The sequence below is a fragment of the Lithobates pipiens genome, unplaced genomic scaffold (genome assembly GCF_037356315.1).
Source record: "Lithobates pipiens isolate NorthernLeopardFrog02 unplaced genomic scaffold, aLitPip1_a1.2 Scaffold_8, whole genome shotgun sequence".
NCBI classification, from domain to species: Eukaryota; Metazoa; Chordata; class Amphibia; order Anura; family Ranidae; genus Lithobates; species Lithobates pipiens.
In genome coordinates this window covers 253,857,829-254,146,186 of record NW_027507903.1, presented here as the reverse complement: position 1 = coordinate 254,146,186, position 288,358 = coordinate 253,857,829, and the positions used below count along the sequence as shown (strand labels likewise).

The 288,358-nt window shown below is 42.6% G+C and overlaps 2 protein-coding genes across 3 annotated transcripts in view; one reads left to right on the top strand and one right to left on the bottom strand.

Annotated features, from left to right (window-relative positions):
• The first annotated feature begins 62,223 nt into the window (after positions 1-62,223).
• Positions 62,224-222,553, top strand: PLXNC1 (plexin C1). Its single transcript, XM_077470617.1, has 31 exons — positions 62,224-63,238; positions 72,735-72,869; positions 76,944-77,078; positions 82,261-82,361; positions 85,512-85,632; positions 87,056-87,218; positions 98,049-98,136; positions 100,032-100,125; positions 103,895-103,945; positions 131,014-131,144; positions 135,423-135,602; positions 138,497-138,578; positions 141,017-141,214; positions 146,049-146,219; positions 151,530-151,632; positions 156,218-156,319; positions 170,565-170,671; positions 175,064-175,117; positions 177,403-177,542; positions 187,029-187,227; positions 190,112-190,258; positions 191,208-191,385; positions 194,830-194,930; positions 202,377-202,428; positions 204,339-204,370; positions 206,131-206,238; positions 208,632-208,792; positions 209,058-209,205; positions 211,469-211,609; positions 217,785-217,859; positions 221,052-222,553. The coding sequence occupies exons 1-31, from the start codon at positions 62,321-62,323 to the stop codon at positions 221,154-221,156; spliced, it is 4,521 nt and encodes a 1,506-aa protein (XP_077326743.1). The 5' UTR covers positions 62,224-62,320; the 3' UTR covers positions 221,157-222,553.
• A 26,240-nt stretch (positions 222,554-248,793) lies between these two features.
• The window catches only part of CEP83 (centrosomal protein 83), an 84,186-nt gene continuing 44,621 nt past the window's right edge, over positions 248,794-288,358 (bottom strand). The window contains exons 11-17 of one of the 2 annotated variants that reach the window (XM_077470606.1): positions 282,618-282,693; positions 272,701-272,858; positions 270,844-270,973; positions 267,153-267,256; positions 261,594-261,780; positions 250,666-250,840; positions 248,794-249,243 (exon numbers count right to left, since the gene is read on the bottom strand). In XM_077470606.1, coding sequence (XP_077326732.1) covers positions 249,239-249,243; positions 250,666-250,840; positions 261,594-261,780; positions 267,153-267,256; positions 270,844-270,973; positions 272,701-272,858; positions 282,618-282,693 — 835 coding nt within the window. In that variant the 3' untranslated portion in view covers positions 248,794-249,238. Of the gene's footprint in view, positions 249,244-250,665; positions 250,841-261,593; positions 261,781-267,152; positions 267,257-270,840; positions 270,974-272,700; positions 272,859-282,617; positions 282,694-288,358 lie in introns of those variants that run through there. The other variant, XM_077470607.1, reaches the window with a different exon arrangement.

The window sequence follows — 288,358 nt, the reverse complement described above, 5'->3', positions numbered from 1 at the left end:
AAATAGGGAATAGATTTATGGCATTTTTATTATTATTATTATTATTTTACTAGTAATGGCGGTGATCTGTGATTTTTATTGGGACTGCAATATTGCGGCAGAAAATTGGAAACTTTTGACACATTTTTGGGACCATTGACAATTATACAGCGATCAGTGCTATAAAAATGCACTGATTATTGTATAAATGGAAGGGGTTAACACTAGGGGCGATCAAGGGGTTAACTGTGTACCCTAGGTGTGTTCTAACTGTAATAGGGATGGGACTGACTAGGGGAAGAGAGAGATCAGTGTTCATACTTAGTATGAACACACAATCTGTCAGGAAGGGCATGTCAGCACCCAAAATGGCTGCCGAAGAAGACGACCTGTTACCTCTTCATGTCAGGAAGGGCATTCCAGCACCCAAGATGGCTGCAGAAGAAGATGACCTATTACCTCTGCCCCTGTCAGGATGCCATTGGTGTGCATGCACCATGTGACAGCTTGGTCCGCCCAAACGGGCTATTTAAACTCAGCCAGTTTCCAGGCTCAGTGCTGTCTGCTCTACAGCGTTCCCTGTGTAACCTGCAATTAGCTACCTGACTTCTGTTCCTGTTGTGACCCGGCTTGCTTCCTGACGTTCCTGTTTCCTGCCTGCATCTGACCCCGGCTCGTCCCCCACTCCGCACCTGCCTGCTCCTTCTGCCACTCCGCTGCCAGCCTGTTGACGACCCGGCTTGTAATCTGATTCTGCTTCCGCTTCAGCCCCTGTTCCTGACGTGCCCGTTGTGTATGACCCGGCCTGCCTGTACTTGCCTTCTCTTCAGCCTTGAGGGTGCCACCATCCCTTCTGCTGCATCTGCACTCCTGCCTGGAGGGATCAGTTGTCTACTTGTTCCAGCTACCTGCCTACCACTTCTCTGGGATTTCTACAGACACCTCTACAGCCCGGCCGAGTGCTCCGATCCAGCTCCAGGTTCAGCGATCCTACCAGGCACTCGTGCGACTCTGCATCTCGGTGCTTCCTGTCGGCTATATCAGGGACTCCGAGTCAGAGCTGTAAGAGAGGCCGTCCTCTGCATATCAGGCTCCATCACCAGGTACGTGACAGTAGCAGACAGCCATGTCCGAGCCTGTGCGAGGACCCTCTCCTATGGAGGAACTCTGCCAACACCTCGCCGGATTAACCCAAGCCGTAAAAGACTTACAACATGGTTATACCCAGCTGGAAGGCCAAATACAGACCTTGTCTGCCTCTGCTCATGCCAGCAACCCCCGCAGTTGTTATGCTACCACCTGAACCCAGAGTTCCAACTCCTGAAAAGTTCCAAGGAGAACGCAACAAGTTCAGAGCTTTTCGCAACGCATGCAAACTCTATTTTTCGCTACAACCACGCACCTTCTCCCTGGAAGCCACCAAAGTCGGGTTTGTCATTTCCTTTCTTCAGGGGGAACCGCAGGCCTGGGCCCACCGACTCCTTGAACAAAAGGCTACATCTCTGATAGACTTGGCCTCTTTCTTTGGAGCCATGGCTCAGTTATATGAAGACCCCCAGCAAGCCGCTACTGCGGAAGCTGCTCTTCACACGCTTCGGCAGGGTCGCAGGGCCGTGGAGGACTATGTTTCTGAATTTAGGCGATGGAGTTCCGATACCAGCTGGAACGATGCTGCCCTGCGTTACCGGTTTCGCATGGGCCTTTCTGATCAGCTCAAGGACGAGCTAGCACGAACAGGTGTTCCTTCCACCTTGGAGACACTTATAAATTTGTCAATTCAGATTGACCGTTGCCTAAGGGAACGTAGGTCGGAACGAGCTACTGACCAGTCACGCCCAGTATGGATGCTTCCAAGAGTGCCTGGTTCTTTCAGTCCTGCTTCACCTGCTCCTGCCGCATCTGCTTCAGATGCATCTGAACCCATGCAGCTTGGTCTCCTCCGCCCTTCTTTGACTACGGAAGAACACCAGCGCAGACGCCAGCTAAATCTTTGCCTGTACTGTGGAGGATCAGGACATTATGTGAGGTCTTGCCCAGTCAAAATCCGTAGGTGCCTCTCAGTTACATCCGCTTCTCCTCCATCTCTACCCAATAACTCTGCTCATCTTGCTCTTTCCATTTTGTTGCAGCTCCCAGGAGGAGTTATCCAGACTCCCGCTATAATTGACTCTGGAGCTTGCAGCTGTTTCGTAGATTTAGCTTTTGCTGCCAAACATCACATTCCTCTACTACCCAAGGCTCAGAGACTTTCTGTACATCTGGCAGACGGATCCACCATTAAATCTGGATTGGTTACTCATGAAACCATCCCGTTATCCACCACCATTGCCAAGAACCATCAAGAGCTTTTATGCCTAGATGCCATTGCCTCCCCTCTGTTCCCAATCATTCTGGGTATGCCTTGGTTAAAAGCTCATAACCCTCACATTAATTGGGTTACGGAAGAAATCAAGTTTCTTTCCCCCTATTGCCTTCAGCATTGCTGGCAAGAGAATCATCAGAACCAATCTCCCCTGCTGTGCATCGATGTGGAGTCCGAAGCTCGCCAAGTTGTTCCAGTGGCATACCATGACTTTTTGGACGTTTTCAGCCAAAAGGGGGCAGAAACGCTTCCTCCCCACAGGGCCTATGACTGTCCAATTGAGCTCCTCCCTGGGGTTGAAGTTCCTTTTGGCAGGATCTTTCCTCTATCTGAATCTGAACTTGCTGCTTTGAAAGACTACATTGATGAGAACCTTAAAAAGAGGTTAATTCGCCCTTTCACGTCTCCTGCTGGTGCGGGGATCTTCTTTGTAGAAAAAAAGGACCACTCATTACGCCCCTGTGTGGACTACCGTGAACTTAATAAGATCACTGTGAAAAACCGTTACCCTCTTCCACTTGTGCCTGAACTATTCCAGCGACTCGATACGGCCACTATTTTCACAAAATTGGATCTTCGGGTGCTTATAACCTGGTTCGCATACGAGAGGGGGATGAATGGAAGACGGCGTTCCGCACTCGGTTTGGGCATTTCGAATACCTCGTAATGCCCTTTGGACTTTGCAATGCTCCCGCTACTTTTCAGCACTTCATCAACGATGTCTTTCGAGATTTCCTGGATCTTTTTGTTGTCGTTTATCTTGATGATATACTAATCTTCTCTCCCTCTCTAGATCACCACCGTAGTCACGTCAAAAATGTATTGAGTCGCCTTCGACAACACGGACTTTATGCAAAACCAGAGAAATGCGTATTTGAACGCCAAAGCATCCAATTCCTGGGTTTAATCATTTCCACTGAAGGCATCCAGATGGATCCCCAGAAGGTTACAGCCATCCTGGATTGGCCTGCTCCCAGTGATAGGAAGGGTGTCCAACGTTTCGTGGGGTTTGCAAATTTTTATCGAAAATTCATCAGAAATTTTTCTGCAATCATATCCCCCATTACAAGTTTAACCAAGCAAGGTACAAGATTCTCTTGGTCTCCGGAAGCTCAGAAAGCTTTTGACACCCTAAAAAGACTTTTCACATCTGCATCTGTCCTGAAACACCCTGATCCAGCCCTACCCTATGTCTTGGAAGTGGATGCCTCAGAAACAGCGGTCGGAGCAATATTATCTCAGAGGCAGGGAGCTAAGGCTCTACTGCATCCAGTTGCTTTTTTTTCCCGCAAGCTGTCTAATGCTGAAAGGAACTATGACGTCGGGGACCGTGAACTTTTGGCCATCAAAGCTGCTCTGGAGGAATGGAGGTACCTGCTAGAAGGGGCTGCACACCCAATCTTGATCTATACAGATCATAAGAACCTCGAGTATTTAAGAACAGCAAAAAGATTGAAACCCCGACAAGCCAGGTGGGCACTATTCTTTTCTAGATTCACTTTCCACTTAACATTCAGGCCCGGATCGAAGAATACAAAACCCGATGCGCTATCACGCATGTTCAGCAAACCTGAAGAAATCTCATCTCCTGATACCATTCTATCCCCTGGGAACTTCATGTTGCTTCAAGGAAAGTTAATAAAACAAATTAAACAAACTCTAGTAAGGAACCCTTCACCAGCTGGGGTCTCTCTACTGGCAAAGGATGGGCTACTTTGGCACGAAGACAAGGTCTTTGTGCCAGAAGACCTCCGAAAGGCCATCCTGGGGCGATGCCATGATCATGTGCTGGCAGGTCACTTTGGCATTGGCAAGACAACTGAATTAGTACAACGGACATTTTGGTGGCCGGGGGTGGAGAAGGATTGTAGGAAATATGTAGAATCTTGTACCACTTGCATCCGCAATAAAACCAGCAGATCCAGAGCCTGGGGTCTTCTAAAACCCTTACCAGTTCCCAGTAGACCTTGGAAGATGATCTCAATAGATTTTATTGTAGAACTCCCCCCATCTGAGGGCCACAACACCATTTTTGTAGTTGTCGATAGGCTGTCTAAGATGGCACACTTCCTGCCCATGAAGGGCACACCATCTGCACGAGAAACAGCTCAAATTTTTGTCAAGGAGATCGTAAGGCTTCACGGGATTCCGGCCAATATTGTGCCCGACCGTGGGGTGCAGTTTACATCCAGATTCTGGAGAGCCTTATGTGATTCGCTCGGGATTGAACTTTCATTTTCTTCTGCATATCACCCACAAACAAATGGGCAAACAGAGAGGACTAATCAGACCCTCGAACAGTACCTACGATGTTTCTCCTCATTTTCTCAAGACGATTGGGCTTCTCTGCTTCCCCTGGCCGAGTTTTCTTATAACAATTCAGTACACTCTGCTACAAAGCAATCTCCATTTTTTGCAAACTACGGTTTCCACCCTTCTTTTTTGTCTAATACAATTCCAGATTCCCCTGTACCAGCTGTTTCCGAAACTATAAATTTCTTCAACGCCAATAACAGACTACTACAGGAAACAATGGCCAAGACACAGGCATACAATAAGGAAGTTTTTGACAGGAAAAGAAGAGGAGAATTGATCTTGAACCCTGGTGACCAAGTGTGGCTAGCAACTACTAATTTGAAACTGGCCTGTCCCTCGAAGAAACTGGGCCCTAAATTTATAGGACCCTTGCCGGTGAAGAGACGGATCAATGAGGTTGCGTATGAATTAGAGTTGCCTGAGTCATTTAGAATCCACCCTGTGTTCCACATAACCTTGTTGAAACCTGCCATTCCTGACCCCTTTCCAGGACGAAGTTCTGGCCCGCCTGAACCTGTAATTATTGACGGGGAGGAAGAGTTTGAGGTAGAAACAATCTTAGACTGCAGGAAGAGAAGAAATCAGATCCAGTTCCTGATAAAATGGAAAGGATAAGGGCCAGAGGACAACTCCTGGGAACCCGAAGGTAATATCCATGCCCAAGATTTGGTTCAGGCTTTTAAGAACTCCCATCCTGACAAGTGGGCCAAGTTGGGCATCCGGAGGCTGCCCTTTGGGGAGGGGCAGTGTCAGTAAGGGCATGTCAGCACCCAAAATGGCTGCCGAAGAAGACGACCTGTTACCTCTTCATGTCAGGAAGGGCATTCCAGCACCCAAGATGGCTGCAGAAGAAGATGACCTATTACCTCTGCCCCTGTCAGGATGCCATTGGTGTGCATGCACCATGTGACAGCTTGGTCCGCCCAAACGGGCTATTTAAACTCAGCCAGTTTCCAGGCTCAGTGCTGTCTGCTCTACAGCGTTCCCTGTGTAACCTGCAATTAGCTGCCTGACTTCTGTTCCTGTTGTGACCCGGCTTGCTTCCTGACGTTCCTGTTTCCTGCCTGCATCTGACCCCGGCTCGTCCCCCACTCCGCACCTGCCTGCTCCTTCTGCCACTCCGCTGCCAGCCTGTTGACGACCCGGCTTGTAATCTGATTCTGCTTCCGCTTCAGCCCCTGTTCCTGACGTGCCCGTTGTGTATGACCCGGCCTGCCTGTACTTGCCTTCTCTTCAGCCTTGAGGGTGCCACCATCCCTTCTGCTGCATCTGCACTCCTGCCTGGAGGGATCAGTTGTCTACTTGTTCCAGCTACCTGCCTACCACTTCTCTGGGATTTCTACAGACACCTCTACAGCCCGGCCGAGTGCTCCGATCCAGCTCCAGGTTCAGCGATCCTACCAGGCACTCGTGCGACTCTGCATCTCGGTGCTTCCTGTCGGCTATATCAGGGACTCCGAGTCAGAGCTGTAAGAGAGGCCGTCCTCTGCATATCAGGCTCCATCACCAGGTACGTGACACAATCTGTCTCCTCTCCCCTGAGAGAACCAGGATCTGTGTGTTTACACACAGTGTGTGTGTTTCTCACTCTGTCATGAGAGATGGGGGGTGCCCATCGGTCATCGCACTTGCCAGGCACCCGCATTGGCTCCAGGCACATGCTACACGTGCCCCTAGTGGCCTAAGGGTGGAGAAACGTAAGGTAACTTTGATTTGCCCAGCCGAGCCAACCTGCCACAGTAGCACTGCAGCGGCTGGTCCGGAAGTGGTTAAAGATGTTGAGGAAAGTTAACAATGAGTTCTTTGGTTCTTTGGATGGGGCAATTGTAATGTGTATATATGTTGTTAATCAGATTCAATATAATGGTTAGATTTATATCATCATTAACCCTATGTAGGGAGAATGTAATCATTAGGTTTGATGTCATAAAAGGTTTTTAGTAACAGTCAAGGTATAATCTGGAATGTGCAAATAAAAAAAAAGGTGTGTTTTTTCTTTCTTTCTTTTTTTTTGTGCTGTTTTTGTTGTTTGGTGGGGCTGGTTGGTGAGAATGTTTTGTGTGTTTTGAGTTTTGTTGTGAATTTGATATAAAATAAAAAATGTACTTGATTAAAAAAAGAAAAAAAAAAAGAAAAGAAAAAAAGAAGGTGGTTCTAGCACACCCCACATCTTTAACCACTTCAGCCCCGGACCATTTTGCTGGCCAAAGACCAGAGCGCTTTTTGTGATTTGGCACTGCAACGCTTTAACTGACAATTGCGTAGTCATGCAACGTGGCTCCCAAACAAAATTGCCGTCCTTTTTTTCCCACAAATAGAGCTTTCTTTTGGTGGTATTTGATCACCCCTGCGGTTTTTATTTTTTGCGCTATAAACAAAAAGAGAGCAACAATTTTGAAAAAAACTCATTATTTTTTACTTTTTGTTATAATAAATATCCCCCAAAAATATATATAAAAATTTTTTTCCCTCAGTTTAGGCTGATACGTATTCTTCTACATATTTTTGGTAAAAAAAATCGCAATAAGCGATTATTGATTGGTTTGCGCAAAAGTTATAGCGTTTACAAAATAGGGGATAGTTTTATGGCATTTTTATTAATCTTTTTTTTTTTTTACTAGTAATGGCGGCAATCAGTGATTTTTATTGTGACTGTGACATTATGGCGGACACATCAGACATTTTTGACACATTTTTGGGACCATTGTCATTTATACAGCAATCACTGCTATACAAATGCAGTGATTCCTGTGTAAATGACACTGGCAGTGAAGGGGTTAACCAGTGGTGGCAGTGTAGGGGTTAAGTGTTCCTAGGAGTGTGTTACTAACTGTTGGGGGCTGGGCTTTCTTTTAGTAAACACTGATCTCTGCTCCAATCACATGGAGCAGAGATCAGCGTCACTTGTTGCTAGGCAGAACAGGGAGATGCTGTTTACAAGGCATCTCTCAGTTCAGCCGCCCTGTGAGACGATCACGGGTATGCCTGCGGTGATCGAGTCCGCTGGACCCGTGACCGGACTCATGGGGGTCCCGACCACTGGTGTGGTACCCCACCAGTGTATATACCCAGAATTTTCAACCAGACAGGTTGAGGGGCTCCAGGGAGCTTGTAACATTAGGAGGAAACTGACTTTTCAGTTTCCTCATTATTTACTCAAATCTGTTTTGGGATCTGGAGCCCGGGGATTTCGTAGCGGGTGGGATGAAATCCCGAGTCCTGGGTCCAGATTTTGGGACGCACCAGCACACTGACTAGTCAGGTGTGTGTTGGACTATTTCTAGACACCTGACCATGGTTCTGGGCTTCACCCTCCCGAGGAGTCCAGGATTGCAAGGGAGAACCCAGAGAGTGGGGGTGTGCACTGAAATAGCCAGAGAGTGCAGGCTGCACTGTGAAAGCCAGAGACCTGAGTCTGAGGTTGCTGACAGTAGTCAGGAGAGCTCCGTGTGGGAGCCTGAGCAGTGGTGCGTCTGCTGCTGAAGAGAACCAGGTGGCTCAGTATTTTTGTTTGTAATGCTGCAGGTGTAAGCCAGGAGGCTGAATATCCTTTTATTGAAAGCTGATGGTGAAAACCCCCTGCGAGGGAAACCACTTTTGTTTTAATTTCTGGAACTTTGTTTTCTTTAATAAAAGTGGGTCAAAAAGCCCTGAAATTGAATTTCAGCTGTGGATTGGTCTTGCTAGTGGGTGCTACACTTGAGTTAAACAACCCCCAATGTCACTATATATATATATATATATATATATATATATATATATATATATATATATGTATATGTATGTATGTATGTATGTATGTATAGTATAGTATAGTATAGTACTATTTACTATAGTGCTATGTACAGTATAACTGCAACAAATGGTATATACATTTCTATGGTCTTTGGCTTTAAGTACATATGAATATTCTTTAGGAAATATCTAGTTTTCCATGTGAAACCTGCATTTGCTAGGACTGGTAATAGGGTTAATGAAATGGAAACTGTACAGGGTCATAGCTGCTGCAATCCCCAATCTTAATGACTTGTTGAAAATCAATTGCTGGCATGTGAATTCCCATTACGTCTACAGGGCAAATAAGGACAGGGCACAATAACAAGGAACAAAGTAAACTGACTACATTTAGGAGTACAATAGAAAACAGAGACTTCTGTTTGCTTAAATTATCTAAAGTTATATTCAGTAGCTGAGTTCATATTACCATTTCTTTTTATTCTTTTATACAGTGCATTATTGTCTACTAATGTTAGGTTTATAGACTGAACTAACCTTTCATTTTAGTGAAGATTTATTTAGGTTATGTTGTAATATCTTTTCTGAACTCATGTATTTACCACTCCCTAAAATGATAGTCAGTTCAATAACAAGGTGAATAGAGAAGTGGATGTAAGCAGCTATCTATACTGTTTACAAGTTTTGCAAACACACCCTCATAAAGGAGCTATCTGATTGGATGGAAGCACCTTTGTATCGTACTCTGCATTTCAATTACATTTATAGCAATTCAACTTTATGAATGCATAAAAAACGAATGAGTAACTGGCTAAACAATTAAACTCACTGATCTCTTACTAACTATTTTAGTTCTGATTTTATAGCCAATATAGCTCACAGTTTCAGTGAATAAAAATCTTATGTTAGAGCTTTTTTTATGTAAAATCATATGTAGTTTTATGATTTTATTTCAGTTTCAATTTACCATATTAATACAAATTTTTCATATTTAAAGCTGAACTCCATCCATTTTTTTTGTTTCAAACCCGAACTACACTTTGGTTAAAAAATATATATTCTATTCAAGTATGTACTCTTAACCCATAAAAGTGCCTTCCATTGCTCACCGCCTCTTCCAAATCACCAAATTCCTTTTATTTTATTTTTTTACCTTAACACAGAGAATGCATTAAGGTACAAATCCTTAAATCCTTAGAGCCTTTAGATTTAGAGTGTTGAGGGTTTAGAACCACTGCCAGGTGTTAATTGCTGTCTGTGTCCCCTTTGGGAAGGTTCACCCACTCTAGAGTCATGATCACCAAATTCACTGGGAATAAACTTGAGGGTAAATGCAAATTTAGAGTTTAGCTTTAAATTGTTCTGATGGTGTTATATTGCTGGGACCATGGAATTATTTCATAGTCCCAGCAATATAACACTAAATGGATAACTTCTCTATGCGCCATCCATGACATACCTCATGCCAGAAATGAAAACTCGCTAGATTACTTGACCTTCAACTACAGGTAAATGAAACAAGGCTTGTGTGCTTCAAATTTTTTTTGTTCAAGATATCAACAAGTAACCGACTCTCAACTGCAAGGGTTATTTCCACTTCAATAAGGCCTTGTTAATCACCCTCTTCAGATAGAAAGAAAAGGGTCATCCATAGTATAACCAGCAACCTATTCCAATTGCATAAAAACCCTAAAAATTAATAGCGCTTTGTACCAGCACCCAGATAACACATAAATTCTACTCCGATACATGCTACTGGGGTAGAGCATCTTTGTGTATGCAATGACATCACTTAGATCCTGTACATGCGTGCCGCTGCACATTTTGTGCAATTGGACTTCCCGAGGAGGTCTTTAAATAAGCATTAAATGGAGCTCTTTCCACATTATCAGGGCATGTATTTCGATTTTTTTGGTATCACTGTATATATTTGCTTTACCCTGTTCGTTCCCATGGCGGAGATGCGCTCTATCTTTCTGCCCATTGTCTCGGCTCTTGATTGGATAGATTGATAGCAGCGCAGCCATTGGCTCCCTCTGCTGTCAATCAAATCCAATGATGTGGGCGCTGGGGGGGCAGGGCGGAGTCCTGAATTCAGTGTGAATGTACACAGAAGCAGAACTCGGGAATGCGCCAGCTTGGGTGTCCAGCTTAGGAGAGCCTTCTCCAAAGTGGGAAGGCTCGATGCGGGGAGGAGCTACCAGCGCCGTGGGGGATCCCAGAAGTCGAGTATCGGGGGCCACACTGTGCAAAACTAACTGCACAGTGGAGGTACTTATGACATGTTTGTTATTTAAAAAAAAAAAAAAAACACAGCAACAAGGGGTTTACAACCCCTTTAAGGTTAGAATAGCACATTTGTTTTATTTGTCTTTTCTTTCTTTTTCTCTATTTGCAGAGTTTTTTAAATACATTTTTAATTTCATAAGGCCCCTTTCACACGGGCTGTCCACATTGAGCCCGTAAAGATCGCTCCGTTGATCCCTGCTGAGCCGGCGGATGACAAGTCCGCCTCTGCTCACTGTGCAGGGACAGACCTGTCCTAGCCCCTCTCTCCCCTATGGGGGATCAAATGATTACGGACTGCCTGTCTGTTTTCCTCCGATACGATCCACTAGATGGATAAAAAATAGGATTTGCATCCATCTGGTTTTAACGGAGAGGATCGGATGTCAGCGGACATGTCTCCACTGACATCCGACGCTCCATAGAGGTACATGAAGCTCCCGTTCAGATCCTCCTGAAAAACTGACTGGCGGATCTGTATGGTCCGCACATTTGAAAGGGGCCCAAGACAGAGGTTACACTTTTTACAGATGAAGCAACAGGATATTGCTCTAAAGAAGTTTCTTTCATGAAATCTAAAAAAAGTAAATTTTTTATACAGAATGCTAAACTGTATTGTGGCAAGAGCTTGAGTATCCTACAGGTCCATTACTCTTATGGAGTTTGTCCTCACTTTACCTGCTATGTGAGATGTTTAACAAGTACTCATGCACTCGCTGCTAGAAGCATTTTCCATGATCTGGAGCCTTTGATCATACCATTTTTCAGCACTGTGATAATGTAAAAAAAAAAAAAGAAATCAACTCTCAAAGGTACTGTTGGCAGGGTTGGTATAGGGCTAAGGAATTTTACAGAGTACAAAGTTACCAGCATTCTTGATTCCAAAATAACTATACTAGAAAAGTCTACCCTTAGCTTGTAATTTGAACTTTTCCTTTGGTTGTTTATGGGCTAAATTGTTTTAATTCCATGTATAAGACATGTGAATATATACATAATATAATGGGAGCAGGGGAGGGCTGAGAACTTTTAGCTAGGGGAGGGAGGGGAGCAAACACAGCCAACTGGCTCATTCCTGATAGAAACATATTCCTGTAGGTTAAAGATAATGTAGCTATGTGTGCCCTGATAATCAAGGGTGTGGTAAAAAAAAAAAGATTGTCCCCAGGAGTATGATTTTTTTTTTTTTATTACACACCTTTTCACATCTTTCAGCGTAACTTCATTTGTGTCTTTCTGCATTTGGTCACACAACATCTAACATATTAAGATGGTACTGGAATACTTACCTTTGCCAGATGCTGTGACTGCAAGTCTGAACAGAGGGCAGGTAGTTATGTATATAATACCTGCCTTATATCACTTACTGCAGATCCCACACTGAGCAATGTCAGAATGGCAAAGCATATCCACTCACCCTCAGCCTGACATATCTTATTATTAATGCTTGCATGCCCACAGCAGAACAGTGACAGATGCCCTCCTCCTCCCTTTTTACAGCAACGTCTTAGCATTTAGTGATAGATTTCATGCAACATCTGAGCTTTTAGTAAGAGATGTTATTCCTGAAAAGAGATAGCCACTGCTATTCTCTCCTTCTAGTAATCCCATGGTACTCTGGGGATCCTTTGCTTTGTATATTATTGTTGTGTGTGTTTATGTATACAGGACATGGAAACAAGGCTAAGTGGCTAAACTATGCATGAAAACATAGGTGAGGTGCAGAAAAATGGCAAAAAGTTCTCTGACCGATGAGTCAAAATTGTAAATATTTGGCTGTAGCAAAAGGCAGTTTGTTCGCTGAAGGACTGAAGAGTGGTACAATAATGATTGTCTGCAAGCAACAGTGAAGAAATACAGGCAGATACTTATCCATCATGCTATACTAACAGCAGGGGTGTTGCTAAGTCTGCAAAAGATCTGGGGCTAGAGACAATAGCAGTGGTCACCAACCTTTTTGCAGGCCCGTGGGGGGAGGCACACCGGTGGTAAGCAATATTTTGCGGGCAATGGCTGGTGTTGGCGCTTCAATCATCCTGGCACCATGGTTGGTATGGTGTCAGGGTGATTGAGGTGCATTGTTTCTATTGTTACATTCTAATATAAAATGAAGTGGTTCAACTCACTATTAATGCAAAAGCAGTGGGCGTCCTGAGCTGTGCCACTTGCCCTATCTCCTGTCACCAGATAACCAGATGCAGTGTGTCACTTGCCCAGATTTAGGGCTATAGCCCCAATAGCCACCCCCTAGCAACGCCCCTGACTAACAGGGAGATGTGTGATTGGCCCCAAATGTATTCTGCGGCCGGACAATGATCCCAAACATACAGCAAATGTCATTAAGAACTATCTTTAATGTAAAGAAGAACAAGGAGTCCTGGAAGTGATTGTTTGACCCCCACAGAGCCCTGAGATCAACATCATGGAGTCTGTCTAGGATTACATGAAGAGACAGAACGATTTGAGGCAACCTACATCCACAGAAAACCTGTTGTAAGTTCCCTTAGAAAACCCATGGTAAGTTCCCTGAGATGTTTGGAACCACCTATCTGCCGAGTCCCTTCAAAAACTGTTGTCAAGTGTACCTAGAAGAATCGATGATGTTTTGAAGGATGGTCACACCAATTTTTGATTTGGTCTGGATTTCTCTTCTGTTCATTTCCTTTCCATTTTGGTAACTGATAAAAATAAACTATTAACACTTCTATTTCTGAACCTTTTGCATATATATATATATATATATATATATATATATATATATATATTGGGACAGTAGGATATGCTGTCACGTTAAAATTGGTAGTTCGGAGGACACAGGGTATGCACATTTGCTTGGTGCAAGACTGCAGAGCATAGACGTGGACTGGAGAAAACTTCTTTCACAGCTTTAAGGCGCTAAAGGAAAGCCATCCACACTGAAGGATCCAGTGGTCTGTGTGACCAGGATAAAGAGCAGGAGTACTGCTACAGAGATCCAAGTGGGCTAGCATTTTCTGTTGTGTGTATTTGCTGGAGAAGAACCCCTGCGTTGGAAACGGATATGTTATGGACTTTTATTTGCCTTTTTAATAAAAATGAGCTACCATGCCCTAAAATACAGTTCCTGACTGGTTTGGAATCACTGGCAAAGGCATCTACTACGAAAGCTAAACAACCCCCAAATGTTACAACATATATACATACAATATCTCACAAAAGTGAGTACACTCCTCACATTTTTTGCAAATAATTTTTACCTTTTCAACTGACGCTTTGCTACAATGTAAAGTAGTGAGTGTACAGCTTATATAACAGTGTACATTTGCTGTCCCAATAAAATAACTCAACACACAGCCATTAATGTCTAAACTACTGGCAACAAAATTGAGTACACCCCTAAGTGAAAATTTCACAATTGGGTCCAAAGTGTCAATATTTTCCAGGACTGCCTTAACCATCTTGGGCATGGAGTTTACCAGAGCTTCACAGGTTGGCACTGGAGTCCACTTCCACTCCTCCATGGCGACATCACGGAGCTGGTGGATGTTAAAGACCTTGTGCTCCTCCGCCTTCCATTTGAGGATGCCCCACAGATGCTCAATAGGGTTTAGGTCTGGAGACATGCTTGGCCATTCCATCACCTTTACCCTCGGCTTCTTTAGCAAGGCAGTGGCCGTCTTGGAGGTGTGCTTGGGGTCGTTATCATGTTGGAATACTGCCCTGTGGCCCAGTATCCAAAAGAAGGGGATCAGGCTCTGCTTCAGTATGTCACAGTACATATTGGCATTCATGGTTCCCTCAATGAACTGTAGCTCCCCAGTGCCGGCAGCACTCAAACATCCCCAGACCATGGCACTCCCACCACCATGACTTGAGTGTAGGCAAGATACACTTGTCTTTGTACTCCTCACCTGGTTGAACCATCTGAATCATCTCTACAGCAAAACTGGCAACACTCATATGTCTATTTCCCAAAGACAACCTCTGAACATGATGCTAAGCATGTGCACTCAACTTCTTTGGTCGACCATGGCGAGGCCTGTTCTAAGTGGAACCTGTCCCGTTAAACCGCTGTATGGTCTTGGCCACCATGCAGTTTCAGGGTCTTGGAAATCTTCTTATAGCCTAGGCCATCTTTATATAGAGCAAAAAAAAAAAATTTCAGATCCTTAGAGAGTTCTTTGCCATGGGTGCCATGTTGAACTTTCAGTGACCAGTATGAGAGAGTGAGAGCGATAACACCAAATTTAACACACCTGCTCCCCTTTCAAACCTGAGACCTTGTAGCACTAATGAATAATATTACACGGGGGAGAGAAATTTCTAATTGGGCCCAATTTGGACATTTTCACTTAGGGGTGTACTCTTTTTTGTTGCCAACGGTTTAGACATTAATGGCTGTGTGTTGAGTTATTTTGAGGGGACAGCACATTTACACTGTTATTCAAGCTGTGCACTCACTATTTTACATTGTAGCAAAGTGTCATTTCTTCAGCGTTGTCACATGAAAAGATATAATAAAATATTTACAAAAATCTGAGGGGTGTACTCACTTTTGTGAGATACTATATATATATATATATATATATATATATATATATATATATATAGTTGCCCCCATAGTTTCATTTGAGAAGAAGCTGGCTGCTAAAGTGATTTCTAATACCCAAATCATTACAACAATACATCCGTTCTGTGTTATCAGGTATATAATCTGCTACAACCTGCTTTCCAGAAATTCAGATAAATTAGGGTCATGAACAACAGGCTGTTCAAGCAACTACATTGTTTGCTAATACTTAACAATCATTTTTATTGGAAAATAAAAGTACATATTCTGTTATGGCATTGACACTGACGCCAGGTAAAACCATGTTGTTGGCAGCAGTTAATAGAGTGATGGGTTTTCATGCCCAGAATAGATCTGCCTAAGCAGCCACCGACTAGATCATTATTACGCCAATGTACATTCACCAGCTTTTGTCTCTTTAAACTAACTGTGTTGACAGTTCCTCAGAATGGATAATCCAGCATGATTGTTAAAATACTTTAGTGGAAGCCTAATAAGCCTAATACAATTCAGTTGAGACCTTTACATTGTGTAAAATTCATTGTGAGCAATCAATCTCTTACCAGTGTTCTGAAACCGGATATTGATTTGTTGCAGGTTATTACTCTTTGCAAAAACATAATTTTTAAATGCGGTACTAAATATATTTTCTATTATACATGTAGTAATTTTGTTTCACAAGCCCTATCTAAAAAACAGACAGCTCAGAATGACAAGGATGTTAACTAAAATATTGCTGAAAATCTAAACTTTACAGCTATTCACAATTCTGCCCTTTCAATGTCCCCCTCCTGTAAAATATCAGCCTACTAGAGAAGCTATTCTAATGAGTCTCATGACAATTACAATAAATAGGTCATAAAACTAAGAGATGGCCATTTGGCAATTTACGTGCCTATGGACTGGAATATATTATTGCTTACGACTCAGGTGTTCATTTGAAACCATGCATATTGTTATAATAGCAGATAGAACCCACACTGAAACCATTCACAAAAGGAGTTCTCTACCATAACCATACACAGGGCTAATTTGGGTGGTAGTTATTTTATCAATTCTTGGGCTGAGAGGAAAAACCATGCTTAAATGTGTAGCACCCTCTACCTAAAGGTAGGTGCTAGAGTAGGATTTTTCTAGCTCAGGGCCCAAGTGCAGGTAAATTTAGCCAGGCCTGTGATTTGGGCTAGGCCTTCTTGTTTTGATTTGGGACTGGGAGTGTTGAGTGTAGTGGTGGGTGTGGTCACCTGTGCTCTGATTCAGAGATGCCTCCCCTGCTTTGGTTCTGGAACAGTGGTTGGACCTGAAGTCTGAGTGGCAGGCAGCTCATGTGAGGAGCCCTGACCAATTATCTTTCCGTATTGGCAAGGGGCAGGCCTCCTATATAAGCTGGGGTCACATGCTGCCAGGGAGGAGTCTGGAGTACAGGAAAGACAGGATGGAGGATTGAGGTGCTGTTCCGGGCGTCCCCACGCAGGGATGCGCTGAGTGAGGAGGAGGGATGGCGGAACCGCTGAGAGAGAGTTTCAGATAGGTAAAAAAGGTATCACGCTTATGTGAACGGGGAACACAGTACTTGAATGCTGGACAAGATCAGGATATAAGAAGTAGCAGTAAAGCGGAAGAGAGTAGAGCAGCGTTCTGTGGCCAGGGCGGTAACACAGAATGGTCAAGTAACCAAAGGTCTGTGTAACAGAACAAGAGAAGTTATCAAGAACAGTGTAGAATGCTTTTACCGGGGAACACAGCATTGACAGCAAAGGACTGGCTGGGAGCAGTAGTCCATCCATGACCATGTGTCATGCCATCGGGGGGAGATACCATGTCATCCCTGGTCTGGTTAGCACATTGGTAACATTTTCCAAAGACTGTGTGGCTGTCTAACTCATTGATCCACCGGGGAGAGGTTGTGTTGGGCCTCTGAATCTTTGATGCTCATAAACCATCATAGTCTGCAAGGTGGATTTTTTCAGAGTGATTCTTCTTTGTCAAAATTGGAAGTGAAGAAATAGTGTTTCAGGAATTTGGTGAGAATACCAGATGTACTACAACTTTCAAGCTAAGGCTATTCAGTATTGTCAAACAATACACCGTCTGCTATGGGCATCTCATATCACCCCTTTGTTCCACCCAATGCTGCCTCATCAGTGCCCATAAGGGCGATCTCATCAGTGCCCATCAGTGCTGCTTTATCAGAGCCCATCAGTGAAGGATAAAAATTACTTATTTGCAAAATTTACTGACAGAAACTAAGAAAACCCTTTTTTTTCCAAAATTTTTGGTCTTTTTTTTTTTAGCAAAAAATAAAAAACCCAGGCATGATTAAATACCACCAAAAGAAAGCTCTATTTGTGTGAAGAAAAGGATGAAAATTTCACATGGTTATAGTGTAACATGACCGTGCAATTGTCATTCAAAATGTGACAGTGCTGAAAGCTGAAAAATGGCCTGGGTAAGAAGGGGGTGTAAGTGTCCGGTATTGTGGTTGTTAATCAGAGAAGCAGCCAAAAGGCCCATGGTAACGCTGGAGGAGCTGCAGAGATCTACAGCTCAGGTGGGAGAATCTGTCCACAGGACAACTATTAGTCGTGCACTCCACAAATCTGGACTTTACGGAGGAGTGGCAAGAAGAAAGCCATTGTTGAAAGAAAGCCATAAGTCCCATTTTCAGTTTGCGAGAAGCTATGTGGGGGACATAGCAAGCATGTGGAAGAAGGTGATCTGCTCAGATGAGACCAAAATTAAACTTTTTCGCCTAAAAGCAAAATGCTATGTGTGGTGGAACACTAACACTACACATCGCCTGGAACACATCATCCCCACTGTGAAACATGGCGGTGGCAGCATCATGTTATGGGGATGCTTTTCTTCAGCAGGGGCAGGGAAGCTGGATGGAGCCAAATACAGGGCAAGCTTAGAAGAAAATCTGTTAGAGTCTGCAAAAGACTTCAGACTGGGGCGGAGATTCACCTTCCAGCAGGACATTAACCCTAAACATACAGCCAGACCTACAATGGAATGGTTTAGATCAAAGCATATTCATGTGTTAGAATTGCCCAAAGTCCAGACCTAAATCCAATTGAGAATCTGTGGCAGGACTTGAAAATTGCTGATCACAGAAGCTCTCCATCCAATCTGACAGAGCTTGAGCTGTTTTGCAAAGAAGAATGGGCAAAAAATCCACTCTCTAGATATGAAAAATAGGCTGAGACATACCCAAAAAGACTTGCAGCTGTAATTGCAGTGAAAGGTGGTTCTACAAAGTATTGACTCAAGGAGGCTGAATACAAATGCACGCCACACTTTTCAAATATTTATTGGTAAAAAAAATTGAAAACCTTTTATCATTTTTCTTCCACTTCACAATTATGTGCCACTTTGCATGGGTCTATCACATAAAATCTCAATAAAATACATTAAAATTTTTGGTTGCAACATGAAAAAATTGGAAAATTTCAAGTAGTATGAATACTTTTTTCAAAGCACTGTAATATATTGCAGCTTACCAATCATTACATGGTGGCTGCATTTGTTTTATTTTTTTTTAGGCTTTTTTCCTCTGTTTTCGCCTGGTGATCTGGTTAGTAACACGCTTTCTGTATTAGAGTGCCCCCACTCTAAATGAAGAAGCACAGGGGCACCTTTGGACAGCAGCATTGTCAATCTGGGGGAAGGGGAGTGTTCGATGCATTAGCAGAGGTAGATACTCTTACAAATTGAAGCCAAACTTCAGCTAACATGTTATAAGCAGTTATTGAAAATAGTGTAGTTCCTTTTGGGATAAAGGTTTTACATAAATAAATAAAAAAGCTGATCATTTCCAGCACCCCTATCACTGGCAAATGGTTTGTCTCAACCCTACAACTGCAGGACAACTTGTTCTGTTGAAAAATAACAGAATTACTGGACAGATCACCAGGTGAAAATAAAAGAAAGAAATACACAACATTTAGACCCCTTTCACACCAGGGCGTTTTGCAGGCGCTATAGCGTTAGAAATAGCGCCTGCAATCCGCCCTAAAAATGCTGCACCATTGTTTGTAGTGGGAAAGCCCGAGGGCTTTCACACTACAGCGGTGCGCTGGCAGGACTTCAGGGAAAAGTCCTGCCAGCAGCTTCTTTGGAGCGGTGAAGGAGCGGTGTGTTTACCGCTCCTCCACCGCTGCTACCCATTGAAATCAATGGGGCAGCGCTGCAATACCGCTGGCAAAACGCCGCTATTGCGGCGTATTGCCGGTGGTCTTAACCCTTTCTTGGGTGCTAGCGGGGGGTAAAAGCGCCCGCAAGCGGGCCGAAATGCGCCGCAAATCCGGTGGTAAAACACCGCAAAAAATAGCGGCGTTTTACCGCCCATGCTATGGGCGGTGTGGTGTGAAAGGGGTCTTCAGAATTAGTAAGCTGCAACATAGCCACTTAAGGACCTATTTTTCAAACTTGTTGTTTAAAAGTTAAGATAATTTTTATTTTTTTGCTAGAAAATTACTTAGAACCCCCAGACATAAAACGTTTTTTCGGACACCCTAGAGAATAAAATGGCGGTCGTTGCAATACTTTATGTTACACCGTATTTGCGCAGCGTTCTTACAAACGCATTTTTTTGGGGAAAAAATTCATTTTTATAATTAAAAAACAAGAAAACAGTAAAGTTAGCCCAATTTTTACTTTTTTATATACTGTGAAAGATAATGTTACGCCGAGTAAATTGATACCCAACATGTCATGCTTCAAAATTGCACCTGCTCGTGGAATGGCAAAAAAAAAATCTCCAAAGGCGACGTTTAAAACTGTCTACAGCAGTGGTCCCCAACCTTTTTGGCACTGGGACCGGTGTTGTTGAAGAAAATTGTGCCAAGGCCCGGGAGATGTATGCGGCTTTTCGCGGGCAATTTATCGGGGCAATGACTGGCGCTTCAATCATCCCGGCACTATCATTGATATGATGTCAGGATGCTTGAAGCGTATTATTTCTATTATTACATTGTAATATATAATGAAATAGTTCAACTCACCATAATGCAGAATGTGCCAGAGTGTCACTTGCCACGTCGCCTGTCAGCAGATGCAGATTGTCACTTTCCACGTCGCCTGCCGTAAGATGCAGCTTGCCATGTCGCTTGTCACCAGATGCATTTTGTCCTTTGCCACGTCACCTGCCACCGGATGTGGATTGTCACTTGCCACGTCGCCTGCCTTCAGATGCAGCTTGTCACTTGCCACGTCGCTTGTCACCAGATGCAGTTTGTCCCTTGCCACGTAATTTACCACCAGATGCGGATTGTCACTTGCCATGTCGCCTGCCTTCATATGCAGCTTGTCACTTGCCACGTCGCCTGCCACCAGATGCATTTTGTCCCTTGCCACGTCACCTGCCACCAGATTTGGATTGTCACTTGCCACGTCACCTGCCATCAGACGCGGCTTGTAATTTGCCACGTCGCCTGCCACCAGATGTGGATTGTCACCTGCCACCACATGAAGGTTGTCACTGCAGTGGTGGCAGCACAGGTGTGTGCATTAATTCAGAGGCAAGCCTGGAGTAGTGGGTAGTAAGGGAGAATAGCTGTAATGGGGGGGCAGGGGGTCGCCTGTAGTGAGAGATGATCTCATCTCTCTGCTCCTCTGCCTCACCTGCAGCAGTGTATTGGTGTTCTGCCACGCTGTGTTGGCAGAGGAGCAGTGATGTGGGTGGGCAGTAAGAGATGATCTCATCTCTCTGCTCCCACAGCCTCACCTCCAGCATTATAGCAGCCTACTGCCAACAGGCTACGGCCCGGCTGCAAACAGGCTATGGCCCGGCAGTGGGCCACGGCCCGGGGGTTGATGACCCCTGGTCTACAGATTACCACTTTTGAGGTACAGAGGAGGTCTTTTGCTAGAATTATTGCTCTTGCTCTAATAATCGCGGCAATGTGTTGTTTGATGTTTGTTGTTTATCGTTTCATATGCTGGCGCGACTAATGTTTGCATTCGCTTCCGTGCGCGAGCACGGTGGGATGGGGCACTTTACATTTTTTGTAATTTTTTTTATTATTTATTTTACATTTTATTTTTTATTTTTACACTGTCCATTTTAAAAAAAATTGGGTTACTTTTATTCCTATTACAAGGAATTTAAACATCCCTTGTAATAGAAAAAAAGCAGACAGTACCTCTTATATGAGAGCTCTGGGGTCAAAATGACCGCAGATCTCACATTTACACTTAAATGCAAAAAAAATGTAATAAATAAATGCCTTTTTTTTTTCAATAAATACGATTTTCTCCTTTAAGACCATTGGGCGGAGGTGACATTTGACACCACTTCCATCATCCAATGGTATGCAGCCGAGTGGGGGCCATCTTTCTCTCACTTGACTCAATGCCTCACAGGAGAAAGGACCCGATCGTCTCTGCCGCTACTGACGGCTCTGGTAAGTGGTGGAAATGACTGTAACGCAGCTGGGGGGGGGGGGGGGGGTGCACTTTCACGCCCCGATAAAGGTGATCACATGGCAAATCCACCAAAGACCACTTTTATCTGAAAGGGGACCACCCGCCGTATTAAAAAATACCAGGGTTATTTACAACAAGATATTTAGCATCAAAATACCCACATATAATAATGGCGGGTGGTCTGGAAGTGGATAATCCACTTTTGTGTTTAATATTGCGTTAACAGCATAGGTGTGCACAGTTTATTGCATTAGGGTGTGCACCCCAAAGCTCTAACACACGCAGTTGTTGGTGTCCATAGAGCAGTGGGTGGAGTCAGTAGGGCAGTGGACTTTGCCAGTTGGGCAGTGGACTTTGCCAGTTGGGCAAAGGACAGTGAAGTAGAGCAGTGGACAATGTCAGTAGAGCAGAGATTGGTGTCAGCAGGGCAGTGGATGGTGTCAGTATTTTTTTTAAATTATTATTTTACTTTTAGATTATATTTTACAAATTTTTTAATTATTTTAAAAAATTTACATATTGTTTATATTTTCACATTTTTTTTAAGAGCACCATTGGGGGGGGGGGGGGCTTAGGTGAAATATCACGGGTCTAAACCCCTCTGATGTCTCACTTTTGAGATGAGAACAAAGATTGCCCAGTCCCTTTCTCTGAAGACTCTGCTGCACTGGACAGTGAATGAATGGAAAATGCTCTGTGCTGAGCAGCTTCCTGTTCATTTACAAACCGAAGCATAGTAAACTGTTAAACTGTGTTTACTATGTTTCACTCATAAATGAACACAGTGAGTGATTGGTACTGAACATAAAATGAAGGGACCTGTAAAATACATATTCACTGGGCATTTTCCCACTCTCCATTCTGAAATATGGAGTGGGGGGGGGGGGGGGCTCAGGCAGCAGGGGGAATCTGTGCCATATGTGGTGATTAGTGTGTGCCCAGGCACACCCTGTGCGCATGTCTATGGTTAACAGCCTTTGAATTTTGTGGCACATATTTACTATGCCCTGTTACTGCTGTGTCACATATTTCATAGTGCCTGCCTTGTGCACTACAGAGGTGATAAGAGGAGGTATTTCAGGAGGTGGAGTCAGTACAGGAATCACTTCTTGCAGGCAGCAAGATAACATGAGATATTTAGACCTTAGAAACTGAAAGTGATGAGCAAAGTAGAAGCTGCAAAGTAAGCTTTGATTGGATTTCCAAAAATAACTACAGGCATACCCCACTTTTAAGTACACAATGGGGTTTATTTACTAAAGCTGAAAAGTGCAAAATCAGGCTCACTTCTGCATCGAAACCAATGAGCTCAGAGGTTTTATTACAAACGCCTAATTGAAGAAGCTGAGGTTAGACGCTCATTGGTTTCTATGCAGAAGTGAGCCTGATTTTGCACTTTCCAGCTTTAGTAAATAAACCCCATTGTGTACTTAAAAGTGGGGTATGCCTGTATTGTTTTTGTTGTTATGACAATGCAGATGTTGGAAAATGAAAGTAAAATAACAAAAACTACTGTTTGATCTCTGATTGAAATTCTGTAGGTTCTGTCTGAACAGAGAAAACATGATAGGGTTTGGGAGCATGATGGGTCACTGCCCTGACTTATTTACTTGTGTGTGTGTAAATTTGATCTTGAGCTACTGAGTTTTGTAAACTAGCCCAGCTAAAAGTGCGCAGTTAAAAATGTAAGAAGTGACCTGCTGGCTATATATGAAACTACAGGCATACCCCACATTTAAGTACACAATGGGGTTTATTTCCTAAAGCTGGAAAGTGCAAAATCGAATCGGGCTCACTGCTGCATAGAAACCAATGAGCTTTTAACCCCAGCTTGTTCAATTACAGCCCGTTCACACCTGAACGTTTTGTAGCCCTACGCCTGAAGCTACAAAACGCTGGAGGGGAAAAAATCCATTATTCTCAATGGAGATGGTTCACATCTCCACTCCATGTCGCCTGAAGCCCTACGCCTGAAGCTCAAACAAGTTCCGGACCCTTTTTTGTCGCGCGAATTGGGCTGATTTGGGCGTTTTCATTCCCATAGAAACTAATGGAAACGCTCAATTCGAGCGTTTAGCGCGACAACGAGCGTTTCTACGGGCGTTTTGACGCTGTATCTGCTCAAGAAAAAATAAGCAGATGAAAAATATTTTTCCTATTGGCTGAAAAAAAACGCCGAAGTTAAAAAACGCTCGTTGTCGCGCGTTGTAGTGTGACAAAACGCTTGTTGTCGCGCGACAAAACGCCGGTAAAAACGCTCAAACACGCTACGCTCAGGTGTGAGTGCAGCCTTAAGCTTTGGTAATAAAACCTGGAAACTCCTTGGTTTCCATGTAGAAATGAGCCTGATTTGGCACTTTCCGGCTTTAGTAAATAAACCCCTTTGTGTACTTAAAAGTGGGGTATGCCGGTACAAAATATTCATATGCAATAATGCATATGTACTTGACTAAAACATTATACAATATATGTTTTAAACTGTATTTTTGTTTTGAACATAAGAAAAAAGTAACTATATACAAAACTCTTTAGATTAACTTTACTGTTAGTAAATATGAACCAAGGATTTGTTTTATTGCACACCAAGCCTGCCATATCTTTCGAATCTGACACAATTGCTGATGCGGTTACATTCACTAAATGAAAATGAGGCATGATGAGCAATTAAAGCTTCAAATTATTCTCAGTATTACGATATTATGCTAGTTCAACCACAGATGAGGCACTCAGGAATTTGAACATCAAGTTCATGTTTTTAAATGTTTACATGAGATAGTGTATTTCCTGCCAGCTTGCTCAACAGTATCCTGAAGAGAGTTAATGAGCTTACAGTCCAATATCCTCTGTCTTTTTACACAAGCATGAACTCTGCAGCCAACAAAAAAGTTGGCTTGTTGTCTCCAGGAAGGAAATGAGACTCCAAGAATGTGAGATTAGAACTCAGGCCAGCTCGTTGCAGATAATATATATCATTTTTTTTTTTATAAAATCTAACATTTACAGTATTTCACCTGAGGACTTTGAGTCCTGATAAAGTCTATGACTGGTATGCAGCAGAAAGAACAGGATCTGTTCATTTCTATCAGTCAACGCTCTTTTCCAGTAGATGACCTATTGAACATTTCCAGGAATAGTTTTGCCAAGTCCATCAAATGCTTTCTTGGAAATACTCTTAGAAAATGGCTGTAATCCAGAAAGGATATGCCGAAAGCCCGGTCTGGATCGGAAGTTATATTTAGCTGCTAAATACAGTGTATTCTAGATGCATTTTCAGCTGCCTTGGGTTTTTGCTTTCCAGTATAGGAATGTTCAAGGAGATCTGCTAACAACACATTGTAAGATAAAGATGCAACATCAGAAATAAGCGAAAAGGAAGAGATCCCTGTTGTGTCCTATTTACAATGGGAACTAGGATATTTTCAGTGACTACACATTTTAGATTTTTTTGTAAATTCTACATAACATAATATGGAGTTGCACTAATGTTACTGAGCACATTGTAAACCAGGGTTTCTCAACCAGGGTTCCGTGGAATCCAAGGGTTCCTCCAATGGTTGCTAGGGGTTCCTTGAGCAATGACCAATTTTTCCCTCTCAGATAAGTTTCTAGTGACACCAATGATCTTTTTAGCCATCTGTAGGGGGGACATTCTTCCCCAAGACCATAGACGTAAGGAGCACTCTTCCACTGATCATTACACCAATGTATTATGAGTTGTAGATATAGCCATTTTTAACAGGGGTTCCCTGAGTCCGAAAGGTTTTTTCAAGGGTTTCTCTATGTTAAAAAGGTTGAGAAAGTCTGTTGTAAACACTTAAATTGCTATGCTGTGGATTGGAGAGGTACCATACATTGATGATTATCTTGTGTGACACATGGGGATTAGACATGTGGGATTAGTTTTGTACGAAACGAAAATTTGTACGAATTTACGAAAAAATTCGTATATTCGTATAATCAGAAATACGAATTTTTATGCATACGAATTCTGTACAAAATACGAAATTTCGTTTTCGAATTTCGGATCCAAATTCATAACAAACATTCATAATTAACGAAAAGTTAACGAACCTAAAAGTTAAAAACCCAGGAAGTCAGCACAGTACAGGGATGGTGGGAAGCCCTCATAATGCTAAATTCATCATAATGAAATTTCGTAATTGTCACCAAAAGTTAATGAACCTAAAAGTTAAAACCCCATGAAGTGAGCTCAGGGATGGTGGCAACCCTATGGGAATTTCTATGCTTATGAATTTCATATGAAATACGAAATTTTGTTAACGAATTTTGGAATTTTGGATCCAAATTAACAGAAACATGACTTATGTTTTGTACACCAATCAGAGGAAGTCAGCACAGCACAGGGATGGTGGGGACCCCTCATAATGGGCGCAGCAGGTGTACACTCAGACCCAGGAACTCAGCACAGAGATGGTGGGAACCCCTCATAATGGACACACAGCAGGTGTACAGACTCGGGAACTCAGCACAGGGATGGTGGAAACCCCTCATAATGGACACACAGCAGGTGTACAGACCTGGGAACTCAGCACAGGGATGATGGAAACCCCTCATAATGGACACACAGCAGGTGTACAGACCTGGGAACTCAGCACAGAGATGGTGGGAACCCCTCATAATGGACACACAGCAGGTGTACAGACTCGGGAACTCAGCACAGGGATGGTGGGAACCCTATGGGAATTTCTATGCTTACGAATTTCATACCAAATACGAAATTTCGTTAACGAATTTCTGATCCAAATTAACAGAAACATGACTGATGTTTTGTACACTAATCAGAGGAAGTCAGCACAGCACAGGGATGGTGGGAACCCCTCATAATGATAAATTCATCATAACGAACATTTGCAATTGTTAGGAAAAGTTAACAAACCTAAAAGTTAAAAACCCAAGAAGTCAGCACATCACAGGGATGGTGGGAGCCCCTCATAATGATAAATTCATCATAACGAACGTTCGTTAGTTTAACGAAAAGTTTATGAATCTAACAAAAATGCGTATTTCATACGAATCCAAATTGAATTTCGTACACGAATTATGAAATACGATATTTTTTCGTATGGAACGAAACTAAACAAATTTTTTAACAGTGCCCATGGGGATTGATTTAATAAAACTGGAGAGTGCAAAATCTGATGCAGCTCTGCAGAGAAAACATTCTAGGTTTTATTGTCATAGCTTAAAGCAGTAGTAAACCGTAAAAACAAAAAACAGGAATTGGCAAAACACCTGAAAGCCCTTGTACACACGGTCGGAGAATCCGTCGGAATGTGTCCTATCGAACCGTGTCGTCGGATAATCCGACAGTGTGGTATGCATCGGACTGATTCCGTCGGAATATCCGTCGGACCCAATTTTCCAACATGTTGGAAATATTTCCCGACCAACTGGGCCGATCGGACATACTCCGATCATGTGTAGAGAATTTTGATCGGACCAAGTGCCACGAATGCTCAGATCAAATTCCTACATCAAAGCTATTGGCTACTAGCCTGAATGTAGTCCCATCGTAACGAAATTACGTCATCACGTTCTGAAAGATCGGATTTTTCACCAACTTTGTCCAACCGTGTGTATGCAACAGTTTCGGACAAAATCCGACGGGCAAAATCCGACGGATTTGGTTGTGGAAATCTCCGACCGTGTGTACAGGGGCTAAGGCAATCGCATAATGTGCTAGTATGCATTGCATACTAGCACATTATGAAATACTTACCTTGAAGCGAAGCCCACCAGCACTGTACTGTCACTGTTGAGAGGGCTGACATCTTCCCCTGGTCTTTCTTTCGTGTTTAAGCACTCCGCCTATGTGATTGGCCATAGCCGCAATTACGTTATCTTGAGCATGCTCGTAGGAGGCCTTGGTTCCATCACAAAGCTCTGAAAGTCTGGCAAGGTATACCAGACCTTCAGAGTGCATGCGCAGGTGATGTAACAGGCTAGATCCAAGCTGAATATCTCCTAAACGGTGCACGTTTATGAGATATTTATTTTACCTACAGGTAAGCTATATTATAGGCTTACCTGTAGGTGAAAATCACCAAACGAGCTTTACTACCACTTTAATTGAATAAGCTGAAGTTAGAAGCTGATTGGATACCAGGCACAGCGGCACCAGATTCCGCATGCTCCAGTTTTAGTAAATCTACCCCATACCTACATATTCTGAACAAGAGAGAAAAGCTCCTCACTAACCTCCGTAGATGTAGGCATTGTGTAGAAATTCATCTTCAAAGATCACAAAATCCCAGCTCATCTCCCAGTATTTTCTTTGGCAGCAGAAACTTGGCTACCAGCCCTCTAATGTAAAAAAACACAGTGTGCTAAAGTTTGTTAGAAAACCTGACTTTAGAGTTTGTTGTGACTAAACATTAAAGTGTTTGTTAACACAAAAAAAAAAAACAGATCCTGTTCCCTTAACCACTTAAGCCCTGGACCATTTGGCTGCCCAAAGACCAGAGCACTTTTTTGCGATTCGGCACTGTGTCGATTTAACTGACAATTGCACGGTCGTGCGACCTGGCTCCCAAACAAAATTGATGTCCTTTTTTTCCCCCAAATAGAGCTTTGTTTTGGTGGTATTTCATCACCTCTGCAGTTTTTAATTTTTGCGCTATAAACAAAAAAATAGAGACAATTTTGAAAAAAATCACATTATTTTTTACTTTTTGCTATAAAGATAAAGATCTTCGTCTCTGAAAAGGTGTCAAGCTGCTGTGACCGGGGAACACAGCTGGACAAGATCAATACGGAAGAAGTAGCAGTAAAGTGGAGGAGAGTAGATCAGCGTTCTGTGACCGAGGACACAGAATGGCCAAATAGCAAAAGGTTAGTGGGAACAGAACAATAGAAGAGAAGCTATCAAGAATGCTGTGCCGGGGAACACAGCATTGTCAGTAAAGGACTGGCTGGGAACAAAAGTCCGCCTATTACCATGTGTCAGGCCAACGGGGGGGAGATACCATGTACCTCTGGTCTGGTTAGCACATTGTTAATACCTTCCAAAAGACTGTATGGCTGTCTGATTCATTGAGCCATCGGAGAGAGGCTGTTTAGGCCTTTGGTTCTTTGATCACTGAGGCAATACTGTTATGGTCTGCAAGGTGGAATTATTCAGAGTGATTCTTTCTTGTCCCAATGGAAGTGAAGAAATAGTGTTTCATTAGTAGGCCGAGAATACTAGATGTGCATCAATTTTCAAGCCAAGGCTGTTCAGTATTGTCTTACAATAAACCAAATGCTATGGGCATCTCATATCATCCCTTGTTCCACCCAAGTTGTATCCTGCAATAAAAGTAACAAAACCGAGAAAATGACCTTTCATTGTCTTAACTGATCGTGGGGAGTCTGGCAGCAGGGTGATTGGTGGATTGCTAAGTAAACAAATCAGCAGCTCTTACGAGGGTACCGATACATATATAACACTAAGCTCCCCAGTGAATGTCTTTTTTTTTTAAATGTGCTGTATAATAGCTTACTTCAGAGCGCCATTTTTCGCTCATGTGACTGCCTGGTGGTCTCCTCCTCTCCTTGTCTTGGCTGAAGTCAGCGGAGATTTCCCAGCACCTCCCCCTGCACCTATCGCATCGGGACAGGAGACCAGCGGGCAGTCAGCTAAGCGCCGAACGGCGCTCTGAAGTAAGCTATTATATAGCATGTTTTTATAAATGACATCCACTGAGGAGCTTACTGTTATATATCAGAGGGAACTGTAGATTTTTTTTTTTTTACATTAACAAACACTTTCGTTATTTCACAGTGAGGTCAGGGATGGCTTGTTTCAAAGCTGTTTTACTGCTTGTTAATGTGTAAATAATCCATGTTTATAGTCTGGGCACGCACAGGTGAACTTTACGCTCATGTTCTGTTGTCAGTAGCTATTACTTGTTTCTGTTTTTTTCGGTTGAACGTGTGTAAATAGAAAAAATAGACAGATTCTGCTTCAGGGATAGGGTTCTATTTATATGTGTGAAGACACCTAGTGGAACCTTGCCACGGTATGGTTAAGAACTTGCTACACATTGTAATACTGGGCTGTGTTTTTTTCTCTGTTTTGGGAACTGTGAGTGAAAAACTATTTACCAGTTCTGCATATGTGTCTGAAGTGAATTATGTCACTGTTTTGCCTGATCTTGAGGGAGATGTTGACAACCCTACAGACAGGGGAGGACTGGCAACTTGTGGCCCAGGGGGCAAGTACAACCCCAGAGGTCCAGGGTGCAGCGACTTGGCCACCCTCCCACTCTTCCTTTTCCGTGCCTCCTCCTGACCCCCACCTCCCCAGAACCTGCCTCGCGTGCGCCCCACAGGTTGCACTGTGGCATGATCTGTCTGTCTGACAACCAGGCCACTGCCATTAAGTGTACACAATTACTAGCATCTATTCATGCCATTCATTGTATACTATTGTCTTGATCACTGTGTATGGTCACAGTGATCACATAAAATTTTTTGAAAATGTATTACAAACAAGTAAAACAGTAATATCAGTACTGTTATTTTAACAATACTTGTTTGTAATACATTTTCAAAAACTTTTATACTATTTGTGGTCATGCTTGCCTGACAGTCTAAACATTCTTACTAAAATCCCATTATTTTCTGAGAGTGATTTTCTCTCTCATATTTTCTCTTTTTATATTCTATTCTGTTCTATTTTGTGGTTAAGCCCATAGCTTCTGCAACAACCGTAGAAAGCTAAATAAAAGGTCCAAATTTGATAATATCTCATGCATTGGGTGGATAAATTGATAGAAACGTTGGGTGCCACCAGGAGCACTACCACTCTTGATTTTTCTGAAATGTATTGTCATTGTAACCACTGTGACTTTTGGAGGGGACTGCAGGCTAGCCTTTTGCATACTGACTATGGGCCCTGGCATTTGAGGGGGCACTATTGTTTGGGAGGTGTGTGCCTGGGGGACCTTTGGAGTAGTTTTACTTTGGATTCATGCACGTGGGAGCCAACAGTCTGAGCACGGGCCCTTTAGAAACGACACGATCATGCCCTTTCTTCAGTGCGCATGGGTTGATGAGGTTGGCACAAGCGTATATGGTAAATATCTCCTAAATAGTGCAGGTTTCCAGTACCTACAGGTAAGCTTTATTAATTGACATTTAATATATGGACACTTGCCTGTCCAAGGAGCCCGCAATGTCGGCACCCCAGCCGATCCTCGGATCGGCTGTTGGGTGCAGCTGCTGCCATTTCTGCTAAGGGTATCCGGCAGTGAAGGGCTTGTAGTTTGGAATGCAATGTGGGATTTTTGGAGTGTCCTCTGTGTATTTATATTAAAAACGCCCATAAATGCTAACGCTAGTACAAAACGCTGTTAAAAGCAGGTTTTTCAACCAGCATTTTCTGCCAGCAATCCGGCGTCCAGAAAAAGCTTTTTTGATCTTCAGTGTGCATGGAGCCTTAAGGTTTTTACAGCATCGCCTGTGGACAATTTTAGGCAATGTAGTTTGCCACAAGCATACACAATTAAAAATTTTGAAATGTTTGGTATGTATTTACTCTATGCAACATCATATTTTAAATCTTAACAAAAAATTTTGTATTATATTGTTTGTGGGCACTAAAATTAATTTAAAGTGTTTCTAAACCCTTACTTATACCCTAGGGAAGTGACTAGCCTCAGGTGTCACACAGAGATGAAGCAATTCTACCTACATACAGTAGGGTGTAAATGTTTATCTGTAGCCCTCTCTTCTCTACAGCGATTCAAACTGCATCATTTACACAGCTTGTCTGAGCTCTCAGAAAGCAGGGGGCAGGGAGCTGAAGATACACTCTGCAGAGCTCAGTGAGAGCTGATTGGAGGGAAGAAATACACCCTCCTTTACACAACACACAGGAACAAAGCTGAGGCTGACAATTATAGGCTGTGTGCTTGACCTTTTTTCTCATGCTGTCAGGAAAACTTGTCAGAAGTGACTTGTCAGAAGTGACTCATGCAGTTAACAAAGGAATGAGACAGAACAGAAATTTGACTTTGTGTTCTGGATTGAGACAAGCTCACACTATAGCGGGATATACTTTGTTCATAGTTCATGTCAGAGGATTACAACCACTTTAAGTGTATAGTTTGCCTGAAAATTTGTGTTTGATAAATGCCTGTGCAAATATCATATGACATAAAAAATTTGCAACACCCAACATTTTATTCTCCAGGGCCTCTGATTTAAGAAAAATATAATATTTGGGGATCTAAGTAATTTTCTAGCAAAAAATGTAAATATTTTATTTCTTATTAGTCACTTAGTTTATAAAGTTGCACATAAATATTATTATTATTATTCAGGATTTACTGTATATAGCACCAACAGTATGTGCAGTAGTATAATGTGGATAGTACAGTGACAGTACAGTTCATTACTAGATGGTTAGGAGGGCTCTGCTCATGAGAGCTTACAATCTATTAGTATATTTACCAGTTACTGCTAGCAGGTGGTGCTCTAGAGTCTGCTGACTGCTAGTTTTCTGCAGTGTGTTACTTCCATAGCGTGAGCGGAGTATTGTTTCATCTCCTGCTGGATAAATCAGAGGGTGGGCACATCTCCTTTCTTGGCTGTTCATAGTGCCCTGTATGATTTTTCTGCAAGCTGTCAAGAAGTGAGTAGCTACTTCTAGGCTTTATTGCTGGACAACCCATTATGCTCTACATATAAAATTTTATACAAACAATGTTGTAAAAGACCAGATTATAACACATATAATAATAATATAATATAATAATAATAACATTTAAAACAAAATTATAGTTTCCCTTTAAGGCACTATTCTTGTAAATACCAGCACCACCCTTCATGGCTGTTTATCAGAGTCTCCATACTGCTCCCTTTTTCCTAGAAAGTTTAGTCAATCATTTGCTTGGGTTGTTCCATTTCACTGCTCATTATGATTATATAGGACTAAAAGATATCATACCTTATCAAGCTGTGCTATGATTACTTCACTTAAGATACTGGCTACCATTCTGTTATACAGTAAACAGCAAGTTTGTTTTTTAGTCTCACAGCATAACACTGTTTTTTCTGTCACTACAGAAAAATATTGGTAAAAATGAGGACTATTAACCACTTCAGCCCCGGACCAATTGTCAGCCTAAGGACCAGAGGTCTTTTTACAATTACGCACTGCACTGCTTTAACTGGTAATTGCGCGGTCATGCAATGTTGCACCCAAACGAAATTTGCGTCCTTTTCTTCCCACAAATAGAGCTGTCTTTTGATGGTATTTGATTGCCTCTGCGATATTTATTTTTTACGATATAAAAGGAAAAAGACTGAAAATTTTAAAAAAAAGATATTTTCTACTTTTTGTTATAAGAAAAATCGAATGAACTAAATTTTAGTCATACATTTAGGCCAAAATGTATTCAGCCACATGTCCTTAGTAAAAAAAATGTCAATAAGCGTATATTTATTGGTTTGTGCAAAAGTTATAGCGTCTACAAACTAGAGTACATTTTCTGGAATTTACACAGCTTTTCATTTATGACTGCCTATCTAATTTCTTGAGGTGCTAAAATGGCAGGGCAGTACAAACCCCCCCCCCCAAATTACACCATTTTGGAAAGTAGACACCCCAAGGAAATTGCTGAGGGGCAAGTTGAGCCCATTGAATATCTTTTTTTTTTGTCCCAAGTGATTGAATAATGACACCAAAAAAAAAGTTTACAAAAAGTTGTCACTAAATGATATATTGTTCACACATGCCATAGTTATATGTGGAATTGCACCCCAAAATATATTCTGCTGCTTCTCCTGAGTACGGGGATACCACATATGTGGGACTTTTTGGGACCCCGAAAACCAATCACTGCCTTCAGGATTTCTAAGGGTGCAAATTTTTGATTTCACTCCTCACTACCTATCACAGTTTCGAAGGCCATAAAATGGCAAATTAACACAAACCCCCCCAAATGACCCAATTTTTGAAAGTAGACACCCCAAGCTATTTACTGAGAGGCATGTTGAGTCCATGAAATATTTTATATTTTGCCACAAGTTGCAGGAATATTAAATTATTTTTTTTTGCACAAAGTTGTCACTAAATGATATATTGCTCACACATGCTATGGGCATAAGTGAAATTACACCCCAAAAAAAATTCTCCTGCTTCTCCCGAGTACAGGGATACCACATGTGGGGGACTTTTTGGGAGCCTAGCCGCGTACAGGACCCCGAAAACCAAGCACCACCTTCAGGATTTAAATATAAAACGCTACAAAAAAAACTGTTAGCGATCGCAGGGATCAGGCCTGACTCTGCGAATGCTGCAGTTGTGTGTTTAGTGTTTTGTAAGTGACAGTGATCGATCGATACTGCACTTGGGTGGGCTGGGTGGAGGGGCAAAACGCAGGTGCTAGCAGGTATCTGGGCTGATCCCGCTAACAATGCGTTTTTTTGCTGGGGACGCTAGTATAGATCTGATCAGATCAGATATTGATCTGTTCAGATACTATACCACTACAGGAGGTGTATGCTTTGCGCGTGGGTGTTAGCGGTACTGGCACTAACCTAGCGCTGCCTGGGGCGACGAAGACCCTGACCCTAAAACCTAATTGATATCACCCGCCAGGTGATCAGGGGGTTAAACCGTCACCCGTAACACTTATACGGTGATCACTGGTGAAAGGGTTAACTAGGGGCAATCAGGGGGTTAAAATATTTATTAGGTAGTATATGGGGGTCCCTGACGCTATATAAAAACCTGACGGGGAACCTAAATAACTAACTGGCTAACCAGCGTCACCAGTGTCACTTATACGGTGATCACTGGTGAAAGGGTTAACTCTAGGGGCAATCAGGGGGTTAAAATATTTATTAGGTAGTATATGGGGGTACCTAACGCTATAAAAACCTGGCGGTGAACATAAAAAATAACTAGCTACCTAGTGGCACCAGTGACACTAATGCAGCGATTAGAAAAACGATTGCTTAGTGACACTGGCAAAAGGGGGTGAAACGGTTATCTAGGGGAAATCAGGGGGTTAAAACCTTTATTGGGTAGTATATAGGGGTACCTAGCGCTATAAAAACCTGGCGGTGAACCTAAAAAAATAACTAGCTACCTAGCGGCACCAGTGACACTAATGCAGCGATCAGAAAAATGATCGCTTAGTGACACTGGCAAAAGGGGGTGAAAGGGTTAACTCTAGGGGCAATCAGGGGGTTAAACCTTTATTGGGGGGGTAGGGGGCTACCCTGGACCTAACACTAACTGCCCTGACAGTTTTTACTGTCACAACTGACACTAAATGCAATGATCAGTAAATAAATAATCACTGCAATCAGTGACACTGTGACTGGGGGCGATCGGGGGGGGGGGGGGGGTTTGTGTGCCTATGTGTACCTACATGTCAGTGTAGTGTTGGTGCACTTACTATTGTGTTCTCCTCGCAGTTCGGTCAAAAAGACCGCCCCGAGGAGAATGACATCACTTCCTCCCTGCCTGTGTTTACACTACACAGGCGGGGGAAGCTTCTCATTCGCCAGGAGGGATCGAGAGGTGATGGCCAGAAACCAACGGCCATCCCCTCATCCCGGATCGCTCCTGAAGTGAAACGGACCGCCGCAGCCAGCGGGAGGGGGTCCGATCGGACCCCCCACCCGCTGGAAGGCAAGCACGTACATGTACGTGCTTGTGCCTGTCGGTGCCATTCTGCCGACGTACATTGCCATGTGGCGGTCCTTAAGTGGTTAATAATGGAAGTGCAAAAATACCACCAAAATAGAAACACTCAGGTCTTGATTTACTAAAGGCAAATCGATTGTGCAGTTGTACTCTGCAAGTGCAGTTGCTCCAGAGCTTAATAAATGAGGTTAAGCTTTCTTTGGAAAGAATACCCAGTCATGTGCAAGGAAAATAAAAATAAAAAATGCATTTTTGCTTGCACGTGATTGGATTATGGAAGTTAGCAGAGCCTCTGCTCATTTACTAAGCTCTGGAGGAACTGCGCACGGAGAGTGCAACTGCACTTTGTAAAGTGCACTGTCTATTTGCCTTTAGTAAATCAACCCCTCAATGTCACTTACATAGTTGCCAACAGTCCCGATTTTCCCGGGACAATCCCAATTTTGGGACCCTCGCCCCGATCGGAGGCCATCCCGATTCAGGATTTTGCCTTTTGTCCATGGAAAAACGGGAATGTTTAACTCTGCAGCAGTTCTGGCTCCTGGCTCCAACAAAAGGGTCAACGGCGCTGCCGCAAGAGTTTTCCCCTTGTGTTCAGCTACATCTCCTCTCGTTCCTTGTGTTTGGTGGAGAGGGGAGGGGCCGTTCTGTGCAGCCAATGAATCAGCTTCTCTCTTCACATTTCTCCAGCTGGGGTTAGCTGCACGGATCAGCCCCTCCCCTCTCCACTGAACACTAGGAACGAGAGCAGATGTAGCTAGACTGCAGCCAACACTCCATCTGCAGCCAACACTCCGCTGGGGGCACTGATTTAAGAGGCACTCCGCTGGGGGCACTGATTTAAGAGGCAATCCACTGGGTGCACTGATTTAAAAGGCACTCCGCTGGGGGCACTGATTTAAGAGGCACTCCGCTGGGGATACCTGATGTAAGAGGCACTCCGCTGGAGACACTGACAGCTAGGGACACCTGATGTAAGAGGCACTCCGCTGGGGACACCTGATGTAATAGATACTTTACTGGGGACACCTGATGTAAGAGGCACTATACTGGGGATAACTGATGTAAGAGGTACTGTACTGGGGACACCAGATGTAAGGAGGCACTCCAATGGGGACACCTGATGCATACTTGCCCGATTTTTGGACCCTCATCACGATCAGATCTCGTCCCAATTAATTAATTAATTTTGTCTTTGTCCTGTGAAAATCGGGAATCTTCTAGGAAAAAACAGCCGGCAAGCTACAAAAAGGTGCCGTTACGAGGATTATTTCCCCCTGTGTTCAGTGGAGAGGGGAGGGGCAGCGAATCAGCTTCTCCCCTCTCCACTGAACACACACGAAAAAGCTGGGAACTGCCGGGAAATGTAGCTGCCGCGCTGCTGTAAGGGCTCCATTGCTGCTGCCAGAGACACTAAAGTAAGGAGAGCTCTGTTGCTGGGGGACACAGATCAATCTGTAAGGAGGGCTCCACTGCTGCTGCCAGGGACACTGAAGTAAGGAGGGCTCTGTTGCTTGGGGACACAGATCGCTCTGTAAGGAGGGCTTCACTGCTGTGAGCTGCTGGGGACACTGAAGTAAGGAGGGCTCTGTTGCTTGGTGACACAGATCTGTAAGGATGGCTGCGCTGCTGGGGGGACACCAGATGTAAAGGAGGGCTCTGCTGCCAGGGACATCAGATGTAAAGGAGGGCTCTGCTGCTGGGGGAACCAGTTGTAAAGGAGGGCTCCACTGCTGGGGGCACCAGATGTAAAGGAGGGCTCCGCTGCAGGGGGACACAAGATGTAAAGGAGGGCACTGCTGCTGGGGACACCAGATGTAAAGGAGGGCTCCACTGCCGGGGACACTGGATGTAAATGAGGGCTCCACTGCCGGGGACACAGATGTAAAGGAGGGCTCCACTGCTGGGGACACCAGATGTAAAGGAGTGCTCTGCTGCTGGGGATACCAAATTTGGACTCTTGGGCATCTGATGTAAGGAAGGACTCTGCTGGGGGCACCTGATGTAAGGAGAAACTCTGCTGGGGGCACCTGATGTAAGGACAGACTCTGCTGGGACTTGATGGCATCTGGTGGCAGGCAATGTGGCAGGTGACACGCTCAGGGGTCGAATGATTTCATTCTATATTACAATGTAATAATAGTAATAATGCACTTCAATCATCCTGACACCACAACAATCATGGTGCTGGGATGATTGAAACGCTAACACCAGGTGTTTGCAGTATCTTTATCTGTTGATTTGTTAAACCCTGGAATACACATTTCTATTGTAGTGTAGGATCTGGGCCTCCCCCCCCCTCCATCCCTCTTTCCTTCCTTCTCTCTCCTTCTTTCTCTCTCCTGCCCTCCCTCTTTTCCCCTTTCTTTCTCCATTTCTCATTCATCTCAGACTCTAACCACACCCCCATTTGAACCATGCCCATATAAGCCATGCTGACTATTGCACGTAAACCACGCCCATTTTCTTTTTCTTTTGCTTTGTCACGCCTACAAATGCATGCCCCACCCTCTAATTATAAGACTCCGTCTACAGCCAAAAAAGTGTCTCTATACATTTTTTTTACAATGTTGGCAACTATGCACTTATTGATCTGCCTAATCTGCAATGTTTTCTTTATTTGGATAGTGTTATTTTTTAATTTAGGGGTAGTGTATTACAATAACCCTTCCGCGATAGAAGCCAAGTGTTTGTTTAAATTTTTTTGCAGATTTGCATTTTTTTGCCGCAAGGAGATGTTCAATCCAAACCGTCTCCGTAATGCCATTCATGCCCCTACAATTAATGAGGCTCAAACCTATAAACCTTTTTTGTAATTGATTCAGAATTAAGGTCATCCTGAAATATAAAGTATGTTTTGATTGAGTACTACTATACTTTGATTCATTTATTCTTTCTTGCCCGTTCATTCTCAGCCTCCACATTGACATAATATTGTCAATTATTTTCCAAAAGATTGTGTTGATACTTTTATAAATATCTCATCAATATTAATCTATCTGCTTTCAGGGTCCGTATATGCCCTTTGGTTAGCCATTCGTTTTATTAATGATTCATTTATGTTGGATACCAATGACTACTATATGTCTTTAATATTTATCTTTGTTATTTTATATTAGTTACTTTGTTAATTTTGTGCTATACATCTGTCCCTGGGTTTGCCTTTCTCTTGCTTCTTGCTGGCTGAATGGAGACTTGTTCCAGTACTATGCGACCGCCCAGCTTCGCATCCTTGCACCTTATGTGCGGACCTTGACGCAGGGAGGATCAAATGAAGGGGTATTTCCTCCTCCTGGTCCTTGTACGTCACTTCAAGCATCCTCTTTCCCAGTGGCGAGCTTCATTTTTTCATCTACATTACGCAGGTGTGGCCTCTGGTGGTGAGCGCATGCGCAGTGAGTACTAGCGACCGATCTGGATGACGTCACGTTGGCGCCTCCGACTGTTGACTACGGGAGGGGTGTGTATATAAAAGCATGCTCATTTAGTGCCCTACTGAGCTATCATATATCACGGTCATTAGATATGCGGTGGTTATATGGGCGTCCAGGTAACAGCAAATGTACAGGACTACATATCCCTTAATTTACTGCCCTTAATACCATTATTGAAACAGAAAGTGCTGAGATGGTCTAAACTTCCATTGTCTTTGATAGGCAGGATTAGTCTATTGAAGATGAAGTTCCTCCCTGTAGTGTTGCACTTTCTGCGACATGCACCTGTCTGGATCCCGAAAGTCTTCTTTCGGAAGCTTGACAGCGTTGTTTCAATGTTTTTATGGGCTTCCAAGCCCCCAAGAATAGGACTCAAGGTGTTACAGGAACCTGGGGACCAGGGAGGCCTATCGTTGCCGGATTGGCAAACATATTACCTGGCCGGGCAAATGGTTTTCGCCTGCAGGTGGTTTACGGCTGATGACGGAGATGCGGCTACGGTTTTGGAAGCGGGCCACCTGGGGTCGTATTACAGTCTAAGATTTTCTCTGTTTAGAGGGCTTAGATCTGAACTCCCACTGACACTAACAATGAAAGCTACCATCAGGGCATGGGAGATGGCGGTGAAGGTGGCATGCCCCAGTTATGGGGGGATGTCGCCTTCAACCCCCATTTGGGTGAACCCGACTTTACCCCATTTCTATAATTTACCAGATCCTATGGTCTGGGCGATTAAAGGAATCAAGACGTTAAAAGAAATAACATCCTTCGGTGAACTGCAATCCTTCCCCCAATTAAAATCGAGACATGACCTTCCCAACTCCTATCTGTTTAGATTTCTGCAGGTTCGACACGCTTTCCAGGTACAATTTCATGGGCAGAAAGTAGAGTCCCTGTCATCGTCCCTTGAGACACTGCTGACAAGTGAGGAACTGGCAAAACTTCTTTCGGAAACTTACAAGGAATTTTTCAAAGTAACCCCAAAGGCAATTACCAGATGCAGGTAATGATGGGTGAGAGAAGTCCCAGATGTGCAGGGCGAGGATTGGGATGACCTGTGGACCCAACCTTTCAAGCACTTGGTGTCAGCGAGGGATAGGTTGATTCAGTTCAAATTTTTACACAGGAGCTATTATATACCTGCCAGACTAGGCTAAATTTTCCCCTCGGCTTCGATGGAGTGTTGGAGATGTCTCCACTCACCTGCCAACGCTGACCACATTTTTTGGCATTGTCCCCATATCCAGAGATTCTGGACTGATATCATTTCATGTGTTACAGAACTAATATCAATCCCTGTACCAATGAACATTAGAGTTTGCCTCTTGGGTCTGGTGGATGATGTAGTGCCCACACGGGCCATGCGAACAATGTTGAATGTACACCTTTTTTACGGAAGAAAGGCTATCTTGTTGGCCTGGAAAAAAACAGAGGCTCCAAGCATCTCCGCCTGGTAGAGTCTGGTAAATTCAATGTTATCTTATTACAAAGCTACATATGAAACTAGAGGCTGCATGAAAAAGTTTGATAAAGTATGGCACTTGTGGTTTAACTCCAGCACCACTGTTGGATAAAGGAAAATTCAAGATGGTCACAGGTATTGGGCCAGCCGAATCTCATTCTAAGTGGTCTAACACTCAACAGTTTTGTCCTGAGAGGAAGCACCTAGTAGGAAGGGTACCGTAGACTCTGCCCGGTAATATCACGCACAAATGAGTCAAAGGAAAGTGGAAATCCTTATAATTGTCGAGATGTGACGGGTGGGTGGTTGGGTGGAATTTTTTTGTTAGTTAGGAGGCCTTTGTTAGAAAGGCATAGGGAATTGGCCTGGTTATGGATGTTGTCTTAGCAGACACGTCTTGCTGTTGTATGTTATACCTATGAAAATCAATAAAAAGAACTTAAAAAAAGATATGCCGTGTTGCAGTTGTTGACGTGTCCTTTCCATGGAGGTATGTACTTTAAATCTGTTCTGGGGCATGCTTATGCTATGTTTACCAGAACATTTCCCTTAAGGCATTTTATGACTCCCAATTTTTTTTTTACGCTGCTGTACGCTTTACCATATAGGAAGATATTTGAGGGATCAGCAGTGCCTGGTTTGGTTTTTTGCTAGTCATTTACCAATATATGGGGCTATATTGAGACATCAATTTATCATGCCATTGGGTATTCATGGTAACCCCAAGGCATTTTTTTATCAGTATAATTGTCTCTTGGCCCACTTTTGACTCCCAGCAGATGTTTTTGCCGTTTTTTCCAGTCTGATGAGCGTCATTATATATCTATCTATATAAATTTTATTATAGTAAAGACTCTTTTTTAGAGTTGGCTAATCACCTTCTTATTATATGTTCCATTGTAGGCAAACCTCTTTTTTGGTTGTTATTTTTTCATCTGCCAAAAGGATTACAGCCCTGCAACCTTTCCATCTTGCGATCTGTTGTACCTCTGTTTCTGTTATACCATCCTTGTTTTTATAATCATATGCCTTCAATTATTCAACATTACTCAGTAAGTATATATATTTTTGGTCATGATCACCATCTAAATTAGGTGTCCGTTTATGAAGGAGTGATCAGTGGAGATCCAGAGGATCGCCGCTGATCACAGCCCATAAACAGTATATAAACCAGACATAATGGGGGGAGAAGTGTTTGAATTTGTTCTCCCGCCGATTATCTCCACACACTGAGAATCCTCATAGACTGACACAGTAACGGTCACTTTATGAAGCTGCGATCTCAGCGCTTCACTGGTGATCTGTGTCAGAATTCACACTCCCCGATTCACCAACTCAGAGATGGAGAACCGGGGAGTGAAGAGAGAATGTGGGGGGATCTGAGGAGGAAAGAGGAAGATAATTAACTTCCTTATGCCTCGTTCAGACCCCCCAACACTGTAACCGTGTCCCCCTGTCATAGTTATGTGTATACATATATATACATATATATATATATATATATAATGTGTATATGTATATATATATAATGTGTGTGTATATACATGTATATATAATGTCTGTGTGTGTATACATGTATATATTATGTAGGGGACGCTTTATTTCACTAACATTAATCACACCGCGTGTCAGTGTATTGAGCTGTGATAATTTATCACTGCTTAATAAATTGACATCTGTGTGTATCTGTGAATTTCTTGTACTGTAATCTCGTAAAGTCTCACGAGATTACAGTATTAGGGGCCGTTCTCCAGTGTTAGAAGCGTTTGTAGATCGCTTCACTCCTCCAAGGGTGAAGTGATCTACTCCGCTTCATAAAGTGGCACACAGAGGAGAAAGATCTCCTATGTGAATGCCGGAGAATGAAGCAGTGAATAGATTTCACTGCTTCATAAAAGGACACCTTAGACACCTTGTGGAATTGTGACAATTCCCATACTGATACTCATCTTTTGTGAGTGCTCCTAGGTGTAGGTGATTGAGTGCATTTTATGGACTGTATCCAGGCATTATGTCTTTACCGCTATTGCTATTTACGTATTTTTATAAGCTGTATCATATTTCACAAGCCCCCATAGTAACTTGGTTTGTCACCTTCTTGCCCGCTACAGAGACGTTTGTTTAATGGCCGCCTGGGTTATAGATAGTATACTTCATCATATGTATATAATATTGATTTGTTTTTGTAGTTCTATGTATTATATTTATATATGTTCTCTTCTTCCATTTTTTGTCAGTCGATGTTAATGCTCCTGAAGAAGCGCAATCAGCGCACAACATGTAGAGCTAATTGTAATTAATTGAACATCACTACACTGCCTATGTCTTTGAACCATACTCTTGGATTCATCTACAATATGGAATATTTGCTATTTATCTTCTTGTCTCCTTGGAGTTATTATTGGCTCTGTACAGTAGCGGTATTGTATATCATCTATTGAACTATCAATGTGGTTTTTAGAGATTATGTTGGTTTTTTATGTTTATAAAATAAAATATTTTTTGTTGACTGTGCCTAAAAAGTCCAAGTCTCATTTTCTCTTGATATTCCAAATTTATAGGGCGCAGCACTTTATACTGCTACTGTATCCACAGGACCACTCTGTGGTTTGATACAGCTAATTATTTCATCCCCAATTATAGGACATAAACCCCCAACAAATATTTTTTAAATATGTGAAAAATATTGCTACTAAGGATTCACATTGAGTTCACATAATATTAAATGAAAATGACAATAAAATAAAGTAGAATAAAAATGAAAATAAAACTTAACTAGGAATTGTCAATAAATGCATTTAGGTCAAAATTGACATTCAACCCGAAGGGGGAATAGCTCTTGATCCTATATATCCATGACATTTCGAGTCTGGATATACTGCAAACCAATGAGCCACCTCTCCATTGTGGAGTATACTTATTGATCCCCAGAAAAATGGTTTTGTCAGGATTTTTATTGTGGGCTTCCAAATAATGCCTCAAGACTGGGTGTTTCAGAAAACCATTTTTTATGTTTGTTATGTGCTCATTGAGCCTAACCAACAGGGGGTGCTTAGTACTGCCCACATATTGTAGCCCGCAAGGGCACTGAAGCAGGGAAACGACCCCCTCAGCAGAGCACGTAATGAATGGCTTAATTTTGAATTCCTTGGGGTGCTAGATGATGTGAATTTATGAGTTTTTTGTCAGAAACCATGAACCAGACCGAGACAGAAGTACAATTAAATAACACTTGTTTATTAATAAAAAATAAAAAAAGGTAAATAGAGTAAGCATAGTCAAAGCATAGCCAGAGTCCGGTAACCGGATCGAGTAGTCAGACAGGCCAGAGTTCTGTAACCAAATGGGGTAATCAGCCAGGCCAGAAGTCAGGGATCCAAGTAGAGGAACAGCAAGCAGGATAAGGAGCCAGAAGGGATGTCAGCAAGCCAGTCTTTAAGCAGGAATGCAGGAGATGGTTTCTTGTGATGTGACCAAGGCGAAGGCAGAGATGAAGTGAGCTGGACAGCTTTAAGTAGGCAGGTCACACGAACAGGCCATTAGCTGACAGCTGAGCAGCCAGCCCAGAGAAGGAAGGGGTAAGCCAACCCTGACATTTTTCTATGTGTGCATCCACTTAGGGAGCACACCCTACACCTCCTACACTGGTAGAAACCAGTCAAATTCACTGAGGGAGGATCAAGGACATTCGGTGCCACTCTGCCTCCACTGGTAGGAAATTAATATAGTCCCTAATGAAGACACAGGATTACACTATTAGCTAGGTCTCCACTAATTAGACGTTTGATAAAACATCCAAAAATGACACAGGGATAATGCTCAATTGTGCCTCCACTGGTAGATGGATATGCCATCCATAATTCTATTATATGAACAAGGGAGGTTCAGTATCCCCAATGATAGGGCATAAACCCCCAAAAAAATTCTAGTGACAAAAATTGCAAAAAAAAAAACAAAGAAAAAGGGAGAGAAAAGGGAAGGAAAAAAGGAGACCAGCATTCTGATCCTCTGTGTCCATTTGGCAGAAGGAATGATTTTGATTATAATGTCAGTACACATAACGATTTCTTTCCCCTGTGGGACAGAGAAGGCCCCATGGTAAAATATGACCAGAGAGGAGGCGATGGTTCATTAAACCCACCCCAATATTCTATCCTTGAAAATTCTGGTGGGTTTGTTGGTCTTGGTATAACCAATCAGGAGTACCAACAGCGGCGGCTGGTGAAGTTTTAGGATCAGCACCAGACCCGAAATATAGGGGGCGTGGCTCTAAGGTGGTGGGGTTAGTGTCTGAGATGAACGAGGGACGGCGGGAGAGGGAGAGAGGGAAGGTGGGACAGCAGGGACAGATCCTACACAACAATAGAAATATGTGTATTCTAGAAAGTTTAACAATCAGCAGATAAAGATATTTCAAACAGGTGGTGTTAGCACTTCAATCATCCCGGCACCATGGTTGTTAGGATGTCAGGATGATTGAAGCGCATTATTTCTATTATAACATATGTAATATAAAATTAAATCATTCAACACACCATAATGCAGAATCAGTGGGAGCCCTGAGCGTGTCACTAGCCACGTTACCTGCCACCAGATGCCATCAGGTGTCCCCAGCGGAGTCCCTCCTTACATGCAGCCTGTGTCCCACCAAATGCAGCCTGTGTCGCCATCAATTGCAGCAGTATGTGCATCACCAAATTGCAGCAGTATGTGTCACCATCAATTGCAGCAGCATGTGTCACCATCAAATGCAGCCGCATGTGTCATCACCAAATTGCAGCAGCATGTGTCACCATCAAATTGCAGCAGCATGTGTCACCACCAAATTGCAGCAGCATGTGTCACCATCAAATTGCAGCAGCATGTGTCATCACCAAATTGCAGCAGCATGTGTCACCATCAAATTTCAGCAGCATGTGTCATCACCAAATTGCAGCAGCATGTGTCCCCATAAAATTGCAGCAGTATGTGTCACCATCAATTGAAGCAGCATGGGTCCCACCAAATTGTAGCAGCATGCATCCCACCAAATTGCAGCAGCATGTGTCCCACCAAGTTGCAGCAGCATGTGTCCCACCAAGTTGCAGCAGCATGTGTCCCACCAAGTTGCAGCAGCATGCATTCCACCAAGTTGCAGCAGCATGTGTCCCACCAAGTTGCAGCAGCATGTGTCACACCAAGTTGCAGCAGCATATGTCACCAAGTTGCAGCAGCATGTTTCCCACCAAGTTGCAGCAGAACGTGTCACCAAGTTGCAGCAGAATGTGTCACCAATTTAGAGCAGCATGTGTCACCAAGTTAGAGCAGCATGTGTCCCACCAAGTTGCAGCAGAATGTGTCACTAAGTTGCAGCAGAATGTGTCACCAAGTGGCAGCAGCCTCACATCAAACCCCCAATTACTTACCTTGCAGTGTGTTGTCCTCTCCAGCGATGTCTCCTCATACTTCCTCTCCCCTGGTCGCAATTGGAGAGAGAAAACAGGAAGTGACATCAGCTCAGATGTCAATCAAACCACCCGGCCGTAGTAATATATACTACGAATGGGCGGAAGCTACTCGGTGCTTCACAAAGCGCCACAAGGTGGGCTAAACGCCTGCAAATGAAGCGCTCATTATCTCATTATTGCATAAACGTGGTGCTTCCCATAGGTGCAATGTGTCCGGCGTCGGACTGTATCCGGCGCCCGAACACAGTCCACTTAAGGACTTTTTTTTTAAAGGGCCAGCTTTAGATCGTGAGACCTATGAGAGGATATCGAGGGGGGAGGCGGGTTACAAACAAAAAAGACAAAGGCTTTAGTGGGGGCTGGGATATTCTAACCGAGTACGGTAGTTCTGACCAAGTCCAAAATATTTGTGTTAGATAAAGGTTTGAAGTTTGCACCTCCACGTAGGTTGTATAAATTTCAGACCTACATGGATGTGCACAAGTTTATACGCAGGTTAAGTATCAAACGACATGATTTCCAACCTCATTCAGGATAATAGAACAATATCTACTGAATTTCACCATTCTGGGCTTTCAATCTCCTCCTTATTCAATCCCCCAGATGCTCTTTCTCCATCTCTGAAAGTTTTCAGAGATGTAGTACTTAGAGACCAGGGATGAGCTTTATGTTAGAGCTGAACTCATGTTCGACTTGAACATTGGCTGTTTGCCAGTTGGCAGGACAGCGAACAATTTTGGGTGTTCGCGGCAAATTCGAAAGCTGCGGAACACCCTTTAAAAGTCTATGGGAGAAATCAAAAGTGCTAATTTTAAAGGCTTATATGCATGGTATTGTCATAAAAAGTGTTTGGGGACCTGGGTCCTGCCCCAGGGGACATGTATCAATGCAAAAGTTTTAAAAACAGCCGTTTTTTTCGGGAGCAGTGATTTTAATAATGCTTAAAGTGAAACAATAGAAGTGCAATATTCCTTTAAATTTTGTACCTGGGGGGTGTCTATAGTATGCCTGTAAAGGGGCGCATGTTGCCCGTGTTTAGAACAGTCTGACAGAAAAATGACATTTGTAAAGGAAAAAAAGTCCTATAAAACTACTCGCGGCTGCAATGAATTGTCGGTCCGCGATACACATAAAAGTTCATTGATAAAAACGGCATTGAGATTTCCCCACAGTAATTTACTATCTACCTAAGATACACAAACATCCCACCTACCGCCCGGGACGCCCTATAGTGAGTGGTATAGATTCTATCACGTCCAGGGTGGGCAGGTATATTGATTTTTTTCTTGCAACCGCTGGTAACTAAAATGCCCTCACGTCATGTGATCAACTTGTTAGCAGAACATACACCAAAAATAGGGCTGTGGTTGGCGATGGTGAACATCACATACCTCTATACGGTTAAACCGCACGATTTGGGTTTGTTTGTCATTGAACATTTTTTGAGGTGCGATTCAGATTTATTTGATGAACAAATCTTTTTCATCATGGAACTACTTCAATTTGCAGCCTCACATAGTTATTTCTGGTTTAACAGCCAGTTCTACAGACAAGATGGGGGGGGGTTGTCATGGGGGCAAAATATGCCCCCGGTTTGGCAAATCTCTTTATGGCTCTATGGGAGGAGGATGTTGTCTATGCCCACCAGAAAACCCAAGTGGTGCTGTGGGCCAGGTATATAGATGACATCCTCCTCCTACGGAATAGTAGCCGAGGCGACTTGGACCTCTTTATTGAAGAATTAAACAATACCAGAGTTATCTTTCTCAACTATGAGGCCAGTCAAATAGAAATTAATTTCCTGGATCTTAAAATAGGGGTGAATGGTGACCAGTTTACAACTTTACGTGTTTAGCTTCCTGTTACCTGCCGTGTGCTCTTATTTTGTTCCGTTACCGACTTTGGCGTGTCCTTGACTATCCCTGTTTGCCTGTGATCCTGACCTATTGGCATGTCCCTGACTATTCCTGTCTGCTTGTGGTCCCGACCTTGGCTTTATCCCTCACTATCCCTATCCTCCTGTTGCCTACTGTGGGTGCGAGCTGGGGGGCCCTGGGGGTCGCGACCTGGAGCCAGTTGCAGCCAAGTCCATCCTCACCACTAGAGGCTCTGGTGAACACCTGCTGGCTCTTAGACTCCGCGCCTCAGGGAATCTTATGCTCTAACCTCACCCTGCGGTGTGTATCTGTCACCTCGCCTCAAGGTGACCTGACAGTTTGATCAGCCATGGACCCAGCTGATGTGCCGCTATCCGCAGATGACCCATTGCAGGGCTTAGTTTGCAGACATGAGACCCAAGAATCACATCAGACCCAGGTGATGCGATTCCTTCAGGATTTGGCATCCCGTGTTGAACAGGTTCAGGCCTCCTTAGGACCCTCGGTTCGACAACCTCAACCGCTATCTGCCGCTGCACCTAACGCATCAGTCGCAGCCACACATTCATTACAACTACCAGCTCCGGCCCGTTTCTCTGGGGACTCCAAGGCTTGCATGGGGTTCCTTAGCCAGTGCACAATTCATTTTGAACTTCAGCCCCAAAACTTCCTGTCCGATCGGGTGAAAGTAGCATATATTATATCCCTCCTGTCCAGGGAGGCGCTAGCTTGGGCTGCCCCTCTGTGGGAACTGAACGATCCAGTGGTTTCTAGCCTGTCTGATTTCTTGAAACTTTTTCGGAATATCTTCAAGGAATCGGGTCGTGTTTCCTCAGTGGCTAGCGCTCTTTTACGTCTCCGTCAAGAGTCCGCTTCTGTGGGACAGTATGCTCTTCAGTTCCATATCCTTACAGCTGAATTGAGCTGCAATAATGAGGCCCTAGTTGCAACCTTTTTACATGGCCTCTCTGATAGAGTGAAGGATGAATTAGCGGGAAGATCCCTTCCTGCTGATCTGGACAGTGTCATTACCTTCTGTAACCAGATCGATATTCGCTTTCAGGAGAGGACCCTGGAAAAAAGACGCCAGCACTCCCCGTTCTTTAGGCATCCTGAGCTCCCAGTCCCTTCTCTTCGATCCGAGGAGCACCCCCTGCCTACAAAGGAACCTATGCAGTTGGGCTGGACTAAGTTATCTCCCGAAGAACGTGCTAGGCGCAGAACTCTGGACCTATGCCTCTATTGTGGGGCCAAAGGTCATTTCCGTGACACATGTTCTCTTTGTCCGAAAAAACGCTCAGGGCTAATACATCTGGAAGGTGGAGTATTAGACCCTGAAATATCACCTTCACCTTCTCGTCTTCTCCTTTCTGTGTTGCTTCATGTCGGTGCTTCCTCTCGTTCGGTTTCAGCACATCTGGATTCCGGAGCCGCTGCCAATTTCATGGATTGGGAAACTGCATCCTCCATGAGACTTACCCTTTTGCCACTTACAACGCCATTGGTGGTCTTGGCGATTGATGGCACTGTTCTCCCAGGGGGCCCTATCTGCTTCCACACTTTTCCTGTTAAGATGTCAGTAGGGACACTCCACCAGGAGTGAATATCCTTCCTTGTCTTACCTAAGGCTTCATCTCCTATCATATTAGGTCTTCCTTGGTTACGGCTCCATTCTCCACACGTTGACTGGTCTGCTGGACAGATCCTGGCTTGGGGTTCCTCCTGTTCCTCTTCCTGCCTACTCAAGGGTACCCCAAAAGAGAAACTTCCTGTTACCACCATCCCAGTATCTTCTGCTCTTCCCGCTGTATATAGCGATCTCTGGGATGCGTCCTGCAATAGTCGGACTGGTGCACTCTCTAGGTCATGTGGTACTCTGAATGAGGGGCCCACCTATGAATCTGAGTCGATCATTCACTCCAGTTTGCATAACCATTTACCTTTGCCTGTCCCTAATCTCCCTTGGACGCACAGCCAGGCTAACTTGTCTGCAAGTTCCACAGTTGTTATGCCCTGTGATGCGATTGAGATGGTCGCTACACCTGACAATACTATTCAGTCGGCCTCTGCACCAGTTATGCCAGTCCAGCCCATGTCCAATGAGCTTCCTGCTTCTTGTTCAGGACCTCCGGTGACCCGGCCTCACCCTACTGCTACTATGTCCGTTCAAACCCGTTTAAGAGGCTCAATCCATCCTTTGGATAGACTGCCTCATTCGGCCAGGTGGGGTTTTAAATCTTTTTCTCAGGGTTCTCTGCATTCTGTTTGTGTTTCAGCTATCCAGCTTGACTCTTGTGCATGTCACCTTCTAACCAACCTGACCTCAGGGATCCACTGACCTCTGCCCAGTCTGGTGGTCCTGTTCTAGATGCCCAGCTCATCTTTAAGGGTCTGGGGGACCCTGCTCAGGCTCCTGATCTTCTCATGCCCTTACCCATTCCTAAAAAGCCTTTAGTCCTCAAGTCCTCTCGTCCTCTCCCTACCTCGGTTCCTGTCTCTGAGGATAATCTAAAATACGAGGTTAGTCAAGTTTTGGATTCCCGGCTCTGTAAAGGCATTCTTCAGTACCTCATACATTGGAAAGGGTTTGGCCCTGAGGAGAGGTCTTGGATCACTGCATCTGAGGTCTTTGCTCCTAGTCTGTTGAGGAGGTTCCATCTGGAGTTCCCTTTAAGCCTGGACCCAGGCGGGGGAGGGGGGGCCTCGTAAGAGGGAGGGTACTGTCATGGTTATGCAATAGAGTTTGTCTGCTTACCTGTTTTCCATGTGTTCATCTCTAGAGACCAGCCGACCCTTACCTGACTGCTTTTGTAATCCATCCTCTGGCACGACTCCACCCTAGCTCCTATCAGAGAACTCTATATTAACCTGTGCACTGCAGGCCAACCCTGCTGATCAACCATTGTGTATTCCTTGTGGGTTTAGCTTCCTGTTACCTGCCGTGTGCTCTTCTGTTGTTCCGTTACCGACTTTGGCGTGTCCTTGACTATCCCTGTTTGCCTGGGATCCTGACCTATTGGCGTGTCCCTGACTATTCCTGTCTGCTTGTGGCCCTGACCTTGGCTTTATCCCTCACTATCCCTATCCTCCTGTTGCCTACTGTGGGTGCGAGCTGGGGGACCCTGGGGGTTGCAACCTGGAGCCAGTTGCAGCCAAGTCCATCCTCACCACTAGAGGCTCTGGTGAACACCTGCTGGCTCTTAGACGCCGCGCCTCAGGGAATCTTACGCTCTAACCTCGGTGGGATCTGTCTCCCATCCGCAGCAGTCAGCCTTAGGGTCCACAACCTTGCGGTGCACTCCTGATCCTTATGGTGTGCATCTGTCACCTCGCCTCAAGGTGACCTGACACGTGACTTAGGTCAGTCCTAAAGCGTAATTGCTCTGATAATAAAGAATTCTTAACACAGGCAGAGATTCTGAACAGACGTTTTATAGAAAAGAACTACTCAAATGCCTCTTTAAAAAGCACCTTGGATGAAGTGGCATTGAGTGACTTACTTAGGGAAAGACCACATCGAGGCGATAGGACACCTTCTGTCCCTTTCATTACCACTTTTCTGTGCAGCACATGAGTTTCAAAAAATTCATTAAAAAACATTGGCATATTCTTACCAACAATCAGATTTTGAACACCAATCTGATAAACCACAGGTCATTTATAAAGGGGCTTGTGTACCTCCGGCATTGCTCGTGAGGCCCCTAGTGGTCAAAAGGTGAGCCGACGTATAGCTACGGCAGCTCACCCAGGGGAGCCAACCTGCCACAATATAACTGTAGCGGCTGGTTGGGAAGGGGTTAACTGGAGAGGGGTTAGGGCATTGGATACTCTAAAATGGTTAGCAATTGGCTGTGAGAGGACAATCTTCTCTTTAAGCAACTGTGAATATTAGAGCCTCACAGATGGGGGCCATAAGGCAAGCTTCTTTGACATCTGAATACCCTGTACCTCTGCACAGCTTTTTCCACCCAGTGCAAGGAACACTGCACCATACAGGATGGTACTCTTCTCCAAGCCCACAGTCCAGGATACTGCTGAGGACAGGGAATGGGCAGTATCTGAGACCCAATGCAAGCTGTCTCAGTCAAAGCTACCTCTGGCACTTATATTCCAAAAGCACACAGTCACCAGGAATCAATTCAGGGCCATTACTCCCCAGGACTGCCACCTTCCAGCCTCCTCCGGACACAGCTAAGTGAGTCTTTCTCTAGACCAGATGCCTTTGTTGAAGTCCTGCAGTCACTTCCAGCTCTGCCACTGCTGAGACCTCACAGAACAGCAGCACAGGCAATAGCCCTTTGATGCTTGGAATTCTCCTTGCTGGGGAAATCTCCCATCACTGATAAAAATGATTCCATTGGCTTGTAACTTTAATAGACAAATTTTATAATTTTCAACATAAAAATAAATGTTAATTGATTTACTTTGATATTTTAAAGTACCTTACTTAATTTTCATTAGTTCTTAAAACACACCTTTTACATTTACAAAAATAATGTATAATATTGAGTAATCTAGACAAAACTTAAGGTATGTGCATTTCCATATTCCAATTGAGTTACATTTACTTAAAAAAATTATCTTTTCATTTGACTGAAATTGCAGGATGCATACGTTTGCCAAATGTGTAACCACAGTTTTGATGCTATATATTTGAGTTTGACTTTTTTTGGATCTTTGAAAACCTGCACAAGGCAGTTCCTATATGTTTGAGACCCATCAGGACAAAAGAGCGCCACCAGTGACAAGAATTTTTCCAAGTCACTACAAAGCCATGCAATGCCATTGAAAGGTAAGAATGAACATTGAACAAATTATCGCTTAAAGCGGTGTTCCACCCCCCAACCCCCCCAAAAAAATTTAAATCCAGCAGCTACACATACTGCAGATGCTGGCTTTTAGCTATAGAACACTTACCTGTCCTGGAGTCCAGTGATGTCAGCACCGCAAATTATGTTTCCATCAGCTTTTGGGTGCTGCTGCTGCCATTGCGCATAAGGGTACCCGGCAGTGTAGCCTTAGGGCTTCACACCTGGAACCCTACTGTGCATGCGTGAGGTCCTGCTCCTCTCTCCTACTTGCCTGGCGACAGGGAGAGGAGAAAGTAGGAGGAGGGAGCCCCATGGTGGTGTCACGGAACATGCCCCAGACTCCCGGAAGTGGGAACCAGATACCTGTCAGGTATCTGCTTTAAAATACCATTTTATTTGCAGATTAATATATTTATAATAAATGAACATACGTCCGTTGTTTTCAATTATTGAGACAACTTGTGTGCACACAAGGTTTGCGCTTACTGCATGTTAAGCTTAAAAACTATTTTGTGCCACAACAATGAATGTTTCAGCCGGTTTGATTTTTGAGATATTGGAATTCAAATTCAGATTATGTAACATCAAGCCCTGCACCCAATGTTATTCAAATTTAAAAACAAAAATAGCATTCGTTTGCACTGCATCTGTGCTGATTTGTGCTTCAAAAACGGACGTATGTGCTGGTTTGGTTTCAGTGATATTGCACATTATAGCTGATGAAAACTCTCCCACTTTGCATTACATTTTATTACATTTAAAAAATAATTATACAATTTGTTTGTGCAGATTTGTAGCACAAAAACAAACTTTCTGTTTGTTCGATTTTTGAGATATTAGACAATTAACCCCACCCACTTTGCACTATTTGCATGTTATTACATTTCAAAAACAAATCTACCATATTGGTAGCATATCGGTATAGTGTATTTTTTTTCATATAGCACTCTCATTTTGTATCAGAAAGAATGATTATGGGACTCATTTATGCGTTTAGCCTGAGCTACCCTGAAAACCTAAAATATACCTTTGAAGTTTTTCATAAGATCTTTTTAGAGCTAGATGTGGGGAATCTATCTTCAAAAGTTCACACCTTAACCGCTTGATCACCAGCCGCCATCTACATACTGCGGCAGATTGGCTCTCCTGCACAAACCGCTGTAGGTGTACGTTGATCTTTGCACAAGAGATATCGGGCACGCGCAAGGTGTCAGACGGACTCAATGTCTGTCGACGACCCGCGATCGTGGTATACAAAGGCAGGACAGGGATCTGCCTGTGTAAATAAGGCAATTCCCTGTTCTGCCAGATGACATGTCAGATGCAGATGTTCTGTTCTCAGTGATCAGGAGCTATCTCTGTCATGTCCCTGGTAGCTCACCCCCCCTACAGTTAGAAAACACCCAGGGAACACACTTAACCCATTGATCACCCCCTAATGTTAACCCCTTCCCTGCCAGCATCATTTATACATTTTTATAGCACTGATCAATGTAATAATGTCACTGGTCCCCAAAAAGTGTAATTTGGGGTCAGATTCGTCCACCGCAATGCCACCGCAATGCCATCGCAGTCCCACTAAAAATCGCAGATCTCCGCCATTACCATTAAAGATATAAACATATATAAAAGTCCCTAAATCTATCCCATAGTTTGCAGACGCGATAACTTTTGCGCAAACCAATCAATATATGCCTATTGCAATTTTTTCTACCAAAAATATGTATAAGAATATATATGGGCATACGCTGATGAATAAATTTGTTATATTTTATATATATATATATATATATATATATATATATATATATATATATATACAGTGGTGTGAAAAGTGTTTGCCCCCTTCCTCATTTCCTGTTCCTTTGCATGTTTGTCACACTTAAGTGTTTCGGAACATCAAACCAATTTAAACAATAGTCAAGGACAACACAAGTAAACACAAAATGCAATTTGTAAATGAAGGTGTTTATTATTAAAGGTGAAAAAAAATCCAAACCATCATGGCCCTGTGTGAAAAAGTGATTGCCCCCCATTGTTAAAACATACTATAACTGTGGTTGTCCACACCTGAGTTCAATTTCTCTAGCCACACCCAGGCCTGATTATTGCCACACCTGTTCACAATCAAGGCATCACTTAAATAGGAGCTGCTTGACACAGTAAGGTCCACCAGAAGATCCTTAAAAGCTACACATCATGCCGAGACCCAAAGAAATTCAGGAACAATTGAGAAAGAAAGTAATTGAGATCTATCAGTCTGGAAAGGGTTATAAAGCCATTTCCAAAGCTTTGGGAATCCAGCGAACCACAGTGAGAGCCATTATCCACAAATGGCGAAGACATGGAACAGTGGTGAACCTTCCCAGGAGTGGCTGGCCGCCCAAAATTACCCCAAGAGCGCAGCGACGACTCATCCAAGAGGTCACAAAAGACCCCACAACAACGTCCAAGGAACTGCAGGCCTCACTTGCCTCAGTTAAGGTCAGCGTTCATGCCTCCACCATCAGGAAAAGACTGGGCAAAAATGGCCTGCATGGCAGAGTTCCAAGGAAAAAACCACTGCTGAGCAAAAAGAACATCAAAGCTCGTCTCAATTTCTCCACAACACATCTTGATGATCCCCAAGACTTTTGGGACAACATTCTGTGGACCGATGAGACAAAAGTGGAACTCTTTGGAAGGTGTGTGTCCAAGTATATCTGGCGTAGAAGGAACACTGCATTTCATAAAAAGAACATTATACCAACAGTAAAATATGGTGGTGGTAGTGTGATGGTCTGGGGCTGTTTTGCTGCTTCAGGACCTGGAAGACTTGCCGTGATAAAAGGAACTATGAATTCTGCTGTCTACCAAGAGATCCTGAAGGAGAATGTCCGACCATCTGTTTGTGTACTCAAGCTGAAACGAACTTGGGTTCTGCAGCAGGACAATGATCCTAAACACACCAGCAAGTCCACCACCGAATGGCTAAAGAAAAACAAAATGAAGACTTTGGAGTGGCCTAGCCAAAGTCCTGACCTGAATCCTATTGAGATGTTGTGGTATGACCTTAAAAAGGCCGTTCATGCTCGAAAACCCTCTAATGTAACTGAATTAGGACAATTCTGCAAAGATGAGTGGGCCAAAATTCCTCCAGGACGCTGTAAAAGCCTCATTGCACGTTATCGCAAACGCTTGGTTGCAGTTGTTGCTGCTAAGGCTGGCCCAACCAGTTATTAGGTTTAGGGGCAATCACTTTTTCACACAGGGCCATGATGGTTTGGATTTTTTTTCACCTTTAATAATAAACACCTTCATTTACAAATTGCATTTTGTGTTTACTTATGTTGTCCTTGACTATTGTTTAAATTGGTTTGATGTTCCGAAACACTTAAGTGTGACAAACATGCAAAGGAACAGGAAATGAGGAAGGGGGCAAACACTTTTTCACACCACTGTATATATATATATTTTTTTTTTTTGGATATGTATTATAGCAGAAAGTAAAAAAAAACTAAAACTTTTTTTTTCTGAATTGTCAGTCTTTTTTTGTTTTGTAGCACAAAAAATAAAAACCGCAGAGGTGCTCAAATACCACCAAAAGAAAACACTATTTGTGGGGGAAAAAAAAGACCTAAATTTTGTTTGGGTACAGCGTCGCATGACCGTGCAATTGTCAGTTAAAGCGACATAGTGCCGTATCGCACAAAATGGCCTGATCATTAGGGGACAAACCCTTCCGGGGCTGAAGTGGTTAAAGTGCAAATGACTTTCCTAAAATACTTAAAAAAAGTTAATACATTTCTGGATTCTATGTTCTTTACAGATACTGTATACTTTATATACATGCGTGTTTCAGTTTGATTTGTTAGCTGAGAAAGAGACTTTTTTTTTAATGTTTACATTTACATTTGATGCTGCTTTAACCTCTTCCCGCCCGCCCTATAGCCGAATGACGGCTTTAGAGCGGGCGCTTTCCTCGTGTTTACTTCCGCAATGCGCGCTGTCGCGGGCGCGTATCGGGACGTTTTGTGTTTGCCGTGTCCCCCGGAGACAGGCAAACACAGATCGCTGTAAACGGCCAATCACAGCCGTTTACAGCGCGATCGGCGTGTCCAATGTGAGAACATATGAGATTATCTCTCAGCGCCGCTCTCCCTCCTCACACAGACAGCGTGTGAGGAGGGAGAGATGAATGGCTGCTCGCGGCCATAAGTGGGAAAAAATAAAAAAATTTTAAAAAAAAATTTAAAAAGTGCCATCCGCCCCAGTGCCATGCTCCCCCAGTGCCATGCTCCCCCAGTGCCATGCTCCCCCAGTGCCATCCTCCCACAGTGCCATCCACCCCAGTGCCATCCACCCCAGTGCTACCTGCCCCCAGTGCCACCTGTTAGTGCTATCTGTCCCCAGTGCCACCTGTTAGTGATATCTGTCCCCAGTGCCACCTGTTAGTGCTATCTGTCCCCAGTGCCACCTGTTGTCAGTGCCATTTGTCCCCAGTGCCATCTGTCATCAGTGCAACGTATAAGTGCCATCTGTCATCAGTGCCACGTGTCATCAGTGCCACATAGTGCCCTCTGTCATCAGTGCCACATATTAGTGCCATCTGTCATCAGTGCCACGTATCAGTGCCATTTCTCATCAGTGCCACGTATCAGTGCCATTTGTCATCAGTGCCACCTGTCAGTGTCACGTGCCATCTGTTGTCAGTGTCACGTGTCATCAATGGCACTTATCAGTGCCATCTGTCATCAGTGTCATGCATCATCGGTGCCACGTATTAGTGCCATCTGTCATCGGTGCCATGTATTAGTGCCACGTATTAGTGCCATCTGTCATCAGTGCCACATATTAGTGCCATCTGTGCCACGTATTAGTGCCCCATGTCATCAGTGCCACGTATAAGTGGCATCTGTCATCAGTGCCACGTATAAGTGCCATCTGTCATCAGTGCCACATATAAGTGGCATCTGTCATCAGTGCCACATATTAGTGCCATCTGTCATCAGTGCCATGTGTCATCAGTGCCACGTATAAGTGTCATCATTGCCACGCATCAGTGCCATCTGTCATCAGTGTCACGTGTCATTGTCCTGGTGCTCCAGGGCCTTCAAAAGTGTAATAGGTAGTCAACAAGTTAGATGTGTAATTTATGCTCCTAGAACACCTGATGGCGCTCCCTGCATGTTGGGCCTCTCTATGTGGCCAGGCTGTGAAAAAGTCCCACACATGTGGTATTGTAATACTCAGGAGGAGTAGCAGAATTTATTTTGGGGTGTCATTTGTGGTATACACATGCCATGTGAGAGAAATAACCTATTACAATGACAATTTTGTGGAAATTTTTTTTTAAAAAATGAAAAATCTTAATTTTGCAAAGAATTGTGGGAAAAAAATGACAACTTCAAAAAGCTCACCATGCCTCTTACTAAATACCTTGGAATGTCTAATTTCCAAAAAGGGGTCATTTGGGGGGTATTTGTACTTTCCTGACTTGTTCGGGTCACAAGAAGTGAGATAGGCCACCAGTACATCAGATGTGATCAATTTTGTCGCACCACAGCTTGTAGACTCTCTAACTTTCACATAGACCAAATAATATCCACTAATTTTGGTTATTTTTACCAAAGATATGTAGCAGTATAAATTGTGGCCAAAATTTATGACGAAAAATGAATAATTTGCATAATTTTGTCACAGAAACAAAGAAATATGCGTTTTTTTTCAAAATTTTCGGTCCTTTTTCATTTATAGCGCAAAAAATAAAAACCCCAGAGGTGATCAAATACCACCAAAAGAAAGCTCTATTTGTGGAAAAAAAGGACAAAAAATTTATTTGGGTACAGTGTTGCATGACTGAGTAATTTTCATTCAAAGTGTGAGAGCACTGAATGCTGAAAATTGGTCTGGGCAGGAAGGGTGTTTAAGTGCCCAGTAAGCAAGTGGTTAATAATATTACATTTGTAACACTTTATAAATAATAAATGTTAACCGCTTCCCGACCGCCTCACGCAGATATACTGTGGCAAAAGGGCACGTACAGGCAGACCTGTACGTTGCCCTTTAAGAGGCGCTTGCCTGTGATCACGGGTCCCACAGACTCGATGTCCACGACATACCCGCGATCGTCTCACAGTGAGGAAGAACAGGGAAATGTAAACAAGCATCTCCCCGTTCTGCCTAGTGACACTGTTCACTCCTTGGGACACACTTATCCCCTACAGCACCACCTAGTGGTTAACCCCTTCACTGCCAGTGACATTTTTACAGTAATCAATGCAATTTTTTATCATTGATCACTGTATTAATGCCAATGGTCCCAAAAATGTGTCAAAATTGTCCGATGTGTCCACCATAATGTTGCAGTCATGATAAAAATTGCAGATCGCGGGCATTACTAATAAAATAATAATATTTTTAGCAGGGGTTCCCTCAGACCGGAGAACTATTTCAAGGGTTCCTCTATGTTGAAAAGTTTGAGAAAGGCTGGCCTTTTTTTGGGGATATTTATTATAGCAAAAAGTAAAAAATAATGTGTTTTTTTTCAAAATTGACGCTATTTTTTGTTTATAGCACAAAAAATAAAAACTGCAGAGGTGATCAAATACCACCAAAAGAAAGCTCTACTTGTGGGAAAAAAAGGATTTCAATTTTGTTTGGCGACCGTGCAATTGTCAGTTAAAGCGATGCAGTGCCGAATTGCAAAAAGTGCTCTGGTCAGGAAGGGGGTAAATTCTTCCGGGGCTGAAGTGGTTAACCGATTGCCGACCGCCTCATGCCGATATACATCGGCAGAAGGGCTCGGACAGGCAAACTAACGTACCTGTACTTTGCCCTTTAAGAGGCGGCCCCGTGAGTCTGGTCGCGGGTTGTCGTGGACTCGATCGTCTCACAGAGAGGAAGAATGGGGAGATGCTAATGTAAAGAAGTATCTCCCCGTTCTGCCTAGTGACAGTGTCACTGATCTCTGCTCTCTGTGGTCGGGAGCAGAGATCAGTGACATGTCACACGTAGCCACGCCCCCACAGTTAAAAACACTCCCCAGGACACACTTAACCCCTTAACTGCCCCTAGTGATTAACCCCTTCACTGCCAGTGTCATTTACACAGGAATCAGTGCATTTGTATAGCACTGATTTCTGTATAAATGACAATGGTCCCAAAAATGTGTCAAAAATGTCCGATGTGTCCGCCATAATGTTGCAGTCATGATAAAAAAAAATCACTGATTGCAGCCATTACTAGTAAAAATTTTTTTTTATAAAAATGCCATAAAACTATCCCCTATTTTGTAGATGCTATAACTTATGCGCAAACCAATAAATAAACACTTATTGCAAATGTTTTTACCAAAAATATGCAGAAGAATACATATCAGCCTAAACTAAGGAAAAAAATGTTTTTTTTAATATATTTTTGGGGGAAATTTATTATATCAAAATGTAAAAAAAAATTCAAAATTGTCGCTCTTTTTTTGTTTATAGCGCAAAAAATTAAAACCGCAGGGGTGATCAAATACCACCAAAAGAAAGCTCTATTGGTGGGAAAAAAGGATGTCAATTTTGTTTGGAAGCCACGTCGCACGACCGCGCAATTGTCAGTTAAAGCGACGCAGTACCGAATCGCAAAAAAGTGGTCTGGGGACTGAAGTGGTTAATTTTTTTGAAAGCCTGTTTCATGAGACTATTCCTTTTTTTTTTTTTTATATATTATTGTATTATTTGTATATAAAAACTTTCAAACATGTCAAATACATTTAGAAAATAAGTTTTACCAACTTAAAAAAATTGAGTAGGTTACAAGTTAATATCACTTAAGACTAAGTGACTAAGTAGTAGGGCAGGACAGTGGTGTAGTGGTTAGTGCTTGCACCTAGCAACACATAGATCATTGGTTCAATTCCTGACCACAACACTACCTGTCTGCCATTTGCATGTTGTACCCTGTTCTTGCATTTCCTGCCACACTCTGAAGATATGCTGGTAGGTAGATTGGCCCTAGTATATGAATGTGAGTTAGGGATCTTAGATTGAAAGCTTCTTGAGCGCAGGGACTGATGTGACTGTACATGTAAAGCACTCTGTAAATTGATGGTGCTATACAAGTACTTTAAATAAGTTAATGTATGTGTGTTCCTAACATAAACTTTTCTATAAACTGGAAAAATTCAGTCTACTTTAATTAAACTTATGGTCTATAAACTGGAAAAATTGAGTTGTCTTTACTTAAACCTATGGTCTATAAACTGAAAAAAAACAGTTGCCTTTACTTAAAACAGCAAAGTTGAAAACATGACAAGTCTAATGAGTCAGACAATAATAAGTTTAGTTGACAGTACTTATCCACTTGCCGACTGCTGCACGCTGATATACGTCAGCACAATGGCAGCGGTGGGCAAATGGGCATACCTGTACGCCTGCTTTAATTGACGGGGCTAGCGGACACGTGTGCTACGTACAGCGTGACCGTGCCCGCAGGACCCACGGACTCGATGTCAAACGGTGTCCCAGCGATCGTGTCACGGAGCTGCAGAATGGGTAAGTGCCTATGTAAACAAGGCATTTTCCTGCTCTGCCTTGTGACATGACAGAGATCACTGCTCCCTGTCATCGGGAGCAGTGATCGTTGTCATGTGAGTGGAAGCCCACCCCCCCCACAGTTAGAATCACTTCCTAGGACATACGTAACCCCTTCATCTCCCCCTAGTGTTTAACCCCTTCCCTGCCAGCGTCATTTACAAAGTAATTAGGACATTTTTATTGCACTGATTGTTGTATAAATGACAATGGTCCCAAAATAGTGTCAGAAGTGTCCAATGTGTCCACCATAATGTCGCAGTCATAATAAAAATCGCAGATCGCTGCCATTATTAATAAAGAATAATAATAAAAATGCCATAAAATGATCCCCTATTTCGTAAACGCTATAATGTTTGCGCAAACCAATCAATATATGCTTATTGCAATTTTTTATCAAAAATGTGTAGAAGAATATATATTGACCTAAACTGAGGAAAAAAATTGTTTTTTTATATATATTTTTGGGGGATATTATAACAAAAAGTAAAAAATTTGCTATGCTTTTTTTTTTCAAAATTGTTGCTCGTTTTTTTGTTTATAGAGCAAAAAATAAAAATCACAGAGGTGATCAAATACCACCAAAGGAAAAAAGGACATCAATTTTGTTCAGGTGCAACATCACACGACCGCACAATTGTCAGTTAAAGCGACACAGTGCCGAATCGCAAAAAATGCTCTGGTCAGGAAGGGGGTAAAATCTTCTGGGGCTGAAGTGGTTAAAAAGCTGATGTAAATAGTTGCCTCAATTTTTTTTGAGTAGACCCAGCACCATATTTTTTACAGTGAAGGCTCCAGACTATTTATCAGTTTCCCAGCCACCACCTGGGCACTCAACCCCAGGGATTGGCTAGGCATTGATCAATCAAACTGGTTATTTGAATTCTCCCTGCCTAAGCTCTAGTCTAGAAACTTCTTCTAGAGACAAGGGAGAGCAATCAAATGCTCAGCCTGTGAAACCCGAACAGACCAGACCAAACAATCACTGCTACCTTAATTTCAGAAGGAGCCAAAAACAAAATGTAACTAGCATTCTGAGCTAGGAGGGTGCTACTTATACACACACGTCAATAATAAGGAAAAAAGAGTATGCACAGTTATGTATTGAAGCAGGAAATTTTGGTTTTCTATGTGCAGGAAAGGAGTTCCGGTTACACAAGAGCTCAGAATGTAAATTTCATGAAAATATTATCTAGTTCCCCTTTAGCTAAAGTAATCTTTTTTTACAAAGTTGGTAATGGGCAGGAACGCACAGGGGATATGTCAGCAAATTTTTTCTGTTGCTTCACTTACAATAGTTCAGGAAGTTACAGTTAAATGGGAACTAAGCTCTTCATTATATCATTTAAAGTGTTTGATTCCTGTTCAGTGTTGCACAGCTGCGGACCTCTCTCACACCCCAGTCATCTATGGGCCATGTGCGGGGGAACAACAACTACAGGATGCCCATGTCTCCTTCTGCCAGCACTCTGCTGTGTCTTCTCATCAGATTTACAACAGATCCAGTGCTCAGTGAGGGAGCCTTCAGATTCACTCACCCTATTCAAAACTTTGTAACTGGGAGGGAACACGTTGTAGTAGCCACTGGAGACAATCTGCATCTCTTTAATCATACCCTTCAAATTCAGGCAGTAAGATGTCCAGGGTCACACAATGGAAGCGACCTTTGTGAAGGAAGAGAAGCCACATCACACATGTACTATAACAAAATTTTACTCGTGTATAATGATACTGTGCTCGGTTGCTGGAATAAACATTCAAACCCGTGCAGAGAGTACAGTGTCAATAACCTCACTCTTCTTCAAGAATACGATAATGAAATTGTGTCCAGTAACCCCGAGCATACTGCTGCAGGCTTCATTTTCCAAAAAGACGTGATCTCCTTTGTAACCGCTGCACCTACCAAAGAGGGAGCAATATTATTAAGAGAGAAGAGCGGTGTCATATTTTCAATAAGATACAGAGTTCAACAAAACAGTCAGTCACCTGTCCTAAATGTTGTTGACGCATTTGAATGGAAGGGCAAGTTTATATTTCTGTATTACCCATCGAATGAAATGAGGGCAAGACTGCTAGTTCTGGATTCAGATCTTTCATTTAATTCTCAGTATAATCTGACATGTGGGACGGAGACCCAGAGAGGGGTGATTTTGTCTTCGTTTGCATTCACCAGCTCTGGGAGTTTCTTCTGGGCTGGAATTTTTAGCACAAACAATAGTGCATCTCCAGATAAGACAGCTCTTTGCATCTACAACATCACTATTCTGGAGACAAGATTCAGAGGTTGCATTTATACGGACTTTATTGCTCAAAATTATGATAGCTGCGTGAGTATTAATACCATTTTATTCAATTCATATTATACTTACAAAACCACTTGCTTAGGTCATAACTATTGAGGATCTGGTAAATGTAACTACTTGTATCACTGTATTGCTATTTACATAAAGGTAGGTTTCTGACCTTTATTACCCAACTGTGTCCCACCATACAGTATATGGACCCATGAGTGTTGGGTATTCCCTAGCTGCCCTGCTTCAAGTATTTATTGCTTATATTGATCACCATAATTTCAATTTAATAAAAATGTTCAATTGGGTCTGCCCCATTTTTTGGATTGAGTAAAGCCCCATACATGCTACCCTGCTACCCCGAAAATAAGACCTAGCGTGATTGTCGGTGATGGCTTCAATTAGGGCTGCAACTAACGATTATTTTCATAATCGATTAGTTGGTCGATTATTGTTTCGATTAATCGGTTCATTTAAAAAAAAGGTAATTTTGCTGCGATTTGCATTGTTAAATTTTTTTTTGGCCAATATTTTGTTGAGCAGATTAAAAAACACTGCAAAACGCCGCAAAAATGCATTATTACATGCTTTTCTGCAGCTTCTCCATAGAAGTATATTGAACCAAAAAAACAAAATAGCACCGTTTTGCGGTAAAAAAAAGTCCTTGTCTTTTCCAAATACGCAGCAGCTGAAAAAATCATGGATGTGAACGTGTCCCATAGGAAACCATGTAAATGAACTGTAGTGTGTTTCTGCAAAAAGAACAAAAAAAAAACAGAGGTGTGACCCAGGCCTGAGATGTTTAGTAACATAATGGGGTTAAAAAAACTAAAATTAGTACAAAAAGAGCAAATAATCGCTACTGTAAGGGCTTCATTTTTTACTATGGGACAGTGAAGTAATATTTAGGGCTAATTTTTGTTTTTTTTTAACCCCATTATGTTAGTGGCCGATTAATCGATTATGAAAATAGTAATCGATTAATTTCATAATCGATTAGTTCTCGATTTATCGATTCATTGTTTCGGCCCTAGCTGCAATATAAGCCCTACCCCCCAAATAAGCCTTAATTAAAGTCCTTGTGGGTCTTATTTTCAGAGTAGGGCTTATTTTCGGGGAAACAGGGTAGGGCTTATTTGGGGGGTAGGGCTTATATTGCTGCCATCACCGACAATCACGCTATGTCTTATTTTTGGGGCCACAGGGCATCAGTTTTTCTGCTGAGTTTTTCCTTCAGATTTACCAAATATATAATTGAGGTCAAACCTTGGGAGTTTCAATTGGTGTGCAATCAGGCAGGCCCTTGCAGTACATGGTTTTAGTAAACCTGAAGGAAAAATTCAGCAGAAAACCTGATAGTGTGTATGGGGCTTAAGGGGGGGTTTTAACCCCTGTCATTTTTTTCTGGCCGTGTCCCGTTATGGAGATTTTCCTTGACTTTTTGTCCCATAGCCAAAACAGGAAGCGAGTGGAAACTCATCCAAAGCATGGGCATTCCTGGTTGCCGCAAAGGTCACCAGAAGTAGTGTCCCCATTGGAATGTTTCCCATCTGCTCTGGTGACAATCCAAAATGTATGATTTTATTTCACTGGTGATAGGACAGGACAAATATAGAGGGTGAATCTCTTTAAACAGGGACACAGATTGCCATTAAAACTCAGGCTTGGTTCACACCTAATACCAACGAGGCTCCCAGCAGGGGTCTGGTGCATCCTGGTTCATCATTTCAGGTCTTAATTCAGCCCCAATTTTTGGATGAAAAGATGCAAAAGATGCACAGGGCTCCTGTGCAAATTCACACTGGAGCTGCATCAGAGATATGTGAACCGCTCCATAGAGAGCCGGTCACAATCTCTTGCTATTGCGAATTGGATGCTGGATTGCTATTGGGAATTGGATGCAGCAGATCCCGCATCCAATTCGCCAAAGTGTGTACCCAGCCTTAACAGGTGTTGTAATCCCTCTCCACTCTATCCAAAACTTAAAAAAGTTTTGCTTTATACTTTAACTTGGTTGTAAACCTCAGACATGAAATATGAACAAAGCATGTCCCTCTATAGTGTGTACTTGTCTCAATTAAGAGCATTGAGTGTCATTTATGTCTGCTGATTTGTTCCTCTGCTAGCAGCATGAATCGCTTCTGACAAGTTTTCCTGACACCAAGAGAAAAATGGTGATAAGGGAGGGCACAGCCTGTGATTAATGGCTCTGTTTCTGTGTGCCTATGGTGTCTCTTTCCTCCAATCAGCTCTCAGAGCTCTCCTCACTGAGCTCTGTAGAGTGTAACCAGCTCTCTGCGAGCTTTATAAACTCAGCAGTTTGAATGGTTGTAGAGAAGAGAGTTCAGCAGATAGACAGGTACCACTTATGTAGGAGAATTAGTTTCATCTCTGTACATCACCTGAGACCAGTCACTGCACTGGGTATATGGAAGGGTTTACAACCACCTTAACTTCTGACTCAGTATGAAACTGTGCACAATACTGTAATATTGAAAAATAAATAAAATAATGCTTTACTACTGAACAGATAAAAAAGCGTAGAAATATTAAGACACCCAAGTGTGAAATATAAATACACAGTAAATAGTGGTGCTATAACAAACTAAACATGTGCAAAGCAATTTAATGATGATGTGAAATCACCAAGTGAACAATAAGGTGAATAAAGTCCAGTGAACATTAGTCCTAAAAGTAACAGGACATAAATTAGTTCAATAAAGCAATCCGTGATGAATTAGTCTTGCTTGAAATCTCACCGCTACACCATGTGAAGAGCGTGCCACCACTCCCCCTTAGGCCTCTTTCACACTGGGGCGGTGTGGCCGTCGGCGGTAAAGCGCAGCTATTTTTAGTGACGCTTTACTGTCGTTTTAGCAGCGGTCTGCAGGTGGTAGCGGGGTGGTTTTAACCCCCGCTAGCTGCTGAAAAAGGGTTAACACCGCTCGCAAATCGCCGCTGCAGCGGCGCTTTGCCGGCGGTATAGCCGCGCTGTCCCATTGATTTCAATGGGTAGGAGTGGTTTAGGAGCGGTGAATACATCGCTCCTTCACCGCTCCAAATATGCAGCTAGCAGGACTTTTTTTTACCGTCCTGCTAGCGCACCGCTCCAGTGTGAAAGCCCCTCTGGCTTTCACACTGGAGTGAAAGGGGCCGTTTTTTTCAGGCGCTATTTTTAGCGCTGTAGCGCCTGAAAACCGCCCCAGTGTGAAAGGGGCCTTAGGGTATCAACTCACCAAGAACGATTGCCTCACATTCTCATTCTCAGAAAAAAAGGGTTAAATGACATTCAGCATCATTCTCCAATCTTCAATGGTGACTCACCGACATTCCATATATGTGAAACAAAAGGAAACTCCAATAGTGCAATACCGGTTAACATAAGTATATTACAACAAAATAAAAGCCTACAAATATTGCACTCACATTATCCACATTTGAAAATCGCACATTGCAAAGTGGCACTAAACTGGCATATCGCGGTCACAGCAGACCCAGCATATGGTAAGCAGTGTCTCACCAGACCGATGTTGACTCCAACAGAACGTCGCTTCCGGTGCTACGTGTTGCATCACTTCCAGTTGCCGTACAGCCACGTCCCAACGCTTTTCATCATTACGACTTTGCCCAGGGAAGTGCCTATGCGACAACTGGATCTGATGTCAGGACATTAACCCAGGAAGTGTGAGCGGATTTACGATCTCAGAGGGATGGTGAGATCGCAGTACTGAGGCACCTGACATTGCAGTGGTTTTTCTATGAAGGCATTTTTTATATTGCTTTGATGTAAGTTCATTACATACCTTAAGGTTTTACACTATCGGAGGCTCTGTCTTGATTCTTTCCCCACATGTGGAGATTAATCGTAATATCTGGACAGTATTTGGTGATTATGATTGGCTTTAGATCAGCATAAGCGATATTAGCCATACACAAGAGTGAATGGCAATACTATCTGGTAATCATAATTCCTAAGGGAGTGGAAACTGCACTGAACATTGTGGTGGAGGATATATGGTGTATAGCTTTACGTTTTTTATTAATACACCAGTTCTATTGCACTTTATTGGACTTTTATATCCTATGGACCTTTTTGGTTTGTACATTGGTTTGGATATGATTTGATTGCAGTTGGTGTGTTGCTGTGAAATGTTTGTTATACTTAAAGGATAAGTTCACCTTTGTTCACCTTTTTTTCCCTCTAAATTTCAGCTCCCCTATGTAGCATTCATGTAGTTTTTTCAAAGCTTTTCATTAAATCTACAGACACTTACGGTACTTCACTTGTTCTCATTAATGTTTTCAAATGTATCCATTGTTTTTTCCTTACTTCCTGCTCAGACTAGAGGTCATTACACAGGAAGAAGTTGACCAACTGACCTTATTAGCACACAACCTGTAACATCCACCCTCCTACCTACCCACCCAATCAGTGATCACCCTTCTTGGTAATTTTAGGGTGTATAAAGATGGCCATACACTATACAATCTGATTGTATAATCGCCTTTAGATTTACCAAATTTGTAAAAATTAGGAGGAAACACCTATCTAGCCAATCACTCTATATCCAATCAGGCAGGACCTTGCACTACATAATTGATGGCAGATCTAAAGGAGATTGTATAGTGTATGGCCATCTTTATACACCTAAAATTACTAGTTGAGCTTTCAGTGTCATTAATTGTTAACAGCACCCCAAACACAGAAGCAAACACACATTTTGCCATGTGAAAAAACGACAAATGGCAAATGCTGCAAAACGCACAGTAAAAAACACACAACGCCAAAATGTCCCATAAGCATGTAGTGCAGCCAATTGAAATCCACAGGCTGCCCTATGCGTGTCTAAGGAAAAACAAGAAACAAAATGTGCGCTCCCACTAAGCTAGATGTGAATGGGGCCTGAAAGTGAAATTGGTGCGATAACACAAGAACAATGAGGCTCCATTCACATCTGTGTGTTTCCTTGCATTTCAGAAATGCACTAAAATCGCAGTAAAAAATGCACCAAGCTCTACTCTAAAAATAGCTCTGAAGCCTCTTTTGCTGCGTGTATGGGCTGCCCTATGTGCGATGTGAGAAAATTATCCAAAATAACCCCCCCCCCCACTAAAATGCAAAGATGTGAAAGGGGCTTGACAGCTGAGTGTTTCTGTCCACTCCCACCTATGTACTTGTATAAAGATAACCATACACTATGCAATCTGATTGTATATGATGAATTTAGTAAGAAGGGTGATCACTGGTTGATTGCATTTCATTTAAAAAGCGTGCACCTGGAGATGGGTAGATGATGCAGGGTGTGTGCTAATGAGGTCAGCTGGTCAACTCCTTCCTGTGTCATGACCTATAGTCTGTCCAGGAAGTAAGACAGAGGCAATGTATACATTTACAAAGCTTTGATATTTTTGCAAAAAAAGTACATGAATGCTATATTGGTACATAGGGGAGCTGGAATTTAGAAAAAAATAATGAACAAAGGTCCCCGTATTACTCATATTATAGTTTTGCCAGTCTCCCTGCAAAGGTCAATTTTTGTTTCTACTGGTGTTCAGCTTTAAAGTGTGTGTATAGCTAAAACATATTGTTTGTTTTGAAAAAAGTAGGAAAGGCTTAAAACCCTTGGAAGTTTAACCCCTTGTTCACACCGGTGTGATTTGTCATGCAATTCTAAAAATCCTGCACTATTTTTGTCGATTTCAGGTGCGAATTGCATAGACATCTGTGCATGAAGTCGCACAGATGTCAGCTAAGTCATCCCTAAAGTTGCACTGACATGCGGCTTTGAAGTCGCACAATTTCAAAGTCGGATTCGGGGGCTAAGTGGGAGAAATTGTCCTCTTAGCCAGCTGTCCACCAAACAAGTATCCCTATGAAAAGATTTTCTCTTACCTGTTCTGGGGATAGCTTTAAAATATTTGTTTTCTTTCAGCAGTAGAAATAAAGTGGTGTTCTAATGTCACATACCTGGTTTGAAGAGCATTATATGATACAGAAGACCCCTCTTACACAGAGGCGTAGCTTGAAGCTTGTGTGCCCCCATGTAAAAGTTGACCTGGGCCCCCCCACTACCACCCACCACTTCCACCCACCACTTCCACCCACCGTGTGTGCAGATACACCCACTACACACCAAGGTACTCAAAGTAGCTTAAGCGTTTAGTGTTCCCAGAGTTCCCAGAGAATCAGAGGGTGGGGAGGAGGAGCAGTGTAGAGGGCTGTACTGGGAAAGCTTAGCAGCGGGCATAGCAACCAGGGCGGAGGGGGTGGTCAAGCCATGTGAGATGAAATCTGGAGCCTGCAGCACCTCAGAGGCTCCTCAGGATGCGTTAAGGGATTTGTTTTAGCAATTTCTTAAGGTTTTTCTGTCAGTGTTGGCAGGTGTTGGGTAAAGGTCACCTCCTGGAGGTGCGTGTGAGTTACCCAGTTGTCAGGGAAGTGAGGTAAGCGGCCATTCCCCATTGGGGAGGGGGAATACAGAGAATCCCAGCTAGTGACTAGAAGACACCGAGCGGTGTCTTACCTCCCCAGTGACATCGGTCCCATTGTGGCTACAGGATGGCACTCTGCTCCTCTTAACTCGCTGAGCTTGGTTACCATTCCATGTTGCCGGCACACAGCACAGACACTTCCCAATCCTCGGCTGTTCTCACCCCATACTCCTCTCCATTCAGGAAATGGCTCACAGATTCTCCCCAGCCAATGAAAACAGAGGGATGTGGACTGTGGAAGGCAAAGTGGAAGCCCAGTACTGGAACGTGGCTGTGGGGCCCTAGTGCAGATCGAAGGTGGATTTTGTGGAGGATATGATAATATGACAAGTAGGCTGCAGGGGCCCCCTGGAGCTAGGGGCAGGGTTGCGATTGTGACCCCTGCAACCCCATGCTCTTACACTTTTGACTCCGGGCCCCTAATAGAGTAAACAGGAGGGTCAGGACTCGCAATAATATTTTTATGAAAGAGGTGTTAGGTTTAGCAAGACCGCAGCAGGGTTAACAAAGAGAGAATATTGTAAGTTTTATTATATGTAAAACCTGCTCCCAGAACAGGGGGATGGAAGGTAATCCCAGAACACATGTGATAGTGTATCTTTTGGGACATGGGAATAGTTTAACAAGGGTGACTGGGGTCCTGTACCAATGCAATGTGAACTTATACTTAAGCTGAAATAACAGTTCAAGAAAGAGCTGTTGTTGATAGAGGAACGGTTTTGGCAGGGATAGGAGAAAATGAGTGCCTTGTTGGGTTCTCCACATTCCCAAATGCAGAGTCATGGGATCTGAGTGTACATCTTTAATGTTCTTCCATTTATCAGAGCTCAGGAGTAGCCCAGGATTTTGACATTCTATCTGTGAATCCTGGGGTAAAATCTGGATGAACAATTATAGTTGTTATGGGGGGATGGGAAACTCTGGAGGTCTAATAGTTTGTAATAATGGTCCATTTCACCCAAGTTGGGCCATTCAATGGGCGAGAACAAAGGACTTGGGTTGACTTTGTACCTGCCCAGGGAATTCCAGTCAGGGGAGATGGAATCTTGTTCCAGGGGCATCCTAATGCTACTTTTTCAAGAGGAATTTGAGGCAGAAAATAAATCTTGTGGGTACTCCTTCGGTAAAGTTAACATTTCTGAATGTTCCTACAGAATAGCAAATATTGATATCAGCATCTTGTAATCCAATGCCAAGTAGAAGGGAGGGTTTGTAGTCTAAGTCAATCAGCCTATGTTGTATGCATATGTACAGTATCTAGATGATGGGCTACAGCAATATGGAGAAGGAGATATTGTCTTTTATTCTTCTGTACCTCTACTGAGATACTGATGGTATGCTGCACCATTCCCCACTGGCCAGAAGGGGGAGTGCTAAAGCCAAGCAAGCCCATGAACTTCTATACAGAGCGCTGAAAATCCTGGGAGTTGTTGTTTGAGACATTAGCTATATAATAGGACCAATTGATTCCCTACACTACAGATCCCAATAGGCACTGTCCAGTAGGAGGTGTGAAAGATGATTGTTATTAAACTTCCCTGGAAAGTTCCTCCTTTTGACAACAAGGGAGCTAGAAAGAGAGCACCTCTGTCTGAATACTCACCTGTCTGTGGAAGGACATACCAGTGTAGATCCAAGCCTGGGACTGGGAGTGATGACAACCAGGGCCAGCGTAGCACGGCCCACACCACTGCATCTGCACAACTGCTGCAGGGAGACTGGAGAGTCCACTCACCCTCTGCTTCCCACTGCTGATCAGCAGAGGCCTTTGGGGAGAGCCTACTGCTTATACTGCTAGCAGGGAGTGAGCCACTGAGAGCAGGACACTAAGTGTACCCAATCCATATTGCACCCTATATGCAACTTATTCCAAACCTAGACTGCACCTATACTAACCCTATGCACCAAATGCTCTTAAAGGGCCCTAGAGTTAGCCGGTAGAAGAACAAAGGACTTCCCCTCCGCTAGTAATTATACTGCAAATCCCCTTTGTTCCCCTGCCCCCTACATTACCATCCTCATTTTCTTTTGGACAGGTCATACCCAGTCAGCCTAGGAGTAGCATCGCTGCCATAAATGCTCTCTGGCAGTATAGTTCCAGCACTCGGTAGATTAAACTTTACTACTGCTCACTGCTGCACTTGAGCTGATCTGGATGCCAAATGACATCTTATGCTTCATCCTTTTTGATAATCACGTTGTATGCTAAATTGTGTTATTCCCATTGTTAATGGATTTTATGTTTGGCTAGTTACCAACCATATTGGGTGAAAATATATTTAGTTTGCCTTTACTACCTGGTTTGTTGCCCGTTTTCTTGGTTATAGAGCTACTACTGAGTACTAAAGTGTTACTTTTAGTGATTTCCTGTGATAATGTATGTTTGTACACTCAACCCGGTGTGTTAGAGGGACTGAAGTTTTTTTTGGAAAAGGTCAAGGCAAAGAACAGAAGACCCATCCTAATCAGCTGCTCAAATGGGGTAATGCTACAATCTGAACTGATAAGGAATTTGATTGCACATTTATATGAAATCATGTCACGTTCACAATTTTGTGAACATATAATAATTGTAGACATCTAAAAGGTATGGGGTTTGCCTTTTCATTGTTTTCACAATTTGGTTACAATAGCTTTAAATCAGCAGTTTAGGCTATACTGTATGTTTGCTATTAGATGTTGAAGAATTTGTGGTGTGCAAGTCATATGCTATTTCAAAGAACTGAAACTTCCCCCTACCATCTATATGTGAAAGCATCTGCCATCACATCCTGTATCGAAAGTAACTGCAGAAGAAGGTCATAAACAATATCATCCCATAACTAATGCAATAGTAGAAACATTTGTTTGTATTAAAGAGGTGAAATTAAATAATCATATTCTTATTTTGCATCATAGCAGATTGGAATCTTTATTATCACATATCTTATGCATAAGTTACTATATTTGGACTGACTAAAAAACACATTCTGTTTGTACTTTTGGTATGTTGATATTTTGCATCCTTCTGATTTATTTTTCTGTAATTTGTTGATTTTAGGAAAATTATGATAATCCTTTGCCAATACATTCTAAACCAACAATTAGCCACGGAGACTTGACTGCAGTATATGTAATGGAAGTGCAGAAGACATTGGTTCTGTTTCTTGGAACTGGAAATGGCCAGTTGCTTAAGGTGAATCATAGAAAGTTCACAATTACTATATATATAACATTAAAGTTTATCTACAGCCAATGCTTTTTTTTATTTTTTTTTTCAACCAATTGCAATATTGTCTCAGTATTTCTTTCAAGCACCTTCAGCCCCGATACAAACAATGGGCTGGCTATTGGTAGTGGTTATGCAAATATCAATACACCTTGATGGGTGGATGTCAGTCTGGAGAAGTGAGCATTCCTAGGCAGGCAAAGCCAAACAAAGCCAAACAAAGCCAAAGAATAAAAGAGGTGAACCAGGGCCTGGAAAGGAAAGCACTTCATGTGACAGTTGCAACTGTCAGCCCTCAAATGTCTGGTATCATAGTTGCTCACATGTGCAGCATTATGGCAACTTCAGATCAAAGAGAGGCTAATATGGTCCTATCCCTGGCTGTAAACGATAGGAGGATCTAGTTCTGCTTTAAAGTGGAGGGCCACCCTGAAAAAAAAAACATTAAAAATTAGAAAAAAATCTGAAAAAAAAATGATTTTTTTTTTTTTTTAAACTTACCAGAAATGCCTGTTGCTAGGCACATCATCCTAATCTGCCTCTTCCTCCTCCGTGGAGATCTTCTGTCTTCTCTCCTCCGTGCGGCGTCTTCTGGGTAATTGGTCGCACTTTGTTCTGGGAACTGTGTGTCCCAGAACACAGCGTGCCCCATTCACAAAGCGCTGCGCGACTCGCGCTTGAGCAGTAGGAAACGGGCAGTGAAGCCGCAAGGCTCCACTGCCTGTTTCCCTTAGCCAAAATGGCGGCGCCGGGACCCGAGAGCCGAGGGACGGGTCAGCCTCGGGCGGCCGACATCACGGGCGCCCTGGACAGGTAAGTGTGCTTATTAAAAGTCAGCAGCTACAGTGTTTGCAGCTGCTGACTTTTAAAAATTTTTTTTTTAAAACCGGCCCTCCTCTTTAAGAATTTAGAAAAAGTCCTATTTCCGTATTGCCATTGGGGAAACAAAAACCAAGGGCACATATATCATAGGGGAAACAAAAACAAAGGCACACATAACACTGTGCTTTGGTTTCTGGTTTTCCATTGGCAAAGCCCCAGTAGGCCACAGTGCAGCACCTGCAAACTAAGTCTGCCCTTCACCATGCACACTGCTCTCGTTGCAACCCTGCTGCCCTCCTTACCACATCTCCTTTACAAAAATCCCTCCCAAAATGAGGCCTGACCCACATGTTCATCTCCTCACACACTTCTCTTCCTCTGCCCACACCGGTGCTAGAGCCTGGCCCACTCATAACCAGCAAGTGGTGGAAGCTTTTCCATGGATTGCTGCCAGTCCCTCAACATACACACATGCTGTAGTGTGCACCAGTTTTTGGCTCACCTTCTGCTGCTCAGAACCAGGACCTTCACTGCAGCACATCAGGACGCTTACCTGTTCAGGGTGCCCGCAATGTCCTCACCCCAAGCCCTCGGCTCCAGGTGGAGGCGCCAGCATTTTCAGTAAGGGAATCACAGCCTGTTTCCTACTGCACATGCACAAGTCGTGCGCCTAGTGAATGGTTCCTCCTGTCTTCTGGGACCTGTGTGTCTCCCAGAAGACAGCGCGGGGGGGGGGTGCGGACATGGCATAGTTAGTTGCGGATTTTGCCAGAAGTAGGAGCAAATACCTGGATTAGACAGGTATCTGCTCCCCCCTAAAAGGTGCCAAATGTGACACTGGAGCAGGGGAGGAACCGGATCAGCGGAAGTTCCATTTCCTTGGGTGCAGCCAGACTTAGTGGAGGGAGATTTCTGCAGCATATTTGGTAAGTACAGAATCACAGTATATATAAAATGATATGCAAAGTGGTTGGAGGGAAGCTTCAGAATGGCAAAGATGTTTTTATTACAAACTATGTGAGCAGACTGCAGTTCCTCTTTAAGATGCATGTCCAAGAGTCTTTTAAAAATATCAATACTACCTGCTGACACCACCACTTGTGGAAGAGAGTTCCACATTCTTACTGCCCTGTACACACGGTCGGACTTTCCGACGGAAAATGTGCGATCAGATTGTGTTGTCAGAAACTCCGATCATGTGTGGGCTCTATCAGACTTTTTCTGTCGGAATCTCCGACACACAAAGTTTGAGATCTGGATCTAAAATTTTCCAACAACAAAATCCAATCATTTAAATTCCGATCATGTGTAGACAATTCCGACGCCCAAAGTGCCATGCATGCTCATAATAAATTACGAGACGAAAGCTATTGGCTACTAGCCTCTTGTTGTACGTCACCTCGTTCTGAACGATCAGATTTTCCAACAACTTTGTGCCACTGTGTGTACAGGACATTACAAAATCTGTTGGATCTGTTGGATGCAACGTCGTGATTACAGGGCATTACAGTGAAAACCCCCTGCGCAGCTTAAGGTTAAACCGCTTCTCCTCCAATCTCATAGTGTGGCCCTGTGTCCTCTCACACCCCCTGAGATTGAATAGTTTATTTCCTATGCTGAGATCACCACTGATATATTTGTAAATTGCTATCGTATCCCCTCTCAAGCGTCTTTTCTCCAGCTAGAATACATTTAGTGCTTGTAGTCTATCCTAAATGTCTGTGGATAATTTTTTTTACCCATACACTGTATAATTCTTTTCACAGCCAGTTATGAATAGTACATCCAGTGGTTGGTAATCCATTATCCATATACAACTGTACAAAATAAATTCTTCTGAAAGCTATGCTTCAACATACACACCACACATCATACACCATACTTGACACACAACATACCAGTGTATATATTTGCCAGCACACCTCAGATCATCAAATGTCATCTGAAAGTTTTATTGAAGAATGATTACATCACAGTGCACAAAGTGCAATGCATTGGAGCCCCAACAGGATGGATCCTTTTAGTCAGGCATGTGATGACATGCCTGAAGAAGGGTTCGTGCATGACTCAGAAACTTTGCACTTTGTCCTTTGTGGTGTGATCATTCTTCGGTAAAACTTTTGGATGACATTTGATGATCTGTGGTGTGCTGGCAAATATGTACATTGACCTGTGATGTCTCCAGTGCAGCACCCTCTTAGATAGATTGCTAGTCAGTAGGGAAATGTGGTTTTTGGCTGGGTGGTAGTTATCCCAGTTTTTGATTTATATAGTTGTGCACTGGGTTTCTCATTTCACTGTTGTCAGTAGGTGTCACTGGGGCTACTGATTACAGTATGAGGGTTCCCTGCCAGACTGAGTTATAAATATTCAAATTTCCCCCAGCTATCCCAGTAGGAGGATCAAGCCACTGGGGCATGAAGGGGAAAGGTTAAAAAAAATTTTTTTGTGGAAGGCCATGTGCTTGCCCTTTGGCCTCTAGCTAAAGACTGGGGAGCTGCTGTCGGGGTTTTCAATCTGCTGTGCTAGGTCCAGAAGGTTCACTGTGGCCTAGCCTGCCTTTTTGGAGCACAACTCTACATATCTGGCCCAAGAGAGTTACCAGCTGGGAAAGCTGCATCTGTGAATGTTGTGTCACTGGTTCATTTGCTGTTCATTAGAATCCTGGCTGTGGCAGAGCCTACGAGCCCTACCTGTAACTACAGAAACAACCCTGAGGACTTCACCCTTTCAGGATCCTGTCTACTATTACTTTACTAGAAGGCATCTGGAAGCCGAGTCTGGGTGGCTATCCCATGGCCTCATGAGTAAAAGATGGTCTGCAGATCTGGGTGACATCTTTTGCTGTAAGGAGATGAGAACCAATGTAGTGTTATGGGGTACAGAATGCTTAACTACCCCCTAATCTGGCCTTTCCCGACCAGTCTCAGGGGACAGGGTCCGCTATATTCTCAGGACAGTGAAGTTAGTGTTCTCTTATTTAAATCTGCATTTATCCCATGCCTTACATCCCTCCTCAGTTATAAGTTTACACTTTGAAAAAGACTATCCTACTAGACTGGTCACTGAGTCACATTACAAACACATTCCTTACACCACATTCCACATGCATACTACAGACCACCTACCAAACACCAAACATACACTACATCTGATGATGCCGTTGACTAACTGACATCACATAGCTTTTATAATTTTTTGAATTATGCCCAAATCCAGGTTATTTTGGATTCAAACTATACAGCAAGCTGTCCAGAAGTTTTACATGAATTTGAGACTGAAGCTGCGGTCTTCAAAACAATGCACTTGGATCCTGTTGACAATACTTACCTGTATGTAGCCACTGTGAATGAGGTTGGTATTTTCTACTTGCTACAGTGCTATCATGTACATATTCAAATTTTGCATATTACTTCTAAGTTTTTGAGGTAAAAAATGTTACAATTTAAACAGCACAGACTTATTTTAGTTTCAAGAAAATTGCACGACCATTAATCTAACCTTCACACAACACATCTGATACTGTCTCTGTATTTGTAGTGTGTTAGTGTATGTATATATATATATATATATATATATATATATATATATATATATGTATATATATATATATATATATATATATATATATATATATATATATATATATATATATATGTGTATATATATATTTTTTTTTTTTTTTTTTTTTATTAGAAAATAGAAAGTAAATGAACAGAAGAGAAATCCAAATCAAATATTCGGTGTGGCCACCCTTTGCCTTCAAAACTCAATTCTTCAAGCTACACTTGCACACAGTTTTTGTAGGAACTCAGCAGGTAGGTAAGGTAAGGTATGTAATCCCAGACAGACTCAATGTAGGAGTGAAAGACATTTTGTGCTCTACAAACTATTATTACCTTGTCTCTTCCCATAGTTATCTAGTTTATACAACCCTACTAGGCACACTGATATAAAGTTACTTATGAAAACACACACACTGCTGCTAGTAAAACACTATCTTATTTATTTCCCAAGAAGTTAGGAAAGCTAACATAAAGTATTAAAAGGACATTACAATATCACACAGCTTACAATCAGAACATATAATACAAGAATATGAAAGATACTTATCACACGGTCCTCTGTGAGGCTTTGCTGCATCGGCTAGGCTCAGACCAGGAGAGGGCCTTCACCATGAGGTTTAGGCCGGAGCCATCACCCAAAGTAGGCCGAGTCACCACATGGCAGGGTCTTGCAGCAAAAACAGAGAGAGACAGCTCTCTTTGATGAATGCCTTTTTGATAAACACACACCATCCAAACCGCATCCTACTGCCAGTCCCATTTGCTTTGGACCAATCAGTGTTCACATGACAGCCCTCCTAATATTACTGACTGTCCTGCCATACTTGGCTTCTGTGGCCAGTATTGCAGTCGATGTGCCCTGGTCCATCTTCGTCATCAATCTCTTTGAAGCTTCGTGCACACCAGGTGGGCTGAAGATAACTCCTTTGCTATGCAGATTCTGCCACATTCCTCTATACCTTTTAAACATGTGGGACTGCAAATATCAATATGGCTGAGTTCGGTTGTACAAACAGATGTGTAGAACTTTAGATATATAACATTACTTCTTGTTCACTTCCAACAAGGAGCCAACCCATAACTTCCAGGATCCCTTGTTCTTCTTTACACTGAAGCTATTTCTTAAAGTATAAGTCTACCCTAAAACTAAAATCTCTACATCTACAGACATCCATGATCTAACACTAACCTATCTAGCCCTGTAAAGAAATCAGTATACAAACTTTTTTTGAAGCCGATCCAGTCTCCAGCGGCACAAGCTCTGCAGAGGACACAGCCAACAATGGCTGGGAAATGAATGGGAAGTGGGGTCACCAACAGAGTTACTATGGGGCTTTTGTTTTTGGATGTGTCCTCTGCACCTGCCTCCACAGTGAAGCCGCAGCTCAGATCTCAGTGTGGGATTGGGCTGAATCTGATTCAAAAAAGGTATTTATACTGATTTCTTCTTTACAGTGTTAGGTTAGTGTTAGATCCTCTGTGGGGATTTTAGTGTTAGTGTGTACTTATCCTTTAATGACATTGGCTGTATGTTTGTTGTACTTTGTCCTGCTGCCGCACAAAGTTTAAAGAGGGACAAGGAGTCCTGGAAGTGATGGTTTGGCCACCACAGATCCCTGATCTCAACATCATCTGTCTGGGATTTCATGAAAAGTCAGAAGTGCTTGAGGCAACCTACACCCACAGAACAACTGTGGTTAGTTTTCCAAGATGTTTGGAACAACCATACCTGCAGAGTTTCTTCAAAAACTGTGTGCAAGTGTACCTAGAAGAATTGATGCCGTTTTGAAGGCCAAGGGTGGTCACGTCAAATATTGATTTGCTTTGGATTTCTCTTCTGTTCATTTATATTTTAACTGATAAAAATCAACTAGTAACACTTCTATTTCTGAAAGCATTCCTACTTTAAAGAAATGTTTCACACCTGAATGAATATATACTGTAAATATATTAAGTATATAAGTATATAATCTAAGTATAAATAAGTATAAATATATAATTATAAGTATATAAGTATATAATCTGATGGATTTTGTTGTCGGAATGTCTGACCATGTGTACTTAGAGTCACTGTGTGAAATTAGGCATTATATAGATTGCCTAAGCATTCTATAGAACAAATTTCACACATTACTTGTAACATATAAATTGCATAATCTTAACAGTTACAGCAGTAATCACCACAATGGTTACTGCTGTAGTCATCTAATATGCAGAGTGAGAGAGTATAATAAATTTAGTCACACATTGTTAAAAATACAGAAATAGCATAAGAAACAATATAGATGAAAACATTATGTACATTTCCTCTACATATACTACAAGGCTTAATGCACAAAATGTACATTCCACATGCCTAAGATATGGGAACAACTGTTTGAAATGTATTTTGCCCAAAACTGTTATTTTAGGTTTTTGAAGGATAACTGAGAGTTAAATAACCTATCAATCTTTTATATTTCTTCGGGATTCTATTGATAAAATCTCTGCCCTTGAGCTGCTGCTGGCCATTAAGGCCTGATTCAAACCTATGCAGGATGCAGCTTGCATAGTCCAGGTGCATTTAGCATTTTTCAATACACGTTTTTAATCCATTGATGTCTATGAAACCAAAAACCAGAAAAAAGTCCCTTGACCTTTCCATAAAATGCACAGATGTGAACGTGAGCCATAAGAAACCATGTTAAATGGACTGTAGTGTTTTTCTGCTGGGGTTATACCAATACCGATACTAGTATTGGTATCGGTGCATATACCGAGTATTTGTCTGAGTACTCGCTCCCGGAAGTCAGTGGATGGAGAGGGCAGAGAGGAGAGCAAGTCCTGGCAGCAGCGGAAGGTAACCTGACCGGGGCAGGGATGTGGGTCGCAGCCACATGTTCCACCCATCAGAATCGGTGACCCGGGCCATCAGCATCGTTAACAGAAGTGACGGCCCGTGTCTCCATCAGAGATTTAGCAATGCTCATCTTGGTACACCCTGCACTCCGCCTCAGTAAGCCTGCAGTTACAAGGTGGCAGCGGACATCTGGTTACACCCAGCCCATATAGTTCACTAACTATATAGGCTGGGTATAACAAGATGTCTGCTGCTGCCTTCTGACTAGGCTTACTGAGGCCAAGTACAGGGTGTGCCAAGATGGGCATCGCAGGCTCTTGTATACTCTTTATCTTTATACATAATACATTTCATTCCAGGCTGCCAGCAATTGCCAATGCAATCAGTGCTGTATTTCAGTGCCACTGCCTGCCCATCAGTTTCACCCATCATTGCCCATAAGTACCACCCATCATTGCCCATAAGTACCACCCAAAACTGTCACTTGACATAAAAAAAAATATTGGTACTTGTACTTGGTCTTAAAAAAAGTGGTATCGGTGCAACCCTATTTTCTGCAAAACTGAAAATGAACTAAAAATTGCATAGGTGTGAACCAGGCCTTAAGGGGTCCCACTCCCCTTGCTAGATAATTATTAAGGAGAATGCAACAGGAGGTTCTGGAATACGCAAAGGTCCCATGTGGACAGAGCTCAGAATCAGGGCAGAAAGGTTATTTCTGTAAGAATATTCAGGTGATACAGTATAACAAGCCATTGAATTCCAGGTTACACATATTCAAAGAAAATTTGCAGAGGCTTCATGGCAATAAAGACTGTGGGACGTTTCAATCCTGGTCATATAAAATAATAGATCCTTACTAATAAATGTCATAAGCTGTGTCATAAGCTATGTTTTATATGGTACTAATGTTTTTTGTGTGATGCATTTATGTTTAAACTGTATATATGTAGTGTAAGATTGGGGTTCAGGCTCAAACGCTAGGTGCATTCTCCAGTGAGTACACCAGTACAAAACTGTATTTTTGAGGGCCTGGTAGCCTACTTTTATTTAAAAGCACCGAAAAGTTCACAAAGACCCAAAAGTACCCATGCAGGGGGGGTCCCACCATTACTGTATCTTGCACACTCAATACTTTAGCCTCGTGGCTTACATTCTTCCCATACGGCTGATTCAGGCCTTTAGCCTAGGCCTTAGGTCTGCTCCTCAGACCCAAAAGAATTTCCTAGAGTCAAGCTCTCTCCTAGCTCACTCCTGATCAGTGCCTTGCTGCTCTGTCACCAAGTGCATCTGCCTCCTACAGACTTGCATACTCTGGCTGCCCCATGCAGCCTCTGACTCCTCTCAGAGGAATGGGAGTCCACCTGACTTCCATGCACAGACTTCCTGTCTGTTAGGTGGAACACTGAGCTATAGCCAGGTCACAACTAAATAGCCCAGCACACAGCTGTGCAATCAGCGTGCCTTTCCCTCCACAATCTGGCATAAACCAGCAATCTTCCTGGTAGCATAGGGTCCTACTGTCACATATCCTCCCCCTTGTTTCAAACTGGAGGGAGGAACACATGAACCCGTCACTATGAATGGGACACCTCTGTGCCAGCCATTAGCTGCGTAGGCCCATTCCTTTTTCCGGGGAAGTTTCAACCAGCACTTCCCCTTGGCACCTCTGTGCCAACCATCAGCAGCAGAAGTCCTAATCTGCCCAACCTTTTTTCTAAAGGGTCACTCCACCCACATCTTCTTCTGGGTGTGCTTCCACCAGCTCTTCTTCCTAAACTGTGGGCTCCCACTAACCTCTCTATCCCTTCTACCTTCTGGCCATGGGATCCTCCCTTTCTTCTTTTCTCCCATAGACCTACTCTCCCGGGACTGTTGGGGACCCACTTCCATGAAACTTGTCTTATTATGGAGAAATAAAAAAAACGCCATTTTAATAAATGGATTCTACCATATCACCCCTGATCTTTCTAGACCCTTACTACTTTTATTTTGATGATACTTTTGATAATTAATCTTTGGTTTAACTGTATGTGTTGTATGTGTATGTCCACTACTTATTGTGTTTTACATCATATTTCCTTTAGATATTTTATTTGTAGTATACTAAAAATATCACTTATCTGCCTAGATTAAACGGGTGAGAATTGCAAAATGTGAACAATATCAATCCTGCAACGAATGCTTGACTGTAGCTGATCCACACTGCGGGTGGTGCCAATTAAAGAAAAGGTTTGATAATTGAGATTTTTTTAAATAATTTTATGCAGAAAACTTAGAAGTATAACCTAAGTTCTGCTATACCTATGCAGACCTCTCATTTTTTAAAGGAGATATTAGATTTGTACCTGTTTATATTACAATTGCTGCCAACATTTTCTGTCTTTTTCTTTTTTTCCAGGAAAAAAATATTTTTTAGGGCTTGCGTACATGGACTTTTGTTTGCATCAGAACTGTTTTTTTTTTTAAATAATGAAAATGGAAAAGCAGCATGAAGCAGTTTAGGAGGAGGTCAGATGTACCTGTGAAGGAATTCAGAAGTGTTGGAAAGTTCAAACTGATATCAAATATAACCTGAATGCATCTCAATCTATGCAGCATATGACCATCTACCCAAGCCCTTTAGAATACATTGCTCTCAGGGTAAAATAATAGCATGGTAATGTCTACAGAGAACACATTGTGTTTTTGTTTTTTATTGTTCAATTTAACCAGCGTGGTGCAGCGCTTCCTAGATTTCAACCAATATTCCAATCTTTTGTGCATATTACATAAACCACTAATAAACAAATTTTAATATCTTTAACAGTCTTTTAAATGTACATCTTGTGTCAAGTAGGATGTTTCTCTGTGAAAAATCACCAGTGTGTGCTCATTCTTCATCCAACTTTCTGTGTAACCACCACCAGATGTGCTCTCACCTGAAGACCATGACCTCACATAATATGTCGGATCAAAGACAGCTTTTGTCCCTTCAATGGATCAGTTAGTATCTTCTAGGTGTTAATGGAACCCTCCACTGCCACTGTGAATCCTACAGGCTTCCAATATCCCTTTCCTTTCTCCTTGCTTTCCAACCAGTACTTTCCCCTCCAGACATGCCCCATCTCTCCCGTCCCCTCAGCACCACATAGATAAAAATTACTAAAATAGTGCTTTATCCTTAATAAAATGTATTCTGCTATCAAATGTAGAAACACACTCACTTTAGCAAGGTGCTAAATTGCACCAGATAATGGCAGCATATATGTACAAACATAATGATAATGTGCATCGACATTCTCAGTATGTATTACTGCACTTCTGCATTGACCCGAGTGTATTGACGTCATCCAACAAGCCCCATCCCACAGGGACATGTAACTTCTTCAGGGACAATCACATTATAATTTTGCTTGTACATATATGCTGCCATTATCTGGTACCATTTAGTACATTTTCTTCATGTGGTGCTGAGGGGAGGGGAGGTGAGAGTTGGAGAGTGCCTGGAAGGCAGAGTACTGGTTGGAAAGCAAGGACAAAAGAAAGGGATATTGGAAGACCGGAGGATTCCCAGTGGCAGTGGAGGGTTCCATTAACACCTGGAAGATAATAACTGAGCCATTGAAGGGACAAAAGCTGTCTTTGACCCTGCATATTATGTGAGGTCATGGTCTTCAGGTGAGAGCACATCTAGTGGTGGTTGCACAGAAAGTTGGATTAAGTATGAGCACACACTGATGATTACATCATACAAGACACAAGATATATGGTTAAGAGATTGTTAAGGACATATTTTATTTAAGGACAATATTTGTTTATTAGTGGTATATGTAATATAGATATAGACTGAAATCTAGGAAGCCCGGCACCACATTGGTTAAATTTGGCTATCAACACACATATATGGAGTGGGTAAGGTTCAAGCTGCTTTCATTGATTATTTATTTATTCATTTTTATTTTGTAAATAATATTTTTTGTGAACCATAGCAGCTCACAAGGCAGCGATTTTATATTGTTTTTTTATTGTTACATTTCTTGAGTACACAAAGTCCTCCTCTAATCTGAACTTCTTAGTTCTTCTTAGTTGCCAATAAGTTGGTGTCTTGAGAACATTCAAACCTAAGCTTGCTTTTCTGATCTATCAAAATGAGATCGCAGCAGAGCTCCACCCAAAAGGGGAAGCTCCGCTTGTCTGCCTCCTCCCCCCATTCCGTTACCATATTTGGCCCCTTTTTTTGGGGGGGGAGATGGTACCTGGTTTTGGCAGGTACACGCTCGCACTTCTGGCCCAGTTCGTCGTGGTGAACTGAGCCAGAAGTTTGCCCCCCTTCTTCCCCAGCAGCCTTCTGGGACACTTCACAGGCCCCCCTGAAGACTGCAGCTTATTCACAAAGTGCAACACAGAACAGTATTTGTAGTTGCTGGCTTTACATTTGTGGGGGACTGCCTGGAGGTTCTGTTTAAGCACAGCTGTTCTTTATAGTCTATATTAGTGGTGCTCAACTTTAAAGGGTCCAGGGGCTACATTTGTATCCAGAAGTTGAGTCGAAGGCCGCATCTAAACCAACCCCTTTATTATACCATGCCCAGGTTGTACAAAGCTGGCCAAAGGACTTGTGTCAGACGAGGATGCCAAAGTGTGCTCCCTTCTAATACAAATTTTTTTCTGAAATGTTTCTCTTTTACGCTCACTAAAATTATTATGCTTTTGGTACAAAACCTCTTTCTGAATTTGGCACATAAAACAGAAATGCAAATTTAAAAACCTTATAAACAAAAAAATGAGGCAAAAAATATTAGGGGAACAATTGGATAAAGAAGTTCATCAAAACTAAATAGGGCTTAAATAGGATTAATAACATTTTTCACCTATCAGGAGTAGCTTTCTTTTATACATCAGTGCTGAGCAGAACCCAACTGTCAAGCTGGCAGCTTGGCCCAGTAGGTTACACAGGGAGTGAAGGCTTAGTTGCTGCTCAGCAACTGCTGTCAGGTTGTGCCTCCATGAGGGGAGTTCAGTACTTGTTCTATAGATCTGTGAAGTCACTGGTGTTTCTGAGTCTATCCAAGGTCTATCCAAGTTTTTTCCAGTACAGAGCCTAAATGAAGGGGGAGTGGTCGCCCACAAAATAAATTTGATATCTTTTTTATAAACACTTAAAATGTGTTTATGAGTGCCAAGGCTGGTACACAAGTAGTTAATGTTACTTTTTTTTTTTACTTTTCTTATCCTTTTTTTTTTTTACTGTTCTTATCTTTATTGACTATTTTTCTAGTATAGCATTTTTACCAATATAGGTTGACTGATTTAAAGGATTATGGGTAAATTACATTATAAATGAATACAAAAATACCTTTTAAAAACTTTCATGCATTTGGTTTTAATGCATATTATTAGGTGTACCATGAAGGCAGATTGTACATCGTCATCAGCTACTTTATTGGAAAATTGGATTCAGAAGTCAGAGGATTATGGAAAATGTTTGGGAATCCATGTTATTTCTGCGGATAATAGTCAGGTATTTTTTCAATGTCATGCTGCTTATGTTATTTGCTCTCATTTACTATATTTGAGAAGTGTAATAAGGAACCTTTAAAGCCGAACTCTAGGCAGATATAAAACACACAAATTAAATAAATTCTGTAATCATTCATATATCATGTATCTTTTTAAATGCAAGCAGTCAAAGGGGTTGATTTACTAAAATTGGAGAGTGCAAAACCTGGTGTAGCTGTATATGGTAGCCAATCAGCTTCTAACCGCAGCTTGTTCAATTAAGCTTTGGCAAAAAAAAAAATGGATGCTTAGTAGTTTCTATGCAGGGCTGCACAAGATTTGCACTCTTCAGTTTTAGTAAATCAACCCTAAAGTACCTGAACGTGCATAGGGCTGGGGTGTGAAAGGAAGAAGCTTCATAAGAATCAATGGGGATGATTTACTAAAACTCAAGAGTGCAGGATCTGATGCAGCTGTGCATGGTAGCCAATCAGCTTTACTGTCAAAGCTTAATTGAACAAGCTGAAGTTAGATGCTGATGCGTTTTCTGTGCAGAGTTGTACCAGATTTTTGCACTCTCCAGTTTTAGTAAACCAACCCCAATGAGTTTATGTGCTGAAAAGAAGCATGTTAATAGGAAGAGTAATATGCTTCTCCTTATCTATGCTTCTGATTGTCCTTTCAATGTCAAGAAACAGGCCGGAGTGGATCCAGGATGACCTGGGTCACATGATGTTGGCCATCAGACTTAGGACATCAAAGCAAAAAAAAACACGGGGTAGGGGGATCTCAAGATTAAAGGTGAACACTACAGCAAAATCTGGTTTTGTAATTTTGCATTTTCATAAGTTATTTATTATTATAATTTTATTTTTGGCTGAAGTTCTAGGTACAATACATGCATTACATTTGTGGAATTCTACATAATAAAAATTATAATAGGTCAATTTTATTTTATTCTATGTTAAAATTTTACAGGTGTATAAGTGCAGGGGAGCAAAGGAGTATGAATTTTGGCTGTTGAAATTGGTCACAAAGATAGCTTGTGAACCAGAGGCATCGTATAGAGTATTTCTCTCCTTCCATAAAGGGATGCATAAAAATGAATATCAGTAATTTTATATACCTGTATCTATCCACCTTCAGAGTGTCAGTGCCTGGAGTTTAACTATACATTTCTGTAAACTGAAAAATAAATAACTAATGAAGCACAAATATGGACACAGAGATATTCTTATAGAGAAGATGACTAATGAGAATGAGACTAATGAACCTTGCTTTGCTAATTTTGCATTATAATAATATATGTCTTTGCAAGCCTATCAGTTTTTTAGCCTTTTGTTACTAAACTATCAAAAGTGTGCATGTGGCATTGAGGCTAAAATGAATCCTTCATTTCCGAATTTGCTTCTAACTAAAGTTTTATGTTTTTCTGACTCATGCAGATCACAATAAGCCTCAAGAAAAATCCTTCATTACTTGGTAGAAATAGTAGTTGGAGTTGTGAATTTCAAAAGGACACTGGGGAAGTTCTCTGTAACGGAACAGCTGGCCAACCGTCCTTGAACTGCTCCTGTGCATTTATAACTGTCCAGTCATCTGATAGAGGTATACCTTCTATTTATACTGGGCTACAATGTTTTGTTATTTTCAGCCATAATACAAACAGATTTTTTTTATATTTTTTTATTAAAGCATACCATTAAAGTGATTGTAAAGGTAAAAAAAAATAAAAATAACAAACATGTCAATACTCACCTGCTCTGTGCACAGAGCGGCCGCAAACCTCCTCTTCTCGGGTCTCCCCGCCGGAGCTTTTGGCGCCTTCTCTCTGTCCAGTGCCCCCATGGGAAGCACTGGTACATACTCGCTCCCAAGCCCCACTGCTGCGTCCATTGACACATACAGCAAGACTCGGCCTCGCCCCCTGCTCCCACGTCACTGGCTTTGATGGACAGCATTGTCAGCAAATGTCTCCCAGTGCCCCGGAAAAGCCAGCGAGACCCTGAATTGAGGGGAGAGAAGAGCTGCAGACGGGCATGGCACTGGATCCAATGAGGGCTCAGGTAAGTAATGGGGGGGTGAGGGGAGATGCTGATGCCTAAATATTTTTTACCATAATGTAAGGAATGCATTAAGGTACAAAATGTTTAAACTTTAGAATCATTTTAATACATTCTGTAGAATATAACTTGATGAGTTATGTATTCTATTGTTGTTTGGCAAATTTTTTATGTAGTGAGGTTTAAAATGTAAATGTAAAGACCAATGATAATGATGTAAAAATATAATAATGTGAAAAAAAACTTTGCAAATCTTGTCTTAAAGTGGCTCTAAAGGTTGGATTTTTCTAAAATCAAACATGCTGTACTTATCTTCTCTGTGCAATGGTTTTGCACAGAACAACCCCAATCCTCTTCTTTTTGGGTACCCCGCTGGCGGCCCTCGCTTCTAACCCCTATCAAGTGTCCTTAATAGCAAGCCACTTGCTATAGGTGCACTCTAGCAGGTACACTACTGATCCGCGCTCCTGTGAATCGACATTTTCCATTCACACACACAGAGTGGCTTGGACCCTCCCCCCACTCTATCACCATTGGCTCACTGATTGAAAGCAGCAGGAGCCAATAGCTCCCACTTCTTTGTGAGCCAATGAGGAGACAGAGACCTGGGAGAGCAGCTTCTCTTATGTACATCACGGTATCGAGATGGGGCTCAGGTAAGTATGGGGGCGGGGGCTGGGGGTGCAGCTGCTTCCATAAGATTTCTGCCTTTAGTACCACTCATCTGACTACTGCAAAATTAAATTTGATTGGTTTCTACTGTTTACTGCACTGTTTTATAAATATATATGTATACAGTATATTGTGATATGGGGTAATTGAGCTCAGTGGTGGCGAGCATTTCATTTAAAAACAAAGCGTAAAGTTCAAATAAATTTGCCCATACAGGGGGTTTTCTACAGTAAAACTGTCAACAGGAAAATGCAGGGCCACCTGGTTCTCTTGTCAGCAGCACCACTGCTCTTGGCACTGGTCTCTCAGACCTAGCTTTCTGGCTTTCTTGGCTCACTCAGCCTTAATTACAGCACCTTCTCATGCTCCTGAGACTTGCAGAATACCTCCAGTCCCCTGGATTCACTAGGTTCCTCAGCTCTCTCAGTCCTGAAGGCTCACTCAGCTGTCCCAACTCTCCCAGTCTTGTCTCCAGAGTGGATCACCTCTCCTGACTGGAGCTCACACCTATCTCCAAACAAGGGCCTTGAGCTATGGCCAGCTCCTAGCTTATAAGAAACATACACGCCTGTGCTTTCACATAGCCTGTAGGTCTCAAGGATGCCTGGACACAGGATTGAAGGCTTCATCCCACCCAAGACACTTTGAAACCTTACAAGATTACAAAACCCTGAAGAACAATGTTCTGAAGCTTTGCACCCTATGCTAATGTTAATCCCATGCATCTTTTTTCTATATTCACACTGTAGCAGGGCCTAGCATATTCAAATGGTAGCAGGGCCTAGCACTATATGACATAAATATTTATACAGTATACAGTGCTGTGAAAAAGTATTTCCCCCCCTTCCTGATTTTTTATTTGTTTTCATATTTCTCATACCTAAATGATTCAGACCATCAAACAAATTTTAATATTACACAAAGATAACCTGAGTAAATCCAAGATGCAGTTTTTCAATTATTATTTCATTTATCAAGGGAAAAATGCTGTTCAAACCTGCCTGTCCCTGAGAAAAAGTAATTGCCCCCTCCCATGCTGAATCATGAATGAACTGTATGAATTAACCACATTTTTTTGGAAAGCTGAATTAAATTTCACTTTGCACACCCAGGCCTGATTACTGCCAGACCTGATGAATCAAGAAATCACATAAATAGAAGCTGTCTGACAAAGTGAAGCATGCTAACAGATCACAAAAAGCCACATTTCATGCCACAATCTAAAAAACTCAAGAACAGATGTGAAACAAAGTAATGTTCATGTATCAGTCTAGGAAGGGGTTCAAAGCCATTTCTAAGGCTTTCGAACTCCAGTGAATCACGGGGAGAGCCATTATCCACAAATAGAGATAACTTGGAACAGTGGTGAAGCTTCCCAGGAGTGGCCGGCCTACAAATATTACTCCAAGAGCATGACGATAACTCATCCAGGAGGTGATAAAAGAACACAGAACAACATCTAAAGAACTGCAGGCCTCACTTGCCTCAGGTAAGATCAGTGTTCATGATTCAACAATAAGAAAGATGGCATCCATGGGAGAGTTCCAAGGCCAAAGCCACTGCTCACCTAAAAGAACACAAAGGCTCATCTCCCATTTCCCAAAAAACATCTTGATTATCCCCAAGACTTTTAGGCAAATATTCTGTGAACTGATGAGACAAAAATTAAACGTTTTGGAAGGTGTGCGTCCCGTTACATCTGGCATAAAACTAATACAGCATTTCATAACAAGAACATCATACCAACACTTAGACATGGTGGTGGTAGTGTGATGTTCTGGGGCTGATTTGCATCTTCAAGACCTGGATGACTTACCATAATTGATGGAACCATGAATTCTGAGGTCTACCAGAAAATCCTAAAGGAGAATGGCATCAGTTTGTGACCTCAAGCTCAAGTGCACTTGGGTTATGCAGCAGGACAATGATCCATAACGCAACAGCAAGTCCACCCCCAAATGGTTCAAACAAAGCAAAATTTAGGTTTTGGAGTGGCCTAGTCAAAGCCCAGACTTAAATCCAATTGAGATGCTGTATCATGACCTTACACAGGCATCCCCTGCTTAAAAACCCTCCAATGTGACCGAATTAAAACAATTCTGCAATGAGGAGTGGGCCAAAATTGTTCTACAGCAATGTGAAAGACTCATTGCCAGTTATGGCAAATGCTTGATTGCAGTTGTTGCCGCCAAGGGTGGCACAACCAGTTATTATGTTTAGGGGAGCAATTACTTTTTCACATAAAGCCAGGCAGGTTTGGTCACCTTTTTTGCCTTAATAAATAAAACGATCATTTAAAAACTGCATTTTGTATTTACTCAGGTCATCTTTGTGTAATAATAAAATATTTGATGATCTGAGTCATTAAAGTGTGACAAATAAAATCAGGAGGCAAATACTTTTTCACAGCATTGTGTGTGTGTATATATGTATGTATGTATATATATATATATGTATGTATGTATGTATGTGTGTGTATATATATATATATATATATATATATATGTATGTATGTATGTGTGTATACATATATATATATATATATATATATATATATATATATATATATATATATATATATATATATATATATAAATAATACAGTAAGTTTCATTCTGGTCTGCAGCCTCAGTTGTTCTCTATTCTTGGCACTGTGCCAATAATCTGCTACTAGAAGCTGATCTCCTCACAGCCTCAAGATTTACTGCTGCTCAGGGACTCTGGGCCTCAACAAAATGGCAGCCTTCGGCAAGAAGAAACAGGTGCAATGCTGGAGGCAATTTAAAGTGTACACTATATATTGGTAGCATAATTAATAATGTGGAATATATGTTCCTTGCTGAACATTATTTTTTATCAAGTTTTTATGGGTAATGTTCTGCTTTATTCATGTAAAAATATGTCAATTATAATAAAATAGATTTAGAATGTGTACAAATTTACAAATATGTACATATAATATTTTTGCATAGTAACATGAAAAATAAAATTTAACCACTTGACAGCGGCTTAACTAGGAATATACGTCATTACTTTGATGTTAAATACCTGGGTTTCGGCAGCAGCTAGATGCCATAACCCCAGTACCTTCTTTTCCCTCAGGCAGCCGGCTTTTCGATAAAAGTGATCTCCACAGTGGATTTGCCACAAGATCACTTTTAGAAGTGGTGGGAGGGGTACACCCCCCTCCAGCCACTTCCTGGTTGTTACTGGGCTAACGTTACCGATCACTGAGCCCGGGAACCATCCTGCGTCTTCAGTGTTTTATAATAGGGATCAGTGATGGCAAGTTGGCCACCACTCATCTCCACGCCCTTGGAGGACCAGAGCAATGGCAACGTCACTTTCAGTTCTCGGGCCATGTAAACATTTTTTTTCCTTAACCTCCCTGGAGGTATGATTCAGTCTGGTTTTAGGTGCTGAAAGCGGTACAATTATTTTGCATGGAAATTTAGCGTTTTATATTGTAGTCCTGTAATTCTTAGGAATAACTCTCTTAAATCTGTTCAAACCAGAGTCTAGTAGACATCACGGGTATGATAAGAAAAATTGAATATGACCTTTAATAGTAGGTAGCAGAAATAAAAATATAGGAATTTGTACCATCATCCAGAAATCAAATAGTATAAAGATTGGTAGCCTGATCCCCAACCAGGTTACCAGAAAATGGAGGCAGTTTGGACTATTACGGTACAATAAAAACAGTACAATGAATAATGTAACAACATTATAATTATAAGGCCGCGTACACACGGGCGGACTGTTCGCCCAACTTTGTCCGCTGAACAGTGTTTGGGCGGACAGTCCGCTCGTGTGTGGGCTTTCAGCGGACAGTTTCAGCGGACAGTTGGACGGACAAGGTTTTTCGGAATTTCCGAAAAACTGTCCGCTGAAACCTTGTTTCAGCGAACAGCCCGCTCGTGTGTAGGCTTGTTCGTCAAACAAAGTTGCGCGCATGCTCAGAAAGGATTTTCACGCCGAAAGCTATAATGCAGTGTATAGGACGTCGTATTTTTCGTCCCGTCGTACGTGCTGTTCACGTCATCGCGCACGGTTTCAGCAAACTGTTCGTTCGTCGTGTGTGGGCATGTCCGTCCATGCTAATTTTGAGCGGACTGTTTGCTGAAACTGTTGGACGGACAAAGTTGGGCGAACAGTCCGCACGTGTGTACGCGGCCTTAAAGATACAGATGATTTTATTGATGCCGAAAAACAAATCATCATTTACATATTAAAAGCAATACACTTATATCATCAGTGAATAGTCACAATAAAACTGTTGATCACAGATATCAGTTTCCTTGACTAGTTTCGTGGACTTTTACCGCTTCATCGGGAGGTTTATCTGTGATTAGATCAAAAAGTTGAAAAAATAAAATGTTACCATGCAGCATCATAATTGAGAGGATCTGTCGAAAGGGTAAAGACGGGAAAAGAGCGACACAGCTTACCCATGCTCCAGCAGGCTTCAAGCTCATAGTGCTACCACCTGATAGATAGTCCCCTGCGGCAACTTGGGAAAGCTATATAGTGTGATGATTGGGGTCTAGATAGATAAAATAAAATGAAATAAAATAAAATAAAATAAATCAGTATACTATCAGCTTATCAGGGTAAGATAAGTGAAGTGAGTGGGTGTGAATGTAGAAACCGCATAAGTGAGACTAATGAGAAGGAGGGAACAGTTGCACTTGTGTACTGAAATGTGTGAAAACAGTGATGGTAGAGAAGTGAAAATTAGTTAAATTTAAAATGAGGAAGCGGTAAAGTGATGGAACAAAGTAAGGAAGAAATGAAGTGGTCACTATGTGATGAAAGTGTGGGGTTAGAAGGGGAGCATAGAGATGGGGGGAAAAAAGAGAAAAAAAGGAAACATGAGGCAGGAGAAAGGGAAGATGGGGAAAGAGGAGGTGAAAGGAAGAGAGGACGAACCCATTAGAAAAGAGAGAGAACAAATGAGGAAAGGGAAAGAGGAAGGGAAAGGGAAGGTGGGAGAGGGACGTGTGGAAAAAGAGGAAAGGAAAAAAGGAGGAGGGGAGGGGGGGGACAGTGGAGACGAGGGTAAAAACAAAAGTGCACAAAAAGGAATGAGTGAAGCAAGTGTGGAATAAAGTGAAATTAAGTGAATAAGGAGAAGCAGGGTATACCTGAAGTTGTGGTTAATGAAAATAAAAGGATCCCGGGAGGGGCAAACCCACTAGGGGAGATGATGCCGGTGTGTGACCTCAGTGTATAGCTATAAAGACCCCATCTCTATCCTCCCCTTCTAACCCCACACTTTCATCACATAGTGACCACTTCATTTCTTCCTTACTTTGTTCCATCACTTTACCGCTTCCTCATTTTAAATTTCACAAATTTTCACTTCTCTACCATCACTGTTCCTCCTTTTTCACACATTTCAGTACACAAGCGCAACTGTTCCCTCCTTCTCATTAGTCTCACTTATGCGGTTTCTACATTCACACCCACTCATTTCACTTATCTTACCCTGATAAGCTGATAGTATACTGATTTATTTTATTTTATTTTATTTCATTTTATTTTATCTATCTAGACCCCAATCATCACACTATATAGCTTCCCCGAGTTGCCGCAGGGGACTATCTATCAGGTGGTAGCACTATGAGCTTGAAGCCTGCTGGAGCATGCAGTATTTATAATATAAAAGTACATGCAGGGCACTGCACAGACCACTAGGGACAAAGGGGGTGTGTAATTTTTTTATACAGTACTGTAATCTGTAAGATTACAGTGCTGTGTGTGTTTTGTGTCTTTTTACTTTTTTGAATTTGCCGCCGTTCTCCGCTCCCGTGTGCCGTAACGTCGCAGGGAACGGAGCTCAGTGGCATTCGGCACTGTGAATCGAGCGGAGGACAGCTCGATCACACAGCGCGGAGGACATCGCTGGATCCAGGGGACAAGGTAAGTAACTTCTCCCTGTGTCCTCCCTGCATCCAGCGATGCGATCCCGAGTCTGGCTCGGGGTTACCGCTCCTGTTAGTAAAATCCCAACCCGAGTCAGACTCGGGATTACCGCCAGGGAGGTTAAAGCAAAAGTTAAAAACATATTTTTATTTGACCTTTTGCTTTCAAAGGTTTCAAAGGTTCAATTTTTTTCAAGGGACAGTGTAAAATTTAAAAAAAAGTAATAAAATAAATAAAAATAAAATTTTTTAAAGCACCGCCCATCCCCACGTGCTTGTGTGCAGTAGTGAATGCATACTTAAGTCACGCCCACATATGTAAACAGTGTTTGCACCACCACACATGTGAGGTATCACCACAAACGTCTGAGCGAAAACAATAATTCTAGAGGGACTTTGTTCCAAATCAGGGACGTATGGGAATATCATTTGGCCGTATGATCTGGCTGTTTCAGTTTTATCCTTCAGAGTGGAAGTGGGACTGTGGGATAAGTCTGTTGTTTCCACAGACTTGGTTTACAGAGGGACTTGTCCCTTTAAATCAGGGAAAGTTGGGAGCATTGTATACGGCTTCTATAGGGCCTGGAGTTGGAATGGAGCCCCATTAGGATGGCTGTCAAGACAAATTAAATATAGAAAATCTGTGTACATGTGAATATAACACATATCCATTACTGTAATATTAAAAGTGGGAGAAGTTGCTGTTGAGAACGATCCTATACCTCCTGTGACATTTCTAATCAAGAAAAGCTAACGTTAGACGTACAGGAGCAGTCTTTAGAACTGTTGCCCCTAGCAAGGCTGTGCCATAAGGAAAATATATTTAGCTTTCTTAGTAGTAGCAATGTAGATTGTTTGCCCTCAGAGCTTCTGGTCAACCTGACCAGCACTGAAATTAATCCTGTATGCCCAAATCAGTCTCCCTTATGCCGCGTACACACGATCAAACAATCCGGTGGAAAAGTCAGGCAAACTCAAGTCCGCCAAACAATCCCCCCGTGTGTAGCCTCCGGCATACTTTTTTGACCCGAAGGTACGGCGGACTTAGAATGCCGTGTTGCACTCCAATCTTCCCGCCGGACTCGCATTTTGGCGGACAATCCGACCGTGTGTATGCCAGTCCGCCGTACTTTTGAAATGAGCGGACTTTTCCCACCCGGAGAAAAGTCCGCTCATTTCGAGCGGGTCTCCAGGTAGGTGGGGCCCGCGAAGGAGACGCCGCCGGCCCCGCTGCCTGGTATGGACTTAAAGGGGAACCCCAACGCCGAAAAAAATCGGCGTGGGGGTCCCCCCCAAGTCCACAACAGACCCTTGTCCGAGCACGCTACCCGGCTGGCCAGGAAAGGGGGGCGAGCGAGCGCCCCCCTCCTGAGCCGTACCAGGCCACGTGCCCTCAACATGGGGGGTGCCTTGGGGAAGGGGGGGGCCGCGCGGCCTCCCCACCCCAAAGCACCTTGTCCCCATGTTGATGAGGACAAGGGCCTCTTCCCGACAACCCTGGCCGTTGGTTGTCAGGGTCTGCGGGCGGGGGGCTTATCGGAATCCGGGGGCCCCCTTTAATAAGGGGGCCCCCGGATACCGGCCCCCCGCCCTATGTGAATGAGTATGGGGTACAATGTACCCCTACCCATTCACCTGTAAAATAAAAAAACACAACACACGAGATAAAATACTTTATTGCACAGCTCCGGGGGTCTTCCGTCTTCGGGGGTCTTCTCGCCGGACTCCTCCGCTATCTTCTTGTAGCTCTTTTGCTAGCAGAGGAGTCCGGCTTTCTTCCTCGCCGCCGGCCTCTTCTTCCGACTTCGGGGGTCTTGTCCCCCTCTTCGGTTCTTCTGCCGGGCCACCGCGCCTTCTTATAGCTCTTTTACAGGCGGTGGCCCGGTCTTCTGTCGCCGCCGCCGCCTTCCTTTCTTCTTCTTCTTCTTCTTCTCCAGGAGATGTTGACTCGACGATCTCAGCCGCAATGCCAGGGACGCGCTGCGCTGCCACTTATATAGGGACAAGGGGCGGTGTCACATGGCTTTATGTCACATGGGTTGGTGTCACATGGTGGCCCCGCCCCCTTACGATGTCACAGTCCCGGAGGATGCTGGGAATGTCGCCATGTGACATCAACCCATGTGACCAACCCATGTGACATAAAGCCATGTGACACCGCCCCTTGTCCCTATATAAGTGGCAGAGCAGCGAGTCCCTGGCATTGCGGCCGGAGAGACCGTCGAGTCAACATCTCCTGGAGAAGAAGAAGAAGAAGAAGAAGAACGGAAGGCGGCGGCGGCGGCGACAGAAGACCGGGCCACCGCCTGTAAAAGAGCTATAAGAAGGCGCGGTGGCCCGGCAGAAGAACCTAAGAGGGGGACAAGACCCCCGAAGTCGGAAGAAGAGGCCGGCGGCGAGGAAGAAAGCCGGACTCCTCCGCTAGCAAAAGAGCTACAAGAAGATAGCGGAGGAGTCCGGCGAGAAGACCCCCGAAGACGGAAGACCCCCGGAGCTGTGCAATAAAGTATTTTATCTCGTGTGTTGTGTTTTTTTTGTACTTTTATTTTACAGGTAAATGGGTAGGGGTACATTGTACCCCATACTCATTCACATAGGGCAGGGGGCCGGAAACCCGGGGGCCCCCTTATTAAAGGGGGCTCCCGGATTCCGATAAGCCCCCCGCCCGCAGACCCCGACAACCAACGGCCAGGGTTGTCGGGAAGAGACCCTTGTCCTCATCAACATGGGGACAAGGTGCTTTGGGGTGGGGGGGCCGCGCAGCCCCCCCTTCCCCCAAGGCACCCCCCATGTTGAGGGCACGCGGCCTGGTACGGCTCAGGAGGGGGGGCGCTCGCTCGCCCCTCCTTTCCTGGCCGGCCGGGTAGCTTGCTCGGACAAGGGTATGTTGTGGACTTGGGGGGACCCCCACGCCGATTTTTTTTCGGCGTTGGGGTTCCCCTTTAAGTCCATACCAGGCGGCAGGGCCAGCGACGTCTCCTTCGCGGGCCCCGCCTACCTGGAGACGCGCTCAAAATGAGCGGACTTTCCTCCGCGTGTGTGGGCGAGTCCGTTCATTTCAAAAGTAGGGCGGATAGTACGGCGGACTTAGTACGCCGTATTAGTCCGCTGAAAAAGTGCCGTGTGTGGGCAAGTAGCCCGTTCGGAAAGTCCGATGGACAGTCTGGCGGGAAGTCCGCCAGACTAAGTACGTCGGACATACCGCTACGTGTGTACGCGGCTTTAGGCTGTAAAAATCCCAGACTGTCTCCTTGGCTGGTGTTATGCTCCTGCTTTGAGGCCAGCCATTAATAAAAAAGACTTTGGGTGGTCATCATCACTCAGTTTTTCAGCCACAAAAAGATGGAAAAAAAATGCAGTGACAAAGGCAGTAATCTGTACTGCAGTGGCACTGTATATATATTAAAAAAAAACCTTAATGTGTGAGTATGCGCACTCTGAAAGCACAGTGATAAGTGGCATGGGCTCTGACCAACCCTTCAAGTAGGATGGGTGACCAAGCAAGACAACAGGCCAGGGTCAATGAGGAGGCAAAATGGTGAGGCTGCCATGAACACTTTAGGAGGATTGCAAAATATGTTGGATCTGCAATCTATGGAGGCTAACAGTGATTTACTGTAAGTAACTTTGCTAATTATTTCCAGGGCTTACCATGGTACACTATAAAGAACTTACAGTGTCACAGAGAGGCAGAAAAAGTGCCCAGAACAAAAAAAAAAAAGACAGGCAATTTGTAAAAAAAAGCATTTTATTTATTACTTTATTTTGCCTTTCAGATGTACTGACTGCTAAAGCAGCAAGCGGACATCTAGAGATGTTAGAACATTTCCAGTTTAATAACTGCTCTCAGTATTCGCAGTCCAGGTAAATATTTGAATTCCTGACTACTTGCTTTTCTTCACATATTGTTATTGTAGTACATATTGGGACTAATTTTACCGCTTTGTAGCTTAGTCACACTACCTTTTTTCTTGTTCTTTTTTTTTTTTTTGTTCGCTATACTTTGCTGGATACATTACTTTAAGTATAATAGGACCTTAGCGTAATTTGGTCATGGTTACCATGGCAACATCTAATGCTATACTAAGTACCAGTAAAATTATTTGAATGCTTTGCCATAATAGCTGCCTTCACCTCCATCTGGACAATTGGTTATTAAATTATTTTATAAATATACATAAGGACATCGCTACTGGTTTACTGTCACTTAAGAAGGTAAGGGATGCTCTTAACCAGCTACAACCTATTTTCAGCTCTTTAGGGCCGCTTCACACCAGAATGTGCAAAAAGTACAACGGGCACGACTTTTAAAAACACGGTGCACCAAACCACATAGTACTGCAGCAGGCTGTGGTAGCTGTAATGCCTGTTTGTTAGATGCGTTTGGGGTGCTATTAACAATTAATAGCACCTGCACATGTGTAAAAAGGCAGTGCATTCCCATGTGATGCGGGATATGCAGAAAAGTGTTTCCCAGACTGCAGTTTGTGTATACTAGCCCTAAATTTAGGCAGAAACTGGAAATTTAAAGTACATGTAAACACTAACTGAATGACATTTTGTTTGCTAAACCATTGTTTTGGTATACATAATTAGCAGGCTTTTGTTTTTTATCATAAAATACAGTTTTTGCGTTTTGTCATGCTTTGTTGCATATCAAGACTGCCAATCTCCTGCATCCTCTCTGCAGCCACTTCCTGTTTATATGCATAGAATCTAGTAACTGCTGATGTTATTTCTCAGGATGGGTTTTCTGAACACAGCAGACCATGCCTGTGCTTTTATGCCGTGTGCACACGACCAGACTTTTCGACAGCAAAGGTCCGATGGAACGAATCCGCCGGACAATTCAATCGTGTGTGGGCTTCATCGGACCTTTGCTGTCTAAAAATCAGACGGACTTTAGATTTAGAACATGTTTCCAATCTTTCAGACGGACTTGAGTCTGGTTGAAAAATCAGTTTGTCTGTATGCTAGAGCGACGAACGAAAACTGACACTAGGGCAGCTATTGGCTACTAGCTATGAACTTCCTTATTCTAGTCTGGTCGTACGTCATCACGTTGGAATCCATCAGACTTTGGTGTGATTGTGTGTGGCCAAGTCCGTTCGTTCGGAAAGTCCATCGGAACGCTGCTGAAAAGTCAGTCGGGAAGACCGTCGGACCTAGTCTGCCGGAAAGTCCGGTCATGTGTACATGGCATGCGAGCATGTGATGAGGTGACAATGCAAGAGAACAATTTGAAGAGAGGGACAGAGCATTGTCACCCTATAACAGAAAGGGGCATCCATGGCAGGATCACCAGGTACTGATTTAACAAAAGTTATATATTTCAAGTTGAACTCTGGGCATAACAACTTTCTTTTAAATAAATTCTTCAATAGTAATAAATGATATAAATCCACTTTGTGTGCACCAACTGCCTTTGTAAACCCAGTTATTACTTTGTAAAGTAGCAATGGCATCATCACTGTACTGCACATAGGTTATGCAGAGAGCAAAGCTGTGGGAGGGACCCAGGAGGTCCACCTACTACAGGCTGCCTGCAGAAAATGACAGGAGGGGGCAGACACAATACCAGTCACCCTGCACCAACATTCACACTGGATAAGTAAGAATTACATATTTACATATTTCCTCCCTCTTATTATTTATAATTAGTCTGCAAGGTACTAGAAAAGGCTGTTGAAGAATGGAAGTCAGCTATTGGTAAATGTATACTTTTGTTAGGACAATAATGAAACATTTTCCTGTTGCAGTTGCTTGGAGTGTATATCAAATGGATGTCTGTATTGCATTGGGGAATCTAAATGCAGATCTCCCATGACTCCATGTGCTGTTAAAGCAGATGAGGTAAATATAATGACTGTTATGTACATGTCTTGTGTATATCATTGTGGTAGCAGTGGGTTAAATGGGGGTGCTTTAACCCTTTCAACTTGTGAATAAATTTCCGTAATTGCTATAGCAATTTGTTTACATTTTCCCCTCATTTTTTTATCCCTAGTATGGATAGAGAAAGAAGTCCCCTCAGAAAAATTGGGACATTTTAGGCTCAAGGAATGTGCAAAGGTCAGGAATAATAGTATTAAATATATTGTATTTATTAGTATCAAAAAAGTATTTCAAGCAAATTAACAGTGTAAAACATACATACATATGTGGTCTGTGTCCCACAAGGCAAAAAAAAAACAAAAAAAAAAAAACTAAATGTGAATACAAATGTTGTATGTAAACCAATCGCCAGGTTTTTGGTTTACATACAAAAATTGTACTCACAATTATGCCCTGTACACACGATCGGATTTTCCAACAAAAATGTTGGATGTGAGCTTGTTGGCTTAAAGTCAGACCGTGTAGTATGCTCCATCGAACATTTGTGGTTGGACTTTCCGCCAAAAAATGTTGGCTAGCAGGTTCTTAAATTTTCCTCCAGCAAAACTTTGTTGTCTGAATTTCCGATCGTGTGTACAAAAGTCCGACGCACAAAAGTTCACGCAAGCTCAGAATCAAGCAGAAGGAGCTGCACTGGCTATTGAACTTCCTTTTTCTCGGCTCATTGTATGTCTTGTACATGACCACATTCCAACGTTCATAATTGTTGGCCAACATTTGTGTGAAGCCTCATACACACAATTGGACTTTAAACAAACTTTCCTGTGGATTTCTGTACAAAGGGTGTTGGCCGTAAACTTGTTAAGTATACACACGGCAGGACTTTTTCAGTCAACTCTCACCAAATCACGTGTTTTTTCTGCTCTTTACCGCCACCTTTGGTCAACTTCTGTATTGTCTGATCTTTTGCATTGGTTCTGAGCATGCGTGTTTGTAAAGTCCGATGGTTTTCTGTACACACGACCGGACTTTGCTGCATAGGAATTGCTGTCGAAAAGTGTCTGATGTAAATGGAAAAAGTTTGTCCGCTGGAGCATAGACACGGTCGGATATTGCCTTAAAACAGCTCATTTGCATGTTTGTTGTCAAAATGTCCGATCGTGTGTATGGGCCTTGTCTATGCAAGACAAGTTTGTATACAGATCGTGTGTACGGGGCTTTAGTGGAGTTTTTTTGGCCACAGACCACATTTTTCATGTCTTTTGTATGTATGTTAATTTCTTTTAAATACTTTTTTGATACTAATAAATACAATATATTTAATACTATTATTCCTGATCTTTTCACATTCCTTGAGCCTTAAAAGTCCCAATTTTTTTGAGGGGAGATTTCTTTCTGTATCCATACAAGGCATGTGGCCTTTTTAAGCAGATACACACAACCTCGTCTATTTTTTATTTGATTGATATTCCACACACATGGAAGTAGGTTCCGATCAATACCTAAGATATGGTTGTAACTTATGATCATAAGTGATCGATCACATCACTGTTTCCACCTTGTAATTTCATAATCTGATCGATTTGAATTACAATTATATTCATCTCAGTGCTGCCGATTGCTGCAAAACAATCCATAATTGTACGCTGTGGCGAATCGACTCAGTGGGCTATTTACTAAAACTGGTGTACTCAGAATCTAGTGTAGCTTCTAACATCAGCGTGTTTAATTAAAGTGATTGTAATCGATCACCTTGTAAAACAAGGTTTTAGCCCACTGTCTGCTAATTCTGGGTCACAGGCATGCACAAATAAGTGCATTTGGGCCCCACAAGAGAAGTATAGCCAAAAAGGCTTTAAAAAATATATATCAGACGCACTCAGCTTTCAGCTCCTCTTGCAGTATTTATTATCTTCATCTAGCATCTTCATTAACCGTTTCAGGTCCAATTCCAGCCCTAATTTTTGGCTAAATTCGGACCTGAAACGAACCAAAAGATGCACAGGACCCCTGTGCAAATTCGCATCGGAGCCGCTCCGGAGATATGGGAATCAGCTCCATAAAGAGCCAGTCTCAATATCCTGCTATTGCCAATTAGATGCGGGGGAACCTGCATCCAATTTGCAATAGTGCGAACCCAGCCTGAAGGTAGTAATAAACCCTCAGCATTTTTGAGTGTAAAACATTGTGCCCAATAAAATAAAAGTTCCCCAGTAAGCTATTTGTTCAAATTCTTTGCTGCCATCATATGCTCTCTCCATGCTGCTTACCTGAATTGTGGGTCTTCACAGAAAGAGTTACAAGTGAGCAGTGCAGGCTCGAGTCAGTCTGTTTGCTTGGATAAGGGAGAAGGAAGGAGGACGGAGGAGCAAGGGAGAGTCTTGCCATCCTAGGTTATGGGGTTTTGTGTCTCTATTGATGTATACAGTGTAGAGAGATACAACTCTAGTCCCTTCACGTGAAGGTAGCTCCATAAGACACTGCAAGAGAAAGGAGCCACCATGAAAGAGGAAACCTGGGGCAGCAGTCATGGCACCAGATTCAATTGGAATGTAGGTAAGGATAGAAAGATAAATAAGCAGTAAACTCAGTAGGTAATTAAATTACCATATTTATTGGCGTATAACACGCACAGGCATATAGCGCGCACATTCATTTTAAGAGGGAAGTTTCAGGAAAAAAAACTTACATTTTAAATAAGCAACTTTGAAGCAAAATAAAGGTCAGTGCCCATCTGCAGCCTAACCATTGCCATTAATGCAGCCTGATCAATGCCCACCTGCAGCCTCACAAGTGCCATCAATGCAGCCTCATCAGTCCACATCAATGCAGCCTCACCAATGCCATCAATGCAGCCTCATCAGTCCACATCAATGCAGCCTCACCATTGCCATCAGTGCAGCCTGATCGATGCCCATCTGCATCTTAGAGGGGACAGCGAGGGGGGCGGCATGAGCGCTAACAGATTACATACAGTGAGAAACTCCTATGATAGACATAACATTGGTCCAATGGTGACCCAGGCGATGGGACTTCCTATTACAGATGCCACCAAGTCAACAGGAGATTCTCACTGTATGTGAACTGATGGAAATCCTCCTGCCTCCTCCCTTTACCCTCCGGGGCAGCTAAAAATTAAGTATTGGCGTATAACACACACACGCTATTTGCACCTGATTTTCAGGGTGAAAAATTGCATGTTATACGCCAATAAATACAGTAGCTGCTAAAAGTGTTAACAAAAAAATCAGGGTTTAATATGACTTTAAAAAAATTATAAACCTGTATCTGAGGCAGTGAGGTAATGTTTCTTATTTATTTTGCCACCTCTACCTAACTGCGGATCATTCAGTAGAACTGTAGAGTCAAGTTTTTTGCAGAAAGGAGTCACAAGATTGTCTGCAGCTGTTTAAATACACAGCAAGAACTCTTCTTGTAGGCTTTCCCGCTAACTCTGCATATACACCAGACAAAATTCTCCCTCCATCTGTGTATTCTACAGTACATTATAGTCTCCATCTTTAGCAGTCATGGGATAAAAAAAAAAATTGATTCTGCAATCTCTTTTCACCAAAGCCTAAAATATAAGGGCAATGTATTTAGATTAAAAATGGCAGACTCTGTGTCTAATTTTGGCATCTCTCTGTCATTTGTCGTTGATTATTCCAAAAGGAACAAGCTGTAGGGCTCCTCATAAGTAATTGTCACTGCCAAAGAATGTTGATGTCAGTACCAAAGTACATTTGTTTGTAAGGATCTGATTTTATTTTTATTTTTTTTACTTCAGACTTATTGCAAAACCATCGAGCATATGGAAGCCATTGGACCATCGTGTGATGTAAGTTTTAATTAACTTTTCTTTTTTTCTCTAATAATGTAAAACTTTGTGTAGTGCTGGTATTTTTGCCTTGTAATGCTAAACTATGGATAATGCTATAAATTGGTATTTGGCTCCATCTAGTGGTATAAATGTAAAATGGACTTTGTTTATTTTCCATTTCAAGAGCATTGGGAAAGCCTAACAGGAAGTGACTTAATCGGTTTTCCTTTGCAAAAGGACTCACCTACCCAGAATGCCCACTTACTTACCCATGAATACTGAGTGGCTGAACTGCATGCTGGGTAGATTGTAAAATGGCCTGTGCGCCCATTTTCTTTCTCTTGTTCCTGGGACACATGGCCTGCTTGCAGGGCTCTGTGGGTGTATGTTGTCCTGTGGACAAATTCTCCTGCCTGAGCTGTGGATCTCTGCAGTTCCTCCAGAGTTATTATGGGCCTCTTGGCTGTCTGGCTGCTTCTGTGATTAATGCTCTCCTTGCCCCACCTGTCAGTTTAGGTGGATGGCCATGTCTTGGTAGGCAGTTGTGCCATACTCTTTCCGTTTTCGGATGGACTGAACAGTGCTCTGTGAGATGTTCAAAGTTTGTGATATTTTTTTTTAACCTAACCCTGCTTTAAACATCTCCACAACTTTATCCCTGACCTTTCTGGTGTGTTTCTTGGCCTTCATGATGCTGTTTGTTCACTAAGGTTCTCCAACAAACCTCTGAGGGCTTCACAAAATTATACTGAGATTAAATAACACACAGATGGACTCTATTTACTAATTAGGAGACATTTGAAGGCAATTGGTTCCACTAGATTTTAGTTAGGGGTATCAGAGTAAAGGGAGATGAATATAAATGCACGCCACACTTTTAAGATATTTATTAGCAAAATAATTTGAAAACCATTTATCATTTCTTTCCACTTCACAATTATGTGCCACTTTGTGTTGGTCTATCACATAAAACCCCAATGAAATTACATTTACATTTTTGGTTGTAACATGACAAAATGTGGAAAATTTCAAGGGGTATTAATACTTTTCCAAGGCACTGTATGTGGGTAGAACCACAAGACAATTAAGTAATAGACCGAGGGATCATTTCTCAGACATTAGGACCAACAAAAATACAAGTCTGGCTAGACACTTTCATTCTCTCCATCAACAGAGCACACAATCCCTTAAAGTCAAATCATTAAATGGATTTATTAATCTGTCTGTGGTGACGACCAATTCTCCCTCCTGTGTAGGATGGAGGTATTTTGGATTTCATATACCTAGAGGCCTTCATTTTGAATGGGGCATTACCCATTATTATGAGTAATCTGTTCTTCCTCCATCACAATGTTTCAATATGTTTCCTTGTCATTTTCTTTTCTTTCCTTTCCATCTGTTTTTTACCATCTACTTTTTCTTTCTTTTTTCTTTTTTATACCTTACATTCTCATGTTGCCCATATCAGAGTAGGAGTGACCTATGCTCTTCCTATTATATGCATTGATTGATACACATATAGATGTTCTTATAACATCTATATGTGTATCAATCACTTTTAATAAGAAGACACTCCAAAGCAACAGAAATAATGGAAATGTATTGGTGAACGATTTTCTTCTATATTCCATCAATAATTTGGAAAAATGTATAACAAATATTGTTATACATCTTTCCAAATTATTGATGGAATAGTTACCAATACATTTCCATTATTTCTGTTGCTTTGGAGTGTCTTCTTATTATCATTTCTTTCAATTTGGTTTTGTTCTTGATTATACATATTTATTTGTTTTTAATAAAAAAATTTTTTCTCAATAAACATCATTGGTTTCATGCTCACTGGGTTGACACACATAGGTGCACTTACCTTTTTCTGTTTATTATTTTTTTTCTTTTTCTATGGGGAATTGGTCACTTTAACCAATTAAGGACCAAACCTCGTTTTGAGATTTGTTGTTTACAAGTTAAAATATTTTTTTTTTTTGCTAGAAAATTATGTAGAACCCCCAAACATTATATATATATTTTTTCAGACACCCTAGAGCAGGGGTAGGCAACCTCGGCCCTCCAGCTGTGGTCAGGGCTGGACTGGGACAAAAATTTGGCCCTGGACTTCATTCAGACCAGCCCACTTTAATTTTGCAAACAAGCACAAAAACAGTATATAAAACTATACGTAATTGTGCAAAAAAACATAAGTAGCATAACATAAGGAGTCCTCACTAACCTCTTTTATTATTTCACTTATTCTCCTCTGTATTTTTCTCATCTTTCTCACATCACTGCGTGAAGTTGAGGGCAAGCCACACAGCCATTACTTTGTCACTGAAACCGGCCCACAGAGCCATCGGCCCACCGGGAAACTCCCTGTAGTCCCAATGGCCAGTACATGCCTGGCTGTGGTGAAACTACAAGTCCCATGAGACATTGCAAGACCCTGATAATCACAGGTATGACTCCTAGAGGCAGAGGCATGATGCTATTGGTAGCTTCAAAACAGCTGGAATGTCAAGGTTGCCTAGCCCTACGCTAGAAAATAAAATTGTGGTCATTGCAATACTTTATGTCAAATCATATTTCAGCAGCGGTCTTACAAGCGCAATTTTTTTGGAAAAAATACACTTTTTTAAATAAAAAATAAGACAACAGTAATGTTTGCCCAATTTCTTTCTATATTGTGAAAGACAATGTTACTCTGAGTAAATTGATACCCAACATGTCATGCTTCAAAATTGCACCCTCTCATGGAATGGTGAGAAACTTTGGTACTTAAAAATCTCCATTGGCGATGTTTAAAAATTTCTACAGGTTACCAGTTTTGAGTTACAAAGGAGGTCTTTTGCTGTAATTATTTATTTCGCTCTAACAATTACAGTGATACTTCACATGTGTGGTTTGAACATATGTTTTCATATGCGGGCGCAACATACATATGTGTTCGTTTCTGCGCGAGAGCTCAGTGGGACGGGGAGCTTTACATATATTTTTTTATTTTGTTTATTTTACTTTTTGATTTATATTTTTACACTGTCCTTTAAAAAAAATGGGGTCACTTTTATTCCTATTACAAGGAATGTAAACATCCCTTGTAATAGGAAAAAAAGGATGACAGGACCTCTGTAATGTGAGACCTGGAGTCAAAAAGGCCTCAGAACTCACATTTACACTTAAATAAAATAAAATAAAATTTCCCCTTTAAGACCATTGAGTGTAAATGACATTTGACGTCGCTTCTGTCATCCAATGCTATAGAGCCGAGTGGGGGTCATCTTTCCCTCACTCGGCTCCATGCTACTGAGGGGATAGCATCGGATCGTCTTTGCTGCTTCTGGCGGCAGAGACGACCAGAGCACGGCAGGAGCGGGGGCCCCTCTCCTGCCGCAGATAAAAGTGATCTTGTGGCGAATCTGCCGCAGAGATCACTTTCATCCTAAAAAGGACCACCCGCCATTGCAGAAAATACTGGGGTTATGGCAGCTATCTGCTGCCATAACCCCGGTATTCTATGTCAACGTACCGATCTACAGCTACGGTAGTTTGTGGTAAGTGCTTAACCACACAACTAAATAATGCTTTTTTGCAGTTTTGAGATGATTGGTTCTGTTGGTTTTGTCTTTGTATATATTTTTTGCCTACTGCAGAGCAGTGACTTTACAATTGTGATGCTTGTGACCAACTCTGATGTTTGTGTCCGATCTATTTATCTATTTGTTTACTTATTTGCTTGCTGGTTTGTGCAACTGTGCATTTTGTCTGCCCATGTCATCCATTTTTATCACATGACAGCCAATGATGCTTTTATAAACACCCCCATTATGCTCAGAACTCCCATGCCTATGATTAAGTTCCAAGGGGTGGAACAAAATGCCTGGCTGGGGTCCGGGCTGAGGCTGCTATTCACTTCACTTCACGCACACAGGTCTGCTTTTTGAAGCGCGGCTTATGGATCCTACCCTTTGACTTTGCTGCCTTCCACAAGACTTTGACTTTTGACTTTTGGAACTCTACAGGCCCTGATCTTGTGCATTCGGACACATGGACTTTGAAGGCCCTCCAACGACCCTCCCCCACTCCCACATGCGTCCTGTTCAGCACCATTAAACATTTCTTACCATTGTTGAAAATGTATATGATTCACACCAGCTGACCCTTTTACTGGTATTTGTACTATAATGCTTTACTTGATCACACTTGCCTTTTCATATGTGTAAACACCAGTACTAACAGCTGTTCTATGACCAACCACTTTCTGTATTGCATTGTGCGTGGCAACTTTTCGCATGATTTTAAATTAAAATATTGAAAAGAAAAATATAGCTTTTAGTGGTTGGATTATGTCACCATGCCTGACTATCCTCAGATGTCTACAGCCCCTTTCAATGGAAATAGGTTTTCATGAGCTTTTCCGACGCTTTTTTAGGGTGAAAGCGCCTGAAAAGCTCCTCAGTGTGAAAAAGGTGTCTTAGACCCCTTTCACACTGGGACGATTTGCAGGGTTTACAGCACTAAAAATAGCGCCTGTAAAGCGCCCTGAAAGAGGCGCTCCTCACACTCCAGTGTGAAAGCCCCGAAGGCTTTCACACTGGAGCGGTGCGCTGGTAGGACGGTAAGGCTCCTTTCACACTGGGGCGGTGCAGGCACCGGCGGTAAAAAGGTGTTATTTTTAGCACCACTTTACCGTTGTTTTAGCGGTAAAACCGCCCCGCTAGCGGCCGAGAAAGGGTTAAAACCACCGCAAAGCGCTGCTGCAGCGTCGCTTTGCTGGCGGTATAGCCGCGCTGCCCCATTCATTTCAATGGACAGGAGCGGTGAATGAGCGGTATACACACCGCTCGAAAGATGCTGCTAGCAGGACTTTTTTTACCGTCCTGCCAGCGCACCGCTCCAGTGTGAAAGCCCTTTGCGGTGGTTTTAACCTTTTCTCGGCCGCTAGCAGGGGGATGAACCCGCCCTACAAGCAGCCGAATAACGCCGCTAAACCAACGGTAAAGCGGTGCTAAAAATAGCGCTGTTTTACCGCCGGTGCCCCAGTGTGAAAGGGGCCTTAGGCAAATTTTACTGTAATTGAGCAGCAGCTCCTAATACCGCTCTTACAAGTTTAACCACTTCAGCCCCGGAAGGATTTACCCCCTTCCTGACCAGAGCACTTTTTGCGATTCGGCACTGCATCGCTTTACCTGACAATTGCGCGGTCGTGCGACGTGGCTCCCAAACAAAATTGAGCTTTCTTTTGGTGGTATTTGATCACCTTGTGGCTTGCATGTGGATTTTCTGAACACAAGTGGATTTTTTGAACTAAGTGGAGAGTTAATAACCAGGAGTTGTGCTTTGACTGCTTCTGCTTGACTGCTTCTGCTTGCAAGTGTTGTTTTTGGGGGTGTTTTATTTTCTCCCCTCCTTTATTTGATACATTTGCTAGTAGTTTTTAAAAGACCTTTTTTTTCTGACACTTTTTAAACAGCATTTTTTTTTTCCCCTCTTTCTTCCTGCCAAAACAGGGGAGGGGTTAATTGTTCACAGGTGTATAAAGGTAGTTATACAAACTCCCCCTTGAGCTTGCTCCCTGATTGTGGCTTGCATGTGGATTTTCTGAACACATGTGGATTTTTTGAACTAAAGACCCATACACACGATAGGACTTTGTACAAACTTTCCCTTGGATTTTTGTACAAAGGGCGTCGGCCCTAAACTTGTATTGCATACACACAGCAGGACTTTTTCAGCCAACTTTCACCAAATCACATGGTTTTTCTGCTCTTTACTGCCACCTTTGGTCAACTTCTGTATTGTTGTCTGATCTTTTGCATTGGTTCTGAGCATGCCTGTTTGTACTTTGTACAAAAGTCCTATGGTTTTCTGTACACACGATCAGACTTTGCTCCATCGGACTTTTGTTGCCAGAAAGTTTGTCCGTTCCCACAGCCAACAAAAGTCCGATGAAAACCAAAAAAGTTTGTCTGATGGAGCATACACACGGTCGGATGTTGCTCCAAAACAGCTAATTTGCATGTTTGTTGTCAAAAAGTCTGATCGTGTGTATGGGCCTTAAGTGGAGAGTTAATAACCAGGAGTTGTGCTTTGACTGCTTCTGCTTGACTGCTTCTGCTTGCAAGTGTTGTTTTTGGGGGTGTTTTATTTTCTCCCCTCCTTTATTTGATATATTTGCTAGTAGTTTTTAAAAGACCTTTTTTTTTCTGACACTTTTTAAACAGCATTTTTTTTTTCCCCTCTTTCTTCCTGCCAAAACAGGGGAGGGGTTAATTGTTCACAGGTGTATAAAGGTAGTTATACAAACTCCCCCTTGAGCTTGCTCCCTGATTGTGGCTTGCATGTGGATTTTTTGAACTAAGTGGAGAGTTAATAACCAGGAGTTGAAAACAGGAGTCTCTAACCTCCATCCTCCCCTCCATTTTAAAGATCCCACTGCAAGGGGCAACCAGACAGCTTTCCAGAAACATCAGGCTGACAGCAAGCCAGATTCACCGGAACCAGAGTGTTTAAAGGGGACAACCGCAGCCAGGTAAGCTCGCACCTCCACCCCCCCCCCCCCAGTGATTGTTCCAGGGACTCCGTCCGACCGCCTACGGGGGTCAGGAAGGAATTTTTGCCCCACTGGTGCATTTGGCTGCTACTGTCAGGGGGTTTTTCGCCTTCCTCTGGAACAACCATAGGTTAGCATACCCCTACCTCCGGCCTCCTTTCCATTTTTTACGCTATCCTAGGACGACTATTCCAGATCACAGCCAGACTTCTTTTCTAAGCGGAGACCTCAACCTTAAGTAAAGGCAGCTGGAACAGCCAGCAACCGAATACAGCCAGCAACCGAATACAACAACTCCTTCCGCATCCATATAGGCATCCCCTGATCAACTTGCGCGCTAATAGCCTCAAGCACGGCGGCAAGCCTGATACCTAGCCCCACCTCAGGATCAATACCCTGATCAGGATCATCATCTTAGGCCCATAGTACCATCAACAGCATCCACAAACCATGTGCTACTTCAAATACTCAGCTGAAGTTCTGCACAGACTAAGGAACATCAACACCACATTGCCATCTTCCATACAAAAAATACTTCAAAGAGAACAACTATTAAAAACCGGACGACAACCAGCTCCCAACCACAGGAAGACATCTACTCGACCACTACAATTAGATTGCGCCTTGATTAACGCCAGGTCTGCAGTCAAACATAGACTGGAAGTACACGACTTCATCATCGAGAACAATGTAGACTGCCTCTTCATCACCGAAAGCTGGTTAACCTCTGACTGCAACACCATCCTCACCGAATTGGTGCCGGAAAACTACAGGATCATAACCGAACACCGGATAGGGAAAAAAGGAGGAGGCCTAGCAGTGATCTTTAAAGGTCACCTTGATCTCACTAAACCATCAGCTCAGAACCCAGTGTCTTTTATGGAAACCCTGACGCTACATTTTCAACCAACACCCCATGACACCACTCATATTCTACTGTGCTACAGACCACCGGGACCAAAGTCCAATCTTCTTTCACCCCTCACGGAATCCTTTGCAATGCACACCCTAAAATTCAAAAATTTCCTGGCACTCGGAGATTTCAACCTTTGGGCAAACGAGCCTAAAGACCCCATCGCGACTGCCTGCATCAATCAACTAGAAGAACTGGGTCTACAGCAACTGATAAAGACTCCCACGCATGGGTCAGGACACACCCTGGACCTCATTTTCAAACAGAACATCGACGTCAACATACTCGACAACATAACTCTGCCATGGACGGATCACCACGCCATCAAATTCAAAATCGCTACCAACATCACCAACGCAAAACGGAAACCTGTAACAACGCACTGGACCAGATCGCATAAAAAACTGTACTCCGAAGCCTTCAAAACCACTCTGTCCAAAAAAATATCTACAATAACCTTAAACCACTCTACGGAGGAAACACTCAACTCCCTGAACAAGACATTACTGCAATCAGCAGACTCGGTAGCACCAAAACGCAGGGCTCTCATCAGGAAGAAAAATGCTGGATGGTTTAATAGCTCCCTCTCCGTACTAAAGCAAGAACGCAGAAGAGCGGAAAGAACATGGAGAAGAAATCCCACCGAGGAAAACCTATTTAACTACAAAGGTCTGACAGAGAATTATCGGAAAGCAATCTTCAAAGCCAAAAAGGACCACTTCTCATATACAATCTCAACGGCCGCAAACCAACCACGGGAACTGTTTAAACTGGTTAATCAATCAATGAATCCGGTTTGTCTAGAACCCCCAGAAAGCGAATCCCAGGATTACTGTGACAAACTGTCGGATTTTTTCATCGATAAAGTCAAAACCATCAGGGAAACAATTTGTCAGAAGAAAACATCCAACCTCAGCCAGCAAAAACATAAAGAGGATGTCCGCACCAACATACCGCAACCGCCAAAATTTTCACTATCCCCAATTACCGTAGACACCGCAAAAAACATCATTAATAAACTGCGTGACAGTACCTCACCTATTGACATCATCCCCACAAAACTACTGAAAGAATGCTCCGACATCGTGGCTCCAACCATAACCCACCTCATAAACCGATCATTCCACGAAGGGATTGTTCCCAGCATCCTCAAACAAGGCATTGTCAAACCTCTACTCAAGAAACCAAACCTGGACCCTCAGGATCCAAACAACCGTAGGCCGATTACACCATTTCTAAGATCATGGAGAAAGCTGTAGTACATCAGCTACAACTTCACCTGGATACTCACAAACTCCTGGACCCGCTGCAATCAGGCTTCCGCCCGGGTCATGGAACAGAAACAGCTCTCCTCAAGATTTGGGATGACGCCCTCGAAGCAGCAGATGACGGAGAGCCGTGTCTCCTCGTACTGCTAGACCTAAGTGCAGCGTTTGATACAGTAGATCACAATACTCTACTCGTCCGCCTCACAGAAGTAGCCGGAGTCCAAGACATAGATCTCCATTGGTTCGCGTCCTTCCTAGGAAATCGGTCACAGACAGTGAAACTAGGAAAATTCCTCTCCGAAACTCGGGCAGTCATCTGCGGAGTCCCTCAAGGCTCTCCATTGTCACCCGTTCTCTTCAACATTTACCGTATATACTCGAGTATAAGCCGAGATTTTCAGCCTCTTTTTTGAGGCTGAAAGTGCCCCCCTCGGCTTATACTCGAGTCATCGCTGTCTGTCTGCCCGATCAGCGTGTCGAGCAGACAGACAGCGGCCATTCTAGGATTCAAAGGCCGCGCCTCCGTCTCCGCCTTCGCCTGTGATAGGCGGAACACTGAATTTCCCAGCAGTCTGTGTTCCGCCTATCACGGACGTCCTCTCATCCTCGTCCGTAGTATGAGGATGAGCGGACGTCCATGATAGGCGGACCACTGACTGCTGGGAAATTGAGTGTTCCGCCTATCACGGACATCCGATAGGCGGAACACTCAATTTCCCAGCAGTCAGTGGGAAATTGAGTGTTCCGCCTATCACCGACGGAGGCGCGGCTTTTGAATCCTAGAATGGCCACCGACGAAGAGCTGCGGGACGGGCCGGGACGCAGGCCGGGACGGGCCGGGACGCAGGCCGGGACGGGACGCAGGCCGGGACGCAGGCCGGGACGGGACGCAGGCCGGGACGGGACGCAGGCCGGGACGGGACGCAGGCCGGGACGGGACGCAGGCCGGGACGGACACAGGCTGGACGGACACAGGCTGGACGGACACAGGCTGGACGGACACAGGCAGGCTGGACACAGGTAGGCTGCACGGACACACACACACACACACACACACACACACACACACACACGGATGCATGCACACACAGGGATGGATGGACACACACGGATGCATGGACACACACACACACACACACACACACACACACACACACACACACACGGATGCATGCACACACAGGGATGGATGGACACACACGGATGCATGGACACACACACACACACACACACACACACACACACACACACGGATGCATGCACACACACAGGGATGGATGGACACACACACACACGGATGCATGGACACACACACACACACACGGATGCATGGACACACACACACACACACGGATGCATGGACACACACACACACGGATGCATGGACACACACAGGGATGGACGACACACAGGGATGGACAGGCATGTCTCACCCTCGGCTTATACACGAGTCAATAATTTTTTCCAGTTTTTTGGGGGTAAATTGGGGACCTCGGCTTATATTCGGGTCGGCCTATACTCGAGTATATACGGTACATTCGCCCACTCCTTCAAATCATCAGATGCTCAGATCTCTGCTTCCACTCTTACGCTGACGACACACAACTTTATTTCCGGATCAATGGAAAAAAAGATCACCAACAACAACTTGAAAACTGCCTCAAATCAATAGAGGACTGGATGACCACCAACTCCCTCCAGCTGAACCAATCAAAGACAGAGCTTCTTATCTTACACCCAAATCATAAGCCCGCAACCAAAACCTCCTGGTCTCCACCAACCGTCTTTGGGCAGACTATCTCCCCAAAGACCAAAGCGAAGAGTCTCGGGGTTATTTTAGACGCACAAATGTCAATGGATGCGCAAATAGGATCTGTAGTCAGTCGATCTCACCATCTACTGCGCATGCTTCGCAGACTCATCCCTTTTATCCCAAAGAATGACAAAGCAGTGGTAGTTGGAACAATCATTAATTCAGGACTGGACTACGCAAACTCGCTTTACATAGGATTACCACAATATCAACTTGCGCGATTACAACTGATCCAAAACACGGCGGCAAGGCTGATAACAGGAAAAAAACCCTGGGAATCCATTTCTCCTTCACTGAGGAGCTTACATTGGCTAACCGTAAAAAATCGGATAACGTTCAAGACCCTTTGCCTCACCCACAAATGCGTGCATAGAGAAGCTCCGCAATACCTAATGGAGAAAATAAATCATTACACACCAAACCGCAGTCTTCGATCAGCCAACAAAAACCTCCTCCTCGTGCCCAAAGCCCGGTATAAATCCAAGGGTGATCGGAGATTCGCTGTCCAAGGGCCTCTGCTATGGAATGCTCTACCAATCAACATCCGCCTGGAAGAAAATCACCTGGCTTTTAGGAAAAAACTCAAGACCTTCCTCTTTTAGCAGCTGATCAAAGCTCGCCACAGCGCCTAGAGGCGATTCAGTTCGCATTGTGCGCTATATAAGTATTTCATTCATTCATTCATTTCATTCATTCACCTCTGTGGTTTTTATTTTTTACGCTATAACCAAAAAAAGAGCGACCATTTTGAAAAAAATGCATTATTTTAACATTTTTGCTATAATAAATATCCCCCAAAAATATATTAAAAAACATATTTTTTCTTCAGTTTAGGACGATACGTATTCTTCTACATATTTTTGGTTAAAAAAAATTAGCAATAAGCGTTTATTGATTGGTTTGCGCAAAAGTTATAGCATCTACAAAATAGGGGATAGTTTTATGGCATTTTTATTAATATTTTTTTTTTACTAGTAATGGCGGCAATCAGCAATTTTTTATCGTGACTACGACATTATGGTGGACATATATTGGACAATTTTTGGGACCATTGGCATTAAAACAGCGATCAATGCTATAAAATTGCATTGATTATGGTAAAAATGTCACTGGCAGTGAAGGGGTTAACCACTAGGGGGTGGGAGGGGTTAAGTGTGTCCTAGGGGAGTGTTTCTAACTGTCTGGGTGATGGTTTGTGTGTGACATGACACTGATCGCTGCTCCCGATGACACGGAGCAGACGATCAGTGTCCTGTCATTAGGCAGAACGGAGAGATGCTGTTTACATCAGCATCTCCCTGTTCTTCAGCTCCGTGACACGATCGTGGGTATTCCCGGGGCGATCGAGTCCGGGGTCCCACGGGCACGGTCACGGAGCTCGCGGCAGGCGTGCGGCGGGAAATTCAAAGTGACGTGCCATTCTGCAGACGTATATATGCCGACAGCGGTCGGCAAGTGGTTAACTTGATTGAACATTTCTAACGCATATTTATAAAAAGTTTGCACCATACTTAAACATGTCACTTTTTCAGTGTCAGCAGGAGAATGGTTGTTCCTCTTTCCAATCAGTTATCATCTATTAAACCCCTCTAATATTAGACCTTAAAGCAGAACTAAACCCTTCTATCTTTTACAGCCACAGAAGCTGCCTATCTTGACATTTGTTTAACCATTTCACCCCCGGAAGATTTTACCCCCTTTCTGACCAGAACACTTTTTACAATTTAGCACTGCGTTGTTTTAACTGACAATTGTGCGGTCATGCAATGCTGTACCCAAACAAAATTTGCATCCTTTTTTTTTCCACAAATAGAGCTTTGTTTTGGTGCTATTTGATCACCTCAGCGGTTTTTATTTTTTTCTCTATAAACAAAAATAAGCGACAATTTTGAAAAAAATATATATTTTTGACTTTTTGCTATAATAAATATCCCCCAAATAAAAAAATAAATAAAAAATCTTCAACAGTTTAGGCTGATATATACTCTTCTACATATTTTTGGTAAAATCGCAATAAGTGTATATTGATTGGTTTGCGCAAAAGTTATAGCGTCTACAAACTATGGGAAAGATTGATGGCATTTTTATGTCATTTTTATGCCATTTTTATTATATATATATATATTTTTTACTAGTAATGGTGGTGATCTGCGATTTTTAGCGGTATTGCGACATTGCAACTGACAGATTTTGAAACATTTTTGTGACCATTGACAATTATACAGCGATCAGTGCTATAAACATGCACTGTACTGTGTAAATGTCACTGGCAGGGAAGGGGTTTAGGCTCGGTTCACACAGTGAGCAGCGCCGCAGACCTGCACACGATCAGCGGCGACTTGCAAAACGACTTCTGTATAGAAGTCAATGCAAGTCGCCCGAAGTCGCCGCAAAAGTAGTACAGGAACCTTTTTTCTAAGTCGGAGCGACTTGAGTCGCTCCTATTAGAACGGTTCCATAGTACAGAACGGAGCGCGACTTGTCAGGTGGCGAAGTCGCCTGGACAAGTCGCCCCTGTGTGAACCGAGCCTAACACTAGGGGGCGATCAAGGGGTTAAATCAGTGGGTTTGGTTTCGTATTGAATTAAAGTGTAGCTATGTTCAAGATGCAAAATCATATATCCATTTCCATATTGTACTTCAATTATTTAGCTTACAATATTAGTCTGAATGATCCTAAAGTTTCTAAACACATAGCATCTCATTGCATTACATTGTAAAAAAAATCTTGTGTACTGCGTTTTGGGTGCATTGGCCTGCACTTCAAATTCAAGTCAATTGTAACGAAATCCACACCATAAGTGCATCAACCATTTTCAACCCACATCAATGTAAGACATGTCTACACGTATTTCTGCTGTGAACGTAGCCGGAGAATGCCAACTGTGGGCCAGTACAAAGATTTCAAACTTTAGTCCTAAAATACCACTATAGCACTGTTTACATAAACTCAGGGGCGGACTGACCATTCGGCCACTCGGGCACCCCATCAGGGCTGCCAGCCTCAGTAAAACCAGGGACAGTATGTAAAAATCTGTTTTTTTTTTTTACATCTGTCTCTGAAATGTCCCTTACCGACATCCTTTTGGTCTAAAAATTCAGAGATTATAGCTGCCCCACCTCTCCAGTACCTTCTTAGCCAATAGAAACATGTCTGTGTATACTGTGTGTACATATATGTGTACACTGTGTGATTGTATACTGTGTGGCCCCATAATCTCTGATTGCCTGGGGGCCCCATAATCTCCTATTGCCTGGGGGCCCCATGAGTTGTCAGTCCGCCCCTGCATATACTGTATGTGGTATAGAAGGATGTGTGATAAAATCTTGCTTGCTGCAATGCTGCTGTGTTTTTTCAGCAAAACACTTGTTTTTATAAGTATAAATGGTAAGGCACGTGGGGGGGCGTGGCCTGCTGCTGCATGGTGTAGGACGCTCTTTCTGTGAGCTCCGGCTGCCTATCATCCTTTCTACCATCCTTGCGGACCCGAGAGACTCCTTTACCCGCTACACTACTCTGCCTCCCTCGGGAGAACCACCCGCGTTCATGTCGCCGCCAAAGAAATCCCAGGGAGCCCTTGCTAAGTTGGGAAAGTTTCGCGCGGATGCTCCGGACCTCGTGGAGGAAGATGGCGCCGCTCCGGGCCCGGCCGCCGAGAATCCTCCCTCAGGCGACACGGCGCGCATTCTTGAGGCCGTAACCCTTTGCCGAACCTCCCTCACCTCCAGGATAGAGGAGGTGAAGGTTGACATCTCCCTCATCCGCCAGGATATGCACAAATTGAGGGAGAGGGTCGGTGAAACGGAGCGCAGGCTGGGCCAGCTGGAGGATGACATCCCTCCCCTTCAGATCTCCACTGAACGACTGCAGCACCAGCTCACCGCTGTCCTGTGCAAACAGGACGAACTCGAGAACAGGATGCGACGCTGTAACCTTCGCTTTGTAGGGTTGCCGGAGAAGGCGGAGGGCTCTGACCCCCCCGCATTCCTTGAACGCCTGCTAATTGCCAACTTTGGCCGGGAGGCCTTCTCGTCCACCTTCGCTGTTGAGCGCGCCCATCGCCTAGCCTCAAGACCTCCGCCCCCAGGTGCCCCACCGCGAACATTCATCGCAAAGATGCTCAATTACCGCGATCGGGACACGGTCCTGCGCCTCACCAGGGAGAAGGGTAATATCCCCTATGATGACAAACGTATCGCGGTGTTCCCGGACTTCTCCGCAGAGATTCAGAAGAAGAGGGCCCAGTTCACGGAAGTCAAGCGCCAACTCCGCATCCGTCATTTAGTGTATGCTATGATGTTCCCTGCTCGGCTCCGCGTGGTGCGTGATGGCAAGGCACACTTTTTTGAAGATCCCTCGGCTGCTCTTTCCTGGCTGGAGCAGCGCCCGGACGATGCCCCTGCCTGACCCTGCTGGTCTCTGTGTGACATCTATGTGGCCCTGCAGTTGTTCCTTCTCTGCAACAGTTAACCGTCAACCATGCCACTAGCCGTGAGTACCTTTGATTCCTTGTCACCCTCCCCTGGCACGCTGGGCCCCCCCTCTCCCCTGCTACTTTACAGAGCCTGCGTGCTTCTATTTGTACTTTGCATGCCCTTGCATGTGCTGCATGTCGCCCTGACTTTGCTTTCCCTGGGTCCCCTCGTCCCACAAACATTATTGCAGCCGGGGACATGGACACCGTGTTTGGCGAAGACCCTTCCATGCCGAACCCTCCTACCCGGCCGCACTGCACAGTTGACTTCTGTTCGCCCCCAATCCCGGCTGGGAAGGTGCCCGGTCACATATGCTCTACGCTCCTGTACGCCTCTCCTGCTACCCATGGTGGCCGGGCGCACTCCCCACTGTCATTTCAAGAAATGTTTCCCTGGCCGGCCTCAGTTCCCCTATGTTTTGCGGGTTACTGTGCACTTGGTTTGCCCTGCCGGTCCAGTGTAGGCACTGTACTGTTATTCTTTGTTTTTTTCAGTTCTTGTTTGTTGCTAACACACCATGTTTTTTTTCTGTTTGAATTTACCAATCCATGTCTGACAGATACTCTGCTACCTGTTCATGTATCTCATGTATTGCCTGTGCTACCTCTGGTATGTGTTTGTATTCTGGGGATAGCCCCCGTGATGGGTGGTGGTGGTGTACTCACCCTGTATGCCGCCCCTCGCGGGGGCTCCCACGGGCTGGTGGCTGGGGCATTCTGGGTACCACTTGTTTCATTATCCTGCACTGTGCCTTCCATTTGCTATGGCGACCCTTAAGGTAGTCACGTGGAATGTGCGTGGCCTGCGGGAGAGATCAAAGAGGGTTGCGGTGCTATCCCACCTTAAACAGTTACGGGCTGATGTAATGGTTCTGACTGAGACGCATATCACGGGCCAGCTGCAGTTATCCCTTAAAAAACCGTGGGTGGGATGGATGTATCATGCTCCCTATACTAACAATTCTAGTGGTGTTGCTGTCCTGGTGGCCAAATCTGTCCAATTCCGCCTACATGATTTACAATCCGATAGACGGGGTCGCTTTCTATTTCTGCATGTCACGATCGGGGGTCTTGAATTTTTGTTGTTAGCCTTCTACATTCCCCCACCTTTTCAGTTTGAGGCCCTCCAGCAGGGAATTGATTTTATGCTGCAACATCCCTCTCTGCCGACTCTATGGCTGGGTGATTTTAATTCTGTAGTGTCCCCTGTCCTGGATAGACTTACCCGCTCCCCTGGTCCCTCTTCTCCCTCGGGTCGGACTAGATTCGGCAATTTTCTTGCCGAGTTTGCCTTGACAGACGTGTGGAGGTATAGTTATCCCACCCGTAGGGAGTACTCCTGCTTCACGCCAGCGCATGATGCAATGTCCAGGATAGACCTGATCCTGTGTTCCCCTACCCTGCTTCCATGCCTTTTGGATGCTGGGATTGGGACTAGGGTCTTGTCCGATCACTCACCTTGCTGGGCCCGGTTTCGTCTACCCTCCGCTTCGGTATCCCGCCTGTGGAGGTTGAACCCGTTCTGGCTGACGGTCCTTCCTGATCTGGAGGCCGTTCAGAGGGAGTGGATTCATTATTTTCGGACTAATATGGACTCTGCACCGCTTGGGCTGGTCTGGGAAGCTTTTAAATTGCACGCCCGCATGTTTATGTCTACTCGTGTTAATCAGTTTAAGAAATCCTCGGGACTGGCGTTGCAGCAGGCCGAGGAGTTGCTGTGGGAGCTGGAGAGCGCGTTTTTTGCGCATCCCACTCCCTCCAACTCCTCTAAACTGAGACTACAGTCTAGACTCACCGATCAGCTGCACCTGGCTGGGGCGGAGAGGAAGGTCTTTTTCAGCAAGCAAAGAGTTTATGAATATGGAGAGAGGGCTGGGAAACTGCTGGCCTACATGGCACATCTGGACCACAGCCCTCCGGTTGTGGTGCAGCTCCTGTCTGCGGCGGGAGTCACGCTGTCGGATCCACAGGAGGTGGCTCAGGAGTTTCGGCGCTTTTATGCCGAATTATATACCTCTGAAGCTGACGGCTCCTTGGACGACTTGCGTGCCCTGCTGCAGACGGTTGACTTCCCGGTTCTCACGGACTCCCAGGTGGAGATTCTGGAGGCTCCCATCACAGAGGAGTGTATAGCAGAAGCGATAGCTTGCTTGCCACCTTCTAAGGCCCCAGGCTCAGATGGCCTTCCTCGGGAGTTTTACACCCAGTTTCAGGAGGCCCTGATCCCCAAGCTCCATCTGCTATACACCCACATATTTGATACCGGCGTACTCCCTCGCTCCATGAACGAAGCGCTGCTTGTCCTTATTCCCAAGCCGGGTAAGGACCCCCTCTCCCCCGAATCATACAGACCCATCTCGCTCCTGCAGCTGGATGTTAAAATTTTGGCCAAAATTCTTGCTCTCAGACTCAACAAGGTAATACTCCATCTCATACACACGGATCAGACAGGCTTCATGCCCAGGAAAAATACTGCCTTTAACCTAAGACGACTGTTTATGAACCTACAGGCCTCTCATGACAATATTGGTTCCAGGGTTGTTGTTAGTTTGGATGCTGCTAAGGCGTTCGACTCGGTGGAGTGGGGGTATTTGTGGGAATGCTTGCACAGTTTTGGCTTTGGCCCTAAATTTGTGCGTTGGATACAGCTTCTTTACCAGGCCCCCACTGCCCGAGTTCTTGTCAATGGCCATATCTCCAGCCCTTTTTCCCTGGCGAGGGGCACGCGACAGGGCTGCCCCATTTCGCCCATGTTGTATGCATTGGCGGTGGAGCCCCTGGCGATTGCCATCAGAGCGCACCCGGGTATCCGCGGCCTCCGCGTGGGTCAGTTATCGGAGGTTATCAGCCTCTATGCGGATGATATGTTGCTATATTTGGAGGACGCTGGCCCCTCCCTGGCGGCGGTTTTGGAGGTGGTTCGCAGCTTTGGTGCTTTTTCGGGCCTCCGCATAAATTGGTCCAAGTCCCAAATTCTCCCCATCGATATCACAGCCCCCACTACGGCGCAGACCTTATTACCTCTCGAGTGTACGGACCGCATTAAATACCTTGGTGTACACTGCTCTCGCTCCCCCGCGGACTATGTTGGCCTCAACCTTGAGCCCCTTTACCCCCTTTTGAAACGGAAGACCCAGGTGTGGTCCAGGCTCCCCCTCGGGGTCATGGGCCGCCTGGGTCTCGTTAAAATGATTCTACTCCCTAAACTCCTTTACATTTTTTGGCATGCCCCACTTCATATACCGTCGCGACTGTTCCGTGATATGGAATCGATTCTCAACTCCTTTGTATGGGGCTCTTCCAGGCATAAGTTGGCCTGGCAGACCCTCAAGTGCCCGGTTCGTCTTGGCGGCGCTGCCCTCCCCGACCTGGAGCTGTACTACTTGGCCTCCCAGCTTTCCCACTTTTATTATTTGAACACGTATGACAAACTAAGGTACTCCCTCCTGGTGTGTGCCGTGATTACAGATGTCATTGCGCATCCCTTCCAAATACTCTTTTGCAGGCATAGAGCTGTCCCCTACCTGTCTTATAAGCACACTATGATTGCGCACCACTGCCGATTGTGGCGGGTGGTGCAGTCCAGATCTGGGGCCCCCTCCTTGCATGCACATACACCTCTCTGGGACAACCTCGATATCCCGGAGTTGCTGGGTATACCGGACTACAAAATATGGATATGTAAAGGGGTCATATACCTGTCTCAATTTTATGCGAGTCACGGTGTTAAGACTTTTCAGGCTCTCAAGGATGAGTTTGGCCTCCCGAACCATCTGTTTTTCCGCTACCTGCAGGTCCGCCATGCACTGCAAACTCAGTTTGGTACTGCGCCTCCGATTCTGGTGCGTACCCCCCTGGCGAGCCTGGCTCTTGGCAGTGATTCGTATAAACTTACCTCCACCATTTATGCACACCTCCTCACTCCTCGGGCTACGGCCCATGCTTATAGTCTTAAACCTAGATGGGAGGCTGACATTGGACCGATAGAAGACGAGCACTGGGGTGAGATGCTGTCGGTGTCGACGGAGGTCTCCCCCAGACTGTCGGATAGGCTGACTCACCTGTATATACTCCATCGCTCCTATGTCACCCCGGGAAGGTTGGCTAAGTACAAACCCGGACTTGATCCTGCATGTCCCCGCTGCGGCGACCCAGCCAGTACGTTTTATCACCTCATCTGGACTTGTCCCCCCATTCAGAGGTATTGGGCTCAAATAATCCAATTCCTGCATGACCATATGGGGTCCCCCCTCACACTTTGCCCACGCCAGTGTATCCTCGGCCTTCTCCCCCTTCAGGACGAACGTAAATACCTTAGGATACTTTTACAAGAGACTCTTTTCGCGGCTAGAATGCAGATTGCCCGACTGTGGCTCAGACCAGACCCCCCGACGCTCCAGCAGTGGAAGAGAGCTGTTAATCAGACTATACCCTACAAAAGACTTATTTATTCCAACCGAGGGTGCCCTGCCAAGTTCCATAAAATATGGGATGTGTGGCTGGATACTCCCCTTAGCTGCACTGGGTAGATGATGTATATTGGGGGGTGGCAACAATCCTCTCTACCAACTCTGTATGGGCACTTTACTATGTGTATACATGTATTACCCGTATTCATGATTTTTGTTTACGCTGTGTTTCTTTACCTGTCACTTCGAACATGGAGTGTATCCCTTTTCATGGTGTGAGGCGCCTGTTGCGCCTAATTTTTGTTTGAGTATTGTAATGTCATGTTTTTTCTTTTATGCTCAATAAACTTCACTTTGGTTAAAAAAAAATGGTAAGGCACGTAAAACACATCTTAAAGTGGAACTTTATTCTTTAAATCAACATTGACTATTTATAATTCTTATGCTGCTAGTATTAGTAAATAGATAAGGAAGTAGATCATAAATGACAGCATACATCCCAGGAGCCTTCGGGGGGGAGTTAGGTTTTTCTAAGTTAAGCACACCTTCCTGCCTGCATGCCTGAGCTAAAGGGGAGATGGATTCGAGGAAGTAAATACTACAATCATCTGCCCCTACTAAAGATGGCTAAGACCAGAAATGCTAGGGGGTTGTTTTTCAGAAAATAAAGCATGGAGACGTGGATGGATGGGTACGTTTACTTTGAATATTAAAAATTAATTAAAGGAGTTGTAAAGGCAGAAGGTTTTTTTTGTTTTTTTTTTAATCTTAATGCCTTCTATGCATTAAGATAAAGCAACAGCCTCCCTAACACCCCCCAATTGCCTACCTGACCTCCTTCTCTTTCCAGCAATGTCCACAATTCCCTCAGCCATCCAGTACACTCCTCCTGATTGGCTAAGACAGAGCAGCAGCGATATTGGCTCCCGTGGATGTCAATTAAAGTCAGTCAGCCAATCTGGGGAGAGAGGGGGCGGGGCCAGTTTGGGGCTCCATGTCTGAATGCATACACGGAGCTCTGATTTGGCTTGGGAGACAACCTGTAACAAGCTGCTGGCTGAGGGGCACTCAAAGGAGGGAGGGACTAGGATCAGCAAAGAGGGACCTGAGAAGAGGAGGATCTGGGCTGCTCTGTGCAAAACCAACTACACAGAGGAGGTAAATATAACATGTTTGTTATTTAAATCACTTTAAATAGCGTCTTTGGTTTGTGGTACTCAGATTCAGTGAGTACCGCTATAAGCACACCACAATGCAACCACACTGCATGCAAAAACAGACATACAGTGTTTCAGGCTACCAGATATCAGATGTGATTATTCAGGACATTTTACCAGAACCCCACTAATTATTTCATTTGAGTTCTAACAATCAACTTCTGTCAAACAGGGAGGGCCACACAAAAATTGGTCAATCCCTGCTGAACCAGACACATTTTGATCTAGCTTAAAGTGGATGTAAACCCCCAAAAAAAAAAAAAAATTTGAATTAAGGCTTGCACCTTGTACAGTATAGGATTTCATGCCATCTGTGCCCGGTCTTAAGAGTTAATCCAGCTCTTAGCAATCCTCTTATCTTTTGTCAGTGAGATAAAAAATGACACCTAGAAATAGGAGTCAGTTCTTCCCCCTTGCTATGAGTGACAGGTGATTTACATATATCATCCACAAAACTGAGAGACATTCTGTGTACTTCAGAATCCCTCCTCCTTTTTTCTCAAGCTCTCTCAGGATTGCTCCACACCTCAGCATGATTGGGCATGCTGAAGTCATGTGGTGACCTTTCTGGGTTTTGACTGGATGTTAGTGATCATAGCAGAAGTTCAGTGTAAGAAATACACAGGAGAAAATGCATGTTGAAAAGGGGAGTGTAGAGATGGGCGGGGAGTCTACTGACATCACGATTCCACCCACTGAGCTTTGAACAACAGATCCACTCACAGAATCTGTAATTTTTCGGGTCTCATAACAGACAGAGGGGGAGACATTTGACAGGTAAGAATGCATGCAGGAGGCATGTATATCTTTCTAGATATCCACTGTGGCAGTAGATTAGAATGGATGAGAGTGGGTTTACATCCATTTTAAGGGTCTGTGTTAATAGGTGTTGCCTTCCTATGTGGGAATGCAAATCCTTTTTAAAGCAGGTCAAAGGCAGGTTAGAAGGAGGTAAGCTGTATGTATATTGCACCTGTCAGTGAATTCTAAATGATCCCAAAAGCATCTCAAACTGATGTCAAAATGCATTGTCACAAGCCCAAAGCCAATCAACACAGATCCTAATGTTAGCGATACACAGGAAGAACCCCGACCAAGAATGAGAGGCAGTAAAATATCTGCCCTTTTTTTTGTGCTGATGGCAGTACAATTACATTGAAAGCTCCATTCAAAAAGGAATGACACGACAGAAGACCAGGCCAATGCTAGTGAAAGAGCTGCAAGAAGAAAGCAAGAAGAACTGAAGAGTGGGACAAGACCCCCGAAGAGTGGGACAAGACCCCCCGAAGTCGGAAGAAGATTCCGGACGGCGGCGGCGAAGACGAAGGAAAAAGCCAGGCTCTGCCGCTAGTAAAAGAGCTAGTAAAAGAGCAGAAGATAGTGGAGGAGTCCGGCGAGAAGACCCCATCAAGACAGAAGAACACCACTGGAGCAGTCTAATAAAGTATTTTAAAAACCTGTGTTGTGTTTTTTTTTTATGTACACTTTTTTCCCCCAGGTGAATGGGTAGGGGTACATCGTACCCCATACTCATTCATATAGCTTATAATATATATCTTATTAAAGGGGGCTCCCGGATTCTGATAACCCCCCCGCCAGCAGACCCCGACAACCAATGGCCAGGGTTGTCGGGAAGAGGCCCTTGTCCTCATCAACATGGGGACAAGGAGCTTTGGGGTGGGGGGCCGCAGGCCCCCCCATGTTGAGGGCATGCAGTCTGGTATGGCTCAGGAGGGGGGGGGCGCTTGCTCGTCCCCACCCCTTTCCTGGCCGGGCTGCGTGCTCGGATAAGGGTCTGCTATGGACTTTTCGGGACCCCCACGCCGTTTTTTCGGTGACAGGCCTAGCAAGGTGTCAATCTCGCCGATGGAGGCAGCGACATTGACTTCCTTCGCTAGTTCCGTCTACCTGGAGCCACGTTCAAAATGAACTGACTTTTCTCCGTGTGTGGGCAAGTCCATTCATTTCAAAAGTCCGATGGACTAGCACACAGATGGGCGGATTGTCCATCAGACTGCCGAGTCCGGCAGACAATTTTGAGTCAAGACTTCTTTCTAAGTCCGTCAGACTTTTGAGAACAAAAGCATTACAATACTTTTCATTATTTTTTTTTCACACTTTACTTCAAAGTGTATACACTTTGCTGATCCCAATTCTTGATCAGTGTTTGCTCCTGTTGTTGTTATACTGTTGTATTGATATTTTGATATCATGTTTTAACCCGCCAAAAAATGGGTACTGTATTCTTATGCAAGTCATATCCAGATTTCCTCCTTTTAAAGGCGCATGTCTTTTATATCAGTAATTAGCTTGGGAAAGTGCATGGGTGGCTGAAACATCGATGCTGTCATTTATTCATGTGTGAGCAAAAAATGTTGCTCTTTTTTGCTAGCCTTTATCAGTGGTATTCTTTTAAAAGATTCTTACAAGGTCTATTAAAGACTCATTTTTACCGTGGGTACTTCCTGTTGATTTTGGGAGATGGGGTTGCTTACAAAATACCTTGTGTACAGAAGAGCTTAGTGATTTTTCTTTCATATAAATTACCGTAAGTTTTAAAGATTGAAAAGGGTTTTACAAATTTAGTAAAAACAAAGTAAGTCTAACTGGCACTGAAAGTGTTGTTTTCACAGCAGGAAATGTAAGCCATGCACACCCCACACCACAGATTTAGCAAGCCCTACGGTAATACAGAATTAGCACATATTTTTCATTGTACTTCCTGAAATTGGTAATTAACTGTAGCTGCTGCATGTTTGGAACCAAAAACCACTTTATTTTAACATTTAAGATTCGTCAGGGATTACAGTATGGTTTTTGACCAACTACATCTAGTATGACTAAAAGTCACACCTGTAATAAGAAGAATTAATGACCCAAATTACAAATTTTTTGAACCATGATCAAAATGCCTCATGCAATGGCTTCTTTATGGTATACCTATGTAGGTGGCACCTAAATTGATTTTGTGTCTGGCCCTGTTTGCACTAGCAATTTCCAGCAATGTAGCATGGTATGTTTTTCATTTGATGGAATTACATTCATTAAAATTATATAAGACCTAATTAAATGCCTACTAGACATTAAAATTGTACTCCAAGCAGATATAAAATAAAATAAAACACTAATAAATGCAATTATAAATGTACAAACAAATCAATATAGATACTTTATGGTTCAATATATTTTTTAAATTACATTTTACCTTACATTGCATACATCATAAGGTACACAGTACAACAGAGGTAGCAGCTTGGCAGACCACAGAGACAATTTGAGTGATTGGAAGATGGCTCATAAACAGGCAATAATCCAGATTGGTATTGTTAAGATTATTGATACAGATAAGAACAAGATAGAAATTGTTGGCTGGATGGTCTAGATCTGCTAATTTAGACTGATGAGGTTCTGAGTAAAGGCAATAAAAAGTGTGTGTGTGTGTGTGTGTGTGTTTGGGGGGGGGGGGGGGCATAGGAGGGCAGAGGGTTGGTAAAAGGGCTGTGGTCAAGCCAGGCCTAAAGACCTAGCAGGCATGCGTCAATTACAGATGGGAGAAAGTGTTTAAACTTAAACTTTTTAATTTTGGATTTGGTTTCAGCTACAAAAATAGTGGAAGATGTCCATACTTTCCCAGTCTTCTGCTTTGTTGCAGCAAATACATGGACCATAAGCTTAAACTGTATGTTGAGGATATCAGATGGCCTGACACAGAGGAGAGTATATTCCACTCTGGGAAGGATTGCTATTAATGTAGTAGAAGAAGTAAGAAAATATTGGTCCAGAATTGCTGAGGCACCAGGCATGTCCACCATGTGTGATAAAATGTACCCAGTTGTCCACATGCTCAAAAACACTATTGGGAATAGCCAGGTACAAAATGAGCAATTCTAATGGGTACTAAATACCAACATGTCATGACTTTATAATTGGTTTCTATAGCCAGTTTGTAATGCGAGCTGGATTTCACTGTGGCCCAAATTCGACATCAATCTCCCTCATCTTAAACCTTCCCTAAGGCTGTTGTTCACTGCCAAGTGTAGGTCAAAACCTGAGAGTTTACAGGAAGGTATATATGAGTGTTATCATGCCCAGTGAGTGTGGGTCCTTATAGCACAGCTTCTCAAAAACGGTCAAGAATAGGGGGCTAATATAGTGTTCTATAAAGTGTTTTATCTGAAAGTATATAATTCTGCGGATAGCAGTGGGTATGCCTGTCGTAGAAACAAAAAAAGACTGGACCTAGTTAGGCACAGTAAGCTTGGATATTTGGAGATTTGGTTCCTGCCTGCCAAAATGTAGGCTTGCAATTTAGAAATGGTTTGGAAAGCTGGAGGGAATTCAGACAGAACGCTCATCACTAAGCCTTCACCATTAGGTGGGCCTAGAGTGTAAGGCTATTTAGACACGTATGATTCCCACGGCCGGCACCCTCTCCTCTGGGAAGGGGTGTGGCCTGTCTAGGTGAGGGGAGCAGCGACGTGTCTGTCCCTGTAAATGTGGTCTTGCCTTTTTACTTTTTGTATCCTAAATTCTCCCTCCAGGGTTCTATTTAAAGTGGAACTGTATCCAAAACAATTTGATAGAAAATAATGTTTTTTTTAGCAAGGATTCCACATTAATAATTATGCTACCAAAATTAGTGTGTTCTGTAAACTGCCACTAGCATAGCTCCTGTTTTTTCTTGCCGGAGGCTGCCATTTTATTAAAGCCCAGAGCCCCTGAGCAGCAGCAAATCTGTAGGCTGTCAGCAGATTGGTCTCTAGAGACTCAGATTTTCAACACAATTCCAAAAATGGAGAGCACATGAGCATGTCCAGAGCAGGGCCAAACAGTGTATTGTCTTATTTTTTAATGTTTTACATACTGTAGCTATACCTGCAAAGGGGGCCAACCAGAAGTGATCTATCAGGACTTAATTTTATGACTAAAATTCCACTTTAAGTATGACATTAGACAATTTGAGTCAGCCTAAATGCCTTTAGGTAGGATGTAGTAATTGGCTTTTGATAACTCTTCATTAACCCCCCTGGCGGTATTCCTGAGTCTCGGGGTGAAAATTTTGTACCATTAGCAGTAACCCGGAGTCAGACTCGTGACCACATCGCTGGATCCAGGATGCGTTTACTTACCTTGTCCCCTGGATCCAGCGATGTCCCCCCGCTGTACAAGCGAGCCGTCCTCCGCTCGATCTATCTCATCGCCGCGCTCCGTTCCCTGCGAGCGTTGCGACGCATGGGGACGGAGAACAGCGCCAAATTTAAAAAGTAAAACACACACAATACATACAGTATAATGTAATCTTACAGATTACATTGCTGTATGTAATTATTTCACATCCCCTTTGTCCCTAGTGGTCTGTTCAGTGCCCTGCATGCAGTTTTATAATATAAAAACTGTTCTTTATGCCTGGAAACTGGAGATTGTCCATAGCAACCAAAACTGTCCCTTTACATCAAAAATGGTTTTAGACCAGCGAGAAAACAGCGATAATAAATTAGAATCACTCGCAGAATTGAGCGATAATGATTTGTAGGGAGATCCATCATCAAATACTGAAAATTAATGACAGTGACAATACTGCAACTGAGCAAATATCAGTGTTTTTGATTTGATTACATTATTGAATATTTTTTATTATCGTTATATTATTATTTGGTATAATTATTTATAGTTATTTATTATATTATAATTTATGATTTAATTTTTCAAACTTTATCATACCCGGGATGTCTACTAGACTCTGGTTTGGACAGTTTTAAGAGAGTTATTCCTAAGAATTACAGGACTACAATATAAAACGCCAAATTTCCATGCAAAATAATTGTACAGCTTTCAGCACCTAAAATCTGAAATAATCGTACCGCCAGGGAGGTTAATATATGAAGCTTACTTTGCTACCTGTTGGCTAGAAGGTATGATTGATGTCTTCATTGGCCACCCACTTTCTTACTCTTTTGGATACTGTGTGCTATTCCTTTACTAGTCAAGTGGGAAAGAAGGAACACTGCCTTCTATAGTATTTAACCTGTGAAACAGCTACATATCATTGCACTTGCACTAAGTTTTGCTCTCACTCATTAGAAATCTGGTTCTTTTTAGATTTTTTTTAGCAGAAGAATGGTAGGAAAGTACAGTGGGGGGGGGGGGGGGGGGGATAAAATGATCATATGCCCCTGTTCGTTTTTGGAGGATCCCATGAACATTTGTGCCATTTCTGAAGCCATGCATGGCACCCTGTACAACAATATGATTGCACACGCCTAAACTTGTCTTTTTCACATTTATATTTTTACTAGAATTGTCACTTTTTTGAACAAACAAAATGCACATGCTATTAAATGATTGAAATTTGGTTATACCTGAATAAGCCCAATATGAAGGTGTTAAATCAGATTTTTCTTCCCAGGTGCCAGGGCTGTAGCTTATAATGTTTTCTTTCGCACCCAGGTCAAGATTAAATCAGTATCCCCTGACAGGATAACCTATGCTGGAAAAAGGAATGTTCTGATTACTGGAGAGAATTTGAAGAATCTAACAAGACTGTTTTTAGTAGGCACCAGCAGCTGCAAACCACAGGAGTAAGTTAGAGCGCATCAAACACTTTATGTAGCATGTCCATAGTTCTATACCACCACATAGTTTAGTGAAATGCAATGCTGGACATACATGAGCAAATCTTTTGCCAACAAATAAGGACAAATAAGGATCCAGCATTTTTCTGCAAACTATTCAGCAATCAGGGCATTTAAAATTTCACATTATTAATATTTCTTCCACTGGTCCTATGTCTTATCAGGCTTTACAGTATTGTCTCAGAGAAGCATGGACTGTTGCATGCAATTAACATGTTTGCACATTGGATCTGTTCGAACTCTGCCCTTCATTGAAAGTTTATTTAAAGCCCAACTCTAGGATCAAATCACCACTTAACAAAATTATTCCCAAATTCCTGTTTTCCACTTACCTTAAAGCAGAGCTAAACCCATCTCTTTAATGCCTCTTGCACACTGCAGCTTGTAAAAGTACAGATTTATTTTTTACTGAGCTAAAATACAGCCCATTAATAGTAATGTTCCTATGTACACAGCAGCATAAACAAAAGCCGTGAGTTCTTCATTAAAAAAAAGAAAATAGAAAAATCTGCATTTTTGGTCAGTAATTTACATGCATGCAAAGTCGTGCAACAAACGTGAGAATACGCTTTCACATTTGTGCACGCAAATTTGCACAAACGCATATACACGAAAAAGCATACAAATACATACAAAAAAAAGTCTGAAAAAGTAGATGCTCAAACAGGAGTAACGTGTGTAAGAGGCCTAGCAGTTTCAAAAAACAGTTACAACCCCGGCATGTGTCCATCATATGGCTGGTGTCATAGCTGACCACATGTGCAGAACTTGGCATTTAAAGATCAAACAGAGGCCAGGGTGGCAGCTTCCTTGGCTGAAAACGATAGAAGGGCATAGTTCTGCTTTAAGCCACGGTCACATTATTATCCAGCATCTGGTCTTTCTCCTCTCTGTCTACTTTCTGGAAGAGTCCTTCTTTCAGGTGTCCACGTCACTGCCTGCTGCTATGGATAATTCCCATTGTCTAGCCAGGGAAGGGGTCTTCTTGGAATCCAGAAGAGGATCAACATTACAATGAGGGGAGTAATGGAACCAGCCATAAAAAGTTACGTGTGACACTGCACTAGTGGTCCCAGAAGTCAGAAATGGCGTTAGTGTGGGGCATGAATGGGGGGACTTAGGTGAGTATAACTGGCTTTACCAAGTTAGTAAAAATATACACCGGGATTAGAAGAAGGTGGGAAGGCAGAATGAGGGAAAAATGATTTTGCCTGGTGTTGGCCTTTAAAGTTTAACTGTCATTACATAAACATGGTGTTGGCTTTTCTAAACTTCAAAAAAACACTAAGTACCTGACCACAAACCAAATAAAACTGATACTGCTCAAATGCCCCAATCTCCTATGTCAGTCAGTTATGCCAGTCTGTAATGGCCACAAAGTTTATGGGTACTTGAATACTGGCTCGGCAGACACATCAAGGACTACAACAAAATTACACCTTTTTGCACACTGCCTTATCATATACTATGCTCTTTTTAGTAAAAGATTGCTTCAGGTTGCTCATCAACCCATGGGACAACCCCTTCTAACATGTTTTGCCCAATATGGGCTTAATCATAGAGACCTCTACAAATAAGCCCCTAATGGGTGAAACATGTTACAGGGGGTTCGTCCATAGGTAGGATTCCAAGCAAAAGACATTTTTTACAAGGAGGAGTTTACTATATGCTTAGGCAGTGTGCAGATGGGCACCATTTTGGTATATACAGTATCTCACAAAAGTGAGTATACTCCTCACATTTTTTTAAATATTTTATTATATCTTTTCATGTGACATCACTAAAGAAATAACACTTTGTTACAATGTAAAGTAGTGAGAGTACAGCTTGTATAACAGTGTACATTTGCTGTCCCCTCAAAATAACTTGACACACAGCCATTAATGTCTAAACTGCTGGCAACAAAAGTGAGTACACCCCTAAGTGAAAATGCCCAAATTGGGCCCAAAGGGTCAATAGTTTGTGTTGCCACCATTATTTTCTATCACTGCCTTAACTGTCTTGGGCATGGAGTTAACCAGAGCTTCACAGGTTGCCACTGGAGTCCTCTTCCACTCCTCCATGATTACATCACAGAGTTGGTGGATGTTAGACACCTTTACCCTCAGCTTCTTTAGCAAGGCAGTGGTCGTCTTGGAGGTGTGTTTGGGGTCATTATGTTGGAATACCGCCCTGCAGCCCAGTCTCCGAAGGGAAAGGATCATGCTCTGCTTCAGTATCTCACAGTACACGTTGGTATTCATGGTTCCTCCTAATGAACTGTAGCTCCCCAGTGTCAGCAGCACTTATGCAGCCCCAGACCATGACACTCCCACCAATATGCATGACTGTAGGCTAGACACACTCATCTTTGTAGTTCTCACCTTGTTGCCACCACATATGCTTGACACCATCTTAACCAAATAAGTTTATCTTGGTCTCATAAGACCGCCGCAGGACATGGTTCCAGTAATCCATGTCCTTAGTCTGCTTGTCTTCAGCAAACTGTTTGCGTGCTTTCTTTTGCATCACCTTTAGAAGAGGCATCCTTCTGGTAAGACAGCCATGCAAACCAATTTGATGCAGTGTGTGGCGTATGGTCTAAGTACTGACAATCTTACCCCCTACCCCTTCAACCTCTGCAGCAATGCTGGCAGCACTTATACGTCTATTTCCCAAAGCCAATCTCTAGATATGACACTTAGCATGTGCACTCAACATTTTTGGTGGACCATGGCGAGGCCTGTTCTGAGTGGAACCAACCCTATTAAACTGCTGTATGGTCTTGGCCATCATGCTGCACCTCTGTTTCAGGGTCTTGGCAACCTTCTTATAGCCTAGGCCATCTTTATCTAGAGCAATAATTCTTTTTTTTTCAGATCCTCAGCGAGTTCTTTGCCGTGAGGTGCCATGTTGAACTTCCAGTTACCAGTATGAAAGAGTGAGAGCGATAACACCAAATTTAACACACCTGCTCCCCATTCACACCTGAGACCTTGTAACACTAACGAGTCACATGACACCGTGGAGAAAAAATGGCTAATTGGGCCCAATTTGATCATTTTCCCTTAGGCGTGTACTCACTTTTGTTGCCAGCAGTTTAGACATTAATGGTTGTGTGTTCAGTTATTTTGAGGGGACAGCAAATTTACACTGTTATACAAGCTATACACTCACTACTTTACATTGTAACAAAGTATCACTTCTTCAGCGTTGTCACATGAAAAGATATAATGCAATATTTACAAATGTGAAGGGTGTACTCAATTTTGTGAGATACTGTATTGACACATAGCTTCACCATTTTCTTGACACTGAGCTACAGCATGTATAAACATTAGAACAGCCAGATTGCTTATTTTGTGTCAGTGACTTAAAATATTTTGTTCCTGGATTTCTTTGTCTCTTGCATAGTTTATCACCGCATTGACCAGTTGTGCCTGCCCCATTTACAAAAATGTTTACCAGATGGAGGAGCACAAGAATGACTTATGCCGTGTACACACGAGCAGAATTTCCGACAGAAAAAGTCTGACGGAAGCTTTTCATCGTATATTCCCATTGTGTGTATGCCCCATCGGACTTTTTACGTCGAAAAATTCTGACAGACCGAGAAAGAGAACATGTTCTAAATTTTTCCAACGGAACCAATTACGCTCGTGTGTATGCTGTTCTGATGTACCAAAAACGACGCATGCTCTGAAGCAAGTATGAGATGGAAGCTATCGGCTACTGGCTTTTGAGCTTCCTTTTTCTAGTCCCATTGTCTGTGTTGTACGTCACCGCATTGTTGACTGTCAGACTTTGGTGTGACTGTGTGTATGCAAGACAGCTTGAGCGGAATTCCGGGCGGAATTCCGTCTGAGAAACCTCAGAGTTTATTCCGACGGAAAAACCGCCTGTGTGTACAGGGCATTAGGGATAACCTCATCATTGTGATGCTTCTCCATCATTGTCCAATCAGAGAGCTGAGGACTTAATATTAACCTTGATCATTGTGATGCTTCTCCTTCATTATCCAATCAGGTAGCTGAGGCTGGGGTTAAACTGTATTGGTTACCTGAGGAAGAGAAATGTGAAATCACAGACCTTACTGTGATGTCAGGCAGGGATGTATAGATCAAAAGACTGGCTGAGCAGAATAATGAGTATTTGGATTCACTTATATACTTTATGTTTCAACTGAGTCTTTGAGGTTTTTTTCTGATGTATAGTTGCAAATACATTTACTGTTTTTATTGTTAGAATTCAAATCAAAAAAGAAGAACACTGGAATGACACACATGCTTTTATCTCTCTGCCAAATGCCAAGGAAGTCAAGCAATTATGTGTTCAATGTGAAGGGCGGTGTCAACAAGGCCCAAACATCTTTTATGAATCACTGCCTACGTGTTCTGTGAATGATCCAAAGGTTGTGTGGCTCAGGTAAAAATGATCAAGCTAAGCATTGTGGTTTTATTTTAATTTCTGCTTGTTTATCCTTAGCGTCAATTAAACAAAAAATCTATACTAGGATATAATTGTCTGTTTCTAATATATAAGTGATGACTGATTACCAAATGTTGCAATAGTCTGCATGCTTTAGCATAGTATTGAGAAAATAGAAAATAATTTGAGGAGTTATTGGTGTCACTGCAATATTCTATATCAGTGGCTCCTAACCTGGGTATGAGTACCCCTGGGGTACATGCCAGGCTTTCAAGGAGGAAAAAAAATAATAATAGAGGAACAGTGATTTACCCACTTATGTAAGGCATACTGCCAGCAGTGTCACTGAACTGGAGAGCCAGTTTGGAGGAAGAGGAGAGAGCAGGGAGTTATGGGCTGTGCTCTCTCCTTCTTTCCGCTGTACGGTTTTAATGCCATGTGGGAAACGCACAGAATTTGATGGGTTTCCCACATCGCATCAGTGTGAACCTGGGCTAAAGGTATAAAGGGAACTTTTAAGATCAAATTACGTGGCCAGGTCAATATAAAAAAAAAAGGATTTATCACAAATTAAAGTGGTTCTAAAGGCAGAAGGTTTTTACCCCCTTCCTGACCAGAGCACTTTTTGCGATTCGGCGCTTTAACTGACAATTGTGCGGTCGTGCGACAGTACACCCAAACAAAATTGACGTCCTTTTTTTCCCACAAATAGAGCTTTCTTTTGATGGTATTTGATCACCTCTGTGTTTTTTATTTTTTGCGCTATAAACAAAAAAAGAGCAATACTTTTGAAAAAAATTCTATTTTTTTACTTTTTTCTATAATAAATATTCCCCCAAAAATATATAAAAAAACGATTGTTTTCCTCAGTTTAGGCTGATATGTATTCTTCTATATATTTTTGGTAAAAAAAATTGCAATAAGTGTATATTGATTGATTTGCGTAAAAGTTATAGCGTCTACAACAGGGGTCTCAAAGTACTGGCCCGCGGAGCGGTTACAATTGTCCCGCAGGACTGATGCATACTGATAGATTTCCTGGTAAGCAACGGCCACCTGCTTATGATGTGTTTTTTCTCTTCCTGGTTTACTTGGAGTAAGTCGGGCTAGCTCACACCGCTGACATCACGTGATGTCCACCACTGTTGCTTCTGGGAGTTGTAGCCCACCAATGTGTGCTCAAGCTCCCTGCACCCGGTGGGTGGAGTCTGGAGAGCAGCGAGCGCAGCCAGCCTAAATACAGTCATTGATGTTGCTATGGAGTGCGGGAGGGGCTAGGGATGTGGCTGCCTCCTTCACTCCTCCCACAGACTCCTTCTCTATGGATGATGCCACAGCTGAAGCAGATAGAGGCGAGGACACACACAACAGCCCCACCCACCCACCCATGTCTTCATCTGCAGAAATGAGGCATGCAAGTTACTCTGCACACTGTCACTACAGTTCTAGATGCCCTGTACCACCCCAAACTGCCCTGTGCCATCCCAGCCTGCCATGTACCACCCCAACCTAACTTTACCACCCCAACCTACCCTGTGCCACCCCAGCCTGCCCTGTACCACCCCAACCTACCTTGTGCCACCCCAACCTGCCCTGTGCCACCACAACCTGCCCTGTACCACCCAACCTACACTGTGCCACCCCAACCTGCCCTGTGCCACCCCAGCCTTTCCTGTATCACCCCAACCTGCCCTATGCCACCCTAACTTGCCCTATGCTACCCCAACCCCCCACTATACCACCCTGTACTACCCTAACCTGCCACTATACCACCCTATACAAGCTGTAGGTCCTGCTGGGAGCTGGCTGCAGAACTGTGGGTCCTGCTGGACGCTGCAGAGCAAACACTGCCAAGCATCTGGCAGTAAGCAGTGACTGGTAGCAAGCAGTAACTACCACTATATATACTAGTTTAATGTTCTTTTTCAAGCTTGAAAGTTTGCATGCAGCCCCCATGGGATATGAAAACTCGTTCGCGGCCCTCAGGTAATTTGATTTTGAGACCCCTGGTCTACAAAATAGTGGATAGTTTTATGGCATTTTTATTATTATTTGTTTTCTTTTACTAGTAATGGCGGCGATCTGCGATTTTTAGTGGAACCGTGACATAATGGCGGACACGTCAGACAATTTTGACACATTTTTGGGACCATTGGAGATTTTTACATTGATCAGTGCTATAAAAATGCACTGATTACTGTAAAAATGTCACTGGCAATGAAGAAATTAACCACTAGGGGGCGATCAAGGGGTTAATGTGTTCCTTAGTGTGTGTTCTAACTGAAGGGGCGAGGGGACTGTGTAGGGGAAGGGATAGATCGAGTATGAGCAGACGATCTGTCACTTCTCCCCTCAGAGAACCGCAAACTGTGTGTTTACACACACAAGTCCCGGTTCTCCATGTTCCCCAGAGTGATCGCGGGAGCCTGACGGTGATCATGACTGCTGAACACTTGCATCGGCTCCATGGGCAAGCAGGGGGTACGCGCGCCCCTAGTGGCCACAGGGCGAAGCGATGTTACATAGGGTTGTTTCGCCCAGCCATGCCATTCTGCCTCAGTACAACTGTGGCAGCTGGTCGGCATGTGGTTAAACTAAAGAACCTTCTGTGTGCAGCTCCCACACCCTTATTGCTTACCGGAACCCAATCCCAATCCAGGGCTGTGCCCAAGAGCAGCATCTCTCTCTGCTCTCTCTCTCCTCGCTGGACAGAGAGGCAACAGTGTGAGCCATTGGCTCCTTTCACTATCAATCACAGCATGTGAGGAGAGAGTAGAGGCAGAACCAAGTACATTTAGAATCACATTAATGTATGGTTTTCAGTTCAAAGAAACAGTTCTACATTTTGTTCTTGGTACATTGTGACTTATGTCTGTATATTTTCTGTTTAGTGGTGGTCGAAACCTATCACTGTCTGGAACAAACCTGGATCTTGCGGATACATTTAGTATAAATTGGAACACTTTTCACAAAGTAAGTACAAACCAAACATCAAAATTTGCTTCCAGGTCCTATACAATGTTTTACAAACTTGAAGCTTTTGTGGTCCTGATCTGATGCAATTTTGTATCAGTTTCTATATTTATAGGGGGTCCTGTCCTGCACTTTCTGTTACCTTTTTGATTAATGGTTACTATGTACTTAATGAGTAGACATTGATGTTGCTAATTACCATATGAACTGTAGAACAGCAAAGTGTTTTCATTTCTTGAATCTTTCCCTGTAAGCGGAAGACACGTTAACCAAAACCTGAAAATCCAGAACCTTCCTAACCTGTCTACAAGGCTGGAAGAAGGGTGGCCAACATAACTAAGCTATGATCTTAGAAAAACTGTATATTTTTTTCATTTTTTGACATTAAATGCAGTATCTTTAATATAAGTAATTGCAATAAAAACAGCTAAATGCGCAGTTACATAAATGGTGCTAGAGTTAGCACCAACATAAACAGCCCTGTACTGTGTCTCCAGCCAGGGTTCATTCCAACAGCCGGAAGTGTACTCAAGAAGAAACTGGAAGTGATGTCAGCTGATGGGACTTGCTTAAAGATTATTTTTGTTGTTATGCTTTAATATTTGAATTTCACAGAAGTAGCGCCTACCTTTTGGTTGTCATTTATGTTTTCCAATTGTTTTTTCACTTAAAGGGGCAGCTGCATCTTTTCACAAATGACTTTCAACACAGTTGGTATATGTTAAAATGTATTAGGATGGCACCACATCTTATCACTTTTTTACTTCTCAGCTAAGCACTAAGCATCATACTTTTTGGGGGAAAAAAACTCAGCCCTGCCTTTACAAAATAAGAGCAATTGGCATCTGTGCTTTGAGGAGTATGGAATAACTGATGCCTATGGTGGGTGATAAAAGAACTGAGTGTATAACTGTTACTGATCAGAAACCTTCTCCTGGGGTTAGCTTAAAGTGAACTTAAAGTGCACTGAATTTCATCTGTATTAAGTATATAAAGGGGTCACCAAAAACATTCAAGTCCTTCAAATAGTTTCTTGGTTTCATTGACTTGGCACTAACCATCAAATCTCTGCCACAGTTGAGCCATGCCCCTGTCAGTTAACAACTCAATTCTTAAGTCCAAAAAAGGCTTGAACATTGTTATGTTGGATGAAACGAATCATGCCAAAGCTGTTTGGAGGTTTCCAAAGATACTGGTGCATGCACTTTAGACAAATTCTTAAACATTATTAGTTGATTTAAGGCATACACATGTTCATATCAGGGGCTTCATAAAGGTCAAAGAAATCTTTTTACCACTGTGTTTTTTAAATGAAAATCATAGCATGAAAAGAACACAACTAGGGCCTAGTTTCAAAAAATGGAGAAAAGAAAAACGGACCTGTTGCGCAAATTGATACATCAGATCCCTGGTTACATTTTTCAGGGAATTAAAGATGAAATCTGATTGGCCACCACAGGTCACCTTTGCAGAATATTGCCTTACTGGTCAAAGTCACAGGCTAAGATAGTTTGTGTAAAAAAAACCCTCAAAAATAAAAATCCAACCCTACACAAAATTAATCATTTTTCTATCAGACTTTGACCATTCATTTTTTATTTATTTTTTGGTTTTGGATAGATTTGGGAAAAGTAAATACACCTGTCAAATTTTCATTGCTGTCCATAACCCATTAAAAAAATTTCACCTGATTTTCTGTCCTTCTGACAGCCTATGACAGCAGGACAAGAAATGGGGGGAGTGGCTATCACAGGAACAGAAAGCCTAACACTAATAATTTTACATTGGCTCTAACCCTTCCCAAAATAAAATGTATTGTATTGCAGTCTTTATTCCTGGAGGAGAGACTTCACATTGAGGTGAAATTTGCCCATTGGGAACACAAACCGCATTAATAATACGTTTTGTCTTGACTTAACCCTATGCAGTAACAAGGAAGACAGCCACACTTGGCTCATAAGCCACTTTATTATTTTTCTTATTAAAAAATATACACTACAGATCTCATTAAAACTCTATTTAATGAGATTCAGGATCATGGCTTCATGAGAACTTCCAAAAAGAGACTTCTGTACACAGCATTGCTAAAGATAGCAAATGAGGAACTTTGTTTGCTATCACAAAGAGCTTGTATTTTCTATATGAATAGTCCACAGAACACCGGCTATTTAAAGGCTGCCCAAGAAGTACCTGCCTGATCATAACTATATTAAAGGGGATTTTTGCTCGGCTTGGTAATATGCCAAAACAATAGGGTTCACTGCAAAGAATCGTAGCTTGGAGCTTATGTTTACAGCAAAATTTCAATACACACATGCTTGTCAAATGTATAAATTATATACAAAATGCCCCAGTGCTGCCACAAAAATATACTTTATTAAATGTACATTCTGTGTATTTTACTTAATATTTAGAAATGTTTGTTCTGCATTCTACAGGACTTTAAATGTCAGGTGAACAATGCACGCTGCTATTTTATAGCTGAGCCACTAAGTGAAACCACCCAAATTCTCAACATTAATATTCATGTTGAAGGAAATAATATAAAATGTGGGACTGTACATTCAAAGCCAGATCCTGTGTTCACAACTTTTACGGCAATTGATGTCGGTGATGCCATTGAACTTAGTATAAAGGCAAGTATTTTGCTTTTAACGTGATTACATATTTGTATACTGTTTGGTAGTATCCCTATAGTTTCATTTTAAAAAATGTTGAACTACGTTATTTTGCTGAACAATTTATACTTGGCTGCTTACACATTCAGATGTACCAAACCTGGCATTCTAGATATAGGTAGAGCCTTGGGTGCTAAGCCACAGCTCTAAATTACTCGAGTGATAAGCTCTCTCTGCCCTTGTTCCTGTTTTTGTTTCCTGTCAAACCTGGGTATTTGCACTGCTATAATGTGGGTATATTAAGGTGATTCATATATTTATCTTGCGATCTCTAAAAAGAAAAAAGAGGATATTGATTGTAATAATATTCACAGTATATGCAGTACTGTACAGAATTTTAGGCAGGTGAGATGCATGGAAGAATGGCAGCCAAAAAGCCATACCTCTGACATGGAACCAAGGTTAAGACTCAACTATGCACAAAACATGGGACAAATGGCAGCAGGTGCTCTGGATTGAAGAGCAATTTGTTTGCTTAAGGGCTGGAGATCTGTACATTAATGGGTGTTTTCAGGCAACAGTGAAGTATGGTGGAGGTTTCTTGCAAGTCTGGGGTTTCATTTCTATAAAAATAGAGTTGGGGATTTGGCCAGAAACCAATGGTGTCCTCAATGCTGAGAAAAGCAGGGAGATACTTATCCACCATGCCATACCATCAGGGGGAGGGTGATTGGTCCCAAATCTTTTTCTGCAGCAGGACAACAACCCCACACATACAGCCAAAGTCATTAAGAACTATCTTCAGTGTAAAGAACAATAAGGAGTCCTTAAAGTGATAATTTGGCCACACCGCCCTGATCTCAACATCATCAAGTCTGCCTGGGATTACATGAAGAGACAAGGATTTGAGGCACCATACATCCACAGAAGATCTGTGGTTAGTTCTCTCCAAGATGTTTGGAACAACCTACTTACTGAGTTCTGTCAAAAACTTTGTACAAGTGTACCTAGAAAAATGTATGCTATTTTGAAGGCAAAGGGTGGTCACACCAAATATTGATTTGATTTGCACTTCTGTTCTGTTCATTTACTTTACATTTTGTTAAATCATAAAAATAAAGTATTAAGGCTGGCCATACATTATACAGTTTTCTCGTTCAATTAACTTAAACTATGTAGTGCAAGGACCTGCTAGATTGCATACAAATTGAGTGTACTTACTGTAGGTTTGACCTCATATTATACAGAATGGTTTTGGTAAATCTAAAGTTAAAATGTACAAGGAAATCATATAATGTATGGCCAACACTTCAGTTTCTGAAAGCATTCTTAATTTACAGCATTTTTTCTCACTCGTCTAAAACTTTTTCAAAGCAATATACATATATATATATATATTGGTATATATAGTATTGGTATGCCTGTTTTTAGACACACATGAACTTTCCCAGTCTTGGTCTGTAGGGTTCAATATTGGGTTGGCCCTACCTTTGCAACTCTAATATCTTCAACATTTCTGGGAAGGTTGATCACAAGGTTTAGCAGTGTGTTCTATGGGAATGTTTGACCATACTTCCAGTTGCCCATTTGTAAAGTCAGACACTGATGTGGACAAGAAGGCCCGGAAGTGCAGTCTCCGCTCAAATTCATCCCAAAGGTGTTCTTTCGGGTTGAGGTCAGGACTCGCACATCTATGTCTTTATGGACCTTGCTTTGGCCGGGACCCCCTGATTGACTTGTGCTGTAACAAGTCACAGCACAGCTGGGGGGGGGGGGGTGGGAGTGTGCATACAAGCCTTACCCGGAAGCGCTGATCACTTACCAGATGCGTGATCCAGTGAACAGCAGCCACCCTGCTGCAGTAAATGTACGTGAGGTGGTTGCTAATCGATTAAGTAATGAGCAATAACCACTGAATAGAATTATATTTTCAGCTATCTCTTAGGAGCTACTGTGAGCTGTAGAAATAGTAATTATTACCAGGGGTTCCCTGAGTCTGAAAAGTTTTTTCAAGGGTTCCTCCATGTTAGAAAGTTTGAGTTTGGCTGTTCTAAAATTATTACTAAAAGTTGAAGAATTAGAATAGTTGAGAACAGCTCAGAACATTTTCACTTAATAAGCTGTAAAATATATTTGTTCACTGGACTGTCAACTATAGACTTCTTCCACTTATATTTGCCCACTGGAAAAGTGATGTGGGAACTGTCTGGAGGCCACAGCAGTGGTAATGTGTGTTAATTTAATTGTTAACCTTCCAAGGGGTAGAAGCATAGTTCTCAGAGTCCTATTGAGGGCCAATTTACACCATTTGATAGTAATGCATCTGCACAATTTTTTCCAATGTGGTGCACTGCAAGACCAAAAATTTTACTAATACCCTGTACACACGGTCGGACTTTCCGATGGAAAATGTGCGATCAGATTGTCTTGTCAGAAAATCTGATCGTGTGTGGGCTCCATCTGACTTTTTCTGTCGGAATTTCCGACACACAAAGTTTGAGAGCTGGATCTAAAATTTTCCGACAACAAAATACGATCGTTTAAATTCCAATCGTGTGTAGACAATTCTGACGGACAAAGTGCCACGCATGCTCAGAATAAATTACGAGACGAAAGCTATTGGCTACTGGCCTCTTTATAGTCCTGTCGTACGTGTTGTACGTCACCTCGTTCTGAACAATCAGATTTTCTGACAACTTTGTCCGACCGTGTGTATGCAAAACAAGTTTGGGCCAAAATCCGTCGGAAAAATTTGTTGTCGTCGGAATGTCCGACCGTGTGTACAGGGCATTACGGTGTATTATTTTCTTACCATATATGTATATTGAAAATGAATGGCAATGTACATATACAGCATATTACTGTTAATTGAGGTAATCCATGATAAATCATGGGTTTTAGTGCACAATGCCATAAAAGATAGATGTGAATTAAGATTTATGTTTTCTGCCTCCTAGGCCAGCTGTCTTTTTCCAACATCCCCCATCCAACTCAGCTGGCTAGACTTGGTATATCAGTAACAAGATCAGATTTCACATTCATATAAGGCATGCTGGGGGCAGAGAGGCTAAAAGAGACAACTGTCTACCGCAGCATCAGTACATACAGAATGGACCAGTGGAGGACTGGGGACCTTTGGCCTTGGGGTGAAAATACATTCAGGTGTCCCTTACATATTTCTGTGGGTTATAGAAAGTGTATCATGCAAATTTTGCCATGGTTTTGCATTCATTGAAAGACATGGTGAAAGGTGGATGTTCCTAAACGACATTGCTTATTGGGCAACACATTTTCACAACCTCAGGCATTACCTTTTTTTGACCTCTTGGCATTTGGCCACACAGCTATACCACTTAAAGTGCTTGAAGACCTCCCTCTGACAGATCCTGTGATTGCATTTCAGAATGGCCACAAAATACCTAGTGTCACTGACTGTGGGTCCTGCTCTGGTCATATCTGAATAGCAAAGTATCTCTGCCACCAGCCAAACATATTCTATTAGTCCTGGCCTGAGGGGCAAATGTCCTCCTGCCTCCCATGAGTCCTCTCTTGGAACTGCCCCTAGGAGAGATAAGAAAACTTTTCCAAACCACACCAAAAAAACACACAAAAGGGTAATTTATCAAATTTGGAGATTACAGAATCTAGAGCAGCTGTGCATGGCACCCAATCAGCTTCTATTTTTCATTTTCAGAGCTTAACTGAACAAATTGAAGATAGAAGATGATTGGTTGCTAGTTGCCATGAACAGCTGTTCTAGATTCTGTCTATTCCAGTTTTGATTAATTTCTCTGATAGTATGTTCAGAGACAGTGGCAGTAAAGACCCAGTAAACAGTTATTCTGAAACTTTTTACTATACACAAGAAAACTTGGCTGTCTGCAAGTTTATGTGTGGATGGTGGGTGGTTGGTGGTTAGGAGATGCTCCTGGAGACCACCCTGTCATACAGGGTGGGGCAATTTGACCCTAATCAGGCAAATCGCCACTGCGTTTTCTCTTCCCTCTTTTGGATAGACTTCGTGATAGCGCGAAGACCGACATCTAGGGTACTTCTTCCTCCCTCCTTCCCCTCCAAAGTTTATATCCCCATTTTTTAGACTGAGTTCTCGGGGCAAGGGTTTTTTTTACAGTCGAGGTGTACTGATTGTTCAATAGACCACATACCTAGAAACTTGTTTACCAAACAGTTCTCAATGTATGGGATATTTGTTTGCTACCTATCTGATTGTAACTCTGGCACACTCTGAAATGTAATCTGTATTTTTTCCTTTTATGCAAACTAAAAACTTTTATGGAAAAAAAAAAAAAGGAGATGCTCCTGGACCTTTGGTCTCTGTGGTCATATAGAATTAAGACCAGGCTGCATTGAAAAGCTACTGCCTTTTGTCAGCAACAGTGCTACCTCTATCAGCCAAATCCATCTATAAATGTGTTGTAGAAAAACAAACTTTTTTTCTTTATTTTTTTTTTTTGTAATACAGAGTATTTTTTATGAGCTACCGCACATGGAAGAGAAATATATTTCCAAAATATTCAGGAAAGAAAAAATGATATATGTGACATATACAGTATGTACAATATATTATACATATACAGTATGTCACATTTATAAAATAAAAAATCTAAATATATTGGACATATATTTCTGTTCCATGTGTGGCTGTATTAAAAGAAATGAAAGACAATGGGACTGATTTATTTAGATTTATGAGATAATAAACTAACATATCCCTTAATTTAATATTTTTTTCTGATATCTGCATTGTCTTTATTCTCATGTAGCAACTTCCTTAGCACTTTGCTTCCAAAAACATACCACAGTAACAATGTTAATATAATTATTTTAACAGAAAGAAAAGGATGAACTGCAGATTCGAGCTGATGAGATTCAAGTTTCTATTAATTCTAACTTAACCTGTAAAGTGCGGAATATAACAGAACGGCCTGATGATGATATAATATTCTGTAAAACTGAAAGAGGCTCCTCCAAAAAAATAGATGTGGCTAAAATAGAAGTAGAGGTGAGTTATAAGAGCGGAAGAGAATCTAGGGAAATGGCTGTAGTTATCCAGGTTTCAGTGTTCCAATTTCAAATGGTGTGCAATCAAAACAGAGAGCAGTCATCTGTGGTGTGCCGCAATGCATGTTATTATGTCTTGGTTTGTTCTTGGGTTAATCATGGGTTTACACCGAGGCACAAATTTTAAAGATGAACTCTTGCCTCAAAAATATATTTAAATATATTCCTCAATAACCACAAAGGATATATGTCCACTTTATGTGCACCAAAAACCAGTTAGTAACTTGTAAAAGTAGTAATGACATCATCAGTTGTTTGTGGGGGACCTAGAAAGACCACCCACTACAAGGTGCCTGTATACTTTCTGTAAGTGCCTGTCCTAGCATGCCCTGCTGCAACTCTGCTTTCTGCATTGTAATTGACCATACCAAGTGCTTGCCCACATATATATATAAAACATACATGTTAAGTCTGACAGTAAAATAATTATTTAATCAGTTATGAAAGATGTTTCACTTTGGAAATGTTTTGCCTCTTATCTTTTTGTTTTCTGATATGGTTTGTGTTCTGATAATGTTAGAAAAAAAATAGGAAATTGTTTAACTTTGTGACTTATCAGTAGGCTTGTGACACAGTTATCATCATTTATGAAAACCAGTGCGTAAGAAAAACGTTTGCTACTTTTTAGAGCTATTGAACCTACAGTTTTCATTTTCTAAAGCAGCTTTCTCAACTACAGTTACATGGAACCCTAGGGTTCTTCTGAAGTTTGCTAAGTACCCACAGCTTATAAATCTTCTTTTTACATTAAAAGCTATATACAGGCATACCTCACTTTTAAGTGTTAGCTGGCTTTCCCCAGATAGTGCAGTAGGGGAGGATCTATGCATACAGGATCAAACAGCCTTTTTACACAATGCAGATGATTAACCCCTTAAGTTCCACAGTGAGTATAACAAGCATGCTATGCTGCATATACAGACAGATTTTACTGTTGTGGGTTTAGTAACACTTTAAGCAATGAGCAACAATCTCTGACATGAATTTGATCTTTTCAGTTATTTGTAAGGAGCAACTGGGAGCTGTAGAAATAGTAAATATTAGCAGGGGCTCACCAAAAGGCTGGGAAGTTATATTAAGGGCTCCTCCATGTTAGAAAGTTTGAGAAAGGCTGGTTTAAAATTTACAAATAAAATGTGAAGAATAAGAATAGTTGAAACAGCTCAGACAATTTTATCATTTAATAAACTGTCTCTGGAGGTTAGAGTGATCTTCACATGGGGCTGCAGCTGCAAGAAAAATAGTTTAAATAATGTACTCCTGGCATTGGGGAACTTGCCTAGAGGATGATAATTTGCATTGTGAGTGGGAATGGGTTAAAGTTTATGTTTGGACAAAAAAAAAAAAATATATATATATATATATATATATATATATATATATATATATATATATATATATATATATATATCTTTTTTTTCAGTATATTTCTCCAATACATGCACATTGTTCCATATTTTGTATCCTGAGCTGACAATTACTGCTTGGGAATTCAGTATAGTAGATGCACTGAGGTTGATCTACTAAAGCTCTGGAGCATTCACATCTTGGCGTTCCGAATCGTGAGCGGAATCTTGGTGATTCTGCCCATGATTCAAAATAGCGGCAAATTGTGGGACGCCCTTGGAATCCCTGTCACTTCCAATAGCACCCCGATCGTGGCGCGATTTTGCCATGATTGTCGTCTGACTAATCACGGTAAAATCATGCAAAAAGAATCACGGGACGCCTGTCGCCCAAAAGAAGTACAAGAGCTTTTTTTTTGATGATAGGTGTCCCGCGATTCTGTTTGTGCGATTTTACCACGATTGTTGTTTACTGAATGCAGCAAAACCATGCCACAATCGTTGTGCAATTGGAAGTGACAGGGATTGCACGGGTGTCCTGCGATTTGCTGCTATTTCAAATTGCAGCTCTTCTGCCCACGATTCGGAATGCTAAGTTGTGAACGGAGCCTTAAACTGGAGAATGCAAAATCCGGTGCAGCTCTGCAGGGCAGGTGGTGGGGGCCCCTGGGCTTGAGTCACTTTCGGGCCCTACCTTCTATACTTTGCTGTATTTATCGGCATATAACACGTGCCGGCATATAACACGCACTCCAAGTTTAGGAGGGAATTTTAAGGACAAAACTTTTAGGGGGGAAATTTAAGGAAAAACTTACATTTAAACCCATCAATGCAGCCTTATCAGTGTCCATCTGCAGCCTTGTCCATCCATCTGCAGCCTTCTCAGTGTCATTTGCAGTCTTGTCAGTGTAGCTTTGTCATTTGCAGCCTTGCCCCAGTATCATTTGCAGCCTTGTCATTTGCAGGCTTGTCATTGCAGTCTTGAAGTTTAAAAATGGCGCCGCAAAGCTTAATTGAACAAGCTGAAGTTAGAAGCTGATTTTTTACCAATGCACAGCTTCACCAGATTTTGCACTTTCCAGTTTTACTAAATCAACCTGTGTGATTGTGGGAAAATGTACATGTATTTTAGTACTGTACTGAATGTTTGGGTATTTTTGTATAGATATACACTTAAATATTGAAGAAAATATATATTCAGCGCAATATTCAAACTCAATAATAATGCAAAATAGTGCAAAATAACTATTAAGATATTAAGTAATACTCAGTAATTCAGTGTGTTAACCTACTAATGGGCTTAACGTGATTGCTGCCAACACCTCTCAGAGTGTATCCACATGTGACTCTTATTTCGAAACTTTCAAATAAATTCATGTGTAACGCAACCAAAAAAAAAAATTATTAATAAATTAAGTCCTCATAATATGCAAATTCCACTATTGTGCAACTTTAGGTGACAGTTCATAATAGCCAGTGACTTCAGTGACCACCACCTCTAGCTGGAATGCCTGTTCACCTCGAAAAGTTGATCCCACTACAGAGTCATGCACACCTGTTGTTATATCACTCAGGATACCACAGGAAAAAACAAATCCTCCTCCTGGTGTTCCTGGGCTACACTGACACCAACCTTCACTGACCTTCTCCTCAACTCTCCAAATGTAGACCCCCACTACAGAGTCACATATGCCTGATGATCGCTCTCTTGGGACACCCCGGGAACACAAGTCCTCCTCCTGGTATCTCTGGGCAGTGCAGATGCCCCCTTGTGATCTCAATCAGTCATGTGTGGCCATATAAAGACAAAGGCAAACCATAGTGCTCTCTGCTATTGACATTTACTTAAAACTTTACATAGGAATTAAAAATATTTACATAAATATGTGACAAACAAGCATATCATCAACTTTGTTGTGAATTGAAAAGACATTATGAATTGCAGCACTTCACACCTGTATGCATTACATTCTCCAATGAGCTTGTTCAGCAGGTCTGTAGTGGCAGGGCCGTCTTACTGAGCGGGCACCCTTTCACCTGGGGCCCCATTAGAGCCAGACAAATAGAAGAAGCATTGGGGAAAGGGAGTCAGGCTTAGCAGGCACAGGCAGTCCGGCGGGCAGGGCAGCCATCAGGGGGGTACAACCCATACACTGAGGGCCCGATTGTCTAGAAGGGCCCGGCTGTCTGGGGGGGGGGGGGGGGGGGGTGGGAGAAGGCAGGGACAGCTCCGTGGCTGCGCTGGATTTTGGAATGTGTGTGAGAGTCATTAAGCTGACATTGATCTCTTTGCTGCCCCCTCTGGTAAATCCCAGCATGTGCACCCCTCATGTGTCCTGCACAAGAGCTGGGGAGTGGGACAAGGAACACCACCTAACAAGTAAAGGCTGTTCTACAAGTAAGGGGGTTTGTGTGTGTGTCTGTGTACATGTGTGTGTCTGTGTACATGTGTGTGTGTGCCTGTGTGTGTCTGTGTACATGTGTATGTGTGTCTGTGTACATGTTTGAGTGTGTGTGTCTGTGTATGTGTACATGTGTGTCTGTGTACATGTGTGTGCCTATGTACATATGTGTGTGTCTGTGTATATTTGTACATGTGGGTGCGTGTGTACATGTGCATGTGTGTGTCTGTGTACATATGTATGCCTGTGTACGTGTGTGTGTGTGTGCCTGTGTACAGGGGTGTGTGTGTCTGTGTACCTGTGTGTGTTTGCCTGTGTACGTGTGTGTGGGTGTACATGTATGTTGTGTGTGTGTGTGCTTGTGTACGTGTGTGCGTGTGTCTGTGTACGTGTGTGTCTGTGTACATGTGTATGTGTGTCTCTTTATGTATGTGTCATATATACACATGTGAGGGAGGCTGCGAGCGTACAGGTGTGAGGTGCATAAATTGGCTCCATAGCATTACTTTGCCCAGGGGCCCATGATGCCAATAAGATGGCCCTGTGTAGTGGGGTCAACATTTCGAGGTGAACAGGCATTCCAGCCAGAGATGGTGGTCATTGAAGTCAGTGGATATTATGAACTGTCACCTAAAGTTGCTAAACGGTGGATTTATTATGAGGACTTTAGTTACTAGTAATTATTATTTTTGGTTGCGCTATGCTTGAAATTGTTTTAAAGTTTAATACTCCTAAATATCATAATTTTTAAAGTACCTTTTCAATGTATTTCTTTGATTGAGATCTTTTAGGCTCCATTCACACCTGAGCGTAGCGATTTACTGGCTTTTTCAGGCATTTTTTTCAGAGTTTTTTCAGCTTTTAACAAGATTTTAAAAGAGTTTTAGAAGCATATTAAAAGCATTAAGGGGAGGAGCACTAGGGGGAGGAGAGGGAGAGGTAATTAGGGGTGGAGTGCTGCTATAAGAGCAGAAAACGCTCGTAAAACTTCAAGCGTTTCTATTGAAGTCTATGGGGCCAAAAATGCTTGTAATCTGCCAAAAAGAAGCTCATGTACTTTCTTGAGCGACAGACATTTTGTTTCAAGCAACAGAATGCTCAGATGTGAACAGGGACCATTGAAACGAATGGGATTTGGCTTGTTGAGCATTTTAGAGCTACAAGCTTCAAGCAGAAAATCGATCAGGTGTGAACGGGCCTTAATGCTTGCTCCAAGTGTTTCTCTTTATTCTGGTGCACTGAATTCCATTTTGAGCTCTTTGTAGCATTTTTTTTTTTTGCTAATGCAATCTGTCAGCATAAAACTATGAATTAGGTGTTTCCACACCAGATGTGCTCATGCTTCTTCAAGGAGACTCTCTCACCAAGTAGGAGAGCCAGGATGAGCATGACAGCCTCAGAGTATCACTTTTTAAGACAGCAATGGCAGTTCCCATATCTATTCTGGCAGACTAATTTTCTTTTCAGGTACAATGACTAATTTCACCTTTTTCATTTTTAAAGGTTGTTTTGGGGAACTATACAAAGAAACTAGACAGATTATCAGGGACTTCCGTCTATATATATATACTTCTGGTTATTCCTCTTCTATTAGCTGTCGTTATTGGTAAGTGTTATATAACACTATTATCCTTTATACACAAAAGTTATAACACATCTACTAATATCTGAGCTTTAACCACTTGACTTTCGGAAGATTTACCCATCACCCATCACCCATGACCAGGCCATTTTTTGCAATACAGCACTGTGTTACACTGTTTAACAATTTAAGGTTTAATTTAAACAACATTTGCAAATATATGAGGAAGCCACACTACCTTGGCTCCTCTGTATAGTGCAGCCATAGCCTAATAAGCACCTTTGGTGGTCAGAGGAGCTAAGGGTCACACAGGAAGATCGTCCATCTTGTTGACAAGTCTCCCTACCACCCGGCTGAATCCTACATTGTTCGTGCTAGGTGAGTGTGGGAAGAAAAGTATTATAATGCACCAACAGGCAATGATCATTATGAATCTGTGGGTTTGCACAAAGCACTCCAAGGTTATCAGATATCTCCCTGCTTGTTGTGTTTTTTAGGAAATATCTGCCCTTTCATGGTACTCCCTAAAGCAACCCCGTGGTTTGTCCAAGCAGGGGAAAGCAAGAGGTTTGGTTTAATGTTCCTTCCCCTAGCAGCACAAAAAACAAGTTTCCTTTTCTTTGTTCCCCTGCTTCTGCATTTGGAGTAAAGAAAGATACCCCTGTTTAAAGCAAGCCATAGATGAATCAATTTTCTTTCGTCCACCACTGGTGGAAGGAAAGAAAATTGATCAATCTCCCCGGGAATGCCTCCCGCAGGACTATTGCATTATTCTGACAGTAGGGGGGGGGGGGGGCTTCCCAGCAAACAGAATACAATGAGTAATGATAGCAACTATAGCCTCTGGCAGTGATTACATGTAGAAAAATCTGACAGGCTGATTGTACCCAAGTTGATCGATGAATCAACTTGCGTTCAATCAGCCTGCCCATACATGGATTGAAATTGGTCTGGTCCATGCTGAACCCGCCCAATTTTGATCCATGTTTGGCCAGCTTAAAAGAAAGAGTATGTGGTTTGACTTTTTTTTCTGAATCATACTTACCTAGGTCGATGCAGCATTGGTCTGATGCTCCATCTGTCCCCCACTGGCTCCAACACTGAAAACCGAGCAGTCCCAAACCACTGGGGTGGAAGCGGCCGGCTCAGGCTCTCATCGCCTTATCGAGAGGCTGAGCCAAGTGCTGGTCCAAGGATGTGGGCAGATCTTGACTTCATTGTCGTGATCTTGCCCGAGCTCGGACCAGCTCTCTGGTGTCAGCCAACAGCAGGCCTCAGCCCGCTGTTTGCTGAAAGCGGGTCACAGGAGTGCAGAACGAACTGCACTCCTGTAATCCACAGAAAACGAGCTTTGGCTGTACTTCTTCTTTAAGTTCTGAGTATATCTAGTCAAAGCTAATACAGGGCTGGAAACTCTCTCCCCACCCCCGCAGGAGAGCACTAGTGATGGGCTCGGGCGTGTTTGAAACCTCATGTGCCCGATCCCGCCAGGAAGCCAACACTGCACAGCACTAATCCGCAGATGCACAGAGCGGGAAATGTCTCACTGCCTGTGATTAGCACTGTGTGGGATCAGGCATGTGCGGTTTCGAACACGCCCAAGCCCATTTCTACTGAGTACCATAATATGCAATTGCCAGCCATCAGAACTGTCACAGGAGAGTCTCAGATATTTTCTTCACTGTTAGATAAATATAGTGGCGGGGAAGCAAACCAAAAGTGAGGGGAGGGGCAATTAAAGATTGTGTATTTTTTTTTTATTTTAGTTCTGTGTGCTTTTGGGTATTTCCTCCAGATATGTGCAATAATCCAGAAAAAAAACACCCTTGTTAATGTTGACCCTCCACTTGTAGTTTAAGTGCCTTAACATGCGTTGCAATTGCACTTTGTTGCAGTGGAACTTTAGTCAGAAAATTAGGTTCTGCTAGATCACTTCAGGTTGGCTCCTTTTGCAAGTATAGCTATGTAAAACATTAAAAATAAGTGCTTATACTGTTCAAAATCCAGTAATACACTGAATCACCCTGCTGTGCACATGTTTAGTTGATCTCTATTTTTGGCACTGTGTGCTGAAACTCAGAGCCATAGCCTCAGGCCGCGTACACACGGGCGGACTGTCTGACGGACTTGGTCCGCTGAAACGTGTTTCAGCGGACAATCCGCTCGTGTGTGGGCTTCAGCTGACCTTTTCAGCGGACAGTCTGGCGGACTAAGTCTTTCGGAATTTCCGTAATATTGTCCGTCCAAACTTGGTTTCAGCGGACAGTCCGCTCGTGAGTAGGCAAGTTGGACGGACTAAGTATGGCGCATGCTCAGAAAGGATTTACACGGCCGAAGGTTGCATTGCAGTGTATTGGACCTCGTATTTCTAGTCCCGTCGTACGTGCTGTACACGTCATCGCGCAAGCTTTCAGCGGACTGTCTGTTCGTCGTGTGTGGTCAAGTCCGTTCATTCAAAAGTAGGGCGGACTGTCTGTCGGATTGTCTGACGGACTTAGTTGGACGGATAGTCCGCCCGTGTGTACGCGGCCTAAGATTTACTGCTGCTTTGGGGCTCTAGGCTTCAGCAAAATGGCAGCCTCCAGCAAGACGAAAATGGAGCAATGCTGGAGGCAATTTACAGCACACACTATTTTGGGCAGGATAATTAATAATGTGGAATGTATATTCCTTGCTAAAGAACATAATTTTTTATCAAATTGTTATGAGTAAAAAAGAATTTTAATGAATGGTTTGTAATGCTTGAAAAAATAGATGCTGTCTGCGTTATTTTTCGTCATGCAGTGTAACACACAAGACATGTGGAAGTGAAAGCTTTGAAGGTGCATTTGGGTGCCATTTCCAGTGAATGCTCCCGCAGCTCAACATGATTAGTAGAAATTGGCCTTTAACTGCACATAATCCATTCAAACCTCTTCTGAGACACTGGAGGTTTTGAAGAGCTCAGCAGCACTACTTTGCTGTATATATGGGAAGGGATTTAGATTGGTACCAGTATGGTTCACGTAGTCCTCAACAGTGGAGATCCCACTCTATATGCCTGGTATGTGCAGTGAGGCCGCGTACACATGCGGGGACTGTTCGCCCAACTTTGTCCGCTGAACAGTGTTTGGGCGGACAGTCCGCTCGTGTGTGGGCTTTCAGCGGACAGTTTCAGCGAACAGTCCGCTGAACAAGGTTTTTCGGAATTTCCGAAAAACTGTCCGCTGAAACCTTGTTTCAGCGAATAGTTCCCTCGTGTGTAGGCTTGTTCGACAAACTAAGTTCCGCGCATGCTCAGAAAGGCTTTACACGCCGAAAGTTATAATGCAGTGTATAGGACGTCGTATTTTTCGTCCCGTCGTACGTGCCGTTCACGTCATCGCGCACGGTTTCAGCAAACTGTTCGTTCGTCGTGTGTGGCCATGTCCGTCCATGCTAATTTTGAGCGGACTGTTTGCCGAAACTGTTTGACGGACAAAGTTGGGCGAACAGTCCCCGCGTGTGTACGCGGCCTCAGTGTGAGTGGAAGGAGAGACGTTTTATTTCTGGTAAAAAAAAAATGGATCAAAGTACAAAAATGCCAACACTTCTGCTGCAACATTACAGAATCATTGACAAATGTATTTGCATCAATGGAGCATTCCAGGGTTTGCTAGGTAATACCACCCATTTGTGATTTTCCACCTTTTTTTAAGGAACTTCAGTTTTACAGCATGCCGTTTTGGTGCTTTATAAGTAAATGTAAAAATGCCTAGCAATATGCAGCAAATTACCAATGAAATCAACAGGAATAAAAAATATATTGCTTACACATAGTCCCCTTTTAATGTTACCATGCTTCCAAAAGTGATACATGTATTGGAGAATTCAAAAGCCTCCCAGTAGCACTCAGTGATAATGAAGCAGAGCACGCACAAGCAAAAAATGACTCAATGGGGGCTATTTACTAAAGGAAAATTCACTTTGCACTGCAAGTGCCCTTGGAAGTAAAGTCGCTGTAGATCCGAGGGGGACATGCAAGGAAAATAAAAGACAGAATTTTAGCCTGCACATGATTGGATGATAAAATCAGCAGTGCTTTCACTCATTTCAGATCTACCCCTTAGATTTAGAGTGACTGCACTTCCAAGTGAACTTTCATTGCATTTTCAAGTGCACTTGCAGTGCAAAGTAGATTTGCCTTTCGTAAATAACCCCCAATGTGTAGGATGCAGGCATATCCCACTTTTAAGTACACAATGAGGTTTATTTACTAAAGCTGGAAAGTGCAAAATCAGGCTCACTTCTGCATGGAAACCAATGAGCTTTCAGATTTTATTACCAAAGCTTAATTGAACAAGCTGAGTTTAGAAGGTCATTGGTTTCTATGTAGAAGTGAGCCTGATTTTGCACTTTCTAGCTTTAGTAAATAAACCCCATTGTGTACTTAAAAGTGGGGTATGCCTGTACTCATTTCCATACTAGCTGTCATGGCAGTTTCAGGAGATAAGTCAGAATAGTTCATAGTCTATATTAAAAAACCTTAACAGCTCCTCCATTAGATACCACAGAAAGAGTTTGTTTTATAGCTCTTTGATTTCTTATGCTATGATTTGTGTTCATTTATATTTCCTGTGTCACCATCCAGCTACCTGTATAATAACCAGGTACAAATCATCACAGCTAAGTGAGCAACAGAGGAAGAAGTTGGAACAGCTGGAGTGCGACATTAGACAGGAAATACGTGATGGTATGTAACCTTTGGCAAAAAATGTGTTTCAGTGCTGTTGGCATATTGAGCTCAAAGTTTCCTAACACATCATGGCAACACACCTTGAGTTGTGACTCCGCCACTCCACAACCTGACAGGATTGTGAGGCATGCACATGAAAGAAATGATAACCTACAAAGACTTGTAGTTAAGAGAAAAAAAGGTCAGGGTGGTTAAAAATTGTACTCTGATATTCTTTGCTCTCTATTGATAATTCAGAATTAAGCTGTTGCTGTGAGCATGCTGCCCTACATTTATTGATTAGTGGATGTTCTTGTAAAGTAAAATTATTACAGTTGCATCTTTCTCAAAATATTGATCACCCTGTATTATTACTTTATAAAAAGGTAGATAAAATTGTGCTGTGGTTTTGCACAACCTACTGGACCATTGGGGAGGTGGGAGTTTTGGATCCTACCCCGCCAACTCCCTCCAGTAATCATTGATTTATTTATTCCCCCCCCCTTTTTTTTTTTCCTCTCGCATCTTCTAATATATGTGTGATGATTAGGATATGTACACATAGAGAGCTGACAGATGGAGGAGGCCGTGACCTTAGCCGACAGAGGGCGACATTTAGCTTAAGTCGAACCCTACACCATCTAGTGATGATAAACGTAGTCACCCTCCCAGTGTGGCCGACGGCCTCCATCACGTAGCTCATATATTTAGAGTATTACTGATAGCAGAGATTATGCTATATACAATGGTATACCTCTTTTCCCTCCAGCAGAAAACGTCCTGTCTTCTCCTCAAACACCTAGGGAAACCGGGGTTCAAGGCCAACCTTTTAGAGTCAAGTAAAACATACCTATGCCCCACGCACTGACCGCCAATCACCCTCTTGATACCCGCCATTACTTGACTTATCTCTCTCCCTGTAAACCAGAACCGGGTGTAGGCCACGGTTATTCCTATAGGGATACCAGCTACACACATAAATACATCTAGCTGAGAGAATCCTATGCTCTGAAAACCGGGTCCGACCATCAGCGGTTTTCCATGTTCTCACGGTAATACACATTTTAGCATGTTCCTGGGCTACTAAGGAGGAAGCTCTCCCAGTTTGTGACTAATAGAGGAATAAGACAGGGAGGGACCCCCTTCGTAGCAATTGAATACATCACTATCTCCAGTAGACATTGCGTATAAACCTCTCCAGATACTGGGGTCAACCGTGCAAACCAGGTCCCTTTTAAATCTTTGAAGCAATCTTTGAAGCAATCTTTGAATTGTTGATTTACCGAGTTACTTTGTTATTGAATTACTGCTCCATATGATTTCGTGTGTACCCTACAAGAGTAGGAAACTTACAAACCATGGGCGACCAAACACCCCACCCCCTCTTCCCTCCCTCTGCTCCCACCCGAACACTCAGTCCATACCCTATTTCCTTCCGTCTTTCCTTTCACTTCTGTTCTATACCTCCTTTCAAAGTGGGGGTGGCCCCCCTCTGCCTCCCCGCCTACCCGCCACCCACTTGGGGCCCCTACGAGCACCCTACCAAAGCTCCTGGCCCAGACGTAGGGACTTCCGTTGCCGATACCTCGACAGCTTTTGGTCATAGACTTCTCATCCTTAGTTGAGAACACATCCCTCTCCGACAATGCAACAACAACTAACCCTGAAATGCCTGTCACTAAATGTTAAAGGCTTAAACCTTCCAGAGAAGAGATCACAGGTACTAACTGCCTTGACGAAACACAGAGCCCACTTTCTGCTCCTACAGGAAATGCACTTCCGCACTAACGCTATCCCCAAGCTAGCGAACCACATTTATAATCGGTCGCTACATTCCACCAATCCAGAGGCTAAAACTAAAGGGGTCTCAATACTTATTGCCAAACATGCTGATTTCCAGCTTAAAGAGTCCAAAATAGATCCGGAGGGGAGATATATCTTTATCAAGGGTACGTACGCGTCAAAACCAATTACACTGGCCAACATTTATTGTCTCAATGAACATCAACTATCTTCTCAGGACCGTATCTGACTTACTATCTTCCTTCCAAGAGGGCATAGTGATTTTGGGGGGAGATTTCAACATTCCAATGAATCCTCTCCTAGACACCTCGACAGGGACGTCCTCACTTCCATACCGGGCGCTTCGCCAAATCAAAATACAACTTCAAACCCTACCTTACACGACACCTGGCGCACCCTATTCCCAACAGTCAAGGACTATACCTTCTTCTCCTCACCGCACCAAAAGTATTCTAGATTAGATTACTTCTTCCTGACCCAACACGACCTGACATACCTCTCCCAAGCATCCATCGAACCAATGTTTTTGTCGGACCACCACCCCATCACAATGACCCTCACCTTCACGGAATCGAACCCCAAATCCAAAATGTGGAGACTGAATCCCTCCCTTCTGAAAGACCCAGCTTTACTGATACAGATACGCTCTCGACTCCAACTTTACTTTAAAGAAAATCGTTCCCCCGACATGTCTCCCATCACACTTTGGGAGGCCCACAAATGTGTCATTAGAGGGAAGCTAATCTCCCTAGCAAAAAAAGTATTTTATGAGTACGATAACAAAAGCGGGAGACTCCTAGCATGTACGATACAGGCAGCCAAATCACAGACGACAATCCATCAGATACGAGACAGCAAAGGTAACCTACTCTCCAGAAGCACAGACATTGCCAAACAATTTGAAATGTTCTATTCCAGACTTTACAATCTGACACGTGACAACACAGGAGCACCTAAGATAGGCAACCGCAATGACAAAATTAAAGACTTCCTATCCCGATACTGCCCTAAACCAATTATGCCTCAGCAAGCACAAGCCATGGAGAGCCCCCTCTCTTCAGAGGAACTCCTCTTGGCAATCAAACAAATGAAAGTGGGGAAGAGCCCAGGACCTGACGGCCTCCCGCTGATATATTACAAAACATTCCATGAAGAACTGAAGCCATCCCTACTACAGACTTTCAACGCTCTAGCAAACCCTAACACTTTGCCGGGTCGACTGATGGAAGCACACATAACGGTTATCCCTAAAACCGGCAAGGATCCAACGCAAGTATCCAACTATAGGCCCATATCAATGCTAAATGTCAATATCAAACTATACGCAAAGATTCTTGCCAACAGACTGCTTCCTCTTATTCCTGGTCTCATACAATCTGATCAAGTGGGCTTCGTCCCCGGTAGGGAAGCCAGGGATAACACTATCTGCACATTGAACTTACATCACTGGCTTACTTCAACACTATCCCATGGATTCTTTCTGTCTCTCGATGCTGAGAAGGCGTTCGACAGGGGGGCCTGGCACTATATGCAGGCTGTGCTGAAGGGAGTGGGACTCCTTCAGCGCATGCGCTCACATATTGACGCCTTGTATGCGAACCCTTCGGCCAAAGTAAAGGTCAATGGCCTCCTGTCGGACACCTTCTCAATCAGCAATGGGACGCGTCAGGGTTGCCCCCTCTCGCCCCTAATTTTCATTCTGTCTCTTGAACCCTTACTGAACAGATTAAGAACCAATCCTGACATTAAAGGGTGCTTTATAGGTGATCGAGAGTTTAAAGTAGAAGCTTTCGCTGACGATATCTTATTGTCACTTCAGTTCCCGCGTATTTCCCTACCTAATCTTCTCAGTGATATGAAGCATTTCAGGGATTTATCAAATTTGAAAATCAATTACTCCAAATCATATGCCCTCATATGCCCTCAATGTCTCACTTCCACCACAAGAAGCTATGCACTGTCAGGAATCCTTTCCATTTAGATGGCAAAAAGATAACATAACCTAGGTATCCAAATTACATGGAAAATGTCAGATTTATATAACCAACGGCATGGATTCCTCTGGAGGATCATTTTACAAACGGCAGGTTGCACTCCTTTCCCTGGCTTACCCCAAGCCATTGGAACCAGACCGTCAAAACACATCCCCTTATCTTCCCCTCACTAGTGGCTTTTAACCAAGCTATACGCCTCGCCAAAGTGTCCTCGCGTCCAGGTCCTCTGACTCCCTTACGCAACAAACCGGATTTTCACCCGGGGGAATCCTCCTCGTTTTTAATAAGGGAATGGCCACATGAGGAGGTATTAGCCCACCACCTCTTCCACAAAGGTCAACCGCGCTCTTATGAAAACTTAGCTGCACTTTTCCCAACTCAGAGCTTCCCTTTCTGGTCTTAGAGACATTTCCTAGCCTCGGAAGCCCCATCCGCTACGTGGTGTAGACAACTTTCCCCATTTGAACGTCTATGTACCAGCAACACTTCTCTGAGACACCTAATCTCAAGCATATATGTAATACTGCAAGACGACTCTGACCAGATACAGGCGATACCCACACTTAGCTCCTGGGAAAAAGACCTACAGATCAACCTCACAAAAGAACAGTGGGAAGACATATTTACTTACACTCATAAAGGTTCAATGAATGTAGCAATACAAGAGAATGGATACAAACTCGCAACCAAGTGGTACAGAACCCCTGCTAGGCTACACCAATTCTCCCCCACGATCCCCAATACTTGCTGGAGATGCAAGTCAGCGGTAGGCTCTATGATACATATTTGGTGGGAGAGAAATGTGTAAAGGGCCAAAAAGGGGCTGGGGAATCACCAACCCCCGGGACTTTAAAGGTATCAAATCACAAATTGACAAAAAATTTTTTTAAATAAAATAATACAATTTTATTCAAATTTATGCAAAAAAATAGTATAGCTTGAACATTCATAAAAACAACAATTTAGTCCATTGATGCATAGACAGGCATTTATCAAAATTGACCAAGATTTCACTTAACCATACAGGGAAAGAGAGAAGAGAAAGCTGCAGTTGTTCAACATGTTTCGCCCAGATCAGAGCTTCTTCAGGAAAATTAATTAGGCAGCCAAAGGGTTTGCACTAAAATGATAAAAGTATAACATGAATGTTACAACAAATAAATGCGTGAAATAAAGTATTATATCATTACAATAATCCAAAACAGGGGAAACAGAAATATGGTAGTTTATGATATTGTTAAGCAATTTATAAATGCATATATTAAGTCCAATATTGGCTACAAAAGCAAATACAGTAAGTTGTAGTGTCTCACCAAAGTTGCCAAAAATTCCATGTATCGGTAATAAATTTTTATAGCAACATTAAATCAAGTTAGGATCGAAAGAACAATTGAATTAGGAAAGATGTATGTCGCCAGTTGGGTCTGTAGAGAGGAATAAAGGCAAGCAATAAATAGTGGGAACATATGGCCCTAGAGACTAGGAGCTGATATTATAGAAAAAATATACTATTGTTATGTAGTCCAGAGACTAGATCTATAGAGTCTATAGCAAGTAGACTTGGCGAGATATCTCTGCCTCGTCCCGGTCTGGCGGAGATATATAGATGACATCTTTCTTATCTGGACGGGGACGGAGGCGGAGCTGTCCACATTTATGCAACTACTTAAGATCAATACATATAATTTAAGATTCACGATGGAAAAAAGTAGGTCCAGTATAACCTTTTTAGACATTCAAATCTACGCTAACGACAAGGGTGAGATTGGTTCCACCCTTTTTAGGAAACCCTCGGCAGCCAACACTGTTTTGCATGCCTCTAGCTCGCATCCAAAACCATTGGTGGCTAGCATCCCTTATAGCCAATATCTCCGTCTTAAGCGAAATTGCAGTAATGAAATCGATTTTGAACATGAGGCCAAGGCACTACAAACTCGTTTACGACTTTGTGGTTACAGTAACAAATGCTTAAAAAGATCATATGCTAGGGCTAAAAAACAGACCAGATCGACTCTTTTGCATGGCAAGAAAATCCCTCAACCAAATGAAGGAGTGAGATTGATCACTCGATATTGTGCCCAACATTCTCAGATACGGGACATTTTGAGTAAATATTGGCATCTTCTGGTAGGCGATCCCAAAATTTCAAAATTTGTGAAGGATTATCCAGAAATAACCTTCAGAAAATCACGATCAATTAAAGATACTCTGGTTAAGAGCCATTATGTCTCTCCAAACTCTACCACCTGCAAACCAACATACGGATCGAGGCCATGCCACAAATGTAGTTTTTGTAGGTATATCCTAGCCTCAGACTCAATCTTGCTACCTAACAAACGACTCTACAAGCCGAGATTTTCAGTCACCTGTACATCAATAGGCATTGTATACATTATGATCTGCGAATGTGGCGCCTACTATGTAGGCAAGACAAAGAGGCCTTTCTTTCACCGCATCAGGGACTATGTCTCCCTGGTGCAGGGAAAGAAAATGGAAACTCCCATCAGTCGCCACATGGGACTATTTCACAATTTTGAAGATAACAAAATGCATTTTTTTGCGTTAGAATATGTCACCCCTGGCGACCGAGGGGGTAACTATAACCAAATTCTTTTACAGCGCGAGGCTCGCTGGATCTTTGACCTCAAGGCCACCAATACACCTGGCCTAAATGAAGCCTTCAGCTTCAAACCGTTCCTTTGAGGATGTATTTAATTACCTTTTTTTTTTTTTTTTTTTATATATTGTGTTTGCTATCTGTAAATCTCTCTAAATTCGCCGATACTCCAGTAATCACTTCACCAATATGGTGTTCAGTACGGGCGCCCCGGGGGATATCAGCGTCTTAATCAGCTCTGTGAATCAATCAGTAGCTTTGACCCGTATGTCCCCCTCTCTCTGGGTTTCTGGCTTCTATGGGTCTCTCTGGTTTTAAGGGACTAACGTAGTGACTTCAAATTCCTGATTTGGGATGTTTTTTTTTTATATGTGTTTTATATGTGCGTGCCGTTCTGCATTAGATGTCTTCTCACTGGCAGACCTATACATAATGCTTTGTAAAACATTGGGTTTACTTTGATGGCGCTTATACTGCGATCCATCTTATGTATATCATCCCCTTTTAATAACTGTTAAATTGTTGCCAACTTAAAACTACTCTCTCTGGACTTGCAAATTGATCCATCCGATGCCCCCAATCGATTTATGCCTTGTCCTTTGTAATTTGCGCTGACATACAACTTTCGTTTAGCTGGAGTGCCTTATGTCACTTCCATCCAACGCCAACAATTTCTGCTATTTATACATTATGGTAGGAGATTTTCCAAAATGGCCGCTATGGTATCATCACGTGACGCGCGCTATGCGCAACACGATGACGCGGTCTCGCGCATGCGCATTAAGTCTCTCAGCCCTAAAGAGAGACCCAGGCAGCCTCTCCCCTCCTCTTTCTCCACCCGCAGCTCGGCAGTGACGTCAGACGCCGCCGAGCTGGAGAGGTTTAAAGCCCCCCATCCCAATCAGTTGCCTCTTGGCAATTGTTGGGACTGGATGCTGCTCTCCGGACTCTCTGTGCAGTTCAAGGGTAAGCTACTGTGCATTTAGCTGCCACCTCTGCAAACTACCTAACTTAGACCTTGCTGGGGATCTTTATATGATAGATCCTACAGTAAGGTCCTGAGGCTCAGACTCTTGCATTAACTATTTAAGCCCTCTCTTGTATCTTTTCTTTTTAGCACCAACTGTCAACTTTCCTTACTGCTACCAAAATATTCCAGCTCTTGAATTACCCTGACATATTCACTGAACCTCTTTTAGAACCTTGAACCAATCTCATTGATTCAATGAAATTACTCAGGTAATAATTACTATAGACTCTATAGATCTAGTCTCTGGACTACATAACAATAGTATCTTTTTTCTATAATATCGGCTCCTAGTCTCTAGGGCCATATGTTCCCACTATTTATTGCTTGCCTTTATTCCTCTCTACAGACCCAACTGGCGACATACATCTTTCCTAATTCAATTGTTCTTTCGATCCTAACTTGATTTAATGTTGCTATGAAAATTTATTACCGATACATGGAATTTTTCGTGACTTTGGTGAGACACTACAACTTACTGTATTTGCTTTTGTAGCCAATATTGGACTTAATATATGCATTTATAAATTGCTTAACAATATCATAAACTACCATATTTTTGTTTCCCCTGTTTTGGATTATTGTAATAATATAATACTTTATTTCACGCATTTATTTGTTGTAACATTCATGTTATACTTTTATAATTTTAGTGCAAACTCTTTGGCTGTCTAATTAATTTTCCTGAAGAAGCCCTGATCTGGGCGAAACATGTTGAATAACTGCAGCTTTCTCTTCTTGCTTTCCCTGTATGGTTAAGTGAAATCTTGGTCAATTTTGATAAATGCCTGTCTATGCATCAATGGACTAAATTGTTGTTTTTATGAATGTTCAAGCTATACTATTTCTCTGCATAAATTTGAATAAAATTGTATTTTATTTTAATTTTTTTTTGTCAATTTGTGATTTGATACCTTTAAAGTCCCGGGGGTTGGTGATTCCCCAGCCCCTTTTTGGCCCTTTACACATTTCTCTCTTTATAAGTACTGGGACGTGGTATCCGTGCTGTTCAGTCTCCTTCTCTCTCATAAAACTTTTTTTATTAATGCCCACATATTTGGTGGGAGTGCCCCTCAATACAACTTTTCTGGCAGGAAGTTCACTCATTTATCTTGCAGGTCACCACTTACACTTTGAACTATAACCCTGCACAGTACCTCCTCCATCATATAACTCTCCGTAGACAGACCTACTACAAATCGTTAGCCATGCATATGATCAATGCAGCCAGACTGTGTATTCCTCCTCACGATCTACTGATGTCCCCTCTATTCGGGAGTGGCTGTCTAGAATCGCTAAGATAGAGGAGATGGAGGAGCTGATTTATACCACTCAAGAACATCTACAGAAATTTTCGGCAATCTGGGCATGCTGGAAACACTTTCAAACCACAGACAAATACAAGGCATTCTTCCCCCCCTCAATCAGGGATGCATAATTCACTAAACTAAAGGGTGCGTTGATGGCAGGGGGGGGCATGGCGCCCACCTCCCTTCCTCTTCCCTCCTTATACTTCTACTTTCTCTATCCTTTCCTCCCCCAACCCCTCCCTTCCCCACTCCTTCCCACCCATCCAACTAAACAGTGAACCCTCCCCAAGGATATTCAACCGACCTTTCACCACACAGAGCTGCACTTAAGAAGCCGTCTTCATGCCCACACTATCCTTAGAGCAAGGATTAACACCTTTTTCAGAACCCAAGTTAGATGTGATGATAATGGTCTCACGGGTTGGGCACTCATATTTACCTGGCACGCCGTGAGTGCACCTCCTCTAATATTTTTTTATTACATCGGTTATACAGTACGTTTGTTGTTAAGCTATGACTATCTTTATATAGCTGTGTCCTAGTAACCACGGCCAATGTAACTTTGTTATAATGACACCTGCTCCGCGATACAAGAGAGTCGTGGCAGCACTTTCTGTATGTGATTTTTACCTGTTGCACATGTCTGTATAATGTGAATTGTTTAATAAAATAATTTATGGTAAAAAAAAAAAAAAAATTGTGCTGACTGAATTATAAAATAATGTTGAATTATGTATCAATATTGTTGGATAAAAAACTGAAAATAAGGCTTCCTTGCAAAGAAAATAATGAATACTTACCTGTCTGCATCCAATCTTTATTCTCTTAAAGAGCTACTGTAGTGGTGGATGCCTGGTCCCTTTCTACCAACCGTGATTTGGTCTGATGTCCCCGATGTAATTATAGGGCATAACAGTAATGTAGGAGCTGACATATCGAACCACATCGCTCAGCAGGATGTAGCGCTAAGGCAAGGCCAGCTTCCTCTTTTGGCTAGGATACATGCCGCTATCTTAGAGGCCTTCAAGGTATTCCTGGTTGTGTGTGACCCGAGGCCTAGTAGCACAACTTGCTCATCTCACTTTACACTTGTGTTATTCACAGATTCCTTCTAATAGCATTACCTTTCCTCAGAACAACCTTCTTAGTCCATAGGATGTTTAACACGGTTCCTCCATACACTTACAAATTTAGTGGTGCCTTTGGCATTCACAGTACAGTCACACTTCCCGTAGGCCTGGCCATAAATGGGACTATCAACCCTAAATTTCCCACAGAGGGTCACAGGACAGATACCTGCCAGCCCTCACTAGCAGCAGACTCTACAAGGGTGCAAACACACCGTTAATTCTTCACAGCAAATTCATCTCAGCTAGTCCCTGCCGAACTAGCCGAATTTCAAGCCATGCATGGCTGGCTTTAGACTTCTCCCCCTCCTCCTGTATATTCTCGACACGTTGGACAGGGGAAGCCCCCAGAAATTGGCAGCAAAGAGGGCAGGAGATTAACTTAAGGAGGCTAACACTTTGCTACATGGGGACCAGGCATCTAACACTCCCGGAAGTGTCAGATGCTATAGATACTTTAACCACTGTAGTTCTTTAAGAGAGGGAAGATCTGTAACAAATGGATAAGTATTAGTTTTTTTGTTTTTTTTTCACAGAGTGGCTATGACACAGCAGTATAAATGTATTTGCCATATCAATCAATCAGGTTTCATCTCTTACTGATCTATCTGTGATAAATTATTGATGTGATTTGTTGCTATGGTTTAACATGGCTTTAATAGTTTGCATGTCACTACTATTTTAAAATCTTAGCCCTTGTACACACTGTCGGAGATTCCGACAACCAAATCCGTCTGATTTTGTCCTGTTGCATACACACAGTCAGACAAAGTTGTCGGAAAATCCGACGTGATTACGTTATTTCGTTACGATGGGACTACATTCACGCTAGTAGCCAAATGCTTTGGTGTAGGAATTTGATCTGAACATGCGTGGCACTTTGTCCGATCGGAATTCTCTACACATGATCGGAGTATGTCCGATCGGAGCATTTTGTCATAAAAGTTTAACAACAAGTTGGAAAACAGTCCGATGTAGACCACACACAGTCGGAATATCCGACAAAACGGTCCGATCGGACACATTCCGTCGGAATCTCCGACCGTGTGTACAAGGGCTTAGATCTCTTTCACACTAGGGAACTTTGCAGGTGCTACAGCTCTAAAAATAGCGCCTGAAAAGCACCCTGAAACAGCCGATGCAGTCCCTCTAATGTGAAAGCCCCGAGGGCTTTCATACTGGAGCGGTGCACTGGCAGGACGCTGAAAAAAATTCTGCTAGCAGCATCTCTGGAGCAGTGAAGGAGCAGTGTATACACTGCTCCTAAACTGCTCCTGCCTATTGAAATCAATGGGGCAGTGTGGCTATACCACCAGCATAACGCTGCTGCAGCGGTGCTTTGCGGGCGCTTTGCGGGCGCTTTGCGGGCGCTTTGCGGGCGCTTTTAACCCTTTTTCTGGTGCTAGTGGAGGTTAAAACTGCCCCGCTAGTGGCTGAATACCACCATTCAAACGTCAGTAAAGTGGTGCTGAAAATAGCTCCATTTTACCACTGACGCCGCCCCCACCCCAGTGTGAAAGTGGCCTTAGGCTCCTTGCACACATCTGACCAAGTAATCTTTTTTAGATCTAGATAAAAAAATATGTAATGCAAGGGCCTGCCTGATTGAATACATAGTGATTGGACGCAGCTAGGTTGTCATATTACACTGACTTAGTAAATCTAAAGTCAACTGTACAAAGATGGTATGGCCAGAGTACAAAGTAGAGTAAAGTAGAGTCAAATGTATGGTGATCTTAAAAATAAACAATGTACAGTTACATTGCAAGACCAAACATTCAATGGACTGTGTAGAACAAAATGTAGATTGCGACGATAAGGCTACTTTCACACTGAGGCACTTTACAGGTACTACAGTGCTAAAAATAGCGCCTGTATAGCACCTGTAAAGCGCCTCTCCTGTGTCTCCAGTGTGAAAGCCTGTGGGCTTGCAGGACGGTCAAAAAAGTCCTGCAAGCCACATCTTTGCAGCACTATAGGAGCGGTGTATTCACCATTCCTAAAACGCCCCTTCCCATTGAAAACAGTGGGGCAGCGGCGCAAACCCATCAGCGGGGGTTAAAACCACTGTGTTAGCGGCCGAATATCGCCTCTAAAATGATGGTAAATATAGCGCCACTTTACCATGGAAGCCTACCCGCCCTAGTCTGAAAGTAGCCTAAATATTTTTTTTAAAAGTGTCTCCTACTACTTTTTGCTTACAAGAGGCTTCTTACTTTAACATTATCAGGCTTATTAACAGGAAACAATCTTTTATAAACCTCTGCATCGCTTGATACACCATAGTAGTACGATCAGTAATTATGAGCAGCAGAATAGTATTTAATTAGCACTGTGTCTATATTATAATGGAATATCTCAGGTGCATGTTATACATGTTATGTTATCCTAAGGGGACACCCATGGTTCTGTGCATCTTTTATGTTTAGAATTTAGGTCCACTTGAAATAAATGAACAATTTTTTTTTTAAGAACTATCAGACACATTTTTTTGATTGTTAATTGCTGTGTAAAGTTCATATTATGTTAATATGTGTTTATCAGTAAAAGTCTCTGTCTTCAGCAGATATCAACAGTCTCCTCAGCAGGACATGAGTATGCAAAAAATTCTGAAAATTAAGTAAAATCTTAGGAAATAGGAAATGACTAGCCGCATGTTTCACAACGTGACCGTTCTGGTTCTGTTATGTCAGCTAGTCGGCTAAGCAAGGGCTTAGCCAATGTGTGGTTGGCTTGATCCAGCTGATATCTTTTGCCATTGAATTTAATTGAAACACTTAGAAAACTGCTCTGTGTATGGCAATCATAGGGCAGCTACCAGCACCTTGAGCTTTTCAGTGGCATGTAGCATGGCCTCAGAACCCTACTGCTTTTCCATTGGATACCACAGTTAAATAAAGCCAAAGGCATCCCAATACTTTTGCAGAGTACTAAAGCTGTCTTATCAGGCTGCTAGCACTTTGCAAACTTGGCAATATTCAGACAAAAATAAGGTTTCCTTATTGTACTTGCCTGCTCCAGCTTAGAAGACTGCACTGGGTCACTGGAGGTAATGCTGTCCAAATGTGCAAATCGCATAAGGTGTTTGAAGGATGTTGGTTTTCAGAATGTGCTATGCGTTTTTCTGTTCTGCGCTGCTTATAAACTTGGGTTTTCTCAGCTTCTCAGCTTACAAGCTTCAAATAAATACTGATACAAGTGGCGGTCAGTGCTATCAGTAATTTTATTTGTGTAATAACAGCAAAGTGTAGTAACCCAGTACAATCAGTCAACAAACGATGAGAGCTGATTCACCACTGATCTGATCTCAATAAACTGAATTCAGACTAGTTGCTAGTCTTTGGTATACCCTGGCAGTTGACCCCTACAGTTGAGTTCCCAAGTCAGTTTATCTATTTTAGATATTATAAGGAGGTGTCTTTTTTCTGTTGTATTTTGTTTCTTCAAAATGTAATAAGTGCAGTAGAAATCGTGAGACTGTCACCATCACCCTTTTAAGAGGATAAGTGGGACACGTTAGAATAGCGAGGAACTCTCAGGGTAATGTAAAATAGTGAGAGGCTCATACCTGAAATATAAACTTTGCATTGACTGGTCTTTTAGGAAGTACTCCCATTTCTATTTAACATTCAACAATGTGATTTCAGTTCTTTAAACATATTGTTGATTATTTGATTTATTTGAATCCAAAGAGTTGGTTTGAAGTATGTGTACAGTATAAAAACTACTGGAGAGAAAGCAGAATACACTTCAACCACATAAGTTCCTGATGACAACAGATTAATTATCATTACCATATGGATAATGTGATGTGATTTGTTGCTATGGTTTAACATAGTTTGCATGTCACTACTATTTTAAAATCTTAGACCTCTTTCACACTGAGGCGCTTTGCAGGCACTACAGCTCTAAAAACAGCGCCTGCAAAGCGCCCTGAAACAGCCGCCGCAGAAACCCCTGAGGGCTTTCACACTGGAGCGGTACGCTGAAAAAAGTCCTGCTAGCAGCATCTCTGGAGCGGTGAAGGAGCGTTGTGTATACACTGCTCCTGCCTATTGAAATCAATGGGGCAGCTTGGCTATTCCGCTGACATAGCGCTGCTGCAGCGGACTGAATGTTAATGCATTGAAGCTCTATAGTCTATAGTCTTATAATGAACTCACATGTAAGGCCATGTATGAATTTGGCATGGCCATAAAACTTGAACTCCTCATCAACAGTCTTGTTGCAGAGCCAACTCCACTAAATTATATATTAACCCTGACACTAGATAAGATATGAATTATACTTATAGTAGTTACATATCTATGACAATGTTTTCTGTTCATGTGATGGTCATTTTTATTTTCTATAAACAGCTGTATACCTATTTTATACATTTGCAGGTTTTGCAGAATTCCAAATGGATAGAGAAATTGTGAACTTTGAGGCATTGGGTACCATTCCATTCTTTGACTACAAACATTTTGCTTTAAAAACGTTTTTTCCCGAGGTAAGCAAATTATTTATATATAAGATTTACACATAAAATTAAAGGTGAATTCACCGGAGGCTGGTGTCCCTGGCTCCTTGGTGGATTTTGGATAGAGAACGTGTGTGTATTTGTTTGTGTGTGAATGTACAGTCAGGTCCATAAATATTGGGACATCAACACAATTCTAATCTTTTTGGCTCTATACACCACCACAATATATTTGAAACATACAAGATGTGCTTTAACTGCAGACTTTCAGCTTTAATTTGAGGGTATTTACATCCAAATCAGGTGAACGGTGTAGAAATTACAACAGTTTGTGCCTCCCACTTTTTAAGGGACCAAAAGTAATGGGACAGATTAACAATCATCCATCAAACTTTCACTTTTTAATACTTGGTTGCAAATCCTTTGCAGTCAATTACAGCCTGAAGTCTGGAATGCATAGACATCACCAGACACTGTGTTTCATCCCTGATGATGCTCTTCCGGGTCTCTACTGCAGTTCCTGCTTATTTTTGGGGAATTTTCCCTTCAGTTTTGTCTTCAGCAAGTGAAATCCATGCTCAATCGGATTCAGGTCAGGTGATTGACTTGGGCATTGCATAACATTCCACTTCTTTCCCTTAAAAAAACTCTTTGGTTGCTTTCGCAGTATGCTTCGGTTCATTGTCCATTTGCACTGTGAAGCGCCGTCCAATGAGTTCTGAAGCATTTTGCTGAATATGAGCAGATAATAATGCCTGAAACACTTCAGAATTCATCCTGCTGCTTTTGTCAGCTTTTGTAAGCAGTCACATCATCAATAAAAACAAGAGAACCAGTTCCATTGGCCGCCATACATGCCCATGCCATGACACTGCTTCACTGATGAGTTCCTTTCCTTCTCCATACTCTTCTCTTCCCATCACTCTGGTACAAGTTGATCTTGGTCTCATCTGTCCATAGGATGTTGTTCCAGAACTGTGAAGGCTTTTTTAGATGTTGTTTGGCAAACTCCAATCTGGCCTTCCTGTTTTTGAGGCTCATCATTGGTTTACATCTTGTGGTGAACCCTCTGTATTCACTCTGGTGAAGTCTTCTCTTGATTATTGACTTTGACACACATACACCTACCTCCTGGAGAGTGGTCTTGATCTGGCCAACTGTTGTGAAGGGTGTTTTCTTCACCAGGGAAATAATTCTTTGGTCATTCACCACAGTTGTTTTCCATGGTCTTCCGGGTCTTTTGGTGTTGCTGAGCTTACCGGTGAGTTCTTTCTTTTAAAGGATGTTCCAAACAGTTGATTTGGCTACACGTAATGTTTTTGCTATCTTTCTGATGGGTTTGTTTTGTTTTTTTCAGCCTAATGAGGGCTTGCTTCATTGATAGTGACAGCTCTTTGGATCTCATATTGAGAGTTGACAGCAACAGATTCCAAATGCAAATAGCACACTTGAAATGAACTCTGGACCTTTTATCTGCTCCTTGTAAATGGGATAATGAGGGAATAACACACACCTGGTCATGGAACAGCTGAGCAGCCAATTGTCCCATTACTTTTGGTCCCTTAAAAAGTGGGAGGCACATATACAAACTGTTGTAATTCCTACACCATTTACCTGATTTGGATGTAAATACCCTCAAATCAAAGCTGAAATTCTGCAGTTCAAGCACATCTTGTTTGTTTCATTTCAAATCCATTGTGGTGGTGTATAGAGCCAAAAACATTAGAATTGTGTAGATGTCCCAATATTTATGGACCTGACTGTATTCGTCCAACTATATATATATACAGTATCTCACAAAAGTGAGTATACCCCTTAACATTTTTGTAAATATTTTTTTTATATCTTTTCATGTGACAACACTGAAGAAATTACACTTTACAATGTAAAGTAGTGAGTGTACAGCTTTTATAACAGTGTAAATTTGCTGTCCCCTTAAAATAACTCAACACACAGCCATTAATGTTTAAATTGCTGGCAACAAAGGTGAGTACATCCCTAAGTGAAAATGTCCAAATTGGGCCCAATTAGCCATTTTCCCTCCCCGGTGTCATGTGACTCATTAATGTTACAAGGTCTCAGGTGTGAATGGGGAGCAGATGTATTAAATTAGGTGTTATCACTCTCACTCTCTCATTCTGGTCACTGGAAGTTCAACATGGACCTCATTGCAAAGAACTCTCTGAGGATCCGAAAAAAAAGAATTGTTGCTCTACATAAAGATGGCTTAGGCTATAAGAAATTTGCCAGGACCCTGAAACTAAGCTACAGCACGGTGGCCAAGACCCTACAGCGGTTTAACAGGACAGGTTCCACTCAGAACAGGCCTCACCAAAAAAGTTGCGTGCACATGCACAGCGTCTTATCCAGAGGTTGGGGAATTTTTCTTTGGGAAATAGAGGTATGAGTGCTGCCAGCATTACTGAAGAGATTGAAGGCGTGGGGGGTCGGCATGTCAGTGGTTAGATCATACGCTGCACACTGCATCAAATTGGTCTGCTAAACCCTATTGAGTATCTGTGGGGCATCCTCAAATGGAAGGTGAAGGAACGCAAGGTCTCTAACATCCACCAGCTCCGTCATGTCATCATGGAGGCGTGAAAGAGGACTCCAGTGGCAACCTGTAAAGCTCTGGTGAACTCCATGCCCAAGAGGGTTAAGGCAGTGCTGGAAAATAATGGTGGCCACACAAAATATTGACACTTTCAACCCAATTTGGACATTTTCACTTAGGGGTGTACTTTTGTTGCCAGCAGTTTAGACATTAGTGGCTGTTTGTTGAGTTATTTTGAAGGGACAGCAAATTTACACTGTTATACAACCTGTACACTAACTACTTTACATTGTAGTAAAGTGTAATTTCTTCAATGCTGTCACATGAAAAGATATAATAAAATATAATTAAATATTTACAAAATTGTGAGGGGTGATACTGTATATATATATATATATATATATATATATATATATATATATATTTGACAGCTAAAAGGATAAGTAATTTGTAAGAATTCAAGATCACTCAAATAAACCATTACAATATATTACAATGAATTATTTATGAAAAACATATACAGTCCTTTTAAAGTGACAAACTTTTTAAGACGTACAATACTCTGTTTTCCGTGTATTGTATGCTATTGGCCCATTGAACCACTCTATTTTTGTCCATAGCATTTAGCTACATAAATCAAAAGTAGAAAAAATTGCATTCATGGCTGGATCTTGACCATAAGTACCCATTTATGCTAATGTTTAGATGCGTAAATGGACCTTACGCACCACCACAGCTACCTAGTGAATTCAATGCCAACATTCAGAATGACTGAAGAATGAGGTCATTACATGCCTATACTGGTGCTGCTGTTTACACCTTATTGATGTTTACATCTCCCTCTGAATGAATCATTTATGCGGAGTCAGCACAGGCACAGAATGACTTCAGCTTTCGCACATTCAGAATGACTGAAGACTGAGGTCATTATGAATGGCTCATTCGGGGGGGGATGTAAACATTATTATGTAATCAGTGGTAACGACACAGATGCAGAATATACAAGGATGGTGTAAAGCGGATACGGACAAAAAATGTAATATATATATATATACACACAGTAGGACCTTTTCTATACATCGCCTATATTTAAATATACTTGCAATCTACCTTTTATTCCCCTTTTACATAAAGAATTTTTTTAGGCCCGAATTAAGGGTTTTTAATGATCCAGTCATAAATTTGCTTTGTGAAGAGAGGGAATAGTCCTTTCTCGATGCATTATACAGTCTGGCTTCCACAGGAGGTTATAGGAAGGTTAATATAGCAAATATTACCTTCAAAATACACCAGTGGGGAGTCAGAAATCCAGGCAATGCCTCTAGGGAAGTGAGGACTTCTGGGGAATTTTTCAGGAGCCTGTGATTAGTGAACATGGCACATTGGGCTTCATAATAGATGCTGGTCTGTGTAGTTTTTTTTTGTCCATTCTCAAACTAGGCGACTATTCTGACATAGGAATATAACATTTCTATGAGCACTGTGATCCCAGCTAGATAAAAAAAGTTGCCCCTGAAACAATGACAAACAGTTATTATAATTAGTTGTATTGAATGACAGTCCAAAATGTCAATAACATGACAATATGTGTGCTGTCAGACTCAAGCAAAAATTTTAATAATTATATTGGACCTTCAGGCCCCCAAGAGAGAGGTGCACCACCTGTGTGTGAACAAATATATAATTCATTTCAACAATAAACTGATAAAAAGCTTGTATGAATGTACAGTATGGATTTCTAAACTATGGGGTCCAGTACACTACAAATGCAATGTTTTTCCAAACTTCTTTTTAAGTAAAATATAAATATTGGAAATTGGTTTGTTGTAAACTTGAAATAAAATGCAATTATCTGTGTTCTTTTTCAGTCTGAGGAAAACAGGCAGGACTTAAGTGAAAAATTGTGTGAAAATGTTCCTTCCGTAAGTTGAAACTTTGCGGTTTGAGGGTAATAGAAGAATACTATATATATATATATCCAAGTCTGAAGTGTAGACATGGGTTATAAGAGATGCAAAATACAAAGTGAGAAGCTTGTGTGAAAGCAGACCTGTGTGTCCCTCTGTTAGCTGGAAATTCCTTTTAGTTTCACCGCAGAACCATATGAAAATTTAGACCATTTAAAAAGCTTAAGTCAACCTGTGAAGTAAACCTGCATACTAAAGTAGTTTTATATTTTGAACAGACAGTTAAAGCACTTTGAAGCATGCTCTTATTCTCCACTGTAGCTCTAAGCTTTGTGTAGAAAGTTTTCTTCAAAGTTCACAACAGAGGCACTGAAATCTCAATTTCCTTACCCTTTAGGCCTTTTTCACATGGGTGCTTGAGCCCATGCAACTTAAATTCTGGTGCTTTCCAAGAATAGAATTTGCTTTATTTTTGAAGCTGTCTATACTCTAATCTCATGTTGACGTGAGCACCAGTGTATTTCCGAAAAGGTGGGGGACAGACTCTCCTCCTGAACCATACCAGGCCACATAGGAAGGGTACCTGGTCAGGTAGGCCCCCCTAGCAAAGCACGTTGTTTACATGTTGATTAGGACAAGGGCCTCTTCCCCATAACCCTGGCCTGGTGGTTGTGGGGGTCTATGCGTGGGGGCTTATCTGATGGCTCCCAACGTGAACAAGTAGGGGGGTACATAATATCCCTACTCATTCACAATTTTTTTTTAACTATATATGAAAACATTTACATACTTTAATAAGTCCTTTATTTGAAAAAATCCACAATGTAAATCCATTGTCAATCACACTGTCCAATGATGCAGATCCCACTCTGTTAAATTTGTGCTGTCACTGAACGCTGAACATGTAACTGATGTTCAGTCTGAATGTGGAGTTCATGCCTAGTGAAGAGACAGCACTATAGGGATTATTTGGACATAAGGACATAGTTATGATTTTCAAGCAAATAGGCTGAAATATGAGTCAATGTATTATATTTGGGTGTAATTTTGATATGTTGATATTGATAGAATATTCAAAGAATATATACATTAATACATCCCATGGTTATCAGTAATGAGAAATGGGTATTCATTATATGGTTATGCATTAATGCTACATCACAGACCTAGTCTCAAAATACCAACCTAATCATTCTCTTCGTTCTTCTCAAGACCTCCTGCTCTCTAGCTCTCTCATCACCTCCTCCCATGCTCATCTCCAGGACTTTTCCAAAGCCTCTCCAAGCCTATGGAACTCCTTACTCCAATCTGTCCACTTATCTCCTATTCTATTAGCTTTTAGATGATCCCTGAAAACCCTTCTCTTCAGAGAAGCGTATCCTACCCACACCTAACAGCTGTATTTTCATTTTGTCCATCTGATCATCCCCCACAGCTACTACTCTTTGTTCCACTTTACTGTCCCTTCTATATTGTAAGCTCTAACGAGCAGGGCCCTCTGATCCCTCCTGTATTGAAATGTATTGTAATTGTACTGTCTCCCCCGATGTTGTAAAGTGCTGTGCAAACTGTTGGCGCTATATAAATCCTGTATAATAATAATAATAATAATAATGAATAGGGCAGAAAAAAATTGTTTTGTATATACATTATGTTTGTTAAAATTCTCAGTTATATTTCATGACAGATACAATATGAGCTTTGATTCTATGGAAACTGCTGCTGCAACTTCACATTATGTACAGGGGGGTCACTTGCTCAGCACCTTGTTCATTTAGAAAACGTATTGTATTCTTTTCAAGTAAATGTTCTGTCAACATACAAGGTGGAGAGGAGGAACGGATGAACGCCATGATCTGTCTTTGTGCAGTCATACATTGAAAAGAATACACATTTTTAAAATGAATGGGGTGTCAAGTGAGCAACTGTTGCACTGCAACATACGTCAGAAAGTCATGTTGGGGTGCCATTCAAAATTATTGGCACTGCATCGTGTCATCAAATTTGACTTGTGGTGTCATACATTGCGGTAATGTATGCATTCACGGGTGCATTATGACAACAATCCAGCACTCTAGCAACGGGTGAGACTTGTGGCAGCACTGGTTCATTGTATGCTTGTTCCTCAACTGGAAATAATCCTAAAAATTGTAATTGGCGCTTTTATTGGCAAATGAGCATGCAACTTCCCTAGCTTGTTCAGGTGTTATTTTATTATAGGGTCGCCATTCACTTTTTTGTGTAGAATAAAATGATTTGTTTCATTGTAAAATATTAATTTGTGGTCCATTTCTCAACAGCCTTTCCAGAAAAATCCTAGAATTCAAACAGATGACAATGATGCTGTAACTATTTTGAAGAACTTATTTCAGAACCAAGGATTTCTGGTTCTGCTGATTCACACCTTAGAAAAGCAGAAGAATTTCTCGGTCAAGGACAGGTGATAAAGTCTGATTTAAAAACAAATGTTGCTAGGTTTACTTACATTCAAATGCATAGATCAGCCTTTCCTCAACCATGGTTCAGTAGAATCCTAGGGTTTCTCCAGAAGTGGATATGGGTTCTTTAAGCAAAGAGTAATTTCTACCTTTCAAATAAGTAACCACTGACACAAGTGATGTGATCACCAATATATGGGAGCACCACACTAGCCGCTAATGTAAGAGGGCATACACTGAGCAAACTTGTAAGATGGCTCTTTTGGAATGACCACTAATATAAGGAAAAGATACGTAAGTAAGATACTTTTTACTGACCACCAATGTAAGGGGGTATTTCTCCACTCACCACCAATGTAGGGGCATTTCTCCACTCATGACCAAAGTAAGGAGACCTTCACTATTGACTACCAATGTTAGAGGAACATTACAACTTTTAATGTCAATTTCCAATGCATTTCCTTTCTGATTATTATTATTATTATTATTAATAATAATAATAATAATAATAATAATATTATTTGTTTACTTTCATTATTATTTCTGAAAATATGTTGTATAAAGCAGCTCTGGGTGTCACCTATGCTAAGAATCCCACCATTTTTTCTTATATATCAGTTTACTGCTTGCGCTACTTTGTAGACACTGCAATTGGTAATAGGGGTCACGTTATTTTAAGGGTTTCTTCAAGGTTGATAATGGCTGTAATAGATTTTAATTTGCCTGAGCATAAGGTTCATCAAACAAGGACAGATTACCAAGTGAATGTGATATCTGAAGTTTTTGACCTGGCTCTTCGATATTGAAGTTTACAAGTTATTTTTATGCAAAAATACCAGCTGATCCTGCAAGAAATGCAGTGCCCTTGTAACTTCCTGTGCCCTGTGCTAAAATCAGAAACTATGTTATCAGCCCTCCCAGCTATCTTCAGTGAACTAAACAACACCTCTATGTACTAGAAGTGAGAGGGAGGAGGTGTTTGTAATAGGAGAGTAGCCTAGGGTGACAACGCTGCTCTGCAAAAGATACAGTACAGTAACTGAGCCTTGTCACTCTAGGACACAAAATGTGTTACTTGAAGGATCACCAGGTGATGAAAAAAAAATGAAAAAATGCAGTCATGATATCTAAAGACTGGTAAGTTTCAATATATTACATTTTTGTTTCTCCTTTTAAGATGTTTTTTTGCATATATACGATGCAACAAACTTTAACGGCCCTGGAATGGTGTGTCTACACTGTATGGTTGTTCTACCTATCCTATAAAAATGTTTTTTTATAAATACTATAAGATAATCGCCTATGAACATTTATAAGTTAGGCTTTAAATATTATCATTAGCGCACAGCAATAATAACAGTAAGAATAATAATTATAATAATTTTAGGTTTGTTTCTGCCTTGTAACATTTCATTTCTATGCCTATATTGACCTCGGAAGGATGTAAGCAAGGTTCATGCAGAGTGTAAATGCTAAACACCGAATTTCCTTTTTAAAAAAATACTATAGCTTGCTGCTGCTACTTTTGTATGAATAGTTCAGGGAGAATTTTTATTGCTTGATCAATAAACTTTTATAAAGATACAGAATCAGAGCTGAACTTTTAAACAAAGAGCATTATCTTCTTCATCACCATTTATAGTAGTCGATACATGATGATTTACGTTTTAACAAAAGCATGCTAACACAATAGAAATTGTTCCTTTGCTCTTGATAATTATAAAACTGGATTCACATGGGCAACAAAAAAATGTTGTAAACATTTCTGGCCTAAGCCCCCTCTAAACAATGGGGTTGAATTTAGCTCAGTTTCCCGGTCTGATTGGTTGGCAGTACTGTGCGACTGCCTGAATGTTTTGACCTTAAATAGGAGCTTCACCTGTCTATCAAAAAGCTGATACAAGTGCTGTGGCTGACAATTTGTAAAAAAACAAATACAGCCCAGGCCTTGAAGTCCAGCAGTCTCTTTTACACACCCTCTGTATTCTTGAAATCTTCTGAAGCACTGCTGCGCATGCGAGAGGCCAATAGGATTTGAGGCGACTGTCCTGAAGCCTCCTGGTATACACATCACACATCCCAAAAGGTTTTAAGACAGTTGGGCGGGCACCTTGTTCACCTAGCTGAACAAAGAGGGAATGGGAGCAAGCACCACTAAATAAAGTACTAACAAAAAAAAAACTGAAAAACAGCTGTGAATGTGTAACAGACTGGGGGGAAGATGAGAATGATGCCGCGTTTGATTTTCAGCTGAAGGTCTGCTTTATGTAGCCCCTCATGGGGAGAGTGATTTGACAGCTGGCTGAACAACTATACCCACCACAATATACAGTATCTCAAGTATAGTGATGGACGAACTTCCGACGGGACGTTTCGCGAACGCGAAACGCGAACGGACACAAACGTTCGCGAAAACGACCGTTCGCCGCGGGCTCCATTGACTTCAATGGGAGGCGAATTTCGCAAACCTTTAGGTCGAATTTGCGGCCACGGGGTAATTATTAGGGGGTAGCACGTAGTCCCACCACCTGGACAATAGCATAATACATGTATGAGGTGAATTTGGGATCGATAACTACAAGCATTTTTTTTTTATTTGGGAAATTGTTCTGACAATTCAGGACTATGGAGCTAATGAAGGCAATGGAGGAGAGGGAAGGTCAGGGACCAGGGTAGGCAAACAAGAGGGTGCAGGAGATACAGAGCACTGACAGCAGCACCGTAATACAGAGCACTGACATCAGCACCGTGACATACAGCGCTGACAGCAGCTCCGTGACATACAGCGCTGACAGCAGCTCCGTGACATACAGCGCTGACAGCAGCTCCGTGACATACAGCGCTGACAGCAGCTCCGTGACATACAGCGCTGACAGCAGCTCCGTGACATACAGCGCTGACAGCAGCACCGTGACATACAGCGCTGACAGCAGCTCCGTGACATACAGCGCTGACAGCAGCTCCGTGACATACAGCGCTGACAGCAGCTCCGTGACATACAGCACTGACAGCAGCTCCGTGACATACAGCGCTGACAGCAGCTCCGTGACATACAGCGCTGACAGCAGCACCGTGACATACAGCGCTGACAGCAGCTCCGTGACATACAGCGCTGACAGCAGCTCCGTGACATACAGCGCTGACAGCAGCTCCGTGACATACAGCGCTGACAGCAGCTCCGTGACATACAGCGCTGACAGCAGCTCCGTGACATACAGCGCTGACAGCAGCTCCGTGACATACAGCGCTGACAGCAGCTCCGTGACATACAGCGCTGACAGCAGCTCCGTGACATACAGCGCTGACAGCAGCACCGTAAGCAGCCCCAGGAGGAAGTCAGCACAGCACAGGGATGGTGTGATCCCCTCATAATAAGAACCCCCAGGAGGAAGTCAGCACAGCACAGGGATGGTGGGAGCCCCTCATAATAAGAACACCCAGGAGGAAGTCAGCACAGCACAGGGATGGTGGGAACCCCTCATAATAAGCAGCCCCAGTAGAAATATGACACCGCTCAACCTCTTCAAAGAGGAGGGTAGGGGCATATAGTACGGTGTGCTTTTTTGGGTCAGGGAAGTGAGCCAAATGAATTAAGAAGGTCTGTGTGCTTGATTCCAAAAATTGTTTATAGACATATACATGGTCTACTGATCACATGTGTTGAATTCCTCCGAGATCCATGCCTCATTCATTTTTAGAAATGTGAGGTAGTTAACACTGTCGTGAGCTAGGCGAGTACGCTTATCGGTCACAATCCCCCCTGCTGCGCTGAACGTCCTTTCGGACAGGACACTGGATGAGGGGCAAGCCAACAGTTCGATTGCAAATTGGGCAAGCTCTGGCCAGAGGTCAAGCCTGCCCACCCAGTAGTCTAGGGGTTCATCACTCCTCAGAGCGTCCACATCGGCCGTTAACCCAATGTAGTCGGACACCTGACGGTCTAGGCGTTCCCTGATGCTGGATCCGGATGACACCTGTCGATGGGTCGGCTGAAAGAATGACCTCATATCCGAAGTCACCAACACATCTTCAAACCGGCCTCTTCTTGCAGGCGCTGTTGGATTGGTACCCGCAAATCCTTCTCTGGGAGTGGGAATTGCTCCTCTGCCAGCGCACGCAAAAGCAGAATGCAGCATTTCTCGAAGCAAGGCCTGGAAGTGCTGCATTCTGACAGCCCTCTGCGACGGCGGTAACATTTCCGCCATTTTGTGTTTGTACCGGGGATCTAAGTACGTTGCCACCCAGTACTGGTCCTTGACCCTCATGCTTTTTATACGGGGGTCCCTATTAAAACACTGGAGCATGAAGGCCCCCATTTGCACTCAAGCGGAAGGTATGTGGTGGTGGTGGTGTTGTTGGTGGTAGTGTCTTTGGGGGTGCACATAGCAGAGAGTGAAGAAGAGGGTGCAGATCGAGAGGATGAGGAGGGTGCAGAAGAATAAGGCTGAGTGAGCCACTCAACCAAGTCTGGTGCGTCCTTTAAAGTAATTGAACGCACCTTCTGCAACTTCCCACTTTGGCTCAAGGCTGTTGCTCCTGCCCTACCCCTACCACCCCTGCGGAAGGGCCTGCCTCTTCCTCTGCCTGTCATTTTTTAAATCACCCTGTGACAAAACTCTTAGTCCCTATACCGCTGAAGGACTGCTGCAGTATAGGGCAGCGGTCAGCAGTAGTGCACGTCAACCCTATGTATTGTGGACCGATAGCGGTCCTTACAGAACAGCAGACTGTACTGCACTCAGGCCTATGTACCGTAGCACCCTATACCAAGTTACCAGTCCTTATAAAAACTTTTGTGGACCAAGCAGGTTGTGTGTTAGTGTTTAGCAGACTGTGCGTCAGTCCCTATACCGCTGAAGGACTGCTGCAGTATAGGGCAGCGGTCAGCAGTAGTGCACGGCAACCCTATGTATTGTGGACCGATAGCGGTCCTTACAGAACAGCAGACTGTAACGCACTCAGGCCTATGTACCGTAGCACCCTATACCAAGTTACCAGTCCTTATAAGAACTTTTGTGGACCAAGCAGGTTGTGTGTTAGTGATTAGCAGACTGTACGTCAGTCCCTATACCAATGAAGGACTGCTGCAGTATAGGGCAGCGGTCAGCAGTAGTGCACGGCAACCCTATGTATTGTGGACCGATAGCGGTCCTTACAGAACAGCAGACTGTACTGCACTCAGGCCTATGTACCGTAGCACCCTATACCAAGTTACCAGTCCTTATAAGAACTTTTGTGGACCAAGCAGGTTGTGTATTAGTGTTTAGCAGACTGTGCGTCAGTCCCTATACCGCTGAAGGACTGCTGCAGTATAGGGCAGCGGTCAGCAGTAGTGCACGGCAACCCTATGTATTGTGGACCGATAGCAGTCCTTACAGAACAGCAGACTGTACTGCACTCAGGCCTATGTACCGTAGCACCCTATACCAAGTTACCAGTCCTTATAAAAACTTTTGTGGACCAAGCAGGTTGTGTGTTAGTGTTTAGCAGACTGTGCGTCAGTCCCTATACCGCTGAAGGACTGCTGCAGTATAGGGCAGCGGTCAGCAGTAGTGCACGTCAACCCTATGTATTGTGGACCGATAGCGGTCCTTACAGAACAGCAGACTGTAACGCACTCAGGCCTATGTACCGTAGCACCCTATACCAAGTTACCAGTCCTTATAAGAACTTTTGTGGACCAAGCAGGTTGTGTATTAGTGTTTAGCAGACTGTGCGTCAGTCCCTATACCGCTGAAGGACTGCTGCAGTATAGGGCAGCGGTCAGCAGTAGTGCACGGCAACCCTATGTATTGTGGACCGATAGCGGTCCTTACAGAACAGCAGACTGTACCGCACCCAAGCCTATGTACCGTAGCACCCTAGACAGACCAAGTTACCAGTCCTGATAAAGAGCTTTGTGGAACAAGTGAGTTGTGAATGATTAGCAGACTGCAGCAGAAGGGCAGCAGTCAAGTATAATATTCTTTCTATATTTGGAAGAAAGAATATTATACGTGTACAAGCCTATTACCGTACCACTGATACCAGTCCTGAAAAGAACCTTTGTGGAACTAATAGTAACAGCAAGTCTTTAAAATTATCCTCACTGCCTGACACACTGCTTCCTGCCTGTCCCTATACAAATTGGCAAAAAAGAGTAGGCTGGAACGATTAGCTGGAATAGCTCTTTTGTGGACCTGATAGTAACAGCTAATGATGATGATGATGATGATGATGAAGAAAGACTAATCTGGCTGAGCTGTCCCTAAAATAGCAGCATACAGCGCTCTGTCCCTTTATCTAAACTGACAAAAGAAACTCAGGCTGCTGACCTAACACCTATACCAGTCCTGAAAAGAACTTTTGTGTACCAAATAGCTAGCGTTTTCTCTGTCCCTACTCCACACAGGATCCTTTCCCTACAGTGACAGAAGAAAGAATGTAAAATGGCCACCGGATCGGGTGTATTTATAGGTTAGGGGGAATGTCCAAGTGTCCATGAGCTGTCATGTCTCAATTGGTTGTCCTGTAACACATGATAAACGTGTCACGAAAGGTTAAAGTTCTTGTATACATTAAACACGTAAGTCCGCCGGGGCGAACGACGGAAAAAGGCGTTCGAACCCGCGGACGGCGAAAGTCGGAAATTCGCCGCGAAACGACCGCCGGGCGAAACGTTCGTCCATCACTACTCAAGTACACCCCTCGCATTTTTGTAAATATTTTATTCTATCTTTTCATGTGACAACACTGAAGAAATGACACTTTGCTACAATGTAAATTAGTGAGTGTACAGCTTGTATAACAGTGTAAATTTGCTGTCCCCTTGAAAATAACTCAAGCACACAGCCATTAATGTCTAAACCACTGGCAACAAAAGTGAGTACACCCCAAGTGAAAAATTCCAAATTGGGCCCAAAGTGTCAATATTTTGTGTGGCCACCATTATTTTCCAGCACTGCCATAACCCTCTTGGGCATGGAGTTCCCCAGAGCTTCACAGGTTGTCACCGGAGTCCTCTTCCACTCCTCCATGACGACATCACGGAGCTGGTGGATGTTGGATGTCCGTTTGAGGATGCCCCACAGATGCTCAATAGGGTTTAGGTCTGGAGACATGCTTGGCCAGTCCATACCCTTACTGTCAGCTACTTTAGCAAGGCAGTGGTCATCTTGGGAGTGTGTTTGGGGTCGTTATCATGTTGGAATACTGCCCTGTGGCCCAGTCTCTGAAGGGAGGGGATCATGCTCTGCTTCAGTATGGCACAGTACATGTTGGCATTCATGGTTCCCTCAATGAACTCAAGCTCCCAAGTGCCGGCAGCACTCATGCAGCCCCAGACCATGACACTCCCACCACCATGCTTGACTGTAGGCAAGACACACTTGTCTTTGTACTCCTCATCTGGTTGCTGCCACACACGCTTGACACCATCTGAACCAAATACACTTATATTGGTTTCATCAGACCACAGGACATGGTTCCAGTAATCCGTGTCCTTAGTCTGCTTGTCTTCAGCAAACTGTTTGCGGGCATTCTTGTGCATCATCTTTAGATGAGGCTTCCTTCTGGGATGACAGCCGTGCAGACCAATTTGATGCAGTGTGCGGCGTATGGTCTGAGCTCTGACAGGCTGACCCCAACCCCTTCAACCTCTGCAGCAGTGCTGGCAGCACTTATACGCCTATTTCCCAAACACAACCTCTATAAATCATGCTGAGCACATGCACTCAACTTCTTTAGACGACCATAGCGAGGTCTATTCTGAGTGGAACCTGTCTTATTAAACGGCTGTATGGTCTTGGCCATCATGCTGCAGCTCAGTTTCAGGGTCTTGGCAATCTTCTTATAGCCTAGGCCATCTTTATGTAGAGCAACAATTCCTTTTCAGATCCTCACAGAGTTATTTGCCATGAAGTGCCATGTTGAACTTCCAGTGACCAGTATGAGAGAGTGAGAGCGATAACACCTAATGTAACACACCTGCTCCCCATTCACACTTGATGCTGCGTACACACAACCGGACTTTCTGGCAGAAAAGGTCAGACGGTCTTCCCGATGGACTTTCAACAGAGTTCCAACGGACTTCCGAATGAAAGGACTTGCCCACACACGAATGGACTAAGTCCGTTCGAAAGTCCGTTAGTTTTGAACGTGATGGCATAAGACAGGACTAAAAAATAAAGTTTAATAGCTAGTAGCCAATAGCTTCCCTTGCGTCGTATTTGGTCCGTCCAACCAGCATACAGATGAACTGTTTTCCAGATAGGAATTGAGTCCGTCAGACAGATTTGAAACATGTTCTATTTCTAGGTCCGTCAGATTTTTTTAATGAAAAACTATCAGATTAGCCCACACACGATCGGAATGTCCAACGGACTGATACCGTCGGACCTAGTCTGCCAGAAAGTTTGGTCGTGTGTACACAGCATGAGACCTTGTAACACTAATGAGCCACATGACACCGGGGGAGGAAAAATGGCTAATTGGGACCAATTTTCACTTAGGGGTGTACTCATTTTTGTTGCCAGCGGTTTAGACATTAATGGCTGTGTGTTGAGCTATTTTGAGGGGACAGCAAATTTACGCTGTTTTACAAGTTGTACACTCACTGCTTTACATTGTAGCAAAGTGTCATTTCTTCAGTGTTGTCACATGACAAGATATAATAAAATATTTACAAAAATGTGAGGAGTGTACTCAATTTTGTAAGATTCTGTGTATATGTTGGATGCTCTTCTGCATTCAACACCCATGTCATTCTTTGTATCTTTTACAAACTAAGAGTACTTTTTCACACAGTAAGGAATTGATTAGATAAAATAACATATTTTCACTATGTTATGGTGTAATGCAAAATGTATTTCAGAAATGGTGATGTTAAAAATGATTTGCAGAGTTCAGAGGTTCCAACCCTATTTCAGAGTTTCTGAACCTGTTATGTTTACCAGCTACAGATGGCAGTACTGTGTCTCACCAGAAAGTTCTTCAATCATTGTTCTTATTGATTACAAGGACGGTGTAACTGGCACTAACATTTCACCACCATATGTTGGATTTCCAATGAGATAAAACAGAAAACTCAGTTATGCAGTCGACCAACATCATACCAAAGCAGGCATTCCAATTGTGTTGAGCTTATGCCTCAAGAAACACATTATATACTGTACATATAAAGATTCTCACCAGACCTTATCCTTTGATAAGCTTACAGCCAACTACAACTATAAACACAATAATGCAGTTAAGAAATTAGCATGAAATTTGCAGATTGGGAGAAGATTTATACACGCACAGGAATAATTGTTCTAGTGGGAATTAAACCCAGATCCTCACCAATGAAGAACTCCAGTTGTAGTTGTTGCACCACCATGCTATAAAGAAAACATGCTATAAAAAAAACTTTTGTAAAAGGTTTAAACATCATGCGTAGAATTGTGGGATGGAATGCATATGTATTTCTTTAAAAAAAATATATATATATGTTTGAATTTTGTTGCTCCTAGATGTTTGTTTGCATCCTTCCTGACCATCACCTTTCAGAACAATTTGCTCTATCTGACCAGTTTGCTTGATACATTGATTAAAGATCTAATAGAGCAATCGAGCAACAAAAATCCAAAGCTGATGCTAAGGCGAACAGAAACAGTCGTGGAAAAGTTATTGACCAATTGGATGGCCACTTGCTTGTATGGCTTCCTGCGGGTGAGAAAAAAATCATGCTTACAACAGTTTGGATGTCACAAAGCTGATTATTTTTGTTTCCGCATACAAAGCAATATATGTTTATGTGGTAAATGTCTTATAGACATATCTAATGCACGTTTTTTTGAGGTAAATTGTTTATTAGCACCATGTCTGTGTTTATTTAGATTAATGTTCCCATCATAAGGCACATTGGCATAGCCCTAGGTGGTTGTACATAGGGGTTAACATACAAGTTTTTGTATTTTTTTGCACTTTTTCTATTTTTTGTTTAGCGTTACACGTTTACTTAGATTGTACACTTTTTATCTAAAAATATCCATTTGGTTGTGTTAGCAGCTTTTTCATGTTTGGATAGCTCAGTGTTTTCTTTTTTCTTTTTCTGTATACAACAGTTTGGATGTCACAAAGCTGGCCTGCTGTTCTGCATTTAATAACTTATTTTTTTGTATTCCATTATTTTAGACTAAATTTTAGATTAAAGATGTGACTTTTATTTGATCAATCCTAATTATAGTTTACTCAGGCTTTGTGCAGAGTTGCTGTTGAGGGGTGGCAAAAATGCACAGTTGAGCAGCGTTTATGCTGCCCGCCAACCATTTCCCCCCACTTAAGCTGCAATACGTGATGGATGGGAATGTTTACACACCACAGACATGATGCTTTGCTTTGTGCACATGGAAAAGTTCACCCATGTAGCGATCTGCCTTTTCATTAAGAAAAGGGCTCATTGTAGTAACCCAGTTCAACCATCAAAAATGAATATCACTAATTGGACTTCTGTGATTGGAAATCTGATTGGTCATTGTAGGACATGGCACTTTTCACAGCAACAATATTGTGTTGCTTTACTTTAAAAAAGGCCTGAATATACCATTACAGATGACACTGTCTTGACAGCGTCAATAAATAAAATGTTGTGCTGTCTTTTTGGTATATGAGCTCCTCCTGCTCATAAAAGAGGCAAGTGAATGCAAATTAATGAATTTCTGTTCCCTATTTTAATTATTAGACTGCATGCAAACACACATAGAGGAAGCTGAGTCTGGAACATTTATGCAGAACTGAAGAATCTGCTAATTGGTGAATTTTATTTCAGTATGAGTGTCCCAAATTTGCATAGTTTTGCACACTTTGCATATTTTCCTGTAAGTGAGTTTGCAAAGTTCTATTCTTTGTGGCTATTAAGGGACACATTTAAATGACAGTTTCCTTTAAGGACCCAATGGGGTTGATTTAAAAACAAATCGACCGTGCACTTGCAAATGCAGTTGCTTCAGAGCTTATAAATGAGGGGGAGAACTGCTGACTTCTATCATCCAATCATATGCAAGCAAATTCCTTTTTTGTTAATTTTTTTTTCTTTCATGTGATTGGGTATTCTTTGAAAAGTGAAGTTTTACCTCATTTACTAGCCTTTGGAAAAGCTATCCCACAAACTTTTGAGCTCTGTAAACTACAGGCTTTTCACAACAAAGAAATAAAGATGACAGAGAAGAATATGTGAAAGGCACTATTAAAGTGGGAGTAAACTCCCATGCATAATTTGTACCTATAGGCTTACCGATAGCTACTGTAAATATGTCCTAAACATGCACCATTTAGGAGATTTTTACTATACATGCTGCTGGTTATGTCACAGGACTTCCTTCAAAGTCCTGTACCATAAATGTTTCCCCTGCGCATGTGCGGGAGTGAGGTCATCAGGGCTCCGGCCAATCACATAGCCAGAGTCCACGAACCCGGGAGGAAGACCAGGTGAAGATGGAAGCCTTGTCAGTGCTGACAGCTTGCCACTGGAAGGGCTTCGTTCTAAGGTAAGTTTCACATAACGTACTAGTATGGGATGTATACTAGCACAATATGGCTTTACTTTGCAGGTTTCAGAAAAAAAAACACACAACGGTTTACTACTGCTTTAAGCTTCACCTTTTGGCTATATTGAAAATATAAACTGTAAAATATAACATATCAATTTGGGTTTCATAAGGTTTCATATTTACTTGACTAAAATGTATACTAAAATACAAAAATTTACCAATAACTATACAGTGCAAGAGTACATCTGATTGCGTATAATTTGAATTGGTTGTTTTACGCAGACCTTCACGCTACATATTTATTGGTAAATATTGTAGATCTAACTGATACAATCTAAGGGCAAGTAAAGAGGTGTGTGCCCAACTAAAGATATGTAGGTCTTACCATAGGCAGTCATGCAGGCCTTGAATGCCAATTTACAGATTTGCTGAACGAATCTGTGTACTAAACAGTATTGACCAGATGGAGTTGCATGTCCTGCACCACTCAGTCTACAATAACTGCATCCTGCAAACACATATTGACCTGAGTGTTACATAGCTCCCAACTGTTCCTGATTTTGAGAGACTGTCCCTGATTTGGAGCGATGTCCCTCTGTCCCTCATTCCTCCTCATTTGTCCCTCATTTTGGTCTGCTCTATATAGATGTATATAAAATGCTCTTTTTATCTATCAAAATGTGTTTTCCAGTGCTAAATCTTTCATCTAATTTCTAAATGGCTGCCTTTATAAATTTCAAAAGCCAGTATAAAGGAATAGTAGTGGTAAAAAAAAGCAATGGTACAATTCTCCTTTAAGGGGGTGTGGCAAGGGGTGTGCCCTATGCCTGCATACTTTTGCCGATAGGTGTCCCTCATTCCCCTCTCAAAAAGTTGGGAGGTATGGTATTATTGCACATAGGGTTTTCAAAGTTTGGTCATGCAAGTGTGGGCTAGTATGCTTTTATTTTTCTGACCGCTTTTTAATCTCTACAGTGCCTGTTGTAAAACCCAGGATAAAGCTTTGGATTGTATGTTTTACATAAAGTCTTGGCTCCTTTTAATGGTATGTCATTACTGTTTAGGAATCTGTGGGAGAACCTCTGTATGGTCTTGTTTGTACCCTGAATCAGAGGATACACAAAGGTCCCATAGATGCAATAACAAGTAAAGCCCTGTACACTTTGAATGAGGACTGGCTGTTATGGCAAATTACAGACTTTAATAATGTTGTAAGTATTTTTTCCTGATTTATTTGTTATGGTTTTATATAAATTACCATATAATACAATTTACTAGATTTACAAGGTATTTGTGGTATTGTTGTACTATTTATGCTGTGTTTTAGATACTTTGCAGAGCAGTATATTTGTTGTATTAGACATACAGTATGATCACTAGACATGCAGGTAGGTTAATTGGCTTCTGTCCAAAATTGGCCCTGGTATATGAATGGGGACCTTGGAAGGGGGGCTCCTTGAGGGTAGGGACTGATGTGAGTGTGCAATGTACAGGGATAGGGACAATTGTAGACACTCACTCAGGTTGAGCTGGATGGACTGGTGTCTTTATTCAACCTTACTAACTATGTAACTATGTAACTATGTAACTATGTAATTTAGTGAACACAATGTTAGTTACAATCAGGAGCGGACTGACCATTGGGCCACTCGGGCACTGCCCGAGGGCCCCATACCACTAGGGGGCCCCATCAGGATTGCCAGCCTCAGTAAAAACAGGGACAGTATGTAAACATTTGTGTTTTTTTTTACATCTGTCTCTGAAATGTCCCTTACCGACATCCTTTTGGTCTAAAAATCTCGAGATTACAGCTGCCCCACCTCTCCAGTACCTTCTCAGCCAAAAGAAACATGTCTATGTATACTGTGTGATTGTATACTGTGTGTGTGTGTGTGTGTCTACTGTGTGATTGTATACTATGTGTGTGTGTGTGTGTGTGTGTCTACTGTGTGGCCCCATAATCTCCGATTGCCTGGGGGCCCCATAATCTCCTATTGCCCAGGGGCCCCATGAGTTTTCAGTCCGCCCCTGGTTACAACACACATAGATTCATAAGCACATTATGCAAAGTTACCAGCACAGATTATACAATGTTATAATGACTTCCCTGTCTAGTTCTGTGTCGTTTCTACAATTTGAATACATTTTTTGTCCCCATAGGACTTAAATGTATATTACCCAACACCAGAAAGTGAAGTTGTTGATGATGCCAGTCCATGCATAAAAGTAACAGTTCTGGATTGTGATACCATTGGGCAAGTCAAAGAAAAAATCCTTCAAACGTTCCTGTCAAAAAATGGATATGCTTTTAGCTTCCCTCCTTGTGACATTTGTTTAGGTAGGTATTTTTGAATAAGTTCAGTGTTGTTAATAATGTGGAGTGATTTGTGGTATGGATAAAACAGAACAGTAATCTTTCTACTTTGAAGTAACACTTTCTGTGAACAACACTTCAAAAACGTCAAATACCCAACTCATTACTGAAGGGCAACACTTGGATCTGCTCTTTCATGTAAACCTTAGTATAACTCAATAACCACTTATTGTAAGCTCCATAATAAAACTTATGACTAATGCTGGCCATATACTATACGAAAAATCAGCTGAACCCATTTTCGAAAAACTGACATTCGGCAGTGAGATCAAACGATGGCCGATAAATCGTTCAGTGGACATAAATGAATCAATTTTTTGTTTGTTTTTTTACATGTACCTACTGCAAACAGTTCGGATGGGAAACACATTAACCTTTCAATTTATCATTCCTTCGGCAGAAAAATTCCAAACTTGTCCTTCGTTTTTTTTGGCTCAAAAACATCCCAACGATTATGGATTTTGTACCCATTAACTGGCCGAAAAACAAATAAACTGGCCAAATGACTGAATTTCAGACGATTTTTCGTATAGTGTATGGCCAGCATAACCCTTCTCTGTGGTCTTCCAAAAAAACAAACTGAGCCACTATCCTGGATGCTGCTCCTTTTGAAATTTTTACCTCTAAGGCCGCGTACACACGAGAGGATTGTCCGTCCAACTAAGTCCGTCAGACAATCCGACAGACAGTCCGTCCTACTTTTGAATGAACGGACTTGACCACACACGATGAACAGACAGTCCGCTGAAAGCTTGCGCGATGACGTGTACAGCACGTACGACGGGACTAGAAATACGACGTCCAATACACTGCAATGCAACCTTCGGCCGTGTAAATCCTTTCTGAGCATGCGCCATACTTAGTCCGTCCAACTAGCCTACTTACGAGCGGACTGTCCGCTGAAACCAAAGTTGGACGGACAATATTACGGAAATTCCGAAAGACTTAGCCCGCCAGACTGTCCGCTGAAAAAGTCCGCTGAAGCCCACACACGAGCGGACTGTCCACTGAAACACGTTTCAGCGGACTAAGTTGGACGGACAATCCTCTCGTGTGTACGCGGCCTAACTTTCAAAACCACAAGCCACAATATGGCCTTTTAAGTGGCTTAGAGGTTCTGCCTTGTAGCACTAGGGTCATAGGTTCAAATCCAAACCATGACTCTACCTGCATGGAGTTTGCATGTTTTCCCTGTGATTGTGTGTGTGTGTTTCTATAAAATACCTGTAATAAATAATAATACATTTCTTCATTAATCTCATGATACCATTTCAAACATTGATTTCTCCTATTCTCCAATCTAGTTACCTCCCCACATTCTCAAATCCAGCACATCGGATGGTTCTCTCCCTTTTTCTAGAATTTCCTATTATATACTATATGACCCTTTCATTGACGCCTTCAAACACATCCTTAAAGTGTTACTAAACCCAGGACTCTGCATTCACTATTTCTGGGTTCCCACAGTACACAGAACATGGAAATGCAATAATTTTAGTAAACATAAACTGTTAAAAATCTTCTCACCAGCAGTATATAGCAGTCTTGTGACTTCTATCAGTGCCTGTTTAAAGCTTGTAGGAGGAGTTTTCATACTGCACTGGCTGTCCTATCAGAATGCAGGACCCCTGACCCTCTCACTGAACAGTGCTGATTGGCCTGCACTGATTACATGCACTATCCCAAGTAAAAAAAAAACTCTCTAGCAATACACACCAAACTGAGCATGTACAGAATGACTCCAGTAACTCTGTCTTATCTGTACATGTTTTGAGGAGCAGTGCAAAAAGGAGAGGATCTGTGCATACAGAATCAAACAGCCTTTTTACACAATGCAGAGGATTAACCCTTTAGGTTCCACAGTGAGTATAACAAGCATGCTTTACTGCAAATACAGACTGATTTTACTATTGTGGGTTTAGTAACACTTTAAGATGTGTCCTTAAGGATATTCTGACCTAACCCTAATCACTTATATCAATGAACCAACACTGCTTTTTCCTCTGACAAATCTGACAAAGGACACTGTAATCTTATATTAAGCTTACTCACTTTCCTTACCTATGATTTTCAACCCTATCCCTCAGATTGTTAGCTTCTATAGGTAGGAGGACTCTTGCTCCTATAGTTCATTATTATTATTAATACATTTTGCTATATAGCTGTATGCATTTGTCACTGGAGCATTTCATGTATTTTACTTTATTACTCGTGCTACCCCTCCTTATATTGATTACATTGTACAGCTCCACGAAAGATGATGGTACTGTATAAATCAATAATAACGTGTTATCCACGTTGACTTTTTTAAAGGCTTCCTCTCTTTGCTGTAAACAATACCCCAGGTTTTTGTTCAATATCAATAATACAGTGCAAAGTTGCTGCAGGGAAGAAAGACTAGAAATGATACAGCATTCAAACTGCAGCTGTATATATTCCTTACCATGTACACTATATTACCAAAAGTTTAGGAACCCTTGCCTTTACACACACATGAACTTTAATTGCATGTCAGTCTTAGCCTGTAGGGTTCAATATTGAGTTGGCCAACCCTTTTCAGCTACAACAGCTTCAACTCTTCTGAGAAGTCTGTCCACAAGGTTTAGGAGTGTGTCTATGGGAATGTTTGACCATTCTTCCAGAAGCACATTTGTAAGTTTAGGCACTGATGTGGACGAGAAGGCCTGCAGTCTTGAGGTCTTGAGGTCAGGACTTTTTGCAGGCCAGTCAAGTTCCTCCACCCCAAACTGTTCCCACAAAGTTGGGAGCATGAAATTGTCCAAAATATTTTAGTATTCTGACACCTTAAAAGTTCACTGTGGCCAAGTCCAACCCCTGAAAAACAACCCCACACGATAATCCCCCCTCCACCAAATGATTTGGATCAGTGCATAAAGGTCCACAAAGTCCTAAATCCTGACTTCAACCCCATAGAACCCCTTTAGGATGAATTAAAGCGGAGACTGTATGCCAGGCCTTTTTGTCCACATCAGTGCCTGACCTCACAAATGCGCTTCTGGAAGAATGGTCAAACATTCCCATAGACACACTTCTAAACCTTGTGGACAACCTTCCCAGAAGAGTTGAAGCTGTTACAGCTGCAAAGGGTGGGCCAACTCAATATTGAACCCTACAGACTAAGACTGGGATGCCATTAAAGTTAATGTACGTGTAAAGGCAGGTGTCCCAATACATTTGGTAATATCATGTATATTTACATTTTTTTCAAGTCAGTCCTGGTTTCAGATTACAGAAAACTGCACAAAGCTAAATGGCTAATTTTGAACATTTTGGAGGCATGGTAATGACTGAAATTCTGGTATATCTGGATGAGTAATATCTGCACTTGTGTTTGTGATGTATAATATTCTCTCCATATGTGTTTATTTATCTTCCCTACATGTACAGAACTTCATTATGGTCAAACACATAAGGCACTTTTAGATATAGATGCCTCTTCTGTGGTGGAGAATGTATATAAGAGACTGAACACAGTAAAACATTACAAGGTAGGTAATAGATTTACAGATTAGCTGAATTACATTTTTCCATTCCTAAAAAGAACAAGTGAACAGTCCAGCCATAAAAAAAAGGAAAGTGTCTTTCTATGATCCTGGGATAAATTCCACTTCTTTTTTGTTAGATAGTCCTCTTCGACTTGGCAGAATAAAAGTATAGGATTCTTTAATAAATTACTATCTTGGGATAGGCAGACCATGTTGTCTCTTTAGCATCAGTTAAGAGACCTGTCAGGCTGCTGGGATTCCCGCAGTGTCTTTGGTGGAGACAGGATGCGCTGGACATCATCGTTGGACCCTGGACCTGGAGAGAAGAGATCATCCATCGCTGGACCCTGGACAGATGATCACCCATCGCAGGATACCGAGAGTGGATTACCACTACTGGAATCTTTTTAATTTTTTTTATTTTTAATAAAGGACTTATCCCCATGGTGTCTGTGTTTTTTTTTTTTTTTTTTTACACTTTCTTTGTGAAATGGTAGAGGTACAATGTACCTGTTACCATTTCAAATGGGGGGGCAGGATATTGGGGTCCCCTTGTTAAAGGGGGCTTCCAGATTCCGATAAGCCCCCCGCACGCAGACCCCCACAACCACCGGGCAAGGGTTGTGGGGATGAGGCCCTTGCCCCCATCAACATGGGAACAAAGTGCTTTGGGGGGCTACCCCCAAAGCACCCTCCCAATGTTGAGGGCATGTGGCCTGGTACGGTTCAGGAGGGGGGCGCTCTCTCACCCCCCCCCCCCTTTTTTGTCTGGTATGGATATTTGGAGGGAACCCCACATAATTTTTTTTCAATTTGACGTGGGTTTCCCCTTAATATTTCATACCAGACCTGAAGGGCCTGGTAATTGAATTTGGTGGGACCCCCACGCTTTTTTTTAATTTTTATCAATGACTTTCAATGACTGTTCTCTGTATTACCGGGAGCCGACAATTCATTATAGCCACGAGTGATTTTAAATGACTTGTTTTCCTTCAGAAATGACACTTTGTGCAGGGCCAGTTCTAAGCACGGAAAACAAGCGCTACTTTACAGGCATATTATACACACCCCCTAGGTACGAAATTTAAAGGAATATTACACTTTTATTGTTTCACTTTAAGCATTATAAAAATCACTGCTCCCTAAAAATACTGCAGTTTTTAAAACTTTTTTTTGTCCCCAAACACTTTTTATGACAATAACTTGCATATAATCCTTTAAAATTAGCACTTTTGATTTTTCATGTTCGAGTCCCATAGATTTTAACGGTGTTCGGATGTTCGAACAAATTTATTGCGTGTTCGCATGTTCTGATGCAAACCGAACTGGGGATGTTCGCATTATCCTTATTTGACACAAATCAGGCCAAGGTTTTTCAACAAGTTTACAGTGTATTTATGACCCTTACACATGTATTTCTGGGAAACCAACTGTGACAGATTAAAGCTTTGAGACAAATTTGTTGCTGAAGATTATAGAGAGACATGCAATTGGGAAGTGGTCAGGGTCAGGTTTGATTCTGTCACAGTGCTACTTTAGAGCAGCTGAGGGAGAAATGTATGACTCAAGCTGTGACCTTATTATAAATCATATTAATATAAATCTCGCAATCTGTCTCACTGCTCCTGTTTCACATTGCCAATTTTATTGGGATTTTATGTGATAGACCAACACAAAGTGCCACATAATTGTGAAGTGGAAGGAAAATGATAAATGGTTTTCAAATTGTTTTACAAATAAATATCTGAACTCTGATTCCAGTTCTCCTAATATATAGTGGAACCAGATGCCTTCAGAAGTCAGCAAATTAGTAAATAGAATCCACCCTGTGTGTAATTTAATCTCAGTATAAATACAGCTGTTCTGTGAAGCCCTCAGAGGTTTGTTAGAGAACCTTAGTGAACAAACAGCATCATGAAGGCCAAGGAAATTAAATATCTGAAAAGTGTGGCATGCATTTGTATTCAGCGCCCTCTACTCTGCTACCCCTAACTAAAATCTAGTGGAACCAATTGCCTTCAGAAATCACCTAATTAGTAAATAGAGTCCACTTGTGTGTAATGTAATCTCAGTATAAATACAGCTGTTCTGTGAAGCCCTCGGAGGTTTGTTGGAGAACCTTAGTGAACAAACAGCATCATGAAGGCCAAGGAACACACCAGAAAGGTCAGGGATAAAGTTGTGGAGAAGTTTAAAGCAGGGTTAGGTTATAAAAATGATCACAAGCTTTGAACATCTCACAGAGCTCTGTCCAATCCATCATCCGAAAATGGAAAGAGTATGCATAGCACAACTGCAAACCTACCAAGACATGACCATCCACCTAAACTGACAGGCCAGGCAAGGAGAGCATTAATCAGAGAAGCAGCCAAGAGGCCCTTGGTAACTCTGGAGGAGCTGTAGACATCCAAAGCTCAGGTGGGAGAATCTGTCCACAGGACAATTATTAGTCGTGCACGCCACAAATCTGGCCTTTATGGAAGAGTGGAAAGAAGAAAGACATTGTTAAAAGAAAGTCTTAGGATGTCCCATTTGCAGTTTGCAAGAATCCATGTGGGGGACACAGCAAACATATGGAAGAAAGTGCTCTGGTCAGATGGGACCAAAATTTTATTTTTCCCCTAAAATCAAAACGCTATGTGTGGTGGAAAACGAACACTGCACATCACCCTAAACACATCCATCCCCGCCATGAAACATGGTGGTGGCAGCATCTTGTTGTGGGGGTGCTTTTCTTCAGCAGGGATAGGGAAGCTGGTCAGAGTTGATGGAAAGATGGATGGAGAAAAATACAGGGCAATCTTAGAAGAAAACCTGTTAGAGTCTGCAAATGACTTGGGACTAGGGTGGAGGTTCACCTTCCAGCAGGACAACGACCCTAAACATACAGCTAGAGATATTATGGAATGTTTTACATCAAAGCATATTCATGTGTTAGAATGGCTCAGTCAAAGTCCAGACCTGAATCCAATTGAGAATCTGTGGCAAGACTTGAAAATTGCTGTTCACAGATTCTCTCCATCCATACTGACAGAGCTTGAGCTATTTTGTAAAGAAGAATGGGCACAATTGCCTCTCTCTAGATGTGCAAAGCTGGTAGAGACATCCCCAAAAAGACTTGCATTTGTAATTGCAGCGAAAGGGGGTTCTGCAAAGTATTGACTCAGGAGGGCTGAATACAAATGCATGCCACACTTTTCAGATATTTATTTGTAAAATTGTGAAAACCATTTATCATTTTCCTTCTACTTCACAATTATGTGCCACTTTGTGTTGGTCTATCAGAAAAAAATCCAGATAAAATACATTTGTGTTTTCGGTTGTAACATGACAAAATGAGGTAAATTTCAGGGGGTATGAATACTTTTTCAAGGCACTGCATGTGAACTGTTATCCCTTCTGAACAATAACTCTTTTCAGCCAGTCTTTTGATTTACACACTGATGCAATACTGCATAAGAAGGTGACACCAATATTCACTGTTGACGCTCTCTGAGACCCCATACACACTCTATACAACGTTTGTTCTCTGATTTCCTTTAGATTTACCAAAACCATGTAGTGCAAGGGCCTGCCTGATTGCATACAAATTGGCTTTGGTAAATCTAAAGGAAAAAAATCTAAAGAAAATAGTTTAGTGTGTATCCAGCTTAACTATTCCCACCTACAGTCTTCATTGAATTGAAATAATTTAAATATAAATGAGCATCAGCTGACTGGTGAAATCTGTAATGTGCTAACCTTTAAGCTGCTGAACCACCATGCCCTTTAGCTATTAATACTAGACATGTTAGAGTAATATTGATTTCAAAGAACCTGATCACTTAAAAGTAAATAACCAAATTTCTTTAAATGACCCTGTCATTAACTCACCAAAATAAAACTAAAGGTGCCCTGTAAAAGAAGAAATCTGTCCGGTTAGCAGCAACTCCAATCTGTGCTCTCTTACAGAGCTATGGCCACCACTGGTATCCACCACTTCTGAGTGTGTCAGATATCCAATCATCTGCTGCCTGCTATGGTTTCTCCCACCAACCCCTATATCATTACTTCAGGAAAAACAGTACATTCATGCCTATGAAGGCAAGTGAGGGTAGTATTGGGGGCGATACCCTGTCTTGGTGGAAACAATTGTGATAAGCCAGAAAAAATCCACTCAATTTGACTTTTTTGCCCCGCTCATCCTCTCCCGTGTATGTCCACCCTTATCTACAGCCAGTCAGGAAAGGTCCTGTCATCAGTGCACAATCATTACAGTAAAATACTTTTTTTTTTTTTTACTTCCAGTGCTTGTTGTCAATTAAAATTTCGTAGTTCTATAACGCTATCATCTTTTGTCAAAGTCACAGGTAGTACATATGCAAAGGAAAGGTCTTAGCCCTTGTACACACAGTCGGACATTCTGACAACCAAATCTGTTGAATTTTGTCCGGCGGATTTTGTCTGAAACTGTTGCATACACACGGTCGGACAAAGTTGTCGGAAAATCCCATTGTACATAACGTGATGACGTTATTTCGTTACGACGGGACTACGTTCAGGCTAGTAGCCAATAGCTTTGGTCTAGGAATTTTATCTGAGCATGCGTGGCACTTTGTCCGTCGGAGTAAGCTACACATGATCGGAGTATGTCCGATCGGAGCATTTTGACGGAAAATTTTAAGGACAAGTTGGAAAACTTGGTCAGTCGGATACTCCAACGGAAACAGTCCGATGAAGACCACACACGGTCTGATAGGACACATACCGTCTGAATCTCCGACCGTGTGTACAAGGGCTTAGCCACACTTTACTATTTAGAATACTGCCTAGGTAGATTCTGTTGTCATTTTACTGGACCTGGCTTTATGATTGAGGGCCCTTCTACTCAGTTTTCTATATACAGCAGTTTTCAGTATGTACTGAGGGAGAAGGGATTTTATTTTGTTCATTTTAGTTCTCTAATTCGTATAGATGAGACATGTCTAGTTTCATTTTTACATTTATACAATAGTTAGTTCCCTTTGGCTACTTAAGTGTTGATGGTTGCATGACATTTGTGAAACACCATTGTATGTATGTGCGCAGCCTGAAAACCATAAAACGTGAAGATGTGCTCATATAGGCTTGTAATATCCTGTTTTGCTACCTTTTACCTGGTATATTACCAATACCTCAATCCCTTATTCTCGAGTTCAAAAATTTAAACATTTTTAGTGGAAATTTTTCATTTTTTAAGGGACAACATAATGAGAATTTGTGATGAGAGTATCTCTTAAGATCTGCTTCACTGGTGATTCACATAATCCATCTCTGTGATCCCTTTTATTAGACTAAATTCAATCAATCTAGCAACTAGGGAAAGACTGACAAGAGTTTTTTGGGCCTCTCAATATTTTATATCCTGTCCTTATGCACTGGTTTTTCTGGTGGGTGACTGAGGGAACCAAGCGAATGTCATATTTACACCACAATCCCTATCTGGACTATTACTAATAAGGGAGATATTCAAGTAAAAAAAAAAAAAAACGCAATAAGTCAATGCTATTGTGGTCCAACCATAATGCTATGATCCAAATCAACCATAATACATACGATTTGATTGGTTCTTCCACTTTTTACCAGTTTGTTTACTTTTGTTAATAACTTTTGCTGAACATCAATGACTTGCCAATTGGCCTTAAAAACGTTGCTTTAAAACTCAGTTCTGGTTAATTGATTAAATCACTATGCCTAGTGATAAGAAAAAAAAAATTGAAAAAACTGCAAAAAATTAAAAAAATAAGAACTAAGTAACTGAATAAAAAAATATATAGATTTTATCCCATTGCCAGATTTCTTCTGCTGAAAAAGATAATTTTAACTGGTTTGGGGTGGTATAATGTCAATTATAAATAAAACAGCAGAAGCACTTTTGACAAGATCATTTGCAGAATAGATGTCAATGAATTCTTTTCACCTTGATTGGTACAGACAAGTCAGTAAGTTATTCAGATCAGCTGTAAAAGTAGCTAACACTTGGAAAAAAAAACACTTCCCTTTAAAAAAGTAAAAAAAAAATTCATTCATACCTAGTCCCCCATAGCTGTTTACCAGAAGCAAAAGCCTCCACCAAATCATGGAAAATTGTAAACTGTACTTGTTTTAGGCTTGATGCACACAGGCTTATTAAAAAGCTTGATCTCTATGCCGCGAGCTGGTGGAAAAATCAAGCATGAATCAAGCATTTTGATGCATAATTACATGAGTTTATGCATGCTTATTATGGTGTTTAGAAGCATGTGAGCGCAAACTCCTTCTACAGGCCAGAATATTTATTTATTCTAGCCAGTAGTATGAATCGGTGCCTTTTTTTCTCAAATGTACATAAATTATGCTAGTAAGCTCCTATCCAAATGCAGTTTTGGGGCATTTTATTGTGCCCGTGAAGGCTGCTCCAAAGTACACAATCTAAATGCCACAATTCCATGGACACATTGACTGAAACGGAGCTCTGTTCAAAAGCAGAAAAAGTGCTGTTTTTTTTCTACCTCTGTGGATGAGGTCTTTTTTATATTACAATAAAATAAATTAAGTACAGGAAATAAATACAGCGCTACGGTGATAAATAAACAAATGGTGTTAATCTTTGCAAACAGTACATGCAAACACAACATATATAAAAACATGTAAGCAAATCACAAACAATATGTCCATCAATTGTGCAAATCACACACTAACACCATACCATTGCTGCACAATTGCATTACAAAAATGTATTACAAAAATAAATAGTGCATAATAAAGTCCACATCAAAGTGCTTTGCTAAATAGCGAAAATAGTGCATGCTTTTTCATTATAAAGTCTGTCAGTTTGTGCACTTGCTGGGTGCCCCCAGCTCCTGCCAGCACTCACCAGATATAAATGACCCCTTGTACTAACAAGCAAGTCAAACCACACTTAATAGATCTCCTGAGGAAAACATTCCTGCTGCATGGTACATCTGCCCACCAATGTCTGCTTGGGAACCCAGTTGCTCACATTATCAAAAAAAAGATAGCAAGCAGCTTCAAGGGAAAGAAAATGAGAGCCTCCATAGGGTAAAACCATTTTACTAAAATGAAAATTTTAAAAACTAATGCACTTACATCTTATAATAGACATACATATCATAGCATAAGACCAGGCAGTGCCACTGTGGCAATATCTCAGCGTGCACTCCAAAGAGATGAAATTATGTCATTCCGAAGTCCCACCCAACGTGTTTCATCATCAAATATGGATGTTATCAGGAGAAGGTCCCTTTTAATAAAAGAAATATAACTACAGTATTTAATATGATGGTAGTAAGCACTATATATACAGATATTATACAGATAATATAATATCTATATTATAGATATTCTTACTTTATAAGGATATACTTTGTTTTGAAAGTCAATGTTTAATTTACTACAATGTTTATAAATCTAAAAAATTGCTTTTTCCAGATAGAGAGTGGCACAACAATCAAAATAGTTCTCAAAAAGAACTGTGACCCAGGTAACTTACTGATCTGATTCAACATTTTAACCAAACATGTAGAGATAGAAATATCAGATGATCAGATTGTGAATGTATGTCCAAATTATGCATTAAGGTTGAATAATCACTTTCACTTTGCAAGGGAATTTACCCTTAGCTTAGTGAATAAGGGGAAGTTAAGCTGATTTTTATTATCCAGTCACGTGCAGACATAAAATTATGTTTTTTAAATTTTCCTGGAATGTACACTTTGCACTTTGTTCTGTTTTTCCTCACTGGAGCCTGTAGACTTGTAGCCTTCAGCTCCCAAAGACATTCTTCCTCTGCTAAGATCATCTGGTTTACACTGAACATTTTCTTGTTTTACTGGTTCCAACCTGGCTAACAATATACTAATTGTTAAATACTTTTACATGAGAATGTTTTTCTGCTGATCATGGGGAAAAAAATGTGGTCGGTAAAAAGCTACCTCATTGCTTCTGTACCATATACAGTAGACACTCGTCCAGGGATATGCAATTAGCAGACCTCCAGCTGTTGCAAAACTACAAGTCCCATCATGCCTCTGCCTCTGGGTGTCATGCTTGTGGTTGTCAGTCTTGCTATGCCTCATGGGACTTGTGGTTCTGCAACAACTTGAAGTCCGCTAATTGCATATCCCTGCACTAGTCCATTGTGCCTAATGTTAAACTTGATCTTGGCTGGGGTTGTTGCCATGCTCTAGGACAGTGTTTCTCAACCTTTAGTCAAGGCACCCATTAAAACTTATGAACAGTCTCCAGGCACCCCATTCTAAAATGTAAATTAAATTTTCTTCTCCCTCATTTTCTCTCTATCAGTCAGCTAATGTCACCCAGTGCTGAGGGAGAGGGGCAGAGGAGGGTCAAACAAAGATGCTGTGGAGCCAACAGACATTCTTCTTATTAACTGATGGTGTCATTGGTTGTTAGGATGCCAGTGTCTAGAAAGTCATAATGGTGCATGATGAAAACCCTGTGGCTTTGCGTAACTAAAAGGCAGGCTACATCCACCTGCTGGCTTGTATACAATTTTTGATACATTTTTAGACATTTTGCCATGGCATCCTTAAAGAAACCTCAAGGCACCATGGTTGAAAAAGGCTGTTCATATAGAGAAGGTGAACATGAGAGAAGCAGTTCATTGTAGGGGCATACATCATTTTCTCCTGCTAGCTTGCAAACAGGACCCACTGTATTTTTATGGCAAAGTAAAACTGTATATGCGGTCATTATTCAGGGTTTCATGACTTCAGTCTGGGATTTCCCACTCTTAAGCATTTCATCCACAAATGGGCTTACTCTTAGGCCGCGTACACACGCGGGGACTGTTCGCCCAACTTTGTCCGTCAAACAGTTTCGGCAAACAGTCCGCTCAAAATTAGCATGGACGGACATGGCCACACACGACGGACGAACAGTTTGCTGAAACCGTGCGCGATGACGTGAACGGCACGTACGACGGGACGAAAAATACGACGTCCTATACACTGCATTATAACTTTCGGCGTGTAAATCCTTTCTGAGCATGCGCGGAACTTAGTTTGACGAACAAGCCTACACACGAGGGGACTGTTCGCTGAAACAAGGTTTCAGCGGACAGTTTTTCGGAATTTCCGAAAAACCTTGTTCAGCGGACTGTTCGCTGAAACTGTCCGCTGAAAGCCCACACACGAGCGGACTGTTTGCCGAAACACTGTTCAGCGGACAAAGTTGGGCGAACAGTCCCCGCGTGTGTACGCGGCCTTAGTATACAATTTAGCCCAGAGGCAGCCTTTTTATTTCCATAATTTCAAGTGAGTAAGGTTTGGAGGATAATTAAGAACTGGGGTTAGAAAACATTTGCCAAATAATATTTTACCAACAAAACAATTCATACTGAATCTGATTATTATTATTATTATTTTTTAGCTAAACAATATTCCAGCGGTTATATGCATTTGGTAAGTAGCAATTGCTTCTTTACAGCCAGTTTGCCTCCTGTATCTTCATCCACTGTCATTATTTGATTATACAGGTATTGTCATTCAGGAGAATGCAATAATCAATATTGTAAATGGAATTGATCGCAATTTGGGCTTTGTTGCTGGTTTTACATATTACAGCCTATGCGCCTGTATGTAGTACTTATATATACAGTATATAGACTGTGTTTAATGTGAAAATAACTATAGTTCAATGTACAATTCAAGAGCAAAGCATAAAGTAGAAAATATGTCATGTTACTTTGTTCATAATTTTATTGTTGGAAACCCCAACTTGGCCAGTATTGACATAGAACTTATCACTTCAACCGGTATATTAAATCTGGCAGGTAAACTTTTTCTGTTATCCTTTCATGTTGAAGCAGTAGAACTTTTTTTCTCCCTACACCGCATACATTTATAGACAATACGTATATATTGTAAAGGGACAGGCTCCACTAGTATTGGCAGCAGTAAACCACGCATGAGACACATTTGATAGCAGCGCAGCCATTGGCTTCCGCTGCTGTCAATTAAATCCAATCATGCGAGCGCCGTGAGGCAGGATAAGTCCTGCATTCCACCTCTAAGGACGCCGAATGCTGGACTCGGGAGCGTGCCCGCAGGGTAACCCCCTCTGGGAATTGCTTCTCCAAGGGGGGTTATCAGATGTGGGGAGGAGCCGCAAGAGCTGCGGGGGGGCAGGTTCTGGGCCACCTTGTGCAAAACGAGCTGCACAGTGGAGGTAAGTATGATATGTTTGTTATTTAAAAAAAAAATACCAATAACCTTTTCAATCACTTTAACCCAGCACTCAGGATAAACAGCCTGCATTAAATGTCTGAATGCATTAAATGCAGGACTGCAAAAACTGACTTATCACAAATCCATGTTTGCAGACCCCTTTCATGTATGTTACATAGTTAGCCAGGTTGAAAAAAAAGGCACAAGTCCATCCAGTTAAACCAATATGTAACTGCTTTACAGTGCTTAGCCCAGTTCAATGCGTTTCGCCACACTGGACATCATCTGGGAAAAAGAACTGTATTTGCATAGCAGTATATATACAGTCATTAACTCTCTGCACCCCTTAAAGCGAGGCTTCTCCAAAATGAGGAACTTCTGCTTTAGGGCTACCCCCTTCTCAAAAGGGCACTTTTTTTAGGGAGTGTACCTGTTTTTTACAGGTACCCACTCCCACTTCCGCTCAGATCGCCTAGGCAATTTGTGCAGAAGTTCTCTTCCCTCCCCACAGTCATCTCCCGCGTGTCACAGGCCCCAGGAGACTGCGAGACCAGTCACAATGTGCCGGTTGCGCAGTTGGCACCCGGCTATCAGAGCCAGGTGCCAACAGTTGAGATGCTGGCACAGGGGAGAGAAGATCAAAAGGAAAGGACGGCTCAGATGAGCACATCGCTTGGTCCTGGGACAGATGAGTGTGTGTTTATTAAAGCCAGCAGCTACAGTTTTTGTAGCTGCTGACTTTTAATTAACACAAAAATTACAAAAATTCCCATTAAGGTCATATTAGGCATATATCATGTATTAATCCCTCTCCCTCTAGTGGTCATATCTATATTGCACTTCATCCTTGCTTCAAGTACCCAACACTTATCAACGTTTAGCCATTGTACTGCGTGTTTTATCACTTTTAATTTTTCTTTGCTATAAAATGAGCTCAAAGCTCATACAACTTTTTATTTCATGCAGATATAGAAACATTACATTTTTGTTTCCAGGAACTGCCAGAATTTGGAGAAAGTGATGATCTACAAAACATGGGAAATAAAGGCAAACAAAAGTTTAAAGTAAAGGAATTGTATCTGACAAAACTGCTTTCTACAAAGGTATAGTTTATTTTAATAGCTATTCTTTTTCGAACCTTTGTGTTACATTTTTCACTGTGAAAAGTTTTTTTTTCCCTTTCCAATCATTTTTATTGGTTATATTTAAAGAGCAACACAAGGGGTACAAAAAAAACTGTTACATAGATATTCATACAAACCTTGTTCCATACAAAAGAGTAAAAAAAAAAAAGTGAACATTCATAACTTTCCCAAAGTTCAATAGTAAATCTAACAAACTGAGCATTTCAGGTGATTTGTATACAATGGCTCGTTATTCACACCAATTCCAGAATTTAAATCTCTAGTTTTTAAACAAAAAACATGTTTTACAAATTTTACTATTATACATAATAACATGCTTTGAGCCTGCTATCAGAGATAAAACCACTTGCCGACAGGCCACCTGTATTTTACTGCGAGTGGACAGCTTGCACGGGCACAATCTCATTCCTGTACATTGGCACTGTCTTCTGGGTTCAGGACACGCATGCATCCTCCCTGGTGGAATCCCACTGTGATTGGACATGACAGATTTTGTCAACAGGTTTCAGCCAATTATTCATTGCTGAGACCTGCTGATCAGCTGTGTCCAATCACAGACCAGAGCCCTGTGCTGACAAACACACAGGGCTCTGTATAGAGGGAACGATCTGTTTGATTCTTTTTCCTGAAAAGCAGAGGGAAGAAACAAACAGATATTTAGTCAAAAGCAGCACACATTACACATATTAAAACTTGTTAGGCACATGCTTAACCCCTTCACGCTGAACGTACACATATATGCATTCATTGCTTGAAGGGGTTGTACTGGGGTGATGCCTGCAGATGCAAGCATCACCCCAGTATTATTTTTTAGAGCCAGCAGTTGGCTTTTTAGTGATAACAACTGATAAGGCTAAAAGCCGCTCGGCTGTTATCCTAAGGGCGGGAGGGGACATCTCCCCTCCCGCCGCCTTCTGCATCTCCCACAATCAGCTTTGATCGGGTCTCTGATCTAGTAACCCAGAAGCGAGGTCATGACATCACTTTCGGTTTGCTTGGCTGCCAATGATGGCATTTAAAAAAAGAAAAAATAGTATTCCTAAACGCAGATTTTGGCGTTTTCAATACTTTTAAGTGCAGTGTTTGATGTCTTATAGACCCCAGATCTCACCATAAAGAGTACCTGTCACTGACTATTCCTGTCACAAGGTATGTTTACATTCCTTGTGACAGCAATAAAAATTGTCAGAATTTTTTTTTTGTAAGCAATTGTTTTTGTAGGCAATTTCAAAAGCTTCCAAAGCATCAGAGAGATCTCATTGTTAAAAGGTATCGGTCAGTAGAAGGGTACAAAAGAATTTCCAAGGCATAGATATACCATGGAACACAGTGAAGACAGTCATCATCAAGTGGAGAAAATATGGCACAACAGTGACATTACCAAGAACTGGACGTCCCTCCAAAATTGATGAAAAGTCAAAGAAACCTAGTCAGGGCAGCTGCCAAGAGGCCTACAGCAACATTAAAGGAGTTGCAGGAATATATGCAAAGCACTGGCTGCGTGGTACATGTGAAAACAATCTCCTGTTTTCTTCATATGTCTGGGCTATGGGGTAGAGTGGCAAGACAGAAGGCTTTTCTTACCAAGAAAAGCATCTAAGCCCGGCTAAACTTTGCAAAAAACATGTCTGAAGTCTCCCAAAAGCATGTGGCAAAATGTGTTATGGTCTGATAAAACCAAGGTTGAACTTTTTGGCCACAATTCCAAAAGATATGTTTGGTGCAAAAACAACACTGCACATCACCAAAAGAACACCATACCCACAGTGAAGCATGATGGTGACAGCATCATGCTTTCGGGCTCAATATTCACTTATTGGGATTTTTCTTTTACCAAAGACATGTAGCAGAATACATTTGGCTCTAAATATAGGAAGAAATCAGATTGTGATATATAACATATCCAATAAAAAAGTAAAACAAAGTAAAAAAATACTGCTTTTTTTTTTTACACATTTTCTGTATTTTTCCTTTATATAATAATAATAATAATAAAAAAAAAAAAAAAAAAAAAAAACAGTGATGATCAAATACCACCAAAAAAAAGCTCTATTTGTGTTAAAAAAGATGGTATGAATTTAATTTGGGTAAAGTGTTGAATGTCAATTACCAGTTAAAGTATTGCAGCACTAAATAGCAAAAGATGACCTGGTCATGAAGGGGGTAAAATCTTTTGGTGGCCAAGTGGTTAAGGAGGTTATACATTCTAGAAAAGATACTTTCATGATTCTAATGGCTACTAACATTTAAATTACTACTTCTCTGTTGATAGTATGTACAAATACAGATGTAAAAGTATCTCCTGTTAGTTCTATTTCCCACCTTATCAAATGATCCTTTTTATATTGCAGGTCGCCATACATTCCTCTGTAGAAAAACTGTTTCGCAGCATTTGGACAATCTCACACAAACCTCCTGTAGCTATAAAATACTTTTTTGATTTTTTGGATACTCAGGGAGAAATCAGAAAAATTTCAGACCCAGATGTATTGCACATTTGGAAGACAAATAGGTATATTTGCATGCTTTGATTATTTAATGTAAAGTATATTGAAGCCCTTAAGGTTTCAGTAAAAATATGATGTAATAATAAAATTGCATGGATGAACAATACAAATGATAGTCAAACTGAATTACCTGCCATGTAGGTTACAATAGTCTTCAGGTTTAGGGCATATGAACAGTGGTTAGCACTGTTAGATTTAGTTTTGCTCTAATAGTGTTTTCACTGGACCTCCTACTGTTATGTGATAATATGTCTATTTCTATTTTTTTAGTCTTCCTCTGAGGTTTTGGGTCAACATACTGAAGAATCCACAATTTGTTCTTGATATAAAAAAGACCGCACTTCTAGATAGCTGCCTATCAGTAATTGCACAAGCCTTTATGGATGGATTTTCTCTTACAGAACAACAGTTAGGGAAGGTAATGTATCATGTAAGGGGTTTTAGGAGTACACATTTTCTTGTTCTTTGAAAATGTTCATGGTCATGAACAACTATACCCATTGTCAGAAACCATGAAGCAGACTGAGACAGAAGTACAATTAAATCACACTTGTTTCTTAATAAAAAATAAAAAGGTAAAAAGAGTAAGCATAGTCAAAGCATAGTCCAGTAGCCGGATCGAGTAGTCAGCCAGTCCAGAGTTCAATAACCAGATCGGGTAATCAGCCAGGCCAGAAGTCAGGGATCCAAGTGAAGCAACAGCAAAGCAGGGTAAGGAGCCAGAAGGGATGTCTGCAAGCCAGTCTTTAAACAGAACCACAGGAGATGGTTTATTGTGAAGTGACCAAGGAAAAGGCAGGGATGAAGTGAGCTGAACAGCTTTACCCACTTAAGCCCCAGACCAATTTGCAGCCAAAAGACCAGGCCCCTTTTTGCGATTCGGCACTGCGTTGCTTTAACGGACAATTGCGAGGTCGTGGGACGTGGCTCCCAAATAAAATTGGCGTCCTTTTTTTCCCACAAATAGAGCTTTCTTTTGGTGGTATTTGATCACCTCTGCAATTTTTATTTTTTGCGCTGTAAACAAAAAAAGAGCGACAATTTTGAAAACAAAAAGGCAATATTTTTTTACTTTTTGCTATAATAAATATCCCCCAAAAGTATATATATAAAAATATATATTTATATATGTATGTATATATATATACATATTCTTCTACATATTTTTGATTAAAAAAAAATTGCAATTGGCGATTATTGATTGGTTTGCGCAAAAGTTATAGCGTTTACAAAATAGGGATAGTTTTATAGCATTTTTATTAATATTTTTTTTTACTAGTAATGGCGGCGATCAGCGATTTTTATTGTGACTGCGACATTATGGTGGACACATCGGACATTTTTGACACATTTTTGCACTGATTCCTGTGTAAATGACACTGGCAGTGAAGGAGTTAACCACTAGGGTGCAGGGAGGGGTTAAGTGTGTGTGTGTGTGTGGTTTTTTTTTAACTGTAGGGGGGCGTGGCTTAGCATCTGAAGTCACTGATCGTCTTTCCCTATAAAAGGGAACAGACGATCAGTGACAGGCTCAGTAGGAAGCACGGGGAGAAGTTTGTTTACACAGACCTTTCCTCGTCTTCAGCTCTGTGACCCGTTCGCGGGACACCAGTGGCGATCGGGTCCGCTGGTCCCACAGCCACAGTCAAGGAGCTCAGGACCAGGTCAGGAGCGTGCTGCCGGCGGCGCACTCCCGACCCACAGCTGGGCACTTAAAGAGCCACATACAGGTACGTGATTGTGCCCAGCCATGCCATTCTGACGACGTATAAGTACAGGAGTCGGTCCTTAAGCGGTTAAGTAGGCAGGTCAGACGAGTAGGATCAGGAACAGCTGGGTGACTGTGGAGAGAGATGAGAGCTGGCAATTAGCCGATTTTTTACGATCCGGTCTTAACTCATTACTATGCCTGAAAAGTTGCAATCTTTCCTATTAAAGATCACATAAGCAACAAGCAACTGCTGAAATGAATGGTGTCTTCCAAACTTTCTAACAACGTCATTATATCATGCAATGCCTATGTAAATGGGTATTAATTGAATGAATATTCTAGAAGGCCCCTTACACAGGATATTTTACAGTTGGTATGGTATCATATGTGGGAAAAAAGCAAACTGCATACACTGAGCTCTGGGAGCAGAAGAACCATAGCCCATGTCTAAATTGTAAAATAATATTTGTTCTTTCATTATAGACAGTGAAAGTTCACCTTGATTACTTGCACAAGGTGAGAAGTGCAGACTAGTTATCCCTGCAGTTGTCAGATAGCATATAGCATAGGCTCAACACAGCAGTGACTCACAAAGAGGAAGCTACTAGTCATGAACAGTCCTGCCTGAACCTGCAGACCTTGAAGAAGTTCCTTCAGATTGCCTGGCTACAATATCTGAATGTTCAGATACAGTGGCCACCTGTATTTTGGTGATATATGGAACCTATATAGAAGTGTATTATAGTATAACCACCAGTGTTAAGGGGCTGTAAATAGGGCTGCCCTATAGGCCACCTGCCACCGATGGGGTCCCATTAAAATTTTTCTATGGGGCCCTGTGTTGTCTTGTCTTATGTTGACATATGGTCAACTTTGAATCTTCACAGAGAGAAAGAAGGGGCATACTTTTAATACATTTATAACTTTGCTTTTTTTTGTGTTGAAAGAAGTGTACTTGCATCTTTTACAGTCAGCACCAACAAACAAGCTGCTTTATGCGAAAGACATTCCCCAATTTAAAGAGGAGATCAGATCCTTTTATAAAGACATCAGAGATGCTCCTTCGCTGTCTTCCACAGACCTGACAGAGTTTCTGACTTCAGAATCAAAGGTATTTCATGAAATGGATCAATTTAGTACAAAAGTAATTGTGCACATGATGTGAACACCCTATTATAACTAAGTTGTCAAACTGACATTGCTATATATTTTATGTAAACAAATGGTGTTCATCAAATGACTTCACACTAAGGAGTTTAAGTGTACTAAATACAATATATTTCCATTTCCAGGTATTTGTTATGGCAGACCAGCATTTGCTCCTTTCAGTGAAAACATGAACACTTGCATGTTGTTAAGATAATAGAGTCAGCACCCAAAAAGAAAATACAAATAATATTATGCAAATATATAACGGTGTCTTACCTTTATTATATTCCATATCTGTAAAACACATGACATGTGAAGGACCTAACCCACAGTCACTTAAGCCACCTGTTAAACATAATATCTAACCCCTCCAAATCCCCCCACAAATGACGTGACAAGATTTTGGAGTAAATGGCCTTGACGGCCTTTTATTAACAATTACCATAAAATTAAATAAATAACATTTTAAATAACTCTTAACCAACTTTTTATGTACTTATTGGGGTCTTCGAGGGGAACACACACCACTGGTCACTGCGACAAACTTCTTTTAACTTTAGGCCTCCAGTCACAAGCCCCCAGACTCAGAGATGGTAGTCAACCTTCGCAGTGACCTACCTTTTACCCCTTCCTGGTTAACCCCTCGTAGCCGGAAGGTACCTGATAACCCCATACCACAGATGGGTACCAACCATGTTATATACACATATAACATCTATCTTCTCCTCCTCCAAAGACCCAACCACTGCCTCAGCACGAAAGGGGTAAAACCTTACCCTTGCGTGCACCTCCACACCCTCAGTGCTTGCTGTAAGCCTTCCTGAAATCCTAAAGCCCAAAGATTGGTTCCCACTTCGTTAAGGTGCACCCCATCGCTCCTCAGATACCTCCATGTATCCACCTCCAACTCTCTTTGACATATAGCCACACCCCCATTCCTGATCACAAACCTGCTCACTTCCTTGTTTAATTTCACTTGGGCCCTATCAACCTTTTTAGCTGACCAAGCCCACCGCCAAGACATCCTGCCCATCATATCTGACCAAACAATGACCATTCCAGGGAAGGCCGCCTGTAGGCATAAAAAATCACATTTTACATCCCGTATGAGATCCCACATAGACCTGGCTCCCATATCGTTCCCCCCTACATGTAGCACCAAAACATCTGGTGCCCTGTCCCAATGAGCGAACCTGTGTACTTCCGAATGCACCCTGTTCCAAAGCATACCCGGTACCCCGATCCATCTGACCTGAGCTTCCTGTCTGGGGATGCCCAACTGCCTACCGTTCGGCCAAACATCAGCCCCCCAGTAAAGGTATGAGTGACCCAGGATCCAAACTATGCCAAGCTCTTCACCTGTGAACAAGAAAATTACAACACAAAACAGTAAGTTCCCCCATAAATAAACACCAAAATAAAAGCCTGAAAACCCATTTTACACCTAATTCTGTAACAAATGTGGGCGAATATAAAGCTTAAATCTGTCCGAGTCCCACCTACCAATGCCCTTAACTGTTTCATAACTGAGACCAGCCCTGGAAGCCTCTGTGGCTGCCCCTATTCAGAAAAGAATGGGAGGCGTAACTTTTTGGATTGTAGCAGGCTGCTGTCAAATATTTTTGAAATACGGCTATGAATTGGAACCTTGACAAGGACGACCCATCGCTATGTATCAGAAACAAGCCTGTGAACCCAGGGCGCATGTCCTGGAAATATTCCACCGCTCTTACAGGACAATTGTGTGACTCCGTAATCCGGAACACTTCCCGTCGCATGCCCTTACCGGTCTGATCAGTTTTTGACCATCTTACCCACATTCTGACTGAATCCTGCAAATAATTCACATCCCCCACCAGCAGCCCCCCTTGAGACCATTTAGAATGGCTGACTAGCTCGCTTATCTGTAACGCCCCAAAGAAAGCCAGTGCAAAGGCCGCGCGGAATAGAGCACATTCATACTCTGGGCTGCAAATGTTACTCATATGCAAAAATAGGCCATGTAGCATGTCAAAGGAAACTGGGCGCCACCCATCCCTCTTCTTATGCGCTCTCCTGTACCCCTTTACTGCTTGTTTCACCCAAAAATCCTTATTATAGTCCCGTTGCCCTTGTGATTTGAAAAGAAAGGCCAAACCTGCCAACTTCCAATCTATGGCAGCTGCCAAGATACCCCTCTCTAATCCCATCTTAATAAAATAGAGAACTCCGTCGTTTACCTCTCGACCCTGGGGGGGCGATCTCAAGCCTGTGCAAGCATGCTAACCATTCTTGCCATACCTTGGATTAGGCATCCCAAGTAGCCGTACTCACGGAGCATTGAATCCACCGTGTTGCGTTCCCAAAGCAATGTTCCATATCCAGTCGGAACAGGTGAACCCGTGTTGCTCCGCTTTTGGTGTAAACTCCCGGAACCTGTCCCACTGAAAACAAGACAAAGCATCAGCCAAGGTGTTGTCAACCCCTGGTAAGTGCACAGCATAAATGAAAGCATTCAATTGCAAACAGCGCAGTACCAATTGTCACAGCAACCTGACCACCGGCATCGACGTCGCTGACAAGTGGTTAACCACCTGGACAACTCCAAGGTTGTCACAATTGAGATGCACCTTGAGGTTTCCGGAAGGATTACCCCCATATTTCCATTGCTACTACAATCGGAAACAGTTCCAGGAGGACTAGGTTCTTCCAGAACCCAGCCTCACCCCATGCTGGGGGCCAACGGGCAGCACTCCCCTTTCCCCGAAAGAAGGCCCCATAGTCCGTGGAGCCTGCAGCATCCGTGAACAATTCAAAATCGCAATTGCTGATGGGACCCGACACCCATAGAGCGCGCCTATTGAACAACTCCAGGAAGTCCTGCCACACTGGCAAGTCTTCTCTGTGCTCACTGTTGAGACTCACAAAGTGCGTCGGGGCCTTGATTCCAGTGGTTGCTTTCGACAGCCGGCAACAAAAAACTCTACCCATGGGAATTATTCGGCAAGCAAAATTTAGCTTCCCTAACATAGATTGGAACTGATGCAACTGTAACCTGCGCCTTCCAATGGTCCCACACACTCATGCCTTGAGATTTTCCAGCTTGTCTGTCAGCAATCGGCATTCCATTCCAATTGAATCCACTTCAATTCCCAGGAAAATAATGGTTGACATGGGGCCCTCTGTTGACCTGAGGCTGCGGTACCTCTGACCTCTGCCTGAAAAAACTGATTAGGAGCATGCACCACTGTTATGAGCTTCATCCACAGGCTAATATCCTTGTGGTCCCAGCGCCATGACGGCCGAACGGCAATTCATTGTCGAAACTGTCGTTTTAAGATGAAGTGGATTCAATTGGAATGGAATGCGTTTTAAGATGGGCACCCATGGGGGCCCTCAAAACAGACATAAACCTTGCTTTTTGCAGAGTCCGCTAACCTGACTGATTCTGCTTTCTTCTCCCCTGCCTTTCCCTGGCTGTCAGGAGCCAAAACGTTGGTCGGTACGTCAGGAGGATCGAATACTGCCATCCATGTTCCCGCTGCCGTCGCAGGCGAATCACTTGCAAAGATGGTAGTGACTGCTGACAGCGGTGTAGCCCTTGTAGCACAATCCTTACCTTGTGGTGAGGCCCACGTCTGCGCCGGTGATGCACTGTCCCCCGTGTTCGGCTCAAAGCGCTGTACCAAGTCCCCCAAAAGTGACAAAAAAGTGACAATAAATCCTGCAGGCCCACCTGCAATTTGTCCTGCGTTTCTGGACTGTTCTGTGTGGGGCCTATCACTGCCTGCCCCTGATGAACTGCCCTCACCTGGGGATCCCTGCTTTCTACCCTTATCCAACAATTTTTTTAATAAAGAAGAAACAGATAAGGAAGAAATACACTCATTGGGCTGCCCAGGCCCACCAGCTGCCACTCCGGAATCCACCTCTGACGGATGTCCCTGGTCCTTATCCCTTTCCGACCCGGACATTTCTCCTTCTCATTTGTAGCTGTTCTCTGCCAGCTGAACGACCACTGGCTGCACCCCAGAGGGTCCTGCTCTGGTTGCCAGGGGTCTGCGTTGCTGTTCCCATCCTTCTCTCCATCCTGTCACGCCAGACCTGCTCGCTGCCCACATTGATGGACTCCTGTTCCTTCTACTGATCTGGCCATCCATTGCTTGCACTCTGCCCTCGCTCACTACCATCACAGCGCTACTCATGGTCCTCCCACTGGTCAACGTAGGACTGCTGGCCGCCCCAACTGCCTGGCCAGCATCCCGAGGCACGGCTCTCCCTCGCTGGGCTGACTGGCTGCTCTGACCTTCTCCCGCAGCCCTGGCCAACTGTTCCTGGCATTTGCGACGAACAGAGGGAGCAGAGCCATGTGCTGTACTGGGCTCCCTCATCCCTGCACTCCTGCCTCTGTGCTGTGTCTCTTTTAAGTCACCATTTCTGGATCCCTGGGGCTGATGGTCACTGGGGGTGGAGGTTCTCCCTCTCTCTTTAGCTGCTGTTGTTGCCTCTGACCACCAGGAGAGATGTCAGGGCTGAAGCGCTCCGGCGACCGTGACCACTGAGCATGTGGAATCATTGCCCCCCCCCCGTTTGGAGCCACTCTCCCTTCATTTATAATGGCTGCTACCTGTGCCTGCAGCCAATCTGTCCCTTGTGCCACTGCCTTCCTCCTAGCTTTTCTAATTCGAGCACCTCCCCTGCTCTGGCAACTCCCCCTTTTTTAAAGGGGACACATTTTTCTTTCTAAAAGCATGACTGTGCTTTTCACACCTGTCATGATGTCCCTATGCTGATACTTTTCTCTCCTTCTGCTCCGGGACTCTCTTAATTAAACAAGTACCTGCTGTTATGGGACAGATTTCTAAAGTATGTCATATGTAATTTTATTGCCAGTATCTCCTAAATCTGTAGGAACAGTCAACTGTTTTCAAGCAACCCAAATATTTACTTAGAAATGTAGGGTTGATGATTTACTTAACTGTTATTATAAATTGACTGTAATGAGTAAATTACCCTTTGTAATTTTTTTAGCCTTTCCATCAAATAACACCGTACTGATAATTACTAAGCCAGTACTTCTGATCAAATTACATGTACAAGGTAAAGGATATCCCTAATATATGGTCCATTGGAGGGATATAAGGACTGGATTTGAGAAACACGAATTAGATACAAGTTCTTTGAGATCTCATACCTAACCACGCATTGCCAACCATCCTCAAAATAACTACAGTTTCAAAAGGCAGGGAGCCCCATGCATTTTAATGTCTAGCCCCTATAAGTGGCATCCATATGCAGCCCCATGACAATCTAGAGCAGTTATGACTTAGTCATCCGGATGTTGTTATCTGTGGTTTGGGTGCTGACACAACTGATGGCTATCTAGAGGAAACATCTTGGGCTTGTATATCCTATGCCTGATATACTGGAATTCACTATAACCTAGAGTACATAAGTTACAGTTTGAAGAATGACTTGGACAAAGAAGCATGATCTAACCAGGTTGTCTAACCCAGATGTAACTAGTTAGATCTGTCATCTCCTGGTTATTGGATACTTTTAAAATTCATGATCACATGACAACTAAACATCTATGGGGTATCTAAGACTTTATGGGTAACCACCACAGCGTGTATGAATATGGGATGTTATTGTCTTAATTTGCCCAAAATTATTATGTTCCATCATGTAAAACTGCTGATAATGAGTGGCATGCTTTTGTTCTCAAAGCAGTTTCAAGACTATTTTGACAAATTGCATGGTGCTACTGGTGTAGTTTTGGTTTCAGAAAAATTACTGTTTAATACGGTTCTAAAATGAGCATGGTATTTTGGATTCATGCAATTTACCAGTGCTTATCTTTTGCAGTACCAGTGTATTTCTATGAGAAATAAACATTATTACAACATAGTCGACAAATTGCAATCTATCTTTCATAGATCTATTTTAATTATACTGGGCTTCCTTGGTAATCGCTACTATATTTTGCACATCATTATTGCTTTTTGTGCTGCTTTAGTGAATATGCCTATATATAAGCATATTTATGCAGAATATAACGGTTGTAGATTGTAGTGATATCTTAGAATGTGAACTAAGGCCTGCAATAATTTTTTTATGACACGTGCATTTCACTAATATCTTTATTATGTCCTTAGAAACATGAACATGAATTTAAAGATGATGTGGCTATTTTAGAACTGTACAAGTACATTGAAAAATACAATGATGTGGTATGTATACAGTTAATTTTATTGAAAGATATATTTTGTGCTGTGAAAATCAATAATATTACATATATACAGTGTGTGTGTGTGTGTTATATATATATATATATATATATATATATATATATATATTTACATAAGGATTTTCAGAGAAATAAATACAGTACTACCATTTATGCTGCTCTGCACAATACAAACGCTTGTAATTTACTGTCCCTAGCACACCCATACACATGGTAGGGACAGTTTGTGCAGAAACCAATAAACCAAGCAATATTTTAAAGTGGAATTTTTGTCAGAAAATGAAGTCGTGCTAGATCACTTCAGGCTGGCCCCTTTTTCAGGTATAGCTATGAAAAAAACATAAAAAATAAGTGCCTATACTGTTCAAAATCCAGTAATAAGCTGTCTCACCCTGCTTTGCGCATGCTCATTTGCGCTCTATTTTTTGGCATTGAATGAGATAGTTTCCTTCTTAACAAGTAATCAAGCTGTACTGGTTAAATAGACTGACAGCTGTTTTTTTAAATAAGTAGCCTAATATAATATATCAAATAGTTTGCTAGATGCTTTCAGTATGTTTAAAGATTAAATGCACTTTAAATTATAACTTGAGAAAAATGTTTCTGCTTTTAGTAACTAAATCATCTATACGAGTCGAGTCAATGTTTTGCTTTTATACAGTTTAAAGTGACACTAAACAATATCCTTATTTTCTAAAAAAAATAATCCACAAATGTCCACTATCTAATGGCCCTGTAATCTATTTTTCATTTAATCTTTCCTAATGCGTTTTACTGCCTTCTTGTAACATCCTCCAGAAGCTCTCAAACATCTTTTTCCTGTCACTTTTGTTTGCTTATAGTCATGTGCACTGCTCTATGCAAACAATATATCTCATAGTCCATGGTGCTAAACCCATCTTGGGCTTAGCATACAGTGGGACCATGGTACATACAGCGGGACCATGGAGAACAAATTTAGCCACCCTTTAACAGTAGGTTGTATCACAAGAACAAAAAAAAAAAATGATTTTGGAGGAGACTGAGAGCACTAGAAGGTACTTTTTATGGTAATAATACATAATTGCATCAATTTTTTTCTTTTTAAAATAGCGTTTAGTGTCACTTTAAGTTTAGGCCGCTTGAGCTGCTACATCTGGTTCTATACTGTAACTAATTGAGAACAGTGAGCTTATTAGATGTGTTGGGGTGAAGAAAATAACTGCCATAGACAATAATAATCCTCAGATACATGTACTAAGGTGCAGATGGGGACCTCATTATCCTCAAAAATGTATAATGCCCTACAGATCATATTGGTAATGATGGCAGAAAGGGAGGGGGTGGAGAATCTCTTGGAGTGCACTTATATATGATTTTGTCATTATAATGAGAAAGCTACATAAATTTTCATGTTGGTACATCTCCAGACACCCCAACCTTGAAAAACAAATTTCAGGGAGGTGGCAAACTCACTGCAGGGACGTGGCGCCCTGTGCTGACAACCATCTCCAGACATCCCAACCTTGAAAAACCTAATTTCAGGGAGGTGGCAAACTCACTCCAAGGAGGTGGTGCTCTGTACTGACAACCATCTCCAGATTGCCACCTGAAATTCAGTTTTTCAAGGTTTGGCTGTCTGGAGATGGTTGTCAGTACAGAGCACCACCTCCTTGGAGTGAGTTTGCCACCTCCCTGAAATTAGGTTTTTCAAGGTTGGGCTGTCTGGAGATGGTTGTCAGCACAGAGCGCCACCTCCCTGGAATGATTTTGCCACCTCACTGAAATTCGGTTTTTCAAGGTTTGGCTAACTCATTCCAGGGAGGTGGCGCTCTGTGCTGACAACCATCTCCAGACAGCCCAACCTTGAAAAACCTAATTTCAGGGAAGTGGCACTCTGCGTGACAACCCCCCCCCTCCCCCCACCAATTTTACTCAACTATATAAAAAAAATTGAATGGCCCCTTTGGACACCTGCTAAGTAAATGGCCCCTGTGTAGAGAATCTGGCCCCTGTGGTGCTGACTCAGTGTCCTAAAATGGGCCCTGCTCAGACTTGGCATGCTGGGACTCACTGCTCTCTTGGGTCATCCTGAATGAAACATGATGAATGAGTGAGCTCAGAGATGTGCTGAGAGAGTGACACACATGATGCCCAGGGTCACTTTGTCACTCTATTTACACTCTGCAGAACTCACACACTCTGGAGGATCAGCCTGTGTCCACCAGCGTCAGTGTGACTCCTCCCTCCTCAGACTGGTCTTCCTGGCGAGGATGTCTGTCATCACATCCGGCCACCCGGCGAGTTCACACTGTTGGCAGTTGCAGACTGTTGCACAATCTGTCTGCCAGCTTACAAACTGGCTCTGACTGACACCATGGCTGGCACTGCATGATGACTGGGGGTTCTGGATCCACCGCCCGTCGATTGGCCGTGTGAATGGTGTAAGGCTGCAATGGCCGCTCGGGCTGCTGTGGCTGATTGACAGGCTCAGCCAGAATATTGTGCGGCACTCGTGGGTGTCTGGGATTCTGCAGTCAATAGCAGGAGACTCCCACAACTCGTGGGAGACTTGGGATGTCTGCATCTCATATACCAATACTGTACAATATGTGCTCTTAACCTTTGCCATCTACTACCATAATAGATGTGCACAGTATAGAACCTGAATTCTGATGCTTGTGTTACCATAAATTAGTCCTGAGGTAAAACCTTGTAAACTTACCTTGATTAGTGGTTAATAAGGCCCCAGTGTGCCCCTAAAACTCTTTTGCTAATTTATTTATTTTTTTATCAATTGCAGCATTGACAAACACTGGCTCTATTCCACAATGTAATGATGGGGCCTCGATTACATATTAATCGATTGCCAAAACCTCCACATTTCACCATGGGATATGATGTCTAGGCTACTAAGGTTATGGGTCTCTCAGATCACATCAATGTCCCAGTGAAGCTTGGCAGCAAAATCTGTGGGAGCCCTTCTATCACAAAATGAAGCAAGGTTATTAAAGCCTAAGTGCACTCAAAATAAAAAATAAAAAACATGAAAATCGTCACGGGGACAAAAATTACAATCAGTAGAATGAGTCAGTTGTGTAGTACACAGGCCTCCCATTGTACCTCTCTATAGTATTTAGACATAGAATGTTGAAAAAACTTTTGGCATTAGTAATGATTTCCCCAACTTTTTCAGATTATAAGCATTCTAGAAAAGGAGACGGGATTTGACTCTGAAGTGAAGCAGTTGTTGACCCTTCAAAAATTAAGCAAAGACAAGAACATGTGTACATGGGAATGAAGATGACTAACAAGAATGAAAATATAAATATGCAAAGAACACAGGGTTTTTAGGACAACCTCTACAACACTCCAGGAAAAGGCTTAGAAAAGCCTGCTACCTTTAAAGAAATGTATTGATGTTCAAGGGCCAGAATACAAATTGCCTTTACAATGAAGGGAGAATGACAGCTAACATACCAAATGTACATTCCGAGGTAATACAGGAACTCGGTACAGAGACAATTTTTTTTCTAAGATAATCTTGATTCACATTCTGAATACGTAAGGACCTGGGCATTGTATACTGCTTTTTTTTTTTTTTTTTTAACTGAATACATTTTCTGCAAGTACAGAAAAATAGCTTTTGATCCGGACAGGAATCCGGTGTCTTTGTGTACTGAACTGAAATCTCAAATAATGTCATTAAACTTTCCAGTTCTCTTCTGTGAACTACAGAACATCCATATGTAATGCAAACAAGGAGATTGGGAAGTGTTAGCAGTTCAGATCAGGAGAGCAACCTACAGTGATAGTACTGTTCCTTCATAGATAGAGTATGGCGAATGAGAACTGTCACTCTAGAATGGGAAGAGTACCTCTGGCAAGATCACAAGGTAAAAATAAATAAATACATTTTAAAAAAGCTAAAAAAAAATAGAAATTAATGCAGTCACAAATTCTAAAAGCTGATCAGCTGCAACATATTACATTTTTGGTCTTAAGTTTAGAAACAGATGATTTTTCATAAACATTTGGGTCTAAAATTACGTTCTCATACATTGTATAACCACCTACCTCACTCACATGCTATTCTAGTTACAGCTACAACTTGGTACTGTAGCTGATATGGCATTATTAAGCTGGGTACACACTAGTAGTTTTTTTTTTTCATTCAACCTAGCGGGCTGCACAAAAAAAAACCTTACAGATTGCCGTACTAACACAAGCGATGTTAGTGCAACGATCTTCCCTGCTGTGCCTTTGTGTTCTGACAGGGGGGCCGCTCCCCTTCAGAATACACTGGCTGCCAGCGCTGATAGGTTGCTGGTTTTCCAGCGTGCCTGTTAGACCAGCTTCTGTAGAACAGACAGCTGTTCACACGGGCAGAAAGTCGGCGTGTTCGCACTGAACTGACCGATTTCAGCCAGTTTTCGGGCCCCCGGTGTGCAAGGCTTAAATAGCTTTTGATTACATTGCTTACACTAATTAGCATTTTTCATTAAGCATTCTTGGTTGCTCTGACTACTTTCCAAAACACAGTAGTTTGCAAATATATGCATATACAGAGATCTTTATGCAGCCTGTGCCTGGATGGGAGCATAGATAAAAAGCCTGAATGCCTCTTGCAGTACTATACATGTCTAATACTCACTGCATTGTGTACGATTTTTACCAATAAAATGCTAAACAACATAATATTTTCAAAGCAAATCATTTCAATTCTACAACTTTTAAATACAAAGTTGATATGCTGTACAGTATAGTGGAAAAGCTTTAGGCGGGTGTGAAGAATTATGTTACAGTGATGTCACAAAGTTCTAATAGACGAAAAGGTTGCATTATGTTGCTGTGATTTTACTATGTTCTTAACCACTTCAATACCGGGCGCTTACACACCTTCCTGCCCAGGCCAATTTTCTGCTTTTATTGCTGACGCACTTTGAATGACAATTGTGCGGTCATGTTACACTGTGTCCAAATTACATTTTTATAATTCTGTTCCCACAAATAGAGCTTTCTTTTGGTGGTATTTGATCACCCCTGGGATTTTTATTTTCTGCTAAATAAAAAAAAAAATTAAAATGAAAAACAAAAATTTTGAAAAAAAAAAACATTTTTTTGGTTTCTGTTACAAAACTTTGTAAATAAGTAAGTTTTCTTCTTCACTGATGGGCACTGATGGGGCTGCACTGATGGGCACTGATAAGGCGGCACTGATGGGCACCGATGAGGTGGCACTGATGGGCACTGATGATGGCCACTAATATGCGGCACTGATAGGTGGCACTGATATGCAGCACTGATGGGTACACATAGGTGGCACTGATGGGCACTGAAAGGCGGCACTGATGGGCACTGAAAGGCAGCACTGATAGGCGGCATGGGTGGGCACTGATAGGTGGCACGGATGGGCAAGGATGAGCACTGATAGTTGGCACTGATGTACACGAATGGATCGTACTGATGGACATCCCTGATTGGCAGGCATCTATTGTGGGCACTGATTGGCATCCATTATGGGCACTGATTGTTATCCCTCTGGGCCATGGGTGGTATACCTGGTGATGACTAGTGGTGGGCATCCCTGGTGGTTCAGTGTGGGCATCCTTGGGGGGGCTGCACTGATAATCAACACAGACCCCCCCGTCAGAGGAGCAGCCGATCGGCTCTCCTCTACTCGTGTCTGACAGACGCGAGTGAGGAAAAGACGATGTGCGGCTCTTCCTGTTTACACTGGGATCAGCCATGATTGGACTAGATCAGTGTCAGACTGACACACCGCAACAACGATCGTCATGATGTGTGCCCTTCGGGGGCGCGCAGCGGGTTGTTATCCTGAAAGACGTCATATGATGTCCAGTCAGGATAACACCATCACTTTGCTGGCGTCATTTTGCTATATGGCGGGCGGCAAGTGGTTAATAATGATGGATTTTGTTGTTGGAATGTCCGATCAATGTCTGATTTTGTGTACGGGGCATAAGTTAATGAAGAGAAACTCAGTAAGCAAAAATTTAAGTTGTGTGTTATAACAACCACCATAAACATGAACTAATATTAACTCAATAATCCAGAACATGTGCATATAATATATCATCAAAAAGTGTGAAAAGGTCAGTCTCTAAAGATGTGTAACGCAATAGTCCCAAATACGTGAAAAATGTATCTTAACAATAAGGGAAGTGAATCCAATAATAAGCAAAGTCTTGAGGGAAGATATAGCCGCACCCCTACCACCGTGATAAGAGGAGGCTTACCAGATGTTTATGACCTGGAATGGCATACACCACTTAGGTCATATATGCTTATAGGTTTGATAAACCAAATGGATATGACTGGTCCTGAACTCCAAACGATAGATCCACATCAATATTTGAAGTCTCAATGGGAAGTAAGGTATGGAAAACTGCACTCAAAACGTCATATGGAGAGCAAAGGCTTGGAACCACGTAGTATGCGTCATACAATAAAGAAAAGCTTGCATAGCGTCATACCGTTTAAGCAGTAATTTATTAAATACAATTAAAAGTGAACACTCACATATTAGAAGATCATAAATAAGCACGTCAAAGACAAATGTTGTATGACTGGGAACACATAACAAACATACAGTAGGGTTTTCTCAAATTTGACTCATAAAATGGAAATACACTTTGAGTTTTAGAATAGGAAATTATAAATAGAAGTGCCAAAAAAAAAAAAAAAAGGCTGATAGCAGGCTTTCAACAAGCCTCAGATAGTGGCAGAAGCCTATAGAAGCCTGCTAGCATCTTGGAGTTCCACCCAAAAAAAAAAATAATAATAATTGTATGAAAATCTGCATGAAAAAAATAAAAAAAATAAACATTTGGAAAAAAAATATTTTTTTTAATTACCTTAGTATGCCTGTTTCCATGTGGTCCCTCAAAATCTGCCTTCTTCAGCGCCAGGGCTCCTGATGTGACTTGCCTTTGCACAGGAAGGGAGATCAATCTAGGCAATCATCTGGGACACATGACAGGTCGCCGATGATTGCGCAGCCAATCACGTGCCACCGAGCGGAGGGGAAGACGAGCGGGGCTTCGATCCCCCACATCGCTGAACCCTGGGACAGGCAAGTGTCCAATTTTTAAAAGTCAGCAGCTGCAGTATTTGTAGCTGCTGTCTTTAAATTTTTTTTTTTTTAGTGGGAACTCCGCTTTAAAGAGGAGGTCCAGCCCCCCCACAAAATTTTTTAACTCAGCTGTTACAAATACTGCAGCTTTACACATAAAAGTAATTGGAAAAAAACGGCAAGGGATTCCCCCAAAGTCCATTACCAGACCCTTTGGTGGTGACACAATGGTGTGGGGTCCCCACAAAAATCCATACCAGACCCTTACTCGAGCACGCAACCTGGCAGGTCGCAGGAAAAGAGGGGGGCGAGAGAACGCCCCCCCTGAACCATACCAGGCCATATTCCCCTAGCTTCAGAGGGGGCGGGGCCACCCGGTTACATAACCGAGTTACCCCGCCCCCTCTGATGCTACGAAAAAGCCATAGGGATGTCCCCGTGCATCAGAGGGGGCGGGGTCACCCGGCGACCTCACCATGTGGCTCCGCCCTCAGTTATAAAAGAACTGTCACATGAGAGGCCGGTAATCTAGGCGGGTGCCTCCCATGGAGGCAGATTGGTGGCGGCATGTGGCTTTTTTTTTCTTTTTCAGTCCGTCGGCGCAAGAGAAGAAGAAGATGAATGGACTTCGTGGGACACTTTTATTTTTTTATTTTTTAATAAAGGGCTTGTCCCAAGCCATGTCTTGTGTTTTTTTTACCATTTTCACACATTTTTTGTGAAATGGTAAGGGTACATTTGTACCCCGTTACCATTTCACATGGGGGGGAGGCCGGGACCTGGGGATCCCCTTGTTAAAGGGGGCTTCCAGATTCCAATAAGCCCCCCGCCCACAGACCCCCACAACCACTGGGCAAGGGTTGTGGGGATGAGGCCCTTGTCCCCATCAACATGGGGACCATGGGCTTTGGGGCTTTGGGGGGGCCGCTACCCCAAAGCACCCTCCCCATGTTGAAGGCATGTGGCCTAGTACAGTTCAGGAGGGGGGGTACTCTCTTGTCCACCCCTCTTTTCCTACGGCCTGCCAGGTGGCATGCTCAGATAAGGGCCTGGAACGATTTTTGGGGGGGACCCCACGCCATTTCTTTTTATTTTGGCACGGGGTTCCCCTTCATATTCATACCAGACTGTGGGGGAATCCCATGCCGTTTTTTTCAATGACTTTAATGTGTATTGCTGGGATCGACAATTCATTATAGCTGTGAGTACTTTTAAATTACTTTTTTTCCTTTAGAAATGTAATTTTGCTCTCAGACTGTTCTAAACTTGCGAAAATTTTGCAATTTTACAGGCATACTATAGACACCCCCCAGGTACGAAATTTAAAGGAATATTTCACTTTAAGCATTATTAAAATCACTGCTCCTGAAAAAATGGCAGCTTTTAAAACTTTTTTTTGCATTGATACATGTTCCCTGGGACAGGCCCCAGGTCCCCAAACACTTTTTATGACGATACCATGCATATAAGCCTTTAAAATTAGCAGTTTTGATTTCTCCCATAGACTTTTAAAGGGTGTTCCGTGGCTTTCGAATGTTCCGCGAACACCCCAAATTGTTTGTTATTCGGCGAACAGGCGAATACCCGATGATTGAGTCAAACTTACGTTCAACTCAAACATCTGGCTCATCCCTACTTATTCCTATTGCAAGGAATGTAAATATCCCTTGAAATATAAGTAAGCAGGACAGGGGTCAAAAAGACTTCAGATCTCACATTTACACTTAAAAGCAAAAATGAAAAACAAAAATAATAATAAAAAGTAATTTTACTTTTATACAAAAAAAATGGGCCCTTTAGGTCCGGAGTGCAGAAGTGATGTTTGACATTGCTCCAGTCCTCCTAGGGCATAAAGTCAAGCGGGGGCCATCTTGCCCTCACTCGACTTCCTGCCCATTTGTCCAGCACATCGGATCGTTTTCCGGTAAGCAGGAAAAACGACCGGGAAGCCCATAAAAGTGATCCTGTTGAGGACTGCCCACTAATATACAAAAAATATACTGGGGTTATGGCAGCTATCTGCTGTGATAATGCTGGTATATAACGTCAAAATAGCGATGTATATATACAGTGGGCGGTCCAGAAGTCATTAAAATGACAGTCAGCACTCCAAGATCTGTGCTTAACCACTTGAGGACCTTTGATGTTGAAATTATGCCCTAAAAAAACATCAACAAAGTTTCCAGGCTTATCCCCTATGCCCTGTTCCTCTCCCACTGCTTTTGATAGTATCGGCAATTCCCTAATGTCAAAATGACAACCGGACCCTTGCTATGCATCACATAACAGGTGTGGCTGTCAAAATGTAGTCACTTTGTATAAAATTACACTTGCAGATAGTCTGCATGCATCACTGACCAAATAACACTTGCTAATAATTGTTACACTCTGTTTATTATTTAATTTGTTTGCAGATTCTTTGACTGTGCATTCTCCATAATGAGCTGCACTCATCATGATTTGGGACTAGGGTTGCCACCTGTCCGGGATTCACCCGGGCAGTTCGGGTTTGGAAACCTGTGTCTGGGTTTCACGCTGCCTGAAACCGGGACACATTATTCAGACTGGACTATGGCCTCCCAGCAGGGTTGCTGGCTGCAGTTGTCTAAGCTGAGAGTGTCTGTTATACTCTCTCTTTCACACTGCCTAAAGTCAGCACTAACAGTTCCCCCCACATACAGATGGGAGAGGAGAGAGGGCTTAATCTGCTCCTCTTCCTCCCTTCCCTACCCCTCTGTGTCTGCCCACACTCCAATCCCCAGCGCTGTGCCTCAGAAAAGGGAAGTAGGGGGCCAGAAATTTGAAGTCCAGCAGCCTCAGATACATCTGGGTTCTCAGAGCACCCCTTATATCACAGTTCCCCTTTACACCAGAGGCCCCAGTGCCCCCCCCCCCCCATCAGAGTCCTCACCAGGCATCAGAGTAATCAGTGTTTCCCCCTTAAATCAGGGTTACCAAAGCATCTGTCACGTACCTTACAGTGGAGTCAGACTGCTGGGGGTGGCCTCTTGCACGGTTCCGGTCTCAACACCCCTGGAGGTGGGAACAGGGAGCGTGGAGGCAGCGAAAGGGTGCAGGTGCCTGTGGATTGAAGATGAAGGCCTGAAGATGCTGGGTCCTCACAGAGGAAGAGGCGTAGGCCGGTCACCGGAGGGATACAGCGGAAGCCAAGCAGGTGTGAGGAAAACACTGCACATTAGGAATGAGCAAGGTTGGCAACTGGCTGGCAACGAGGTACAGGAACGAAAGGCAAGTGCGTAGTCAAGGACGAGCAGAGGTCTGGTAACGTGCTGGCAGTGAGGTACAAAATCAGGAAGCAAGCTGAAGTAGGAAGTCCAAGCCAAGGTCAGTAATAGTCCAGGAAATAGTAAGCAGGGATGATCCAAAAGAATAGTCCAGCAAGCCGGGTAATCAGGAACAAGGTCACAGGTACAAACAACGATCAGGTATCTCAGGAACAGCTGAAGACGATCCAGCACTGGTATCAGGTCAGGATCCTGTTTATATAGGGTGAGATGTGCCAAGATTGGTGGACGTGGCCGTGCGTGCGTGAGTATGTACATATGTTCGGTTGGCGCGAGTGCGTCCATGTGTCCTCGTATTGGCGTGCGTCCGTTCGTTCCGGAACCCATACCCCTCTGATGGGGATACCGCGCATGGCGCCTGGAACGAAAGTGAACCGCTGCTACACGGGGACGGACATTCACATGGTGAGTTCCCTGACAGCATCCTTTATGCTATAGTCCCCAGAGTTCTCCCTTACATCAGAGTCCCGCCTTACAGTGTAAGGGATCTCTGCGGATTCAGGTGTAAAAGGGAATCTCTGTGTATTAATATGCAAAAGGGGAACTCTGCGGACTCAGATGTAAAAGGGGGCACTCTGTGGACTCTGATGTAAAGGGGGACTCTTGTGATTAAGTTCATATGATTAGAAATGTTATTTAATTGCAAAATATATGTATAGTTTATACTATAAAAATAAATGCATTTTGGCGCATGGGGACACAGGCTGCATTTGGTGGGACACAGGCTGCATTTGGGGGACACAGGCTGGCTGCATTTGGGGGACACAGGCTGCATTTGGTCGGATACAGGCTGGCTGCATTTGGTGGACACAGGCTGTATTTGGTGGGACACAGGCTGTATTTGGTGGGACACAGGCTGCAGTTGGTGGATACAGGCTGCATTTGGTGGACACAGGCTATATTTTAACCCTTTACAAGTAGATTAAGGCTTACCTGTAGGTCCAAGAAATATCTCCTAAACCTATACGGTTTAGGAGATATTTGCCCGAAGACAGGCACCACTGTCTACGGCGCATTCGCAGGCGCACTGAGTGCGGCATTTCCAACAACGGAGCTGCCGCGCGTGTCGGCTCCCGTGCGCATGCGCGGGAGTGACGTCATCGCGGCTCCGCCGAATGACAGCGGCGGAGCTGCGAGACCCCACCGAAAAGATGGATGCGCCGGACTACAGGGGACAGCGGTGACATCGCTGGCTCCTGTGTCAGGTAAGTGACACATAATGGGCTACTATGCGATGCATAGTAGTCCATTATGCTTTGCCTTTGCAGGGAATGAAAGAGGAAGTAAACTCATCAGGGTTTACTTCCTCTTTAAAATCCATATTTTTGGCTAGAAAATTACTTGGAACCCCCAAACATTATATATATTTTTTTAGCATAGACTCTACAGAATAAAACGGCGATTGTTGCAATATTTTATGTCACACAGTATTTGCGCAGCGGTGTTTTAAACGCAACTTTTTGGGAAAAGGGACACTTTCATGAATTAAAAAAAAAAAAACAGTAAAATTAGCCCAATTTTTTTGCATAATGTGAAAGATAATGTTACGCCGAGTAAACAGATACCAAACATGTCACACTTTATAATTGCAGGCACTCGTGAAATGACGACAAACTACGGTACCTACAAATCTCAATAGGCGATGCTTTTAAAAAAATCCGGTTAACAGGTTAAAATTACAGAGGAGGTATAGTGCTAGAATTATTGCTCTTGCTCTCACAATCGCGGCGATACCTCACATGTGTGATTTTAACACCGTTTACATATGCAGGCGCAACTTCCGTATGCGTTTTCTTTGCTGCGCGAGCTCGCGGGGATGGGGGGGAGGCGCTTTAAACAAAAAAATTCTTATTTATTTTAAAATTAATAAATTGTTTTTTACATTTACATTTTGATCACTTTTATTGCTGTCACAAGGAATGTAAACATCCCTTGTGACAGTAATAGGTGGTGACAGGTACTCTTTATGTAGGGATCGGGGGTCTAAAAGACTCCGCTGGGGGCACCAAGGATAATATCTGTAGGTGGAAAGATTTCTGTAGGAAGAAAGATGGCAACATCAGTGCCCAGGTAGAGAAAATACTTTTTGCTCAGCACAGACCTTGTTGCACACCTCAAAGCTTCAGTTTACAGTGGTCCTATTTTAAATCAACATGCTTATGGTCTTTTTGGGTCTTTTTCAAATGGCCTGCTTCCTCTTTAAATGATGCAGAGTTTGTGGTTCTGCCTAAAGCATTAGCCATTTCAATATCCAACTGTTGCAATCTTTTTAGTTACCTACAATTTGTGTAAAACAAGATTTTATTATGACATTATTTGTGGATATTTAGAGAGTATGATTTTTTTTATTTTAAGATATACTGTATACAACAATAGCAATTCAGTACAGTTAGAAAAACCTTTGCTACTTTTCAAGATGTAGATGGCAAGTTGTTTAGATTACACAACACTTCTTGTCCAGGGAAACTTTTTAATTTAAATGCTGTGGAATGTGTAACTATGGTGGGTATAGAAAATAATCACCCCCCCCCCCCCCCCCCCCAATGACCAAGATAATATTTAAGTGCCCCAAGAATGTGTTTATCTTGGATGGAAAATGCCTACGAGATTATGTATAGATCGTATTACACAGCAGCTAGGCTTGCACGTTTTATCTCTGCATAACCACCAAATTGTTTCCAGGATGCTCACAGGTGGGCATGATGACACATATCTGGTGGTCTTGCCCGAAGATGTTCAGCCTTTGGGTCAAGGTTTATGCCCTACTTCGCACTTTGCTTCATACTGACCTCAAATGGAACTCATACAAGGCCCTTCTTTGCAAACCAATTGAAGAATTTCAATTCCAATGACAATTGGCATTTACTGCAACTAAATTGCCCATAGCAAGGGCTTGGAAAACCACCAATTCTTAATTTTGAAGGTGTCAAGTACCGAATGAATGAAATTATGGGGGACACAGACTGGCTTCATTTGGTGGGACACAGGCTACATTTGGGGGGCACAGGCTGCATTTGGTGGGACACAGGCTGCATGTAAGGAGGGAATCCGCTGGGGGCACCTGATGTAAGGACGGACTCTGCTGGGGGCACCTGATGGCATCTGGTGGCAGGCGACGTGGCTAGTGCCACACTCAGGGCTCCCACTGATTCTGCATTATGGTGAGTTGAATGATTTAATTTTATATTACAATGTAATAATAGAAATAATGCACTTCAATCATCCTGACACCATAACCACCATGGTGCCGGGATGATTAAAGTGCTAACACCAGGTGTTTGGAGTATCTTTATCTGCTGATTGTTAAACTTTCTAGAATACACATATTTCTATTGTTGTGTAGGATCTGGGCCTGCTGTCCCTCCACCCCTCTCTCCCTTTCCCTCCATCCCTCGTTCAGCTCAGAGGCTAACCACATCACCTTAGAGCCACGCCCACTATTTTGCATGAAACCATGCCCATTTTCACCAAGTGGGAGGGGTCAAAAAGGAAGGACGGGGTCTAGCATCCCCCCATCCTAAAACTTCACCAACCGCCACTGCTCTGCAGCCTTCTGTTTCCACTGCTGGACCAGTGTAAGTGTTTTTGTTTCTGGTCATCTGTCACAGGTAGACTCATAGGAGAGAGGCAGGTTGTTACATCAGCCACAGAGACACTGGAAGTGTTTTCAGAGAGAATGGCTGAGAAGGCTATGAAGGGCCCAATAAAATAGCAGCACCTAACAGGATAAGTCCTTTATATGTATTATTGTAAGATGTTTGGATCTGGACAAACTCCTTTGGCGCATAGTGCCTTTATAACATTGTTGAGAAAGTGACCTTTTTTGTTTGATAAACTTTCAGTTCAAATATCCCCTAGTAGTTTTATTTTGAGCACTTGTAAATTGCTTATAGCCATATATTTATATATGAACTTAAAATATCTGCATTTATTACGGTAAGCTGATTTACAGCACTTCATAGTATCAAAGTTTCTGAGAATTAAGGAGTATTGGTGCCAGAGCCAGCCAGGTAACCAGTATTTTCAAAAAAGAGATGAAGAGGACAGCCTCTCAGTACAGTTTTCTTTCAAACATGAAAGCTGGTATTTAACTGTACAAAGGACTTTTCAAAGACCTTATTAGCTAACAGCAGTGCCAGTAACAATGTTGGCATCAATTCATTAAAAGGGGAAGTGTTAGTACTGCCAGTAAACACTGCGATTACACAATTAATGGCAGCTCTCTCAAATACTAATCATTGCATGTTGTAACCACTTACAGGTATTAGAGTACAGCACGTTGATGCAATCGCAGTCCTTAAGAGAATCAGAACTCCCGTTTTAAAATAGTCACATTTTGTTGCTTTGCAGCCTGAAATGCAGACAGACACAGTATTTGTTTTATCCAACTGTGTTACTCAGTGAAACTTATAACTAGGGTTGTCCTGATATCACTTTTATAAGACCGAGTACAAGTACCGATGCTTTTTTTTCCAAGTACTCACCGATTACTGATGCTTTTTGTTATGTCATATAACAGTGGCACATGTGTTAGTAGTTTTTTTTTTGTTTTCTTTACAATTTTTTGTTTTTTTATTGAGTTTTACAAAAAATTTTGTATTATTTTTTACAATTTATTTTTTTTACAATCCTTTCTTTTGTTTTTTTTTGGGGGGGGGGGGGGAGAGAGTGGACGGCGTCAGTGTGTTTTTTATTTTAATTTTAATTATTTTTTACAATTATTTTTATTATTTATTGCATTTTTTTATCAGCCCTGTTGGGGGGCTTTGGTGAGATATCAGGGGTCTTAACTGACCCCTGACATCTCCCCTTTGAGACAGAGAAAGGGACTGAGGGTAGAGATTCCCCCGGGCCTTTCTCAGCAGCTTCAGCTGCACTGAAAATTAATGGAGAGGAGACAGCAGCTCCTCTCCATTCAGTAACTGAGACATCATAAACACAGGTTAGGATGTTTCAGTTATGTAAGTGATCAGTAACTCTGTTCACTCAGAAAAGGAAGGATTTGCCGGCTCCTACCTCCGCTCTCCATCCTAACACATCGAGGACAGAGGAGGTGGAGGGGGACAGCAGCAGGACGAAGGGGGACATGGAAAAAACTGGAAGGGGACAGCAGAACGGAGCGGGACATGGTGGAGGACACAGAGGGGGGCTGGAGGAGGATACGGGGACAGTCAGCAGTGATCAGTGCGGTGGGGGGAGTTACAAGCACTGATCACCCAGTATAAATTTCACTAACGCAGATGAATGCCGAGGGGGAGGTGGGCATGAGGGGCCTGGGGAGAAACGTCTGTCAGGCTTTATTGAAATCTATACAGGGGTAATCAGTGCTTGTAACTCCCCCCGCTGCCCCAATCACCCCTGATTGTCCAGGTATCGGGTTAAGCATCAGAGCATTTGCAGAGTACAAGTACTCGAGCAAATGCTCAGTATCACTACCGATACCGATACTAGTATCGGTATCGGGACAACCCTACTTATAACATCCAAGTGAAAGATATAACACCAACATGTCAGAAAAAAAAATTCAAAAACAGAATCCCTGAGTTGGAAAAGGGATCACCCCCTTTTTGTCAGTATTTTGTTGAACCACCTTTTGTTTTAATTACAGCCTTTAGTCTGTTGGGATATGTCTCTACTAACTTTGCACATGTAGACTTTGCAATATTTGCCCACTCTTCTTTGCAGAACTGCTCAGATTCAGTTAAATTTGAAGGTGACTGTTTGTGGATTGCCATCACAGCCCCACATCACAGTACTCCCCTGCACAGTCCTACCTTCAGCATAAACATATAGCTAGTACTATTAGCAATGTGTTTAAGTAAGAGATTGCAGACATACTACAGGAGATGGTCAGAGACTGTGGACATTATACAAGAGATGGTCAGAGATTGCCATTCCAGGCTGCCTCTCACAATATATCACTCTAATCTTAAAATGGATTATTAGGTTTCAATTTACAGGGAAGAGAACTGTAAATACATTTTGATTTTGAATGTTTTCTGTGTACATATGCATGTTATTTTCCTGCCACCAATCTAGTCCATGTCACAGATGTTGGATTTCAAGGTCAATGTGACAGGGCCTTGAGTCCCGCTGCTCTGTGACATCACCACATGCCCCACTCCCTGTCCAAGCCCTTTTTAAGCCTGCCAAACTCCTGCCTGGCGAGACTGCCCAAGCCCAGCCAGCAGTTCCAAAGTTGGCCCATAGCCATATTTTTTATGGGCAGCCCCTGCTCCACCTAAAGATACCAGACTTGTAGCCTGTAGCATGTGTCCGGTGTGCCCTATGGCCAGTCCGGGCCTGCTGTGTGGTCATTTTTGCTGTATGCTTTCAGTCATTGTCACATTGGAAAGTAAACCTTCTTTCCATTGACAACTTTTTGGCAGTGGGCAGCAGATATTCCTCAAGAATTTGATGGTATTTTACCCCATCCATCTAATTCTATCTTAACAAGTGCTCCAGTCTCTGCTGCAGAGAAACACTCCCATAACAGGATATTATCACCTCCATGATTTACTGTAGGAATGGTGTAATTTGGATGGTGAGCTGTACTGGATTTCTGCCAGACATCGTTTGGCCAAATAATTACATTTAAGTCTCATCTGACCATAACTTTTTTTCATGTGGCCTCAGAATGTTCAAGGTGCATTTAAGGTCAGATGAGACTAAAATTTTATTATTTGGCATCAACACAAAACGATATGTCTGACAGGAATCCAATACAGCTCACCATCCAAAAAACACCATTCCTACAGCAAAGCTTAGAGGTGGTAAGATCCTGTTATGGTGTTTCTCTGGAGCAGGGACTGGAGCACTTGTTAGGATAGAAGAAAAATCTACTGCCCTCTGCCAACAAGTTGTCAATGGGAAGAAGGTTTCAACATGACAATGACCCAAAGCACACAGCAAAAATAACCACATAGTAGTTGACGGAGAAACACGTGAATGTCCTTGCATGGCCTATTTAGAGCCCGGACTTAAATCCCATTGAAATTCTGTGGAATGACTTGAAGACTGCAGTGCACAAATAGTCACCATCAAATTTAACTGGACTTGAGCAGTTCTGCAAAGAAGAGTGGGCAAATATTACAAATTCTAGATGTGCAAAGTTAGTGTAGACATATCCCAACAGACTAAAGGCTGTAATTAAAGCAAAACATGGTTCAACAAATACTGACATAAGGGGAGGGTTATTCTTTTTTAAACTCAGTGATTCGGTTTTTGTTTTGTTTTTTAATGTTGGTGTTATATCTTTCACTTGGATGTTATAAGTTGCTGGATAAAACAAAAGCTGTGGCCGTCTTCATTTCAGGCTGCAAAGCAACAACATGTGATTATTATTTTAATTTTTTACAAAAAGATTTATTAACATGTAATCCAACATATCAGGTCAGCAATTAGATGGATACAGTATGGAATAGGCACACATAAGGCAAAAAAAAATATAGCAAAACAAAAATAAGGAACAATATAGTCCCATACACACCATCAGTTTTTCTGCAGATTTTTTCCTTCGGGTTTACCAAAACCATGTAGTGCAAGGGCCTGCCTGATTGCATACAAATTTAAACACCTAAGGTTTGACCTCATATTATATGGTTTTGGTAAATCTGAAGGGAAAAACTCAGCAGAAAAAACGATATTGTGTATGGGGCTTAAGGCTGGGTTCACACCAAATCGCATTGGATGCGGTGGTTTCCCCGCATCCAATGCGCATAGTAGGATGTGACAGACTCCCTATGCCGGGATGGCTGCATAGCGCACTGCACAGAAACACTGTGCATCTTTGGCTCCCTTTCAAGGCTGAATTCAGGCAAAGATTCTGCCCTGATTCTTCCCTGAACCGGAGAACAGGGACCAGTGTGAACTGAGCCTAAAAAGGAGATACAGTGGAACCTTGGTTTACAAGTAACGCGGTTAACAAGCGTTTTAAAAGGCAAGCAACTTTTTTTTTAAATCCTGACTTGGTTTGCGAGTGTTGTCTTGCAAAAGGAGCAGGATTCAAGCCAATGGGGTGTGCAGTACAGCATTTGGCCAGAGGTGCGGGGACGCCATTGACACTCGGAACACTTTGGAATGGTTTGGAGCCATTCGGAAAGACTCGTAATCACTCAGAAATACTTGGAAACACTTGGAAATACTCCATTCCAGAGTATTTTCGAGCCTTTCCGAGGGTTTCTGAGTTCAGCCGAGCTGTCCCCGAGTATTTCCGAGGCCCTCTGGCACCCCCCACCTCTGGCAACATGCAGTATTACATGCAATAGAAGTCAATGCGGAACGGATTATCTTCGTTTCCATTGACTTCTGAGAAAACTTGCTTTGATATGCGAGTGCTTTGGATTACAAGCATTCTCCTGGAATGGATTATGCTCGTAATCCAAGGTTCCACTGTATAAGCAGTAAGATTGTGCCGGTGTCAAGCATAGAGCATCCCATGGAACAAAAAGAAAAAGTGGAAGTCCAAATATAGTTTAGGGATCACAGGATACCTGCAAACAAAAAATGACCATACATAGAACCCAGTATATCTAATCAAAATGTTTGTAATCAAGAGTCTCCCTATTGGGGAGGATTCAATATAAAAATGTAAAGTAAATAAAAACAATATAGAAAACCTAATATATTATAGGTATAACCATCCCGACCAGTACCTGGCAGCCTGATAGACGTATGGATTTAATGCATACAGGATAACAGACAGAAGAGAAGAGAAAAGAAGAAAAAAAGGAAGCCTAGTAGGAGAAAAGAGAACAAGGAGAAAGGAGAAGAGGGGGGGGGGGGGTTCACTGGGTGTGTGACGGGGGAGCATTCAAATTGAGAGAAGCTTATTGTCTAACCTAGAAGGCTGAGTCTGTGTAATCCATGGTTGCCAAACGCTTAGAAATTTGTAATGCGTATCTAAGGATGGCCATCAACTTCTCATACACCATGACATCATTCAGGCGGTTTTTGACCGCCTCAAAGCTAAGCGCTGGGGTCTTCCATGCCCTCGCAATGGCTAGTTTAGTTGCAGTAAAGAGATGTTTTGCCAATTTGCGTTTCGGGCATAGTAGTTCAACAATCGTTTTTCCAACAAGGGCTTCATAAGTTTTACATGAAATAAATTATGAAGAAGGGTATAGACTCTGACCCATAACATGCATGCCCTCGGATATGACCACCAAATATGTGTCATGGAGCCTTCTTGTGAACATCCCTGAAAACATAGAGGACAGTAAGTTGGGATAAAACAGGCCAGTCTAGCCAGCATATAATACCACCTATGCAGCACTTTATAGGCATTCTCCAATATAAGAAACATGATTATTTTGAAGGGTTCCAGGGAGTCGCAATGCATGGCTGTTAAAGTGACAGAAGAGCACTATCAAACTGGGACGGCTGGGCATGGGCAATCCAGGATTGCCACACTCTGCGAAGTTTCCCATGAGTGTCTGACAGTATGGTTGATTTTTCGTTGACCATAATGTTGTTCATTCGGTACTTGACACCTTCAAACTTAAGAATTGAAGGTTTCCCAAGCCCTTGCTATGGGCAATTTAGTTGCAGTAAATGCTGATTGTCATTGGAATTGAAATTCTTCAATTGCTTTGCAGAGAAGGGCCTCGTATGAGTTCTATTTGAGGTCAGTATGAAGCAAAGTGCGAAGTAGGGCATAAAACTTGACCCAAAGGCTGAACACCTTCGGGCAAGACCACCAGATATGTGTCATTGTGCCCATCTGTGAGCATCCTCGGAAACAATGTGGTGGTTATGCAGAGATAAAACGTGCAAGCCTAGCTGCTGTGTAATACCATCTATACATAATCTTGTAGGCATTTTCCAAGATAAGCACATTCTTGGGGCACTTAAATATTATCTTGGTCATTGGGGGGGGGGGGGGGTGATTATTTTCTATACCCACTGTAGTTAACATTCCACAGCATTTAAATAAAAAAGTTTCCCTGGACAAGAAGTGTTGTGTAATCTAAACAACTTGCCATCTACATCTTGAAAAGCAGCAAAGGTTTTTCTAACTGTACTGAATTGGTATTATTGTATACAGTATATCTTAAAATAAAAAAAATATACTCTCTAAATATCCACAAATAATGTCATAAAAGAAATCTTTTTTTACACAAATTGTAGGTAACTAAAAAGATTGGATAGTGAAATGGCTAATCCTTTAGACAGAACCACAAACTCTGCATCATTTAAAGAGGAAGCAGGCCATTTGAAAAAGACCCAAAAAGTCCATAAGCATGTTGATTTAAAATAGGACCACTGTAAACTGAAGCTTTGAGGTGTGCAACAAGGCCTGTGCTGTGCAAAAAGTAGTTTCTCTACCTGTGCACTGATGTTGCCTTCTTTCCACCTACAGATATCATCCTTGATGCAGTGATGTTAATCCTATGTAGGCTAGACGGGTATATTGCAACCCTGCATCAATATCCAACAAGATTCCTAGGTCTAATATATACAGTTGTGCACATAAGTTTACATCCCCTGGCAGAATTCATGATTTCTTTCCCATTTTTCAGAGAATACAAATGATAACAAAAACTTTTCTTTCACTCATGGTTAGTGTTTGGCTGAATCCCTTTATTATTAATCAACTGTATTTACTCTTTTAAAATCATAATGGCAACAGAAACTACCCAAATGACCCTGATCAAAAGTTAACATACCCCAGTTCTTAATACCGTGTATTGCCCCCTTTAACATCAATGACAGCTTGAAGTATTTTGTGGTATTTGTGGATGAGGCTCTTTATTTTCTTAGATGGTAAAGCTGCCCATTCTATCATAGGTCAAAAAGCTAAATTTTGGTCTCATCACTCCAAATGACTTTTTCGCCAAAGATTTGAGGCTTGTAGCTGTGCCGTTTGGCGTATTGTAAGCGGGATACTTTGTGGCATTTGCATAGTAATGGCTTTCTTCTGGAAACTTGACCATGCAGCCTATCTTTCTTCAAGTGACTCCTTATTGTGCATCTTGAAAAAGCCACACCACATGTTTTCAAAGAGTTCTGTATTTCACATGAAGTTATTTGTGGGATTTTCTTTGCATCCCGAACAATTTTCCTGGCAGTTGTGGCTGAAATTTTAGTTGGTCTACCTGACCGTGGTTTGGTGTCAACAGAACCCCTCATTTTCCACTTCCTGATTAGAGTTTAAACACTGCTGATTGGCATTCTCAGTTCCTTAGGTATCTTTTTATATTCCTTTCCTGTTTTACACAGTTCAACTACCTTTTCCCTCAGATTCTTTGAGAATAATTTTTCTTTCCCCATGACTCAGAATACAGAAACGTCAGTGCAGCTCTGGATGAAAGCTGCAAGGGTCTGCTGGGAGTCCAGAAACTCATTGACCTTTTATACACACACACGAATTACAAGCAAACAGATTACAGGTGAGAATGGCCATTTAATAGCCATTCAAACCTCTTTGTGTCAACTTGTGTGCATGTTATCAGGCCACAATCACCAGGGTATGTAAACTTTTGATCAGGGTCATTTGGGTAGTTTCTGTTGTGATTAGGATTTAAAAAGAGTAAACACAGTTGATTGATAATAAATGGCTTCAGCCAAAAACTAACCACGAGTGAAAGAAATGTTTTTGTGTTATCATTCATATTCTCTGAAAAATGGGCAAGAAATCATAAATTCTGCCAGGGTATGTAAAATTATGAGCACAAATATATATATATATATATATATATATATATATACACACATACATATACACACACACACACACACACATTATATTACCAGAAGTATTGGGACGCCGGCCTTTACACACACATGAACTTTAATGGTAACCCAGTCTTAGTCCGTAGAGCTTAATATTGGGTTGGCCCACCCTTTGCAGCTACAGCTTCAACTCCTCTGGGAAGGCTGTCCACAAGGTTTAGCAGTGTGTTTATGGGAATGTTTGACCATTCTTCCAGAAGTGCATTTATGAGGTCAGGCACTGATGTGGACAAGAAGGGCTGGCTCACAGTCATCACTCTAATTCATCTCAAACGTGTTCTGTTGGGTCGAGGTCGGCACTCTGTGCTCTGTGTGAAGGGTTAAAAAATGATTCATTTCACTTTCCAGACATTTCCAATACTGCTATAAAATCAGAGGCATAACATTTAGCTTCTAAAACTAGTTGACAATTTATGAGCACTGTTTTTAATCTCAAATGCATTATAAGCAAGTCCTCAAAAATGAGTGGAGATAATCATATTACAAATGTCCTTTGCAAGTGAACACAGAACAAAAAGAAACACAGCATAGTCTTGGACATAACTAGAAACTATGCACATTCAACAACTGAGTTTTATATGAAGTGTCAATAGTGCCACCTTGTGGAATACTTCTAAAAGTAACAAAGTTGGTACACAAAAACCCTTACACCATGGGTGCTCAACCAGTGGCACACTAGCTGTTTCACAACTCCAAGTCTCATCATGCCTCTGCCTTACTTAAGATAAAGTAATACATATATTTTTTTTGGGGGGGGGGAAGCTAGGCAACATTGTTTTGAAAACAAAAATCTATACATGTAATCTATAAACAGAAAGACATAGAAAGGGAAGCAGAGCAGCCCTTTAGAGGAAAAGTAGAGAAGGAGAGGTGCAGGACGTATGGGGATACTCAGTGTGTTGGCATGTGGATGTAGGACAAAACCCCTAAAAGTTATGCGTTGCTCCTGGACTTGGCTCTCATTTCTGCTGTTATCTGATTGAAACGTGAAATTGAACTTTACCCATAACAGTTTTATAACAATTAATGTTTTTTAACAAAACAACGGACATACTAGTGTATATTAGAGGAGTATACAAAGTATTTATAGTAGAAAAAATATTTTTATTAATGATTGAACATCGGCATTAAAAAATGTACATATAGAAATGAAACAATGGATTGTCTAAACAATGTAAGATATTTTCACCATATTTGTAAACACATAGGACATCCTCTTTGCACCCAACGCGTTTCGGAGTACAATTTTTCTCCTTCTTTAGGGGTGTATGAAGAGGAAAATGTATCTTCGACATAATTAAAGAATAATGAATTTCAAGTAATAGAATATTGTAGTCATAATACACACTTATATCCAATGTTTAACCTATACACTTACATAGTGTTTCTTTTTTTAATCAGATCATTCTTTATTATTACTTTTTCATACAATATACAAAAACATCACACACACACAACATACACCTAACATTCAACACTGGCACGAAATAAGATGGGGTGGTAAAAAATAAAACCCTTATAAAAGCACTGCCCCCCCACCCCCTCCTTTCTCCCAACACATTATATATCCAAAATGTCCGTCCATGTTCTCCATATCTTTTCAAAGTTTCCTGGGCAACCTCTGTGTAAAAATATATACTTTTCCTTAACTAATGTTTCCCTTATTTGTATCTTCCATTCCGCTATTGTAGGTGGGCTTAATGATATCCACTTTTGCGATATGAGCTTACACGCCTGAAATAAGATCCTAGTTACTAATATCCTGTATTCCCCTGGGATATCCCACTCGTCTTAGATACCCAAGAGGCAGCCTCCCAGTTCAGGAGACATCCTGGTCCCAAAAGCACTATTAATCATTGATATCACTTCATGCCAATAGCGATGGAGCTTGGTGCATCTCCATAAGATATGGATTAAGTTTGCCGGACTCCCTTTACATCTAGGGCATTGGGCTGTATCTCTAGGTTTCCATTTAAATAATTTCTCTGGTGTATAATAAGCCCTGTGTAATATGAATAATTGTGTTAAATTTTGTGTTGGGGATAGAGAGGACAGGGATGTTACCGACAGTGCCGATGCCCATTGTTCATCTGAGATAGGCCCTATATCACATGACCACACTGCTCTTGCTGGTATATCTACTGTTCCTTTAAATTTATTATATTACAGATTTGTGAAATCATACCCTTTTTTTGTCTTTTCCAACAAGGCTATTACCTCTGAATTATTACATTTCAATTCCGTCAGTCGGGCCTGTGCTTGTAAAGCATGCCTAATCTTTTGTTTGAGATATTATATTAATTTCTTAGTTCAATAAAGGTTTTTATCACTGTGTCCTGGAAAACCTGTGTCGAATATCTTAGTCCCTTGAGCCTCCACATCTTCAAACACTTCCAGTTTCATCAGTTTCGCATAGCTGCTATTATTCCATATAGGGGTATATGCCGTATAACCTTTTATTGCTGTGATTTTTTTTCATTTCCTGACATACCTTGTCAAACAATTCTCCCGTAATAAAGCCTTTTTTAGAACGTTGGTTTCTCATCTATAATAAAGAGATCAATGGGTAATCGGGATATACTGATAATAACAGGCTCTGTATAGAATCTGCCATTACTGTCCATCCAAAAAAGCATTGTATTTGTGAAGCTAAAAAATAGCTTTTTGGATTGGGAATCGTCAACCCACATGCTCCTTTATTTAACTGGCAAAGCAACCTTTTCTCCTTACTGGCTACAGGTATCACAGCCACCACTGGCACATTATTTTCACCCATTTCAGGCTTACTCGACAATGGCCTCAAGTGATAACTGGAGCATGGGGCTATGGAGCAGCCACAGAGATGAGAGGAGCAGCTTCTTACATAAGCCGGGTGATAGCAGGGGGACTCTCAGTACAGTCCCCAGCTGGGATGGCAACATTCCTGTCCCAATCTGCTTGTAGTGTCCTCGGAGGTTGGGCTGGCGAGACTACCTCAAGCAGGGGTTCCCCGCAGCGTCCACAGATGATCCAAGGCCTGCAGATGCATGGCCAAGCCGGAACACAGATCAGTCCCAAAGCTTCATAGCCTCCAGCCGTATACAGGGCAAGACTGCCCTTAGGTGTATACCGTACACCAGTGTCAGTCAGAACACCTTTAGTTCCACTCAGACCAGGACCGATACCCGCAACACACATTTCCAATCTCCAAACTGCGCCATATTCTCCTTCCAATACATACACGTGGCAGCACTTCCTTATCCTCTTCTGCAGAGCGGTATCTCCTCCCCCTGCCAAGGGATTGGTGTACATACTTTCTGAAAAGTTCAGCTCCCGCCCCTTTCTCTTCGTGGTGCGCCAAAACGTTAATGCCTGCAGCACTGGCGTAAAGTGACAAAAGACCGGGCTGACACTCTCCCTTAAGCACAGAGACATGGTTCTTCCCCACATTGTTGGAATGCACAATAACACAGTCTATACGAAGAAAAGCTATTACTTGAACCTTCCCATGGAGTCAGGCGAAATCCCAATGTAGCTGTAACCACGTTGGGTTCCAAATTTAGCAAAGTCTAATGGTGTCCCCAAGTGTTGGGGAGAGCTGACATCCTTCCTTGTAAAGTGGGTTACCAGGCATGGTGGGTGTAATGCAAGATGAAATGATGGACACCAGTCACTTTTTGAATGCGAACATGAGATTTATTGTCTCTTAACAAGAACTGTGGGAGAGCGGGTTAGGGCCAGGACACCCTTAGGTAGATGCAATATTAATTGGCAGACTCTGAGACACTATAGGTAGACAGCTATACAGGGAAAGGCCTCCAGCCGGATGCCATGTCTGTATACTTAGGACCGCTGTCTCCTATGACAACTAAACTTGCAACAGTAACAGGCCTTTTCTTATCTCACAGTATTCCACTGTAGGTCTTCAATCACTGAGCTCCCAGTCTCTCACTAGACTTCCAAATCCCATTTGTTACCGGATATCCTGAGCTCTTACACAGCTATACCACTGTATACTCCTCAAGCGTCAGCCCCGCTAACCTGCTGGGTCCCCGGCTTGGCAATCGTTGAAGCTTTCACATTTCTTTACCATCCCCAGTTGGTGAGACGACTGCTTTGCTACTTGTTCAAGCTTACTCACTGTATAATTGCTTTACCTCCGACCACAACTGGTTCCCCGCCTGGCTGAACCTTCACAACTCAGTTGGACTACAATCCTGCAGTCCCAAGCCTACACTGCTTCTCCTGCTCCTGGATAGGCCTCAGGCAGCCTAGCAGTCAGGTGTCCCCGGGATATGCATCTGGTTTCCGGCCTAGCAGCCTGGGACAATATAACACACGTCCACCTAGAAAGAACCCCAATCACCTGAATCCACCCAAATAAATAGGCTCTCCCAGCAGGTCAAGGGACTAAAGAAACCCCTGCCTATTGGCTGAGACACCCCATCCATTCATGATCTGTCCTTGCTATGCCCTTGTTGATCTAATGTCACCAGTCACAATGCCACCTAGTGACAGAAGAGAAAGGGTTCAGAAATTCCAGAATTAGGAGGGAAGTCAGTGGATCTCCTAACAATTAGCCAGGACAATTACTACGTGGCAAACTAAATTTGTTAGCAACCCACTAATAATAAATTAATATATTTGAAATGGCCAAGCCTTAGATGTAGTGACCACATTTGTTTTCCCTTGTCTGGCTTTTGCCCCCTGTATGTTTATCTGGGAATTCTGACAATTACACACTTCCTGTCGGGGCGTAGCTGCAGGGGTCGCAGGAGTAACAGTTGCGACCAGGCCCCATGCTCCAGGGGGCCTGTGCAGCCCCCTTTACATCTGGGTACGAAAAACAGTGGGGACAGCTGCATACAGAGGAACTGATCCTCACCATCTTCCTCCTGCAGCCACTAAATGCTTGAGGGAGAGGAGAAGAATTTAGCAGCTGCAGTCGCCCCCGCTGCTCTTCCTATGCAGTTTCTGTCTCTCTCCCATCCAGGCAGTGCCCAGGGGCCCTAGGTGCATCAAGGGGCACCTGCAGTTTCCGCCACGCTGCTTGCATTGAACATACTGGCCGGGCTGAGTGGAGACACAGAATGAAGAAGCAGCATGTATGTGTGGTTCCTCCCTCCCCACAGAAACCTATGAGCAGAGCACCTGAAGCTGCACACAGGATTCCTGGTAAGCCAGACTATATGCCCTTTCCAGGTCACAGAGCTCTTTATTCCTAAATTTTCCCTATGGACAGCTCCCCTGGGATAAGGTCATCAGAGGGACGCTGTACCTGAGCAGAGGAGACTATGTATATATACATAGCAGTCTGCTTTTTCACCTTCATGCTTCTGTGTTACAAAAAGGTAGAAGACGACTATAGTGCTCCTCTTATGTACTTTGGGCTAATTTACTCTAGATCAGAACATTTGGGGGGTGAACAACTAAAGTGAATTGTAAAGTTTGGACAGAAGTGGCAGTGTCATAGAGAAGCCCATGTACTCTCTCCTGGCCCCCCTTCAGTGCTGCCCCGAGGGAGGTTGTCAGGATCGGGAGCAGGAAAGGGGCCTGTAAATGTGTTATCTACCAGCCCCTTCCTTGTCTGAATGAAAAGAGTCAGGGATCCATACCAATCACTGACTCTGTCCATTCATACTATTTTTACTATGCTTCAGTTTGTGAATGGACGGGAGGCCTCTGTACAGAGCTACTCCTGTCCATTCATTCTGTGCTTCTGAGGCTGCAGAGAAGGAGATTGTGGGCTGGGTCCTCAATCTCCTTTCTCTTTTTCAAAGGTGAAACATCAGAGGTCTGTTTAGACCTCTGATATTTCACCAAAGCCCCCCAATGGTGCTCCTAAAAAAATTGAAAAAATAATATTGTAACGAAATGTAAAAATAAAATAAAAATTGTAAACATTTTAAAGAAAAAGAAACAAAAACAAAAAAACTGCTGACACCAGTGGTGGAACTGCCAGGGTCGCAAAGATTACATTTGTAGCTGGGGCCTGGCATTCCATCACTGGGCTCTAGGGAAAGGGCCCTGGTCGGGGGTCAGGGGGGTCCTTCATGGTTTCTTGCAACAGGGCCCTGAAGGTTTTGCTTCCTGTTCTAGGGTGACAACACTCATACGCATCTGTAGAGAAACAGCTTTGTCAGCCATCAAATCTATGAATTGGTAATCTGCAATATAATAAAGGTTTGATTTTGTGTTTTAAAACTGCGTAAAGAACCTGATATATGCAAAATCTATCTGTTCCATACTTGCTGATATTACCAGTCAGTATGAGAGCTCCTCCCTGTGTGGATTAGGAGTCCTGCTTTAGCTCTAATCTGGAAGTAAGAGGCCCGGCTGGGGAACAGAGCAAGGCCCATGGGTTGTTTGGGTCTAGGACGTGTTTACATCCAACACTGAGAGGTACAGGGGTTGGGGCGGGGGGGAACCAGACCCTATGCAGATAAGGAAAAGGCAAAAATTATCCTTTCCCCGCCACAGGAAATAAGAATGACAATGAAAGAAAACAATGACTATGAACAAGGATATGGCTTGTATGTTGTATGTCACATGGATATGTTTTTATTGAAGGCTCATAGGAAAATGCTACCTTGTTACCAATACACACTGATTTCCAATACAGATATTAGCACCCCCCCTCTAATTAAATACCCAAATGCCCGTTTTAATAATCTAATGCCACAGTCACATGACAATCCTTCTCTGTCCTTCTGTTTACTTCCTGGGGTCCTTCTTTGGGTGCCCATATAACGACCTGTGTGATGTCCACATCTCCTGTTGGCGGGGGCGAAACTTCCATTGGTCGGATCCTCTCTCCAGAGGCAGGAGAACTCACGGGGGAGGTGAGGAGACCGGTGCCCAAGAAGATAATGTGCGGGGACAAATGTCTGGAGCACAGGGTGGGAAATGCGCTTCGCTCGTAGAGAAAGCTGTGACTTTGATCCGTTACTCTGCAGGACAGCTTAGGAAGAGGTGTTCAGAGTCCAGACTGAGGAGTAGGGTAACTGAGGCACAATGTACTATTTACACTTCATTTCTGCCTCTTGCATCCTAAATTTACAAATTTAGGATGCAAAAGGACCTCGAGGTCCTAGTAGATGATAGGCTCAGAAATGGTGTGCAATACCAAGCTGCTGCTAACAAAACAAACAGAATATTGGCATCCATAATAAAGGGGATCAACTCCAGAGATAAAACTATTATCATCCCATTCTACAAGACTACACCTAGAGTATGCTGTCCAGTTCTGGGCACCAGTCCTCAGGAAGGATGTACTGGAAATGGAGCGAGTACAAAGCTAATAAAGTGTTTGAAGGATATTAGTTATGAGGAAAGGTTGCGAGCACTGAACACATCACACCCATTGAATTTGCCAGGACTGGATCAGTGTTCCACCTATCACTGGAGGTGGGACTTTGTTACAGTGGCGGAAGAGAAGGACCGAGGGAGGGGAGGACGAGCATGCAAACAGAGTTCCCATCAAACAGTACGAGTCCTCATCAGAGTGACCCCATCAGAGTGTCTCCATCAGAGTTCCCCCATCAAAGAGTCCCCATCAGAGGCCCTCCATCATAGTGTCCCCATCAGAGAGCAAGTGTCCCCATCAGAGTGTCCTCTATTAGATTTGTGAGTGTATCTTGACAAAACCTTCCAGCCAGCAGGCAGGTGAAGCGCTTGAAGTAGTAGTGTGCTGCAGGAGGCAGAAGCTGGGCAGAGGTACTTGCTGAAGAGGGCGGGGAGCCCAGGTGATGTCATTAGTTGCTAGAACAACAACAGCGGTCCTAGCAGCCAATTACAGAATTGCAGCAGGATCTAGCACTGCAGATCAGTAGGCGTGGTATAATACAGCGGCCACTGGAGTAGGGGACTCGAGAAGAGGAGGATCAGAGCTGCTCTGTACAAAACCACTGCACAGAGCAGGTAAGTATAACATGTTTGTTAGAAAAAGCCAAACCTTTAATACCACTTTAAGCCTGCATTCCACGTCTTTTCTTTATTTACTTTGTGCTTGGGGTCCACCTTTGGGTGTTCACGCCAGTGCCTGCATAACATGGTCACTAGCTATTAGTTGTCCAGCGGTGGTGTTCTCTCAGGATCTGGAACAGGACAAAGTCATTCAAGGGAATTGCAGGGAACTGGCAATTTCTGGAGGGCATCGCAACATTGGATCAGCAATCCTCCCACCCGGATCCAGCGGCGGCAAGGGAGCTGGAGGAGGAACTTAAGCGAGTATACCTCACTTCTCAAGGTAAGGAGAAAAAAAAATGTATATCAGCCTAGGTAGGAGGGGGTGTGGAGAGAGAGATAATCAAAACTGTGTTTTATATCAGAGTGCGGATATAATATCAACTGCTTTGGTAGTCCATAGTCTTAAAATTATCCACATATTAAAGAGGAACTGCAGTCTTCTCACGTAATTTGTAATAAAAACATCTTTGCCATTCTGAAGCTTCCCTCCAACTACTTTGCATATTATTTTATATATACTGTGTACTTGCCAAATATGCTGCAAAAATCTCCCTCCACTGAGTCTGGCTGCAATCATTTTAACTGTGGGCAGCTGAAGCTGCTGTCTGTTCACTTCCTGGATTTACACAGAGGCACACCCCAGCTCGGCAGCTCTCTTTGGCGCTCTTATGACTCCTCCCCCTCCCTTCCTGGCAAACTCTCAGGAGAGAGCTCTGCATGATATTATAAAGCCTAGGCTTTTTACCAGACAAGAAACAGGAAGTTGGCTGTATAAGGTTATTTACTGTCAGAAATGAAATGTTTTATTCAAAGTTAAAACCACAAGGGCAGTGGATTTAATAGAAAGATGAAAAAAATGACTGAAGTTCCGCTTTAATCTTAGTACAAAAATAAACATGAAAGAATTCATGGCACAATACAGAGCTGCAATATTACATTTCAAATTCAAAAACAAAACCTAATATATTATACAGTGCAAATATTTAATATGCTTGATTTACAGTAAAAAAAGAAAAAAAAAATTGTGGAAATCACATTAAAAAAATTCAGATAAACATAATTCACTCTGGTGATAATAAAGTATATTTGATAATGAAAGAACATGACAGATGAATGTGTACAGCAGCTTATTGGAGCTAAGCATATCTGAGATATTTCTGATTTGAGTTAGGGCAGCACAAAGATCACTCTTCTTCCCCAAATGCAGTATGCACCCCAGAATCCAATCTGTAACCATTGATGAGACGTTTTCTCTGTTAACCCACTGCTGTCCTGGTGATGGCAGGTTTGGATCACAGAACGTTAAGCTACAGAGCAGACAAAAGGTTAAAAATAGGGCTGTTACTGATTAAAAATTTTGTGTTCGATTAATCGATCTTTTTAAATCGATTAATCGACTAATTTCAATTATAACACACATACAGATCCAACTACTTTTAGCTGATCTCCTTGCATTGCAGCTCTGCATTAGTCAGTGGTAAATGTGGTGTACAGTATATACAATCACCTGACACTAGTTAGTTTCCACAATCCATATAAACACATTTTGAATTCAAACTGTAGCACTGACATAAGTAATTTTTTTTTTTCACAGTAGCGTAACAATCCCTCCACCTCCAGTCTAACTAATCACTCTCACGGCATGGACCACTGTGCAAACAGGGGGTCATGCAAGCGGGTAACAAAAGGGTTAACACGGACCATAAACTTCTCTCACGTCTCCTTAGATCTCAGCAAGGATGCCAGGTCATGGGTAGAAAGAAAAGATCTAAGTGCTCACCGCTTAAGTATAAGATTACATTTTTGTGTTCAAATACAAACTACTTAAATAAAGATGATAAAAACATAGCATGTAAATCCGACAATCGTGTTAGTTCCATAAGGCAGCAGCGGGTGACGTCATGCGTAGCTCCTCCCCTGTACGCGTTACATTCAATCAGAACTTCGACGTCACCGGACTTTTCCCCCCTTCCCTTCGTTAGCAGACGGAGGCACTTGGGGAAGGGGGGGAGGAGTCCAGTGACGTCGATGTCCGTGACGTCACCGGATCTCCGACGGAACTCCCTGAAGACCCCGAAGCCGGCGGAGAGGTGAGTACCGATCAAAATTTCTTTTTATCGATCAAAAAAATGAATCTTTAATTTCCACAGCCCTAGTTAAAAACCAATCAAAAAATAAAAAAATAATATATATATATATATATATATATAAAAAAATCACATTTTAAGGAGACAGCAGACCAGATATTTCCCTCAATACAAGTTTCCTTCAATTGTTCTGAAAAGCGTTTTGATCATGCGTGTATTCCATGTTTGCCACGTTATAACCATGTAAACAGTAATCCTTTTAAAGTTAACAGAAATTTCACATCATAAAATAAAATATGTAAACGGTATACTACATTTCAACAAGTTTTACAAACAGTTACATTGCCAATAACAAAAAAAATAATGTAGTGCTAGTTCACACAAGACGCAGTTTCCTGTGCTTTTTTTCTGCACTAAAAATGCATGCAGTGTTTTCCATGTATTCCAATGGCTCTAGTTCACACCAATGCAGTCAGCTTCTGGTGCAGAAACTGACCGGAAACTGACTGCATGGTGTGAACTAGAGCCATTGGAATACATGAAAAACACTGTGCATGCATTTTTAGTGCAGAAAAAAAAAAAGCACACGGAACTGCATCTGGTGTGAACCGCCCCTTAGGGTGGAGTTGTCTGAAAGCTAACCCGAGCCGCTATTCTCCTCCTCTTCTGTTCTCCTGCGCTGAAGTCCTGAGTCTCCCATCTCCATCTTACTGCGCTCTGCAGGTGGAGCAAGTTCTTCTAATTGCCTCATCTGTGCAATTTCCAATTCCTCAAGTCTATTTCGAAGCATAGAAAGCTCTCTTTGATGCTGCTCCTCCTGAAAGGAAGACATGTTATGTTACAGTAAAAACTTAAGTTGACTATACCTTTAGTTCAATTCTTTCCCCATAAAAGGGCCTTCTAATTTAATCAAGGATGTCAGTTTAAAGTGCAGCATGTTGTGTACTGTTGCAGATACACTTGTGAGAGATCTGGGCATAAACATAACAGAGCCCCATACTTCCCTGCAGTCACCATCATCCATACAGAAATAAAAATAAAAAATAAAACACACGAAACAGGAAAAACATATCAAACAAAAAAAAATATTTGTCATCGATAGAGCAAATGAACTGAAGCTTTAACCGGTTCCCGACCGGCACATGCCGATGTATGTCGGGAGAATGGCACGGCTGGGCAAATGGGCATACCTATACGTCCCTTTAAATTTGCTGCTGTGCCATCGCGTGCGCGCAGCTGACTTGATTGCCACAGGAATACCCGCAATCGTCTCACGGAGAGGAAGAACGGGGAGATGCAAATGTAAACAAGCATCTCCCCATTCTGCCTAGTGACAGTGTCACTGATCTCTGCTCCCTGTGATCGGGAGCAGAAATCAGTGATGTGTCACACGTAGCCACGCCCCCCCCTCCCCACACACACAGTTAGAAACATGCCCCAGGACACACTTACCCCCACACTGCCCCTTCGTGGTTAACCCCTTCACTGCCAGTGTCATTTACACAGGAATCAGTGCATTTGTATAGCACTGATTGCTGTATAAATGGCAATGGTCCCAAAAATGTGTAAAAAATGGCCGATGTGTCCGCCATAATGTTGCAGTCACAATAAAAATCACTGATCGCCGCCATTACTAGTAAAAAAAAAAATGAATAAAAATGCCGTAAAACTATCCCCTATTTTGTAAGCGCTATAACTTTTGCGTAAACCAATCAATAAACGCTTATTGCGTTTTTTTTACCAAAAAAAAGTAGAAGAATACGTATCGGCCTAAACGGAGGGAAAAAAATTTTTTTTTTATATATTTTTGGGGGATATTTATTATGTAAAAAATAATGCTTTTTTCCAAAATTGTCGTGTTTTTTTTTGTTTATAGCGCAATAAATTAAAACCACAGGGGTGATCAAATACCAAGAAAAGAAAGCTCTATTTGTGGGAAAAAAAAGGACGTCAATTTTGTTTGGGAGCCACGTCGCATGACTGCACAATTGTCAGTTAAAGCAACGCAGTGCCAAATCGCAAAAAGTGCTCTGGTCAGGAAGGGAGTAAAATCTTCTGGGGCTGAAGCGGTTAAAGTGTCACTAAACTCACATCACCAAAAACTATCAATAATCAAATATCAATATTACATGCTGCTCATACTCAGCCACTACAAGATTGATTCTCTGTTTTTTGCAAAAAAACTGGTTGATCCTGCTGTTCTCTATCTCCAACTTCTGTTCATGTCCCCAATTCAGCTAGGGATTTTGCAGAGCAGCTTTGGGCAGCTCCGCACATGCTCAGTTTTCAGTGAGCGTCTATGCTGAACACTTGCTCCCTATAACATCTGAGCAGCCCATGTGACTATAGTGTCACACATGTGGGCATATGCATAGTGGTAAATGACAGCCCACTTCCTCCCTCCTCCTCCATGCCCACTAACCAACTAAACACAATGGGAGAAATATTTTACATGTAGATTGATGGAGGCTTCACCTCCCTCTTATTCGAAGACACAGGTTGGTGGGGCGTGGCACAGCCTGTGACTGACAGAAATCCACCCACACCATGTTATTGCCAAAAAATAATTTCAAATATATGTTTGTATGACAATTTAAAACAGTTTATTGATATTATTTATTTTTACTCTGTATTTCAAAGGCTGTTTTTTTTTGTTTGTTTTTTAACATGTGACCAGCAACAGAGGACTATAAGCTACTTCTGCTTCTGTTACCCTGCAGACAGGCTAGGAAAGAGCTGGGTCATGTGACAGCTGTATATCGATTAGGAAAAAGGTACTTAGATGTTATTTTTTTTTTATTCAAATAAGCGCCATCATCCACAGAGAAAGAAGGGATCATTTAGATTAAACATTGTGTTTTTAGTATCACTTTAAAGTCTTGTGCTGCCTTTTCTCCCACTAAAATGAACCAATGAAGATAACATTCCAGGCTACATACAGATGAACCAATTAGTTGTTAAAGTAGCCTTGACTTAAATAAGAAAGCATTAAAACTGATCACAGAAAGATTTATGCTAAAGAGCAGAATTCCCAGTTCCCCTCCCATAAATGAGCTAATGAACAAGTAGTCCAAGAGATCACGACAAGCTTGTGAAGAGTAAATTGTATTATGCCGACAGCTCTAGAGGCCTTAAAACTAGTTCCAATGGCATCTGACTGGGATGCTTTTAGGATTATTCAGAAGCATAGATTCTTTTAGCTGCTACAAGTAAATTTGCATTCCAATAGATTTGTGTGAGTGAAAAACCCATCCAAAAAACATACGAGTCCACAGGCTCTTGTTAGAGCCTTTCAGGGACAGAATAGGAAATAATCCTATATGGCTCCATTACCAGGTATAACCTTTGCACTCGAAATGGAAAACTGCTATAAACAGGAATGGTAGCCTTTAACCTTTTCAGCCCTGAAAGGTTTATCCCCCTTCAGGACCAGGCAATTTTTGGCGATATGGCACTGCGTTATTTACACTAACAATTGCGTGGTCATGCGACACTGTACCCAAATAAAATTGATGTCCTTTCTCCCCACAAATAGAGCTTTCTTTTGCTGGTATTTGATCACATCTGCAGTTTTTATTTTTTGTGCTATAAACAAAAAAAAGACCACCAATTTTGAAAAAAAACAAAAAACTTTTTTTTTTACTTTATGCTATAAAAAAAACACACCCAATAAAAAATTTTTTTCAAAAAATCTCAATTTACTCATCAATTTTTAGGCCAATATGTATTCTGCAAAAATAAAAAATAAAAAAAAATACCAATAAGTGTATATTGATCGATTTTGCAAAAGTTATAGCATCTACAAACTATGGGATACATTTATGGAATTTTTATTTTTATGGCGGCGATCAGCGATTTTTAGCAGGACTGCGTCATCAGAGGACAAATCGGACAGTGACACTAATAGTGATCAGTGCTAAAATAATGCAGTCAAAGCACAATGGCAGGGAAGGGGTTAACATCAGGGGCGATCAAAGGGTTAAACGTGCTCCTAGGGGAGTGCTTTCTAACTGTGTGTGGGGGATGAGCTGTGTACATATTTACCAACACCATAACAGATCGGCGCCGCTGCAACCCTGCAATGTCACTCTCCCAGATTTACACTTTGTATTTAGGTCCTAGAAGAAAGAGCACCTCAATCCAAAATGGAATATAGCATACAGATACCGCCAGACACTGTATTTAACCACTTCCCGCCCAAGGTACGTCCAGGGACGTCCTTGACTTTCCAGGGGTATATCTGAATGATGACTGAGGCCACAGACATCATTCAGATACCGGCGGTTTCAGCCGGCAATTCCCTGCACCATAAGAACGATCATAGCGGCTGTTCCGCCACTTGATCGTTCTTAGGGGACGCCCCCCCTCCCGCTGCCCTCCGGTGCTTCTACCGACTCACCGCTTCCATCGGTGAGTCGGTCACAGGATCCGCCGGCCCCGGATAATACCATAGAGATTTCCGGAGGACCAGATCGTCCCCGGATTCTCTATGATCGTTCGGAGGCCGGGCGCGATGTTATGACGTCGCGCCCGGCCTCTGCATTCAAAATAATGGTGCCGATTTGGCTAGGAAGCCAGGATCGTTTTTTAATTTTATTTTATTTTAGGTTTCCCAGCCTAGAGGTGAGATATGGGGTCTTATTGACCCCATATCTCACTGTAAATAGGTCAGATCGTGCCATATTTCTATTACAAGGGATGTTAACATTCCTTGAAATAGGAATAAAAGTAATACATTTTTTATTTTTTTTTTAAGTGTCAAAATAAAATAAAAAAAGTAAAATTAACAATAAAAAATAAAAATAAAATTAAAGCGCCCCTGTCCCCGTGAGCTCGTACGCAGAAGCGAACGCATACGCAAGTCCTGCCCACATATGAAAACGGTGTTCAAACCACACATGTGAGGTATCGGGGCGAACGTTAGAGTGAGAGCAATAATTCTAGCACTAGACCTCCTCTGTAACGCAAAACATGTAACCAGTAAAAAATGTTAAAGTGTCGCCTATGGGGATTTTTAAATACCAAAGTTTGGCGCCATTCCACGTGCGTGTGCAATTTTGAAGCATGACATGTTGGGTATCTATTTACTTGGCGTATCTTCATCTATCACATTATGCAAAAAAATTGGGCTAACTTTACTGTTTTTTTTTTGTTTTTTTTAAGCATAAAACTGTTTTCCTGGTGCCTCCATGGCAGCATACCTGTGACAAGCTCCGCCTTGGCTCCTCCCTCAGGACTAGTGAATATTATAAAAGAAAAGGTTAGTACAGCCCCCGCATTCTCCTTTTTTTCCTCATACCTCATGGCAGTGAATCCTGGTCGGCGTCCTTACCTTCTGCATTCGGCAGCGTCCGTCCGGGTTCAAGCCTCTCCCGGACGCAGTTCCTTCTCTTGGGCAGCTAAATGCGCTTATAAGGTTGGAAGTCCCTTCTGTAGGATCTTTTGGGACAAGCAGTTTGTCTCTTAAGTAAGAGCTTTACCTGCAGTATGGGCGTTCAGGCTCCAGTCTATGGCAGCAGAGGTAGCAGCTTTGCTCTGTCCCTGAGGCTTGTTTTTTCCCTCCAGTCTCATCTGTCCTTCCTCTCTCCTGCGCTCTGTTTCCGCGGTCCCCATAGTCCTAGCAGGCCCCCCTTTCCTTTCCCATGTGTGTTTGTCACCCCCAGACTCACTAGGGGCCGCGCGCGGCGAGTCTGTGTCATTTTATAATTGTCTAGCGTTCCCGCCGTCGTCTGCGCATGCGCCGGCGGGTCGTATGTTTCGACGGTCAGTTTTGACGTTCGGCGCGTGCGCGGTAGCGTCGGAAGTTTCGACGGCCATCTTTTCTGAGGGCGAATGGTTCTTTTTGCCCTCAGAGTGTCAGAGGAGGAGCTTAAGCACGACATCACTTCCCCTCCTCCTATTTATTTCCCCAGCAGCACAAGTGAAATGCCTGTGGTCAACAAGAGAATTACACTCTAGAGTTCCAGGCTATTCCCACCCCTGTTAAGGTAAGGCATGTTTTAATGCATTTGTTTTTGTACATGTGATCATCCGAATATATTGGTATAGCTCTGATGGAATGTCTCTTTTCATTAAAAGAGAATTAATTTATTAATATATTAAATTATTTAAATCGGAGCCTCCAAAAAAAAAAAAAAAATAAATAAAAATATAAAAAATGGATTTAAAAAAAAAAAAAAAAAAAAACACAAAACACAACACACAGTAACGGGGGGTGGGAATCGTCACTTTTGTAGGCAAATTCCCTTCTTTTCCGTGAATCAGCGCACGACTGGTTGACGCCTTTTCCTCTGACTCTTTCCTAGCCGTTACCTCTGCTAAGCCGCCTAACATGAGCCTTTCGCCGCCCGCTCAAGATCCTACTCTACTCCACTAGTGGACTAAGTGCACTAAGGACGATACTTTTTGTATTTCAGTCCTGTACGCCAGAAGACGTCTAAGAAGACCTCAAGGCGATATGGAGATGACGATGATGATTCCTGTCACAGCAGAGACAGGTCACCCAGACATGGGCATTACAGAAGCGGCAGGAAAGCTTCAGCCAAGAGGCGCCGTCATTCGCGCTCCCCGAGACCTAGACCTACCAGATGTCAGGCCTGCGGAGGCTCCCCACTTCCGGACAAACTAATTTGTCGAGACTGCCTTAGAGACTATGCAGCAGACAGAGAGTCTGAGAGCCTACAGGTGGCAGATCTCCTTAAAAAGGCAGTAAAAGACTCCCTTACGGAATTGGTCGCTACAATGCCGACACAACAACCGGCATCTCCTCCTCAGGAGCTGATGGCTGAGGCCTCCATTCCTGGTCCATCCACCAGTGGAAGTGGTCGTCTGTTCCCTCCCTCCTCCTCTAAGCATCAGGACGAAATGGCCATTTCAGAGGATTCCTCAGATGACACAGATGCCTCTGGCTTTGCCTTTGCCATGGTCCAGCCCTATGTGCAGGCCGTTAAACAAGCAATCGGTTGGGAGGATTCCAACGTGGAGGTCAGGAAGTCCAAATCATACTTCCCCTTCCTTAAGCGCCAGATCTCCTTCTTCCCTCTTATGGAGGAAATCAGGGAAGTGATCGAGGAAGAATGGGGGAGGACAGACAAAAGACTTTCCACCAATCGATTGGGAAAATTATACCCTCTCTCCGAGGCAGATTCCAAAATGCTGGACGGCCCGCCGGTGGTAGATGCCGCAGTGGTAAGGCTGGCCAAGAACGTCACTTTACCCCTAGATGATTCAACCTCCTTCAAGGACCCTCTGGACAGAAGGATGGACCTTGACCTTAAGAAGGCCTATCAGATGGCAGGATATGCCTGTAAACCTGCAATAGCTCTGACATCAGTGTCCAACGCATTACGCGTCTGGACAGATAATATAGAGTCGGCAATCCAACAGGATATCCCTAAAGAAGAGATAAGGGCATTGGATGAGCTGAAGCTCTCAGCCGACTTCATTGGAGAAGCCGCCATCGATTCCATTCGTTGCTCCGCAAGAGCAATGCTTCACACAGTAATGGCCAAAAGGGCACTGTGGCTAAAACCATGGGCAGCGGACGTTGCCTCGAAGCAAAATTGGTGCAAGATACCTTTTGACGGTAAAGCCTTGTTCGGGGAAAAACTTGACAAAGCCATCTCTCGGGTCACCGGCGGAAAGTCAGGCCTACTTCCTCAAGACAGGCGATCTAGACGTTTCAGATCCTCTGCACCAAGGTTCCAATATTCCAAAAATAGGGACTACCGACAATCAAGACAAGGGAAAGGCTTCAGGCACAACTGGAAAAGCACACAGTCTACGTTTCTCAAGTCCAGGAGGCAGAGGCCGGTACCTACCCCACAGGATCCATCAAAATCTTTTTGACGCCAGGCCAGCCCAAGTGATCCCTGTGGGGGCCAGGTTGAAACAGTTCTCAAAGATTTGGGAACAAAAATGCAGGGATCCCTGGGTAGTTGCAACAGTCAAACACGGTCATTCCTGGTCCTTCCTAAACCAACCCCCCAAGGACTATTTTTCTCCGACAAGGGTGTCAAGATCTCCTCAAAAGGCGGAAGCTCTGAAGCGATTTCTTCTTTCCCTACAGGAACAACGAGCAGTAGTTCCAGTGCCTCCATCCGAGAGATTTTCAGGTTTCTATTCCACCCTGTTTCTAGTCCCCAAAAGAAACGGAGGGTGGAGACCTGTGATAGACCTAAAGAGGCTAAATCGCTACATTTTTCTGGAAAAGTTCAAGATGGAGTCTCTTCAGACGATCATTCGCGTAGTCCAACCAGGGGATTGGATGTTGTCAATAGACCTGCAAGACGCCTACTTACACATACCTATACTCCCTACGTTCCAGAAATACCTGAGATTCGCGGTGGGGCAAGTACATCTCCAATTTCGGAGCCTTCCGTTTGGCCTCTGCACGTCACCCAGAGTCTTTACAAAAACCCTGATTGCCATCATAGCACCGCTGAGAGAATTGGGGCTCCGGGTGTATCACTATCTGGACGACCTTCTACTCCTGGCGAAGAACCCAACCCAGTTATTAGAACACAGGGATATCCTGTTAACAACACTAGTGGATTTCGGATGGAAGATAAACTACGAGAAAAGTCTTCTCTCTCCGACCCAAGAGATGGTCTATCTGGGAGCCCTGTTCAATACAATGAAAGGATCAGTGTCTCTCCCTCCTCAGAAGGTATCTTCCATTATCCAACAGATGAAGAAGGTGAGCTTGAGATCCTACCTGACAGCCTCAAATTGTTTGAGCCTGATAGGTCGGATGTCATCATGCATCCCTATGGTCCCCTGGGCCCACTGGCATTTGAGACATTTTCAGCTGGAGTTCTTAAGAATGTGGAACAAACGATATCTATCCCAACCCATACACCTGACAACCCGGATGCTCAGGAGTCTACATTGGTGGATGAAGAGACAGTCGCTTCTGAAGTCTCGCCCGCTAGGGCATGTCGACTGGATCATAATTACTACCGATGCCAGCGCAGCTGGTTGGGGAGCACATTCCAACAAGACCTCAGTTCAAGGGAGATGGTCCTTCAATGCAGCAGGCGTGGTGTCCAATGTCCTGGAGCTCAGAGCGGCCTATCTTGCACTGCTAGCCCTGGAGTTCGAGATTTCGGGCAAACCAGTTCTCCTCAGGATGGACAACAGGGCCACGGTATCTTATGTGCACCGTCAAGGGGGAACGCGCAGCAGATCCCTCCTGAACGAGGTGGAGCCCATATTCCTCTGGGCCGAAAGGAATCTGAAGGACCTGAGGGCAGTCTATCTGCCCGGCCATCTCAACTCAAGGGCGGACGGCCTTTCCCGCAGGTTCGCAGACACCAACGAGTGGTCCTTACACCCGGAAATCTTCAACTGGATAATGATCCAGTGGGGGCCCCTCGAGCTGGACCTCTTTGCGACGGCATCCAACACCAAACTTCCAAGGTTTATCTCGAGGTTTCCGCACCCCCAGGCGGAGGCAACAGATGCCCTCTCTGCCCCTTGGGCATGCGATCGGGCCTACGCTTTTCCCCCACGGCCCCTCATACCGAGGTTCCTGTCAAGACTCGTGAGGGAGACATCGACGGTGATAGCGGTTCTACCATACTGGCCAAGAAGGCCTTGGTTCCCTACGGCAATGGATCTGAGCACCAGTCCTCCAGTCAAAGTTCCAATAGTACCCCTCCTCCTGTCGCAAGGATGTCACACCCACCCAGATCCCCGCAGGCTGGACCTTCACATCTGGCAACTGAAAGGAAAAGGTTCCAATCCCTAGGGTGCTCCGACAAGGTGATCGCAACCCTGCTCAAAGCGAGAAAACCATCCACAAACAACATATATGATAAAGTATGGAACAACTTCAGGACCTTCATGCTTGATAGAAACTGTGATCCAGGTTCCCCTTCGTCATCTCAAATTCTTGAGTTCCTGCAGGCAGGCCTGGACCTGGGTCTTGCATTGAGTACTTTGGAGGTACAGGTGTCAGCGATCTCAGCAGCAACCAGTAGAAGATGGGCGGAGGACCCATTGTTAATCCAATTTTTTAAGGCCGTCAGGAAGATCAGACCACCGTCCAAACAATCTTTTCCCACTTGGGACCTTACGGTCATCCTGGAGTCCTTAGCCAATCCACCCTTTGCCCCTTCGGACTCAATATCACTCTGGAACCTAACTTTAAAATTAGCCTTTCTGATAGCCATAACCTCCGGCAGGCGGGTGTCAGAGCTCCAAGCTTTGGGAGCAGATCAGGATCACATTATTTTTTACCCAGATAGAGTGGAACTTAGAACAGTACGAGGGTTCATTCCCAAGGTCGCTTCATCCTTGAGCATGTCAGAACCCTGGGCACTCCCAACATTTTCTGAACAGGACTCCGTCACTCTTCATGAATTAGACATCGCCTCCACTCTGAAATACTATCTCCAAGCCACAGCTCCATTCCGGGCTTCCATCAGACTGTTCATAATTCCCTGGGGAAAACATAAAGGAAAGGAGGCATCAGCCAGAACGATCGCTTCATGGATCGTCAAACTCATCCACAAGGTGTACAGGACAAAGGGACTAGAGACCCCTTCAGCGGTCAGGGCGCACTCCACAAGAGCGGTTTCTGCCTCTTGGGCGGCAAGAGCGAATGTGTCGATCGAAACTATTTGTCGGGCAGCAACCTGGTCATCCCAACACACATTCCTGAAACATTACAGGGTGGACCCAGGAGCTCTCTCCTCAGTGGAGTTTGGCAGACAGGCAATCACTTCGGCCTTCGCCTCTTCTAAATAATAAATTCTTTAAATAAACCTCTAAGCATTATCCCACCCGTCTCAGCTAGTTATTTGTCACAGGTATGCTGCCATGGAGGCACCAGGAAAACAGAAAATTGTTCCATACTTACCGTAATTTTCTTTTCCTGGTGCCTATCCATGGCAGCATACATTCCCACCCTCGGTATTCTATATTAACGAGAATGCGGGGGCTGTACTAACCTTTTCTTTTATAATATTCACTAGTCCTGAGGGAGGAGCCAAGGCGGAGCTTGTCACAGGTATGCTGCCATGGATAGGCACCAGGAAAAGAAAATTACGGTAAGTATGGAACAATTTTCTGTTTTTTATTTTGAAAAAAATGCGTTCGAAAAATTGGTGTGCAAATACCGTGCGAGATAAAAAGTTGCAACAACCGCCATTGTATTCTCTAGGGTCTTTGCTAAAAAAAACATATATATAATGTTTGGGGGTTCTATGTAATTTTCTAGCAAAAAAATTATGAATTTTACATGTAGGAGAGAAATGTCAGAATTAGCCTGGATGCGAAGTGGTTAACTCCAAAGTAAAGTGAATGAAAGACTGGCTTCAGCTCAGTAGATCAGGCCCGGTGTGGGTGAAACATGTCAAGAGGGGCATGACTAATGGGCTGGGATCTGAGCTGAATTGAATTTTTCATTCACCTTACATTATAGTTAAATGCAGTGTGCTCCAGTATTTGCATGCTGTGTACACATTTAAATATACACCTTTTACATGCACATTAAGATACTGCTAAAATAATTTCATAATGAAATTTCCTATTGTGAAGTCAATGAAGGTGAGAACATGGTTTACCTGAACACTATGCACAGAAAACCCAGCACCTGGAACCAATGTGGAAGACAGGTAACTAGCTGGATTCAGAAAGCCAGATGTGGCAATGTTGGGTCCAAGTATTACAGTGCGAAATTCATTGTGTCTGCGCTGGAGGTCCTTTAACCTTTTCTGAAGACGTACATACTCTTCTTGGGGAATGTTTTGTCTAAAGCAGGAATAAAAAAAATGAATTATAGACCAATCTGTTTACATGGGGGGTGCAAACATTTCAAGTCTTCAATCTTCACTTCAGAATTTGGTTGCTAGATAAAAGGTAACTAAGTTTTACATAACTGTAAGTGGACCACTGCAGGCCTTTGAGGGGCACATCATGGGGTACTTCATAGGCAGTGAGGATATTAGGCATTGTGACCTCATACAAAAAAATGAAGGATGGCGCTCCAGGCTCTAGTAGATCCTTACATGCTGACAACCACTGGGAGTGCATACAGGGAAAGAGCTTGTCTCCGCTCCATAGAATTCAATGGGGAAGGAAAAGAATTCCCACACATTACACAAAACCCTCCTGTAAAGAGTGGAAGCAGACTCAGCCTAGATTCTGTCCAGGCCACAGTCACGTTTCACCCCTCCATGGGAATGACCAAGCCTCATGGGGATGTAGCCTTGACAGAGTCTAGGCGGAGGCTGCTTCCACTCTTTACATGAGGGTTTTGTATGATGAATGAATGAATGAATGAAATACTTGTATAGCGCACAATGCGAACTGAATCGCCTCTAGGCGCTGTGGCGAGCTTTGATCATCTGCTAAAAGAGGAAGGTCTTGAGTTTTTTCCTAAAAGCCAGGTAATTTTCTTCCAGGCGGATGTTGATTGGTAGAGCATTCCATAGCCGAGGCCCTTGGACAGCGAATCTCCGATCACCCTTGGATTTATACCGGGCTTTGGGCACGAGGAGGAGGTTTTTGTTGGCTGATCGAAGACTGCGGTTTGGTGTGTAATGATTTATTTTCTCCATTAGGTATTGCGGAGCTTCTCTATGCACGCATTTGTGGGTGAGGCAAAGGGTCTTGAACGTGATCCGATTTTTTACGGTTAGCCAATGTAAGCTCCTCAGTGAAGGAGAAATGGATTCCCAGGGTTTTTTTCCTGTTATCAGCCTTGCCGCCGTGTTTTGGATCAGTTGTAATCGCGCAAGTTGATATTGTGGTAATCCTATGTAAAGCGAGTTTGCGCAGTCCAGTCGTGAATTAATGATTGTTCCAACTACCACTGCTTTGTCATTCTTTGGGATAAAAGGGATGAGTCTGCGAAGCATGCGCAGCAGATGGTGAGATCCACTGACTACAGATCCTATTTGCGCATCCATTGACATTTGTGCGTCTAAAATAACCCCGAGACTCTTCGCTTTGGTCTTTGGGGAGATAGTCTGCCCAAAGACGGTTGGTGGAGACCAGGAGGTTTTGGTTGCGGGCTTATGATTTGGGTGTAAGATAAGAAGCTCTGTCTTTGATTGGTTCAGCTGGAGGGAGTTGGTGGTCATCCAGTCCTCTATTGATTTGAGGCAGTTTTCAAGTTGTTGTTGGTGATCTTTTTTTCCATTGATCCGGAAATAAAGTTGCGTGTCGTCAGCGTAAGAGTGGAAGCAGAGATCTGAGCATCTGATGATTTGAAGGAGTGGGCGAATGTAAATGTTGAAGAAAACGGGTGACAACGGAGAGCCTTGAGGGACTCCGCAGGTGACTGCCCGAGTTTCGGAGAGGAAGTTTCCTAGTTTCACTGTCTGTGACCGATTTCCTAGGAAGGACGCGAACCATTGGAGATCTATGTCTTGGACTCCGGCTACTTCTGTGAGGCGGACGAGTAGAGTATTGTGATCTACTGTATCAAACGCTGCACTTAGGTCTAGCAGTACGAGGAGACACGGTGATGTGCAGCTCCTGGTATTAGGCATTGACCGTGCAGGAAAAAATAAATAAAATTGTGATAAAATAGACCTCCATACAGCAGGGGGTGATGTCACCACTCTTTCAACAAGAGCGCAAGAAAAATGAAGTAGCTGAAATCTTGCGAGATGATGCTACAGCACAGGGCAGTAGCATCTTCTCTCGAGATTTGGGCTATTCGGATCAAGGTAAAGCTGCCTGAAGGGGTGGGAAGTAAGGCAAGCATATTATTTAACATTTAAAATTTTCTGCCCCACAGTAGAATAAGTGACAGTATATTGCAGAAAAATAGGAATGAATGAATAAGCATACCTTGTTTTAATTGCACAGAGAAAGAGAAAAGTGTCCAATCTGCCTCTCAGGCTGGGTTCACACTGCTGCGATGCGGGAATGCTGCGAATCCGCTGCGGGTTCCCTCAACGCATGCCTCCCGGCGGCAGTTCATACTGCCCTATGTGAACTGCTGGGAGTGTCAGTGAAAAGTTAATGATAAAAGAGGTATCCCTGCGCTATCGTGAATAAAATCTATTAAACCTCAAATAGGGTTGCAGCCAAACACCGACAGAGGTATGAACCCTACCACTGAAACATATAGCGAAAAATCAAATAAATGGTGCTGCGCTCCCTTAAACCAATAAACTAGATAAATTAATCCATAAAGTGCTAACCAATAAATACATAAACTATCTGTGAATAAATTCTGATTCCCGTGACAAATCGTGATCAGTGATTAAAGTGACTAGTGCAAAAAGACATTCCAAACAAGTATATATATATATGTGCAAAAAATAAAAAACATATATAAAATCGCATAAACCAAAGCAAAATCGCATAAAATCACACAGTGATAGTGATGAATGCAAATAAATAAATTATCTTACTAAGTGTAAATAGAAACATATAAAATCGCATACAACCATACAGTGATAGTGATAAATGCGAATAAATAAAATATCTCACAGAGTGTGTATAAAAATAATAAAACCAAACTTATTGGTAGTGAATCATTCAGTGCAAACAAATGAATAAGTCTCTCAGACTGCAGAGTAAGTCAAGGGTGGCAGAAAATCCATAAGGTGCTTCTCGTAGTAGCAGGTGCAATACAACGCAAACTGTGCACACTCTGGTGTCTCTTCAGTGTCCCGCACCTAACAGTTAGGGTGGCCCCTTACCTTACTGCTGTAAGGTGAACAGCGTATAGAGACCAAAGTCTCAGATAGTAACAGCGGTGTACCCTTAATTCCAACTAGGAGGTCTTATCCCCACATCAGGGTGTCAAACTGGCAAGATTTCCAGTAGCAGGATGATGTCACTGCTAGAGATGAGTCCCCTCACACACAATAACCTCCGAGCGCACGGTACAGCTAGTAATGGCTGTGTGTCTCCGGGGAGGGCGAGCTGATGTGGGGATAAGACCTCCTAGTTGGAATTAAGGGTACACCGCTGTTACCATCTGAGACTTTGGTCTCTATACGCTGTTCACCTTACAGCAGTAAGGCAAGGGGCCACCCTAACTGTTAGGTGCGGGACACTGAAGAGACACCAGAGTGTGCACAGTTTGCGTTGTATTGCACCTGCTACTACGAGAAGCACCTTATGGATTTTCTGCCACCCTTTACTTACTCTGCAGTCTGAGAGACTTATTCATTTGTTTGCACTGAATGATTCACTTCCAATAAGTTTGGTTTTATTATTTTTACACACACTCTGTGAGATATTTTATTTATTCGCATTTATCACTATATGGTTGTATGCGACTTTCCTGTTACTGATGCGATTTTATATGTTTCTATTTACACTTAGTAAGATAATTTATTTATTTGCATTCATCACTATCACTGTGTGATTTTATGCGATTTTGCTTTGGTTTATGCGATTTTATATATGTTTTTTATTTTTTGCACATATATATTATATATATATACTTGTTTGGAATGTCTTTTTGCACTAGTCACTTTAATCACTGATCACGATTTGTCACGGGAATCAGAATTTATTCACAGATAGTTTATGTATTTATTGGTTAGCACTTTATGGATTAATTTATCTAGTTTATTGGTTTAAGGGAGCGCAGCACCATTTATTTGATTTTTCGCTAGTGAAAAGTTAATGACACCCCCAGATCAGTTCGCATATCACAGTGCGATCTGCAAACTTGGACAGCAATCGGATCGCATGGTGTGAACACCCATGCGATCTGATTCTGCTGCGGACCAAAAAAAGGGTCCTGTGCTCGCTCGTCCCCACCCCCTTTCCTGGCCGGCCGGGTAACGTGCTTGGATAAGGGTCTGATATGGACCGGGGGGGACCCCCACACCGATTTTTCGGCGTAGGGATTCCCCTTTAAGTCCATACCAGATGACGGGGCCAGCAACGCCTCCTTCGCTGTCCCCAGCTACCTGGAGACACGCTCAAAATGAGCAGACTTTTCTCCGGGCGGGAAAATCCGTTCATTTCAAAAGTACGGCGGGCTGGCACACACACGGCTGGATTTTCCGCTGAAATGCGAGTCCGACGGACAGATTGGAGTGCAAAAATACTCTTAGTCCGCCGGACTTTTGGGTAAAAAAAAGTTTGCCAGAGCCCACACACGGCGCGATTGTCTGGCGGACTTGAGTCCGCCGGACTTTTCCACCGGATTGTTTGATCGTGTGTACGTGGCATTAGTGTACGTTCCCCTTCCCTCCAGCAGTCTTCTCGGAATCGTAACAGGTCCCAGAAGACTGTGGGACTTTTCACAAAGCGCAGCGTGAATAGCACATGCACAGTCGACAGCTGGCTGTGAAGATGAAAGCTACATAGCCAGCTGCCTACAGTTAGGATGTTGGTGAATAAATGAAGAAATTAATAAATATTGCATACATTTTGGATAAAATGGTAATCTGATTTGTAATGAATCCATATTAGTGCATTTCATAAATAATGTTGACCATATACAATCCAACTGTCAATACATGATTAAACGAAATTTACATCCAAAAGCTCAAAGCATTTCGTGACTCCATTGGTTGCCTGGTGATCACCAGGGGAGTCTCACCCGGAGCTGTGGAAGTGTGACTAAGCAACCCCAAGGGCGTGTTTTTTACCATGAGGATACTGAGAAGCAACACTTTTGGCTCACAGCTCTCGATTCATGCAACTACTTTGGGTGCCATCATGAAATGCTTACCCACATTGAATCTGCTTCCCGTTTGTCCCCCTGGGTTCTCGCCGAGTCACACTTCCACAGCTCCCGGATGAGACTCCCCTGGCGATCACCATTTGGAAATACTGTCATATCTATTCTTAGCGGATTTATACTATACATGCATTTACTCCTGAGGAAGTGAACAAAGTCACGAAACACATTAAGATTTTGGATGCAACTTTAGTTTAATCATGTATTGATAGTTGGACTGTATATGGTTAACATTATATTTAATTATGTATTAAATGCATTAATATGGATTCATTACAAATCAGCTTGTTACCATTTTATCCTCTTTTTTTTGTATGCAATATTTAATCATTTATTAAACAACAATGTTGGAAATTAGTTATTCACTGGTCATATCTGTTGTGTCTCATTTAAAGTCCCAGGAGAAATAAATCATCATCACATTAACCATTACACACTAGCCTGATCGGACACTCACCTATTTAATACAGATTTTTCTGTCTCCAATTCTTCTTTTTTTGCCTCCAAAATTTCTATCCTTTCTTGTAGTCTTTTACACTTGTTGTCATTTATGTTTTTTCTCTACGTTAAAAAAAATACAACAATTGACCAAAAAAAAAAATACATAAAACATCTAAAAACTTAATATTCACATACATCCCCACATCAAGCATTCCACACCAAAACCCACATACATAACTAAAGAAAACAAAATAAAAATTTGTTAAAACTTAAATCAAATTAACGTTTGATAACATGGATATAATTATTATTATATATTAGTCAGGTTGTCAGCAAGAGCCTGGGGGAACACCTCATGCTAAATTTGTGATTGTGCAGTTAAGGCCCCTTTTGCACAGGCATTCAGGTCCACCTGCCAGTTTTTTAGGCGGACCTGACGGACGCTCCATACAGGTCTATGGATCGACTGATGTCAGCGGGGACATGTCCGCTGACATCCGACCCGCTCCAATCCACTAAAGCAGGGGTGTCCAAACTTTTTTCAAAGAGGGCCAGATTCGATGAAGTGAACATGTGTGAGGGCCGACCATTTTGCCTGACATTCTTTGAACCATTAAAATTCGGTCATTCGAGCACTCATACCTGGCCCAACAAAAATTCTTGTGCCTTTGTCGCGCTCGTTTGCCCGACACACAGACGCATGCTCTGTTCTTTAGGGGTACCGTTAAGTCTTAATGGTACCCCACACATTGGAAACATGGGGTGCTTTTGGTGCAGCGCAATAAAAAAAAAAAAAAAGCTCTGGGACTTCTTTCCCTGCATTTTTGTGGGTATGGAAGCCCATTGAAATGCATGGGCTGCCCTACACACAGCATGCAGCCATGCAGATGTGAGCCAAGGGCTTATTGGAGGGGCAGTAAAACTACATGGTTGAGCTGTTTTTACCACCCCCAACTTCTCCCCCTTTAGCTGCAGAGGGAGCAGCTGGGGGTGTACACATGCTGTGGCTGCAGCTGGAGGTATGCTCAGGGTGAATGGGCCTGCACTGCAACTACCCCGCAAATGTGTGGACTGCACAGTTGCGGTATAGTGATGCTACATTTACGGGCTTAAAACAGGTGGTGAGGAGGCAACATAATGCCTCTTTACCACCTTTCAAATGCCTCTAAAAAGCGATCTGTATATGGATTGCTTTTCAGAGGAGCAGCAATCCTGGCTGCTATCACACACACAAGCACCACAAAAGCAGTTCTGATGGTACAAGAATGGGGGGGGGGGTCTGGATTAAAAGTAACACACATGCATACACATACACACAGACATACACACATACAGACACATGCATATACTTACATACATACAGACACATGCACACACACACATACAGACACATGCACACACGTACAGGCACATACATACATACATACATACATACAGGCACATACATACATACATACAGGCACATACATACATACATACATACATACAGGCACATACATACATACATACATACAGGCACATACATACATACATACAGACATACACGCACATACATACAGACATACATACACGCACATACATACAGACATACATACACACACACACACACACACACACACACACACACACACACACACACACACACGCACACAGGTACATACAGACACACATACATGCACACACATACAGACAGACATACACGCACATACATACAGACACACATGCACATACGCATACATACAGACATACATGGACACACACACACACATGCAATCATACATGCACAGACACACACACACATGCACACACACACACAGACACACATGCACATACAGACACACATACACACACACACATACATACAGACAGACATGCACACACACACACACATATAGACACACATGCACACACATACATACAGACATGCACACACATGCACAGACACACATACATACAGACACACATACATACAGATACACATGCACACACACACATACATACAGACACACATGCACACACATGCATACAAACATGCACACACATACATACATACAGACATGCACACACACACATACAGACAGACATGCACACACACACATACAGACAGACATGCACACACACACACATACAGACAGACATGCACACACACACATACAGACAGACATGCACACACACATACAGACACACATGCACATACATACAGACAGACATGCACATACATACAGACAGACATGCACACATATACATACAGACACACATGCACACATACAGACACACATGCACACACATACATACATACAGACACACATGCACACACATACACATAAATGAAGCCTTTTTAAAACGAATCTAGCTTGTAGTACAGTACCTTTCCATTCCATTTCCTCATTCAGCCGGGTACTGCACTGTAGGGGGAAGCAGAGAGCACAGCACACTCCTCTGCACTTTACTTTCACTTTTGAAGCCGACGGAGCTTCACACAGTGCCGGGGATCGGCTCATTTGACAGCCCTGATCCCGCAGCACACCAGGCGGGCCGTTCAAAACCGGACTGCGGGCCGCGATTGGCCCGCGGGCCGGACTTTGGACATGCCTGCACTAAAGTGTGATGGATGGAAACCCTATTTTTCCATACGTCCGGTGGATCGGTAAGGAATGCTCAACTCCACAAAACTAACTTTGCTATCCAAAGAACAGCTCAACTCGGAACAGTCACAACAATGGGCAAGATATTAGCTCCTTAACCCCCTAGTACAGTCACCTGAAAATACTGAATGCAGGTTTCTGAAGTGTTGATAAAAAAGTATGAACAAGTTAAACCAATCAGTGGGCTACAAACACTATCCAGGACGCACGTTTCTTAGTGGGGAGAAGCATTAAGGAATCCACAGTGGGTGCATTTGGGAATTTCTCCTGTATCACACTCAGGGATTTTTGGATTACCGACTGTCACATATGCAGGGTTCAGAACTGAAGGATCAGTGTGCATTTCTTACTGGGCCCATGCTCAATTCATGTTCATCTACAACTGTGAAGACAGGATGCTGTACATCGCTTCCTGAAAACATCATTGGGGGCGGCACAGTGGTGTAGTGATTAGCACTATCACCTAGCAGTAAAAAGGGTCACTGGTTCGAATCCCAACCACGACACTACCTGCCTGGAGTTTGCATGTTCTCCCTGTGCCTGCGTGGGTTTCCTCCGTGTACTCCGATTTCCTCCCATACTCCAAAGGTTAATTGGCTTCTGTCCAAAAAATTGGCCCTAGTATATGAATGTGAGTTGGGGATTATGGGCTCCTTGAGGGTAGGGACTGATGTGAGTGTGCGATGTATGTGTGGAGTGCTGCGTAAATTGACAGCGCTATATGGGTACCTTAAATAAAATAGGGATAATTGTAGACACGCACCCACACTCTCTCAGGTTGAAATGGATGGTCTGGTGTCTTTATTCAACCTTACTATGTAACTATCATGACACTCTGTCTACCCCTTCTACCAGCCATAATCTGCCTGCACTGCATAAGGAATCACAGAGACCCAGTGAGTCACTAAGTCTAAAATATGATATGTAATGATGGAAAGGTTTCATTTAAAAATGTCACTAGCATGTTAATGAGGGGGGTAGGGAGAAATCAGAGAAGGCAAACATTTAGGCAGAGTAAACATGAGCTTTAAAAGCTTTGTATGGGATTTAAAATAAAACTACCTTTTTCTGAGCTACAGCTGCTCTTTGCAATTTGTCTTTTAATTCCTTGTATTTTTCTTCTAGATGAGACAGGTTCTCCTGTAGTTTATGTTTTTCCTGTAGCCATTCAATTCTATTCCCCTCAAGTTCTCTGTAGAAAATAATTAAAAAAAAGACATTAAGTTATAGGAACATGAGCAGGCTTATCGCAGCATCTTTACTTTTACGGAAATGAGAACAGTGAGGCAATTAAGTTTAATAGCTGGATGAGGTCTTGCAGAACACAGAGAATTTATATTTAGAACTAAACAAAGATCACAAAAGTTTTTAAAATATATAAAAACGATAAATGTTACAAATGAAGTCACTGAAGTCCAATATAACATGCCCAATGAATGCCAAAACAATTAAAATAGTACCGCTCAAATGCACCCGCCCCCCCAAACCTGTGTCAGTCGGATTAGCATATGAATAGACTGGTGCAAGACAGAATTGGCCTGTCAGGCTCCAGTAGACTTCAAACGGTTGCATAAATATGAGTGAGAGGGGGAAAAGATGGCTTCAGCTCCTGTTCTCCAACTGTAGAGAACTCCTCAGAGATGTTTCAACCTTTTTGGGGTCTAATCATACAGACCTCTCCGATTAAGCCCCAAAAAAGAGCAAAACATGTCTGAGGAGTTCTGTACAGGTGAAGAATGGGAGCTGAAGACATCTTTTACCCATCTCACACTTATGCAACAGGGAATCGCTGTCTGTGTGCAAATGGCCAACGTTTTGTTGATGTCTAAAGAATCCCACATACTATCCCAGACCAATCTAGAAAAAAGAGAAATGAGACCCTAAAGTGGTTGTAAACCCTCACATATACCCAGGGAAGTAAATGGCCTCAGATGATACACAGAGGTGAAACAAATCCCCCTACATAGGTTTTACCTGTTTATCTTGCAGTCTTCTGTACTTCCCTTAAAAAGTGCAGATTTGTAATAAACTACTTCTGCATCTGTCAAGAGCAGAGAGGAGGTGCAGAGAGCTGATTGATGGAAAGGGACACATCCCCCTTCACAAACAGCACAGGAGAGAAGGAAGGATACAGAGCTGTGTTCTGAATAGACAAGTTGTGTGCTGAGCTCTCACCCATCACAATTTTATCTCATGTGTCAGGACAAATTCTCAGAAGTGACTCATGCTGATAACAGAGGGACGAAGTACCAGAGAGAAATGACACTTAGAGCTTTGGTTGTTAAAAACAACACTACAGATATATAGTCAGATTTCATGACTGAGGTTTACAACATTATCAGACTGCACGGAGATGCTCAGCTGTCAAGCCCCGTTCATATCTCAGCATAGTAGGAACTCACATTCTTGCATGTGTCTTTTTTTTGGGCATTTTTTTTTTAATACGTTTTTTTACCAAGCCTCTTGGTACCTTTGCAGAGCGCTTCTGAAACGTAGTGGCAAAGCGTGCATTTTTTTGGTGTTTGTCATGCATTCAGAAATGCAGATGTTTCATTGTTCTTGTGCAAACACATCAAGTTCACTTTTGGCCCCATTCACACTTAGCAACATTGTCTTTTGTCACATTTTCAAATTACATGCATAGGGAGAGCCTATTAATTTCAGAGGGCTGTCCTACACGTGGCAAAGTAGCTCATGGGACATTGTGGCGTGTTGCGGGTTGCACATGTTTTAATCTGCTCTGCTTTATGTTTTGCTGCATTTTTCGCTCGTTTTTTTAACGTGGCAAAATGTGTTTAAATGTTTAGACCTAAATTATAGCATATAGACTTACTGTTATTGCTTATAACTACAGATAGACTTCTCTTGCATTAAAATATAAATATAATAATAAAATCAACAATAAAATGTTATTCTCACTTTTCTGCATCATGCTGGGCCTTTTCTGCTTGGCTTCTAGCGCTGCGATTTTCCTGTTGGAGATGTTCTACCTTTTCCCTCAGTTTGTCATTAGCACGCAGCAAGTTATTTTCAGACTCGGATAAAGATGCTATCTGAATTTGTAAGTCCTTCATTTCCTGTTTAAAAAAAAATCATAGCATTTCTGGAGTATAAATGAAGACTACTGTAAGATACCACAACATGCATAGTGTGATCATAAAACACTGTTGGGGTAATATTTGAAATAACCATTCAATAACTCAAAGAGGTGACCTGTCTGCTGAGGATTTTTCCTTCTAAGACCCTGGAGCCCAACATGTGGCCTGTGGGCTTGTTGATCCTACCAGTCCAACAGGCCAAGCTGTCAAAGTTTCAGGACAAACTATTTAAAACTGACAATGGTGCTTACCAACGGTCAGTTCTTATACATAGGGTTTAGGGGCCAGTTCACATCACATGCAGTCCAGTGAGTTTTTTGTTTCTACATCAAAAAACGCATGGAAAGCAGGTTATGTGGTTTCCAATGGTGTAGTTGACACCAATGCGGCCAGTTCCAGGCCGTTCCAGAGAAAAAAGAAAAAAAAGTAGAACATGCTGCATTTTTCCTGCACTGGACTTTACTGGAATGTGGTAAAATGCATAATAAATTAATCTGGAAAGTGTCAAAATCCAATAAAAAACAGTTGCCGTAACTGCTTAAAAAGTGTTGGCCTTGGTTCACATGTGCAGGCTTTGTGCAGGGCAATCCATTAATTTGAATGGGCTGCCCTACCCGCAAGAAACACGGGGAAATAAATCCCTAATCCTTATGTGAAATCACACAACACCTGTTTGAGGGGTGCTAAAACACACAGGGGTACCGATGCATAGGGGTTCCATTAAGAATGAATGGCACTCCTGTACATCTGCTAAAATGCAGCACATTTCTCTGTGTGTTGGGAAAGTGTACAATTTTGCGGCGGGAAGCTAGCCTTAGAATGAATTAGACTTAAAATGTCACTTACATAAAGTCCTTTTAAAAACTGCATGTCCATCTGAGACTGCTCTATCCACAGGGTAACAATGCTGCTACAGTGCCCTGAAAAAGTATTCATAACCCTTTGAAATTTTCCACATTTTGTCATGTTACAACCGAAAACGCAAATGTATTTTATTGGGATTTTATGTGATAGACCAACATAAAGTGGCACATAATTGTAAAGTGGAAGGAAAATGATATTCAACATTTTTTAAGAATAAATATCTATAAAGTGTGGTGTGCATTTGTATTCAGCCCCCTTTACTCTAATACACCTAACAAAAATCTAGTAGTACCAATTGCCTTCAGAAGTCGCCTAATTAGTAAATGTGTGTAATTTAATCTCAATATAAATATTGCTGTGATGTGAAGACCTCAGAGGTTTGTTAGAGAACCTTGGTGGACAAACAGCATCATGAAGGCCAAGAAACACCAGATAGGTCAGGGATAAAGTTGTGGGGATGGTTAAAGCAGGGTTAGGGTATATAAAAAAAATATATATATATCCCAAGCTTTGAACATCTCAGGGAGCACTGTTCAATCCATCATCCAAAAATGGAAAGAGTATGGCACAACTGCAAACCTACCAAGACATGACCGTCCACCTAAACTGACAGGCTGGGCAAGGAGAGCATTAATCAGAGAAGCAGCCAAGAGGCCCATGGTAAATCTGTGGAAGCTGCAGAGATCCACAGCTCAGGTGGAAGAACTTATCCACAGTACAACTATTAGTCGTGAGCTCCACAAATCTGGCCTTAATGGAAGAATGGCAAGAAGAAAGCCATAAGAAGTCCCGTTTGCAGTTTGCGGGAAAAAAAACAAAACGTGGGGGACACAGCAAACACGTGGAAGAAGGTGCTCTGGTCAGATGAGACCAAAATTGAACTTTTTGGCCTAAAAACAAAACGCTATGTGTGGTGGAAAACGAACACTGCACATCACCCTGAACACACCATCGCCACCATGAAACATGGTTGTAGAAATGCTTTTCTTAAGCAGGGATGGGGAAGCTGATCAGAGTTGATGGGAAGATGAAAGGAGCCAAATACAGGGCATTCTTAGAAGAAAACCTGTTAAGAGTCTGCAAAAGACTTGAGACTGGAGTGGAGGCTCACCTTCCTGTAGGACAACAACCCTAAACATACAGCCAGAGCTACAATGGAATGATTTAGATCAAAGCATATTCACGTGTTAGAATGGCCCAGTCAAAGTCCAGACCTAATTCCAATTGAGAATATGTGGGAAGACTTGAAAATTGCGTGTTCACAGACACTCCGTCCAATTTGAGAGAGCTTGAGCTATTTTGCTAAGGAAAATGGGCAAAAAATTTTTTGATTTTTTTCGGTCATACTTACCTGTAAAATACTTTTTTTTTTTAGTAAATCATGGGACACAGAGTTAGGCTAATATTCATTACCTACGGGTTATACGCCATCTCTAGGTGAATGGACACTGGTAGACAAATTCTTAAGCCCCATACACACTATCAGATTTTCTGCTGATTTTTGTCTTCAGATTTACCAAAACCATATAGGGCAAGGGCCTGCCTGATTGCATACAAATTGAAACGCCTAAGGTTTGACCTCACATTATATGGTTTTGGTAAATCTGAAGACAAAAAATAGGCAGAAACTCTGATGGTGTACAGTGGTGTGAAAAAGTGTTTGCCCCCTTCCTCATTTCCTGTTCCTTTGCATGTTTGTCACACTTAAGTGTTTCGGAACATCAAACCAATTTAAACAATAGTCAAGGACAACACAAGTAAACACAAAATGCAATTTGTAAATGAAGGTGTTTATTATTAAAGGTGAAAAAAAATCCAAACCATCATGGCCCTGTGTGAAAAAGTGATTGCCCCCTAAACCTAATAACTGGTTGGGCCACCCTTAGCAGCAACAACTGCAACCAAGCGTTTGCGATAACGTGCAATGAGGCTTTTACAGCGTCCTGGAGGAATTTTGGCCCACTCATCTTTGCAGAATTGTCCTAATTCAGTTACATTAGAGGGTTTTCGAGCATGAACGGCCTTTTTAAGGTCATACCACAACATCTCAATAGGATTCAGGTCAGGACTTTGGCTAGGCCACTCCAAAGTCTTCATTTTGTTTTTCTTCAGCCATTCGGTGGTGGACTTGCTGGTGTGTTTAGGATCATTGTCCTGCTGCAGAACCCAAGTTCGTTTCAGCTTGAGTACACGAACAGATGGTCGGACATTCTCCTTCAGGATCTCTTGGTAGACAGCAGAATTCATAGTTCCTTTTATCACGGCAAGTCTTCCAGGTCCTGAAGCAGCAAAACAGCCCCAGACCATCACACTACCACCACCATATTTTACTGTTGGTATAATGTTCTTTTTATGAAATGCAGTGTTCCTTCTACGCCAGATATACTTGGACACACACCTTCCAAAGAGTTCCACTTTTGTCTCATCGGTCCACAGAATGTTGTCCCAAAAGTCTTGGGGATCATCAAGATGTGTTGTGGAGAAATTGAGACGAGCTTTGATGTTTTTTGCTCAGCAGTGGTTTTCTCCTTGGAACTCTGCCATGCAGGCCATTTTTGCCCAGTCTTTTCCTGATGGTGTAGGCATGAATGCTGACCTTAACTGAGGCAAGTGAGGCCTGCAGTTCCTTGGACATTGTTGTGGGGTCTTTTGTGACCTCTTGGATGAGTCGTCGCTGCGCTCTTGGGGTAATTTTGGGCGGCCGGCCACTCCTGGGAAGGTTCACCACTGTTCCATGTCTTCGCCATTTGTGGATAATGGCTCTCACTGTGGTTCGCTGGATTCCCAAAGCTTTGGAAATGGCTTTATAACCCTTTCCAGACTGATAGATCTCAATTACTTTCTTTCTCAATTGTTCCTGAATTTCTTTGGGTCTCGGCATGATGTGTAGCTTTTAAGGATCTTCTGGTGGACCTTACTTTGTCAAGCAGCTCCTATTTAAGTGATGCCTTGATTGTGAACAGGTGTGGCAATAATCAGGCCTGGGTGTGGCTAGAGAAATTGAACTCAGGTGTGGACAACCACAGTTATAGTATGTTTTAACAAGGGGGGCAATCACTTTTTCACACAGGGCCATGATGGTTTGGATTTTTTTTCACCTTTAATAATAAACACCTTCATTTACAAATTGCATTTTGTGTTTACTTGTGTTGTCCTTGACTATTGTTTAAATTGGTTTGATGTTCCGAAACACTTAAGTGTGACAAACATGCAAAGGAACAGGAAATGAGGAAGGGGGCACACACTTTTTCACACCACTGTATATGGGGCTTTAGAAAGGAAGTGATTCCTTATATAACCCCTCCCACACATGAAGTACATCAGTTTTGTAGCAAGCACTGAATCCTCAAAAAAAAAAAAAGAATGTGTCCAATGATGTAATACAGTCAAAGAAAGGGATTTTACAGGCAAGTATGATGAAAAAATCCTATTTTATTTTTCATACATCATGTGACACAGAGTTAGGCTAATTCATTACCTACTGGGATGTCCCAGAGCAAAAGCCTTGAAGAGAGGGAGACAACCTGCCAAACAATAGCCATCAGACCTTATACAGCAGCCCGCAGTACACTGCAGCCGAAAGCAGAATCCTCGGCTGCTCGAACATCCACTTGATAAAATTTTGTGAACGTATGCACTGAAGACCAGGTAGCAGCCTTACAAATCTGAGCCACAGATACCTGATGGCGAAAAGCCCAAGAGGTTCCTACACCCCTGGTAGAATGAGCTCTCACCCTAAAAAGGGAGCAGCTTTACATTTCAGACCATAGGCCTGAATGACCAATTGACATTCACAATTAGCAATGGAAGCCTTGGAAGCTGCCTGCCCCTTATTGGGTCATTTTGGTAAAACAAATAATGAGCCTGATCCTTGGATCTCCGCAGATCTAGACAAATAAACCTTGACTGCCCATACAACGTCCAAGGAATGCAGTCGTCTCTCTTCTGCCCAAAAAGGCTGAGAGAAAAAAAGAAGGCAAAATAATGTCCTGATTCAAATGAAAGGCTGACACCACTTTTGGCAAAAATAGATGCAACGGGTCGTAACACGACCCTGTTGTGGTGAAGGATTCAAGTATGGTTCCCTGCACGAAAGGGCAGCCAACTCTGACACCCTTCTAACGGAGGTGATGGCCATTAGGAAGGCTAACTTGCGTGACAGCAAGTCTAATGGAATTTCCTTGATAGGCTCAAATGGTTGTTTCTGTAACACAGACAGCACATAGTCCCAAGAACACATAGGTGACCTAATGGGGGGAAGCAAACAAGCTGCCTCCTGCATAAAGGTTCGGACCAGCAAATGGGAGGCTAAAGGCCTTTGGAAGACTGACAGGGCCGACATCTGACCTCCGACTGTTCTCAATGCCAATTTGACTTCCACAGCTGACTGTAGAAAAGAGAATTCTCCCAATCATGTGTAGCACTGACCCCCGAAGGAGCTGTTGGTTTTATTTGGGCTCACGTTACCTTCTTGACCTCGTCTCTGTCTAGGGTTTCCCTTGGTATATGGCCCAAAGAAATGCAGAAACTGACACTGGATCTTCTTTTGGGTTATTAATTTGAAATAGAACAAGATCTCTCAGTTTAGGGTAGAGGGTTAGGAGGAAGTTCAGGTACTTTTGGACTGCAAAAATAGAAAAAGTCTCTTATAGAAGAAATCCAGAGAACAACCGCTTCACAGCTGGATTCCCACAACCCCCGGATAGACCTCTTCCCACTAGGCCCAGCAGCTGGTAGGGTGTCAAGCAAAGAAAAGTCTCTGTCACAGACTTGAATGTGAAATACTTGATAAAAGTCTCTGCCACAGACTTGAACATAACCAAGGGACTTAAACAAATTTAGAGAACTATCATATGGTATCAGTATCTCTCAGCCGGTCTGGCGATACCGTATGAGTGTAGATCCATGAAGTGTCCCTCAACTGAGCCTCCAGGCTCCTTCAGAGAAATCAGCCTGGTGCATGGCCCTTTCCTGAAGAGTCCTCCCCTGGATGCTTCTCCAGTTGCTGGGCCTCTCCTTAGAGGAGACAGCACCGGACCACCTTTGAATCCTCAAGCCTCGATATGCAGTCAGGCCTGTCCCTGCAGTTACTTCGCCTCGGGCTATCCAGCCATGAGACTTGGAATTGCATGGATCTGCACCCCAGGCCAGGAGGGCCTACTCCCGGGATACAGACTGCCGATAGAATCAGCACATGTCCCTCTGCCCAGGCTAGTATGTGGTTCACCTCCTTCAGAGCTGAACAACTCCTAGTAATGCTTTGGAGGTTTATATAGGCCACTGCATTGTCGGACAGAACCCCCGATAGGGCAGTCCTAAAGCTCCACTGTCCAGGACCGTAGGGCCAGACGTACTGCCTGTAACTCCAAGATGTTTGATGGGCAGGATCTGTTCTGTCCTTGATCATTTCCCATGAGCTGTCAGCCCGAGGAGATAAGAACATTGGATAATCCAGGGCTTTTCCTCTCCTGTTCCAAGCCAAAAAGATGTCTTGTTGTATGGGCCTGGAATGGAACTGGGCATAGGGAACTGCCTCAAAAGGAGGACACCATCCTTCCTAGAAGACTCATACAGAATGGAATGGAGGGTTGTCTGGTGTCCCTTATCTGAGGCACCTGATCCTTCAGGGCACAGATCCTTATGGGTGGCAAAAATACCCTTGCTTGGACTGTATCTAGGATCAAACATATATACTTCAGACTTTGAGCTGGTCTTAGGGCTGACTTTTCGGTATTTATGACCCAGCCTAAGCTTTTCAAATATCCCACTGTGCAGGTTATGCTCTGTTCTAGAGCCTGTAGTGAGTGATCTCTGAGCAGGAGGTCGTCCAGATAACCTAGCGCCAAGATCACGTGGGCCCTTAAAAGACCCAGATCCAGGTGCAAGGACCTTTGTGAACACGCAGGGAGCTGTGGCAAGCCCAAAGGGTAAAGGCACAAACTTCTTCCTCTACTGTAAATCGCAGGAACCCCAGATGAAGCTGAAAGATAGGTACCTGTAAATATGCGTACTTTATATCGATGGAGGCTAAAAAGTCTCTCATCTGGAGCGAGGCTACAACTGAGCAGACAGACTCCATCCAAAAGGACTGGATTAATAGATCAACAGCTTAATGCAGCGCTCGAGGATTATCAGTCTTATTTTCAGCAAGATCATCCTCCTGGTTAGCCCTGTCAGGCCGTCTGACCTGATCCTTTATGGACTGGCAGATATCAATTGCTGCAACGGCTGGCTGAATAGCTGAACTGGCCAAAGAAAAGGAAGCCTTTAATAATGACTCCAGTTTCTTGTCAACAGGGTCTTTCAAGCCCTGTGCATTATCCACCAGACATGTTTAGTTCTTGTTTAAGGAAGGAGACTGCTGCATCTACGGCTGGCATGCTTCACTTCTTAGTGAACTTTTCACCCATGGGATATACAGGGGAAAACCTCTTAGGAGGAACAAAAATCCTGTCAGGATGTTCCCAATCAGCATACACCGGCTGTTCCAACAGTGTGTGTAAGGGGAAAGCCTGTGTGGCCTGAAGAGGTCTCAGGGACCCCAAAGAAGACCAGGGGGGCTCAGTAACCTCTGCAAGAGGCAACTTAAAGGCAGAGTGAACCAGCTCGGTAAGAGTCTGGATCAAAAGTCTCTGCAACAGAGGCAGACACCAACTGGATATCTTCTTGTGCAGATTGCTCAGAAGCAAACTCATCTGCTAGGCCCTCCACAGAATCCTGAGCTTTTAGCTCTTCCCCATCCTTGACTTATTCCTGTTCCAAACTAGAAGGCACAGGGGAGGGGGATCTGTCACGCTTCTTGCCATCCTGCCGGATGAAGGCAATCATGCCAGCAATCCTGTGCTCTAACCCGGCTAGGGCTGAGGACAGTTCATCCTTGGTGATAAAGGGTGAAGCAGCAGCATTGACTATAGGCACAATGTCAGATAGGCGCAGAGGCTCAGATTGCCCGGAAGTCTGTGGTCTTTCAGGGGATACAACACTAGGGATACGACTAGGCTCACCAGGAGCTAGACATAGGTGTGCCCTTCCCTGTAGTGTTGGTCCTGCTCCTCTCTTTTGAAGACATTTACAAGCGACAAAAGGGGAGTACCTGGGTGTAGTATTAACACACCTTAGAAGGAAGACCCTTTAATAGGGCTCACCAAGCCCCTATGCAACAATCCTGCTAAGCTCCTTAGCCTGCCAAGCAACACCTGGTGACTCATGTGACACGGGTAAAGAAAAACGAACCGCTGCAAATGCCTGGTTCAGAGCCTGCTGCCTTCAGGAAGCACTGCATGCTTGGCATACGCAGCTTAAATAAGCTGGCTGTAGGCCGGAACATTCTGCACATGCACGGTCTCAGCAAAGGGGCACAGCTGTATTGGCATACAACATGAATCATCGTGTGCCCAGATTAGGCTACAGCGCATGCGCTGCTCCGAGTGCGCACAAACCCTATGTGCGCCATGGCCAAACAAACTGCTAAGCACAGCAGCACTCCTACAAATGCACATGCGCCATGGTGAACCAAGGCAAAATGGCGCATCATACGGGTAAAAACAGCCAGACACATGCAAAAAAAGGTACACTTTGCAAACACCCACAGCTAGCCCAAAACTCCCCCGTATGATCACTGCACACAGGTGTAAAGCTTCTAGCTAGCTGGACTGATTGTTACAATCACTGGGACACCCCACAATAAGTAAATAAGGGGATTTCACTTACCCATCCAGGCGCAGAGCAGCTTAGAAACTAAGAGCCCAATTTTCACCCATCACAGCAGGTCCCTGTAACTTGAGGACCTTCAAGGACTGTCACTTGAGGACCTTCAAGGACTGTCACTTGAGGACCTTCAAGGACTGGGTACCCTTTTCATGTTTAGGGTTAACTCCCTTTGACCTTTACAGCACCCTGCAGGAATGCCTTAGCGCTGTGGTGTCCAGGATTCCACTTCGCAGGGTCCAGCTCCCTGCGGTCACATTACAGGCAAAACCTTGCAGGATCTTGAGTCTTCTTTGCGAGGCTCGGGTACCATTTATCTAAGCATATAAAGCCTGTGCCAAATGGATACGATCAGTCAATCCCTTGATTCAATTAAGAACACTTTGTGGGACTAGAGAGCTCAAACAAACGTGCCCAGCCACCTTGCAGACACTGGTAAAAAACTGATGTACTTCCTGTATGGGAGGGATTATATAGGGGATCACTTCCTGTCTAAGACTTTGTCTACCAGTGTCCATTTACCTAGAGATGGCGTATAACACAGTAGGTAATTAATATTAGCCTAACTCTGTGTCCCATGATGTATGAAAAAGAAATGTCACGCTCTAGATGCGCAAAGCTGGTAGAGACCTCCCCAAAAAGACTTGCAGCTGTAATTGCAGCGAAATGTGGTTCTACAAAGTATTTACTCAGGGAGGCTGAATACAAATGCACACCACACTTTTTACATAATTTGTAAAAAAAAAAATTGAGAACTATTTAGGTAATAAAATAGTGCAATAGAAGGGGCTCAGAAAAACAAAAACTGCTGTGTAAATGCTAGTGACATCATAGATGTAATATTTGATTTTTACATAGTTCCAGTTTAAATGTGGCCAGGCTAGCTAGAAAGCTGAAAAACAAGCCCAAATAAATAGCAGAAACAACCACAGAGGGTAAAGGGAGACAAAAGGACTAGCTGGAAAAGCCATTGGCTTCCAGCAGCTACAACTAGGACTTGCAGACATCACACAGATATAGTCAGGATAAAAAAAATATATTGTACAATAACTTCGGCTTATAAATACTTGATAAAATTTACCTAATAAAAAAATAAAACTAAACAAAGCCAGTTTCCCGTAATCTGCATGCAAAACATTAATGGTGTACATGCATTAGCAGCCTTACTCGTTTGAGCTCTGCTACATCATGGACTTCTTTCTTTATCTGTTCTGCATAGGACATCTGTTGCTGGAGTTTAGATCTATAAGAGGAAGAAACAAAATAGTTTAGCCATAGCATACTTGAATACCACCAAATATTGAGTCCCCAGGTTTCTCAAAATAACAAAAAGAAAAAAAAAGGAAGGAAGGAGGATATAAGAAGATATCTTGATCTCAAATGCTGATGCAGCACCTACAATGACTTTTCCCCACACTCAGGCAATGTTAACCTATGAAGCCCATGCAGTATAGGGACTACTCCCAAGTCAGTGTGTAAACGGGAAAGGTCCTAAATTAGTCACATAGAAAGTCAGTGTGATAATGGACATTTCGATGATCGCTAGGTATCTCCTGCACTGTCCATATACTGGAAGAAATGTTATGAAAAAAAGCATTACTTGCTGGTATAGTGTAGTGTCTGGGCAATCTTTCCTGTACATGTATTTTTATAATATTTACCAGAACCATTATTTATTTCTATAAAACCTAGACAGTTGCAGCAATATAACATTACATTGCATAACATAAGTATTAAACTTGCATGTTATTAGTGGGCAGATGCCACATCATATTGTTACAATGCATGGCCACGTCTCCGATATACATCTACAGCCTCCCAAAGACCCCACGTGAAGACAGAAATTCTTTCTGCACTGAGAAAAACAAAGCTGAAAATGCTGAGCTCCTTCAGAAACTTCTATTTGCCTGCCTGTCTCTGGCCCCAATACTTGAGAGAACTGGAAAAGTTCCTGGAATTAGAGGTTTTATTCTTTTTAAAAAGGGAGCTCCAGATGAAAAGGGAAGGCAGTTTGATATTTTAATTGTAAGATGCGACACTATACGGTGGTTGCTATAGCACTGCAGCTTTACTTTGCATAAACTTATTACAGGCTTGATTTTATTATTTTTCTTGGTGGCATAGTCTCTCATCCTTCACTTTATGTCTTTATATTTTGCTTCTCTCTGTGTAGGCTTCACTGACATTGCTATGTATACAAGTGCACTTATCCTGCTGAGCTCAGGATAGATTGTATAACCTGTAGCAATACACATATTTTTTTCATAGAAGCCCCTTATGACGGCTCTGTCAGTATTCACTAGGATCGATATTTCTTGAATATTTTGCCCCCCTTGGACCCTGTGTTTGACTACACATAAGGTTCATACTGCCATAGCTCCCGGAAATGATGCCTCTTGGGATTTCCAGGTCATAATGTCTCATCTCAAAACACAGTTTTTGTAAGGGTACCGTCACACTGAGCAGCGCCCGGGCGTCGGTGGTAAAGTGCTCTTATTTTTAGGGGCGCTTTTCTGTAGTTTTCGCAGCGATTTTTGGACGCTAGCGGGGTGCTTTTAACCCCCACTAACGGCCGAAAAAGGGGTTAAAAGCACCCATAAAGCGCCGCTGCAGTGGAACTTTGCTGGCGCTTCCCATTGATTTCAATGGGCAGGGGTGCTGTAGGAGCGGTGTATACACTGCTCCTACAGAGCTTCAAAGATGCTGCTTGCAGGACTTTTTTTGAGCGTCCTGCCAGCGCACAGCTCCAGTGTGAAAGCCCTCACACTTTCACATTGGAGTGAAAGGAGAGGCACTTTACGGGTGCCATTTTCAGCGCTATATCGTTTGTAAAGCGTCTCAGTGTGAAAGGGGGTCTATGTATTTAGAGAGCAGGGTTTCCGCAGTATATACAGTATCTCACATAAGTGAGTACACCCCTCACATTTTTTTGGGAAATAATTTATTATATCTTTTTATCTATGTAACAACACTGAAGAAATTATACTGTGCCACAATGTAAAGTAGTGAGTGTACAGCTTGTATAACAGTGTAAATATGCTGTCCCTTCAAAAGTAACTCAACACCCAGCCATTAATGTCTAAACCGCTGGCAACAAAAGTGAGAACACCCCTAAGTGAAAATGTCCAAATTGGGCCCAATCAGCCATTTTCCCTCCCCGGTGTCATGTGACTCAGTGTTACAAAGTCTCAGGTGTGAATGGGGAGCAGATGTGTTAAATTTGGTGTTATCGCTCTCACTCTCTCATACTGGTCCCTGAAAGTTCAAAATGGCACCTCATGGCAAATAACTCTCTGCCAAGACCCTGAAACTGAGCTGCAGCATAGTGGCCAAGACCATGCAGTGGTTTAACAGGACAGGTTCCACTCAGAACAGGCCTCACCATGGTCAACCAAAGAAGTTGAGTGCCCATGCTCAGCATCATATCCAGAGGTTGTCTTTGGGAAATGACGTAAGAGTGCTGCCAGCATTGCTGCAGAGGTTGAAGGGATGGGGTGGGGGGGGGGGGGGTCAGCCTGTCAGTGCTCAGACCATACGCCACACACTGCATCAAATTGGTCTGCATGGCTGTCGTCACAGAAGGAAGACTCTTCTAAAGATGATGCACAAGAAAGCCAGAAAACTGTTTGCTGAAGACAAGCAGACTAAGGACATGGATTACTGGAACCATGTCCTGTGGTCTGATGAGACCAAGATAAATGTACTTGGTTCAGATGGTGACAAGCGTGTGAGGAGTACAAAGACAAGTGTGTCTTGCCTACAGTCAAGAATGGTGATGGGAGTGTCATGGTCTGGGGCTGCATGAGTGCTGCCTGCACTGAGGAGCTACAGTTCATTGAGGGAGCCATGAATTCCAGCATGTACTGCGACATACTGAAGCCGGTAAACCTCCAAGACGACCACTGCCTTGCTAAAGAATCTGAGGGTAAAGGTGATGGACTGGCCAAGCATGTCTCAGACCTAAACCCTATTGAGCATCTGTGGGGCATCCTCAAACAGAAGGTGGGGGAGCGCAAGATCTCCAACATCCACCAGCTTCATAATGTCCTCATGAAGGAGTGGAAGAAGACTCCAGTGGCAACCTGTGAAGCTCTGGCGAACTTCATGCCCAAGAGGGCTAGGGCAGTGCTGGAAAATAATAGTGGCCACACAAAATATTGACACCTTGGCCCCAATTTGGACATTTTCACTTAGGCTTGTACTCAATTTTGTTGCCAGCGGTGTAGACATTAATGGCTGTGTGTTGAGTTATTTTGAGGGGACAGCAAATTTACACGGTTATACAAGCTGTACACTCACTACTTTACATTGTAGTAAAGTGTCACATGAAAAGATATAATAAAATATGTACAAAAATGTGAGGGGTGAACTCACTTTTGTGAGATACTGTATATATTTGTTTGGATAAATATCAGACTGTACAGAAAGTTACCCATATCATTACATATCTACATCATGTGCCTGCTCCTGAAGAGTGGATCAATCCACAAAAATGCGTTGAGCTCCTTTATCTGCTGTGTTTTCATTCATGATATGCTCATTAGATTTATATGCAATTTTTTTATTACCTCTATCAAATGGTTCAAGATCCCATATTAATGTTTATTTACTAGGATATTTATACTTAACAATCCTTGATATATATATATATATATATATATATATATATATATATATATATATAGTATTTTTTTAACTAAGAAAATTACTTGTAACCCCCAAACATTGTGTGTATGTATATACACACACACACACACACAATTGGTCCAAAGACCAATTGTAGTCCACAAGCTGAAAAAAAAAAAAAAAAAAAAAAAAAGTGTCTTTCCAATTTCAATCTGTACAAACACCCAGTGCTCCCCACAGGATAGATAGAGACAATATTATCTTCTTACCAGATATTAAGACCTTACAAGGTCTATATGCGCATTCAGTGAGCAATCACCTCTCAGTTTGGGTATAAACCGCCTCAGCTGTTCAGCCTACTGAATGGACTCCAATGATGCAAACTACCCACAGCAATTATCCTTTAGGGAACACCAAAACCCGATCACGCGGTATATTTATACAAAGGGGAAGAGGCTCCACTGGTTCCAGGCTGGCTATACCAAGTGGCTATACCAAGTAGCAGTGACCTTCAAACTAAGCAGGTACCATAAGGTGTGTAATCAACCACAGCTCAAGGAATGCATAGGAATCACTGGAGAACTTTTTGGTAGTAAAATACAGTTAGAAGCGTAAATGTACCTACAAAAGTTGCATTTGTGGCAGGGTCTTGAACCACGTCGTTTGTTGTCTCTATGTGGCACAGGAGCATAATGACTCATAACCAAAGTGTCTCTTAAAGAACGGGATCTTTTGAAAGTGATTTCAGGATAATCCATCAGATGTTTCGATACATTGGGATCCCCTTTGAGGAGATACCAATATTTGTTGAGAATGTTTTGCACTTGGGAATGCTGACCACAAAAACGTGTTATCAGTCTTACTCACAAATTTGATTTGGGAGGTCTCTGCCCAAGAATGAGGGTAGTCCTATTTTTGTTTTTTGGCTTTCAGATAAGATCTTTTAAGACATTCATTACTGTATCCGTGATGACGCAGACGTATTTGAAGTTTTTTGGCCTCCAATTCAAAATCTGCTTCATTACTGCAATTTCTTTTTAAAACGAAGGTATTGGCCATAAGGGATACTCGCCACAAGCGGTACAGGATCAGAACTCGAAGCATGCAGCAAAGTATTTGCTGCCAAAGGTTTTCGGAGCGGAGTAGATCCAAAATCTCCATTGGGATTAACAAAAATTTGTATATCAAGGAACGTCAAAGGAGAATGACTATTTTTATTCCCTTTTATATATTTTTTTTATAGATGCCTGTGTGCGCTTTTTTTGATACTGACTGACAATACCTATCCAGACATTTTGTCTCGGATATATTTCATACTCTACCTTACATTTTCAAGTTGTCAAGCTACCATTGATTGATTCTTGCCTTGTCGCATTACCTTCCAGGTATTGATTTTATAAAAATTTTTTTTTTTTTTTAGTTTTTCCATTATACCTATGGGGAAACTAGTCAGAAAGTATTAAATTACAATATGTAATGAACCCCATTAAATCCTTGCTTCACCATAGACTGTCCCTCTCTGCAGGCCTTTGGGGATGCACTTTTTCAGCGGCCATTGTACTTTCAACGTTACCATCACAGACCCAAATGGGCTCTATTAATGGTTTTATAATCTATGAAATGAACAGACCAAATTTTGGGAATCCGTGTTGATGTGGTGAGATATGATTCTGTGCTCTGTTTAGCTATATGTTTTTTATGTCCTTTTGAAATTATACTTTTTGATTTGTATTTTGATTGTTCATTTGCATAAATACTAATTTGTATTTACGTGTTCTTTTTGTATTTTGTTGTTGTAGCATTTATTGTGGGCTGCACTATGTCCTAAGGAAGCTCGAATGAGCGAAACATGTTGAGAGTCGCAGCTTTTCTTTGCTTTTATATATAGGATTGGTAACATTCTATGCATGTACCATGCATGTACATACTTCTGGTTATGTACTGCTATTTCAATATTGAGGTCTTTATTTATTTATTTTTTGTATAAATAAAAAAAAAAATATTATTTTATAATATAAATGCTTTGATTTATCCAATTTGATACCGTTCAAAGTCCCGGGGTTGGTTACCCTCCAGCCCTTTTGGCTTCCGCCCCCCCTTTTTCCTTCTGGATTTTTGTATATGAAATATTTGGGATGTGGTATCATTATTTTTGATCTTCTCATCTTTATGTTTGTCATGTGTAAGTGATAAGAGGCTCCTCATTATGTGCCTCTTCCTCCCCTGCATTTTCCCTCATTCATTTGTGTGTCTCCTCCCTCTTCTCCCTCCCTCTGCACTCC

Excerpts from the sequence above, each read along its gene's own strand:
- PLXNC1 (XM_077470617.1), top strand. The coding sequence starts at position 62,321 with ATGGGCCATGTGCGGGGGAACAACAACTACAGGATGCCCATGTCTCCT. Across the intron at positions 187,228-190,111 it reads GCTTGTATGGCTTCCTGCGG|GAATCTGTGGGAGAACCTCT; the intron begins GTGAGAAAAAAA and ends ATTACTGTTTAG. Across the intron at positions 208,793-209,057 it reads CACATTTGGAAGACAAATAG|TCTTCCTCTGAGGTTTTGGG; the intron begins GTATATTTGCAT and ends CTATTTTTTTAG.